This window comes from Ahaetulla prasina, chromosome 2 (genome assembly GCF_028640845.1).
Source record: "Ahaetulla prasina isolate Xishuangbanna chromosome 2, ASM2864084v1, whole genome shotgun sequence".
NCBI lineage: Eukaryota > Metazoa > Chordata > Lepidosauria > Squamata > Colubridae > Ahaetulla > Ahaetulla prasina.
Window position 1 is genome coordinate 157,368,880 of NC_080540.1, and position 225,016 is coordinate 157,593,895.

The following is a 225,016-nucleotide window of genomic DNA, read 5'->3' on the forward strand; positions in this document are numbered from 1 at the left end:
TTTAAAGGAGTTTTGCTCCATTTTGTGATTTTCCTTGCCACCGTTAAGTGATGTTCAATAGCAGTAAATAGAGATTGTATCTTGTTGAGGACTTTGAGGAGAGTGGCTGGGAGGTGGGGCTGGGTGTGGTGAGTGATGACGAGTTGGCCATGCCCACCCAGTCACATGCCCACCCAGCCACGCCCACCTAGCCTGTCATTAGGGCAGAGAACCAGTTGTTCAATTATTTGAATCCCACCACTGGATATTGCCAACGTTTTCAGAGCCTGTGATTATGTTTAGGAGGACACTGACTTTTCGAGCATGGCTTATCTAGGTTTCCTCGTAAAATACATGGGAAAATCCACTGCGGGGCAAATCTACCTAGAGTTACAGTTATGTCGCCATGAATCCGGAGCGCAAAATGGACATTGCCAATGGATTTGGACATCATGGCTATGCTTAGGTGGGTGCTGACTTTTCGAGCCTGCTTTATATACGTTTCTGTTTTGACCTAACCTTCGCAAGATGTTTCGTTGTGAGTAAAAGAAACCCCTTTTTATAACAGGGCAGTAACAATCTTATTCATATGAATAAACAAAAAATCAAATGTAAGTAGTCCCAGCCAACCGTGGTTTAGCCAAGAAATCCGAATTGCTTGCTGTATGCTAGAAACAAACTGTTGTCTGTGACAATGAGCCACTCCCAAACCCTCCTATTTATTTCCAATCCAGGAAGCGGCTGGCTATCGTCTGCATCTGCCTCTCCCTGACTGCTGGCTTATTGTTTTCCTTTGCTCTCCTCTCTTTTCCTCTCTGTGTAAATACGCGCATCTGGGATGGGCCCCATCTGTTCCTCCTCCTCACTCAGCTCAGGCGCTGAAGACAGCTGCCTCTCAACCTGGGGGAGGACGGAAGCCCCAGGCTCTGCCTCTGTCTATGATGCTGTTTCCTTATCAGAGCTTTCCAAAGCCAGCGAAGGTGGCCCATGCTCTCCCTCCACCTCCTCCTCATCTGACTCTGCAGCTAGCTCTGCTGGCAGTCGACAGGCTACAACAGTTACCTCATAAAATAAACAGGAAAATCCCCTTGTGAGGCAAACCCATGTAGGGTTAGGGTTAAGTCGCCATGAATTCAGAGAGCGAAATGGAAATCGTCAATGGATTCAGAGCTCATGATTATGCTTAGGAGGTTGCTGACTTTTCAAGCCTGCCTTATCTACTTTTCCTGGTAAAATACATGGGAATATCCCCTTGGGCAAATCCATCTAGAGTTTGGTCTCCATGAATGCGGAGAGCTAAATGGACGTCACCATGGATTTGGAATAATTGATTATGCTTAGGATGCTGTGACTTGTCGAGCTTGGCTTATCTTCGTTTCCTGGTAAAATATATGGGAAAATGATTTTGTTTCTGCCAATTTTGTGTTTCAATTGCTGCAACTAAGGGGTGTGCATAAGAGCACAAACGTGCCTACCGTTCCTGTCCTATTGTTTCCTTTCATTATATCCAATTAATATAGTTATTACATACTTATGCTTATATATATGCTTATATATTATATAGTTATTTTCATGCTTGTGCTTATATATACTGTTGTGACAAAATAAATAAATAATAAATAAATAAATAAACTTCTTTCTGCTTTCTACAAGATGCTGGTGGAATGCCTGCGTTCCTGTTGGTAAAGACTAAATGAAAATAGGAGCTGAATAGCTCTATCTTTTTCTTCATCTAGAAGAACAATGTTGCATTCAAATAATTTCCTTCCTTTGGTCAGAACCGTCTGACAAACCGTTCCATACTATTTCAACAAGAGTCTGCTAAATCTTGTGCCAGCCTGGCTCAATGCAGAGATATGCCACCAGGAGGAGCTGCCACGTTAGATGTGTATGAAGGCAAATATTTCACTGCCAACTCATCCTCTGCCTAAGCTGTAGAAGTGAACTGGGTTTGCTACCTGACACGCTGCAAAGTCAGGACTATTTTAAAACTGTAACCTATGTGTCAGCACATAAAACTATTTATTTTATTACATTATGCTGTATTGCACTGAATTTATGTCATATAATTGTAGAGTGCTTTGTTTTTCTAAGCACACTGTTTCTTGGATTCATGCAACACATCCAGACCAAACTTAATTGAAATGAATGGGAGTTTAGTTATGGTGGCTGATTGCCCCAATTATATTATATTGCCCCAATCCAGTGATACTTTGTACAAATTACTTGGTTGACAAGCCAAAATAGTGGCGCTGAAATGGCAGTTTTAAAAGAACAGCAAAACTGAATAACATCTCAAATTGTACTAGTTAAAGTTGCTTAAATTAATTCAATGGTGCAGTTCCAATAAGGAACTTGGAGGGGAACGATACAAATTATATTACAGTATTGTAAAAAAGAAAGGCATTTTTTTAATAAAAAGTTTTTTATTTTGAACACATTAAAACACAAGACAAACATACAACATTTATATATATATCACTGTTTCTTATCAGCTATTCAAAGTGGTCCTTTCTTACTATTTATACATATTTTAATTCTATCTTATTCTACTTCTATATTTTCTATCTTCCTTTATTTCATCTACATTTCATCCACATTTTCTTTATTTCATCTGTATACAAATTTTACCCTGTTGTTGAATTTTCATTATCTTTCCTATTTTCTAACCATTCATACCATCTACACCAGACCTTATAATATTCTGTATCCTCTTTTTCTTTGATTTCTTTTGTGAGTTTATCCATCTCTGCACATTCTAGGATTTTCTTAATTAAATCATCTTCTGTTGGTGGGTTCTCCTTCTTCCAAAAGGCAATTTTTTTTAATCTGAAAGATGGAACAGTTCCTCGAAATGCGGGATTGGCGGTAGCCCAAGCATCAACCTTACAAAGGTAATGCTTCCATCTAGTCAGTTTCAGTTCCTAAATTTATTTATTTATTTATTTATTTATTTAATCATATTTATATACCGCCCTATCTCCCGAAGGACTCAGGGCGGTTTACAGGCACTTAAAAAACACATAAACACATAAATACAATATAAAAACAATTAAAAAACTTATTCTATAAGCCCGTTAATTAAAATATAAAAATAAAACCCAATTAAAACCCATAAATTTAAAATCTAGCTCAGTCCTGCACAATTAAATAGGTATGTTTTAAGCCCGCGGCGGAAGGTCCGAAGGTCCGGAAGCTGACGAAGTCCGGGGGGTAGTTCGTTCCAGAGGGTGGGAGCCCCCACAGAGAAGGCCCTTCCCCTGGGCGTCGCCAGACGACATTGCCTCGCTGACGGCACCCTGAGGAGACCCTCTCTATGAGAGCGCACGGGTCGGTGAGAGGTATTCGGTAGCAGTAGGCGGTCCCGTAAATAACCCGGCCCAATGCCATGGAGCGCTTTAAAGGTGGTCACCAAAACCTTGAAGCGCACCCGGAAGGCCACAGGTAGCCAGTGCAGTCTGCGCAGGATGGGTGTCATGCGGGAGCCACGAGGCTCCATCTATCACCCGCGCAGCCGCATTCTGGACTAACTGTAGCCTCGGATGCCCTTCAAGGAGCCCCATGTAGAGCATTGCAGTAATCCAGGCGAGACGTCACGAGTGCGTGGTGACCGTGCATAGGGCATCCCGGTCCAGAAAGGCGCAACTGGCGTACCAGGCGAACCTGGTAGAACGCTCTCCTGGAGACGGCCGTCAAATGATCTTCTAGAGACAGCCGTTCATCCAGGAGGACGCCTGTTGCGAACCCTTCCATCGGGGCCACTGACTCGCCACCGATGGTCAGCCGCGGATTTAGCTGACTGTACCGGGATGCCAGCATCCACAGCCACTCTGTCTTGGCGGGATTGAGCTTGAGCCTGTTTCTCCCCATCCAGACCCGTACGGCCTCCAGACACCGGGACAGCACTTGATAACCGTTGGGGTGGTCCGCAGAAAATACAGCTGGGTGTCATCCGCATACAGCTGGTACTTCACACGAAACCACTGATGATCTCACCCAGCGGCTTCATGTAGATGTTAAACAGTAGGGTGAGAGGATCGACCCCGCGGCACCCCACAAGTGAGGCGCCCCGGGGCCGACCTCTGCCCCCCTGTCAACACCGACTGCGACCGGTCGGAGAGATAGGAGGAGAACCACCGATAAACGGTGCCTCCACTCCCAATCCCTCTAACCGGCGCAGCAGGATACCATGGTCGATGGTATCGAAAGCCGCTGAGAGGTCTAATAGGACCAGGGCAGAGGAACAACCCCTATCCCTGGCCCTCCAGAGATCATCCACCAACGCGACCAAAGCCGTCTCCGTGCTGTAACCGGGCGGAAACCGGACTGGTAGGTCTAGATAGACAGTTTCATCCAGGTGTAAGGAAACTGATATGCCACCATACTCTCTACAACCTTCGCCAAGCGAAGGTTGAGACCGGACGATAATTACCTAAAACAGCTGGGTCCAGGGAAGGCTTCTTAAGGAGGGGCCTCACCACCGCCTCTTTCAAGGCGGCCGGGAAGACGCCCTCCACCAAAGAAGCGATCGTAATCGCCTGGAGCCAGCCTCGTGTCACCTCCCGAGTGGCCAGCACCAGCCAGGAGGGGCACGGGTCCAGTAAACACGTGGTGGCATTCAGCCTACCCAACAACCTGTCCATGTCCTCGGGAGCCACAGGGTCAAACTCATCCCAAACAATATCGCCAAGACCACCCTCGAGCATCTCACCCGCGTCACCGCAATCTTGGTCCAGACCATCCCGAAGCTGAACGATTTTATCGTATAGATAACCGTTAAACTCCTCAGCACGTCCCTGCAACGGGTCATCCCGCTCCCCCTGGTGTAGGAGGGAGCGAGTCACCCGAAACAGGGCGGCTGGGCGGTTATCTGCCGATGCAATGAGGGAGGAGGCGTAGCTACGCCTCGCTTCCCTCAATGCCACTAGGTAAGTCCTAGTATAGGACTTCACTAGTGTCCGATCAGCTTCCGAACGGCTAGACCTCCAGGAACTCTCTAGGCGTCTTCTCCGGCGCTTCATCCCTCTCAGCTCCTCGGAGAACCAAGGAGCCGGTTGGGACCTGCGCTGGGTCAGAGGCCGCAAAGGCACGACACGGTCTAAGGCCCCCGCCGCGGCCCGTTCCCAGGCCGCAACAAGTTCCTCAGCCGAGCCGTGAGCCAGACCCTCAGGAAATGGCCCAAGCTCCGTCCGAACCCATCCGGTCCATCAGGCGCCTGGGACGGAACCAACGATCGGCTCCGTCTCCCTGCGGTGGTGAATGGCGGTCAGAAAGTCCAGGCGAAGAAGAGAGTGATCTGACCATGACAAAGGTTCAGTGACTATTTCCTTTAAGTCCAGATCTCTACCACTGACCAGAGAGAAAATCAGGTCCAGAGTGCCACCCCAATGTGAGTAGGGCCATCAACTACTTGGGTCAGGTCCAAGGCCGTCATGGAAGCCATGAACTCCCGAGCTGCCGATGACGAGCCGGAAGATGGCAAGTTAAAGTCCCCATGACTAAAAGTCTGGGGGTCTCAACTGCCACCCCAGCCAGCACCTCCAGGAGCTCGGGCAGGGCGGCTGTCACGCAGCAAGGAGCCAGGTACGTGACCAGCAAGCCCATCTGACACCTATGACCCAACCTCACAAAGAGGGATTCACACCCGCAATCTGAGGTACAGTGGTCTCCCTCGGCTCTAGACTCTCTTTAATAACAACCGCCACCCCCACCCCTACCCTGGGCCTCGGCTGATGGAATGCACGGAAACCCGTGGGCACATCTCGACCAGGGCACGCCTTCAGTGCCCAATCAGGTCTCCGTAACGCCTATAATATCCGCTGCACCCCTGAATCAGATCATGTATTAGGGGCCTTGGACCCGCGGACCGTGCGTTGCATAACACCGGACGAGGGCCCGGGCTCGGAGGGCCTTGACCACCGGGGGAAGGGGAGAGGGGGGGGGGAGGGGGGCGCGCGATCGCCTGCAGACATCGAGCGCGCGCCCCCCCAGAACGATACGGTCCCCCCCTTCCGCCATATCTGCCCCTCCCACTTACCGTGCAAATGGAACCACCCTCACCAAAAGGAACGCAATCCCCTATAACCTCCGAACCCATTACTGAACCGCCACGAGCACGCGCAAGGACTGGCTCCCCACCCGCGGGCTACTCCCAATACCCGCCCTAACCCTCCCACCCCTCCCGACGGGTTCTCTCCCCTACCCGTCGAATCCCTCCCCCCCCTCCCAACCCTTAAAATCCCCATTAATACTCCCCTTAAAAAATCTCTTAAAACAGCTAATTAAAAAGCCCCTAAGCCTCCTATTTTTAGCATGCCATCTCTCGGGGCTCCAAAGCCCGTCCTCAAGGTGGGCCCTCGATAGTATGGAGGGCCAAACCCGCGAGAGAGGGGCATCTCGCAGGGCAAGAAGGTCAGCCGGAACGTCAGATCACCAAGAAAGTCCGGCAGGAGGCCCATCCTGGGCCGGTCAAGATGGTAACAGATGATACAGTGACCACAACCAGTCTGTCAGTCAGTCCTGATGGCTACTGGTTTGTTTTTTTTATTTTTATTTTTTTTATTTTTTATTTACATTTATATTTATTTACATTTATATTTACATTTACATTATTTACATTACATTTACATTTACATTTACATTATTTACATTACATTTACATTTACATTATATTTACATTTATATTCCGCCCTTCTCTGAAGACTCAGGGTGGCTTACACTATGTTAAGCAATAGTCTTCATCCATTTGTATATTATATACAAAGTCAACTTATTGCCCCCAACAATCTGGGTCCTCATTTTACCTACCTTATAAGGATGGAAGGCTGAGTCAACCTTGGGCCTGGTGGGATTTGAACCTGCAGTAATTGCAAGCAGCTGTGTTAATAACAGACTGTCTTAGCAATCTGAGCCACCAGAGGGCTTTGAGATGTCAATGTAATTTCTTGGCAACAGAACAGAATTGGTTCTTCTCCCAAGATGGATTTTAATTTCCCAATTTCTATAATAGCTCTAGGGCAGGAGTGTGCAATTTTGGCAACTTTAAGATCGGTGGACTTCAAATTCCAGAATTCTTCCATCATCCCTGCCAAGGTTGCCATGCTAGGACACTCCTGCTTTAGGATCTCTTAGTGGTGTCCCAGCCAAGCACTAAGATCTGACCCTGCTTAACTTTTTTAAAGAACAATCAGGTTTGGCCATGGGTGCCACTTTAGCCCTTACCTAACCTGGGGAGTCAGACACCCATTTTCAAAAGAGGTTAACAGTGGTACTTCATGCAAACATCCAGCAAATATTATTTTTTTAATCATGGAAAAACACTGTAGTGATGATGGCTGTTTTTATCATAGTACTGATAAAGGCAGAGGATCTGTTTGGCTACAGGTGGCAATTCTACTCCTCTTATAGTATTCGAACTATCCACAGAATGGCAATAGAGCCGCAGCTATGCTAATGTTCCTCTTCAGGTTCCAGAACTTCCTAGAAATGTTTCCATGACAGCCTCTCTAAGGCATATGCTTTGGAACACAATGTTTACATGAAACACTTAAGCTGATGAACCATTTTTTAGCTTCGTGTTTCTTAACCTCACAGACTTTAAAGCGGTGGTGAAATCCTCCACTGGTCGCTACCGGTTCGCTGCCTGCGCATGCGTGGTGTGTGCCAGACGCATGCTGCGCATGCGCATGCACAGTGCACACAAAACATGCAATACATATGCATCTGCTGTGTGCACCAAACACGCACTGTGAGCGTGTATGTGCAGTGCGCACCAAACACGCACTTCGTGCAGAAAAAGGAGCCGTTTAAAGGTGAGTAGAACAGTGAGGGGGGAACAGCTGTGCGGCGTGATTTAGATTTGCTAGAAAGCAAGATATAAATCACGCAGCACAGCTGATTATCGGAAATACTGGTTTGGACCAATCTGTAGCTTTTTTTTTACTACCGGTTCACTGAACCGGTAGATTTTATCACTACCGGTTCGCCTGAACCGGTATGAACCGGTAGGATTTCACCACTGCTTTAAAGACATGTGGACTCCAACTCCCAGAATTCCTCAGCCGGCTGGGTGATTTTTGGCCAGTTACCCTCTCTCAGCCCAGCCTACCTCACAGGAATGTTGTTGTATAGAAAATAGGAGGAGGAAGGAGGATTAGATGAGTTAACGACCTTGAGTTAACAGGTGGGGTAAAAAATAAAATTAAAGAAAATATTCTGGGAATGGGAGTTGACATGTCTTAAATTTGCGGTTGAGAAACATTGTTTTAGCCTGACAAGACCAGCCCATTTGATGAGTTCCATGGTTTGGCATATTCTGGAAATTCAGAAAATTCAACTAATCATGGATTCCTTGTCCTCACCTTTTGGTAGAGCAGTCCCCAACAGAAAGGAAAGTAATCTGCTGCCGTGATTTTGAAATTGCAGTTTTATGCAGCTAGAAGATGGGGCAAAAATGCGTGGCACAGTTTGCAGACCTATTAAGTCACTGTTTATTTGGGTGTTATTTAATTAACGACAATCAATAGGCTTTGTGCACTTAGCCAAAATACTGCTATACAAGCAGTTTAAGCACAAAGGAGGTTATGGGTAAAGATGCTGGTTAAATAGTTAAATAAAAGCAGCAAAAAAAAATCCCACTTGCTAATAATTGTTAAAGCCACAAGATCACAAGGAGCATTTCTGAACAAATCACCATTCTTCTTACCACAAGATTACAGTGGAGAAAATGGCTGTTGTGAACAGGAGAATGGCCAGCATCATTTTATAAGGAAGGCCTCTAAAGTTTTGCTTTTAGGCTCCTGGCTTCCGAGACTTTCTTCACTGGCACAAAGGCGTGTCCTTGAACCACCAGTTGTGCAACCTGTAACCTTATCTGCTATGTGATGACTTCATGGAATTAACAACCATCAGAAGAAAGGAAAGAAGCCAGCAACAACAGTAGGCACTGGAGCAACGGAGGTGGTGTTTATTTACTAATGCTTGGAATTAGGCTATGTCACCTAATCATGCTGGAGTTGTAACCTAGCAAATTTAGGGAACATTAGGTGGGAAATTTGACATGAACATTAACAAAGCAGCATTGGCCAATTATCTAAACTGTATAGGCACAAAAGGGATTTTTCTAAACTTTGAATCTCCAGATTTTGGAAGTTTACAAAGCATATAGTCCTTAGCCAGGGGTGTCAAACTCGCGTCATCACAGCATTGTCATGTAACATATCGCGATTTCCCCCCCTCCTCATTAAACTGGGTGTAAGCGTGGCCAGTGTGTGACGCATTGGGCCCGCGGGCCGCAAGTTTGACACCCCTGCCCTAGGCTATGGGTCTGAGTTTGGTTAACTATTAGAAACTTAACAGCTTTGCTGAGTCAGCCAAAATAATGAAATGTCATTATATAAGTCCCTCCCTTTTGAAAACAATGGGATTTGCACAGTGGTGGGTATCAAAATTTTGTACTCCCGGTTCTGTGGGTGTGGCTTGGTGGTCATGGCAGGGGAAAGATACTGTAAAATCTCCATTCCCACCCCACTCCAGGAAAAGGATATTGTAAAATCTCCATTCCCTCCCCACTCCAGGGGAAGAATACTGCAAAATCCCCATTTCCTCCCAATCAGCTGGGACTCAGGAGGCAGAGAATAGATGGGGGCAGGGCCAGTCTGAATTTTTACTACTGGTTCTCCAAACTACTCAAAATTTCTGCTACCAGTTCTCTAGAACTGGTCAGAACCTGCTGAAACCCACCTCTGGATTTGCATCATGACACCCTGTTCATTGTCCTGCTGATTTTGACCAGGGCCAAGGACTCTGCAAAAGTATTTTTTTTATATACAATGGGCAAATGCATTTAGGAAACTAACTAATATGGACAAAGTAAGTAATTCCTGTTGTGGCTCCAGCCCCCCGCCCCGGGCCTGGCCCCCTGCCAGAAAGTGACTCAGAGAGTGAGGGGGAAGGGCTGTTGGGGCTCCCCTCTGCAGGGCCGGCCTCTCTGGCTCAGCTCCAGGAGCCAGAGGCAGGCCAGGTGGAGGAGGTAACGAGGCCTCTGTCTCCTGTATCTCCCCCTGCCCAAGCAACGCTTCCAGATCCAGCTGTGGACAATCAGTCCTGGTTAGTTCCCAGGTTTCGTAGACAAGAGAGGCAGGAACAACAAAAGAAGGGGTGGGGCAGGCCTAGAGAATACTGAGTCAGGGAGCCACACCCCACAGGGTATAAAAGCAGAAGGGGCTGCTCTACTACTTCGTGACGGACAAAACAAACTGACTGGAGAAAACTTGAGCTGAACTATTTGACTGAGCATTTGGCCTGGATTGCTGTTTGTTTCTGACTTCCTGGTTGCTCCGTTAATGAGCTTCTGTGATGGCGACATCAGGGAAGATAAAGAAAACCTTGGCAGATGTTCGCTGGTTTGCTGCCAGAGCTGATAGCTGCCGTGGACTACATTGCTGGCTAATTGAGTCAGTTTACGTGTCTCCCGGACTGAGGTGGGGTGGACAGAACAATTCCCCTCTTCCAATCCTGCATTACTATGGTGAAACAAAACAACATTGGTACAAACCTAACGACCACTTCACCAGCGCATAGCACAACATAGGAAATCAAACCCATCAGGACAAGATCCAGCAGTCCATCTGTATTTGAAAGAATCAGATTTTTAAACTTGTTATAGTATTTTAATTTGTTTAGGATTTCTGTCGTTTTATTGGCTGTACACTGCCCTGGGTCTTCGGAGAAGGGCGGTATAAAAATATGAAAAAAAAATATGAATAAATAAAAACAAAAGGTCACTCTTTTGAAAACAATGAAGTTCACATGTTGGATAGAGAAGATCATTGGTTTGAAAGAGAGGTAAGAGAGGCCACTTATGTTAACAATGAGCAAACCTCTCTCAATAGAGGTGGGGGGAGGAATAAGACATCACCTATTTCCAGTCTGCAATGTAGTTCTTGCAGCAATTCCAAGAAGATTCCAGAACCAATTTTCCCCTGATTCAAGTGATCCTGAAATGAAAGATAAACCCTCAAGTGGTCTCACCTCAAGAGCTCTCAGGGAGTATGCTAACAACCAGATGACTGCTAGAAATACAATCCTTCCATTCTCCCCCACTCCAATCACCATACATTCAAAACCGATCCATCCAGAGATGGGATTCAGCAGGTTCTGACCAGTTCTGGAGAACAAATAGCAGAAATTTTGAGTAGTTCGGAGAACCAGTAAATGCCATCTCTGAAGGCCCCACCCCCATCTATTCTCTGCCTTCCAAGTCCCAGCTGATTGGGAGGAAATGGGGATTTTGCAGTATCCTTCCCCTGCCACACCCACAAAGCCACATCCACCAAGCCATGCCACGCCCACCAAGCCACACCCACAGAACTGGTAGTAAAAAATTTTAAATCCCACCACTGGATCCATCCCCCTACCATCTGTCTCAACTGTCAGTACCTATCTTTACACACACACACCAGTGGTGAGTTTCAATTTTTTTTACTTATGTGGCTTGGTGGGCATGGCAGGGGTAGGATACTGTAAAATCTCCATTCCCACCCCACTTTAGGGGAAGGTTACTGCAAAATCCCCATTTCCTCTCGATCAGTTGTGACTTGGGAGGCAGAGAATAGATGGGGGCGGCCAGTCAGAATTTTTACTACCGGTTCTCCAAACTACTCAAAATTTCCGCTACCGGTTCTCCAGATATGGTCAGAACCTGCTGAAACCCACCTTTGACACACACACACACCCCATCACAACTGATGAAGCTTCTTGGATGAAAAGTGAAACATTTTCTTCTTCCTCACGGAAAAAAACAGTCCAGTTGCCTTTTGAAAAAGATTTTAAAAAGCACCTTTGAGACAACTATGACCTGGATGACTCAGAATCTCCAAGGACATTATGTACATACTACCAGCCCTAAGTAATAGTGGGTGATGAGACCATAATAATTTACTGTAGGACAGTGTTTAGGGTACTGGACTGGGATAGAGACATCCCAATTTATCTCAATCACGGAGTTGGTTATTCTCTCTCAGTCCAACCTATCTCACAAACTTCCTATCCTGGAAGCTATCCTGGGATCTCCCCACATGCCAGCTTGAATTCCCAGAGGAAACATTAATAAGATGATATCCACCAGAATTGCTACTGATTAGAACCATTGCCAAGCCTCACACGGGTGGAGCTATTCTCAGTAACTGGATTCTGCTATTGTAGGAAGTCATAGCAGTTTGTTTGCTTTTGACTCCGTATGTTTTGTGAGGCAAATCAAGCAGGATGGCACCAGACATATCTCTACTCTCGTAAGGTATCTTTATACCTCCCTGTATTTGTTCACAGTTTCATTTTTAACTATCAGCCTATACATACTAGAGTTGCTTGCTTGCCTCACGTACCTGCTTAAGGCATTATCAGGAGGTAGGTGTTCTATCAAGACTAATAGCTGGGTAGCTTGGCAACAGCTCCTCCTCTTTCATTCCACAGAAATATCTGCTCATAAATTCCACAGAAATATCTGCTCATAAATTCCACAGAAATATCTGCTTTCTGCTTCCTGAAATGAAATACTGAAAACCGTATGAGGTTTAACAATCACATATGGAAATATGTAGTCCTTCACTGATCTCTAAAGGTATCACTTCTGGAAGATTAGCAAACGCTGGGTAAATATAAAAATGTTGCTCAGCTCCCAATCACTTGAGGGGGCTTAAGTAGCACTAGCTATATTTACATTAGCAGCATACCATGGGACCCCCAACTTTTTACAGAGATCCTCTGTTTTTTAAACAATAAGTTTACATTGTAGAAAGGGTCATTGTTCTGTCCTCCTTCGCCTCTGTCCGAGTGATGGCTTAATTAGCCGGCACTATCAGCTCTGGCAGCAGAATAGCGAACGTCTGCCAAGTTCTCTGATATCTCCCTGGTGAGTCACTTCAGCTCTTAGTTAATCAGTTGATTTGCCGGCTACGAAGAGACACAGCAGTGCTCACTGCCTTTATATCCTGTGGGGTGTGGCTCCATGACTCAGCACTTCCTAGGCCTGTTGTTCCCTCCTCTCCTGCCTACGAAACCTAGGGTCCAACCAAGCCTGATTGCTATCAGCTGGGTCTGAAGGCGTGGCCTGGGGGGGGAAGAGTCAGGGGACGGAGGCCTCGTTATCTCTTCCACCTGGCCTGCTTCTGTCTCCTGGAGCTGAGCCAGGGAAGCCGGTGCTCCCGAGGTAAGTCCTGACGGCCCTTCCCCCTCACTTTCCAAGTCACTTTCTGGCAGCAGGCCCGGCTTGTGGGGCGCAGACACAACAGTCATACTATCAACTTCTCCCATGCAATCTGTTCACAATGGAAAAATAGCGACCAGTAATAACATCTTTTTTTTCTGGGCAGTCAGCAACCATGCTTTCAAGAATGGATGTTAGATCCAGCTTGCCTATGCTGATAATGGAAGGAATTTCTTTCTTGGGAGATCCATTGCAAACTCCCTAGTTCAGTGTTTTCTCAATCTTGGCAACTTTTAAGCTGTGTGGCCTTCAACTCCCAGAATTTCCCCCATCAGCATGGCTGATGATGGTTTGTTTGTTTGTTTGTTTGTTTATTTATTTATTTTGTCAAACACATATTAAACAATATATATAAGTATAAGCATGAAATAAACACACAAAGTGAATACAACCAAATAGGACAGGAACAGTAGGCACTCTGGTGCTCTTATGCCCTTACAGACCTCTTAGGAATGGGTGAGGTCAACAGTAGAAAGTCTTAGGTTAAAGTTTTGGGGATTTTGGGATGAGACCAAGGAGTCAGGTAGTGCATTCCAGGCATTAACAACTCTGTTACTGAAGTCATATTTTCTACAATCAAGATTGGAGCCGTTCACTTTAAGTTTGAATCTATTGTATGCTCGTGTATTGTGGTTGAAGCTGAAGTAGACTTCAATAGGAAGGACATTGTAGCAGATAATTTTATGAGTTATGCTCAGGTCATTCTGAAGGCGGCGTAGTTCTAAATTTTCTAAACCCAGAATTTCAAGTCTGGTGGCATAGGGTATTTTGTTGCGATCAGAGGAGTGGAGGACTCTTCTTGTGAAATATTTCTGGACACACTCAATTGTATTAATGTCCGATATGAAGTGTGGGTTCCAGACAGATGAGCTGTAATCGAGAATTGGTCTAGCAAATGTTTTGTATGCTCTGGTTAGTAGTGTAATCTTTCCGGAGAAGAAGCTACACAAGATTAGGTTTACAACTCTTAATGCCTTTTTGACGATGTAGTTGCAGTGGGCTTTGGCACTTACATCATTTGATATGAGAGCTCCAAGGTCTTTGACAGAGTGAGGGTCATCTACAAGGTCATGTCTGTCTAGCTTGTATTTAGTGTTCTGATTCTTTTTTCCAATGTGTAAGACAGAGCATTTGTTGGTTGAGATTTGGAGTTGCCAAATTTTTGACCACTCCGACACAAAGTCAAGATCTTTTTGAAGAGTAGCAGCATTGTTGGTAGTGTTAAATAGTTTAACATCATCGGCGAAGAGAACACAGTTACTTATAATATGGTCACAGAGGTCGTTTATGTATAATATGAAGAGTGTTGGTCCTAGAACGCTGCCTTGGTGGACACGGCTATTAACAGAAGCAGGATTTGATAGGGCACTGCCTATTTTGACCACTTGTTGCCTGTTTGACAGGAACGCAGTTATCCAATTATGGAGGGGTCCGGAGATGCCGTAGGATTTTAGTTTTAGAAGTAGTTTGTCATGTACCACTGAATCAAAGGCTTTACAGAAATCTATGTAAATTGCATCTATTGCTTTGCCCTGACAAGATTTGTAGTCCATATGTTTTTGCAGTGAAGAAATTGTAAATTACAGGATATTTTTTTTCTGAAATCAAATTGTTTATTAGATAGTAGGTTGTTTGTTTCTAGGTGGAGGGTAATGGATTGGTTGATGATTGATTCCATTACTTTGCAGGTGACGCAGCATAAAGAGATTGGTCTGTAAGTTTCTGTGATGGTTCTGTGATGCCTTCAGAGAAGATGTGTTGTATGCCTAGACATTTCCTTTCCTTTCTTTTTCAGGATCCAGATATCTCATTCTCTGCAAAGGAGACTTTCAAGAAGTTTGATTAGTACCAGAGCTGAATAAAGGAGATGAGCCAAGTAAACAACACACAAGTGTACCCTTGAATCAGGAAGATGGTTGGCTGCTTAGATAAGCTTTCATCCCACATGAAAAACTTCTTTTTCTCACTTCCTCACTTCCAGAAAGACCTAATGGCTGGCCTAACTAAATGTATCAGGTGAGTTGATACTACTGATTCTAGGTGGCAGCTACACAGGCAGAAACAGGCAGGTGTGTGCAGATAATTTCAAACCTAAACTGGATGGATTACAGCCAGTGGTGGAATTCAAATAATTTAACAACTGGTTCTCTGCCCTAATGACCGGCTGGATGGGCATGGCCAGGATGTGTGACAGCCAGCACTTGGCCCCCTGCACTCCCCCAGGAGCAAAAATGGGCTGCAGGGGGGGCCAAGCCACACCCCTCTGCAGCCCATCTTGGGCCTAGGAGGCCTCCCTGCAGCCTCCTGGGAGCAAAAATAAGCCATGCGGGGGCCATGCCACACCCCACCCATGCCCCATTTTGGGCCTACAAGGCCTCCTTGCACTTACCTGGAAGCCAAAATGGGACGCGTGGGGGACTCCTGGAATTTAACAGCTGGTTCGCCCGAACTGGTCCAAACCAGCTGAATGCCACCACTGATTACAGCACGGGTGTCAAACTCGCTGCATCACATTGCTGTCATGTGACCTATTGCAATGTTTCTTCCCTTTGTGGAGCTGAGGTGGGTGTGGCCTGCACGTGATGCATCCAGCCTGTGGGCCGCCAGTTTGACACCCCTGGATTACAGGGACCCTCTTTAGGCAATGTTGTATGTTTTGTGGAAATGAGACCATCTTATTGCTCAGGAGACACATGGCAAAAATAGAACAGTAAAATTATCTGTAATTAGTGCAGAAACTTATCATAATGTGGACCATCTATACTCCTGCTGTGGATATTTTGTAATTCCTTTAATCAACTGCCGAGGCATAGTATTTTGGCAACATAGAAATATAATAAATTAATAAAGAAAAGTACATAAGTACCCAGTCACCTCTTCCCAGACTAAAAAAGTTATTTCCTGTATCATCAGGTTTACAGTAACCCCAATCGGTGGCAGCTGAGTTTGGATGACATCAGGAGGCAAAAATTTTCAGCCAAGCATAGCAAGGAGTGAATTGGCAGGATTGCTCATTAGACTGATTTCTTTCTTTCTTTTTTCTTTTGTTATTGTCTGTTGTGCAAACACTAGTCTTATAATCAGCTAGCCCTTCAAAACAGCTATATATTTTTTCTCCAACAATCATTTTCCACCGTATGAAGCTGAATTTTTAGAAAATACTTTTTTTTTTTGTCGGTATGAAATTCCCCTTATATTTTGTCTCATCCTCTACAGATAATCCTCAATTTACAATAGTTCATTTAGTGAATGTTTAAAGTTACAACGGCACTGAAAAAAGTGACTAAGGACCATTTTTCACACTTAACAACCATTGCAGCATCCCCATAGTCATGTGATCAAAATTCAGACGCTTCGCAACCGACTCCTATTTATGACGGTTGCAATATCTGGGGGTCATGTGATCCCCTTTTGTGACCTTCTGACAAGCCAAATCAGTGGGGGAAGCCAGATTCACTTAACAAACATGTTACTCACTTAACAGCTGCAGTCATTCACTTAACAATTCTGGCAAGAAAGGTCGTAAAATGGAGGAAAACTCACTTAACATCTGTCTTGCTCAGCAGCAAAAATTTTGGGCTCAATTGTGGTTGTGAGTCGAGGACTACCTGTACTTGAATCAGTTGCTACTGTACTGCATTGTAGCCCCTTCTGAAAGTGCAGATTGTCAAGAACCACCGAGATGTTTAAGCCTGAGGCACATGTTTGTCTCTGGTTGCTGCCCAGCATTTTCTCTCAGGGTGTTCATCAGCCAAACCAGAGAAACGTTTCAGATCTGACAATTCTGCTGGCTTATAATAAATGTAAGGAGTGTATTTCAAATTTAATGTAAACATCTAAGTCCTTGTCTCCTGGCAGCATATAATGTTTATAATGATGCGGAGGTTTCATGTGACTTCAAGAGTGATTAGGAATGGAGAGCCACTTCAGTCATGTTTGCATCTGCCAAAACAAATTTCCAGTTCCAAAGAAAATGTAGAAATCCTTACCTGTTTTATGGCATCCCGTAATACGGTATCGTACTTGGGACAAGTTATGCAAAGATATAGTTCTCATGAAAAGGCTCCGTTGCTGGGAAAGGTGGAAGGAAACAAGAATAGGATGGCCAGTAGAAAGCTGGATGAACTGCAGGTAGTGCAGGGGTGAAATGCTCCCGGTTCAGACCGGATCGCCCGATCCGGGAGTGATGGCGGTGGGTGGTTCGGAGAACTGGTAACAAAAATCCCTGCCCCCCCACCATGCTCAGCTGACCTGCGCGATCATCAGAGGTTGTTTTTTTTCTTTTAAAAGCATTTTTTCTTCGGCCAAAAAAATGCTTTTAAAAGTTAAAAAAAAAAGCCAGTGATGATCGCGCAGCTCAGCTGGGATCGTCAGAACCCTTTAAAAGCATTTTTTCTACAGCCGAAGAGGTTGCAAAAAAAATGCTTTTAAAAGTAAAAAAAAAAAAAGTTGGCCATGCCCACCCAGTCGCATTACCCACCACCACCACCACCAAGCCATGCCCACAGAACTGGTAGTAACAAGTTTTACATTTCACCCCTGAGGTAGTGCTTAACTTATGACCACAGCTGAGCCCAAAATTTCTGTTGCTAAGCAAGGCAGTTGTTAAGGGACTTTTGACCCATTTTACAACTTTTTTTTTTTTTTGCAACCGTTAAGCGAATCGCTGCAATTGTTAAAATGAATGATGCGGTCGTGAAGCATACCTGGCTTCTCACCATTGACTTTGCTTGCCGGAAGCCAGCCAGCTGCGAAGTTCACAAATGGTGATCAGACGACCCCGGGACAGTTGAACCATCATTAAATACATGTCAGTTGCCAAGAGCCCAAATTTTAATCATGTGACCATGGGGATGCTTCAATGAAAGTGTGAAAAACAGTCGTAAATCACTTTTTTTCAGTGCCGTTGTAACTCCGAGCAGTCACTAAATGAATGGTTGTAAGTCAAGGATTAACTGTACAGTAGCAATATGTGCACCGTTGCGGGACCTCAAAGACTTGGTTAGAGGTAGATCATCTCAGAGAAAATCTATCTTATGTCGTTGCTAGGAATAAACGAAGGACTGTGTGGCACACAATCAACCACATGTCCTTTTGGGGCATCAAGATCGGTTAGGCCTGATTGTTTCCAGAGTGCAATGAGACACACCATGGAAAGAATTTCACTTGGCAACAAACAGCATCATGCAACCAAGCAGGGGGGTGGGGGGGGTGTCTCAGGAATGAAGCTACTGTTTCAACTCAAGTGAACTGTGAAGTTTTCTGGCAACTGGGTGACCAATACACCAGTCAGACCCACTAAGGGGCCTCCAAATCCACCTCAAACGTGTCGAAAACTACAAATGAAACATCAGCAAAGACCTACAGGAAACAACTTTAAAGGCTCAGCTGAGGTGCCCAATGGAAGATATTAGAATCTTTACTTGACAAATAAGAGTGAAAGGGATCTTGTATTCCACCTTTTGTTTAAGGTGGAATGCAACTTTAAACTCTGTATCAGACTTGTGTACAGGTAGTCCTGGACTTACAACAGTTCATTTAGTGACCGTTCAAAGTTACAACATGACTGAAAAAAGTGAGTTACGACCATTTTTCACATTTATCACCGTTGCAGCATCCCCATGATCATGGGATCAAAATTCAGACAATTGGCAACTGATTCACATTTATGACAGGCAAAGTCAACGGGTAAACCAGATTCACTTAACAAACGTGTAACTAACTTAACAACTGCCATGATTCACCTAACAACTGTGGCAAGAAAGGTCGTAAAATGGGGCAAAAGCAGAGGTGGTATTCAGCAGGTTCTGACCAGTTCTGGAGAACCGATAGCGGAAATTTTGAGTAGTTCGGACAACTGGTAGTAAAAATTCTGACTGGCCCCGCCCCAATCTATTCTTTGCCTCTGCCTGAGTCCCAGTTGATTGGGAGGAAATGGGGATTTTTTTCAGTATCCTTCCCCTGGAGTGGGGTGGGAATGGAGATTTTACAGTATCCTTCCCCTGCCACGCCCACCAAGCCATGCCCACCAAGCCACGCCCACAGAACTGGTAGTAAAAAAAATTGAATCCTACCACTGGAAAAGTCACTTAGCAAATGTCTCGCTTAGCCACATAAATTTTGGGCTCGATTGTGGTCGTAAGTTGAGGGCTACCTATATATGCTTCACATTCTCCTATCTTAGAGGGAGGTAGCTGGCCCAGGGCCACTCAATTTTGGTCAAAGCTCTGCCACAGATGGCTACATTACCCCAAACACAAGTTGTAGACCTCTGTGCTGAAAATGTTGCAGGAAAAGAAATATGTACGGCCTATGCAACATTGTCATAAAAATGCCATCCAACATTTGCAAACCAATATCTGTACTGGGCAGTGTCAAAAAAGAGGCCCGTGTAAGCTATCCCTTGCATGTGATCCATTCTGGTATGTGATATGTAAATGCACAAATCCGCTTGCAAACAGACGGCCTCACCCACACATCCAAACACTCAGAAATGCACACTGTTTTTAAAACAAAGAATTAGTAATCTAACCAGCGTATTCAGCATCTCCCTTATGTGTAATTTTGGATAGGGCATGTAATGAGTATGTAGATCATAGTAAAGCAAACCATATTCAGCAGCTGAACTCTGCCGAGGAATGGAGGGGGGGAGACAGGAGACTTACCACCCAGTAGCTTCGGAGCAGGGACAAACTGAGCAGCAAAGACTAGAATTTCCAGAACACTGGTTTTCAATTCCACAACTGTTTTGTCTGGTGCCAGAATAATTCATCCTGGTTCTGGCCTGCCCTAGATTTCAAGAGCTAGCTAGGAATAAAACTCGGCGGGGGGAGGGGAGGGGGAGAGGTATGCAGTTCTACGCTTCACTAACCATGGCCAGGATTTGGTTGCCCATTCAGTCAATGTGTAGATTGCAGACAGTTAGGGTTCTTGACCAGAAGAGCATTACACTACTACCCTTCTCCTTTGACCAATTCCCATGTAACCTGCCAAGCCTGACTTTAAATTTGAGCAAAGCCTTGGTCAGGGATCAGCAGCGCTGTGTAGCTACCTGCTGAAGTTGCTACCCCCTTCCGTCAGTCCATTGCTGCTCCGCCAGTCTCGTCTTGCTGCCTGACCTAACACTGTTTGATCTTCTATTTGTTCTCAATTTCTTCTTAGTACAGGGAAGCAAGATATTAAATGTGCGAGGAGAAGCAATGAAAATGTTGATCTGGGACTCGCTTATGTTTCCCTCTTGCTCTGCTCTTGGTGCTCCCGTTTGCTCCCTGCCACAGGGGTTCCCAGGAGGTTGGCCACTGTTTTGCTGCAGCCGCGGGGATATTTTTTCCAAGCCTGCTTTTGCCACCAACACAGTGCGCCTGCTAAAGACTTACACTCCTATTTCTATAATTCTCCTTCATCCGTGTGGATGTTGAGCTTGATATGTTCATATATGTGTATATATGTGAGGCGTAAACTGTACTCATACAGTTTATGCGTACTATACACCCACTTAAGGCAATCATTTACTTCCTTCTTTTCACACCTTCATTCTACAGGACTGCTGTCTGCAAGGTCACTCTGACTCGGGCCTCCATAACCTTCAGATTTCCCTTTTTGATAGGAGGAATATATGAGAACTAGAAGTCCTGCCTGCTATCTCCATGTTTAATTGTTTCAGAAGCATCTATGAATTCAGTGAACATCTTTAAAAAGTGGAAGTCAGCAGAGGTGGATATAGGACAGTGATGGTGAACCTTTTAGACACTGAGTGCCCAAACTGTGCATGCGCACATGCTGAAAGGTGAATGCATGAACGCATGTGCGGGCATGCACAAATGTGTGCATGTGGACATGTGCAAATGCACAGCAGAGACCCGAAGACCTGCTGGCCGGCAGAAGGTGGGGCATCCCAACACGCTTGCCATAGGTTCACTATCACAGATATAGGACAACCCAATCGCAGGACCACTTTTGACTTTCAGCAGTTGGGAAACAGTATGCAGTGAAGCTCAATGACACAGATTGCTGCAGTGTGTTCTGCACTTGTGTCTGGGATGTGTATGTGCGTGTTAATGTGAGGAGGAGGTTTGTTCTCCAGTAATGACTCCAGGTATATCCAAAATGTAAATGAGAAAACGGGAGCATGAGGGGATTTTAAATGACTGCATAGAAGTGATATCACAGGAGACTGGAACATGTGCTAGGATACATTTACATTCAGAACAGCCAATAGCAAAGCTCAACATAGAAGGTCAGATGGAAATTCCTGCAAAAACTATGGGGAATGTGCTCTAATGTATCCCAAAGGCTGCTGGGTTTTCCTAGTAAGCATTCAGGAATGTCTTAGCCATAAAGGCTACCTGGGAAAAGATATTTGAGGATAGGTTTGTAAAGAATTATCCTTAAAAAAAATTCAGCATTTGGCAAAAGAAGTTTCCCAGTTTGATCTCTTCTTCCTTACCAGGGGTCCCCAACCTTGGCAATTTTACAACTTGTGGACTTCAACTCCCAGAATTCCTCAGCCAGCGCATGCTGACTGAGAAATTCTCGGAGTTGAAGTCCACAAGTCATAAAATTGCCAAGGTTGGAGACCCCTGTTCCTTACAATCCCTCCAGTATTAGGGATTAGAACTGGATCTGTTTATGATTGAGAGAAGTCATCTCACAGACCAGGAATAATAATCCAAAAGATGGCATTGTTTTGGATCTTCCCTCAACTGAACCTACCTCCACAGGATTGCTGTGAAGATAAACTAGTGGCCATTTGTGAATAATTTTGCATGCTGTCTTTTGCTCCTTGGAAAAAAGATGGGATATCAGAATTAAAATAGAATATAATAACTTTATTGTTCACTTTGAATGTACACAAATCAGCATACATTAAAATGAAATTTCGTTGCATACAGCTCTTAAAAGGTCATCTCCAATGTACACTATATAAACATGACAAAATAAATAAGTACAAAATTATGCATATACCCACATCCCAGTCTATCCAGACGTATATATGTACGTATTACTAAATATGTAAAAAAACTGGACACCTCCTATTGACATTTTTGTTCTGGGCTCCCAGGAATATTTATTTCAAAAAGGGATGAATATAAATCAAATAAGTGTAGTGAGAGGAATTTGCAGCCTTAGCAGAGCTGAAGGACCTCCATGCATCCCTCCAAATTTCACAAAAACTGCATCACCCTCTTTCTCCCTCTCCCCACCTGGGACACCTCTTGCTCTCTCTCCTCCATTGTCTTGTCCACTAATTCTTAACCATTGGTTGCCACGGCAACTTTGTTTACCCATGTCATTTGGATCAATGGAACCTTAGGCCGAGCAAGGAAGCGGCTGGTTGCTAAGCAATGAGAAGCCTGGAACCTTGCAACTCCCAGCGTTCCTTTCCTCTTTCTTCCCGACCCGCCCCCTCCCCCCGCTCGTCCAAGGATCCGCGGTGGGACTAAGTAGAGTGACTCCCTCGGGCGGGCTTGAGGTTGCAGTCGGGAGCCACATCTTCCCTGGGGAGAAGTTCCGCGGCTATTTCGGTCTCTACTTTCTCAGAAAGAGAAGTAGCGTGGGAAATGCCGCTTTAAGCAGGGAACTGCACGTGACTCCGGTTTATTTCTTGCCCCTAGGAGGCGCTGTGGTAGAGAGGAGCCTGGCCGAAACGAAAGCGGGCCTCGCTCTCTAAAGCAGGGGTCTCCAACCTTGGCAACTTTTGAGATTTGTGGACTTCAACTCCCAGAATCCCGTTGCCAAGGTTGGAGACCCCTGCTCTAAAGTGAAACCGGACGGTCATGGTTCCTTTTAAATTGAACATGTTCTGAAAGGTGGTGATGGGGGAAACTCTATATGGCTTCCAAACTAGCATAGTAGTAAAGGGAACAATCTGGGAACCATGCATTTATAACTGCCAACTTTTCCGAACAAACGAGGGAACTGCAACAAAACGCTGCAGCTCATCTCCCTCTCTCCTGAATAGGCATGCTTCTGTTCAGGGCAGCACAAGCAGTGGTGGGATTCAGCCAGTTCACACCACTTGGGGAGAACCGGTTGTTATCTTTCTGAGCAGTTTGGCAAACTGGTTGTTGGAAGAAATCATTAGGGCAGAGAACCGGTTGTTAAATTATTTAAATCCCATTACTGAGCACAAGCCACCGTTCATAAGTACGGGAGGCATTTGACTGGATGCTCCCCCCTCCACTAAGCCTACTTTTCTATTCTTTTTCCCCCCTACCATTATAACATTGCATATGTGTTTAAAAGAAGGCTCAAAATCCTTCTCCAGACCTGTTGGGGCAGTGGGTCCCAAACAGAGGTGGGTTTCAGCAGGTTCTGACCAGTTCTGGAGAACCTGTAGTGGAAATTTTGAGTAGTTTGGAGAACCGGTAGTAAAAATTCTGACTGGCCCCACCCCCATCTTTTCTCTGCCTTCTGAGTCCCAACTGATCGGGAGGAAATGGGGATTTTTGCAGTATCCTTCCCCTGGAGTATGGAGAGAATGGAGATTTTGCAGTAACCTTCCCCTGGAGTGAAGTGGGAATGAAGATTTTATAGTATTCTTCCTCTGCCGCGCCCACCAAGCCATGCCACACTCACCAAGCCACGCCCACAGAACCGGTAGTAACCGATTTTGAAATCCACCACTGGTCCCAAATTATTCTTTGTCCCGCAGTCCGTCTGACCCCCACATTTGAACCAGCTGATGTCTTCCTCTTGTTTCTTAATGGCTCTTTCTGTTCTTGCTCAGAGCTTGGATTTCCACAGACTGACCTAAGTTAAAACGAGGGAGGGAGGCAGGCAGGCAAGCGGTGTCAGTCTTTTCCACCAGAGCTGCAGGGCACCCACACTGAAAAGAAGTTCTAAAGATAAAAAAAAAGGGGCTGTCTGCTGAAACTCCTGGTAGCCTGAGATTTACTTTCTCTTGGTCTCTTCTCCTTCCTACGCCCCCTGGATTCACCCAGGGGGGCTAGGCCTGGAATGTTTGGGGTGGCACTGTCTCGGCTGAAACCTTTGGGGACAGGGATTTGTAAATGGGCCTTTGTTCAAGGGAGCTGTTTCCTGCTGCCACTGCTGCTGCTGCCGCTTTAAGCTTGGAAGACAGCAGAGTGGATGGACTAGGAAAGTAGTCACTCTATTTGCTCTTTTTCATGGAAAGAGGGAGAAGACCCCTGGTTCAGGGTGGGTGGGGGGAAATGTCATTTTCTGAGTCAGAGCTGACTTTTACTACTGGCCTTGAAACAATCCTTTTACTGCTCTAGTCTGGAAAGATGAGCCAAAGGTTTTGCTTTTGCGGCTCAGGAGAACTGAGCAGAGAGATCAGCAGGGGCTGACACTTTTACTCCTTTTTAAAGTTATTTTGTTTCATTAAACTCTTTGTTTTTCTTGGTGCTTCTTCCCAGGGCATTGGAAATAAGTCTTGAGGAAAGCAGCTGCAGCAAGTGTCTTGATATACATTGGAGCCCCAGTGTAGATAACAAGACAGCAGGAATTCTGGGATAATTAAAGATGGGAGAGTTTCCCAGGACAGCCGTTTTGCCTCTCACTTCTCCATTCTTTCTTTTCCTTCTGTTCAATCGGGTCAGGATTTTGGGAATTGCCTGGACAGGTTCCTGGCAAGACTTTTCAGAAGTGGTTTGCCCTTGCATCAATGTTCCTTAGCCAGAGAGTAAGATCACCTAACTCAGGGGTCTGCAAACTTGGCTCTTTTAAGACTTGTGGACTTCAACTCCCAGAGTTCCTCAGCCAGCTTTGGGAGTTGAAGTCCACAAGTCTTAAAAGAGCCAAGTTTGCAGACTCCTGACCTAACTGAGTTTGTGTCCAGGACAGGACTATAACTCAGTTTCCCAGTTTCTAGCCTGATGCCTTCACCACTACACCATATCGGCTCTCATTTCTCCACTCAGTTAGAGGCCAAATCCATCCTGAAAGAGCGATAGGTGAGACAAGTACTCCCTGGGAGGCAGCAGCTGAGGTAGGGAATGTTAAAACTTACATTTGTTGTTAGTCTTAAGAAGTAACTGCTAGGATAAAATCTGCATTATTATAAAAAAAAAAATCTGGATTAGTGATATGGAAGTTGGGGAAGATTATAAACCATTGGCACTTCTTCCATTCTTTCCAAAGTCTTCAAACAGCAGGCTTGACAATTTAAGGACATAAAAAATTCCTTGCTGGATCAGACTAAAGGGTCATCTGGTTGAATTTTTGTGTTTTCTTCCTACAGCTGTTAGCCAATTTGCCCCTGGGACTTTTACAAGGCCAGCAGTCTTTCCTCATGTTTTGCTTGCACATTCACTCTTCGTTCTTTTTGTGAGGGGCACAGCCTATCTTCTCTGGTACTAGCCCTTCCTGAACCATTTTCCTTTGGGAGGAAGCCTTTATTTTTCAAAATGTCACCAAGGTTTAATTCCATAAAGTCACAAAGTTTAACCAAAAATAGTTAAAAAGCACTATTCAACTATTTCCCCCCCCCCTATTCTGGGAATTGCAGTACTGACACTTCTAGGGGGCACTAGATGGGGAGAAGTTTCTTTCCCTTTGCCTTCTAGAGTAAATGCTCCAATCCTAATCTCAACAGTTGTTTTGCCCTTGATTTGAACTGTCTTTGAATCCCTGGACAGCATCAGAATCTTACCGATGTTGCATCCCCTCCCCCATCTCCTGGGGCTGAGCTGCCATTTTAATATTCCAGAGTTCTCTGAAGCAATGTTTAGCAGGACCCCTTGAAAAGCTTCACATCAAAGCAAAGTCACTGGCAGGGCATATTTGAGCATTTGATATGGCCTCAGTTTGAGATAGTCCTGAGCTCTGTTGCAAGCTTCTTGTGGAGGAATTGTGGATCTCTAAATATTGCAGAATCACTTTGCTGGTCGTGCTGGTGTTTGGGGTAAGGAGCATCACAAGTTAACTTCTCTTCTGTAATGCGATTTCTAAGGTAAAGCCGTCAAATTTGCATGCATATATCACATTACATCGATCATGACTATCATTAAGTGTTGCACCTTAGAATTCTTGATGATCTTTTATGTACACTGAGAGCATTTGCACCAAGACAAATTCTTTGTGTGTCCAATTACACTTGGCCAATAAAAATTCTATTCAATCCTATCCTATCCCATCACAGATTATGGACCTGTGGGTTGTTTTTTTGAAGATTTGCACTTTCCTAAAATGTTAAAAAGCTTTGTATATTGTAAGGACTAACACTCTGTTTCATTCAGAAGGAAGAGGTAGGTTTAGGACTCTTGGTATTGGTCTAACCCTTCTTGTGCACACACACAATCTCACTGCACACTCTGATAATATTTGTCAAGTGTATCAGAATGGCTAACTTCTCTTTTCTATGGATACTTTTTCCCCCTGTCAGATCTTTATCTATATTTGAAATGAACTGTATTGTTCCCCATCTCAGAACTACAGTTTCTAAGTTTCACAGAAAGGATGAAGGGCTGTTAAGCTCCTAGTTTACGTTGCTGTGGCGCAGATATGAGCCTCAAAGACTGCATCAGCTCACGCTTGTTTTCTTATTCTGTAGCTCCGCTGCGTTGTAGAGCTGCAAGCAGAAGGGAGGAATGACTCCACAGCTACGCTGCCCAGCTTATGTGACACAGTCATTTAACTCCAGATAATAGGGCTCCATCTCAGCATGGAGAATTCCATGTCGGAAGAATCTAAACTACTAAGAAGTACAAATAGTTGCAAGCCAAAAATTATGGGCTACTATGAGGCTGGGTGAGAGGGAGAGACCAATTAAAACCTTATGGTGTCAGCTCAGGCATTGTGACATTCAGAAATGTTCTACTAAATGTGATGTTCTAGCGGTAAAAAGGTACAATCTTTGAAAATATGCTACTTCTGGCACTCATTCCATTCCTGTCTTGCCTGATAAATCACTCTGACCTTGGACAAGTCTCCCACCCTATTTTCCCACCCTTGTTCTCCCTACAACACAATAGAGTTGGTTCAGCTTGTTTCATGGCCAATGGTGGCACTCAGTTAATAAACATCAAGTCCCCAAAGATCTTTTGGCAGCGTCTCCTTATCGCTGTTCTGGAATCTTGCAGCCAAAAAAAAAAAGTCATTGTAATAATTAACCCTGCAGAAGTCTGAATTCTGAACCAGCAAGCTATGCAGGGCTGTGATTTCCTTGCTTAATAGAGAGAAGCAGTTCTCTGTAGGGAGGATCTGCTGCTATAGCAGCTCCATAATGGGGTACAATGGAGCTGGGCAGCTGTTCAGAACTGAAGCTGTGGAACAGATCCCAAATAAGGGGAGGAAGTTGTATAGAAAGTAGATCCTGATTGCTTGAAGAGTAAAGTTTCCATGAAAAAGACAAATTCTCCTTTTGAGTTTTGCTGAACTGGTAAATTCATGGGCACATTCATGTAGTTTTCCCATCAACATGGAAGTTGCTTGCTATAACTCTCTTCCAGTATGTTTGTTTCGGATTTCCCATTTTTAGCTTATATTCCTGAGGTTTTTATCCCATTTTTTTCTACAAATGATGACGGAGGATGGAATTTTCATAATAAATAAGCTCAGAATCAGCAGAAGTCAGGACCCAACTCTATATCAGTTTTCTGTTGCAGATCTTCCATTCCCCCACCCCAATATTTGCTACTACACAATAAGGGCAGGGTATTTATTGTTCACCCAGGCATATATGCTGTTTCAAACTCTACTGAGACTTAGCAGTGAAAACTCCAGTTAACAGATTAAATCAATACAATAATGAAATGTAATGACAGTAAAATTCAAATCATACTTCACTGGGAAATAACAATAAGTAATTATGCAAACCATCAAGTACAGTACATCATTTCATATCAGTCCTCAAAGTTTCCTGGAATGGCTAGGTGTTGATGGCTTTCTACCACCACCAAGCTTGGTTGGTCATCAAATCCTGGGGGACAGCCACCAAAAGGGCCTGTTTAGTGGCTATTAATTCCTTTAAAACTCTCCCTTTCAGATCTTATTGGATGGGCAGAGACACTGCTGACAATGGGCAATCCTGAAGTCACCCAGGACATGAGCCATAGAGGCTTTTCAAAATGACAACCAGCACCTTGAATTGCACCCAGAAGCCAGTGGAGCTCCAGTAGCAATTTGATTCTCCAGGCAAAATGAGATGCATCCCTCCCTAACCACTCTGGCTTACATGTAATCTCCAAGATCTGACCCATATAGGATATTTTACAATAGCCCTAAAGGAGAGATGATGAATTCAGGAATGATTGTGAGCAGGGCCTCTAGATCTTAATTGGCACACCTGGTGGGGCTGTACGAAGGCTTTCTGGGTCAGAGCTGCTGGACGTGAGCAAGAGCTGTGAATCCAGACAATTTGTATAGGCAGATACAATGCAAGAATTCAAATTAAACTTTCGGTTATCTTTATTTTATAACAGCAAACTAATTATCAGAATACTAAGTATAGTATTGACCACCATGGTAAGATTTAAAAGAGGAGTGAGAACTTATAAACACAATTTCCCCATCAAAATTGAGCATATTATTTGAAAATCCTTCTTCTTGAGGAAGGAAGGAAGGAAGGAAGGAAAAGAAAAAGAAAGAAAGAAAGAAAAAGAAGGAAGGAAGGAAAGAAAGAAAGAAAGAAAAAGAAATCATCTAGTCTAAATGAGTTGAATTAACAAATGCCAGAGCTGAAGAAACTAATAATATTGTGAGGTGGTTAATTGACTCCAAAACATATCTACTATTTTCAAAGTGAGTTATCCCACAATGTAAATTGACTATGAGAAAAGGAGTCTAAGTTGTATCTGGGGCTCAGCATTTTCTGTTTTCTACTATTAAGGGCAGGTGTTCTTTTTTAAAATGAGATTACTCCCACAATGTAAGTTGTTTATGGGAAAAAGTACAAAACTTGTATCTTGTATCTTGACTCAGCATTTTCTATTTCCAGTATTCGGTGCAGGTGTTCAAACTATTCCAAGCACAAACATGGACCTCAATGCTTATCATGAATTCAGTGGGGCAAAATAATATTCAAGGCCAAAAAGAAGCTGAATTCTGAATCCCAAATTCATTATTTTCCTCTATGAATTTAAGTTTAGCCAGTTGTTGCTGCTTTTTATAGGAGCATAAATCTTTTAATGGTGTTTTATAACAGTGACAGATTAACCTAGTCCCGATTATTATTATTATTTTTAAACCTCAACTACTTTTTGTTTCATCTTCTTACTACTGGGTAGGTAGCAGAAAAGATATACTGTATTCAAGAACCAATTTAAAGTATTTAAATTGTTAATCAGATAAAGCCGAAAAGGAATACTCCATGGAGCTCCTAAAGCAGCAGGAGCATGCAGTATGAAATTAAAATTGTGACTATGTTGTGGGTTTTAATTTTAGATGTTCAGTTACTACAAAATGATATACAGTATATTGATATTAAAGAATGAAATAAAATAATCTAGGTAAAGCAGTGTTTGCATATGGGAATGCTAATATAATAACTGATCGTATTCAAAATAACATGATAAAAATACTATAATAAAATTATGTCAGTTCTATAAACCCTAACTAAAGTTAAACCTTTATGCAATGTATCCTTGCTACATCCTACAAAACTATATAAGCTAAAAAGTGATTATTATTCTTTAAAGTGATATGAACCAAAGTTGTGATAATTTATTAAAATACATAAATCTTAAATGTAGATCGATTTTATGATTTTAAGTTTATTTATTTAGATTTTAAATATGTAGGCCTACAAAGAAAAAAAGGAAAGGAAAAGGGGGGGCGGGGAGAGAATACAGAACAGAAAACTGCTGTTTGTAATCTTGTTTGTCTAATGAAGGACATGTCATAGAGATACAACTGTAACAGCCAGTTGAGAGCCAGAGATAATAAATTTTAGCAGCCTGGATCCAAGTTAAGTATCATATCAAAACACCAGGAATGTTTTTACCCTCTTCCTTCACAAGGAATTTATCAAGAGAAGCTGTTTTCAATCATCCACATCATGATGAAGATTTCTGAGGGAAAGAATTGCAGATGGGGGGCTACCTCTGCAGAGTTTGAAACACCTTTCTGGAAGTGCCATTACACAGCCTTAATACTGAACATTTTTCTGTGCTGTTGAACATACTTGCAATAAGTATAATATGAGACTTTTAACCTTCTCATTAAATTCCTCTAGCAGCTCAGGCCTTCTATAAAATTTCATTCCTAATGGCAAATCTAAGGAACTTCAGAATGAATAACCAATATTTATCAACTTTTACCAAAACAAAACAAACAAACAAACTAGGACACGATGAGCCCTGTGTAAATTTAGCTTTGGGAAAGCCGATTGTTTCCCATAATAGGGTTTCTAGAAAAACAACTGCTGTATATTTCTTTAGTATGACAACATTAACAGAATCTTTAATAGTTTTTATGTCTCACCTTCCTGAGCAGAACGGCTATCACATCTGTCTTAGCTCCTGACAGTGCAGCATGAGCAGGGAAAGGTAATGGTAGAACTTTCTTGGGTGCCAGTCAAGTGAGCCACTCCAGTACAGTAGTCAAACTTTTTATAAAAGGAACCTCTGTTTTTTTGGCTCTTACATTCACGAAGTGCTCTTAAATAGTTGAAATTATCGGTAGGGAGTGCAAGAGAATATCAATATCTAACTATATTTCCATATCTTGACCAGACGTCACCCCAATTTAAGCTTCGTGGAAAGCTCTAAGCACAACTTCTACACATGGCTCAAATAATATTGTCCAGCTTGGTTCTAAAATGCACAAAATAGTAACAAAAATGCCTTTAAGGATATCTAATTCAGCTAGGATTAAGAAGAAAATTATTCTAGTCAGAGAACAGGGTATCACCTAGTTGAGTAGGAATTAACTGCTGACTTAGTAACATGTCCAAGAACCCTCTTGTGCCCAACAGTGGGAAAATGGCCCAGATAAAGCAAACTATGTTGTTTCTCGCACTATTAGTAGCTGGTCTGCATTTTTATAAATCATCAGCCACCCTGCTTGTTCCAGTGTGGTGTGAAACAGCACAATTAGCAGTGTACAGCAAAGTGAATTAGTATTAGCATGACAGTTGCCATCATGCAGACACTGGGACAGCAAACACATTGGCCTCCAGGGCAGATGTTGTGTCTTAGTAATGGTGCATCAATGCATAGCCATTACATAAAAGATGCATGGTGGTATACATGGACTTAAATGGACTCCAGAGGATGGTAGAGGATAGGAAGGCCTGGAGGAACGTTGTCCATGGGGTTGCGATGGGTTGAACACGACTTCGCAACTAACAACAACAACAAATACATGGGTACATATTCCATAAATTAGTTTCACCCAAGAGCTACATTAGCTGGGTATAAATCTTATGTGTTGTATCTTAAAACCTAAGTACTTATATCTTAAAAGACAGAGAAGTCTTTTAAGATCATGCTAAGAACTATTACTCTCCATTACACTCTGTAGTATTGGAAACAGTTTTTTTAAAATTCAGATTAAAGGTAAAGAACTAAGCTTCCCAGTTCACTGATAGAAGGTTGTCTTGATTGTTTTTCCATGAGTCAACAGTACCAATGAGTGAAATCTAACCTCTAAGGAAACAAACTTGGAGCTCTGCCTAGTAATAAGCCTCTCTTGATATTTAAGGTTCTCATTCCCATGATTTCCCTTTCTCCTTTCAGATGGGTTGCAGTTCCTCAGATAATTACAGCATGCTCCCCTTAAACCTGTAATGTACTTTCACATCATGGTATTCAGTTCCCTAGTTCCTCAGAAGCCCATCTGAAGCTTGCTCCAAGTTCTCATAATTGCTGCAAGCTCAAATTACCGAGTAGACCATAAGTCAATTAATGCTCCCTAGCTGGCCAATCAGTGAATTAAAAAATGGTTCTCATTTAGTGCCCCCCTCCTGTCCATACTTGAAGTACACGCTGTTGGCATTTCTTTGGCAATTTCTCCATTTCTCAACTGAACATTGCTACAGAGCAGGGTACCATTGCTTAAAACCACTAATTGGTATCACAGTAGCATTTCAAATATGGGGCTGGAATCTGTTGAGGAAAGAGGATGTAGTTCAGTTTGCTACATTGGATTTGGAGGCTTGGGGTGGGGTGGGGTGACAAAAGGAGTCCCATCAATGGGATAACAGCATAACCACAAGGTCCCCAGAACACTGGCATCTTGATGGGAGAATTCCTTCAAGTGCACTTCAACATACATACAACATACACCATAGCTGAGCTAGACATAAATCAGATCAGGGATGGAATCTCAACATCTTTAACATCATAAATGGGGCAAAGACTATTAGTGACTGTACCATTGCAAGACAATGCAATGTTTTGTCTCTTTTGTATGTTCTATCCATAAAAGTTAAGGTAAAGGTTCCCCTCACATATACATGCTAGTCATTCCCGACTCTAGGGGGCAGTGCTCATCTCCGTTTCAAAGCCAAAGAGCCAGCGCTGTCCAAAGACGTCTCCGTGGTCATGTGGCCAGCATGACTCAATGCTAAAGGCGCACGGAACGCTGTTACCTTCCCACCAAAGGTGGTCCCTATTTTTTCCACTTGCATTTTTTACGTGCTTTCGAACTGCTAGTTGGCAGAAGCAGCCACAAGTAATGGGAGCTCACCCCGTTACACAGCAGCACTAGGGATTCGAACTGCTGAACTTTTGACCTTTTGATTGACAAGTTCAGCATCTTAGCCCCTGAGCCACTGCGTCCCTTATTTTATCCATATATGGACCCAACTCTGTTAAAGATTCCCTTGAGTCAAGCTTGATTACAGATGTTTGAGTGGACAAGTCCATGGAATCTTATGACAGTCTTAGTGAAGTATCTCTTTTTTTGAGGATGTTTTTTCAACTTACTACCGTAGTCAAGCTTATAGCTCTGAGATGTCTTGACCTATTATCAAAGTATTCACTAATCTACCTTCAGTTTCTTTGAAATGATCTAAAAACAACAACAACATAAGGTGGAGAGGAAGGGACAGCAATATCAAATAGCAGATATGACTGGTATGCAACATAATATAAAAAGACTTGGTGCTTTGATTAACCAGTGGCATTCACCATTTGATATCACAACATCCCTCCCATAGACACCACTACATTCACAGCTGGCTAGATGCTGTTGGCTGTTTTTCTTTTCTTTTCTTTTTTTAAAGCAATTTCTTCTCATCAAAAAGAATGAGAAAACTTGCCCACACAGAAATGACTGAGTTAAGCTTTGGCTAAAAGAGAACATCCTAGGCAGAGGCAAATCATTTTACCAATTTGCCTCTTACATAAATATCTTTTTTTTTAAAAAAAGGCAAAGTCAGTGGAATAATTCTGGGTAGCATCTCTATTGCTGCAATTCATTCCATACATGTTGTATCCTTATAGCAGTTACAATGCTTCTGAACTATTTTTTTTTTTAAAAAAGCTACTTTGGTGCCCATTTGGAAAAAAACAAATTAGTTTAAATATGAAATAAAATGTGCATATTGCTACCACATTATCTCTGCCTTTATCTCCATTCCTCCTCCAGATATTTTCTCCTTTGTTTAAATTGTTTGTTAAGCTCAGAGACAGGGACTGATGTTCTCTTTGCTGATGATGTAAAACTATTTAACACCACCAACAATGCTGCTACCCTTCAAAAAGACCTTGACTTTGTGTCGGAATGGTCAAACAATTGGCAACAAATGCTGTCTCATACATTGGCAAAAAGAATCAGAACACAAAATACAAGTTGAGTGGACACGACCTTCTAGATGACCCTCAATCTGTCAAGGACCTTGGAGTACTCATATTTAATGATCTAAGTGCCAAAGCCCACTGTAACAACATCGTCAAAAAGGCACTAAGAGTTGTAAACCTAATCTTGTGTAGCTTCTTCTCCGGTAATATTACACTACTAACCAGAGCATACAAAACATTTGCTAGACCAATTCTCAAATACAGCTCATTTGTTTGGAACCGACACTGCATATCGGATATTAATACAATTGAGCATGTCCAGAAATATTTCACAAGAAGAGTCCTCCACTCCTCTGCTCGCAACAAAATACCTTATGTCACCAGACTTGAAATTCTGGGCTTAGAAAACTTAGAACTACACCACCTTCAGTATGGCCTACATGACTCATAAAATTATCTGCTACAATGCCCTACCTGTCAATGTACCTACTTCAGCTTCAACCACAACAATACACACGTACACAATAGATACAAACTTAAAGTGAACGGCTCCAAACTCGATTGCAGAAAATATGATTTCAGCAACAGAGTGGTCAATGCCTAGAATGCACTACCCGACTCTGTGGTTTCATCCCAAAATCCCCAAAACTTTAACCTAAGACTGTCTACTGTTGACCTCACCCATTCCTAAGAGGTCTGTAAGGGGAGTGCATAAGAGCACCAGCGTGCCTAAGTCCTAATGTTCCTTTTAATTGTATTCATTTTATGTATTCAATTCATGCTTATACTTATATATATTATGTAATACGTACTCGACAAATAAATAAATATAAAAAATGTCATTTTATAAAGCACCATGTGTAGTGCTAGTATTATATTTCCAATGGCTGTGCCTTGGTGCTGAATTCTACTTTTGAGGAAGTTTTTTCCTCAAGCCTTTCCTGATTATTAGAAAACCTTGCTACTTAGGATGGCTTTTGGCCTGGTCTTTCCTTATTTTGGTACCCAAGAATAGCTAGCCCTAACAGCCACCCTTCCGGGTATCTGGACTATAATATCCATAATTCCCAGCCAGCCTTGTCCATACTTTGGAGGAATTCTGTTAATACCAAAACATCTAGACTGCACAAGGCTGAGTATTTCAGGCTGTTTTTAATTTCCTTTTGGTTTGCTTATTTGCTGTACTATCTCCTTATATCCCTATATGAATATGATTAATAGTTATTTAAACTGCAATTCTTTTTGTCCCGTTTCCCCGCCCCCCCACCAGGTTTGTTCTGGTCTGTTGCTTCTTTTCTAATGATTTTACTTAAAGACTTTCATTATATTTTATTCTAAGGTGTCTTGAATTCTTAGAAAAGAAAGGATATGCATCTTGAAAATGAATGAAGTATTTGACACATTCTTTTTCTGTGTAGTATTTTGTTTAGTTTAAGAGCCCTTATACATACTGATGAGATCTGGTTTTGGGTAGTGGTTAAGGTTCCAGGCCAGAAACCCAGCTGTGAATTCTAATTCTACCTTAGGCAATAAAGCCAGATGAGGCAAGGTTGGACAGTCCTGGGAAGTGGGCAATGACAAACCACTTCTGCAAAATCTTGCCAAGATAACTGCAGGGAATTGTCCAGGTTGTTGCCAGGAGTCAACTATGATTTAAAGGCCACTACCAAACAAACAAATGAAACAAAAACCCAGGTAAAGCAAATAAGAATAAGACCTAGCAATGGTTAAGAAAGAAACAGACCGACTAATTCTGGCTGCACAAGACCAAACTTCAATAACATACAAAACCAGAATTGGGAAGATAGCAATTGAATGCAAATGCCACCTTTGCAAAGAAGCTGAAGGAACACTGGGCCACCTAGTTAGCTTCTGCAAGAAGATCGCACAGACAAACAACAGCAGGTGACAAAGTATCAACAAAGGTACACTGGAATAGTTGTAAGGAATACCACTTGCCTGCAAGCAAGAACTGGAGGGACCACAAAATAGACAATATAATAGAAAATAAAGTAGCTAGCGGGACTTTAGAATTCAAACAGACAATCACTTGCCACATAACACCCCAGATTATTGATAAGAAAGACAAAAAGTCTGGATAGGGTTGTTGTTGTTAGTTGCAAAGTCGTGTCCGACCCATTGCGACCCCATGGACAACGTTCCTCCAGGCCTTCCTGTCCTCTACCATCCTCTGGAGTCCATTTAAACTCATGCCTACTGCTTCAGTGACTCCATCCAGCCACCTCGTTCTCTGTCATCCCCTTCTTCTTTTGCCCTCAATCTTTCCCAGCATTAGGCTCTTCTCCAGTGAGTCCTTCCTTCTCATTAGGTGGCCAAAGTATTTCAGTTTCATCTTCAGGATCTGGCCTTCTAAAGAGCAGTCAGAATTGATCTCCTCTAGGACTGACTTGTTTGTTCGCCTTGCAATCCAACGGACTCGCAGGAGTCTTCTCCAGCACCAGAGTTCAAAGGCCTCGATTCTTTGGCGCTCAGTCTTTCTTATGGTCCAACCTTCACAGCCATACATTGCAACTGGGAAAACCATAGCCTTGACTGTACACACTTTTGCTGGCAGGGTGATGTCTCTGCTTTTTAGTACGCTGTCTAGATTTGCCATAGCTTTCCTCCCCAGGAGCAAGCGTCTTTTAATTTCTTGGCTGCAGTCCCCATCTGCGGTGATCTTGGAGCCCAGGAAAATAAAATCTGTCACTACCTCCATTTCTTCCCCATCTATCTGCCAAGAATTGAGAAGGCCGGATGCCATGATTTTAGTTAATGTTGAGTTTCAAGCCAACTTTTGCACCCTCCCTCCCTCTCCGGTCCTCTTTCTTTCTGCCTGGCCGCTTGCAATATTGCAAGGGTTAGGCATAGGGTTAGGGAAGCAGTAAATTGGCAAAAGAAATCTACAAATAGTAATAGGCTCTTTAGGTGCAATTCCAAAACCTCTGGAGCACCACTTGAATGCCATCAGCATTGACAAAATTACTATAATCAATTTCAAAAGGCTGCTTTCCCTGGAAAAATGTATATCTTGTGAGAATACCTTTAAAACCATGAGACAGGTCCTTGAGAAGGACTCAATAGCTAGATGCCAAATACCAAATCAGATCTAAACATATGGTTGACTATGCCATCAATCATAATAATAATATAGAAATGACACTATCTCCACACATAAAAACAAATTAACTTGCAGCAGAATCATATTCTTATTCCAGAGAGACTTCTCTTTTACTCCAGTAGAGGTTTTTTTTTCCAAAGTAAGCTAGGATAACATCATGTACTTAGTTGTTAGTGATAACATTTAAATAAAAATGGATTGCGAACATTCAACACCAAAGGATTCAAAATTTCAAAATATGTAAGTTTCAACTGTGGATCTGTTACCTGCAGCCATGAGATGAGGAAAGCAAAAGGAAAGAAGTGGGTAAAAATACAATTTTGTACAAAGTATGAAGTTCCAAGATTCTAGAAAGACTAAAATATTCTACCCTTTACTCCTCAAATCCAGAACAAGTAGGAATTTGCCTTTTGCAAACACTGCATCAAGCCAAGTCGATAATTTATGGCATTATTTTCAGAAACGATTAGAAAGTAATATGGCAGGGAAAAGAAGAGTTTGGCATTCTTACTGGTAGGAACCTTCACAAAGAAAGAAAAAAAGAAACTTGCTCCTTGAGGATTTGATAATGTTCTGGTTTCCAGTTCAGGAAGGGTTAAAACTATCACCTCAAATCCCCATGACACCAAATATGATGCAATGGAATACAAGGACAAAGACACTGGAATCAATTAATTCATTAGCACCCCCTTCCCCACGTTTCTTGCCTGGGGAGAAGCAAATCAAGAAGGCCCAGGGGAAGCAGAGATCTTTTGTGTCTGGGATAATCACTCCCAAAGAGTGCTTTAGTAAGTTGCTCTGTTAAGGAGATTTGTTGGCATTATTCCATTGCCAGCCAGTCTGGAAACCAAAAGGGCGATGAGTCTGTGGGCTATGCCTACCCACCATGCAGCAAGGCATGTTTGCAGCGGCTGCAGCTGCAGCAACAGAAGGCTCTCTCACGACATGCCTTTAAAAGACTACACCAGTCTCTGCGGCCTTTTCCCAAATCCCCACTGGGGCTTCCTTCAAGTTAATCATCTTAGCTCCCCTCTTGGGAAGCCAAGAGGATTTGCCTTCCCCTTTTTCCTTACAAGCACAAATTAAGAGAGGGGTTAAATAGTTAAAGAGTTAGGGTTCATCCCTCACTGCTTCCCTTGGGACAGCTGAGGGCAAGCAGCTCCTTTCCCTCCAGGAGGAGCAAATATCTGTCAATAAATCTAATTTGGGTCTCCTCAGCCAACACCTTGCCAGCAGGGCATTTCTTAACCCATTGGCCTCTTTCCCAAAGCCAACTGTCCCTCAATACCTGGATCTTGTCAGAGAACTAGGGTTAACTTGATATTTTGGCGTAGCCTGGCAGCTCCACAAACCCTAATCAGAACAGCCTCCTGGCCACTTATGCACATAGGGGAAAAAACCCCAGAGAGTAAGCTTCTTCAGAGTTTAGGAGAAAACAAAACAAAACAACAACAATCAACAGGTGGCCCACAGAGAGGGGGGGGAGACAAAGCTGAGCTCCTCCCCACGTGACTAACTGACATTGTTTGGGGGAATCGCTTGGTTGGGGGGTGGGGGTGCCTACCTCCTTTATACTGGGAAAATGCAACCGCAGGAAAGCAGCCCCATTGTGGAAGCTCTTCTTCTGCCATTGAAAATATACGGCTCTGGACAAGGAGGAGGATTATAACAGACACGAGGTTATTTTTTTTTTCTCCCCCCCATCCAGGCGGTAGATGTTTTTTGATATCCCCGGAAAATCTAAGGCTGAGGGCAGGCGACGAATAGCAATCCCCCACCGCGGGGCAACGAGCTAAAAGCCGGCGGGCCAACACGGGCGCCCGCTTCCTCTCCGTCCTTCAGCCTGTTTGCAGCAGGTGCCCCTGCCTGGCTGCCTGGCATGGACAGCCTCTTCTGACCCCGTTGCCAAGCGCGTTCGCCGACAAGAATCACGGCTCTTCTCTGCACCTTGGCGTCTCCCCTCTCCCTCGACTGCCCCCGCATCCCAACGCCACGGGGGCGGTGATGGTGGGAAGGGAAGGAGACAAAAGGGATCTTGTGCCTTTAAGGCCTCCCGCTTGGCGATCCCCGGTCGGGAGCGCACACAGCGAGTGGGGCGAGCCTTGTGGATCCGGGCTAGAGGGCGTTTACCCTGGACAACGCGGGAGGGAGGGAAGGAGGGGAGGGGACGGGCCCAGAGCGAGCAGGCAGGAATGGAGAAGAGACGGCGGCGGCGGCCACGCCGTAAAACCCCAGAGCGAAGGGGCTGCGAGACAGACGAGAGCCGCTGAGCGCCCGGGAGGACGGCGCCCCGCTTCTCCCCAGCTGGCCCAGGAGAAGAAGGCGGCCCAGCATTTTTTTTCTCCCCACCCCCCGCCACCGAAACCGCTCGGGCGTTGCGAGGTGAATCGAGGGAACGAGCGGCGGGGAGGTTGGAACGGGGCGCAACTGCGGCTGCCGAGCGCGCAAAGGAGGAGCTCTGACCGAGAGGCGCCCCGTCTTGCGCCTCTGGAGCCTTGGGGAGGACAGGCGGCTCTGGAAAGGCCGGGCCTTTTGGGAAATGCCTCCTCTGGAGAAGGATGAGAGCGAAAGGACGGGGGAAAGAGAGGAGCCGGGGCAGTTCCTTAGGCCGCCTCTCCCCTCGGCTCGGGGAGACGGCGGGGCGGCGAACCGGGTGGGAGGCTCTTTGGCTAAGATAGAAGCGGCTTCGTTTGGGGCGCACCGCGGCAGCTGCGGCGACTGCGAGGAAAAGGGGCGTGAGGACGCACCTGTCCAGTACAACCCGGGCTCCGGGGCCCCTCTGTGGGAGGGGGGGGCGCCGTAGTTGCTCAGGGCCGGGAAAGTTCCCTTTTGCTGCAAGCCCCCCGCGACGGAATGGGTTTTTGTCGAGGGGTGGTATCGAGCACACACCGGTGTGTAATAAGTCCCCCCCCCCCGTTCTCTTTGGCTTAGGCCGAAAAGGCCGAAGAATCCGAATTCGAATTCATTGCATTAGAAGCGGTGGGGGGGGGGGTGGGAGGGAAACCTGCACGTGTCTGAAATGTATGGCCTGGACCAGGCGTCTCCAACCTTGGCAACTTTAAGCCTGGAGGACTTCAACTGCTGGCTGGGGAATTCTGGGAGTTGAAGTCCGCCAGGCTTAAAGTTGCCAAGGTTGGAGACCCCTGGCCTGGACTGTCAGAGCTGCAATCGTCGCTTTTTTTTTTTTTTTTGTCTGCTTCCCTCCCCACCTCCCGGCCCTCCCTATTGGTTTTTCTGGGATGCCTCGGTTGGGGCCAAAAAAAAAAATGAGGCTAAGCTATGCAACTCTTCCATCTTCTCTGGTCTGGAGGGGTAAGGAGAAACAGGTGGGCTTTCCGTAACCTTTTTCCCCCCCTACTCCTGTGTGGTTCTCTGTTTGTTCTGCACATACCTCTTACAAATGGGGTTGGGGACTGGGGGAGATGAGTGAAGGAAAGGATCCTGGGATGTGGAGCTTTTCTCCCCTGTGCAATATTGCAAGCGGCCAGGCAGAAAGAAAGAGGTGGGAGAGAAAGAATGTTGACCTGTAACCTGCACTCCTTGGCTTTGGGGAACTTGCTCACAGGCCTGGCGTGTACTCTGCCACAAAAAAAACCCACAACACTTTAGGGTGGTTTATATGTATCCTGACTTTTCTCTTAAGAGCTCAAAAGGATGAAGCTATATGTGTGTCTACCTCCGCCCCCAAGGACAGCCCTGTGAAGTAGATGAGCCCAAAATTACAATAGCTTCACAGTCCAGTGGAGAATGGGTTGATCCCCCCCCCACAGGCCCATCCAATACTGTACAGGCAGTTGTCAACTTACGACCATAACTGAGCTCGAAATGTCTGTTGCTGAGTGAGAAGTTAAATGAGTTTTTCCCCATTTTCCTTGCTGCATTTGTTAACCAAATCACTGCAGTTGTTAAATGAGTAACAAAGGGGATCACAGATCCTGGGACACTGCAACTGTTACAATTGTGAGTCAGTTGTCAGGTATCCGAATGTAAATCACATGACCAAGGGGATCGGAATGAAATGCTACTGGGAGAACCGGTAGTTAAAAAAAAGCTACGATCCGACAATCACCTGTGCTGCGTGGTTTAGCTTCGCTAGAAAGCAGGATTTCTTTCTAAACTGTCGCCACAGCCGCTTCCCCCCCCTCTTGCTGTTCTACTTACCTTTCCAAGCCTCCTTTTGGTGTACTGCGCGCATGTGCGCATGTGCAGCCAACGAACCGGTAGCAGACTGGTTCAGATTTCACCCCTGATGCAGATGGTGCAATGGTCAAAAGTGTGAAAAAGGGTTATGTCACTTTTTTCAGTGCTGTTGTATCTTTGAACGGTCACTAAACGAACTGTTGTACGTTGAAAACAACCTGTAATTGCTAAATATCTCTCTCCCCATCTTTCTCTCTCTCTCTCTCTCTTTTACACACACACACACACACACACACACATACACACCATTAGGCCCATCCAGCTACTGTTGCAGTTCAGTCACTGTTGGTATTCTTATTGTATCATTTGATTTTTCCCCCCCTGCATTTGGGGGAGTCTTGCTGGGAAAACTGAATTCTGAGATGTGCTATTTTAGTGTTATTTAGTTGTGGCCTTTTTTTTTCTCTCTCCCAAAGCTTGCATCTGTCACTTTATTCTTCACAGCACCCCCTGGCCTACATCTGTAGCCTGCCACGAAGCTGTACTTGTGTGTGTCTTGCTTGGCTGCTGCGTCCCACAGTGGAGATGACTTGGCCAGAGTCCTGATGGACTGGGATGGGGTTATTCTGTCTCTGGGTTCAGAGGGGACAGGAAGAGGGGCTGTATTTTGGTGTGTTTCCCAAGTGCCTGTGATAGAAGGGTGCTATCATAACACTGGCCCCATCTCCCAGAATAGATGAGAAACAACCGTTCTGCTGAATGGTATTGGAATCTTTCTCTGAAGAAGCTGAAGCTAAAACCAGCTCTGGTTTTGGCTGACAGTCAAGACAAATAGAGTTTGAAAGGAGAAAACTATTCCAGTTTGGTTTCATGCTGAATTGCAAGTTAGGCTGCCGAAAGGGACAACGTTGGGAGATGCTTTTCCTTCACACGAATGCAGAACTTCAAAATTCATTGGGTCACACACTGGGTCATAAAATCTAAGAGAAAAACATGGACAGAGCATAGGGAGACTTGCGTTATCGGCTTAAGGAGCTAATTCAGGCCTTCTCAAACCCTGCCTTATAACCCTGAGAAGGGCAAGTCAGGGTGTGTGAAGGTTCCTTGTGAATAAAACTTAACAGAGCAGCTGCAATTTGGGACAGTTTGGATGGGTAGCCAACTCTCAAAATATGATCGGGTTTTATTCTTGCTTTTTGAGACAAAGCAGGAGTGACCCTTGACAAGTGTTCCAGTTCCGCAGTGGCTCCAGTTCCATGGTGGCTAGGGCCATGGTGGCTCAGGCTGTAAGATAGCCTGTTATTAAAAAATTAAAACAGCTGCCTGCAATTACTGCAGGTTCTAGTCCCACCAGGCCCAAGGTGGACTCAGCCTTCCATCCTTTATAAGGTAGGTAAAATGAGGACCTAGATTGTTGGGGAGGCAATAAGTTGACTTTGTAAATATACAAATAGAATGAGACTATTGCCTTACACACTGTAAGCCGCCCTGAGTCTTCGGAGAAGGGCGGGATATAAAGGTAAATTAAAAAAAAAAAGTTCTGCCTTGCAAAAGTTGCTTGTGTCTCCCAGGGCATCCCGATCCATAGCTTGAGAACCCTGGGGACGATAAGCATTTGAATATTGGTAGAGCTGTAATTTTAAGGATCCTTTCACCCTCTGGTTGCTGCTGTTTGTTGCAAAGATCAGATGAGCTTAGCAAGCGAAGGAGGTGGGATAGGGAAGAGTCTTGGTATCTTCTGAATTCTACAGACTGTTTTTATATCATAGGCAACCTTCCCAACCAGGAAATATTTCGGTGTTACGGATCTCAGCTCCCAGAATTCCCAGATAACAGCCCTTATTGGGGAGGTGACACCCACATATCTGAAGGGTAATCAGGTTGAAGAAAGGTTTAGTGATCTCTTCTAGCGCAATATGTTAGGGGGAAAGGGCTTGCCTTTTTTGAGCAGAGGATTTATTCCAGGTATTAGTAAATTTATTTCTCTGTGATTACATTCATTGAAGACTAGCCCATCTGTTGTCTGGGCAGGGCTGACAATTGGCTGCACACTCATCCTCCTTTTTCAATGGGAACTAATTATCAGAGAAAGTGAAAGCATGTTGGTTGGACAACCTTTGTTTTTTTGAGCTTCTTGCCTGTTGTGGCTTTAGAAGAAAGGGGATTTTAAATTTAAGATGGCAACACCCTAGACATTAAAACAACTATTGTCTGCGCTAAAGGTAGTCCTCGACTTATGGCTGCAATGGAGCCCAAAGTTTGCATTGATAAGCAAGGCAGTTGTTAAGTGAGTTATGCCCCATTTTACCATGTTTTCTGGCCGCAGTTGTTAAGCAAATCACTGCAGTTTTAAGTGAATTTTAAGTGTGTGGTTGTTAAGGGAAACTTTGCTTCCCGTGTTCATTTTGCTTGTCGGAAACCGCTTGAGAATGCTGATCAGATGACTCCAGGACAACTGTAAACACATGCCAGTTGCCAAGTATCTGAATTTTGATCGCATGGCCACGGGGATGCTGCAGTGGTCATAAGTGTGAAAAATGGTCATGAGTCACTTTTTTTCAGTGCTGCTATAACTTCGAGCTGTCATTAAACAAAGTCAAGGACTATCTATATATTCTCAGTGAAACTAAGATAGCTCTTCTGTTTCAAAGGTACATAGGTAGGGCATTAAGTCTTCCTTTCAGATTAAAATAATAGTTGCCTTGAATCTTTCTCTGTATGTTTTCATGCTCCTTTCTTGGTCTCTACAATCTAATAGAACGTTTTGTCTCATAAGTCTTTGGACCTAAGAACTTGGTCCTCCTGTCAGTCAGTCCTACTTGACTTTGCCATTCTCTAAACCTCCTCTCAGTTATGGGTTGTGATTATTTATTTTATTTATTTATTTATTTATTTATTCATATTTTTATACCGCCCTTCTCCGAAGACTCAGGGCGGTGTACAGCCAATAAATTGTGATTATAGTCTAACGTTGGATGACCAAAGCATTCTTCGAAGCTGTTGATGAACTCGAACTAAATATATCTCTTTCTATGTGGAATAGGGCCTTCCCCCAAGGCATTTAACAATTGGCCTTTTCTCCCTAGGATGAAAGATGTTCCAAGCCAGAGCAGTTAACCAGATCAGCTAAATGCCAATTTTTTACATACAACATGCTAACTTGGTTAATTTTAAGTTTGGTTGTATTTTTTTTTAAATAAAAAAAAACCAGGTTGGTTTAGTTTGTTGTGCAGACCCAGCTCAGTTAGTTAACCGATAGTTTAATGTGTTATGCAAACCCCTCTCAAATGGATTTAATAACTGGATTGTATGACTCTAACTTCCTAGTTAGCCCCATAATTCCATTCTTCATTTGTATCTGACTTGTCCTAAACCCAGGGCTTTTCAAGGACTACAAGGCCATGCATGCTGTCCCTACTTTAAGTCTTTTAAGTTTCCACCTAAAGAATTCCATGTGTTGAAAGACCAGGTAGGGCCTGGAAAAGGAGATTAGGTAGGACCTCTGCCCCACATCCTACTTCTGTCCTTTCCAGACCTTGCGAAAGGAGATTTAGGGGTCAAGGCACTAAACAGTTGTTTGATTACTCTGTTAAAGTTGAATGCAGGGACAAGGCTTAAATTGGGTTGGACTGTTGAGATCTGTCTTTTGGGATGAAGATAACATTAGTATACTGATTAGTATACTGTTACTAGAGCAACCTCTGGATATACAGCTGATATTTTGCTGGCTGTATTAGATTCTCCCCAGGATAGTGGAGAGTTACAAGCTGAAGGCAATTACTGCTGGTGGTCTTGCTTGAAGTAAATCTGAAAGAAAGGAAAAAAATTAGGACCTCCAGTAAAATTGACTGAAAATATCTGAGAATAATTGTCTTAATGGTGTAATTGTTGCAACAAGTGTAATCTGCATTCGTTTACTATGCGTACTGTATATCTCCCACAGTGAGCGTGAGTATGTGGGAAGGGTAGGGAAGGACAGAATGCATAAGTAGACAATTCTTTGTAGAAACGTCTGTTTGGCTATGAAAGGAAGCAAGCTATCAGTTCAAAATGGCCTGAAGTGGGAAGGAAATGTGCAAAGAGAGTTGTGGATTAGTAAGGAGTTGTGGGGGGGGGAGGAGAACTCCTAGCTTTGAGTTCCAGAGAATGAGTGCAGCTGGTGCTTCAGCCACGGAATGGAAACTAATGTGTGACCAGCTGACAGTATATATTTTCTTCCTGCAGGTTGCAGCCTCAGCTTGATGAAGAGGAAATAAGAAACCTGACACTGAGGGTGCTCCCTTACGGAGACCCATGTCGCCTCATTGTGCCCTATTCCTAGGGGCCTTCCAGGTACTGGGGCTTCCCCAAGGCCAAACAAATGTCATGCTGTCAGGAATACCTGTTGTTGTTTGAGAGTTCTTTGCAGAGTCCTATTCCGAGACAGAAACATTCCCCACCACAGGTGTTAAAACTCTCCTCTGTAGAATCTCCTGGTGCTTTTTGCCCAGAATCTGGCATTTGGCAGGGTCTTGTTTCTCCCTGCCATCCTGTGTCAGGTTCCTCCTGGCTGTGTCTCCTGCCCCTCAAGCCTGGTCTTTTCTCCCTGAGCTACGTTCTTGTGCTATGAGTCAAATGACTTCAGCTGAAAACATTCCTCAGAGAAAGAAACCAGCAGATCTGTTGGTTCCTGGGGCTTCGTGCATGCAAAATGCCTTGACTCTGCAGGGGAATAGGAATACAAAGGGACCTCCTTCCCACCCAATTACACTTCACCAGGGGTGATTCCTGCAGTGGAAGCTGTTCATGCCTCTTGAACTGTTGGGGGAATAGCGTGCACCTTCTTTGCTTGGAGAAAAGAGACCTCCTTTCCAAAGCTGCTTCTAACTCTTTTCTCTCTTTTCCCACAGTATGTCCTGGTTTAGTGGCATCCTGGTGCCCAAAGTGGACGAGCGGAAGACTGCTTGGGGGGAGCGCAATGGGCCCAAGCGCCATCGCCCAGCACTTTGTGGCCCACGCTACATGAGCTGCCTACAGGACCAAGAGCTGGAGCGCAGAGGCAGCGGGGCGCTGGGGTTGAACTGTTCTTGGCAGGAAGACCACTATGGCAGGAAGCAACCAACATCGCTTCCGCCTGGTTCTGGAACCGGAGATTTGGGGCTTAAAGCTGTGGACCTGGGATTTGAGGATGGCGGCGGCATGGGGGTTGAGGCCAAGAGGCTGTCTGTCAGCGACTGCGGCTGGCACCTCCTGCAAGTGTTCCGCTCTAAGCGCTTCCGCTCGGCCAAGTTGGAGCGTCTCTACCAGCGCTACTTCTTCCAGATGAACCAGAGTTCACTGACTGTGCTGATGGGCGTTTTGGTGCTAGCATGTGGCATCATGCTGCTCTTCCACTGTGTGCCTGGCACTCCCCGTGTGTCCTACACCACTGCCCTTGCCGTGGCTGCTACCCTCTTCCTCTCCCTCATGGTCCTCTGCAACCGGACTGGCTTCCACCAGAACTGCATGTGGGCGGTGAGCTATCTGGTCATTGTGGCACTATGCGGAGTGCAGGCTTTGGGCACTCTCCAGGTCTCGCCGCGGAGTGCCTCCGAGGGGGTCTGGTGGAGCATCTTCTTCATCTACATCATCTACACCCTTCTGCCCGTGCGCATGCGGGTGGCAGTGCTGGCTGGAGCCCTGCTGGCTGTCCTTCACTTGGTGATTTCTTGGTACCAGAACAGTACAGACTCCTTCGTTTGGAAGCAGGTATGGGGGAAAGTTGGGCTGAGGGAGGAGATGGTGGAGCTCCTTGGCGATAAAGATCAATGTATAACTTGGTGGGTGGGGAGGATTAGAAACCCTGTGCAGTACTAATTGAAGATGCTTTGTTGAAGGATAGCTAAAGCCTTTGGTGTCGAAGGAAGACTATAAAAGACTGGACTGTCTAAAGGTGGTAAGGACTTATTAAGGGGAGCAGGCATGTGGCCAGGTCAGGAAATTAAAGTCCTCCCATCAAGCAAAATGAATGAATGAAGAATGAATGAGGCTCCTTGAATAATATGGGAGGGAGCAAATTCTGTGACCTTTTCCCCATCCCCACAATTACTCCAATTGTGGATGGAGCTAAGTGGAATATGCATATCCTCAATTCCATTAAATATAGCGTGATCTCTGCCTTTTGGGGATGAATACGTTTGAGCTTGCTTTTCTTTACTGCTGTATATTGTCTAGGTTCCTGCTTTGATGCTAGCAGAAGTTTGCCTAGAAATCCATATGGCTGGAATTGGCGCTACCGAGGTAGCTGTAGCATTCACAGCATCTCTTATCTATTGTTCTGAAAATAGTGTTTTTTAAGCTAATGGCTGGATGATCGAAGAGTCCATTTGTGTAAACCCATCATTTTGCTTCATCTCCTTTGCTATTACAATGAGTTCTAAACATGTAGCCATTTCTGTAGTTCCTCTTCCATCCTTTTGCTCTCTTCAACTTCTCCATTGTTTCTACAGTGCCATCCTCCTGATCTTATCTATATTCTGGATGAATGAAGAAATGTATTAATAATGTGGATGAGAAGAGATTGGAGGAGGAGGGGGGGGCATCATTGTATTATCATCACTGGACAGCCAATGCTGATTTAGGATAAGACCATTGGTTCTGGAGAGCATCAGATAATGGAAAGATGTTTTTAGATTGATTCCGTATTACAGGTAATTCTTGACTTACGCCCCACGATTGAGCCCAGCGTTGCTGTCGTTAAGCAAGATAGTTGTTCAGTGAGTTTTGCTCCATTTTACAGCTTTTCTTGCCATAGTTGTTGATCATTGCAGTAGGTTGTTGGTAACACGATCGTTAAGTGAATCTGGCTTCCCTATTGGCTTTGCTTCTCGGAGGTTGCAAAAGGTGATCACGTGACCCTGGGATTCTACCACCATCATAAATACGAGCCAGTTACCAAGCATCCAAATGTGGATCATGTGACCACGGGGGATGCTGCAGTGCTTGTAATTGTGAAAAACGGGCCATAAGTCATTTTTTTCAGCGCTGTTCTAACTTCAAACGGTCACTAAACGATTGGTTGTAAGTTGAGGTAGTGGGTATTACTGTAATCCAGGGGCCTTCAACCTTGGCAACTTTAAGCCTGGCGGACTTCAACTCCCTGGGGAATTCTGGGAGTTGAAGTCCGCCAGGCTTAAAGTTGCCAAGGTTGAAGGCCCCTGCTGTAATCGATTGAATTAGAGACAAAATATATTTTTCACTATGCACATCTGGATAGAAAATGTAAAAATTTCAGCAAGATCTATGTTAACATGTAGTTGATCACACATTTGTGCTTTGGTTTCTTTTTTTTCTCCTAAAAAGCAACAGCAGAATCTTCCCTTTTCTTTATCGAGCATTTATCCTTTTGAAACCTGTCAAATTCAGTGAATGAAAGTTGCACAGGTACACTGCAATTAAGATGTTCTAAAGCCACCTAACATTCTATTCTCCTTCAACACACGAATCATTAAACTTGTGGTGGCAAAGGCTTAGGGTAGCAATAATGCAATACTCAGACACATAATGTATGCGTAAAGAGGGAGAAGATGGCAGGAAGGGAATGAGCCACAAGTGCGTGTGTGGGAGGCAGCATAGAACAATGATCCTATGCTCTTGTGATGACAATACCTGTGACAATACTGAGATGAGTTCTCAAAGACTTAAAAAAAAACAAAAAACATCCTGCAGATTTACAGCTTGTTCTCTCCGCTCCACTCAAACGTAGGAGCTCTGCAGTTTTTTTCACTAGTTGCGAACCTAGGGTGTTTTTTTTAAAAAAAAAAATATTCTGAGGATAGGTAGTAAAATGCTTATTTATTAATCAAATATTGTAACAGGGAACGTGGGGGGAGGGTGTTCAGGCATGCAAAATTGTCATCATCTTACCCAAACTGCCCCCTTTATCCTTCTGCTTCTTTCTAAATGAACTAGTAAGATATAAGATTTCAGTATTATTCCTTTTCTTCTGATTATAGGGCAGGAATGCTTCCTTAACTGGAAGCAAAGGCCAATCCAACCGGCTCCCAATGACCCTCCCTTAGGCACAGCTGATAAATAGAGTAAATGTTTCTGAAGAGGCTAGGTATCTGGAAAGGGTCAACCCAAGATCATCAAAGCATCTTCCAGAGCCTTAAGTATAAGAAAGTATTTACTGAAATATGCTGTGGAATGGAAAAAGAACCTAACTCTTTCCAAGGGAAACCAACAGGACTGATCCTTCCCCTCTGGGGTTACTGACATGATTACTCCAGAGTTGCACATCGTAAGCTGGTTAGATGGCAATAAAGTGTTTTAGGTTATGATTGTGAGCTAAGTGACAAATGAGTTAGGGGTAAAAAACAACAGTAGGGCATAAATTGGAATAATAACGTGTATGGATAGTGTATGGTGGACAGGTGGAGAAGAAGGAAGCTGGCTTGCCTCTTGTCTTCAATTCTCCAGTAGGAGTAGAAAAAGCTCAATTTCTCTTTAGAAGTTAGAACTAAAATATCAAAGGCTCACATTTTTTCTTTTCTTTTTTTTGGCCAGCAGAAATAAACTGGAGAAATATGCTAATTATAACCCAGGGGATATTGTCTAGTGCTTATTAACTGTCCACAGTGCTGTTTCTGAAGACATGTATTAATCATTCAGAGATATGGCTGACTATTGCCATGACTAAGGAAGTCTGAACTGAAGATGGAGGAATGTAGCCAGAGTCACAATTATGGGACTAATGAATTTTTACCAGCTCGCTGAAAATTTGAAGTACGGTGGCATGTCTGTATATAGAGCCCGGTGCTACACTGCTATCATCTCTGTATTTCTTGTTTCCTTCCAAAGGAAATTTAAGGATGTAGCTAATTAGCTAGGATGTAGTTAGTTAATTATATCATTAATAATAACCATTATTTTTGTTCACAGAATAGTTGCTTATACAGTAGCTTGGATCTTGCACAACACACTTAACAAGATTACTTAAAAAGATAGCAACTGTAGTTGTACAATTTTTAATCTCAGTTGTGGATTTGAGGGTGGTTGGTTTTGCTGTTATGTTTTTTTGGGGGGAGGGGGGAGAAGATTTAGTAATTCCATCTTATGTTGTGTTGTCTGTTTGGTTTGTTTATTGTTTAGTGTACTGTTAAATTGGAAACAGGCTTAGCTTGGCAGCCCAATTAAGCTTGGGTTCCATGCTTCCAGCCACCATGTCTTGAGTTTGCTGCACAAGATGCCTCCAAACAGAGTTTCTTCTTTGGTGCTTTGAATTATTTCAGATAGCTCTAGTCTAAGATAGAGAAACTAAGTATATCCAGATATTCCTGAACCAGAAATCCCAGCAGTTGAATTCTTCATGACCAGCAGTGAGATACTGGTTCGTCAACACCTTCTGAGCCCATTCCTTTGTTCCAATTCTTAATGGTAATCTAAATATCATTTAACAGTTTTGAGATTAGCAGATTTTGGAATCTGAACTAACATTCAAGATTCAGTTTCCACCTATCAGAAATTCGCAGTGAAAAGGAGCATATACCCACCCCGTTATTTATTTATTTTATTTATTGGAATTTGTCAAACAAAAATGAGAACAAGAATAAGAGAATAAAAATACAATGACAGGCATGATAGGCATGTTAGTTCACTTATGCACTGCTCTCTACTGACCATTTAAATATGAAGTAAGGTCCACAGAAGTCAATTTGTGACTGAAACTGAAAATTTGTAGCTGAGACAACTGAATTAGGTAGGGCATTCCAGACTTTGCCAACTCTATTACAGAAATCATATTTTTTATAGTCAAGTTTAGAACGATATACATTGAGTTTAAAGCGGTTGCTTGAATGCATATTATTGTGATTAAAACAGAAAAAGTCATTTACAGGTAAAACATTACTATGTATAATTTGTATGCAATATCTCTGACCGCAAGCGATGCAGTTCCAAGTTATCCAAACCGAGAATTTTGAGCCTAGTAGCATAAGGAATTCTATTGTGTACAGAAGACTGCAAGACTTTTCTCGTGAAGTACTTCCGATATTTCGTTGGGGGTGTTACTTGGAACCCTGACATTTGAACCTGCTTGATTGTACTGATGTCAGATATATATGGTAGGGATTCCAAACAGTTGAACAATACTCTAAAATTGACCTAGCATAAGTTTAATAAATTCTAATTAGCAATACAATGCTTCCAGAAAAAAAGCTTCTCAAAATTGAGAAAGCAAAGTGAGGGTCATTTGCAAGAGAGATGTTCATTTTAGCTTCCATTGAGAACTGCAGAGAAGATTAGTTTGCCTCAGTAAAACTAGAGGCACTGTAGGATTTAATCTGTATTTTATATCAGGTTTCCCCAAAGTGAACCCCAAACAGTTGTTTTTGCTATTATTATTCATTGAACTATTAACATGGTATTTGTTACATTATTTTCATATAATTTAGTTTGAAACTTCATAAAGGGGTTGATGAGTTGAAGTGTTTAGGGCCCCCTAGTTTAGAGATATGTACTTAGGATCCAGGGTACTAAAAGCAGTTCTGGAAGATTCTTTCAGTCCCTGGTTCCCTTCAAAGTAAGATTGCTGAGATTGGAGAGCCCATCACCTTCTAGAACAGTGGTTCTGGCTGAGGAATTCTGGGAGTTTTTTTTAAATTTGCATTTATATCCCGCCCTTCTCCAAAAACTCAGGGCGGCTTACACAATGTTAGCAATAGTCTATATACAAAGTCAGCTTATTGCCCCCAACAATCTGGGTCCTCATTTTACCTACCTTATAAAGGATGGAAGGCTGAGTCAACCTTGGGCCTGGTGGGATTAGAACCTGCAGTAATTGCAGGCAGCTGTGTTAATAACTGTGTTACCAGTCTGAGCCACAGAGGCCCTTTTTTGAAGTCCACAAGTCGTAAAGTTGCCAAGGTTGGAGACCACTGTTCTAGATGATGTTAGATTCCAGTTCCCACTGGCTTTAGTCAGCCTGAGTATAGGAAAGGATGGATGGCAAGTATAATCCAGCAATATTTAAGGAAACACATATTTCCTTCCTTTCATCTTTCTCATGGGTGCCCAAGTACTGTAGCAAGATACAGTACTATAAATACTAGTTTTGGGTCAAGGCACCAAGAAGCAATAGCAAATAAAGCCTTTTTCATTGTGTATTTATTTTTTTATGTAGAACTTTTCCTGGCTTGGGGAAGATTACAGTTTTTTCCCCCCACTCTGTGAACTAATATCAGACTCAGAATTTGTCCGTGCTGTTGGGTGACATTTCACGAATGTTGAGTATCCATCACTGTTGCAGGCTATTTCATGGAAGGAATTGGGAGTAAGCTACACCAGAGGTAATAAGAACCAGTAAGTAGTTCCCAGATAAATAAACAGGCCTGTGATGTTTGGTTACTTTAATTGACTGAAAAATATTTATTCAGCTAGAAATGTAATCTAGCAGCAGAGTTTATACGCATGGACACACATGCCTATATATCATGCAAGTTTGTTCAGAAGCAGCATATGGCAAGCATTATCTGAAAAGAAAGTGGAAGTTTCAAAGTTCAGTGGTATAGCTGTGCATATGTTTCCATGCACGCCATCCAAGGTTCAATCCATGACTTCTCCATTTTGTTTAAAAAAAGAAGAAGCAAGTAATAGGTGATGAGAAAGCTTCCTGAAAACTGAAAACATTCTGGAAAACTGCTCCCCAGTCAGTAGACAATGATGAGTTTCATACAACGGTAGGCAATCTGACTGTTACTTTGGACTACAACTCCCACGATCCTCTTGTCATTGACCGCGCTGGTAGAAACTGGCTGAATTGGAATTAAGAAAACCTGAACGCTCCCTCATACCATTAAGCTCATATGGACAAGCAGTCTGAAGTACGGATCAAGGCATGGTTGTACACAGGATATGTCCCCTTTTCTTGCCTGATTCTATAGCTGATTAGCAAAGGGGGAAAAATGCTTCTGAAATACATTGAATCTCATGCAGATTTAAGTGACTTATCAGTTAAAATGCTTATCATAATTGCGGCCTTTGGATCGCATCTCTAATAATACAGCTCTGCTGTTGTCCTCTCCTTCTGATCACTATTACTTCTAGGCCAAGGGTCGACAATCTTAAACACTCAAAGAGCCATTGGACCCGTTTCCCTCAGAAAAGAAAACACCGGGAACCACAAAACCCTTCCTATGACCCGACTATTTCCTGAGCGGCCACAAAACTAGCATATGTAGTTGAATTAAACATTCTGTTTCCTTCTGAGATTTTTCTTGGATTTATCCATGGTTGGCCTACCAGGGTCGAAAAGCTCAATAAATCGCATGCCGGCGGATGTAGTACATTAGCGGTTGTGACACATATTTTGAGCGACAGGGGGCTGCAGCAGAGAGATGAAAGAGCCACATGCAGCTCCAGAGCCACGGGTTGCTGACCCCTGTTCTAGGCAAACCACTATCAACGCAACTCTGTCTCAGGTTCTCAAGGGCCTCAAAGCGAAGCTTTTCTTAGCCTGTGACTAGACCAGGAGTGGTGGTTCTTATGCCCCCCCAGTTCATCTCTTCTGAGATGGGTTGTCTCAGGTGTGACAGTTAATAGCCTGAAAAACAAAGTACTTTTATTATTATTATTATTATTATTATTTTTTATTATTTATTAAATTTTTATACCGCCCTTCTCCCGAAGGACTCAGGGCGGTTTTACAGCCATAATAAAAAACAAACAGCAATATACACATAAAACCATAATTAAAAAACTTATTATACAAAAGGCCGAATTGAAACATTTAGAATAAAACCCCAAATTATAAAATGTTAAAACATTAAAACTAATTAAAATCCTATTAAAATCCTATGCCAGTCCTGCGCGAACAAACAAATAGGTCTTCAGCTCTCGGCGGAAAGTCCGAAGGTCCGGCAGTTGCCGAAGTCCAGGGGGAAGTTCGTTCCAAAGGGTGGGAGCCCCCACAGAGAAGGCCCTCCCCTTGGGGGCCGCCAGCCGACATTGCTTGGTGGATGGCACCCTAAGGAGTCCCTCTCTGTGCGAGCGTACAGGTCGGTGGGAGGCATTCGGTAACAGCAGGCGGTCCCGTAAGTACCCTGGCCCTAAGCCATAGAGCGCTTTAAAGGTAGTCACCAACACCTTGCCTACTTGGATGGCTGGAGGAGGGGCAAAAACCTCTCAGGTTTGCCAATGTGGGCACAGAGAAAGGTCAGGGTGCTTTATTTCCCAGAATGAAGTACTTTTGCTACAACTGAATCATGTTTCTTGGGATGGTTCTATAAGTGTGTGAAATAACCTATCAATAAATTAGGTTCATACATTGTTCAAAGCCAGGATTGCTTAGCCATAACCGATTGGATTTATATATTATGCTAATTGTGGTTTGCAAACTTCACAGACTGAGTTCATTCAATATGCTAAGCCAAAACCAGACAAACCATATAATTATAGACTCATAGAATGGAAAGTTGAATGTATCACCTAGTCCTAGTCCTACCCGATGCCCAGAGCCAGAATCTATTAAATACAGCACCTCCAACCCAGGGTGGGTAAAAGGGATTATGCCCTATTTTGTTGTGTAAGCTCAGTTAATGATTTCAAACAGTAATGGTGTATGTAGGTCTTCTTACACTGTTCTGTCATCCTTCGGTGAAGCAAATCCAGATGCTGGATTGCAGTTGCCGAAATTACAATTAGCTAAATCTTGTGTTTCTGAACGCTGTAGCCGTGATTTGAGCAAGCACTTAGTTGGTAATTCTGGACCAATTATTATGCTCTGTAGCTGAATATGTCTGCGTTAATTACTGCGGAGAGATGTTTTCATTTTGGAATATAAACGGAGCTGCTCTGTTAAGAGAACTGAATTATTTTTTTTTTTAGGCCCGCGGAGTCTGTTTTCTTTCATTTAACCAAGTGCTGGTACCCTTTTAACTAGATTTCTTAACTTGCTTTGGAAATGTTTTATGGAACTTTGTGAATGTTTTGTGCTGGAAGCAGTGTGACTTCTGGACAGCAGCCCCTCTGCCTACATGGTGGCTTTGTGTGAAAGGATTGTAAACAGGCACGGAATAGGCTGTTGGGCTCTCGCTCGTGATATTTTTACTTTGTCTTGGTGACTGCAGAACATCAAGGCAAGAAACAGTGGCGCCGTTCTGGTGCCCAGTAGGAATTAATGCCAGAGGAAACTGTTAAAACTCGCAAAGCATTTCACTTTCAAGACAGCGCTGAGTGCCAGTAATCTTGGCCTCCATTCAGCCCCATCAGTTTCCCTCCTAGGCATGCACCCTCGGCAGCTCCAGCTGCGTGCGGCTGGTTATTGTATGGGGAAACCTTAAGCTGACCTCTGTTGAAAAATGGACTTTTGGCTTCTTTGGCTACTCTGCCTTCCTAGTAACTTGCTGCTTGTCAAATATTCAAAGCTCGTTGTTGTTTTTGCTTTCCAGAGCTTACAATAAACTGGCAGGGCAGGGCCCAATTATTATTAATATTTCTGTAAGGTGAGGCAGACACATCACAGAATTGTAATGGTATGACTTGCACCTGGTTGATTTGAACAGACCCCTGCTATTATTACTTGGTTGGTTTTCTGCCTCATTTATCCTCCTTATCAATAGCTGCCTTACCTGTTAGTAATCTGCCTTTCTTCCATTTTGGGGCTTGTGTGCAGCATTCATGTGTAGACTCCCGTTTGGTCACTGCCAAGCTTAGACTGGGAATCTGTGCCCTGGCTTGAGAGGATATGTTGCTTTGGAACAATAAGTTTATTGCCTAAATTGGTTTATTCCCTTCAAGTCTCTTTTTCTTGCCATGTAGCATATTATGTTATGTGTGCAAGGACAATTGTTCCTTGCGGTATTTAGAAAATGGTGGACTGTTGAATTAATTATTAACTATTAATTATTAACTATTAATTATTAATTAATTATTAATTATTAATTAATTATTAATTAATTAACTATCTTTTAAAGGATGAGCAAGTGACCCCTTGGATGTTACACAAATGTACTGTTTCTAGATAACTCTGGCCTGGCAGATGAGCCTCGAAGGCAGGGAGTTGATGCCTAGAGGGTATGTGTGAATGTGTAAACACATAGGTAGCCATTCTAAACAATTTGTGCATCTAGCCCAGCATTGTTTATTCTAATTGGCAATAGTCTTCTTGGGTTTTGAGGAGGAAGTCTTCCGCATTATTAGCTGGGCATGAAGGAAGGGACTTCTGCAAATGAAGGGCATGCCTTAAATATATCCTTCCCCACAGAAACATACTCACCTCCCTAGGAAGCAGGGGTGAAATCCAGCAGGTTCTGACAGGTTCTGGAGAACCGATAGTGGAAATTTTGAGCAGTTCAAAGAACCGGTAGTGAAAATTTTGAGTAGTTTGGAAAACTGGCAAATACCACCTCTGGCTGGCCCCAGAGTGCGGTGGGAATGGAGATTTTGCAATATCCTTCCCCCAAGAGTGGGGAGGGAATGGGGATTTTGCAGTATGCTTCCCCTGGAGTGGGGTGGGAATGGAGATTTTGCAGTATGCTTCCCCTGTCACGCCCACCAAGCCACACCACGCCCACCAAGCCACGCCCACGGAACCGGTAGTAAAAAAAATTGGATTTCACCACTGCTAGGAAGCTATTGTATATGTCATTTTTCATCCTCTCTCCCTAAAAGTGTTGGGATCTTCCTGACACCCACTCTTCCCAGCAGAATCTTTGGTATCTTGGGCATCAACAGAGGGGCAGGGAGAGAAGTACAAAACCCCAATTGTGTTCTGGGAGGCCTTCCTCACACAAAGCTTTTAATTCATTCTTTAGGCTGGGTTGTGAGGGAGGATGGTTCTCTCGGAAGACAGTAGGAACGTGAAAGCCAAGCTAGAAATTGCTGGTGGGGGGTGGGGGGGGTTTGGTCATAAAATACTTGGTTTTTCCTCTTGTGCCCAGTTTGTATGGGTCTTTCCCTTGCTTGCAGCTTGTTGCAAATGCTTTGATCTTCCTCTGTACCAACATCATTGGTATCTGCACCCACTATCCAGCTGAAGTGTCACAGCGCCAGGCCTTCCGGGAAACACGTGGCTACATCCAGGCTCGACTGCACTTACAACGTGAAAACCGTCAGCAGGTGGGGAGCTAATCAGAATTGAGGGTGGGCAGGATGGGGACTGGTGTGGGGAATGGGGAGTTAAGGGTTGGGAAAGCACAGCACGCACTATATCTTGAGTTCCTGCATGTTTTTGGTTAATATTGAGATGATTTTGTTGCTCGGGGATGGGATGCCCCAACTCTGAGACCCTTTAACGGGGCCTACAGCAGGGGTCCCCAACCCTCTGGATCATGGCCCAATACTGTTTGAAACCGGGCTGCGCGAGTGAGGGGCAAGCATGCATGCACGTGAAGCTCCACTTGTGCGAGTGATAGGCCCTTGCACTCAAGTGCGAAGCTCCACCTATGTAAGTGTGGAGGGCACTCATGCGCAAAGCTCCATTGGTGCTTCATATGCGAGCATCCTCCACTCACGCAAGTGTAGCTTTGCACGCGAGCACAAGCGCCCTCCACTCAAGTACCCTCCGCTCACATATGAATTTCCATTTGCACAAGTGTGCATGGACGCACGCCGGTCCTCAATGGAGCTGTGAGTGCGGGCGTGCACCTGCTACTCACAAGCCCCCTGCGCCTTCTCCTACACCAAGGTGGAAAGGTTGGGGACCGCTGCTTTATAGAATTCGGTAGAAATTACAGTTAATTTCTCATATTTATACTGCATCCATTCTATGAATTCAAGGTCATAAAAAGTTTCTGGGTTCTTTTTTTGTTTGTTTGTTTTTTGTAAAATATACAAAGTACACTCTCCTCAGATGGAACTTTTCTTCCATCCCCTCCATTATTTTTGTTCAAATTAAGTGAGGAAGGGTCCTACTAAGCTTTTGATCATATAACTTTTGCTTGGTTTTTATAGAGGCGTCAATGTATCATTCAGTATTGCGCTTCTTTTTAAATCAAGAGAATCCTGTTCCTAGGGACATGTGTAGGTAGATCAGTTCACTTTATTGTTTTTCTTGACCCTTACAGGTTGCAAACTATTTATTATATCCTCAGAGTCTTTCTCCTGCAACTGCAATTGGTAGATGTAAATGTAAAATGTAAAATTAGATGACATTTACATCTTGTACTATAGTTTAAACCAGGGGTGGGCTTCAAAAATTTTAGCAAGGGGTTCTCTGCCCGGTTGCTGGGTGGGCATGGCCATGGTGGGCGTGGCCTAGTCCACCTCCTGCACTGCGGCCCGGGGGGGGGGCTTTTTTCCTTGCACTCGTCTGCTTTGTATTTAAAGTCAGACATGTGCCTATGTGTTGAACATTTCCCTATATTGTAGGCTTGTAAATTAATTGCATTGGCTTCCTGAGACCAATGACGGTAATTATTTTGGAGTTTATTTCATCATTCACCTCTGCACTATATTTCAGGATCTTTAATTCTTGAAAGAATGCATAAAAACCAAATTTGTTCTTCTCTCTATGATCCACAGATCGAGTTTAACTGTGCCAGTACATTTTCTTCTAGAGAGGTTCTGTGGAAGTGAATACCTCATTGCTGTTATTTAGCACTAACACTGGTCTCTTCCAGTGAACCTCGTGACTTTATTAGCTGGGCCTAAGGATATAATGTTTTATACACATACTCGAGCATTATCTTTAACACAGATTCCCTTTCCCCCCGTATGGTAATAAATTGCCATCTTGGGCCTTCTTCCTTTCTGCTATGTTCCAGCCAGTCAAATGATTATGAGGTGGGAACAGGTAGCCCAGCAACTCAACTCTGTAATGCCTTGCGGGCCAAAAAAAGTGTGAAAAAACAACATTGGTACTGGGGTGGGTTTGTATGTTCTGATCTTGGTCTTTGGTTTATTCCAGCAAAATTATTGCTGTAATGGAGACCATAATGGACCTTTCTTTCTGGACCCCTGACAGGAACGACTTCTGCTCTCAGTGCTGCCCCAGCATGTTGCCATGGAAATGAAGGAGGACATCAACACCAAAAAGGAAGACATGATGTTCCACAAGATCTATATCCAGAAACATGACAATGTCAGGTAATATATGCTTTTGATATATGTGTCTGTGACTTTGAGTGACAGTTAACTAACATCATTCTGTTAGAAATTTGGAGATCCTAGCATAATTTCTTGGCAGATGAGGGTCAGTGGAGTTGGAGATGTTGGCTGAATTGCCTCATGAATATATGCAAAAAGGAGCCAAATGGCTTTTGGCTGTTTGTGGGTTTCTGTTCTAATATCTGTTTCTGCTTTTCTCTCCCTACAGCATTCTCTTTGCTGACATTGAGGGCTTCACCAGCTTGGCGTCCCAGTGCACAGCACAAGAACTGGTCATGACACTGAATGAACTGTTTGCCCGTTTTGATAAGCTGGCTGCGGTAAGGGAGGAACAGGCTAGGCCAGTGATGGCTAACCTTTTCCGGACTGAGTGCCCAAAGGGCGTGCGCATGCCCGAACCCCCAAAATGCAATGCACACGTGGCCCCTGCATGCATGGCCACCTGCACGCACCCCCTGCGCATGCGTGTGTGGCCCCTGGACGTGCTCCTTGTATGCACGCCAGCCCCTGCACATACGCAGCAGAGACCCAAAGACCAGCTGGCCGGAGGGAGGCACGCGCACATGTGCAGTGGAGCTGAACTGGGGCAACAGCTAATGTGCCATCAGAGAGGGTGCTGCATGCCACCTTTGGCATGTGTGCCATACATTCGCCATCATGGGGCTAGGCCAACAGAAGAGATGATTTCCTGAACTTAATGCTTTTAGATATGTTGGGCAGTAATCCTTATAAAGCTCAGTGATAGAGCACTATGTGAGCAAGGACACCAGGATGCCTGCCCTCTGAGGAAAGGGACATTGTGTTGATAGCTGTACTGTAAGTCAATACGAATTGTATATTTTCATCTCTTCCAAACTTCCTTTGTACCTACCTTGAAAGCAATACCAGTTCTGGGCCATAATGTTGATGTATAAACTTCATTAGAGTTTGACGTTTCTTTGAAGTAACTGGAATCCCTCCCCTCCCTCTCCTCTCCTCTCCTCTCCTTCCCTCCCCTCTCCTCCCGTCCCCTCTTCTCCCCTCTCCCCTCCCCTCCTCCTCCTCTCATCTCCTCTCCTTCCCTCTCCTCCTCTCCTCCTCTCCTCCTCCCTCCCTCCCTCCTCCTCCTCCCTCTCTCCTCCTCCTCCTCCTCCTCCCTCTCACCTCCCTCTCCTCCTCCTCCTCCTCTCCTCCTCCTCCTCTCCTCCCTCCTCCTCTCCTCCTCTCCTCCTCTCCTCTTCCTTAATGGGAACAAGTACAGGATAAACTACAAATTCTCAGCTTACTTTTGAAATAACAGTTGTTAGCTAGCTAATGTGATCGATCTGTGTATGGCAGGTGAGATGACTGGAGCATTACAGTTAGCATTGATGGCTTTTCTGAATCTCCCTCCTTTTCTTTTTTTAGGAAAATCACTGCCTTCGCATCAAGATCCTCGGGGATTGCTACTATTGTGTTTCAGGGTTGCCAGAGGCACGGGCTGATCATGCCCATTGCTGTGTGGAGATGGGTGTTGACATGATCGAGGCAATTTCGTGAGTGCGCGAGGGATACTTGCTCGTGTTGGGAAGGGTGGACGTAGTCATTGGTGAACTTAATGATTTACAGAGTTCCCATTTTCCAGAATGGTAGCTGCGTTAGCCTGCTGAAGCAAAATAGCAGAGAGCTTTGTGGTACCTTAGAGACTGTTTAGTTTTTGTAAGGTAAAGGTATAAAGGCTCTGGTGCCTCAGAACAAAGACTAGTTGGCTCCACAGCAGTGGTGAAATCCAATTTTTTTTTACTACCGGTTCTGTGGGCGTGGCTTGGTGGACGTGGCATGGCTTGGTGGGCATGGCAGGGGAAAGATACTGCAAAATCCCCATTCCCACCCCACTCCAGGAGGAAGGATACTGCAAAATCCCCATTCCCTCCCCACTCTGGGGCAGCCAGAAGTGGTATTTGAGTAGTTCTCCGAACTACTCAAAATTTCTGCTACCGATTCTCCAGAATCTGTCAGAACCTACTGGATTTCACCCCTGCTCCACAGCCATCCATGGGTAACCACAAGTTTCTGGGAAAGACAGCAGTGTGCTATAGGACACATCCACCATACCGTTTCCACGCAATGGGTATTCAGAGGAGTACCTGAAGTTAATAAAGTGGCCATTGACAGTTTCATTCCCCACTTCTTCAGATGCCATGGAATACTATCTTCCGTTGGCAGGTGGTTCTATGTTCACCTGCAGTGCAAAAGGAATTAGAAGTGGGATCATATGGCATATGTTTTATGAGTTATTATCTACCAGAGTAACAAAAAAAAATCACACTATTGCGGTATTGTAATTGTCACAGATCACAGTATTTTAAATCCACTACTGCAGTCAGCTCCTCTACATTGATATACAGGTAGTCCTCATTTAACAACCGCTCTTTCAGAGACTGTTGCAAGCTACAACGGTGCTGAACAATAGATGCAGTCTTTGACGTTCCAGCCATCTTAGAACCTCTGCAGTCATGTAATTATGATCTAGAGTAGACATTTGGCAACCAGTTAACACTTAACGATAGCTGCAGCTTCCCATGGTCACGCGATGGCCATTTGCAACTTTCCCTCCGGCTTCCCAACAAGCAAACTCAATGGGGAAGCTAGTAGGAGAGGTTATGGGTCTCTCCGGTACGCTGCTTGCACACTTCTCTGCGGCAGCCACACTGGGCCCCATCGTGCCACACCTTGCAGGCCGCCAATGCACCCTCTCCAACTGGTAGCAGCCAGTCCCGCCACGCTTGTGTCACACCTCATGAACCACTCACACATCCTTCCCTGCCCAAAAGCAACCACCCCTGGTTTCATCACGCTCTCACTTTGCCTTGTGCCGCGCCTTACCTATCTGCTGACCTGTTTGCAAGCTGCCTGGGGACTCGCCTGACAATCCACTTAACGACGGCAAACAGGGACTGCCATCACTAAGCGAGATATCACACTTTACAGTCACATTGCTTATCCTTGTTTAACTAAGGACTACCTGTACATCTTATTCAACTAATTCAAAGCACCCTTGCATGTGATTCATTGATTCTTGTCTTTGGAAGTTCAATAAAGGGTGAGATCATCAGTGGCTTCGGTGTGAGGTACCAGCTGTACGCTGATGACACCCAGCTGTACTTTTCCACACCGGGCCACCCCAATGAAGCCATCGAAGTGCTGTCCCGGTGTTTGGAAGCCGTACGGGTCTGGATGGGGAGGAACAGGCCCAAGCCCAATCCCTCCAAGACGGAGTGGCTGTGGATGCCGGCATCCCGGTACAGTCAGCTGAGTCCGCGGCTGACTGTCGGGAGCGAGTCATTGGCCCCGATGGAGAGGGTGCGCAACTTGGGCGTTCTCCTGGATGAACGGCTGTCTTTTGAAGACCATTTGACGGCCGTCTCCAGGAGAGCTTTCCACCAGGTCCGCCTGGTGCGCCAATTGCGCCCCTTTCTAGACCGGGATGCCTTGTGCACAGTCACTCACGCCCTTGTGACGTCTCGTCTGGACTACTGCAATGCTCTCTACATGGGGCTCCCCTTGAGGGGCATCCGGAGGCTACAGTTAGTCCAGAATGCAGCTGCGCGGGTGATAGAGGGAGCCCCTCGTGGCTCCCGAGTGACACCTATCCTGCGCCGGCTGCACTGGCTACCTGTGGCCTTCCGGGTGCGCTTCAAGGTGTTGGTGAATGTCTTTAAAGCGCTCCATGGCATAGGGCCGGGATACTTACGGGACCGCCTGCTGCTACCGAATACCTCTCACCGACCCGTGCGCTCTCACAGAGAGGGGCTCCTCAGGGTGCCATCGGCGCGACAGTGTCGTCTGGCGACACCCAGGGGAAGGGCCTTCTCTGTGGGGGCTCCCGCCCTCTGGAACGAACTCCCCCCAGGACTTCGTCAACTTCCGGACCTCCGAACCTTTCGCCGCGAGCTTAAAACCTACTTATTCATCTGCGCTGGACTGGGTTAGGGTTTTAATGGGTTTTAATGGGTTTTAGTTCTAAATTTTAATTCTGGCCAATTTTAATAAGTTTTTTAACTGTATTTTAATTTGTATTTATAGTATTGTATTTTTACTTGGCTGTGAACCGCCCTGAGTCCTTCGGGAGGAGGGCGGTATACAAATTTAAATAATAAATAAATAATAAATAATATGATGTGTTCCTTTTTGAGTTGCTGCAGCCTCTTTATTGTGGCTGCTGCTCAAGATGATGATGCAGTTGGCCCATTTGAGACATGATAGTAAAAACTGGCCATTTTTCTTGTGCAAAAGGCAGGAAGACCAGGCCTCCTCCTCTCCTTGCTTGGACATATAAATGCAAATTTGTTATCTTCAGAGATAACAAATTTGGGACAAGAGGGCCTTTGACCACCTTCTAGTGATTTTAATCAAGACTGTTGCTTCCTAGCTACTACTAGCAGTTGGGAATAGTATTCTTGAATCTCCTCCTGCTAACTACTCAGTGAAGAAAATGGGCTGAAAGGTATCTGTGCACAGGAGCATGAGTGGGATGAGATCAGAAAAAAATAACTTCCTCTTTTTAGTGAATTACCCCTTGTTTTTTCCAGACTTCAACTCTCCTTGATCTTCACCAGTTTTGTTTGAAAGAAACCTGATTAACTCATGACAGGAGATAATTAATCTAACATGAAAATCAAAGCCCTTGGTTTCCTCTTTGTAGGGAAAAAAAAAAGTGGATGGGACTTGGAAACCTGAAGTTCTCTTCGTGGATTATTTCTGTCATCATAAAACCCAACTTAGCCTACTTTTTAAATCAGCTTATCCTGCATACAATATGCTAATCATAATTATCTTTCTTGTATCTAAATTTGACCTGCAATGTACAGTATGTGATTCAAAGAACCTAAAACCACCCAGGTGTCTCTTTCTCACAGGACCAGAAAATATATTTCATAATGCAGAAAATCACATCCTTTTGTTTTCCATCATTTCTACAGATTTCCCAAAACTTACTCCCAAAACTCCTTTACCTATGCATTTTTAGTAACCAACAAAGAGCCCCTGGGCTCTTACCTTATATTTATTTTGAACTGCTTTGGTAGTTTTGGGTATTCAACTGTGGGAAGATCTAAAATTTTTCCAAAGAAAGCCAAAATATTAAGTGACACCTCATTAAATCAAATGGGTTGCTTAACCATGATTAACTGGACAAATCACAATAGGTTGCATTGATACAACATAAGCAGCCGAAACCAAACACCACAACATGCTATGGCTTAGGAAGGTAACTGAGCCAGCTGCCAAGTCCTATACCTTACACAAATTTCTACTTTCTTTCCCATAGTTTTTATTATTGCTTTAGCTGGCGGTAGAATAAGAAAAGATGCTGCCTCCATGTGGATCACAAAAAGTCCTATTGAGAACATCCCTGTCCATTAGCCCTCCTCCAGCTGCTGAAGTTTTACTGGGCAATGTCTATGCTTTTTCAAAATTATCTTTATAAGCCACATGGCCTAGAAGCTTCCTCTCTATAAAAATATGAAAACTAAAGTCTTTTAAGGATATGGGTTTTTTTGGGGGTTTCCCTAGCAAATTCCTTATCAAGACTTGCATTTGCTTGGTGAAACTTGGAGAAGCGCAACACTCCTGCTTTTGTCGGGTTAGCTGCTTTATTCACCTGAAGGACAGGCATAATAATGGGGAGGGGGATGAAACCCAAGGGGATGTTGGTAGACAGCAGTAAGGCTGGAGTTCCCTTAAGCAACCAAGATTGGGTGCATTGGCTTTTGGAGGTAAACAGATGCATGCTATTCAATGCTTCTAGCATTGGCTGGCAGTACTTTGCCCTAACATCTCAATTCACAATTGACTGTGTTCCTACATAAACATTTCACTTGAACCATGAATGTTTCGCTTGAACTCAGCCCTTAAAATTTATAAACTGAAATTTACAACTTAGCATGACATGTGAACTTTGCCAGTTGTGTATATTCAGCAAACAGTGATAAAATCCAGCACAGTTCTTAGTAAGTGAGTGAGGCTAGCCAGTGTGTTTGTGTGCTGCACAGATAGTCCTCGACTTATAGCAGTTCATTTAGTGACCATTTAACGATACAACGGCACTGAAAAAAGTGACTTATGACCATTTTTCACACTTAATGACTGTTGCAGCAATCCCATGGTCACATGATCAAAATTGAGAGGCTTGGCAACTGGTTCATATTTATGATGGTTGCAGTATCCTGGGGGTGGTGGTCATGTGATCATCTTTTGCGACCTTCTGACAAGCAGAGTCAATGGGGAAGCCGTATTCACTTAACAATCATGTTACTAATTTAACAACTGCAGTGATTCACTTAACAAATGTGTCAAGATAGCTTGTAACATGTGGTTGTAAGTCGAGGATTACCTGTATTGCACATTTCAGATTTATAATAGGAAAATTTAAAACCGCATTCTGATTTACTATGATTTTGAGGAAAACAAATAATTAAAACACATGTAAAATATTTATTTAAGATTCAGATATTAATAAAAAGAAATGAATACAATTAATAAAGTCCTTGTATGTAGGTTCCCTGTGTACTGTAGTTATTAATCTTTTTTTCCTATTCCTGTAGTTCTTTTCTCCCAACTTGTAAATCTTGTTTTCTTTCTTACTATCTATTAATCGTGTCTTTCCTGAAATAATTCCATGGTTTTGAAACCAGGACATCATGTTATACTATACATGATTTCGGAACAAACTTGGAAATAGTTTGAAGCAGGGTCTACTTACCTAAGCTTGTATTAAGCAGGAATTCTTTATAATGTATCTGCTGTAAAGAGAGACTGTTTCAGGCTCTGTGAAATGCATTCTCCTATTAGATACAGGCAGCCCAAGCATTCTTCTCACTACAGGGTGAGTTCCGATTTCTTAATGTCCTATATGGATTCCCAGATTCTCTGCTATAGCTGAATCATGTCTCTAAGGCCGCAACATTTTCCTAGCCAAGCAGCTAATTTCGTTTCCAGTCCTTTCACATTTTATTTCTTTTTCCAAGAGGTTTAGTCACTGAACATAGTCAATGCCTTGTGGATAATCGTCAAGGTAATAGAAGCAATAGCTGTTTGTGGTTTTTTTAATGCACTGGCAAATTCATGTCCAGAGGTCTTGCAGATTTCCAAATATTTTCCTCTGAAATATTACCTTTAGCTTTTATATAGCCGATTGGATGATAGATTATCTTTAAAATTAACATTAACAACAGCAGCATAGAAATGAGCAAAATCTTGTCCTCAGAGCAACCCCATTTTGTCCAAACATTTATCTGTAAGACTGTGTGGTGACTTGGAAAAATAGTAGCTCCACTTTTGTGGCAAGCTATTATGCATATGATAACAGCAGTACATAGTACATTCATCTCTCTCTCGCTCGTTCGCTCGCTCGTTCACTCCACTTCCTTCCCTCCCTCCTCCCCCCCCTCTCTCTCACACACACACAGGGAAAGGGAGAGGGAGGGAGAAAACACAAATAAAACACTTTGGACCAGACAGTCGGTCATACCTCATAGGACAGGGGTCTCCAACCTTGGTCCCTTTAAGACTTGTGGTCTTCAACTCCCAGAGTTTCTGGGAGTTGAAGTCCACAAGTCTTAAAGTAGCCAAGGTTGGAGACCCCTGTCATAGGATATCTATCAGAATATTGTTTTGCTCATATTGATCTGTATATTTTGAACTTCCTTTCCTGGCCCACCGTTCTAGATTGATATGATTATCTTATCCGGTCTTAGGCATTTTTTTTTTCACAGCAACCTTTTTCTTAATCCTATTGAATTATTATTTCTGGTTCTAGTTTGCAGGTTTTAAGTCTTTGTGTTCCAGCAACTCTTTCAAACTGCTTGCTCAGTTCCTGCAGCCATTTTAGGGTCGAGATTTGTTGTTTTGTCCTTGCTAAAGTAGTGCAGACATATTAGCTCACCTCTCCCTACCGAGAAGAGAGATTCTTTCTCCTTTGTTTGAGTGATTCGATTGAGTGAAGATATCTTTGTGCCAGAATTTGTGTGCAAATAGAGAGACCTGCTCTGACATTCGTTCCATCCTCTTTCTCCTAGGCTGGTGCGGGAAGTGACAGGTGTCAACGTCAACATGCGTGTTGGGATCCACAGTGGCCGTGTACACTGTGGAGTGCTGGGGCTGCGCAAGTGGCAATTTGATGTCTGGTCTAATGATGTCACCTTGGCCAATCACATGGAAGCTGGTGGCAAAGCAGGGTGAGTTGAGTCCTTCAGCGTTCAAGCGAAACAACTGTGAATGCTAATAGAAAGGGCCGTAGTTCCATTAAAATAGGAGATAGAGATTTTTTTCTTCTAATGGCCCATGTTCCTTTGAAGAAAATTGGTTTGGAAATGGGAAAGTCATGCTAGTATAGGGTGTGACCCCATTTTTTTCTATTGTTCTCTTTTTACCTCTTATTCTTTATCTCTTACATACATAGATTTAAAATCACTCTGTTCCATTCTTTGTTTATTACCTAAACATGTGGAATTAATCTATCTGTTGGAGAAGAGTAGAAAAAAAACTTTAGAGCTTCGTTGGGCTCCAGCTTCACACTGTTCCGAAGCTTCTGGGCATGGGTGAAATGGAAAATTTGTTACTTCCAGTTCTGTGGGCGTGGCTTGGTGTGTGTGTGGGGTAATATGACTGGGTGGGCGTGGCCAACTTTAAAAAAAAAAACTTTTAACAGCATTTTTTCTACAACTTCTTTCGCTGAAGAGGTTGTAAAAAAATGTTTTTAAAAGCCTCTGATGATCAGGCAACTCAGCTGGGATTGCCAGAGTAGCCTTTTAAAAGCATTTTTTTACAATCTCTTCGGCCGAAGAGGTTGTAGAAAAAAATGCTTTTAAATGGTTCTGATGATCAGTGGCTTTTTTTTTTTACTTTTAAAAGCATTTTTTCAGCCAAAGAAAAAATGCTTTTAAAAGTAAAAAAAAAAAAACAACCTCTGATGGTCGCGCAGCTCAGCTGGGCATGGGGGGGTTGCAGGAATTTTTGCTACCGGTTCTCCGAACCACCCGCTGCCATCGCTACCGGGTCGGGCGATCCGGTCCGAACCGGGAGCATTTCACCCCTGCTTCTGGGACAAGACCAAGTCTTCACAGCTTTTCAGAAAGCCAGGAGGATAAGGGCTTGCTGGATCTCAGGGGGAAGGGGTTTCCCTACGGCAGGGACCATTACCAAGACAGTTCACTGTTTCAGTCCTATAAGGAAGGAAGGGACATGGAGTGTGGCCCCCCAGACCTTGTGGAATGAGCATATTGGAAGACACATTCTTATCAGTGGAAAACTGGCTCACTACACACTGATTGCATGCAAAAAAGAATGGCAGTTGGATATTTGGGACAGTTAAGCTAGACAGACAGACGGCTTGGCTGCTCCACAGGGATGCTAACATGGGAATATAAAAGCACAGTGCTGTTATGTGAGTGGGATCAAAATTCTCATGTGGAAATGCCAAAAATTTTCCATGTGATTTACTGATCTAAATGAAGTAATATATTACCTCCACGCTGGCTCTACTCACAGTTCCTTATGAGCATTATTATACCATATTTTCATACCAAGTTCATTGGACTTTCCTCCAAATCTTCTTCAGCAAGATTTCTGACTTTTTACCGTCTTCCCCACAGTATTTTACCTGCATTCCTGCAGCAAACTGCCTCTTATATTACTTATCCTTATTTTTATTGGTCAATTCTGCTCTTTTACTCAGAGCTGCTGAGGAAGGGCCATATTGCTTCCTTGTGGAGAGAGTAGCCTCTTCCACTCTTAAGCGAGATTATAAAAAGTCTAATGAGGGGGTACCCCTGAGAGTGGGAGCAGTGGGTTCCAGCGCTTGCCTTGGTTGAATGACAACATTTCTGCGATAGGCGGATCCACATTACCCAGGCAACTCTGCAGTACCTGAATGAGGACTATGAAGTAGAGCCAGGGCACGGAGGTGAGCGCAATGCTTACCTGAAGGAGCATAACATTGAGACCTTCTTCATTGTGGGCTGCAGCCAGAAACGGGTAAGTTCTGGGAGTGGGGCGGAGGGACATGACTGAAATTTGCTTGCGGGCAGGAAGTGAGAACAGATCACCATAATCCGAGAGACAAATGTTCTGGTCCCTAAACAGAGTCTATGGAACAAGACATTTCTGCTCTAGGGAGTAATGCCTTAAAACACCTGCTTCCATTTGTTGTTCTTTCTGTTTTTGTACCTCCATATTCCTCACTTCCTGCCAATAGAAAGAAGAGAAAGCAATATTAGCCAAGCTGCAGCGAGCTCAGGCAAATTCCACTGAAGGTCTGGTGCCCCGTTGGGTCCCCGAGCGCTCCTTTCCACGGAACAAGGACTCTAAGGCGTTACGACAGATGGTAAGTCTTGGGTTTTGTTCTGTCCCCCTCGCCTCAGTCTGAGCGATGGCTTAATTAGCCGCCACTATCAGCTCTGGCAGCAAACTAGCAAGCGTATGCCAAGTGTCTCTGTTATCTCCCTTGATGTCAACAAACAGTACTTCAGCTCTAGTCAAGCAGTTGATTTGCCTGCTATGAAGAGGCATAGCAGCCCTTGCTGCTTTTATATCCTGTGGGGTGTGGCTCCATGACTCAGCACTTCCTAGGCCTGCCCCACCCCTGCTTCTGTTGTTCCCGCCTCTCCTGCCTACGAAACCTAGGGTCCAGCCAGGCCTGATTGCCATCAGCTGGGTCTGGAGGTGTGGCCTGGGGGGGGAAAGAGTCAGGGGACGGAGGCCTCGTTATCTCCTCCACCTGGCCTGCCTCTGGCTCCTGGAGCTGAGCCAGGGAAGCCGGTGCTCCTGAGGTAAGTCCTGATGGCCCTTCCCCCTCACTTTCCAAGTCACTTTCTGGCAGGAGGCCCGGCTCAGGGGGCGCAGACACAACAGGTTTGCTTGAGACTGTACCTGGGAAAGGAGGTAGGATGGCAGAACATATTGGATCCTGCTTTGTTCTTTCATTCCTGCTAAAAGCGATGTAGAGGAGGAGTGTCAAGCTGGATTTCTTTGAGGGCTGAATCAGCATTGTAGTTCTCCGCTGTGGGCTGGCGGCAGAGATGGGGGGGTTGGGAAGTGGGAGAGGGGAGACGGGATAGATGCCTCCTGCATTACTTTATTGGCCAAAACAGGCCGCACATGGGCCTCACATGGCCCGCTTTGGCTGGCAGAGGCGTCGCGGGCTGGTCCTTTGATATTTCCCGGCTGGCCCTGTGGGCCGGATTTAGGTACCCCCACAGACCGGATTCAGCCCATGGGCCTTGAATTTGATACCCCTTCTGTAGAGCATATTTTTCCTGGCATTGAACTGAAAGGAGGATAACCCCGAATTTGAGATAAGCAGAAGGAATAGATGAAGGCAGGCAGGGAAAAAAATCCTAGGCAGTGCCCTATGCCTGATTTGTCAACATTGGGTTGTCCACTCAAGCTGAAAGCAGCTGCTGAAGATGTCTCCCCCCACAACTACCCCAAGCCTATTAAATTTCTTTTGGCGATATACATGTATATTAGTACGCACATAAGATTGTACCAATATGTGTTAGAAGTCATGTTCCAAAAAACAGAAGGGTCAACATAAAAATACATTTATATTTCTATTAACTGCCTTAAATACTATTAACTAAAATTAATTGCCTGTGAAATAAATATCTTTTGGAGATACCTCTCTGGGTAGCTCATCCAGGTAAATAATACAACTGTCTATGGAGATTCTCAGTCATCCAGGTCATGGTTGTCCCAAAGGTGCTTTTTTCAAGGGGCAACGGGACTTCCTGGTTTTTCTTTGAAGACGTTTCGCTTCTCATCTCTTCAGAGCTGAAGAAGCTTCTTGGATGAGAAGCGAAACGTCTTTAAAGAAAAACCAGGAAGTCCAGTTGCTTCTTGAAAAAAGCACCTTTAGGACGATACAACTGTCGTTTCTCTCACGCAGAGATAAGGTGAAACGAAAGTGTAAACGGATGGAGAAGGAAAGAGATACATCCTCTTTAGGCATAAAAAGGGGTTAAACGCACCAGGCAAACAGCCTTTCCCCAAAACAAGCTAATAATTACCAGATTAGTATTAAAAGGGACCAATGCATCTACTCTGCTTAGAAATAGAAGAGCCTTCCCTACCCATAGATTCACAGATAATTATTTGAAAAAGAAGTTGGTTGTCCTATTGATAACTACAGCAGAGATGTGCAATTTTGAGATGCAAAGGACAGAGATATTTTGGATCTGGCACAGGTTCTCTTGCTGTACCTTTGGGCAAAGGTCCCCATACTAGATTTGAACCACCTCTTGTCCACTGCAGATAAGAAAGATTGCTTATCTCTTTGTTAAAGTAAAGGATATCTGTCAAAAGTAAAGCTATACTCTTGGAAAAACAATGCTCCAGGAGTTTCTTTTGCTGCATGTGCCAGTGGGACAGTTGAAATTACCTATAGTTCATAGAGTTTGTAGTCCTCGACTTAATAACAACAACAGCAACAACAACAACAGAGTTGGAAGGGACCTTGGAGGCCTTCTAGTCCAACCCTCTGCCCAGGCAGGAAACCCTACACCATTTCAGACAAATGGTTATCCAACATTTTCTTAAAAATTTCCAGTGTTGGAGCATTCACAACTTCTGCAGGCAAATTGTTCCACTTATTGATTGTTCTAACTGTCAGGAAATTTCTCCTTAGTTCTAAGTTGCATCTCTCCTTGATTAGTTTCCACCCATTGCTTCTTGTTCTACCCTCAGGTGCTTTGGAGAATAGTTTGACTCCCTCTTCTTTGTGGCAACCCCTGAGATATTGGAACACTGCTATCATGTCTCCCCTAGTCCTTCTTTTCATTAAACTAGACATACCCAGTTCCTGCAACTGTTCTTCATATGTTTTAGCCTCCAGTCCCCTAATCATCTTTGTTGCTCTTCTCTGCACTCTTTCTAGAGTCTCAACATCTTTTTTACATCGTGGCGACCAAAACTGAATGCAATATTCCAAGTGTGGCCTTACCAAGTGGTATTTTAGTTGTGGTATTTATGTGATAAGGGAGACGTTAAGTGAGTTTTGCCCCATTTTACCATTCTTGCCACATTGCTAAGTGAATCACTGCAGTTGATAAGTTAGTAACTCGGTTGTTAAGTCAATCTGGCTTCCCCATTGACTTTGCTTGTCAGAAGGTCACAAAAGAGGGGTCACGTGACCTTGGGACACAGCAATGGTCATAATTATAAACCAGTTGCCAAGCATCTGAATTTTGATCACATGATCATGGGGATGCTGCAACGGTCGTAAATGTGAAAACGGTCACAAGTCACTTTTTTCAGTGGTGTTGCAACTTTGAAAGGTCACTAAATGAACTGTTGTAAGTAGAGGACTACCTGTACTACCCTTTGAATAGGTAGTATAGTGAAGTGTTCTTTCTTCATCTTGACACTTATTATGCAGAAAAAGAGAATATTTGGAGAAAAGATACTGGCTTCAGAATCTATAGACTCAAAACCTGGAAGTTGTTTGCAGCCTAGAATGGTGCTTAAAGTACATGAATACACTCTCTTGGGTTGAAAAAACTGGCCGTGAATGTTTAAGGCCATAACAATAAAACTACAGTAGTATAATATAGTAGGATAATTGTCAATAAAACTATACCTATAACATGTCAGACCTAGAGTTTATGTCGTCTCTGTGAAAGACAGACTGTTGTTGACCTGAAGAAAAAGTAACATTATCACCCTTATTTTATCATTTATTTGCTTGATACTCAGCAGTAGAATCTTCACTTCTGTGCCCACACCCATAGCTATCTGCCCCAGTTGGAAGCTTTGGGGAAAATCTGCTTAACACTTCCCATAAACTGATGGCCCAAAGAGTATATGGAGACGTTCTTCTGTCCCGTTCTCCATGAACCTACTTGTATTTGTAGGGAGTCTCTGATCCACCTCTGTCTCCTGAAATATTTTGGAGGCTCTTCATTCACTCGCTGTATTTCAAGAGAAGCTTTGTCTCTAGGTTTTTTTCTTACTGATTGTGCTGATTTTTTTAAAGTTATTTATTTTAATTGATAAGTGCTTGAAGATGTTTAATCTTTTTGTAACATTGATTGGAACTTACAAAGCTTACGATCAGATTTGTGATCGGAATATTTATTATAAATATTCAAAGACTAGGTTTCTACATTTCACTCAACATAATCTGGGTATTGTATTGGCTTAATGTGATGCTTGAACTGCTTTTTATAAATGATCCCAAACTCCGTTTTCACTGGCAGAGGCACCACAGGCTGGTCCTTTGCTGTTTCTAGGGCGGCTCCGCAGGCCAGATCTAAGCACCCCGTGGGCCACATCCGGTTCCCGGGCCTTGAGTTTGACACTCCTGGCTTAGAGGAATAAAGAAACTGAGCCATTGCAGCTTATTTAATGAACATGGTTAAAATTAAGACAAGATTCTAACTAGCGTTTAAAATAGCATGAAGATTTAAAGAAATGTCCTGTTTTAATATAAGAGGATACAATTTGCCATTTATTCAAAAATCATGCTTGACAATCATGGCTTAATACAATGCATAATCTCAGTTAATATCTAAATACATATGAATGTTATCTGAATACTGGAGAGGGCAGTCAGTTGAAATAAAATGCTGGTTTGTGTATTAGAACATCTTTTTTTTAAAGTAATTTAAGGGAAAGATGAGGCTCAGATATTTGTTAATGTATAGCTAAATTATGGCATTTGCTACCATAAAGTACAGTGATAGTCACTGAGTTAAATAAATTGAAAGGGGGTGAGTGTGAATTCATGAAGATAAGGCTATCAGTGGCTAGTACTTTGGCTCAGTGGTGGGCTGCAACTGGTTTAACAGCCGGTTTGGTGAGCACACACCTAACGCACTTGTGCGCAGCGTTCAAAATACAGCAATTTGAAGATCAGCTGCTTACCTTCTAAGGCAGCCCCAGTAGGCATGGAAATCAGTTGTGCCATGCGAATCAGCTGAGCCAGAAAGAAGGAAATATAGGACAGGATAGGGCAGGGATGCATGGGCGGGGCCAGCTGATCGTCAGAATTACAGGTTCGGCTGAACCGGTCCAAACCAGCAGCAGCCAACCACTGCTTTGACTGCATTTTACTTCCAATATCGAGAGATGGCATTGTCCTGAAATACTGTTATTGCTGGGGGAAGTGAAAAGGAGGGTGCATTTCTCAACTGTTTTGTTCTACATATGTGTTGGCTTCTAAGAGGACGGTTACTGTAAGAAAAAAATATTGCAGAAGCAACGATCTGTTTGGGCTTTTCTAAGGCTCTTAAATGAATACTCCATCTTTGTAAGAAATCAGCCAATCAGAGCTTAGCACTGCCATTTGGTATAGTACTACTGAGCAGCTCTTGAGTTGCTTGGCAGCTGGGAGTGTTCCAAGTCCAATTCTTCTCTGAATGGGTTCGCTTTGGCCATGTGGGTAGCAACCATTTAAAAGCGAAGAATTCTCCGAGACACAATTTCAGATGAAATTTTGGTTGTAAGTAGATGTCTCTCTAATAATGAGAGAAGGGAAAATATTATGCGTTTCATGCTTGAATTATTTGGAGCAATTTCGCTTAGGTGAAGGAATGAGGATTGTGGGTTTTACACACACGCGCACACATTACCACACACCACATATCTATGAGCCTTCCTAGTGGTGCGGAGGAGTCCTGATCCAGGTTTTTTCCTGGTTTCTTCCTCACCCTCCACTTCCACCCACCTCAATCCACTTGCAGGCCTTGAACAGTCCTTCCTGGGCTGTTTTCATTCTCCGCTGGGAAATAACTTTTTTGGCCTCAGTGTATGCGGGCTTACTCCCACAAGAGTTGCAATTCTCATGTGGCCTTCTTTTAACTAAATAACTATATAAGGATTAACATGCGGTGCACTGAGCTTGTTATTTAATGTACAAAAACATGCCAAGGAAATGGAATGGTCTGTTCAACTCCACGCCAAGAATGAAAGCTCTATCACATGCAGTGTTGTATACCTCTTTTATTTGCAGGAAGTTGTCTAACACGGGAAAAGAATTGAGCTCTCACTCTGCCTCCATCTATGCTGCAGCTTTCCACTGCATATATAGGAAACAGAACTACAGAGGAATTTGAAACAAGGAACCTTCTGTTTCTATTACCCATAACAACCCACTGCTTCACTTTCCCTTCCTTCACATCCCAGCTATTGTTGGCCTTTCTTAGGGGGTGTAGAATCTAGTTCCCCTGAGCATTTCCTTTCTTCCTGCCATCACTTCCTTAGCTTCTCTGTTTTTTCTCTGTTCTTTGCTTCTTTTTGCTGAAGAAAAATATGGATTAAGAGAAAATAACCACATACACAGAGAGAGAGAGAGAGAGAGAGAGCAACATGTGAAAGTATAAGACCCTATTGGAACTGAGGTGGCAGGAATATTTTGAAATGGTCAGGATTGTAACAACGCTTTGAAAAGTAGAAATTCACTATTCATGTTAAATGCAGATGGTCCTTGGTTTACGGCCATAATTGAGCCCAACATTTTTGTTGCTAAGTGAGACATTTGTTAAGTGAATTTTGCCTCATTTTATGATCTTTCTTGCCCCAGTTGCTAAGTGAATCACTGCAGTTGTTAAGTTAGTGGCACAGTTGTTCAGTGTGCCTTCCTGATTGACTTTATTTATTTATTTATTTATTTATTTATTTATTTATTTATTTATTTATTTTGTCGCACAGTATATATAGAATAGAATAGAATTTTGTTGGCCAAGTGTGATTGGACACACAAGGAATTTGTCTTGGTGCATATGCTCTCAGTGTACATAAAAGAAAAGATACGTTCATCAAGGTACAACATTTACAACACAATTGATGGTCAATATATCAATATAAATCATAAGGATTGCCAGCAACAAGTTATAGTCATACAGTCATAAGTGGAAAGAGATTGGTGATGGGAACTATGAGAAGATTAATAGTAGTGCAGATTCAGTAAATAGTCTGACAGTGTTGAGGGAATTATTTGTTTAGCAGAGTGATGGCCTTCGGGAAAAAACTGTTCTTGTGTCTAGTTGTTCTGGTGTGCAGTGCTCTATAGCGTCGTTTTGAGGGTAGGAGTTGAAACAGTTTATGTCCTGGATGCGAGTGATCTGCAAATATTTTCACGGCCCTCTTCTTGATTCGTGCAGTATATATAAGCATAAGCATGAAATAATTGTACAATATATAAGCATACATATGAGTATGAGTATGTAATGACTATATTAATTGGATATAATGAAAGGAAACAATAGGACAGGAACGGTAGGCACACGTGCTCTTATGCACGTCCCTTATAGACCTCTTAGGAATGGGGTGAGATCAATAGTAGACAGTTTTTGGTTGAAGCTTTGTGGATTTTGTGAAGAGACCACAGAGTCAGGTAGTGTATTCCAGGCATTAACAACTCTGTTAACATTTGCTTGAAAGAAGGTTGCAAAAGATGATCACGTGACCCCAGGACTCTGCAACCGTCATAAATATGAATCAATTGCCAAGTGGGCAATTGCCCTGACCTCAGAGACACTACAATGGTCATTAAGTGTGAAAAGCAATCAAGTCACTTTTTTCAATGCCACTGTAACTGAACGGTCACTGAAGGAACTGTTATAAGTTGAGGACTATCTGTATGTTGCCTTCTGCATAATCTAGAAAATCCTAGTTTTATTTCATCAGCTGAAATGAGGGGGGGTGGGGTTTGATAACAGAGGTATGGAATCCATAAGTTTAAAGTATTAGTTTATCTCTGGTGTTTCAACTCATTGCCAGACGCCTGTTGAATCTCGCTGTTTCTGCATTCAAAGAATATATTTAAAAAAATTAGTTCTTTTTAGTGAATCACAATAGGTGCCGTTTCTTTCTCAGAGCCCTATTCCTTTTCTTAGAAAAGGAAAAGTCTAAATGAACAGGGTTTCCCCCCCCCCCCCCGCTTTAATTTCAAATCATCAGGGATTTAAACAGATTGCCTGGCTTCAGACATTTTGCTGAGCCAGGATGTGGTTGTTTGGTTTTGACTTAGCATGTTGTATGAGTCTGGCCATCCTGGTATATAAACATGCTTTCGGTCTTACTGAAACCACCCAATTGTGCAGAGCAAACTATGTTTTAGCATGGTAAGTAAATTCAGTCAATATCACCTCTGTATGGAATTTGGATCCTTGAAATATTTGTTTTTTGTTTTGTGTTTTTTTTTGGTCGTGTGATTTTCTGCTTCTATCATGAATTTGTTCAAGCCTTTCATTTGGCAGCTTCCTCACTTCATTGCCAAGGTGCAAATTAAATCTGCTATCCAAACAAAACAAGCTAGTTTTTATCATTATAATCACCCTCACCTACCACATTTGGGGCTAATTTGCTGTCCATTAGTGGCACTCTTGATGGTTGCTAAGTGAGAATTCCTAGTGCCCTGTCATTCGTTGTTACAGGCTGCTTTTGATTTGTTGTGGGCAGTTTGTTGCTATGATACAGATTGTTTATGAAATTTGGTAATCTAGCATCTGTTGCCATGATACCGCTTACATCTGAGAGGGAGTTCCACTGGTATCTTCTTTGTAGAGGTGCTGCCAGTTGTTGACGAGCATTGTCTGACAAGTTTTTGTTGCCCTGGTAGTAGTGGCTATAGCACAGAGCATCTGTTTCGGCTTATTTAATCCATTGCAATGGAATAGTTTGCTAGTTGTTAAAATGCAGAAGGATCCTATTTTGTTATGTGTTACTGTTTAATGAAATACTTGGAGGTCACTGTATTCCTTTCTCAGTAGGAATTTGACTTTGTTTAAAAACAATCGCCTTTTGTGTCAAGTTTCCTTATCCCAGTCAAATAGCTTCATATCTCTTTGGGGTGCTGCCTTAAAGCACTCTTTCTGCTCCACTGAATGGCAGGATATGAAAGAGGGGTTCCAAGTCCATTCATTCAAACAGGGTCTGGATTTCTCAGACCAGTCCTACCACTGTTGCTTAATCCTAGGAGGCTTGAGATGAAGATGACATCCACATATGCATTGATTGATTATGTGCCATCAGGTAATTTTTGATTCCTAGCGGCCACATGAATTTTTTCCCATGACAGTCTATCCCTAACCTGTTCGTGAGTCACGCTGGTAATCTGTCCTTGTGCATTTGAGCAGAACCAGAGAAAACTGCAGGATTTTCTTGGAGCTGTAGGACGGTTTCCATTGACGAGAGTTCTAGCTTTTTCTCCCCTTCCCCATCCTGAAGTCAAAGCACTACTACGGCATCTTGCAGTAATTTCTCAGATCTCTTTGGTGGATCTGAGTTTGCCACGTCCCATAGAATTACCTTTCTTTTTCTCTCCAACCCAATGGAACATTGGGACAAAATTATGTGAAGGGGTCAAGATCTTTCTGTCCGTCATCGGTATAATAACGTTGAAAATGGAAAAGAACTGGAGCAAATTTGGTGTTAGGGAAGAATCTGGTGAAAGTAAGATTGGAATTGAAAATGGGCAGAAGGTATTACTCTAGTCCCTGTCAGATGAAACAGATTTTCGGGTTCCATTTCAGTATGTTTTCTGGCCTACTTTTGGCACAAAGAATATATTGCTTTAGGTTGAGAGAAGGAAGAATGCTGATTCTCCTGGATCTTTCAATCAAAACGTCCCCGTTGAGCAACTAACTGGCAGAACAGCGTGGAACTGCTTCTCTTAAATGATTTCAACTTTACCACAACAGCTATTTTCAGAAGGTGATTCTGAAATTCTGTTGCTAGCAGTTATGCTGTGCCTTCCCCAGTCTTCCCTGCCTGCACGAAATGCCTGAGGTCATATTGCCAGTGCACAGAAACCATCCAAATTACTACCATATTCATTTTCATCTAATTCAGGAGACGTAATTAAAATGCTGAACTGGCATTTAAGATAAATCAGGGAGTAAATAAAGCCTAAGGAATTGAAGTTCCAGTCTATACAAAATGGAAAGATTGTATGACCAGAGAAGGACAGGTGTGTTTGAGCCTGCCTTGGAACAATTAGTATTCTCCACAAGGAATGGATTTGCCATTCTGGGATGCTATTACCACAGAGTTGACTTTGCCTTGGAAGTTCAAAGCAGATGCCATGATAAACAGTTTCCTCTCCCCATCTTCAGTGATAAGCTAACGGTATCTGTTCTTCACAAAAGTAGCCTGGCTGCTGCAATATTGTATGCCCAGATAATATCCCATTTAAATTACCATAATGGTTGATTGCCTTTTAAAGTCAGGTTGGACATTTTAGCTGGTGCAAAATACACGGATTGTTGATCAGGGCTGGATGGTTTGATTGCATCTCAATCATTTTGAAACAATGGCAGTGGCTTCCCAACCGTTTTTAGGTATGACTGTGTTCTGGACTTTTTTAATTTCTGAAATTTTTTGGACCCAGTTCACACAAGTTCTTCACTTTTCTCTTCCATGTGAAGTAAGGTAGATAGTGAGTTGAGGTTGGATTTTCTCAGTGTGGTCCTTCATATCTAACTTGGAGAGGTTTGCCTGGTGCCAACTTTGATCATCTTAGATGGCAGATAAAAAATGTTTTTAATTAGTCCAGATTTTTGAACTGCCATTATTACTTTCACCTTACTGATCTGATATGGTTATCACATCTATCTCTGTTATATTCTTCAGCTAAAAATAATTAGTTAATGATGAATACCAGAGAAAAAATAATGGTAATTGATGATTACTCTAGAAGGCTTTTGGGCTATATACTTACATAGTACCGGTAGTCCTCTATTTACGATTCATTTAATGACCATTCAAAGTTACAACCATACTGGAAAAAAGTGACTTATATGTTTTTCACACTTACAACTGTTGAAATCCCCTGGTCATGTGATCAAAATTCAGGTGCTTGACAGCTGACTCATATTTATGACCGCTGCAGTGTGCCAGGGTTGCGTGATCCCCTTTTGTGACCTTCCGCCAAGCAAAGTCAACGGGGAAGCCAGATTCATTTAACAACCATGCTACTAACTTAACAACTGCAGTGATTCACTTAACAGGTGTGGCAGGAAAGGTCATAAAACGGGGCAAAACTCACTTAAATGTCTCACTTAGCAATAGAAATTTTGGGTTCAATTGTGTTCGTAAGTCAAGGATAGCCTGGAGTAAGAACATGAGGTGTCATGGCCATTTGTGCCCCTCTAATATTGCCCCCCCCCTCTTCCTTTTTGGCATTATTTGGTCAAATAACTCCAAAAACTGTCAGGATGAGAAATACTTGAATTATGCCTGAAGTCAGAGGCTGAATCCGAAAATGGAAACTTTTTTTTTTTTTAAGGCAGAAGAGATTGATAATGATTGTTCTCTGCAAACTCACTCTCACTTCCCAAACTCTCTGTGAACCTCTTTCCCACACCTACTAAGTTGAGCATTAACCAGCCGGCAGGTCGCCCTGCTTCTTAGCTGTAAATCTCAGCTATTCTGAGACAAGCTGTAAGGTGATGTTGTTCTGTTGGCCAAAGGCCAGCCCAAGCCAGTCAGGTTTATGGCACCTACCTGTGTGTTCGAAATGGGAGAGTCCAGGGAAGGGCTCTGCCTCTCTTCCCTGTGTTGATATAATGAAGTTCACAGCCAAGCAGCCTATTATGTTGCTTTTCTCAGCTTTTCGGAGATTTGGAGCAGAGAGAAAAAGGGAGGCCTAGAGCAGGGGTCTCCAACCCTGGCAACTTTAAGACTTGTGGACTTCAACTCCCGGCTGAGGAACTCTGGGAGTTGAAGTCCACAAGTCTTAAAAGTTGCCAGGGTTGGAGACCCCTGGCCTAGAGGATTCTGTCTTTAACTGTTTTTTATTTGTTTGTTCGTTTGCCCTTGGGCCATGTCGAAGTGCAGAGTTCCAGAAACAAATTACTCCTGAAATTTGATAAAAGCAATTTAAAATGGAATTGGATACAATACAATTTAAATTTGAATAAAATACAATCTAAGATGAAAATAGAATAAAATAAAATAATGTAAGCTATAGATAAAATAGGATAAAATTATATTTCTGGGTCACCCTTACAATCTACCCCAATCAGTCATGCATATGCAGATCACAACCGAACCATTTTGTTTAAGTATTGTGCTTGTGTTAAATGTTATTTTCAGGTTCTGGCTTCTTCTTCTTCTTCTTTTTTAAACAAGCTTTCAAAAACCACCTCACACCTCACTTCCTTATCCATTTTGGGTGAATACTGCCAGGAATATCTAATTTGGCACAGGCAGTTCTTGATTTACGACCACAGTTGAGCTCAAAATTTCTGCTGCTAAGCAAGACAGTTGTTAAGTGAGCTGTGCCCCATTTTACAACATTTCTTGCCACGGTTGTTAAGCGAATCACAGCAGTTGTTAAGCTACTAACACGGTTTGTTAAGCAAATCTGGATTCCCCATCGACTTTGCCTGTCAGAAGGTCACAAAAGGTGATCACGTGGCCCTGGGACACTGCCACCATCATAAATACATGCCCGTTGCCAGGCATCTGAATTTTGACCTTGGGGATGCTGCAACAGTCATGAGTGTGAAAAAGAGTCATAAGTCTTTTTTTTTTTTTTCGGGGTCGTTGTAACTTCAAACGGTCCCTAAACAAATGGTTGTAAGTCAAGGACTACCTGTATACATGTGTCCAGGGAATGTCTGCCCAAAAAAAAAAAAGAGAGAGAGAGAGAAAATTTTTGATTGAAAACTATGTTGCTGGCAACATTTACTAATTGTACTCTTCCCAAATTTGCTGCTTTCCAAAGATATCAGAATTACAATGTCTGGGCTTCCTGGTATCATAGCCACCAGCATGCTGGGAGTTGTAGTCTGAGTTTGAAGGATACTGTAACCACATTATTACAAAACTTCACCACATATAGAATTAATTGTACAGGTACTCCTTGCTTACCGACCACTTAGGTGCAACGGTGCTGAAAGAGTAGCACTTAACGACCGGTTCTTGAAGTTCTGGCTATTGCACCACGCCAACAGTCATGTGATCGCAAACTTGGTGCCTGGTTTGTATTCACAACAATCGCAGCACCCGCAGTCACATGTTCGCTGTTTGCCTGAAAGCCAGCAAGGAAGGTCGCAAGTCGCTCGGGTAAGTCTGCCCCACCTGGCAGCAGCCATCCCTGAGCCTGAAAACACTTGCGCATACTGCTGCAACCAGCCACATACATACCCTTCCCCCACCTGGCTTGCAAGCTGCTTGGGACTTGCAACTTATTACCGCCTTTCCCACTGATTGTGGGAAGGCGGTAAGAAATTGTGAGGAGGTCCTTGCTTAATGAGCCATGATTAACAGCAACGGGAACTGCCAGGATTGCCATTGCTAAACGATGCGGTCATGTAACGTCACATTTTATGACCACATCACTTAGCAGGGGAAATGCTGGTTCAAATTACCATCGTTAAATGAGGACTACCTGTATTCATTGCAATTACCAAGTTTGTCTGCATTTTTTGAAATTTACCATAAAGAGAATGGGTGGTATTAAAAACTATTATATATTTGTGTGCTCTTGAACATGATCTTTTTCTTTCTTTCTCTTTCTCTCTCTCTCTCTCTTTTTTAGGGTATTGATGATTCCAGCAAAGACAAGTAAGTGCCTTCATTTTACAACCTCTTTGAGTTTTTGACAGTGGGGATGGAGAAAATCATTCAAGCCAGAGTCCCTAAACTATCTTGTGGCAATATATGAAAGATGGCACAGGTTTCAGAGAGGTTCACATTATTTGGTCTAGTCTAGTGGTTAAGGCAGCAGGCTAGAAACCAGAAGATTATGAGTTCTAGTCTCACCTTAGGCATGAAAGTCTGCTGGTGACTTTGGACCACTCACTGTCTCTCAACTCAGCTCACTTCACAGGACTAAATTGTTGTAGGGAAAACTAGGAGGAGGGAGGAGTATTAGGTACGTTTGCTGCCTGGAGTTATTTGTAAAAATAATAACAGTGGGATACAAATAAATAAAATAAATTGCCTTGTGTCTTTCTTTACTCTCCAACGTGAATTTTGCTTTCCCATAGCCGAAGTACACAGGAAGCCTTAAATCCTGAAGATGAGGTTGATGAGTTCTTGGGTAGGGCCATTGATGCCCGAAGCATTGACCAGCTACGCAAGGATCATGTCAAACGTTTTCTGCTCACTTTCCAGAAACCAGAGTTGGAGAGAAAGGTATTTTTCCTTCTCTACACTGTGTGCACAATTATTAGGCAAGCTGTATTTTGAAGGATTAATTTTATTATTGAACAACTACAGTGCTCTCGGTCAATCCAAAATGTTAATAAACCTCAAACCTGAATATTTAAGAAAGTAAAAGTGAGGTTATGGCTTTCTTTGGAGAATATCTATGTGTGCACAATTATTGGGCAACTATTAGTGTGCAGAATTATTATGCAACTAAATGAAAAATGAATTTTTTTCCATCTCACTCATTTATTTTCATCTGTTAAAGTGAGAATAATAAACAAACAACTCAAAATTTACAAATAAACATTTCTGACAGTTCAAAAAAATTATCAGTAACCAATATAGCCACCCTTCTTTTCAATAACAGTCATAAGCCTTCCATTCATGGAGTCTGTCAGTTTCTTGATCTGTTGACAATCAACTTTTTGTGCAGCAGCAACCACAGCCTCCCAGACACTGTTCAGAGAGGTGTACTGTTTTCCTTCACCATAAATCTCCCATTTAAGAAGAGCCCACAAGTTCTCAATAGGGTTTAGGTCAGGTGAGGAAGGGGGCCATGTCATTATTCTTTCATCTTTAAGGCCTTTACTGGCTAGCCACACAGTGGAGTACTTCGATGCATGTGATGGAGCATTGTCCTGCATAAAAATCATGGTCTTCTTGAAAGATGCAGACTTTTTCCTGTACCACTGCTTGAAGAAAGTGTCTTCTAAGAATGGGCAGTAGGTTTGGGAGTTGATTTTGAGTCCATCTTCAACCCAAAAAGGTCCAACTAGCTCATCTTTCATAATACCAGCCCATACCAGTACCCCACTTCCACCTTGCTGGCGTCTGAGTTGAAGTGGAGCTCTGTGCCCGTTAGTGATCCAGCCACGGGCCCATCCATCTGGTCCATCAAGAGTCATTCTCATCTCATCAGTCTGACTGAAAATCTGTTCTCAGATATTTCTTGGCCCAGACTTGCCATTTCAACTTACGTGTCTTGTTCAGTGGTGGTCGGATTTCAGCCTTCCTTACATTGGCCATCTCTCTGAGCACTGAACTCCTTGTACTTCTGGGCACTTTAGGTAGGCTGCAGTTCTGAAATATGACAGCATTGGAGGATAATGAGTTCCTGGTAACTTCATGTTTGATTCTTCTCAAATCTTTGTCAGTTAATGTGCGTCTTTTTTTCTCGTTTCTTGTGACCCTGTTGACTATTACATTTTGTTACAAACAAAACATTTGATGGTTTTGTGATCACGCCACAATATCTTAGCAATTTCAAAAGTGCTGCATCCCTCTGAAATTTTTGACTACGATTTTTGACTTTTCAGAGTCAGTAAAATCTCTTTTTTAGCCCATTTTGCCTGAGGAAAAGAAGCTGCCTGACAATTATGCACATCTTGATATAGTGTGTTGATCTCCTTAGGCCACACCCTCCATCATTACACAAATACACATCATCCGATCTGCTTATATCCACTAAGCATTTAAGTTTATACAGCTTGGAGGTGGAAAATAGGCATTCAGAGGATGATATGGTCAAAATACTCAGTTGCCTAGTAATTGTGCACACGGTGTATCTAGAATTGAAATTTCAAATTGGGCACCCAAATCATCTGTTCTTCAATTCCTTGGTAATTTTTTTCTTCTTCTCTTTTAATCTTACAGTATTCCAAAAAGGTGGATACTCGCTTTGGTAGTTATGTGGCTTGTACCATGCTAGTCTTCTGCTTCATTTGTTGCATCCAGATAGTCATCTTCCCGCAGTGAGTGACACATGTACAAGAGTATGTTCATCATGTGCTCTTTTTGCAAACACATTATGTACATAAATGTGTGTGTGTGTGTGTGTATGGAACGATCTTAATGTATCCAGTGTAGGTAGTCCTTAATTTGTAATCATTTGTCTGGCAACCAAAGTTAACACGGTACAGGTAGTCCTCAAAGTATGACCACAATTGAGCCCAAAATTTCTGCTGCTAAGCGAGACAGTTAATACACAATGCAGTGGGGATTGCCCTATTTTACGACCTTTCTGTTCACAAATGAATCACTGCAGTTGTTATGTTAGTAACCTGGTTGTTAAGTGAATCTGGATTCCCCATTGACTTTGCTTATCAGAAGGTCTCAGCCGAGGATCAGCTGACCCCGGGACACCACAGCTGTCATAAATACGAGTCAGTTGCCAAGCTTCTGAATTTTGTTCACATGACTATGGAGGTGTTGAAACGGTCGTAAGTGTAAAAAATGGTCATAAGTCGCATTTTTCAGTGCCATTGTAATTTTGAACGGTCACTACATGAACTGTTGTAAATCAAAGACTATCTGTACTGAAAAAAGTGGCATGACCAGCATTACATATACGATCATTGCAATATCTCCATAGTCATGTGATCAAAATTTGGGGACTTGGCAATCAGTATGAATTTATGAGAGGTGCAGCGTCCTAGGGTCATGTGATCACCATTTGTTACCTTCCCAACAATCAAAGACCATGGGGAAGCTGGATTTGTTTATTGACGATGTGACGGTTTAGCTCATGCTGGTAAAGCCTGTTATTAAGAACACAGTAGCCTGCAATTACTGCAGGTTCAAACCCGGCCCAAGGTTGACTCAGCCTTCCATCCTTTATAAGGTAGGTAAAATGAGGACCCAGATTGTTGGGGGGGCAATAAGTTGACTTTGTAAAAATATACAAATAGAATGAGACTATTGCCTTATACACTGTAAGCCGCCCTGAGTCTTCGGAGAAGGGCGGGGTATAAATGTAAACAAACAAACAAACAAAAAACACAACTCCAGTGATTACTTAATTGTGGTTAAAAAATAAACTTGAAAAATTAGACAAACTCATTTAGCAACTGCCTGGCATAACAACACAAATTCTAATCGCAATTGTGGTTGTACGTCGAGGACTACTTATATTTGGGACATATATAGTCAAAGGAGCCATGTGCTATAGTACCCACAGATGCAGAAACCCAAATTCCAAACCCAAATTCCAGATATTGTGCTACAAACAAATGTTCTGTTCCTGGAAGCAATATTAAGTAACTTCTAACGCTCCAGGGAAGCTGAAAGTTCAAAAATAAGTCTGCAAGGAGGCTACTTCAGCCAAATGACTGCAAAATAATCCAAATAAAAATGGGAAGTTGTATACATACACATCACACACCTAACTACACATATTTGCAGCTTTGCCTTAATATTATTAGCATATGAAGGGCAGAGGTGAAATCCAGCAGGTTCTGACAGGTTCTGGAGAACCGGTAGCGGAAATTTTGAGCAGTTCAGAGAACCAGTAGCGGAAACTTTGAGTAGTTCGGAGAACTGGCAAATAACACCTCTGGCTGGCCCCAGAGTGGGAAGGGAATGGGGATTTTGCAATATCCCTCCCCCAGGAGTGGGGAGGGAATGGGGATTTTGCAGTCTCCTTCCCCTGCCACACCCACCAAGCCACACCCATAGAACCGGTAATAAAAAATTTGGATGTCACCACTGATGAAGGGATTGTCTACTAGAAAGAGTAATTTAGAAACAGCAGCACGAGAAGGGAGAGTAATGTATTCTCTTGGAGCTGTTTTGAAGCTGATGTTTGAGCAAAACAAAGTGAAAGTCATTCTGAAGCCACAGGAGTCCCAGATGTTCATGACATACAGTAGCTGCAAAACATACTTCAGTTTTGTAGCATCATAGTGCAAAGTTGGTGCAATGTATTTTAATAATATTATGCAAACCCTCCTAATCTGATGTTACCAAATGTGTTGGGTTATGACCACTCAGCCAACATTGGATGTGTTGGGGATAATGGAAATAGTCTTCCAACATAGCTAAAGGGCTCAAGTTGGGGAGTCAGGCCTGTATACTAGCATATACTTGAAAAGTTAATTTAATGACAGTGTCTGGATTTCTCAGACTAACTGCGCTCCTTATTTCCACAGTTCCTCTCTGATGTTTGGTGCCTACATCAGTATCTTCGTCATCCTGGCCTCCATTCTATTTGTGTGTGCCATTTATTCCTGCCTTGGTGTAAGTTACACTCTCTTGATTCATTCTGACTTTGTTTCCACCAGCTGTGGACTCTGCTTAGGCACATCGTCACATCTTATAGAGATGTGTGTGATTTTCCAGCTGGAGCATTCTTCCCGAGCTGGGTACCTTTGAGATACTGTATGTTTGGGATTCCCCTGCATAGAATTTCTAGCCAGCCTGGTTTTAACACATTTGAAAAGCACCTGCTTCTGGAAAGCCGTTTCAGAACCTATGGAGTTTTATGAGGCTGTTTTCACAAAAGTCATAAATTTGGTTCCTGCCAAATTGCAGATGGAGGAAAATACTAATTGGGGTTGGACCAGTAATCAAGCAAGATTTGGAGTTTCTTCTTTTTTGACAGATTGGGGAGATAGAAAAATTATTTTTGCTTTATATCAGGCCAGATTATTCATCCATCTTCTCCAGTGTTGCCTCCAGTATTATTATCCAGTGTTATTGGAAAATAATATCGACTATAGCAGGGGTCTCCAACCTTGGCAATTTTAAGCCTGGAGGACTTCAACTCCCAGAATGCCCCAGCCAGCTTTGCTGGCTGGGGCTTTCTGGGAGTTGAAGTCCGCCATTACTTAAAATTGCCAAGGTTGGAGACCCCTGGTCTACAGTATCATTAATATTATATAATTATTGTCTGTGGAGCACAATTCAGCTTCTCGGCAGAAAGTCTGAATCCCCACTGTAGAGTCTTCTAGATTGAAGACTGCCGTGAGTTTGGTTCCTAGTATCTGGCTCGGGTGTCATCAGGCGAAGGGGAATAGTTGCAACTAGTCGGAAGTGATGAATGGTAATCTCAGCACCCCTTTACTCATTCAACCTTTTCCAATCCTTTGTAGCCCTTTCCTGCCGCTTTGCAGCGTGTTTCTCGCAAGATCATCCAATCCCGAATCAACAGCACTATTACTGGCGTTGCCTCCATCCTGCTTGTCTTCATCTCTGCCTTTGTCAACATGGTATGAGAAACAGGGAGGGGGAAAGATGCTGAAGGAGGGCTGAAGGGCAAAGGTCTTGAATTCACAAGATTGGTCAGATGACAGTCAGTAAATTGTGCAACAAAGATTGCTTATAGGCAGAGACCATCAATGATAAGAGTCTAAATACAGGTAGGCCTCGACTTACGACCACAATGGAGCCCAAAATTTCGGTTGTTAAATGAGACATTTGTTAAGTGAGCTTTGCCCCACTTTACGATCCTTCTTGCTACAATTGGTAAGTGAATTACTGCAGTTGATAACTTAGTTGTTAACCGAATCCTGCTTTCTCGTTGACTTTGCAGACGGTCACAAAAGGTGATCACATGATTTTGGGACACAGCAATGGTCATAAATATGAATGAGCTGGCAAGCATGTGAGTTTTGATCCTGTGATTATGGGGATCAAACTGTACCTGTGAAAAACGATCATAAGTCACTTTTTTCAGTGCCATTGCAAAGTTGAATGGCCACTAAATGAACTGTTGCGAGTCGAGGATTACGTGTATTACAGCAAGTTATAAAATATATTTACCAGATGCTGTTGTTTACAAGTGAACTATAGAGACCTGTTCACATGTAAAGTTATAAACCATGCTTTACAAACCACAATTGGCTGTTTTTGTGTATCAACTCAAGTAAAAACTATACTAGGATTTACCACTGTCAGATCTTAGCGTATTATATTCCACTCTGTAAGGTTTTGAACAGAAGGGATGTAGAAGTCCTATTTTTCTTGCTCTGCAACTGTTTTCTGATCAAAGAACGATTGCATTGAAAATTTCTAAAATTATGCAGAACGTTGTTTGCCAAGGAACCCGTATGCATTAATATTTCCCTAAATTGGTACCATCCCCACATGTTGGAATTAACAACTATCAGAATTCTCAAATGGCAAGGGAAAGCTGAGGAAAGGCCTCTGATACTGTGAGCAGCATTTTAACTTTCAAATCCCTATCAAGTCTCAGGAACTCTTATTACCTGTCTGCATCCCTAGAGTCTCAGGGATTTGTCACAGACCCAGTTAACACTAGGGATCAGGGGGTTCTAGAACCACCAAGCAGCAGTTCCTTAGCTGAATTACCCTACCCTTTAGTTTGCTTGCAGTCGGATCCGGCTCCAAGACTGTGTGGTTAGTTTCTTCAACGTTACTCCGGCTACAGTAGACTCCTGTTACCTCCACGCTCTCAATTATACCTTGGCGTCAGACACTCCACCCTGCCAAGGGAAGGATGACTTGACCTGCAGTTTCCCTGAGGTATGTGCATCGGAGGAGACGTTGGTGTGGAAAACGGGGTTTGAGTAGGGCACGAGGGAGGATGCCGCATTTGTTTCTGAGGGTTGTCTCCTTCCTCCTTCACTCCACGTTGCCCTCCCAGAAGTACCTTGATAAGGTGGACTGGCCTCTCTTGGTCATGGAGGTTGCTTGAGTTTGGAATGTGTTGTTGGAACCAGGAGGGGAGAGTAAGAGATGAGAGGCCTGCTGGATGGGAGACTTGAAAATGTTGCTAAACGGTAAAAGTCTGCCTCCATCATTTGGCTGTCTGTGCCGGCATCAGAGAGCCAATCCCATCCCTACCCCCGCAACGTGGATGCTTATTAGCCTCCTGCCTCTGATACAGAAGGAGGAAACTTGTAACATTCATTGTGAGTAGCCGTTAGCACATCTGTCAAATCTTGCTATCACGACCTTCCAATGGAAGTTTCCTTTTGAAATGGCTTTCGTTTCAAGAGTTCTGCTTTCTGAGCAAGACTGGCAGAGAAGACTGGCGAGGCAGGACCGTACAAAATCTCATTTCAGGGGAGAAAACAGGGTTGGCGATGCTTTTGAGGGAGTGGTTCTGGGACTCCTGGGAATACCCTCCGGATTTGTAAGGGGGGAGTCCTTACAGAATCTCTATCCTTTCTTCCTTTTAGTACTTCACTTACTCGGTGTTGCTGAGTCTGCTGGCCTCTTCCGTCTTCCTGCACATCAGCAGCCTTAGGAAGCTGGCACTGCTGGTGACGATGGAAGTGGTATACTTGATACTGGCTGAGGGCCCACAGGGCGTGCTCTTTGACAACTATGATTTGCTGGTGGCCACTAATGCTCTGTAAGAACCTCTCTCTCTCTCTCTCTCTCTCTCTCTCCAGGGGTGGGAAGAATCTCAGTCTTCAATCAGGCCTCAAACGCCTCTGAAGATTTTGGGGTGGGTGAGGTGATTCCCTATTATTCTTCTATACAGATAGTCCTTGAGTTATGACAGCGATTGGGGTTGGAATTTCTGTTGCTAAGTAATGCAATTGTAAAGTACAATGCCGTGGGCTCACATCACTTAACAACAGCAAATCCCCACATTCCCTATTGCTATCATTAAGTGAAGATTGCGGATCATTAAGCAAGCACCACTTTGCAACTTTCTGCCAGCTTCCACAGCCAAAGCAAGTCGCAGGTGGTTTGCAAGCAGACTAGCAGGCAGGGAAATGGTTGCTGGGTGGGAGAAGGTGTCAGAGTAGTGGGCGATGTGCAGTGTAAATGCAATGCAACCAGAGTTGGCTGTTCCAGGATGTGTGAGGTTGTGCGAGTAACGGCGGAGGCATGGTGCAAGCACAGTGGGGCTCGGATGGTTGCTGTTGGATGGGGGAAGGTGGCCAGGGAGGTGCAGTGGGAACACAGAGAAGCTGAGGAGGGTGAACAGGTGGGAAAGACTTACCTGAGCAACTTGCCAGCTTCCTTGCCAGCTTCCCCATTGACGTTGCTCGTGGGAAACCACAGCAAGGAATCCGGTTGCAAATTGCAATCGTGTGATTGCAGGATCATACAACTGCAGTGTGAGCTAATTGCCAAAGATCATGATCACATGACTTCAGGAGTTCTGGAATGGCCAGAACTTTGAAGACTGGTCATAACCATCACTCATTCAGTGCCATTCTAACTTTGCATGATCTCTGAACAAGTGGTTGTTAACCAAGGACCACCTGTTCCATTGTTAGATTTGACATCTCCATGTAGCATTGGAAATTATTACTAACGTGTTAGTACTAGTTGTAATGATAATATAGCCCCATCTTTTCAATCAATCAATCGGAATAGAGCAGAAAAGAACCTTGGAGATCTTCTGGCCCAATGCCTTCTCAAGCAGGAGACCCTATGCCATTTCAGACAAGTGGCTGTCCAGCCTCTTCTTAAACACCTCCAGTGATGAAGCACTAAAAACTTCTGAAGGCAAAGCTGTTCTACTGGCTAATTGTCCTCACTGTTAGGAAGTTTTTCCTTAGTTCCAGGTTGCTTCTCTCCTTGATTAGTTACCATCCATTGTTTCTTGTCCTGTCCTCTGGAGCTTTGGAAAATAAATTGACACCCTCCTCTTTGTGATAGCTTCTCAAATATTGGAATATTGCTATCATGTCCCTTCTAGTCCTTCTTTTTCTGTATGTTCTCAAATGAAGGAAAATGCTCTCATTAAAAAAAACGCACCAGATGTTCCTTAAGAAGAGCACTGTATTGGCAATGAACAGCGCTTCTTGATTGGCCAGGCAGGCAGCGGTAGAGGGACTGTGGGTGGAGCAGTCCATCAGCCATTCAATGTTCAGGGCTGTGTTTTGTGGCTGCCAAAATCCTGCCAGTGAGTTCTGTCTTACTTCTTCAGGTGTTCCCTATACCTAATCTTTTTCTTAGAAGATTGATTTGCCTTTCTAGCTGTCCTACTTTTCCTGGATTATGGTGTTCACACAACATATTTACTCTGTCTTTGACCCAGTTAGCATGTTGAGCAAACCCAACCAGGTTTCCTGAAAGTCCTAGACCCCAGGGACAATGAGAGAAAAATAGATAGCATCCTGAAAGACAGCCTCTGGGTAGTCGAAGGCCCAAAAGGCATATTTGTATAAACTTTCTCCAACGCATTACAGAAATGCTACTCCACGTATGGGTCCTTATTCCTTTCGACTGAATATAGATACACACACACACACACACACACACACACACACACACACACACACACACACAAATACAGAGTGGGGGATTTACTCTTCCTGCCCACATGCATATCCTTGACTTTTTGGTTCACTGGAAGAAGAAGAAAAAAATTACACATCTCTTTTCTCCTCCAGTGATAGTTTTCTCTGGATAGGAGATTGCAACGGTGGCTTTCGCAGCAGTAGGTGGCACCTGCTGATCTTCAAAATTTTTATGACCTTTATTTAGTTATTTAAATTAAATCACTGGAATCTTTTGAAATATTTCAGTTTTCATATGAGGATCAGTGTGGCATACTGGTAAAATGGGTAGTGGCTAGGTGTAAATGTGATGTTATGAATCAGTGGGGTCCACTCTCACTGGGGAGACTCAGGTTCCAGATCCACTGTCAGCCACAGAAACTTGCTGAATTACTATGGGCATTCCACTTTCTCTCAGCTCAGCCTATTTCACAGGGTGGGTTGTTTTGAGGAAACGTTGGAAGAGGGACTAGTACAAATGCTGCCTTGAATTCCTGAAGGAATAGGTGAATATAAATCTGACAGTAATTATCTTTAAAATGTTTTTCAGCCATGGTATTATATATATAAAAAAAAATATGATACTCATTGCTTAAAAAAAAAACTACTGATTCCGTCTTCAGACGTACGTTTAGGCATCTCCTGGTTTTTTTTTTGGAAAAATGAAATGTGGGAATAGACAGTATTAACCCGTAACATAACTTCACATATAAAGCGAAAGCATTCAATAGATGAGGTTGTGAAGGGAGGGTAAACTAACGTGTCAAATCCATGCAATGCTTCTGGCTGCCCAAGAAAAAGAATAGTGGGCTTGTGGAAGACTACAAAGCAGGGGTCTCCAACCTTGGCAACTTTAAGACTTGTGGACTTCAACTCCCAGAAATTCTCAGCCAGCTTTGTGTGAAAAAAGTGTGAAAAAACAAAGCCTGTCTTGGAATTAGAATGTTGGCATTCAGAAGTTGACCTAAGCCTGTTCTTCTGAGCCTTGTTCTTAGTGAACCTTTAAAATCTTGTAATTAAAATATAATCTCTTATCTGAAAATATGGACTTCAAGCATGACTGGCTGGAGAATTCTGGGAGTCGAAGTCCACAAATCTTAAAAGTTGCCAAGTTTGAAGACCCCTATATTAAACGAAGAAAAAGAGACCGGAATAATTCAGCTTTCATTGAGGACTATTTCTAAAAATGTCTTCCTTTCTCTTTTCCAAAACAGGCCAGCCTTCAATGAGACTCAGCCCTGGTGAGTAGGAATTGGGTGTGTATGGGGTGGGGGAGGATTGATGGCAGGGAGACACTAGTTTCAGAAACAAACGAAAGTATCACCAAAGTTTGCAAAGCGTGTTTGGAAAGTAATGCTCTTAGGACAAAAAAAAAAACATTAGTCCCCTGAGCATTAGAACTGAACAGTCAACTAGGGACATTTTGCCTATTCCCCTTGTTTTTGCTCATCCCGGTTTTGGGTTTCCATGAGTCTTGTTTGTTCTACCACAAGACCAAACTGATGATATTATTTAAGTAGCAGAAGGACAAGATAAGTACATATCCAGAGGATCTTGCAAATTTAAATTTAAAATGAATGGAGTGCCCGGAGGGACTTGATATAACAGAAGGGAAGAGAAGCAAATTGTATCAAGGGACCACAGTAAACAATTGCAGTTGTGCACTAACTTTGGAATTATTTTAAGTGAGGTCTGATGTTTAAATAGATATGGCAGAAGTTTTGTGGTCAAGAAGAGGATTAGAAAATAAAACATGATGATGATGATGATGATGATGATGTAGTTCACCAATATCCTATCTTTCTGCTTCGGTGAGCTCTCAAGGTGGCTAACTGAAAAAGATACAAAGAGTTGAGAATAACAATGTTAAATTATTGGTAATTAAACCAGGGGTGAAAGTCAGCAGGTTCTGACAGGTTCTGGAGAAGCGGTAGCAGAAATTTTGAACAGTTTGGAGAACCGGTAGCGGAAATTTTGAGTAGTTTGGAAAACTGGCAAATACCACCTCTGGCTGGCCCCAGAGTGGGGTGGGAATGGAGATTTTGCAATATCCTTCCTCCAAGAGTGGGGAGGGAATGGAGATTTTGCAGTATGCTTCCCCTGCCACGCCCACCAAGCCACGCCCACAGAACCGGTAGTAAAAAAAATTGGATTTCACCACTGGTTTATTCTTATTAATTCTTTCAGGGCACCTCCTGCCTTTCTGCATACAGCTCCTTTCCCCAACTGCTACCTCCTAGATTTATTTGGACTGAAACTAGATCTGGTTCAGGATTCTGTGGCTTCCAGTTCCTAACCAGTCTGGACTACATCAGATTGAAAGGGCTAGAATATAGCATCTAAGGCAGGGGTGAAATTCAGCAGGTTCTGACAGGTTCTGGAGAACCGGTAGCAGAAACTTTGAGTAGTTCGGAGAACTGGCAAATACCACCTCTGGCTGGCCCCAGAGTGGGAAGGGAATGGGGATTTTGCAATATCCTTCTCCCAGGAGTGGGGAGGGAATGGAGATTTTGTGGTATCCTTCCCCTGCCACGCCCACCAAGCCACACCAATCAAGTCACACCATGCCCATCAAGCCACGCCCACAGAACCGGTAGTAAAAAAAAATTGAATTCCACCACTGATCTAAGGCCAACTGGCAACAGCGTAATTAGGGGGGGCTGATTGAGTTGGAATGGCAAATATCATGGCGTAAAGCTCCAAGGTGTTAGGATCATGAGAAATGAAAAGTTAGTATTTTGTGCTCTTTCTTTACTCTCTCTCTTTTTTTTTCTCCCTCCCCCAATTTAATTTAACAGTTCCTCAGACAAGAAAGTGCCTCTGCAGTACATGACACCAGTTATCCTGTTGCTTTTTGCTTTGGCCCTCTATCTTCATGCCCAGCAAGTCGAATCAACGGCGCGTCTTGATTTTCTCTGGAAACAACAGGTATTGGAGAAACAGTAGAGATTCTGAAAACAAGTTGTAAGAGAGAGTTTGTAGTATTGGTGAATACCCAGATTTACAGTTGGCTCTTATTTTTTGCCCAACTGTTTAACATTCCTTCTTCTCATTGTCAGGGTCCGGACAGGAAAGAGCCTTAGAATTTTTATCAGCAGTAGGCAGGGAGAGTCAGCTGCCAGCCCATCTTCTCACACCCTATTGCCTATACTTTGCCATACAAGCTCTTAATGATGTAGTTGCACAACAAGGGTCCCCAACCTCCAGGCTGCGGCCCGGTACTGGGCTGCGGCCTGTTGGGAACCAGCTGTGCAAGTGGTGGGCAAACAGCTGAGCACACTCAACTCCATTTGTGCAAGTGGTAGGTGCCCTTACATGGAACCATCCCCTCTCCCAACCCGACCGCCATGACCGCTTCTGCTACTGACCCCCCATCAGCCTGCAGAGCTGGAAAGGTTGGGGACCACTGTTGTACAACATCCAACCCTGTAGATACCAACTATCTGAGATATAAAATCTCTGGAAAATTCTGGAGTTCCAGTGGCAGTGAAAAAAGTGACTTACAACAGATCCTCATACTTATGCCCATCACAGCATCCACACAATTTACGTGATCCAAATTCAGGCGCTTGGCAACGGACATGTATTTATGACAGCTGCAGTATCCCGGGGTCATGTGATTGCCATTTGTGTTCTTAACGAGTTAACTTCCAACGAAGTCAATGGGAGAAGTCAGATTTGCTTAACAACCGCATATGCAGTTATATTCAGCGATTTGCTTAACAACTGTGGCACAACAGGTCGTAAAATTGGGATCAACTCACTTAACAACCGCCTTGTTTAGCAATGGAAATTCTGGTCAAAATTGTGGTTGTAAGTTGAGGATTACTGGTACAATTGAAAGAAAAATGTCCTTCTAATTTTTTTTTTGGTCAATTTTTTATGATTCCAAGAGTACACAGAGTACATAATAATATGTTCCCATATTAATTTATAAATTACTGGTGGTTCAAAAGATCATGAACATCTATTAAAAACTGAATGGATATTCCAGAACAAAATGAATATATGAAATACTGTATTACAACTCTCATTAACATGGGAAGGGCTGGGAAGTGGCTCAACAGGCTAATGTAGTCTGTTATTAACACACAGCTGCCTGCAATTACAATTACTGCAGGCTCGAGTCCCACCAGGCCCAAGGTTGACTCAGCCTTCCATCCTTTATAAGGTAGGTAAAATGAGGACCCAGATAGTTGGGGCGGCAATAAGTTGACTTTGTATATAATATACAAATGAATGAGACTATTGCCTTACACAATGTAAGCCGCCCTGAGTCTTCGGAGAAGGGCGGGATATAAATTCAAATTTAAAAAAAACATCAGCTAATATGGACAATAACTATGGTATGTGGGAGTGACAGTGACTGTCAGATTGAGAAAAACCAATTCATCTTGTTATTTCCGAGGAAAAGGCACAATAAAGATATATGTAAACATACATATTTATTTAAAAGCTAAACATACAGAATTTTTATGTGGTGCAGAATTCAACTTCTTAAGTTTTGAGGCTTCTGCAAAAGGGGACTGCGCTTCCTATTAATCTTGTGTGTATCAAACATGAATAAATTACAAAGCTGGTATAGCTCAGGATGGACAGAGTACATATAGTATCTTTAGACTTTAAAAAAATGAACACTAAAATTAAATGAACCAAACTCTCCTTCTGCGCAGAAATCCAGTTTAGCCTATCCAGCCACCCATTTTATTTCTGCAAAAGGATAGTTAGCCTTTTGTGATTACTAGAATCAAGGACTCTTGTTGATCCATTGTAAGTCACCCCGAGATGACCTATTCGTACATTAAGATTTGCCTTCTGTTTAATGCCTGTATAAGTGATGACCTGATTTCTCCCCAGGCTACAGGTGAGAAGGAAGAGATGGAAGAGCTGCAGGCTTATAATCGTCGGCTGTTACACAACATCTTGCCCAAAGATGTGGCAGCTCACTTTCTGGCACGGGAACGCCTCAACGATGAGCTGTACCACCAATCATGCGAGTGTGTAGCTGTCATGTTTGCCTCGATCAGCAACTTTTCTGAGTTCTACGTGGAGCTGGAAGCCAACAATGAGGGTGTTGAATGCCTTCGGTTGCTCAACGAGATCATTGCTGACTTCGACGAGGTGAGAGTGCGTTTTTAAGACGATTGGAAAATGGAAGGCACTAAAACTCAGTGGGGTCAGAAGTCTTTGAGTTTTTCAGGAAGTGGCATGACATGGCCCTCCAGGCGCTGCTGGGCTACAATTCCTATTAGCTCTAAGCTGTATGGCAGTAGTTGAAGAGAGGGATTGTAGAGTTGCAGTCCAACAATATCTGGAGAGCCTTGAAGGGAAAATAGAAATATCATGCTATAACATGTTATGGGTCATTTCCCTCCATAATACTATCTGCTATTTACAGCAGCAGAAACCTGCAAAGTGGATGAATGCCGGTGGATCTAACAGTGACTGGCTTCACACATCACATTAAGCCCCCCACCCCCAATTTCTCCATTTTTTCCCCCAGGTGCTCCCATCTCTAGACTGAACCATGGTTAAACAAACCGTGACTTAGCAGACTCTACAAATCCTGCAATTATATTCCTTAGTATACTTTTTCTTTACTCACTTTTAACTACAGAATGAATCTAAGTTGCTTGAAGTGATCTGGTAGCCAACATTCAGCGGCCGCTACATGTTGGAAAAGATGTAAATTTCGTTGGCCCAATGAGCAGCCTTCAGTTGTCAGATGAATTTAGACAACCTTGATCAATAGAAAAAAACATTAGACAAGGGCACAGAAACTAGCTGTCTGAATATGGATATGAATCTTCAAAGTTGCAAACAAGAGAAAAAAATGTGATGCTTTTCTCCCTGAAAATTGTAAAGGATCAAGAAGTTTTGTTTCTAAGAAAGAGTTATCTCTTACTTGCATGGGTGTGCTGGAGACCTACCTGTGGCAGAATATGCTCTGCATTGCCACAGATTTTATTAAAAGTGACAATTATTCATCTTGATGAAGGATAGTTTGTGTGTGTGTGTGTGTGTGTGTGTTTCTCTCTGCAATGTTCATCAGTGTGAGGATCAGTGATATGTCATTTTTTTCAGTGCCATCATATCTTTGAATGGACACTAAACAAATAGTCGTAAGTCGAGGCCTACCTGTGCTTCTTGCTGACTTTTGGATTTTTGCAACCCAGGTAGCTCCATCAGGATTTTCAGTCTGACTATTCAGTGGCTGCACTTGCCCTTTTTCAACATGTTTTCTTCAGTTGTTCTAGGCAAGGGATCCCCAACCTGTGGGGCAAGGCCCACTACAAGTCTGTAGTTTATTCGCAATGGGCCGTGTGAGCGGCCAAGTGGTGTGCGCGTATAGCCCCACTCGCGTGAGCATCACAAGGACTACTCACCTGAGTGTCGTGGGTCCTCGGGGCCCCACTCATGCGAGCAATAGGTGCTTGCATGCGTGCACCTGCCCCTCCTACAAAACCATCCCCTCTTTCCCCCCCTCATCCCCATCCAGGCCACCAACCCGGGAAGGTTGAGGAACTGTTCTAGGCTATTGGGACAGTACTAGCACTTAGACCTATATACCGCTTCATAGTGCTTTACAGCAGGGGTCTCCAACCTTGGCAACTTTAAGACCTGTGGACTTCAACTCCCAGCAAAGCTGGCTGAGGAATTCTGGGAATTGAAGTCCGAAAGTCTTAAAGTTGCCAAGGTTGGAGACCTCTGCTTTACAGCGTTCTCTAAGCGGTTTACAGAGTCAGCATATTGCCCCCCGACAGTCTGGGTCCTCATTTTACCAGCTTCGGAAAGATGAAAGGCTGAGTCAGCCTTGAGCCGGTCAGGATCAAACTGCTGGCAGTGAGCTGAATTAACCTGCAATACTGCAGTCTAACCACTTCTCCACCGCGGCTCCTGACAGGATCATTCAGGTCTTGTTTTTAGCCCTGAACAACTTGGGACCAGATTATTGGCAGATAACCTTCAGCATTATGCACTAATTGAAGGAGGTCTAACAGTTCAGGGGTTTCAAAAGGGAAGGCTGCTTGCAGGCACCAGACATAGATTGTTGCAGTGCCTCCCCACAGCAACACAATGAAGTTGTCCAAGGCTGAGAAGGAAGCACATTTATAGCACATTTATGAAGTTTGCCCTGTCTTGTTGGCCCTGTACCAAGAGCATAGGAAACAATTTTGGAAGCAGGACCAAGTTTCTGCCTATCTGGGAATATTTTAAACGGTGATATAATAATGCTCTTTGTCAGGGGTCTCCAACCTTGGCAACTTTAAGACCTGTGGACTTCAACTCCCAGCAAAGCTGGCTGAGGAATTCTGGGAATTGAAGTCCGAAAGTCTTAAAGTTGCCAAGGTTGGAGACCTCTGCTTTACAGCGTTCTCTAAGCGGTTTACAGAGTCAGCATATTGCCCCCCGACAGTCTGGGTCCTCATTTTACCAGCTTCGGAAAGATGAAAGGCTGAGTCAGCCTTGAGCCGGTCAGGATCAAACTGCTGGCAGTGAGCTGAATTAACCTGCAATACTGCAGTCTAACCACTTCTCCACCGCGGCTCCTGACAGGATCATTCAGGTCTTGTTTTTAGCCCTGAACAACTTGGGACCAGATTATTGGCAGATAACCTTCAGCATTATGCACTAATTGAAGGAGGTCTAACAGTTCAGGGGTTTCAAAAGGGAAGGCTGCTTGCAGGCACCAGACATAGATTGTTGCAGTGCCTCCCCACAGCAACACAATGAAGTTGTCCAAGGCTGAGAAGGAAGCACATTTATAGCACATTTATGAAGTTTGCCCTGTCTTGTTGGCCCTGTACCAAGAGCATAGGAAACAATTTTGGAAGCAGGACCAAGTTTCTGCCTATCTGGGAATATTTTAAACGGTGATATAATAATGCTCTTTGTCAGGGGTCTCCAACCTTGGCAACTTTAAGCCTGGTGGACTTCAACTCCCAGAAAGCCCCAGCCAGCAAAGCTGGTTGGGGCATTTTGGGAGTTGAAGTCCTCCAGGCTTAAAGTTGACAAGGCTGGAGACCTACCTGTGGCAGAATATGCTCTGCATTGCCACAGATTTTATTAAAAGTGACAATTATTCATCTTGATGAAGGATAGTTTGTGTGTGTGTGTGTGTGTGTTTCTCTCTGCAATGTTCATCAGTGTGAGGATCAGTGATATGTCATTTTTTTCAGTGCCATCATATCTTTGAATGGACACTAAACAAATAGTCGTAAGTCGAGGCCTACCTGTGCTTCTTGCTGACTTTTGGATTTTTGCAACCCAGGTAGCTCCATCAGGATTCTCAGTCTGACTATTCAGTGACTGCACTTGCCCTTTTTCAACATGTTTTCTTCAGTTGTTCTAGGCAAGGGATCCCCAACCTGTGGGGCAAGGCCCACTACAAGTCTGTAGTTTATTCGCAATGGGCCGTGTGAGCGGCCAAGTGGTGTGCGCGTATAGCCCCACTCGCGTGAGCATCACAAGGACTACTCACCTGAGTGTCGTGGGTGCTTGGGGCCCCACTCATGCGAGCAATAGGTGCTTGCATGCGTGCACCTGCCCCTCCTACAAAACCATCCCCACTTTCCCCCCTCATCCCCATCCAGGCCACCAACCCGGGAAAGTTGAGGAACTCTGTTCTAGGCTATTGGGACGGCACTAGCACTAGCACTTAGACCTATATACCGCTTCATAGTGCTTTACAGCAGGGGTCTCCAACCTTGGCAACTTTAAGACCTGTGGACTTCAACTCCCAGCAAAGCTGGCTGAGGAATTCTGGGAATTGAAGTCCGAAAGTCTTAAAGTTGCCAAGGTTGGAGACCTCTGCTTTACAGCATTCTCTAAGCGGTTTACAGAGTCAGCATATTGCCCCCCGACAGTCTGGGTCCTCATTTTACCAGCTTCGGAAAGATGAAAGGCTGAGTCAGCCTTGAGCCGGTCGGGATCAAACTGCTGGCAGTGAGCTGAATTAACCTGCAATACTGCAGTCTAACCACTTCTCCACCACGGCTCCTGACAGGATCATTCAGGTCTTGTTTTTAGCCCTGAACAACTTGGGACCAGATTATTGGCAGATAACCTTCAGCATTATGCACTAATTGAAGGAGGTCTAACAGTTCAGGGGTTTCAAAAGGGAAGGCTGCTTGCAGGCACCAGACATAGATTGTTGCAGTGCCTCCCCACAGCAACACAATGAAGTTGTCCAAGGCTGAGAAGGAAGCACATTTATAGCACATTTATGAAGTTTGCCCTGTCTTGTTGGCCCTGTACCAAGAGCATAGGAAACAATTTTGGAAGCAGGACCAAGTTTCTGCCTATCTGGGAATATTTTAAACGGTGATATAATAATGCTCTTTGTCAGGGGTCTCCAACCTTGGCAACTTTAAGCCTGGTGGACTTCAACTCCCAGAAAGCCCCAGCCAGCAAAGCTGGTTGGGGCATTTTGGGAGTTGAAGTCCTCCAGGCTTAAAGTTGACAAGGCTGGAGACCCCTGCTCTTTATAATATTAAATGGCATGATCCTTCCTCCTCTCCGTAGATCATCAGCGACGAACCATTCAGGCAGCTGGAGAAGATCAAGACAATTGGAAGTACTTACATGGCAGCATCGGGGCTAAATGATAGCACCTATGACCGAGAGGGGCGCTCTCACATTACTGCACTGGCCGACTATGCCATGAGGCTCATGGAGCAGATGAAATATATCAACGAACACTCTTTCAATAATTTCCAAATGAAAATTGGTCAGTTAAAGTCTTAGAAGTAGCAAGGGGGGGATGGGAAGAGGGGTTGCAGGTTGGCGTTTCATTTCTGACCTTTTGAGATTCTTTCCTCCCTTCTAGGACTAAACATTGGGCCAGTAGTGGCTGGTGTGATTGGAGCCCGAAAGCCACAATATGACATCTGGGGCAACACGGTAAATGTTTCTAGCCGTATGGACAGCACTGGCGTCCCTGACCGCATTCAGGTGAGGCCAGTTACGGTGTGACCATTTTCCCATCATGAATAAAATGATCACTACTTAAGATTAAAATACACTTTTTGCATGAATTGAATATTGCACTACTCAAACTCAAGCTAATTGCAAAGTACCTTCAATTTTTTAAAAAATTGGGACTTTGCAAAGAGTCAAGCATCATAGTGATTTTTATTTTAGAGAATGGTTTTTTAGCCGGAGCCAGCAATTTCTTTGAAGGTAAAAATAAGTGTGCTCTATTTGGATCTAGTTTGAGGCCCTTACTATATGAATCAGCAGCTGCTTAAGGAAACCACACTTTTTCCTGGACTCACGTGACAGCTGTACGGTCCCAGGAAAACACTCATTCGAATTTAGAAAGGCAATGACAGGATGCAGCTACCTATATACAGGTAGTCCTCTACTTACCACCACAATTGAAACCAAAATTTCTGTTGTTAGGTGAGAAATTTGTAAGTCAATTTTGCCCCATTTTACGACCTTTCTTGCCACGGTTGTTAAGTGAATTACTGCAGTTGATAAGTTAGTAGCCCAGTTGTTCAGTGAATCTGACTTCTCCATTGAGTTTGCTTGTCAGAAGGTTGCAAAAGGGGATCACATGATCTTGGGACACAGCAACGGTCATAAATATGAACCAGTTGCCAAGTATCTGAATTTTGATCACGTGACCAGGATGCTGCTGCTGAGGTCGTAACTGTGAAAGTCGTAAGTCACATTTTTCAATGCCGTTGTAACTTTGAATGATTACTAACCGAACTGTTGTAAGTCAAGGACTACCTGTAGTTTTATAGTTTTAAAGAGCTGTGGTGGCATAGTGGTTAGAATACAGTTTGGCAGGCTAATTCGGCTGACTGCCAGGGGTTCAATCCTGACTAGTTCAAGGTTGAATCAGCCTTCCATCCTTTTGAGGTCGGTAAAATGAGGACCCAGATTGTTGGGGGCAATAGGCTGACTCTGTAAAGTGTTTAGAGAGGGCTGCTAGAAGCACTGTGAAGCAGTATATTAGTCTAAGTGCTATTGCTATAGTTTTAGATTTGATTCAGATGAAAGTGCTTTGAATTTTGCAGTTCATGGCTAGGTGGTGGAGAAGTTCTTGGTAGAAATGTTGAGACTTTTAGACTCATTTCTTTGACTGATTAATAAGTATTTTTGTCCCTGCTTTCCCCCCCCAGGTGACAACTGACCTCTATCAGGTATTAGCTGCCAAAGGTTATCAATTGGAGTGCCGTGGAGTCATCAAAGTCAAGGGCAAAGGCGAGATGACTACTTATTTTTTGAATGGAGGCCCTACCAGTTAGCAAGAACCTTTGGAACCAAGGAAACTTTTAAGCTGGGCTTAAGCAGCACGGGGTTGATTGGTTCTCTCTATTTGATCTGAATTTTAGAACCGAACTTCTAGAAAGGAGAGTCCTTATATTTCTGTCATGGCATCCTCGACAGTGTTGACAAAGAGAAGATGGGTGTGATCACACTGCCCCTTAAGAGACGTATTTTTTTATTTATTGGGAGCAAAGCCTAATTTGGAGTGCCCCTCCCCCTGCTGGGCCCATTTCTTTGGGATCAGGAAAAGAAACTCATTCTTGTACAACTTACTCCTCTCCTAGCATTGACCAAACAATCTGGCGAGGGGAAGCTATAGCAGCGGTTAAAAGTCACGCCGATTTATAAATCTCTGGATCCAGAAAGCTGATATTTTCACTTTAATTCTGGAGAGGGCTGTTCCACTCGCCTCTCCCCAGGGTTACTTGGATGTTCTTCAGAAGAGGCCATAGTCCTCTTGCGTTGGCACTTTACCACAACTTTGGGAAGTTCATCTACGCTGCTTGCCCTCAAAATGCCTATTGAACATCGCATTAGAACGCCGCATCTCTCACAGCAACACCTGCTTGGTCTGTTTTTTGCACACGTGCACACAAATTTGTCACTGTGAAGTTCAGGAATGCGTATTTCTTGGGAAAGGGTGATAGTTTGGGGGAAGGGAGGGTACAGTTCTTATTTGCCAAACCGCTGTGAGGAAAGAATGGTGAGGTTTGAGGTGCTTCAGAAAAGGGACCTCGGGACTCTGGCTTTGATACCAAAGAAAAGGGGTGGGGTGATGCAGCTTGTTTTCTCCGTCTGCCCTGCCTTTCCAAAATAGGCAGAGAAAAGACATGATCCCACTTTCTGGAAGAGCAAAAGGAGGAGCTTGACCTACGACCGGAGGAAGTGGTTTGATAGGCTTACCTCTTTCACTTTCTGCAGGAGGTCCCCAAAAGAAAAGAAACGGCAATTGTTAGCTCCTAAATGAGGGGGACAGAACCTGTTCCTTCCACATGGGACTTTCGTTACCGCCGTTTCCCATCTACCTACAATTTTCTTCAAAGTTCCCTATCCGATGGTCTTCCTGACATTCTCTTTATAGCCTGTTTAGGTTGGGGGAGGGAATTGCAACGTTTGCATCAGGCGGTCCAGGTTTGATGTCTCCTGAATCCTTGAACTGCCCCCCACCCTGACCTTGGAAGAAAGGAGGAGGGAAGAGGAAAGGGGTTACAAATCAGCAAGGAGAGCCAGTGTTACACGCTAGTGTAATTTGGGGGAGAATTTGGTGCTGCAGATGTGGGTGGGCCCCGAGGTTCCCTCTGTCCAAAGATTGCTTGAAGATTGGAGAAAGGAAGCTTGAGTATCGCAGTAAAAATAAATTTAAAAAAAACCACGTTTGTACTGTTTGGGGATGGGCGAGTGCACACGATAAAAAGGGTTCCATCCAGCGATGGAAATTCTGCACTTAGTGGGACTTGGTACTGCATGAATCTCAATTCTAAAACTATTTCTTCTACCGATTACTGAATTAAGTCCAATAGTGGGAAGGAGACTTGCCGGATGATGAAGACATGAAGCCTGCTTCAGTTCTGTGGCTTTATTTTTTTGCCTTTGTTTTCTCCTTTATGGAGAGGGTATGATTGTAATCTCCATGGTGCCTGCAACTTTCTTTTCCACCCTGAAGAGATACGGTATCTTTTCTTTCGATCCTGCCCGAAGGAACTCTTTCTCATATGACAACTCTGGATTTTAGTGGCTGTAGCATTTTTTGTTTTACAGATGGGCTCTGCTAACGTTGCTTTGATCTTGTCTCTGCTGAGTCTACAATTGGCACATTGCAGCCTCCCTCCCTGTCTGCCCACGCCCCCATCAATGTCGACACTTTTGAACCAAGGGTGGGTTGGTGGGGTGTCAATTCAGAAGTGGCAGGTAATAGGAAATCCAAGCAATGGGACGGTATCAGATAATGTAATATTTCTGTTTCTCTTAAAGCAGATGAGAGGAAAAAAAATCTATTTGAAGGTGTTTTTTTCTTTTTAAGCAAGCTGGAGAGATGGTTACCATTTTAAATTGCTGGTTTAAAAAAATATCTTTAATTGCTTCAAATTTTTTAAAAGATTTTTTTTTTAATGGAAGGCAATGGCCTCTCAGCATAGTCTCTGTGTTATTAGTGCCCATCTTGATGACAGGCTCTGCGGAGGAGAAAAGTGAATGGTGTGACGAAAGCATCATGCCCGTATCTCCGTACTCCATTTAGAGCTGATGCTAAAATGGCTCAACCTTGTTCCACGGAGAGAAAAATAAATGGAGTAGGTGATTATGGCACTTATTTGGTACTTTTTTGTTTGTATTTATATATATATATATATTATATATATATAAATTATATATTAAAAATCACTTTCTATTATGCTGTTTCATTTTTATTCTGTGTAGTGCATTTCAGTGTGTTTACTTATCCGTCATCTCTGCTTCCCTCTGTCCTATGTGCACACACAATATACACATGGCCCAAGAATGAAATTATGAGCAGGGAGAGGGCAACATTAAACATTGTATAATTTCATTGGACTGGCATCATCACATACTGTTATTGGTTTTGTCATACAATTAAGAAGCCCTAAGTTGCAAGGCCATGTGTGCCTCTGTGCGAGAAAGCACATTGAACATAATGAGGCTTCTTACTAAATTCAGATGTGTTGTGACCCAGACCCAAGTAGGTAGTAATAAACTTAGTCCGTGGAAAAACAAAGTTTATTCGAACAGCTGGGAATTCATTCGTTCAACTCAAAGTAAAACAAATGCCACCCAACACAAATTCCTCAATTATCTAACAAACCTTAGTCCAATTAGGCAAACTGCCAAAGGCCCTTTCTGGCAAATGTCCAGATGCCACAAAAACAAAGACGTACATGAAGCAGAAGACAGAGCAAAAGACGCAGCTACAACGTTTTCTGGCAAAGCCCAAATGCCATTGCTGGTCTGTTTTAAGCCTTATGGGAGGGGCCAATCATCTCTTGGCCCTACTCGTAAGTTGTCATTTTTGCTTGAGCTGCTCTTGCCTTCTGGCAGCTCTTCTCATGTGTGCATTAGGAACAGGCTCCTCCTGTTCCTCTGCCTCACCACCATCAGGCTCCGGAGTCTGCACCTCACTTCCCGATGGCCCTGGCCTCACTTCAGCCTCATTGCTGTCCGACTCCGTTGCCAGCTCCATAGGCTGCTGACGGACCACAATAAGATGGTCCTGGACTTAAAACCATTTGTTTAGTGACTGAAGTTACATCACTGAAAAAAGTGATCACCATTTTTCACACAACTGGTGCAGCATCCCCATGGTCACTGGATCAAAATTCAGATGTTTGGCAACTGGCTTGTGTTATGATAGTTACAGTAGCCTTAACTGTTGTTGGGGGGGCAATAAGTTGACTTTGTAAAAAAATATGCAAATAGAATGAGACTATTGCCTTATACATTGTAAGCCGCCCCTGAGTCTTCGGAGAAGGGCGGGGTATAAATGTAAACAAAAATTAAATAAAATAAATAAAATAAAATAAACTGTGTTACTATTAACCACTGCAGCAATTTACCTAACCGTGGTAAGAAAGGTCATAAAAGGAGGTAAAACTCACTTAGCACCTGGCTCAATTGTCATAAGTCAAGGACTACTTGTAATGCTCTGAAGATGCTTGGTGGCTGCAGTTCCCTGGGTGTTAATAGCTGAAGGACACAGCAGGTTGGGCAAAGTTTTAACAAGCTGCTTCTTTTAATATTTTTATATGCCACTGCAAACTCATGATTGGGTGGTTCCCAAAACCAAAATGCAATCTCAGTTGAACTGTGCAAAATGATAAAAACAGTTTTAAATGAAGAGGATGGCAACCCTTCGTTGCTCATACGTTTTCAAGTTTTGAAATCTCAGTTAAAAGAGGCAATTTTGAGCAGATTGCCTGCTTAAAGTCTTGGTGGAGCCAATATTCCCAGCTTCCCTCATGCAAAGGCCAGGCCCAAGCCCTGCCTCCTGAACAATGTTGCTTCATCTCACATGGTGATAGGAACTTAAGCAGACCTTCTCTCAGCCTTAAAAGTATAGCCGTTATGGACAATATTACTTAGTAATTAGTCAAACAATTTAAAACAATTTAAGGAAAGTTGATATTTATTTTATTTAGCGTATGGCAAATACATGGACTTATAGTTGTTTATTTGTAGAGAGACAGGAGTTCTATAAAGATGTCTGGCTGCCAACTGTCATTAACTGCCAATTCTTCAATGCAGTCTGGCTGCCACTTGTTGCTAAGTCGTTCGGTTCACACTACCGTGTTATCCAGGATGCGCCACAAGGAGGCGAACTGGCATCACACCCCACTTGATATTTAAGAGGATGTGTACATATTCTTTCCTTGGGAAGCAAGACATATTCTAATGAGAGCGGTGGAGGATGAATGGAGTAACTCCTGTCTGCACTTCCATCTCCAGTTTTGAGAGCTTTTCCTACCAAGTATGATCAGCATGTTGACAATAACCCGGTCAATCCATCTGGTGGTTGTGAAGACTGAGGACTCATCTTTGGAGAGGACATCAGCTTGTGAAGATTAATATTTTTAAATGTTGGGAGAAAAATCCATCTGGTTCAGTTCCAAGCTGGAAGAAAGACACTGGAAACATGGAGGCTGATTGGAAAGATGGTTTAATGATGAAGCAGAACCACCAAGCACATGGTTCTAGTGCAGCTGACCACATGGAGTTGAGAGTAGGGGGTATTTATAATGTCTCTTGGGCTTTGCACTTGAACTTTCTGTTTCTGTGCAAGAACATGTATTCTATTTTCTGTTGTCAGACTCCCACAGGGCCATGTACAAATTCTAGGATGTCTGAGCTAAGCTTGGTTGGAGTTTGGCTGATGCAATGAAGGGGCTTGTGTTGGCCAATTCCTATTGTGGCTGAGAGCTAACCCTACCTTGCTGCAGGGAGTAATGGATTACCAAATGTACATTTCTAAAGATGGCCTCAGCTTAGTATCTGTTTGGTGGCAGGGAGCTGAGGTTCTGAGTTTTTGTTTCCCTTAAGATTTTTATTTCTCTTTTAGGGGAAATATTTTATCCTGCCTTTTTAAAATATTTCTCAAAATGTTTCATTCTTCAAGGAGGGGGTAACTTCCCACAATGAAAATACCTCCATTTTTTTAAAAAAATCTATTGCCTAACCAATTAAGGCCACATATTTAAATCACTTAAAGGATTATATGTGAAATGGTTTCTCTTTTAAAGCTGTATTTAAAGATGCAAACAATTCAAAAAATTAAATGAATATCCAAAAAAACCAATGGACATCTCTTATCAAAGCTAGTTATATTAATTCATATCATCTTATACAATTAATATGGGTTAAGGCAGTTATTTAACAGTGAGTGCAGGTGGGAAATCAAATACATAGTTTATGCTAATTTGCTTTTTTAGTTAACATTTGCTCCTGCCATTAAATCTAGCCATTAAATTATAGCCACAACCAATAGTGTCCATAAACCCAGTTAAAGTTATTTATAATAAAGATGTTTGTCAAAAAACACACATCACCTCTATTTAGGTCATGATAATATTGAGTTGTGAAGGGAAGTCTGTACTCCACTCTTAGACAACTGAAAGAATTCCCAAGTATAGGACAAATGTAATATCTATATTTATGCAACAAGCTAGCAGCTTGGCTGAATCCATAGGGTGAGAGGTTGGAGGCCTCAAATCCCACAGACAACCTCTGGCTCTACATATCCAAATTCTACCTCCTGCTTGGTGAATATCTTTTCCTCATGTTCTCTTCACTAATCCTAATGTATGAGTTAGTGATTGTACAGCCTATACTCTGATAGGCAAATAACAGAAAAATACAGTAAATAAAAAAGAGAAATTCTACAATATCCTGTCTTCAGCCTACAGTGTTGAAGCTGAGACGAGTGAATACATATTGCTGTACTGAAGACTGGCTGGCAACAAAGGTGCAGAATTGTGATAGCAAACTGATGTTAGGTCTTAACATTTTCTATAATGGAAATTCAGTAAGACCCATTCTTGGGAATGTTGCTTGTATTTTAAAATCTTTCAATTTCCTATCCCACATTCTGTAACTTAACCTTTGCCCTTTTAATGTCTGAAACTAAATTGCACTTTGTTTTCATTGAAAACAACATGAAAAGTCATTAACGCATTAGTACTTTCTGTGCTTCAGTAGCAATATCCAGTCTGGGCAGTGGATGTTAAACTTTTTCAGGGTGCAAAACCTGTTAATTAAAATAAGAACAAATCCTGGAACCACTAATCAAGAAGCAAACTTGTGATAGAAACTTGGTAGTATTCAAGTGAATTCCCATTCACTCCCTTTAATTTCTTATCTAAACCCTATCAGTTTTTTATAGAACACTGTTGGAAAATCCCTGATTTATTCAGCCTTATATGATCTTGGAAAAGTTACTTGTGGGGTTAGCTCTGTAGACCTTGAAAGGGAGATTACCAAGATATGGCTGTTGGTTCGATTGGGAAAATAATCCAAAAGAAGGCGGGTCAAATGATGTCTATATTGTCGCCAAGACAATTAAATGGATGAGTCAATGAAGTCATCAGGAACTGAGCTTGATTCAAATGAGTATTTGGGATTGGGTGATTCTATTGGCTATGGTGAGAATTGATAATTTTGAGCATGGTTAACTGCTCACTAAAATACAATGAATATAGGACCCACCTAGTATCTTTATTCTGCCAGATAAGAGACTTTATCTTCTTTTTTAGGCAATGGTGCAGGTTAGGGCTTCTGAGCTAAAGTTAAGGACTTTTAACCATTAACAAGCAGAACAATGTGCAAACACAGCCATTCAAGGGGAAAGGGCACAATGCGAGCCTGGAATTTGAGTATCTAAAGATGGTTTCCTTGTAAGCTGATTTTACATCCAGGTTTACTTTTCTTGTTAATACCACATGGACTTAGTAGTCATGGGGAAGCAAGTACCTGGTTGTCAGCAGGTTGGCTCAACAGAGTAAACCAGAAATAAGCAAAGCAGAGAGAATGGTGTGATCTTTTTGAAATGTTAAACTTCACATCCACATTCCTACCTTAAGCCATTTGATAGCAATAGCGTTTAGACTTGTATACCACTTTACAGCCCTCGCTATGCAGTTTACAAAGGCACCTTGGAAAGACGCAAGGCTGAGTCAACCTTGAACCTGGTGAGATTTGAACTGCCAAATTGGAGGCAGATGGCATTATTGCACTCTAACCACTGCACCACCACGGCTCAACGGGGGTGAAGATGGCATTGTGCCATCTTTTCCTATACCATTTCATTTTTCTATTAAAATCTTTTAACCCTGCCACGGATATTTTAAGTGTTATCTCACCGCATGCACTGGAAACCACTGAGAATCATCAGACTGCAATGGGAGTGTAAATTTGATAAATAATAAGGAACACTGCTGTAATGAGTGACATGCTACTGTGTAAATAAAAATGCTTTTCTAATGCAAGAAAAACAACCCTCCTTCTGGACCGAGGCCAAATTGTGTTCTGCTCTGGATTTATTGAAACACCAAAAAAAAAAAGGACTCAGCCTCTCACAGGAGAAAAAGAACAAATTCGTTAATTCCACATATTGTCCCGGTCAAGGGGCTCTCCTGCTTCTTAGGCTTCAGGAACCTGCACTCAGAACAGGCTGAAGAGAGGATCGGTGACTGTCATGTGGTCTATAAACCTACAGCCAAAAAAAAAAAATTAAAAAAAATGGAATTTTTAATTCCCTTTCCTGTTCTTAGTCTCTAGAACCATTAAAGTGCACTATACCTGACAGCATATGCACCTAGACAAATTCCTTGTGTGTCCAATCACACTTGGCCAATAAAAATTCTATTCTATTCTATTCTATTCTATTCTATTCTATTCTATTCTATTCTATTCTATTCTATTCTATTCTATTCTACCCTATGTTTAAAAGAACGAAATATAACAGTGCAGAGAGAATTTGTTCTGCAGGAAACCTTTGTCCTTTAAAAAAAATCTAAGCACCAAGCAATGAAAATCATCTTTGGCCTAATCAAAAGAAAGCTTGTACCCCGCAAGTCAATCCCATCCAAAGGGGACAAGTTGATTTCACACAGTTTGCTCTTCTGGACTGAGTAACCCGCTTCTCAAACCCCGAGACGCCGACCCGGCCGCACTCAGTCCAGCAAAGGACGAAGAGCTCCCCCGCAGGCGCGGTACTTCTTTAAGGGCTCCCGGCTGTCATGTGATGCCTTTAACCCTCCAGTACCTCGCCGCTGCTCTGACTCGGCTCACTCCGACTCGCTGAGCCGATGGGGTCGGATAGGCGCGGAAGGGGCTTCTAAAGCCCGGTGCCGGCAGCTGCTCGTTCATTTGCTAAGGTAAGATAAAAGCGGACCGCATTCCGCTTCCCCTCCGGAATAAGCTATTTACTCCCTTAAGATACCTTGCGCGGACAGCTGAGGAGATGGGAGTCATGGGGGTCTCAGAAACAATGTCTCTTTCCCGCCGCCCCCCACCCCGCCACCTCCGTGTTTTGGCAGAGCGCCTCCATCTCACCGTAGCCTGATGAAAAGTGCACGTGTATGTATGTATGTATCTACGTACACGCGCGCGCGAATCTCCTGATGGGCAATCAGATTGGTAAACTATAACGGGTACGCCTTATTCTGCCCCCTGGCGGTCCTTCCGCGCAGGTGCACTCGGTGACCGCTTTTTTTTTTTTTGACGGTCCGGTTTAACAAAACAAGAGTTGTTGCTGGCTTGGGCTGCTCACGTGAAGGATTAAATTTGATATTTCTTGGTTGTGAGAAAAATCGGGCATATTTATAGGGGTTCGGAATAGCTGGTGTGACATGCTTCTCTCTCCCTCCACCCCCCATCTCCTCCATCCCTCGAATTCAGACATATACAGCTTCCTGGTTACAATCCAGGAAAAATGCTGGCTGTCCTGTATGCATTTTTCCTCATAGGCTGTGTTCATACAACACGAGTTAGATCTAATGAATTGATTGTACGATACAGTATATTAAGCTAAATGTGGTCAATTTTAGCCTTTATTGGTGTTGTTTTTTTTTGGCCACTTGCCATGTGCAAATCCAGACTTTTTGATTAGTTCAAGTGTCTTATCTAAACCTGGAAAATGGGCTAGTTAAGTAATCAGATTAAGCAGGTTGTGAGAATGTAGGTTTAAGATAGCAGGAGCTGAGGTGTTATCTCATCCAACGTTAGCCTTAAGCAATAGCAAAATATAGTACATTTTAATCAGTATTGCTCTTTGTTTATCAAAGTACAAAATACTCATGTAAATTTTAAACCAGTTTTAAGTACAGACAAAAACAATGTTGGTTTTGTGAGAGTTCTAGCTCTGCTAGAAATCTAGTTTCCTTTTAAAAGAATGAATGGAACCTTATTATCTCAGCTTTCCTGCAAAACACAGGAAGCCTTTAATTTTGGGACAAAGTTCCCATCCAATAATACTATGGGTCTTCTCGGTTTCTTATGAAAGATTAGGGTAATTGTACATCCAGCATCCATGTTTTGGTGTAATTATTTTAGCCCATAATTTAAGTTTGTTCTGTAACTGTGTGCAGGTAGTCCTTGCTTAGTGACCATTTGAAGTTATGTCAGACCACCACCACCCTACCCTGCCCCAAGAACCTACTTATGACTCCTTTTTGAAGTTACAGATGCTACCGCACTCCGATAGTCATTCATCCTTACAACTAACTACAAGGATGCTGCCTATCTTCTTCCCCACCCCCATTCCACTCTGCCAGGTCTGCTCACTGATGAAATTAGTAAGCTTATGAAGCTTACCAGCAATGTGGCCCTGACTCTTTAACTAGATTTCTCTTAAAATGGGAAGTTTCTACACCTGAGAGCAATCATAAGTCACATACTGATACAGTTTCAGATGAAGGAAGTTAGATCATCCATTTTAGACTAGATCAGGGGTGTCAAACTCGTGGCATCACGTGATGTTGTGACTTTCCCCCCCTTTGCTAAACCGGGGGTGGGCATGGCCAGTGCGTGACGCATCCAGCCTGTGGGCGGCGAGTTTGACACCTCTGGATTAGATGGAAGAACTAATTTTTTGCTGCTCACTGGATGCTTACTTGGTCATCGGGCTCCGCAGCAGTGGATGCCTTGGGACCTTTATCCAAGGTAATGTATCTTCTGGCTTGATTGATAGATTCTTAGGCTGCCACCAACCAATATCTTGTCCACAAGTTAGTGGTACCCTGTATTCTTGATTGGGGTCTAGAAAAGAGATTAAGCCTTCTGATTGTTTGGAAAAGGCCTAAACAGGGCAAGGTAGGATCTCTAAACAAAACTGCCTTTGACCAAGCCTTTCCCTCTGGCTGTTTCTTATTTAACTACTTTATTTTTTTTTTAAATTTGCATTTATATCCCGCCCTTCTCTGAAGACTCAGGGCGGCTTACACTATGTTAAGCAATAGTCTTCATCCATTTGTATATTATATACAAAGTCAACTTTTATTGCCCCCAACAATCTGGCTCCTCATTTTACCTACCTTATAAAGGATGGAAGGCTGAGTCAACCTTTCCTGGAAGCCCAATGGTTATTCTTTCCTGTATTTTGCCAGACTTGCTAAACGTAGCCTGGAATCATTAATACTTTCCCAGTACTTAATGTAATGGTTTCATTTATTCCAAACGGTTGGCTAAGACTTAATATTCAACCTAGTATCTATGGATAGCTTTAAAAGATGGAACTACCTGGTTGACCTTTTCTGGTCTGGAATCTAAGAATAGACCGGCCCGATAGGAAACTACCAGAAACTACCAGAAAATAGGAGAGGTATGGAGGAAGACAGTGGTAAACAATTTTCATTCCTCTGTCAGAACTTCATGAATATGTCATGAAGTCACCAGGAATTGAGCTCAGGTCAAAGGAGACTTATTTAAAGGCCATTTCAGCTGATTGCTAAATTAATTATTTGATCATCAATTAGTTGAAACTAACGTCAATGTGAAGGTTTTTGCTTCTTTTCCATCACCAATCTCTTTCCACTTATGACTGTATGACTGTAACTTTTTGTTGCTATCATTAAGGGTGAAATTGTACCCTATGACCATCATTTGTGTTGTAAATGTTGTACCTTGATGAAGGTATTTTTTCTTTTATGTACACTGAGAGCATATGCACCAAGACAAAATTCCTTGTGTGTCCAATCACATTTGGCCAATAAATTCTATTCTATTCTATTCTATATTACCCAAATAGCTGGCAGTGAATACAGGACCAAGCTACAAGATGGGACTGTTGGTCTCCTCATCTGCTGCAGGAAACCCAGGGGCCACCAGGTTTTCTTTTGGTTCAGTCCACATTGTCTCCTAACATGCTCTTGAACTGTGCTCTCTATCCATGCTGTTGCTGTTAACTCAAAAGACTTGAAGTACTATATTGTAAATTGTGCAATGTATTCCCTTGGGGGAACAGGGACCCAGCAACCTTCCAGGTATTATGGGGTTCTTTTACCCATGGCCAATATTGCTGCATGATCACAAATTAAGCTTCTAGTGAATCATAGGTTCTTCTGCATTTCTGTATTTCTGCATTTACTGAAACTTTGATTTAAACCAGACTCTTGGTGCTTCTTCACCTACATTTCTTGAGCCGCTTCTTTCTGATAGCCTCTTGATATTTCTCATGGCTGCCCTGGTGTTCAATGTCGTCACCATATCCAAATTGTCCTATGGGTGGGAGCTTTGGGTAGAAAAGTTCCAATTTGGGAGAGGTTGTTCCCACTGGAGATGGACAGAAAAAAATGTCACTCTAGAAGAAAGCAATTCCCAGACAAATTCCTTGTGTGTCCAATCACATTTGGCCAATAAATTCTATTCTATTCTATTCTATATTACCCAAATAGCTGGCAGTGAATACAGGACCAAGCTACAAGATGGGACTGTTGGTCTCCTCATCTGCTGCAGGAAACCCAGGGGCCACCAGGTTTTCTTTTGGTTCAGTCCACATTGTCTCCTAGCATGCTCTTGAACTGTGCTCTCTATCCATGCTGTTGCTGTTAACTCAAAAGACTTGAAGTACTATATTGTAAATTGTGCAATGTATTCCCTTGGGGGAACAGGGACCCAGCAACCTTCCAGGTATTATGGGGTTCTTTTACCCATGGCCAATATTGCTGCATGATCACAAATTAAGCTTCTAGTGAATCATAGGTTCTTCTGCATTTCTGTATTTCTGCATTTACTGAAACTTTGATTTAAACCAGACTCTTGGTGCTTCTTCACCTACATTTCTTGGCCCCAAAGGAGGTGGTTCGCAACTTGGGCGTCCTCCTGGATGGACGGCTGTCTTTTGATGAACACCTGGCGGCCGTCGCCAGGAGGGCCTTTTACCAGGTTCGCCTGGTTCACCAGTTGCGTCCCTTCCTTGATCGGGATGCCTTATGCACGGTCACTCACGCTCTGGTTACGTCTAGGCTGGATTATTGCAATGCTCTCTACATGGGGCTGCCCTTGAGGTGCACCCGGAGGCTGCAGTTAGTCCAGAATGCGGCTCTGTGAGTAATGGGAGCCGCTCGTGGCTCCCACGTGACATCGCTGCTCCGTAGCTTGCACTGGCTTCCTGTGGTCTTTCGGGTGCGCTTCAAGATTTTGGTAACTATCTTTAAAGCGCTCCATGGCTTAGGACCCGGGTACTTACGAGACCGCCTGCTGTTACCCTTTGCCTCCCACCGACCCGTACGCTCGCACAGAGAGGGTCTCCTCAGGGTGCCGTCCGCCAAACAGTGTCGGCTGGCGGCCCCCAGGAGTAGGGCCTTCTCTGTGGGGGCAGTGGCGCTCTGGAACGAACTTCCCCCCGGCCTGCGTCAAGTGCCTGATCTTCGGACCTTTCGTCGTGAGCTCAAAACATATTTATTCATTAAAGCGGGACTGGCATAATTAGTGATGTATTTTAATTGGGTTTTTTAATATTTTTTAACTTCTTAATTTAAATTTTAATAATCAGCCTTTAAAATTTGCTCTTTTTAATTGTTGTTTTAAATTGTATACATTTTTGTTTTATTTTGGCTGTACACCGCCCTGAGTCCTTCGGGAGAAGGGCGGTATAAAAATTTAATAAATAAAATAAATAAATAAATAAATAAAGGATGGAAGGCTGAGTCAACCTTTCCTGGAAGCCCAATGGTTATTCTTTCCTGTATTTTGCCAGACTTGCTAAACGTAGCCTGGAATCATTAATACTTTCCCAGTACTTAATGTAATGGTTTCATTTATTCCAAACGGTTGGCTAAGACTTAATATTCAACCTAGTATCTATGGATAGCTTTAAAAGATGGAACTACCTGGTTGACCTTTTCTGGTCTGGAATCTAAGAATAGACCGGCCCGATAGGAAACTACCAGAAACTACCAGAAAATAGGAGAGGTATGGAGGAAGACAGTGGTAAACAATTTTCATTCCTCTGTCAGAACTTCATGAATATGTCATGAAGTCACCAGGAATTGAGCTCAGGTCAAAGGAGACTTATTTAAAGGCCATTTCAGCTGATTGCTAAATTAATTATTTGATCATCAATTAGTTGGAAACTAACGTCAATGTGAAGGTTTTTGCTTCTTTTCCATCACCAATCTCTTTCCACTTATGACTGTATGACTGTAACTTTTTGTTGCTATCATTAAGGGTGAAATTGTACCCTATGACCATCATTTGTGTTGTAAATGTTGTACCTTGATGAAGGTATTTTTTCTTTTATGTACACTGAGAGCATATGCACCAAGACAAATTCCTTGTGTGTCCAATCACATTTGGCCAATAAATTCTATTCTATTCTATTCTATATTACCCAAATAGCTGGCAGTGAATACAGGACCAAGCTACAAGATGGGACTGTTGGTCTCCTCATCTGCTGCAGGAAACCCAGGGGCCACCAGGTTTTCTTTTGGTTCAGTCCACATTGTCTCCTAGCATGCTCTTGAACTGTGCTCTCTATCCATGCTGTTGCTGTTAACTCAAAAGACTTGAAGTACTATATTGTAAATTGTGCAATGTATTCCCTTGGGGGAACAGGGACCCAGCAACCTTCCAGGTATTATGGGGTTCTTTTACCCATGGCCAATATTGCTGCATGATCACAAATTAAGCTTCTAGTGAATCATAGGTTCTTCTGCATTTCTGTATTTCTGCATTTACTGAAACTTTGATTTAAACCAGACTCTTGGTGCTTCTTCACCTACATTTCTTGAGCCGCTTCTTTCTGATAGCCTCTTGATATTTCTCATGGCTGCCCTGGTGTTCAATGTCGTCACCATATCCAAATTGTCCTATGGGTGGGAGCTTTGGGTAGAAAAGTTCCAATTTGGGAGAGGTTGTTCCCACTGGAGATGGACAGAAAAAAATGTCACTCTAGAAGAAAGCAATTCCCAGACAAAATTCAAAGCAAGTTGCATAAATATTTTTTTTTATTACTCATAATACTTCAACAGTGTTGAAGTTGCAGTATATAATTCCATTTCTTGTCTGGCAAGACAAGAATCGTAATCTAAAATTTCACAACTTTTTCTGAGATAATGTATATATCTTCCTGATTTTTGTAAAAGTCCAAATGTGGAAGGTAGCTATAGTTAGTACGGATAGCAACATATTCAGAATGAAAAACTGAAATCTGTTGAAGAATGAAACTCATTCACTTTCTCATTCACTAAAAATATTTCAGTGCACCAGTGTATGTATAAATGTGCATGTGTGTGTACATTTATTAAATATTAGGATTTCAAAATTGTTATTCCTTGGGGCCTAGGAACAAAAATTTTACCAATATAATTGGATTGATATTTTGTTGAATATCCGTCTTTTAAAACATGTAATGGACATGAAAATTATCAAATAGTCAGTACTTATGCTCCATATTGTTTATGTTGGCGAGTATCTCATAGCAACCAACTGTGGTTTGTTATAGTTCTGGGAATGAATGATACATTATCTGATTGGAATGTGATAATTTTGTAAATGATGGTTACATTGCTTTAAATTTTTGAAATGTGCCTAGATATACATGCAGGAAATAGCTCTTAATAAATTCCAAGAAAAGCAAAATTTCTAATTTTATTTAGATAATACCCTTACCTGGGACTTCATATTTTGGTATTGATAGTTTTTTATCACGAAAGGGTTCCTGAGGACCTAGAAAAGTTAGTCCGAAGAAAGCCATTACCTGAGCTTTATGTTTCAGTAGTTAGGTTAAACTGTATCCAACTGCAATATTCTATTTCCTGGTTTCTGAAGCATGTTTGCTTTGTTACCGTGGTGATATCTGCTAAACTTAGTACATTATCTAAGAAAGCAGTTTGTGATGTCTTAAGACAATATAATTTGGTATAACTAGAATAGAATAGAATTTATTGGCCAAGTGTGATTGGACACACAAGGAATTTGTTTTGGTGCATATGCTCTCAGTGTACATAAAAGAAAAAAAAAATATCTTCATCAAAGGTACAACATTTACAACACAAATGATGGTCATAGGTTGCAATTTAACCCTTAATGATAGCAACAAAAAGTTACAGTCATACAGTCATAAGTGGAAAGAGATTGGTGATGAACACGATGAGAAGATTAATAGTAATGTAGATTTAGTAAATAGTTTGACAGTGTTGAGGGAATTATTTGTTTAGCAGAGTGATGGCGTTCGGGAAAAAACTGTTCTTGTGTCTAGTTGTTCTGGTGTGCACTGCTCTATAGCATCGTTTTGAGGGTAGGAGTTGAAACAGTTTATGTCCAGGATGTGAGGGATCTGCAAATATTTTCACGGCCCTCTTCTTGATTCGTGCAGTATACAGGTCCTCAATGGAAGGCAGGTTGGTAGCAATTATTTTTTCTGCAGTTCTAATTATCCTCTGAAGTCTGTGTCTTTCTTGTTGGGTTGCAGAACCAAACCAGACAGTTATAGAGGTGCAAATGACAGACTCAATAATTCCTCTGTAGAACTGGATCAGTAGCTCCTTGGGCAGTTTGAGCTTTCTGAGTTGGCGCAGAAAGAACGTTCATTGTTGTCCTTTTTTAATTATGTTTTTGATGTTAATTGTCCATTTTAGATCTTGCGATATGATAGAACCTAGAAATTTGAAGGTTTCTGTTGATACTGTGTTGTCAAGTATTGTGAGAGGTGGAAGTATGGAAGGGTTTCTCCTAAAGTCTACCACCATTTCTACAGTTTTGAGTGTGTTTAGTTCCAGATTGTTACGGTCGCACCACAAGGCTAGTCGTTCGACCTCACGTCTATATATGGATTCGTCATTGTCTCGAATGAGACCAATCACGGTTGTGTCATCTGCGAACTTCAGTAGTTTAACAGATGGATCGTTGGAGATGCAGTCATTGGTATACAGAGAGAAGTTGGGGGCCCCCTGTGCTAATTGTACAGGTATCTGAAGTGATCCCGCTAGAAATTATGTATTTTGGAACCCCATTCATGCGTCATCAACTTGCACTTATTTGCATACATCACCAAAGGATGAACAAAAATGCTCCCGACTAACTTAAGGTTCATCACATTTGTTTTGTTTGTCAGTTGGCAACACCTAGCCAACCTTGGCTGATCCCAGAAAGTTAAGCAAGGTTGGAGCTGGTCAGTCACCGGAAGAAAGATTACCAGGAAATTCTAACCATGCAGGCAAGACTAAGCATCATGGAAAAAGATAGTAGCAACTAGTTTCATAATGTTTCATGATCTGTCTTGAGGGAATCTTTATTTGACTGTATTAAATATCCAATAACCTGAAAGCTGAATCCAATCAGTTTGTTCAGGAGTCTCTGGAGCAATGCTACCAATTACCAAAATCCAATCAAATTTTGCCAAATGCAGCTTAAATGTAGGACTCATGCATGCATGCAGCCATCTTCTGATTCTATCACAGCAATAACAGCTGCCAAACAATCGAAAATCAGGGTCTTTATGTCCATTGAATTTTAAAAACCATTTTTTAAGAGACAAAAAGTTGCAAAGTAGTCAGTGAGCTCTCATCCAAAAAATGTTATGGGGCTGGATGTTAAGCAAACTTGGCTCTTTTAAAACTTGTGGACTTCAACTTCCAAAATTCCTCAGCCAGGAAAGCAAAGCAAAGCAAAGCTGGCTGAGGAACTGTGGGAGCTGAAGTCCACAAGTCTTAAAAGAGCCAAGTTTGCAGACCCCTGGTATAGGGAAGTTGGAGGCAGAAAAAAAAATCCAGGTGAATATTATAACCACGAAGTCTCGTTTTGCTTCCCACCCCCCCCCCCACCTCTCGTGCTTCCAGGATCCAAAACAACAGTCAAGAAAAGCCTGATCGCCTACAAATGAAGCGGGCAAGCCAAAAGCGGAAGCTCACGATGCAGTTTCCGCCCCCCGTTGCGTGCTGGGGCGGAAGCGCGCGCGGGGCGGCGGATTTAGACGCGATCACGTGAATGCTGGCCGGAGCGTGCGTGCCTCCTCCGGCGCATGCGCTGTGGTCGACGGCGACGACGGCCATCATGTCGGTGTCTAGCGCGGCGGCTGCGGGAGGTGGAAGACGCTGGTATTTCACCCGAGAGCAGCTCGCTCGGAGTCCTTCCTGGCGCTTAGGACTCGACCCGGACAAGGAGTTATCGTACCGGCAGCAAGCAGCTAACCTGCTTCAGGATATGGGCCAGCGCCTCAACGTGTATCCCTTCGGCAACTAGGCCGCGCCTCAAGCTGGGATTGGGCTGAGCAGGGTTACGGAAAGAGGACTAGGCCCGCCGGAGATTCGCGTAAATGACTTTGGGTGCCTGTTAGGTTTAAGCGAACGGGAGGCTGGGTGGTGGGTGTCGTAGTGTTAAGAGGGACGGGGATTGCGGTCGTCGCTCCTGTACGCGGGGAAGGGTTTCTATGGCTGGGGCGCCTTAGGCCGTGTCCCCGAAGGAGCTTGATTTGGAACCGCTAAACAGATTAGGTTTGCTCGGTGGTTGGGAAATGTTAAACGCACATGTTTTGTGCCTTGTGTTGGGATGCTGTTACGGTTTAGGCTGAAGAGTAGGCTCTGAAGGTGGGTCTTAACTGATTTGCAAAAGCAAAAGAGGCCAGTTGGTAGCACGTTACTATCGGAGGCATTTGTCTGGCGTGTTCCATTATTTGGAGGATGATGATGATAAAATTTGATATTTGATAATGTTTGTGGAGGGGAGAAAAAGTGAACCATCCTCCCCCCCCCCCCGTTTGATTTGAACATTAATTTTGAGCCTCATTTTTTTCCAGCCCTGTTGGTATTTAACATTTTGGCTGAATAAATATTGAAGTCCCTAATACCAAGCTTAGTGGATCTTTTTTAAAGATGCAATTTAGCAGGCTTAATGTGAAAATATTTGCAGTATATGTATATATAATATTGTAAGACTGGCTAAACTATTTACGTAAGGTCTTAAGTCAGAGTCTCTAATTGTGTAAATCCATGTATAGTTTTACTCAGAAATCAGTTCTGTTCTAGGTTTAGTTTTAGGAAGTCAACTTTTTTAATACTTAGCTCTCACATAATCTTTTCTTAGGAAGAATAATGCAGTATTAAATTTAACATCTTCCTTAATGATAAACCACTAGTTCTCAACTGACTATTAATACAGCAATTGTTTATATGCATCGATTCTACATGGTTCAATCCTTTACCCACTTTCATCGAAATGTAAGTATGTTATCAGTTTTGTGTTTCTCAGCTGGAGTTCTGAATGGATTTATTATATATTTTCTTTTTGGCTAATAGATGAAAGAATATGTACATAATATGGAAGTAATAGAACTTTAATAGTTGAAAAATATACTGTGGAATTAAGTTTTCAGAAACAGGTTTCATCAAATTTATGCTTCAATCTACATGCTTACAAGTAATAATGAGGTTCTTTTTAAAAAATTAAGAGGCTTTCAAAGAAACAGTTATAAACAATGCTATTTTAGAATATAACAATTGGCAAACTATGTGGCAGATTTTCAGGCATTACTGATAAAATGTTTGCTAGAACACTGACACATTAATTGGATGCCTGACATATAAGGAAGATTACTTTCTGAGGGAAATATCTTAAACTCTCAACATTGCAACTGAATGGTTTATTGTTTCCCATAATCTACATATTCTGACTTCAGACTTTTAGCTGGATTTGTGCAGATGTTAAGTTACTACAATTTATTTTGTAAGATCTTATTTATTTTCTTTACTAAGATTTTATTTTGTGATTCTCATTCAATAATCAACATATGCTCACAAAAAAATTATGCTCACAGTGTATTTTTGTAACTTGTCTAAAGAGAAAAAAAAGTTTGCAGACTGAAAATTCAGAGTGATGAAACATTCCTGCTTCAACTGTTTGCAAACAGTTTTTCCCATTGGTTCTGACGTACATTTCTTTTCCTTTGCACCTTTGAGAGTAGTGTGATTTTGCTATTTGAGAGATGGAATTTTTAATACATTTCTTATCTATAAAGGCTGTGGCACCAGCTGCCCTTTTCCTGGCAGCCAAGGTGGAGGAGCAACCTCGAAAATTGGAGCATGTCATCAAGGTTACTCATGCCTGCCTGCACCCTCTGGAAGCTGCTCCTGATACACGGAGTGAGGTAAGTAGTTAAACTTCTGTGAAAGATGTACTGTACACAATAAATCAGAGAGAAAGAACACATCCTGGCAGTGCAAATCCACCATGCTTCATTTTACTGAGAGTGCTACAGCCACCTTGAAATACAACTGAATAATTTCCAGAATAAGAGTATTTAACAGTTGAATACAGATAAAGTTACTGCTCTTGGTGCATAGTACAGAAAGCTCTCGGTTTTGTAAGCCAAATCGCTTGTCTGTCCTATGTATTCTGGCCAGTGTGTTGATAAAAGCTTGGTGTGTAGCACAGTTTGCATTGAGTAATGGATGTTGCCTGCCAGGATCATACGCTTATGGTAATATAGAAGTTGATTTGTGAAGTCCAGTCGTTTTTACTGTTCAAATAAGATTATTAAGCACATTGTTTCAGTTCTTACCACAGCCCTTCCTGACAGGACCAGCACATCTAACCTTGCCAACAAGGGGGAAGCTTTATTTTAAAACTAAATTGGAACAAAAAGGCAATGTTGAGCTTCTGCTACAGGACAATTTCAACAGTAGCAGTATGCAATCAGTAATTTTTCTTATGTGTGCATTCGGTTTTCTTTCCCCTGGAAATGGGACATTTATGCCCATTTTCTCCAGCACAAATATAATAAAGATTCCCCCTTGATGTTTTTGCCTCCTCAAGAGAGTGTTAGAAATATGCAGGCTTAATACAGAGTGCCTCATCACAAGTAACCTGCCTGTCCTCTCAACCCCAGGGTTACCTGCAACAAGCCCAAGACCTGGTCATTCTAGAGAGCATAATACTGCAGACCCTGGGTAAGTTTTCCAAGCGGACGGGCTGCTTCATGAATCTCAGACCCAAGAATGTTCCGCAGAATGGAGAGTCTAACCCAACCCCAGTCTTCTTCACAGCTGACCAATATGGAAAGCCATCAGTCCAGGCGACAGTCCTTGTCATAATGGCCAGTTTATGACTTGTTTATGTTTTGAGTGAATATATTCAGACAACTATGAATGTGCAAACAGGATTTTCTTTTTAACAGGATTTATATCCTTTAGGTTCCAGGCATTGTACTCTGGATTGAAGTCTTAGCAGCTTGACAGTCTAATGTTTCAACTGTATTACTATATCAGTTTGATAATGCAGGATAGGAAATGAATATCCTGATAAATTACTATACATTATCAATGTTAAGCTTTTGCTGCATCTTAAATGTAATTCTTCATTTGAAAGGTTTTTAGCAATTAAAATGCTATTTTTTGCACTTTGATAGTTGATAGGCTTGCCATTATAAAATGATGTATAATATGTGTTCTTACTGTTTACCGTTATATGCAAAATGCTTTTCTATTACTGTTGAGCAAGACATTTTGACTTTGACTATACAGTGTGTAAGCATGTTAATCCCAGCTGTGAAACATTGTAATGCATGAAACAGGTTAAAGATAATTTGTCATAGATGCTTAACAATTGTGATGTATGGGCATAATCTGTAAACTTGTATCCTGTTAATTTGCAGGAATAAAGAATATTAGTTTCTTCATATACTTTCCTTTAACAAAAATAAAAATCTTCTCAGAACAAACTTAAAATTGATTAAAAACTATTCTAAGAGTTAAGCACTTGCTTGGGTATTAAAGTAAGCAGAAAGACAAGTAGTTGCTAGAATTTTATTCTCTAATTCATAATTCATAATCAATTTTAGAATACTTGAATGTGTGTCAGTATTTTTACCAAGAAATTTAGTATTTCAGAAACTTGCAATATCTGTTGCATTCTTGTAATAGTTAATTGATGTATTTGAGCCCAGGAGATGTCCTGTTTGCATCTGAGCACAGAACGGTATTAATTGACTGGAGGAACAATCTACTTTGCCTCCCAGGATCAGAGACATGCATGGTATGTAGAATTACAAGCAAGTTATATCCACGTTCTAAACATTTCTTTTTTTCTTCTAGGATTTGAAATTACCATAGATCATCCTCATACTCATGTGGTGAAGTGCACACAGCTAGTTCGAGGTATGTTCCAGACATGACTGATTGTTGCTCAAACAACATATATGCAAAAATGGTTGTTTACTAGCTCAGAAATTATTTCAAAGAATAAATTTCCTTGGTAAAGAATGTCATGTTAAAAAGGAAAAAGAAGAGGCTGTTACTGTACTAAATCTATGTTTTTTGCATGTCTGGAGGATCACATGGCTTCAAAATGAAAATACCAATGTCAGCTTTTATAGCAGAACTGATAAAGCTTGGTGTGTAGCACAGTTTGCATTGAGTAATGGATGTTGCCTGCCAGGATCATACGCTTATGGTGATATAGAAGTTGATTTGTGAAATCCAGTCGTTTTTACTGTTCAAATAAGATTATTAAGCACATTGTTTTGTATTTACTCAAAACAGTGCACAGCATTCTATATGGAATGCTTTGCAGTTGTCTTTCCATGTATGGACCTGCATAGGTGTTTTCTTTTACTGGTAATTCAATGGGAGGGTTGCCTATGCTTGCACATTTATAAGGAGACAATCTAGCAATTTTAATGCTTTGCAGCAGGCTTTTCTCTTCTTTAGAAACATCCTTTTGAATGCTTTTGACAGCTGTAATAATAATCTGCATTATATGGTGCTCACAGCTTCCTTTGACTAGAATTGCAAAGAATATATTTTCTGTCCTTTTGAAAAACAGTACCATTTCTATGTCCAAATGATATTTTGAGAAGTCCAATATGACTCCTTACCCAAGGCCAGGAAAAAAGCTGGAAATCTTTTTCCTGTCCTCACATGATAGGACCTTGCCCACTGTAATTGTTCCCCTAGCCAATAAGCCCAGAGTTCCCACAAGAGGTTCCCCAGTCTTGGCGTATAGAATTAGAGGAAATCCATAACGTGCTACACTTTAAGTATTGGCAAATTTAACTGTGACTTTTCTCTTTCAGCCAGCAAGGATCTAGCACAAACTTCCTACTTCATGGCAACCAACAGGTAGATGTTGAAAATTCAGATTTATTTGTTTTATTTGGAAATATGTTTTGGTAAATTATTGCAAAAAAAATTGAAAAAATATGCCACATTTAGAGTGCATTCCGTGACATCAGAACAGTAGATTTATTTAAAATTTGTTTCTTTTAGCTTGAATTTCAGAACAGGAATATACAAAATATCCTTATAAATGAGCACACATTACTAGTCCATTTATGACCAATTCTCTTTATTGTGACTATAATGGCGAGAAATAAAGACTTTAAAACAAAAAATCTGTCCCAGCTGCCTAAAGGAAATCCTTATTTCTTGTAAATTTTGAACAAGTTATTAATGAATTAATTACCTGGTTTGCACAATATAGTATCATGGTTTAATTTAAGTATGCTTTGCTATGGAAACACAAAATATAGATTCGTGAATTAGTTTATCAAGTACAAGCACATAAATTGGTGTTTATTTATTTACATCAGCCATGGTTTTCTGTATCATTCAATCCTGTGGAAGAATATTAAATCTCATGTTCATTTCTCTTTCTAGTCTTCAGAATTAGAAAATAAAGACAGTGAAGCCAAAAAAATCAAATACAAAATGGATTTGATCTTAATTAGGCTATTGTAGATTCTGATTTTTTTAAAGAGAAGTACATTCTCATTGTTTCTTCCAGATTCAGAAATGGTAGCCTATTTCCTATGGCACATATCAATAACATTTAGTTCTTGGCTTATGACGGCAATTAGGATTGTAATTTCTATAGCGAAGTGATGCAGTCATAAATTGCACTCCTAGTTACCATTATTAACTGAATCCCATGGTCGTTAAGTAAGGCAAATTCCTGCTGGCATCCTACAACCAAAGTCAGTGGGGAAGCCAGCTGGAAATTGTAGTCCTAGGGCATCAGGTAGCTAAGTAGCTGCTGCTAGGTGGAGGGCAGAGGGAGTAAGGGACTGAGTGAATAGTGCCATATGGGCCAGGGTGTGACGGGCTGCATGAGAGGCATGGGTCAGGAAAGGCATGAGAGGTTGTGTGAGTGTGGAGGGACTTCAACCTTCCCTGCTGGCTTCCCCAGTGACTTTCTAGGGAAGCCAGCAGGAAAGGTTGCAAATTGTAATGGGGTGCTTGATAATTGGTTGTAAGTGTGAAGAAGTTGTCAAGCATCCAGACTGTGATCACATGTCCGTGACGGTATTAAGATGTCGAACTTTTGAAGTCGGGTTATAACCACCATATGTAATTTGGATGAGTTGCTCTAGTCTTTGTTCAAGGTCTAGCTGTAAGTACATATTTGTGGCTGGTGTATTTGCATGGGCATACTTGTATTAAATATTTCTACTTAAAAGTTAAAGCAGGGTTCTCCAACCCCTGGTCCGTGGACTGGCACTGGTCCGTGGCATGCCAGAAACTTGGCCGTGCAAGCAAGCAAAGCCCCATCTGCAGGCAGCATGTGAAACCATACCCCCTGCGGTCTGTGGAAAAATCTCTCCCCACGGAACTGGTCTCTGGTGCCCAAAAGGTTGGGGACCATTAGAGGATGATGAGGCTTAAAATTGAAAAGTAAAGTAAAGCTATTTTTGAAAGAACTATCCAGAATTTTTAAATAGCAAATTGTTACTTTAAGATACTTTTTTCTGACCTTATGTTTTCTAAACCTTTTGAGTATTTAATCACTGTTTGAGATATTTATATCCCAACATCTAAAATGTTAGATCAGCTACTGCTGAATGTAGCAGTACTAGCTGTATTTTATGCACATTTACAAAGAAGTGCCCTAAACACTGGTTCTGGCTAAGAAGTGAACAAACTTGAAATATTTTTAATTATACTACACAGAGGATTAAAAGAAACGAAGGATCTCATTATTTATTTTAAAAAATAGTTAAAAGAAAGTGTTAATGTGTGGTGCCTCATGAAATGCTGATGCCAAAGAGGCCAAAGAAGTCCAATGTCCTTCCTGCAGTAAATTGCAAGGACTTAAGTTCTCTTGCTTGCTGCCCAACAATTAATTGTTGCATAGAACAGAGTAATAATGCCCAACAATGTAAAAAAGTGTAGAGCTGGTAGACGCATAGTATGCAAGATGTTCAATCTGATTACTAGCTAGCAGTGCTAGAAAGTTGGTTTTTTTAAGGAAGGCGGCTTTGGGCTATTGGTATGGATAGACTTTAGAGCTCGTATACTCCATCCCAGGCTGCTTGTAAATTGCATTGCATGGCAGCTGCTGCCCTTTCTATCTCCATTTTTTTTCATCATATCAAGTATGAGTAGATACTGGTTGTAATTTACATATTTTTAAGGGGCTTCTTTTTGTCCAGTATTCACCATTTACACATTTTTGCCATGCAGTTATTAATCTGAAGGATTTTATCATTATAAATGCCGCATAAACATTTCCATCTCCTGCCAGCATAATTTGCCTCATGATATTTCTGGGTCCTTGTAGGCTGTTGGGTAACCTTTAATTGTTTGAATCTTGTTAGAATAGGAACTAATGGATATATATATAAACCCCTTTTAATTGATTTAAGGCTTGAGTTGGATTTAACATCAGCAGTACTTTGTGGTCTGATTCAAAATTTACTGCTGTCGGTGTTTAACTACTAAAAGACGGATTTGTTGAAAGGAGCAAATTGTTCAGATTTTTTCCTAGGATTATGTCCAAGTGTTGTTGTACAATCCAGTTTGTAACTTTGTTTGGAGTTAATTCCTTTGCCTTTCATGAAGATCATGTGGGTGTCCTGGAGCTCCAGGCTGACAGAAGCTCTTGGAAAACCTTGTGGGAAAAGGCTGAAATAGAATTATTGTGCAAGGCAAGCTCAACCTTGCAGGATAATAACATTTTTTTAAAGCTGAGGGATGCCTAATTCCTGCAGTGTCTGTCCAGCGGGCGGTTGTATGTGCGGCTGCTGTTCAAGCTTGGGAGCTTACAGCTTTCTGTTTCTCTCCCCCTGCTGGTGATGTCAGCCTTCACCTAACAACCTTCAGCCTGCAGTACACCCCTCCCGTTGTGGCCTGCGTCTGCATCCACTTGGCCTGTAAGTGGTCCAACTGGGAGATCCCAGTCTCCACGGACGGGAAGCACTGGTGGGAGTACGTTGATGCCACTGTAACTCTGGAACTCTTGGATGGTAAGTTTGGAGCAAGGTCAAATACACTGTATGCCCAATAAGAGGTACTCCATTAACTTAATATTTGATTTCTGCCTTCTGTATCAAGGTTTCCAGCATGACAGTAAAGAAGTGGGATGCATTTTGTAAACTGAACCTGTACTATTAGGCTTTGGACTGCTCTGTTTTTTTGCTGACAAGGATGGACATTACAATATGCTTCTGTAGAATTTGTGCTGTAGTATTATGCCTACTAGCTTTATTCTTGTGTTTGTGTTACAGAATTAACTCATGAATTCCTTCAAATCCTTGAGAAAACTCCTAATCGACTGAAACGAATCAGGAATTGGCGGGTAAGATGCTTTGCCCACTTTGTACTTCTCTTTGATTAGAATGTTGAAGGAAGACTGTTGCTTGGAATACTAAGATACATTCAAGAGACCTCTGCCTCTTTCATGTTTATAGCTTTATAAACCGGGCTTAAGCCAGATACACATTCATAAACATCTTGAGGCACCCATCAATTTCCAATACAAATTTAAAAATTCACCGCAATGTCTGGGATCATTTCAAGTAGAGCTCTGGCTTTCAGAAATCAGCTATCATATTTCACTACAAGTTACTTGGATTCCATATGATCTCGGAGTCAGTGTAAGGAAAAAAATAGCTTTGATGGCTAGTTGGCACCCAAGGCTGTGCAGTGGATGTCCTCCACCAAAAAAAAAAAGAATTTTCATCTTCTAAACATGGAGCAGGGGAAGAATACAATTTTGGAGAGCTGTGGGGAAAAAACAAAAACAAAAACAAAAAAAAGAGCAGACAGAAAATGCTATTAGGTAATTATTTTTCTATAATACTGATAATGTGGGATGATTCCAATATTTTGTGATAGACCATACAGCCCACAATATTTATTATATTATAATAAATTATTTTTTATTATTTTTTTTAAAATAATATAAATATTATTTTTTTAAAAAATATTATTTTTCTATAATACTGATAATGTGGGATGATTCCAATATTTTGTGATAGACCATACAGCCCACAATATTTATGTTACGGTAGAAACCACAGTACAAATGGTTTTCCAAAATTTCAGATGTTCCTGTTGCCCCAGGTAGATTAGAGAATCCCTATTTTAGAAATATATAAGCAGTGCTCAATGTAGCATAAAATCACACACAAAACAGGTCAAATAAGAGCATTCACAGAATGAAGAAAAAGTAGTTTTAAATAATCTCTGAGGAATAAAAGTATCTCTCACACTGAAATACTTTAAATAAATGGCAGGTAAGCCTCTGCTAGGAATGCATTCTATAAGTACAGAGAATCAAAAAAGGATTTTGAGACATCGAACCTTCACTCAAAATAATGAGGCATAGAGGGCTTTAGAAGGAAGACTTTTGAGACAAATGTGATAGTACAACATCAACCTTCTGAACTGATGAAGTAGATGTCACAGCTTTTATTAAATTTATTAACAAAATTCTTTGTTAATGGCTTTTTTCTAAAATGACAGTTGTCATTTCATCATGGTGTGTCTTATGAATAACGTGCATTAAAAATAAACTATATGATACTTCAGCAAAGTTCAGCAGTGCATGCGTATATAGTATTCTTTTCTCTCTAGGGGTATTGTACGGCTAGAAGAGATTAGTATACCAGTTTTGAATGCTTTCATTTTAGGCCTGTCAAGCAGCCCAGAGGAAATCGAAGACGGATGACCAAAGTGAGGATGATGGTCTCTCAGAACAGACAATCCTCAGCATGATCTCTAGAAGCGCATCAGACACGACTATTGCAGGCCTGATGAGCATGTCAACGTCTTCAACCACCGGAGCCACTGCTTCACTTCCAGCTACAGGAGGAGAGTCTCCAGGGGAACGAGGTAGTACAGATATTTCATCAGACAGCTGGATGGCTCAACACCCTCCGCATAAACAAGAGGTCAGCCATAGAGCTAATGAAATTTCTGCCAATCCTGATCATCTACATCATGATAACAGTAGTGGCGGTTCTTTTGTTAAGCAAAACATCAAGAGTGCACCACTAGCAAAAGTATCATTAAAGGAATACCGTGCAAAACATGCTGAGGAGTTGGCTGCGCAGAAACGGCAGCTAGAGAACATGGAGGCAAATGTGCGTTCTCAATATGCTTATGCTGCCCAGAACTTGCTTGTGCAACAGCAACGTGAACGGGATGTGCAGCAGGAGGAGAATTCTCCAATTGTCCTGAAAATCCCTCTAGGCAACAATTCTGATGGTTCCGAACGGCCTCCTACTGAAAAAGCTGATAAACCCTCATCTGCACTTAAAGTACGGTTGCCTGCCTCAGGAGACAAGCCTATTGCTTCTTCCAAACAAGATGATATAAAAGTGCGCATTAAGGTGCCACCTCCCACGGAACGACACAACCTGTCTGATGAAAACAATGGCAAGAGCAGAGGAGAGCACAAGGAAAAGCATAAGATCCATTCTTCTAACCACCATCACCATCATAACCATCATTCTCACAAACATTCACATGGGCAACCTGTTGTCAACACCAAACGTCCAGGGGATCCCAAGCATGTTAACCCAACTGGCATTGTGTCACACAAGGGTTATGTCCCAAATTGTTCCTCCCGTAAGAGACCACTTTCTGAGGAGACCTCAGTTACAGTCCATGAACATCAGCCCAAAATCAGTAAAAGTTCCAAGGGGCCCACTGTGCCATTCCCGTTTTCTCAGCATTCTGGCCACAGCTTGGAAGCAGCTGGTCTATCTTTCCCGCAGGCTAACAAAACCAGAGGGGCTCATGGAAAATTGGACAAGAGCACTGCTGGGGCCAATGGACATAACATGAACCAGTCCATTGACTATCAGGATACAGTGAACATGCTGCACTCCCTGCTCAGCGCACAAGGCATGCAACCCACCCAATCGTCCAATTTTGACTTTGTGCATCATTATGGTGAATACTTGAACCCCAGGGCTGCTGCAAGTATTGATAAACCACGACCACCCCCACTCCCATCAGAACCTCCCCCTCCTTTACCACCACTCCCAAAATGATAATTTTAACTACTGAGGTTCTACAAAAAAATAATAATTGCTCATAGTAATCTCCACTGCCTTGTGTGAATGCCCTGTCCCCTTTTTAAAAGAAAACATTTTTTATTATTAGTAGGAGAACATAGAGTTCTTGAAACTGTGAAAAGATACGCTCGTCTTTCTCCGGGTGCATCCCCACCCACCCGCACCCTTTCAGTTCTTCTGGATGGTGAAAATTTTTCCTATAAGACCAGCTGCCAACTTCAGAGGTGAGGGTGGGCCTTGAACGTTATCAACCCGATAGGAAATGGCGCAGGACTATTTAAATTGACGGTCTTTTCTCCTTTTCTTAAAAAAAAAGAGGACTTTTAAAAATAATTTAAAATAAGTTATGTGTTTAGTGTTGATTTTATTTTTCTAATGTGGATAAAGGAAGGAGTTATAGCAGACATGGAAACTGAGAAGGGTGCACGAGTTCTGTCTACTTGCAGTTGTTAATGTGTCCTGTCCCAGTGGAAGTTGCCTCCGCCTGAATAAAGGCAGCGAAGGTTGAAAAGGAAGAAAAGGGAGAAGGGTGTGAGAGACACATGTACTGAATATAAGTAAAGTAGAAAATGGAAGTGGTGAAGCAGAGTTTTTCCGGTTTCTCCTTACTTAGATCTATTATTCTTCATCAGTAAGTAAATGGAGACAGATACAAACCTGAAGTTCCAAAGAATGGTGGAATCAGAAATGTTAGTTAAGTTGCTAACTTTTTTAGTGCTTCCTGCTGATCAAGGATAATTTAGGAGTGAGGTTTTATAAGTTCATTTCCTTCTTGATCACACTGCTTCTTTAGGGGTGCCGTTACTATGTTTACCATTTCAGTCTTTGTCTCAGTCTTTGTCTCACTGGAAGACAAATGGCTAACATGACTTAACCATTAAAAAATCTCATGGGACTGTATTTCAGTGGGCAGCACTGCATGCTAGTGGCATGAACTCTTGAGAGTGCCTTCAAAAAAAATGCATTAGTATAGTTTGGGAAAATGTGTGTTTCAGCAGAGGAGGAAGAACTAGAAGAGGCCGACAGCCTAGGGACATTAGAGCAGTAATCGTGACTCTGGGATGCTTTATATGATACCTTAAATACATTATGGAATATGAGATTTTCACATTTTGTCCAAAAGAGAAAAAAGATAAGGATGACCACAAACGAATCAGGCAAATTTGGTGAACAGAGCAAAGATTGCGAGCCTGTGGCCTTCCAAACGTTAAGTTGTATTTTCCAGTATCCCTTGCAGTTTTTCATGATAGAAAGGGCTCCTGGAAAGTACAGCTTGCCAATATCTAAAAGGTCTAATTTTTCTGTCTCTAAGAGGGAAGAAAATAGAATAAAAATAGGATGAAGACCTATGAATATAATACAAAACTAGCCAGTTTGAAGGTGCCCTGAATTGGTTTGAATGTTGATGTAGTATTCTGAACTTGTAGCATACTGCTAATGGTATGCTAAAAATTGGACTAGCATTTAAAACATGGACATATATTATGTTTCTGTAGATCACATAAGAATATTTTAATTCTACGAAATTGGCCTTAGTTTGTAATCCAGCATTTGGACAACGTATTTGGAGTGAGTGGTCTTCAACTTCAACTTTATTTTTTGTCTTTTAATATAGACCCATTGTTCCACAAGTGATTTCAGGGTATTCCTACTGTTGTGAAGTGAATTCCAAATTGAAATATGAGGGACTGTGACCTAAAAAGGGTTTATTATCCAAAATGGATTACCCCAGTATATATCAATAGAGGCCCAATCCAGTATGTTCAGTAGTGACTACGAGTTGTGGCCTCTGTAATGTCATGTGAGTGAAGTTAATTGCTGATTTCAGATGATGCATCATGTTTAAAATAAGACACTCATCTGCTTGTTTTTGCCGAAGTATTTTCTCTGAATTTGGAATAATTATTTTCCCACCACTTTTGGATTTTTGAACCAATGGTGTCTCAGCTATTGATGCAAACTTTGGCCTAGTTTTGTGTAATGTTTCAGAAACTGTTTCTAATTCCTGGCTCATTTTATTACTATTCCACGTTTCAATAAATGTACTGTCTCCGCATTTAATTTGTTCCTTGTGAAATTTCTTGCTAATATTTGAATTTATCAGGAAAAGTCTCTACAAAAGTATTTGGGACAGTAACAGCAGCATTCTGAATCTATAAATCTTCCTTGTTTATTTCCTAGTTCTTTATTTACACTGAGATGTAAAAGCAAGCAATAGCAATTACAATTTAAAAACAAATCACAATGGATTTGAACAAAAGATAGCAAAGAAGTAGGAAAGGAAAAATAACTTTATGGCATGATAAAAAAACAGACCACATTTAGTAGACTCTCAGATGTTCATATTTTCAGGTTTTGGATCATAATTTGTCAGTTAAAAACTGCAGGTTACTATCTTGCTGTTAACAATAGTAATCCTTCATTTACTATGTTTACTAGAAGTTCCTGGGTTACCCATGGAAATGAATGTGACTGTTATATAAGAGTAATGTATGCTGAATTGTCTAAATCATTTCTTGGTCCTTATGTTTAAAAAGAAATTATTGTTTTGATCAGCTGACATTTTCTAGGCTTGCTTGAAATGTTCAGTAATCCATGTTTTGTATATTGTACGGATACACACCTGCATGTATCAATTTTCAGTATTTATTAATAGAGTATGCACATTTATAACGGATTTGTAAAACCATAGTTATGTGTATGCAGAAAGAAAGGGTCGGGAGCTTTCTCAGTCACACTAATAATAAGAGGAAAAAGCAGATTTTGAGGAGAACTTCTTTCTGCATTTGCAATTAAGCAACTGTTAAGATTGAGTCTGTTTAATCCTAAAATAAAATGCAGAGTCCATGTAATTCATACTGGACTGCAAGGAAAGTCCCTAGTCTGTTTTGATCTGCATTCTTAGAATTCCCATGTTGCTTATGTTGGCTGGCCGTTTTGAAAATTGCATTGTTTTTTTTAAAGGGACTTGACTGGACAATGACTTTTACAAAGCAGTTATGTTCCTCTCTATCTAGCTTGAATTGTCAGCAGACAATGCCTTTAAAACATCCTGTACATCCTGTTAAACTTCAGGGTTTAGTGACTTCCTGATGCTTCATTGACATCTTCAAGGCAAAATGCTGCACAGACTGTAGACAACTGAACAAGGAGTGACTCGGCTCCTGGCTTTATAACCAAGTGTTTTGACTTGTCATTGCTTGCATAGCAATGACACTTTGCCTCTGAAGATGATAGCCACAGTTGCTGGTGAAATGTTAGGAAATCTTTTCACCTATATTACGGTCACTAAAACCTGAAGCCCAACAGATACCAGCCAGGAAATCCTGCAGCCAATATACTATACATTAACTTCAAAAGTTAATGGTATAGCTTGGATTTCAAGGTAATTGAATTTATTCTGCTTATCATTTTCTGGTGTTCTTTGCTGTCTCCTACCTGAGTTGCAAAACACGTGGCTGTAATTCATTGTTTTCATAAACCTTTCTGAACTGTGTGGTAACTCAGACTATGATTTATAGTTATAGAACTACCAAGATTTGTACAGGTCAGGAATTTAAAGGATAGGATGGTATCTAGACATGGTCTGCAATCTTTAATGCAGAAATTCTGTACAGTAGAGTAATGCCACATTGGGATGGTAATGTGCATTACAGCTAGTTCCCACCATATGACTACAATTGGGACCTGGAATTTCAGTCAGTAAGCAATGCAGTCATTAAATGAGTCATGTGAGTGGACTCACTTTTACAACTATTTTTACCAAGGCCATTAAGCAACCCAGCTTCCCCAATTAACTACCTGTTGGAAGCCAGCTGGGAAGATTGCAAATTACAATCACATGACTGCAAGATGTTGTAACCCTCATAAATATGGGCTGGTTCTCATATGCCCAAATCACAATTCATTGAGGATGGTTGTAACTTTGTCAAAGGTACTTTTTCTGCAGTTTTAATTTTGAGCCATTATTAACCAAACTCCTAAATTAAGCATTACTTGCACATTATTATGTACTGTGGGAAGAAATATCCATCTGGTTCAGTTCCAAGCTGGGAGAAAGACCTTGGAAACATGGAAGCTGATTGGAAAGTTGATTTAATTATGCAGAACCAGATGGGTTCTGGTTCAGCTGACAAAATGGAGTTGAGAGTGGAGGGTTTTTATACATTCTTTGAGCTTTGCACTTGAGCTTCCTGTTTCTGTGCAAGAACATGTATTTTATTGGCTGTTGTCAGACTCCCATGGGGTTATGTAGGAGTCATAGCTGGTTCTATAGGCAAAGTACTAGGTGTATGAGCTAAGTTTGGTTGAATTTTGGACTGCTATGAGGGTGATGCAATAATTCCTATTGTGGCTTAATGGATTTGTCCTGTGTTGGATCTTGAGTGAGGGCTAATCCTACTATTTTGCCTTTGTTTCAAAATATACTGTCTTGAATGGATTACCAAATCTGTATTTCTAAAAGGTGGCCTCCTCAGTTTGGTTTTTGAATAGGGTGGCCCAGTCTTTCTTAATGGGCACCTAAATGTCTACTGGGCTATTAAGACAGATTTGGGGGCTGCTTTCTGTCTCCAAGAGCATGTTTCTCCATTTCTCCTTTAGGGAAATATAATATTCTGCCTTTTTAATATTTCCTAAAATATTTCATTCTTCTAGGAGAAGGGTGGGTGCTAACTTTCTATAGTATCTTTAATTAGTCCATATTTGGAACTAACGGATAAACACTGGTGATCAGCAAAAATTGTCAAAAAGGTACTTTGCACTAGAAAGTATATCTGTAGAAAGAGGGTAGTTTGGAAAAATGTGTTTCCCAAGTAATAAATAACTGGCTTCAGGAATCCAGCAAAAACTTCAATGAAAATGAAATTATAATAAGTAGGATGGGATAATTAAGCTTTCAATCCTGTACAATTAAAGAAGATAGCTATTGTAAATCTTGCTGCAACTCCAAATGCCCCCTCACTTTGCATTTTGGAAATATTGTCTTAAGATATGTTTCTTTTAATCCCTTATCGTTTTCTCCACATGGTTTTCATACTATGTGAGACCACATAATTAGTTGTGCTGGAAAAACTAGGCATAAAGCACTCCAAACATCAACAGTAGTTGGCTGAAGAACCTTTCAGTTGTTGTTTTTAAACTTAAGGAAAAGTAATTTAAATAAATGAGCAGAATAAGTAATCACAACCATCTTGAATAAAATGAAAGAAGGAAACTGATATACAGTTTTAGGTAGCTAGTAAAGGGGAATGAAAGGGATCCATACATTTATATTATCTGCATGCAGTATTAATCTCATACTGATATGCTCCAACTGTGGGCCATGCTGGTTGAAGATTAAGGGATTATAGTATGCTATAGTATGGTAAAAAAACTAAAAGGCAATGAAAAATTTAAGGGACTGAATGCCACCTGATTTTGGGAGGTGCAAGGAAATAAAGATGGAGCTTTACAAGAACACTTGGAAAATCTGTTCTCTATTACCATGTCATACAGGGTATGGAATAATTGACTTAAATTATAGGAAGCAGATTTCAATTAAATACAACAAACTTGTCAGTATTAAGAATGGTATGACAAGCAAAATGGTGTTTTTTTTCAAAATGAAGTTTGAGTTAGTCCTGCCAAAGGTGGTGTCCATTAAAGGACATTCCATTAATTGATCTTAACAGATCAGCAGTTCCATCTTCATGAAATGGAATCCTACCTTCCTGTTAAATTCCGTCCTGCTTGAGTAGTTAGTTTAGTTTAGTTTATTTAGATTTAGATTTAGATTTGGTAGAATACCAAACCCAGTTGCTTAAATTCTTTATTGGCCAAGTGTGATTGGACACACATGGGATTTGTCTTCAGTGCATGAACTCTCAAGTGTACATAAAAGATATAATAATAATAATAATAATAATAATAATAATAATAATAATAATAATAATAATAATAATAATAATAATAATATTTTAATTTGTATACCGCCCTTCTCCCGAAGGACTCAGGGCGGTGAACAACCAAATAAAATACAAACACAAACACATACAATATTAAGAACAACCCTTAAAACACTTATTCAATTGGCCAAAGAAATTTAAAATACAAATTACACCCTATAAAATTACAAAAATTTAAAACCCATTAAATTAAATTAAAATTTTAACAATCAAGCCAGTCCAGCCATGCGAAATAAATAGGTTTTAAGTTCACAAGTAAAGGTCCTAAGGTCAGGTAATTGTCAAGTCCAGGGGAAGCTCGTTCCACAGGGTAGGACCCCCCACAGAGAAGGCCCTCCCCCTGGGGGCCGCCAGCCGACATTGGCTGACGGCATCCTAAGGAGTCCCTCTCTGTGGGAACGCACCGGTCACTGGGAGGTAGAAGACGGCAGTAGACGGTCCCGTATGTATCCCGGTCCTAAGCCATGGAGCGCTTTGAAGGTGGTAAACAATAGGTAGCCAGTGCAGTCTGCGCAGGAATAGGTGTTACATGGGAGCTCCGAACCGCTCCCTCAATAACCCGCGCAGCCGCATTCTGGACTAGCTGGAGTCTCCGAGTGCTCTTCAAGGGGAGCCCCATGTAGAGAGCATTGTAGTAGTCCAAGCGAGAGGTAACGAGAGCATGAGTGACCGTGCATAGGGCATCCCGGTCCAGGAAGGGACGCAACTGGCGGATCAGGCGAACCTGATAAAAAGCTCTCCTGGAGACGGTCGTCAAATGATCTTCAAAAGACAACTGCCTATCCAGGAGCACCCCCAAGTTGCGCACCCTCTCCATCGGGGCCAACAACTCGCCCCCAACAGACAGCCGCATCTGCAGCTGACTGTACCGGGGTGCCGGCATCCACAGCCACTCCGTCTTGGAGGGATTAAGTCTGAGCCTGTTTCTCCCCATCCAGACCCGTACGGCTTCCAAACACCGGGACAGTACTTCGATAGCTTCGCTGGGGTGGCCTGGGGTGGAAAAGTACAGCTGAATATCATCAGCGTACAGTTGGTATCTCACCCCAAAGCCACTGATGATCTCACCCAGCGGCTTCATATAGATGTTGAACAGGAGAGGCGAGAGAATCGATCCCTGCGGCACCCCACACATGAGGCACCTTGGAGTCGATCTCTGCCCCCCTGTCAACATCATTTTATAAGTGATAAATCATGATCGTAGCCATAAAAATGCATTCATAAATCATAAGATACAACAGTTAGTGATAGTCATAGGATACTAAATAAGCAATCAACACAAATCTTGGTAGGAAACTTAAATAAAACAATATACAAGCAACAAAGTCATAAGTAGAAAAAGAGATAGGAAAGAGAAAAATAATAGTAATACAGTCTTACTAGTTTGACAGTGTGGGAATTAGTTCTTTAGCAGAGCGATGGCATTGGGGGGGATACTTGGTCTGTTTCATATCTAATGAAGTCTATTTAATATAAAATACTTTGTTTATATTAGCCCTCGAAGCAGCTTACTGCAATGAAATTAAAAGCAGGCCATAAACAGTTAAAATAGTTTAAATCGGGATCGTTTAAATAAAATAAAATAAACGATTAAAAAGCCTTCTCTCCAATGCTTTCCTAGTGAGGAATCCAAGGGCGGTTCTGACCGCCTTTCTTCCGCCCCCTCCTCTACACCGGCTCGAATGACATTTCCTTTACCCAATCACGTCCTGGTCTACGTCATCTCCGGATTGGCTGGCGCTAGCGAGCTCGAGGCCCCGCTGAGAGCCAGAGCGCGAGGAGGAAGGTAAGATGGCGGCGGCTGCTGCGCTGACCAAAAAAAAAAAAGAGGGCGGATTTGGGGCTCCCCCCCCCCAAGATGGCTTTTCCTCTCGCGCTTGCAAAACGGCTCCCGGGAAAAAGAAGCAGTAGGCGTGGGGGACTCGTATGTGGCCGAGGGACCAGAGTCCCCCTTGAGGGGGAAAGAGAAGCGCCTTCTCGACTGGGTTGGGGAAGGCTTCGCCCCCGCGTGTCTGAATTAAGCGAAGCGCGGAGAACAGAAAGGCGGCGGCGGGGGAGGGACTTTTAATCCCTTTTACGGTAAAAGAGGGAACATGTTTTGTATGAACTTTAAATACGTTACTGTTGGGAAGAATCCTCCGTGAGGATCCTCGCCGTTTGTATAAAGATCTGATCTGGTATTTAATTTACAGGAGCCGCAGCTGCTTAAGCGGTTAAAAAAATTTAAAAAAATAAGGGTTAATAGGGGGGAGGGGGGGGAAAGAAAGGGGAACAAGGTAATTGCCCAGCCAGTTGAGGAACTGGGACGGGGAAAAAAAGGAAAAGTCGTCGCAAGAGTCTATTTGCATTTCTTGCCTTTTTGGGGTTCTGGTCGGGGTGGTGTGAATTGTTTTAGGGTCCAGTGAATCCACGGATTGCCGGTAGTTGTATAAGTCTGAAATATAGAATCTGGTGATTCAAGATTGATCACGAGGAAAGCTTTGCTAGTCAGAAGGAAAACCGAAATAACCTTGTTGGGGGGAACAAAGGGATTTTTATAGTAGCAGAAGTGACTCTCTCTCTCTCTCTTTTTTTTTTTTTACTTATCTCAAATCTTTACTAACCTGTTTCTTACAGGCACTGGCATGAACAGAATTCGCATTCATGTTTTGCCTTCAAGTCGCGGGCAGCTCACTCCTGTGCCAAGGCCACAAGAAACCTTGTCCTGTGCCTTTGCTCACCGTCCATGCTCTCAGCCTCGTTTGGAAGGGCTCGAGTTCTGCATTAAACACATCCTTGAAGACAGGAATGCACCCTTCAAGCAGTGCAGCTATATTTCCACTAAGAATGGCAGGAGGTGCCCAAACGCAGCTCCCAAGCCGGAGAAGAAAGATGGGTATGCATTCTATACGTTCACATTATCTCTAGAGATGAGCTGAAAATTTTGTCTTCTCTCTTCCTCAGCCTTTGGAGCAGATCATAAACACTTCTTGTATCATAGATCTAATGAAAATAATAGACTATATGCATAGAATAATTGCGGAATGCCTTAAAGTTACATTCATGCAATTATATCATCCTCTGTCAAGACTGGATGCAAACCGTTTGTGTTGTGTTCACAGATTTTTTTTTATAGAACATTAACTGAAAAGAGTTGCAGGTTAACATATACAGTACAACAAGATTTCAGGTTCAATCTGGCATCTCCGAGGAAATTTGAGAAAGGATGACAGTAGGGAATGCTCTTGAAAATCAATGCCAGTCAGGAAATATGGTACTTAAATAGATGAGCCATATCTGTACTTCACATGAGGTAGCTTTCTTTGTTCTAAAGCACCGGTCCCAACCTTTGCTGTGGCGGGGAGGGGAAGAGGAGATGGTTCCATGCAAGCAGCAGGCGAGCATGCTTGCACAAATGGAGTTTTACATGCTTGTGCAGCCCAGTTCCAAATGGGTTACAGTCCAGGAGTTGGGGACTTCTGTTCTAAAGAACATTTTCATATTTTAGACTTCTCAAATAATTCCAGAGCATCTGTTGATTAAAAATAAGGAGTTGTCACATATCCATAGACAATTTTGAGATAGCTGGACAGCTGCACATATTTCCTCCCAAAACATCCAAAGTCAAGTTTGTCTTACAGACCTAGCTCAGTGCTAATCACAGGCTTAAAGATTGGTACAAAGTTAACAGTTAACTGATTAAAATGAATAATATACAAAATAGCACATTTAAATAAACTAGAGTGATTACTAAATGTTTCTACCCGATTTCTAAATTATTAAACATTTAAAAGGTCAGTCTTTGTTTTTCAAAGCCTTTGATTGGATTGCTGTGTAGAACTACTGTACAGAGATCTTTGAGAAATGCAGTGAAAGTTACAAAATGGTTTACCTGAAGCCTGGTAAATGAAGAGATTAGAAATAAAAAAAAACATTAGAGAGGAATTTAAACTGACTGCTTTCACTTGCTAGCTACAAGAAGGAAGAAAGGAAAAATATAACCAGAGTTTAAAATTCTCTTATAGCCAAGTCAATCTCTCATTCTTGAGATATGTTTCCTGACATAGTCCACCTTGAAAGGTTGACAGTTGAATCAACATTCTTTAAAAAGCTCTTTAGAAAAATATAAATGAAGCACTGTTTACAAAACAGTTATATAGACTTAGATAAAATTTTTGCACTTGTGTGGGAACAAGCACTGAGGCACTTCCGGGTTGAAAGGATTAGCCAGTGACATCACAGTTGCCTGGGTGGATGCCCAGTTGGTGCCTCCTTTCATATCCCTGGCAGGAGCTGGAGCAAAGGACGAGAGAGCTCACCCACCCTATGGCAGCACACAGTACTATGGTCTCGAACCCAGGCTTGCTAACTTCCAACCCAGCATCCTAACCACAAGAGCCACTGTGCTATTAGATGAAATAATAATTAGGGAAGATACAGGAGCATTTATTTAAATTATTAGGTTAAATTTATATTTTATACAGAATTTTAAAGCAGCATATAGAGTTTTCCCCTAGTTTTGCTGCCAACAACCATGTTTGGTAGGTTGGACCAAAAAAAACCCTCTGGAATGTGATGGTTATTTCATGGCTGAGGACAAAAGCAAAACATGAACTCTGGATTATGGAACAAAGAATGATGGATGCCATTTACCGTATTTTTCGGTATATAAGATGCACCGGAGTGTAAGACGCACCTTAATTTTGGGGGAGGAAAACAAGAAAAAAAGAATTCTGTCTCTGCCTATCAGCATCAGGATCAGCCATGTCCAGACTTCCACTTGATTTTGATAATGAGCAGCACAGTTATCTGTTTAAAACAAACCCTATAACTACATGCGTTTAACTGGAATGAGTGGGGTGGGGAATGATTTTCATGGGGGCAGAAGACGAACTTGGCATCGAAGGCTCTGCTCCCGAGATGCCCCTGTCTTCCTACCTATAGCTCTGGGGGGTGAGTGTCAGAGCACAGCCTGAGGAACAAACCTCTTCAGGATGGTCAAGGTTGGGGTAGGGAATCTGCCCAGCAGCTTCAGCAAACAAGGTGGGCCCCACAGTTCGTGGCTGGTCACCCCTCTGGCCGCCCAGCGGGCAGCTCAGGCCAAGCAATAGTCGTGATGACTTTACTCCCCAGCAACGTGAGGAGCCACTGCTGCCGCCACCACCTAAGCCCTCTCTATGCCCAAGAGCCGAGCCGAGCCGAGCGGGAGCTGTGAAACATCCCTCCTTTCCATCCACCGCTGCCCTTTGGCCCGATTCCCCAATGCAAATTTTAGAGTTGCGTTTCAGGCGGCAGCCAATTTCCCTACAATGTGCAGCAGGGAATTGGGAACCATTTTGGATTTGAGGAGGGGATCACAGCGCTGCCGCCTGAAAGTGCTTCTTCCCGTTGCACATTGCAGAGCCGTGCACCCTCATCCTCCTCAGCAGACTCACATCTTTCCTCCTGACCAGATCTGCCGCCTAAAACGCGAAGCACCTTTTTTGCCTCTGCACACCCCACTTTTGGAATCGGGAAGAGGATCGTGGGGCTGCTGCCGGAAAACACTTTCCTTTGGAATCAGGAAATCCCGGTGGCTGGAAAGGAGGGATGTTTCATGGCTCCCGCTCAGCTCGGCTCTTGGGCATAGAGAGGGCTTAGGCGGTGGCAGCAGCAGTGGCTCCTCACGTTGCTGGGGAGTGAAGTCATCGCGACCATTGCCTGGCCTGAGCTGCCTGCTGGGTGGCCAGAGGGGTGACCAGCCGTGAACTGTGGGACCCGCCTTGTTCACCGAAGCCGCCAGGCAGACCCCACCCCCCAAATGTCCTGAAGAGGTTTGTTCCTCTTCAGGACAGACTGTGCCCCGGCCCAGATCCCCGCCGCCTGGAACTGCCCGAAAATGTTAAAAGGGTGGGGGCCGGCAGGTGGGCGGGGCTATATTCAGCATATAAAACGCACCCAGATTTTCACCCTCTCTTTGGGGGTAAAAAGGTGCTTGTGCCAGTTTCATCTTTTTTCACAGCAAATTGGGATTCTTTAGGGAAAAACTGGCTGTGTCTCTGAAACTTCTTTAGCATTAAATTTCAAATCACAAGCATTTGTTTATACATTCTCCTTTACCCTTTACTCTCCACAATCATGAGGAATAAATCATAAACATTTCCATTTTAACAGTTAAAAATTTCATTAATTCACAATTTGTTTGAAACTTGCTCATTTGGAAGCTTTTATTAGTCTAATCCAATGTTAGCAATAATAGAACAGGTTCTTGAGTCATGCAACAAGAACAAGGGCCTATTGTTGGAATGTAGACACCTGCTTGATAAATGTTTATGATGTGTATGTGATTCTCAGACCTTGTTGAAATCTGGTTCCCGTCAGTACACACCTGTATTGGCCATTGGTCAAGGAAAATAGGAATCCCAATCTGTAGTGTCTGGAAAGCCACAAACATCTCAATTTCAAGTAGCACAAGTTGAATATGAAAGTACTGTATAGATTTCTGAGTTTTCAGCTTTCTTAGAAGAGGACTGGAGACTTCAATACATAGACCTTTAAGTATAATGTGTATTTTTTGAGAACTGGAGCATGTTAATAATCCAAACTGGAGACCTTTAGATGTATTGGGATTATGGAAGTGTAGACTCAAGGACACCCAGTCAGGGAAGGCTACTATAAGAAGAATGTATATCATTTTTGTTTTGAAGGAAGTATGTTTAGCAACTTGGAAAGCATTGTTTCATTGTTCCTTTTCTAATTTGTACCATATAGTGGTTCTCTTCATTTTGGTTCCTTTTTTACCAAATGCTTGAGGGCAACATCCAAATTGCCTGCTTCAGTGTTTAATCATGATTCTACATTCCACACACTCTTATGAGTGTTTTGTTTAAATGTGAACTGCCAAATGTTCTAGTCTGGTTATGGAATCCTTGCCTTTGGCCTACAGGGGAAAAGACTCCTTAAGGTTTGCTTGCTGACAACTTTAAAGGATGTTAAAGAAATGCTTTACAGCAGTAGTCCCCAACCTTACCTGCTTGGCGGCCCAGTGCAGGGTGTGTGTGCCAATGGGAAGTGGATGCAAGTGCACACAGCTCCACTGGTGAAAATGACGGGTGCACATCCCTCCACTCACATCGGTGGAGCTTTGCACATAAGTGACGGGTGGTTTCGCTTGTGCACAAAACTCCACTCACACAGGCGGCATGCAGTTGTGCTCATGCGTGAAGCTCCACTCGCGTGAATGGAGGGTGCTTGCATTGCTCCGCACACGTGAATGGAGCTTCGCACCCTCCACTCAAGTGCCCTCTGCTCACACGAGTGGAGTTTTGCATGCGAGCGCAAAGGCCCACTACTCACGAATGGAACTTCGCGCGCATGCACTTGCCTGCCACTTGTGCAGGTGGAGCTTTGCGTGCGTGTGCTTGCTTATCACTCATGCAGTTCAGTTTTGGTGACCCCTGCTTTAGAGTGAAGTGATGGCTTTCACTGAAATTCCAATAGTTCTGAAAGCCTTGAGAACACATGCAGATCCAGAGTTAGGAAGTAAGATTAACAAATAGCTGTAGCAGACACCTCCCTGCTCCCAGAGGAAAGAAAAAGTTCTCATTACTGTCTTTAAAATATAACTTTATGAGCCTTTAAAACATTTTAAACATCATTCATTTGTAATATGAACTACAGGTAGTCCTTGACTTACAGCCATAGTGGAACATGCCCATCATGATCCTAAATTATGACATCTGTAAATTGGGTAATCCACATGACTGATCCAATTTTATAACCTTTTTGTGGCAGTTGTTAAGCAAATATCTTTAAGTAACCAGTGGTTTGCTGTGGCGAACCATTGAAATAAATGGTTTTGGCAAAAATGATGTCAAACACAAGTCACATGACTGGGATGCTACAATCAGCCATGAATATGGGCTGGTTGCTGAGTGCCCAAAATGTGTTCATGTGACTGTGGGGGCCCTTGGCTGTCAGAACTAAATCATAAGTACCCCCAAGGAGATCCTTGTAACTTCAGATAGTCACAAGTCAAGGACTAGCAATAAATAGCCCTATATTACTACAAGTAGTCCTCGGCTTATGACCGCAGTTGAGCATAAAATTTATTATGTTAACTGAGAATTTGTTAAGGGAGTTTTGCCCCATTTTGTGACATTTCCTGCCACATTTGTTAAGTGAATCACTGCAGTTGTTAAGTTAACAATACAGTTGTTAAATGAATCTGGTTTCCCCATTGACTTTGGTTGTCAGAAGTTTGCCCCCCCCCCAAAATCACATGACCCTGGACACTGCAACGGTCATAAATATGAACCAGTTGCCCAAGCATCTGAATTTTGATCACATAATCATGGGGATGCTACAAAGGTGGTAACTCTGAAAAACAGTCATGTCACTTTGCAGTGCCGTTGTAACTTTGAATGGTCACTAAATGAACTGTTGTAAGTCAAAAGCTACCTGTACTATGAGAGTACAATAGTATTACTATCGCAATAGTACTACACTGTAGTGCAAAAGACTCTGTACTTTAATGAAAAAATATTTTTCTGTTAAAAGGAAATGGGTGGTAGAGGGAATCTGGTAGAGAGCTATAAGTGATTTGGGTAGAACTTAGATTGATTTTATTAAAGGGAAGAAAACAGATGAGACTGAGGTAAAGGCAGTCTAGCCTAGTAGGAAAAGGAAGCAAGAAAGCAAGAAAGCGGGACTGAGATGAGCATGTCATCAGGAGTGATTAGTGCAACATCTCCCAGACTGAGCAACTTCCAGGTATATTCACTTTATTGATTCCTACATAACAGAATAACAGAGTTGGAAGGGACCTTGGAAGTCTTCTAGTGGACCTTTCTTTAAATAATATGGAAATGTTTCTTTGTTAGCTATTTTAGAAATTGCAATGCATAACTTGCTGTTTTGCCTTTCTACCTAGTGTGTCATTCTGTGCTGAACATGCTCGGAGAAACGTGTTGGCCTTACAGGCTCAAATGAAAAAGTCTAATCCTAGCCCTGTGAGAGAGTCTCTTCTCTGTCAGCTGAGTTCCTATGCCAAGACGGAGCAGGGCTCTCAAACTGCAGAAAACAACCGCAGTGAGGGCAGTAGGATATTGGGTAAGTGGAAGAGATGATGTTATCTTAGGCATTTTTTTATTCTTCTAAAATTAGATGCAGAGGTTGAATTTTAGCTTGATCATATAGCATGATCATATTCTAACAAACCTCTTTCAATATATAGTTTAAAACAAAGCAACCTAGAGAAATGATGGAAGCAGACAAAGTTCAGTCTCACTCAGTACCAGGTTAAAATGTTTTCATTACGTGCATTTATGTTTCCCTTTACTGTTTTTTAATAATTGGTTCAGTTTAAATATCTTGAGAAGTCACAAATTTATTTTTTAGCAAAGGGCATTGACTCTGCATTCAGAAGTCGTAAAGCATACATATTTTGTTGTTTGGGTTACGTTGTTTAATTTAGGAATTGCTCTAGAGGGAAGTTACATTTAACATAATACATTTATTGATGAATCCTATAAACCGTATGGACCATTTGCAGAATAATCCGAACACTCAGAAAAATATTTTTCTGAGTAAACTGTAAAATAGAAGAATATCCTGTATCAGGATGGCATCCTGTGCCTTTGGTTTGTTTTTACAGAGATCTTAGCCTTAATTTGAGTTTTCTAAAAAGAATTTGCTTTCACTTCCCTGTAGGTAGTTGGATGAAGAATGTAAGAAATTTAAAATATTAAGTTGATAATGGATGCAGCATTTATTCATTGGTGGATAGTTAAAATTAGATGAGATGATTTGAATTTGAGAACTGGTTTATATGGTTATGGTTCATACTTTATAAGATGACCAAATAAATACGTTGATTATGGTGCTAGGTTTGTTTTCTTGCCAAATCAAGGTTATATTATGGATGTATTGGTCTGCCATTTAGGTAAATAGAAAGATGAGATTTTCCGATGATGCTCTAGTGATTGGTTTTAATGCAGTGTATATGATTAAATGAGGATTTTATGGATATCCTGCTATTGTGATTGATGGACATGCTTATATCAGCTTATAGAAGTGCATGTTCATATGAGATTTTCACTTTGGTAGCTCTGTTTTAGTTTGTATTGATGACATTACACTAATTTTACTAAAGAATGTAGACTGTCAACATATTTTTCTTTTTCCTTTTTCCAGATGAAGACAGCTGGAGTGAGGGAGACCAGGAGCCTCTTACTGTGGATCAGACATGGAGAGGTGATCCTGATAGTGAAGCAGATAGCATTGATAGTGACCAAGAGGATCCTTTAAAGTAAGTCTCTTGAGTAAGGTTGTGTGCATTACTGCTGCAGAGTTGTGCAGTAGAGCTAATTCATTTCCAAAATATATATATATATTTGAACATTATTGAGTATGAGTTTTCAAAAGCAAAGTTCTTGCTTTAACATAATCCTTCTTCCTTCAGAACAATTTGGGTCATTCTTCCTAGCATCAATTTTGACTAGTTCTCTTTAAGAGCACCAGAATAGTTGATGATGGGGTATATAGATGGGAAGCTTCAAATGTTCGTAACTACAAAGTGCAATATCCCCTCTCATTGGACCTTTTGACTGATGGTTGAAAGTTGTGGTTAGTGGCATGCAGAGGACTTAAGTTTCATCAGTCCTACTCTGTTCACAAAACCCTTGAGTCCAACCTGTATTCATAAATACATATTTTGACCGTTATGAATGAATGCAAATTAATGTTGATCATTAATCTACAACTGATGTTTTGTTTGGCTTGCCCTTCTTTTCTGAGGCACTTACGGAAAGTATTTTAGTCCATAACTTTTTCATTTATAATCTTATTTGTAGCCCCATGAAGTTTCAAATATTTCTATGTAACGTGTAGTTATTCCATATGTGTAATTTGCTATATGTTCTGGTGTGCAATTAAGCAGCAACTGGATAATGTATCAACTACATTTTATACTAACTGAAAATTATAAACAATTGTTGAGAGAAGGCCTTGTAGAATGCATTTTTGAAAGCTGTCATCTCATATTTTCTCATCCTTTAAACTACAAAAATATTTCAGATCATTACTTGTACTTAGGACAGCACCTAAACTGTAGATGTGTAGCTCCTAAGCTCTTGAGGGGTACCCCAGGAGATATTGTGTTGAACTTCCTCAAGTTAGCATTTTGGTTTCAAAATGTTTTGCATTAAATATTTCCTGCTGAAGGTCACAGGTCTTGCTGATTGATTTCTTTGCTTTTAAATAGCTTACTTTTGTTACCTGACACTGCTTTAGGTGATTCTCCATGTTAATGATTAGAGAGGATGAGTTGTGATTGGATCCTGTTTGTGCAGACATGCTGGTGTGTATACGGCTGAGGAGGTGGCACTGATCATGCGAGAAAAACTGATCCGGCTACAATCTCTGTATATTGATCAGTTCAAACGGCTTCAGCACCTTCTGAAAGAGAAGAAGCGCCGGTATTTGCACAGCCGGAAGGTGGAACATGAAGCCATAGGTAAATGGCTACAACTCTGACCATAAGCTGAAGACATCACAAAATTTGGTGTGAAATTCATTATAGCAGCTATCAGAAGCAGTTTATCAAGAGCTTAGAGCTTGGGGACTACTTTTTTTGTAGATATATCTTGATATTTTTTTTTGCCTGTTAATATTTTCTTGAAGTGGTACTTATTAAGGTAATGTTCAGATTAATTAGAAATGTTCAGCATTTGAGCATCATCTGTTCCTAAAAATAGAACTGCATTGTAGCCATGAGTGAAAGAGAGCTTCATATACCATATGTCTGAACTCAGAGATCTGTTGTATCATTAAGAAAATATTTGGCTCCTATAATTAATAAAAACTTCATTATTTCATGAATTTCATGAAGAGAAAGTGTTTGCATAAATATCACTAGTCAGTTATCCTATGAGACTAGCTAAGGAAACATTTCTTAATTGTTTCAAAAGTTATTTTAATTAGTTCTAACAAAGTGCTTTTATATATATTAACAGAGTAGTTTTTGAAATATGTGTTCTGAAAACATCATCCCAAAAGTCTTCCATGACAACACTGCTGGAAGATGGTGCTTCCTCTAGATTGCACCTTGATTCTTTTTTTACTTTTTAAAAATCTTGTGAAGTGCTACATTTATTCTCAGAGTAGTAGAACCTTACAGACATCATAGTTTTACGGAACAGGGATGGGCAGCATTTCAAGGGTTGAGGGACGCAAGACAGCCTTCCAATCTCACCAATTCTCAACCTTAAAATTTTTTCCAAAATGGGCTAGCATTAGATCCCAAAGGAACTATTTTAGGCCTTAAGGTTGAGAGGGGTGGGGGTGGGGGGAGAGTGTAATGGAATTGGGAAACTTAACATTGAAAATCACACTATTGAAATAACAATACAATGCGGAGTGAAAGGAAGCTTCAGGTTGCTCATCCCTGCAGTAGAATTATGGTGATCATTTTGTATTTCTTCTCTGAAGCAACAATCAAATCTAAGAATTGAGCTAAAGCAGTTTCTTTCCCAAAGCAGAATGAGTAAACTCCCAGAAGAACTCTTTTGATCTGTAGTAGAAGGGTATAATATTTTAATTCTACATTGAGGATGCGTTATTAATGTCTTCCAGGTAGCAGTCTCCTGACAGGCCCAGAGGGTCTTCTGTCTAAAGAACGTGAAAACTTGAAGCAGCTGAAATATTTAAGGCGTTACCGACAACGCTATGGTGTGGAGGCTCTCTTACATCGGCAGCTGAAGGAACGCAGAATGCTGGCTACAGAGGGTGCTGGCCAGCAGGTAAGTGAGTTATTTGCTTCTCTGTTTGGTCCAGGGGTGATAAAAAATTGTGTGCCTGATTATTTTATGAAAGCGAAAAATGGAAGTAACTCCTAATTTCCAGATATGTGCAAGCTGTGTGCCACGTGCAGAATTCAAAACCAAGTGTTTTCAAGGGAACATCAATTTGGGGAGAGTAAAACTCCTTCACAATGAGGCACATTTTAGCCTGCTTTTTATGCTATTAATAAGTTCAGTCTGTTGTGTGATTATGAAAACACAGGAGGAGTTGATGTGTGTATTTCAGAGGCTGATGTGTGACTGAAAGAATTCATATTAAAACAGTGGCTTCTCTAAAATACTGTCTTGTGTTTGGTTTGTACCTTCCAGGCACATACTACCCGTTCTAGCCAGAGGTGTTTGGCCTTTGTAGATGATGTTCGATGTTCCAACCAGTCTCTCCCAATGACAAGACATTGCCTTATTCGTATCCTCTTTTTCACTGGTGTTAGTATTAATACTTCTCACAATTAGACCAATTAAACACGTTTGAGTTTTTTAAAATTAATATCAATTTTTTTAACAAGATCCTTAATCTTAAAAATAAATCATTAAAAAAATTAAAAGTACCAATATCTTAAAATAGTATCAATTCTGATCACAGAATCTCTGCCATAATAACACATATTGCTGCATCCTTTGATAGGTAGAAAATACCATCATTTCCGAAACAGATAGATTACACATTTCTGACAACCATTCCTTTGAAAACTGGAATATTTCTTAATGTCATTCTTTTTGCCAGCATCCAGGTTTGTTATAAACTCAATTCCTGATAAACAGTCAAACTCCAAAGCTTTGATATGTGATTTATTTATTTATTTTTATTTATTTTTCAAATTTATATACCGCCCTATCTCCCTAAGGACTCAGGGCGGTTCACAGGCAGTTAAAATACATATAAATACAAATTAAAAAACAACAATTAAAAAACTTATTCTATTGCCGAATTTAAAAAACAATATAAATAATAAAAAAACCCTTAAAACCAATAACTTTAAAATCTAATCCAGTCCCGTGCAGATGAATAAGTGCGTTTTAAGCTCGCGACGAAAGGTTCGGAGGTCCGGAAGTTGACGAAGTCCTGGGGAGTTCGTTCCAGAGGTGGGAGCCCCACAGAGAAGGCCCTTCCCTGGGTGTCGCCAGACGGCACTGCCTAGCTGACGGCACCTGAGGAGTCCCTCTCTGTGGGAGCGCACGGGTCGGTGAGAGGTATTTGGTAGCAGTAGGCGGTCCCGTAAATAGCCCGGCCCTATGCCATGGAGCGCTTTAAAGATTGTCACCAACACCTTGAAGCGCACCCGGAAGGCCACAGGTAGCCAGTGCAGTCTGCGCAGGATAGGTGTAACACGGGAGCCCCGAGGGGCTCCCTCTATCACCCGCGCAGCCGCGTTCTGGACCAACTGAAGCCTCCGGATGCCCCTCAAGGGGAGCCCCATGTAGAGAGCATTGCAGTAATCCAGGCGAGACGTCACGAGGGCGTGAGTGACCGTGCATAAGGCATCCCGGTCTAGAAAGGGGCGCAACTGGCGCACCAGGCGAACCTGGTGGAAAGCTCTCCTGGAGACGGCCGTCAAATGGTCTTCAAAAGACAGCCGTTCATCCAGGAGAACGCCCAGATTGCGCACCCTCTCCATCGGGGCCAATGACTCGCCCCCAACAGTCAGCCGAGGACTCAGCTGACTGTACCGGGATGCCGCATCCACAGCCACTCAGTCTTGGAGGATTGAGCTTGAGCCTGTTTCTCCCCATCCAGACCCGTCGGCCTCCAAACACCGGGACAGCACTTGATAGCTTCATTGGGGTGGCCCGTGGAAAAGTACAGCTGGGTGTCATCAGCGTACAGCTGGTACCTCACACGAAGCCACTGATGATCTCACCCAGCGGCTTCATATAGATGTTGAACAGAAGGGGCGAGAGAATCGACCCCTGCGGCACCCCACAAGTGAGGCGCCTCGGGGCCGACCTCTGCCCCCCTGTCAACACCGTCTGCGGCCGGTCGGAGAGATAGGGGGAGAACCACCGATAAACGGTGCCTCCCACTCCCAATCCCCCCAACCGGCGCAGCAAGATACCATGGTCGATGGTATCGGAAGCCGCTGAGGGGTCTAATAGGACCAGGGCAGAGGAACAACCCCTATCCCTGGCCCTCCAGAGATCATCCACCAACGCGACCAAAGCCGTCTCCGTGCTGTAACCGGGCCGGAAACCGGACTGGAACGGGTCTAGATAGACAGTTTCATCCAGGTGCAGAGGAAACTGATATGCCACCATACTCTCTACAACCTTCGCCGCGAAGCGAAGGTTGGAGACCGGACGATTATTACCTAAGACAGCCGGGTCCAGGGAGGGCTTCTTGAGGAGGGGCCTCACCACTGCCTCTTTCAAGGCGGCCGGAAAGACTCCAACAAGGAGGCACTCGTAATCGCCTGGAGCCAGCCTCGTGTCACCTCCTGAGTGGCCAGCACCAGCCAGGAGGGGCACGGGTCCAGTAAACACGTGGTGGCATTCAGCCTACCCAACAACCTGTCCATGTCCTCGGGAGCCACAGGGTCAAACTCATCCCAACAAATGTCACCAAGACCACCCTCAGACGCCTCATCTGAATCGCCGCAATTTTGGTCTAGACCGTCTCGAAGCTGAACGATTTTATTGTATAGATAACCATTAAACTCCTCAGCACATTCAACATCTTTGGTACTGGATGGGGTTTTATTGGCCCAGAGAGACCCACTGCACAACGTGGGGGTCCTGCTAGACTTTCAGCTCCTGCTCAAGGAACAGGGGACAGCCATGGCTAGGAGAAAATTTGTACAGTTTTATGTTGTGCACCAGCTGTGCCCCTTCCTGGACCATGAGGCTGCACTCATCATCATTCATGCCCTGGTCACCTCCAGAATGGATCATTGCAACATGCTGTACATGGGTCTGGTCTTGGAAAGCATCCAAGAGCTTCACCTGGTGCAGAATGTGGCTGTGTGGACAGTTATTTAATTATTAATAAAATTTATCTAGCCGACCATCTCACAAGAAGTGACTTACAACATGTTACTGTGTATTACTGTGATTGATTTAAAGCTATCATCCCAGCTTCCACCAAACTCTTCACTAAAATGATTTTCCATCAAAGGTTTTTTTTCCCCAAAGTGTAAAGATCTTCATGAGTATTATCAAAACTCAATTTCTGTCCCTATATGGCCCAAAGATTTCCCACCTTTGTACTTTTCTTGGCCCTGAATCAAGGCTGGTGGCTTGCTGTAGCCTCTGGTTTCAAGCAGGAGCCGAAAGAAGTGACTTCCTATGGTCTGTTGGCTGTTCCATAGCTTCAGAATTAAACTGGAACAGTCAATTCAGTTGGAAGCAACAATAAAACTTTAAAAAATAGCAGTTAAGCCACAGCCTGAAATACAACCAAATTGTTTGGATTACTTCAGTCCCATGTCTGAATGTATATGAAAAAAGGCTCTTCTAAAAGGCTTAATGTTAACTTTTAGACCAGCAAAAAGTAATATTTAGAATTCACTATGCTATGGTATTTATTAGTCAGAAGCTTGTGGCCTGAACTAAATTCTGTTGTAAAAATGCAATTTTTTGCAGGAAATTACATTTTCAGTTATGTATAAATGTTGCTATTAAAAATTCAATGTTTGTGTAGTTTAGATACCTATTTTTATTTTGAAGTTACAGTACAGAATCAGTCCACTAGTATAGAACAATACCCCAGTTCTAAATCAAAAGTTGATTTTTATTATTGGTTAACAGATTATGCTAATATATACAGAGCTCATATTTAACTCCAGTATTTTCTAACACATACAAGATTATCCAAGGAAAAAAGTAAGTTCCCCTTTATTTCCTTAGTTTACATATTGTACGTTTTCAAGGTCAGATGACTTGCTTAAAGGTCTACTTTTTATACCTGCTATGCACTGCACATTTTGCCAAATTTCCTTGACTGCATTGTCAGATATTTGCCAGGACACCAATCAACTCCTATTTAAATTGTGCCAAGGGTCAGAAGAAGCACCCTGTAGCAAACCAGTGCCTGTAAACCTTTCTGAAAATCCCTGCTGCCCACTCCATCTACAGCTACCACCTCAGATGTATATTCCTGAACAGGTACTGTGTGTTCCTGAGGAACTGGAAACCGCTTCCACGGATCTCTACTTGAGTGCAGCTGAACTCTGCCCCACAGAGAGTTTGCCGCTGGAGTTCAGTGATGTAAGTATCTTATGAGGCAATGCAGAAGACCCTATGATCTTTGAGCTGGGCATGAGCCTACGTATGAAAGGATATAGGGAAAATGCAAATACAGTACTTATACCAAACTTTATGATGTAAGAGAGACTGAAAGCAAAAGAGAAGTAAACAATTAAGAAAAGTAAGATAATCAGTTACAGAATGAAATAGTCATTTTTCTATTCATGCAATGTGTAAAATACCAACAGGAGAAGACGACTATACTCTCAGGGTGTGTAACATGGCTTTATGAATATATGGTTCAGTTCTTAATAATTTTCATAGGCAGTGAAAGTTAAGTGTTTCTAATGCTAATTGTACAACAATGGGTAGGCCACTTACTATCACATTCCTTTCCCCTTTACAATTCTTTAAAATGAAATTATTTGACTTATAATGGTATTCAGTTGGTGAGGGCTGGAAAGTTTGCACTGGATATTTTGGAATGTCTTTGAAAAATGAGATTGTTAAAATTTGTATCTTGGAATTCTTAAAACCTTTTTCTACTCTGTCCACAAAAGAGTGCATTTTTATTATGGGTAGTCCTTGACTTATGACCACAATTGAGCCCAAAATTTCTGTTGCTAAGCAAGATAGTTGGGTGAATTTTGCCTCATTTTATGACTTTTTTTGCCACAACTGAATCATTGCAGTTGTTAAGTTAGTACATGGTTGTTAAGTAAATCGGGTTCCCCATTGACTTGGTCATAAAGTAGTAGAAAGTGATCACATGACCCTGGGACACTGCAATTGTTATAAATAATGAGTGTTGCTGATCTTCTGAATTTTTTCACATGACCATGGGAATGTTGCAACAATTGTGTGAAAAACAGTCATAAGTTGCTTTTTTCAGTGCTTCAGTCAGTCAGTAAATGAACTATTGTAAGTCGAGGACTACTTGTAGTTTTTAATACAGTGCTTTGTATTAATCCTAATAGGAAAATAATTATCATCTGCCCAGTCATTTAAAAAATCTTCCTAAGTATTTTGTATTTTCGAGGCAATCTTCTGGAGTGCGTATTTTTTATTAAAATTCATTTCATTATAATCAGTAGATGCATCTGGCATCTGTATAACTTGGAAAGTCTTGCTCAACAAACTGGCTACTCTGGATCTATAAATGCCCTCTTTTAATTTCATACCACTTTTTTAAAATAGAGAAACAGGCATACCCTCTAAGACAGCAAGCTCACCCAGCAAACCTACCTGTATTAACAGAATGTAGGTAGTCCTCAGTTTACAAGCACAATAAAACCCACAATTTCTGCCGCTAAGCAAGGCAATTGTTAAATGATTAATTTTGCACTATTTTGCAACATTTTTGCCAGAGTTAAGTGAAGCACTGCAGTTGTTAAGTGAATCATGCGATCATTAAGCAAATCTGACTTCCCCCATTGACCCTGCTTGTTGGAAGCCAGCTGGGAAGGTTACAGAGACTGATCACGTGATCCTGGGACAGTGCAACTGTCATAAATACATGCCGGTTGCCTAGCATCCAAATTTTGACCATGGGGATGGTACAACAGTCATAAATGTTAAAACCAGTCGTAAGTCACTTTTTTCAGTGCTGTTGTAACTTTGAATTGTTGCTAAACAAATGGTTGTAAGTTGAGGACTATTCTAAATGAAATGAAGCTTAGACTGCCAAAAGTTTTTTTTTCATCCTTTTTAATTAAAAAGAGGCTGATTTTTATGCCTTCCTATGGTGTAATTTACACACAAAAATTGGTTGGGAGGGAGGAAAAACCTAGTGGCCGGCACTGTGTTCCCCCAACCCCAAATGGTCTTCTTTGTTGTTCTCTGATAGGACTTGGATGTTGTTGGAGATGGTATGCAGTGTCCCCCTTCTCCTCTGCTTGCTGATGCTTCTGCTGCCCTTGAGAACCAACTGAGCAAAAATGTGGCTGAAGCTCCCATAATTGTATGCTCAGATGAAGAATCTGTTCGACAAGGACTTCCAACACAGGCAGGAAGGGGAAGTTTTCCCAGACAAATTACACTCCTTGCGTCGGAACCTCCACAAGAGCCATCAGCGCAGGTACTGTGCTAAGTTTAGAGGATTTCCTCTGGTGGGCTTCTTTTGTTTTAGGGGTAGCTAGTTGCCAAGTGTTCCTGTTAGAACAGCCTATTCTACAAAGGCCTTGAAAAGAATCAGCCAGCCTTTTCATATACACAGGCGGACCATAAAGAAAATGAGGAGCCAGTTTTGTTTGTCAAGGGGATTAGCCATCTGCTCACTGCATGGGTTAGGGGAAAGTTTGAGGAAAGGATCATTATCTCCCCCTTCTCCCTCCCCCCCAAAAAAACAGCACAGCTGGTCGGTAGTAGTATTGGGAGGGTTAAGAACTGGCAGGTGGTGGAAGCCTTTGAATTGCCAGAGTTTCAGTTGGTAAACATTCAAGCAATTTCTCTTGAAATGTCTTCCTCAGCTGCTTTATTTGTTGACTTGCTTAGAATATGGACAAATTTTGCACACAGAATTGTGTATCTGTGAATTCTCCTTATTTTCATAACATCCAGAAAGAAAAATCATCTTATTGATATCTGGTTGAATTATTTTTTTTAGTTGGCTAATGTATTAATATGATTGCAATTTGTATTATTGTTATAAAAATTACAGGATCAATTATCTATCTCTATTAGAATACGCATCATCTTGTGACAAGTGGATCAAAGTTGGAGGACGATAAGAAAGACGAACCTGCAACCAATGGGAATTCAGAACTATCAGCTATCAACTGAGATGGGGAAAAAAAACTGTCTGCTGTCCGATAAAGCATCTGCTGCTGCTCTTGAACTCCTTTTGGCTTCCAGTGTTTTGCCAGCTCTCTATTAAATCTCGCCCAGATTTAATATCTATCTGGAAAACCATGTGAGAGGCAGCTTTAGCATGTTTGACTGACTTCTTTCAGATCTCATTTCAGGGAATGCCTTTTGGTTTCTGGTATAAGTGGAGAGAAAAATATAGGAAATCTTAATGTTCAATTAATACAAAAAGCAAAAGCCTCTGCCTTATTCATAGTCATAGGCCCTGATAAGAGGAAATGGCTTAAGATATTTTCCATAGATGAATTATTGGGAGTGTATTTGAAGTCACAGGCTGAGCCATGCTAAAAGCAGAGCTTTTTATTATCTGTACTGTACACTAGCCTGTTGATGTATAATGTGCACATAGCTGGATTTTTTTTTCTCTTTTCCTTTAGCACTGAAGCCCGTATAAGCAATTTTCCACTTCTACATTATAATGTGTATAAATCCCTTGTAGTATAAGAATAAAAATACTGGATACATTTTATAGCTTGCTCTTCTAATTGTGTGAATGTAATTAGTTTCTTTGCCAAACTCTAGAGAGAAGAAATTGCAGAGCCAATTAAAAAATGATTATTTGGCCTCCTGAGTAGAAACAGGAACGAGAAAGCAAACAAAACACTATGTATCTTGCATTGGAACCCAAGGACCAAAAGGCAGATGAATATAATTTCCTTGTTCACTTTCGATGCAAACTTTTAAAACATGTCAAATTTTACCAATATTACTGATATTCTCCATTTTGTTATATCCAATATAGAGCAACATTTAGATTGTGATGAAGGGCACTGATAGAGAATCAACAGAGTTCCCTCAAAGTGTTGGTTCTATGCCTTCATATCCGAAATCTTATATTTGTTCCTCTGCCTTCAAATAGAAGCCAATGTTACAAACAACTGTAAAAAAAAATTGGGTTTTTTCCCTGAATGAATACTGTGCAAAATGGCTCACATTCAAACTTTTGATTCCAATTCAAAATGGAATCTGGTTACATCTATAGGTAGTTCTCAACTTAAAACCATATCTGAGATGGGAATCCATCGCTAGGCTCCATTGCTAAGTTATGCAGTTGCAAAGCAGAATGTCACATGCCTGCATCACTTAGCAATGGCAATCCTAGTTCTACCCAATACTGTCATTAACCAAATTTGGACAGTTGTTAGCTGATGATCACCCACCCCAAGCCATTGTGGGCTTGGTCCCTCCTCTCCTAGTCATGACCCTCGGTAAGATACAGGACTGCCTCCAACTCCCAACTGCCTATTCTTTCCCATCTCTGCCCATTTGGCTGCCCTGTATACTAGCATGCAGGATGTAAACAGCCCCAGAACCACAGACTCCAGGGCTTCTTGACATGCCACCACTTTGGGGCTGCACTCTGGGGCTGCAGGAAGCCCCTGAGCTGCAGCACGAAGCCACAGCAGCCATGCTTGGAAACCTGCACTGGCCCAGTTCTGCTCAAAAGGGCCTCTTGGTGTGCCAGAGCTATGAGGCTGCAAAAAGCCCCCAAATCGCACTCGCAGCATGAAACTCAGCCCCAGCCTGGCCCAATAGCACAATGCAAAGCTGCAGTCAGTATTTGGCCTGGCCGCTCACAAAGTAGCTGCTGGTCACGAGGCCATCTAGAGAGCAAATGTGTTGTCCAGGGAAGAAAGCCAGGTGTGGCAGCAGCTGGCTCTGCAAAGGGCCAGGTTGGGTATGCTTGGAGCAGCAGAAAGATGGTGAAAGCCAGCTAGGGTGGCAAGGGCTGTGGGATTCAGGGGGCCAAAAGGGCATAAATGGGAGAAAGATAAGCAGATGGCTAGAGATAGGCAAGAGGAATTGAAACACTTGCTGTTGTAAGTGGATATGCTGCCAAGTGCCCAAATTTTGATCATGGGACTGAAGGGACTGTAATGGTCCTAACTTCAGGGGGCTTTCAGTGCTGCTGTAACTAAATGGTCACCGAACAAATGGTCATAACTCAACCACTATATTCTCCATAGTGTGGCAATGGGAGGCGCTATTTGGGTTATTCCAGTCTCTAGCTCTATGGTCTCCAAGTTGGAAAAAAAAAACAGGATCCGCCTCCCTGTGAATAGAAAAGAATAGAATTTCTTCTGCAAGCTATGGTTAAATAAACTATAACAGCCCAGTATATGAGAAAGGTCATTAATCTCATAAGAAGAAGAAGGTCTCCATTCTCTTGTGTTTTCACAAAGCTTTAGAGATAAATAAATATCAAGGGATTCAGAAAGGTAAAATTAAGGATTTACTAAGCTAGATAGGCATACAAGATTTCATAGATAGTTCAAAAGAGGTATGACGACTCTCGCCAGCAGGAGAGAGTAAAACAGGTGTCAAACATGAGGCATCACCTAACGTATTGTGACTTTTTCCCCTTCACTAAACCAGGCATGGGCATGGCCAGCATGTGACAGACCCTGCCTGCAGGCCGTGAGTTTGACAGCCTTGCAGTAGAACAGTGTTTCTCAATCCTGGGAATTCCAGGAGATGAAGACCACACATCTTCAAATTGTCAAGGTTGAGAAACAATGCAATAGAGTCTGTAAAGCTCTTGCATCTTATCCAATAGCTTAGGCAGATAACACATTATGCAATACCAAGTATAGATAGAAGTAGCAGGGTTATTTAAAAGTATATTATGGGAGCTGTAGCAGGTATGCAAAGAGATCTAGTTCTGAGATCCTGCTGTTAGTACCGGATTGTTGTTGACCCTCGTTATGGAAGCTTTGAATGGCAAAAGCAACTGAGTGAAAATTCGTTTAGTGACCGAAGTTACGATGCCAAAAAAAGTGATTTATGACCATTTTTCAAACTAATGACCGTTGCATCGTCCCCATAGTCAGGTAATCAAAATTCAGATGCTTGGCAACTGACATGTATTTGTGACAGTTATAGCGCACTAAGGTCATGTGATCATCTTCTGCAACCCTCTGACAAGGAAAGTCAATGGGGAAAGCCAGATTCACTTAACAAGCATGTTAACTGCATTGATTCACTTAAAAACAGTGGCAAGAAAGGTTGTAAAATGGGGCAAAATTCATGTAACTGTATTGCTTAGTAACAGAAATGTTGGACTCGATTGTAGTCATCAATCAAGAACTATCGGTATGACAAAGTTTCCATCAGTTGAAGTCAAGTCTAGAAGCATATAAGAATTTTGGGGAAATACAGAACAGGTCCATTCTTACTATCCTGGACTAGGCAGCGTTCAGCTTTTCTCTCCTCATATAGTCATTCTGCTTTTGCTAGCTATGCCTTTAAGATGAATCATCAGGAGTGCAAGACTGCACCCACTTTTACAGGTAGGCCTAATGACTTCAATTTGTAGGAACCAGACAATAGCTTTACAATATTGGCATTCAGTGAAAGCTTCAATGTGTTGATTGCTATCTAGTGGTCATCTGGATTTTTGCATCCCAGGTATGACATTCTAGTAAAGATTCAACCTGCTACTTACCTGTAGTCTTAACCCTCAGTGGGAACAAGCTTTAGTCCCACCCTCCTTAAAAATAAAGATCTAACCGCAGCCTGAAAAGTAATCATGAGATCTTGCTGCAAATGAGAACAAGTCAGAGCTGGTCATGGTTTATGATACAATATATTTAACTAGGATAGATACATTTGCAAAGTCACGTTAAACCTAAGTTAGCCTTAGCATGTTGTCTGAACACCAGCCATAACTCCCAGAAAAAGTTGCAAACCTACATTGAAAAGACCCATGTGGTCTCTAGAATCTCAACTCTTTTGTTTTAAATCTTGTAAAGGGTTCATCCTAAAGCTTGGTACTTAAGTTCCTTATCACCATATTAACAGTGTGGCAGGTTAATATTGAAAAGATTGGTGGCTTCAGAAGTTAAGAAATCTCCAGAGAAGGCGCCTCCATGAGAGGAAAAAAACGAGGTCCAGGATGAGCTCAACAATAGCAACAACGTGAAAAGCTAACAAAGCACCTCAGCTCCTTGCTCATCCCTTCCAACGTGTCAAGACTCTCACAGCAATCCCAACGCTGCGCTGCTGCTGTGGCTGCTACTACCGCCATCGTGGAGCTAACTGGCCCTTTGCTAGGCCTGGAGCAGCCGGAGGAAGCTGCGCTACTGGTGCTGCCGCTAAACGGGAGAGAAACATCTGGCGCCAAGTAAGCTTGGACCAGGCACCCATTGGCTGTCGCGGGTCAGCATGCAGGGAGGAGTCCCGCCGTTTTAAAGCCATGACATCACTTTCTTCAGAAGCGGCCTTTGGAAGCGAGAAAGCGGGGAGATCGCCGCGGTGGCTGCAGGAAATGCGGCGAGGCGCCTGCGGAGCCATCTCCGCTGCTTCGGTGGCACTAAGCCCCGTTTGCTACGAGTAACATCGCGGGGTGAGGCGTCCGCTCCCTTCGCTGCTCTGCGGCTCTGTCCGGAGCATCCCCTCCAACCGGAGGTGGGTGGTAGGGTGTCACTCCTGTAGGCCGATTGCGTCGCCGGGGAACTGGGCGGGACGCGATGTTCGCCCGCTGCGCCAGATCCTCACGGTCTCGTGTTTGGGGGCCGCCCCCCCCGAGCACCGAAGCCGCGCTTGTCCTTAGGGCTCCGATTGAGTTGCAGCGCTTAGAGCGGCCGAAGGTGGGGTTTTTTTTTGAGGGGGAGGGAGCCTGATGAATTTGAAGTGCAGTCTGTCCCCTCTCCCCAGCCGAGTTCTCCTTACGAATTACGCTTTAATAAGGTTAAGGGTACGTGTGCGTAGGAAGCCAGTCAGCGGAGTTATTTTAGCAAGGCCACTGGTGCATAGTTGGGGGACGAGCACTGATGGCAGCAGAACCTGTGGATGCATTCACACGATACGTGTGTCCGTGGTTGACTCCGTCCATTTGCTTTGGATTCGCGGGATGTACTGCCAGTCAACTCACGGGCTGGGTGCGCAAAACTAACACGTGATAGCCGCAGTTCAGTGGGTCGTGCGAATGGTCTGTAGAGATTCTTAGTCATCCAGGTCTTGGTTGTCCCAAAAGTGCTGGCAGCTGGTCGTGTGCATCCTTCTAGCGGGTGATTGAAACACTTGGGAGGTTTATCTGTGTCCTCAGGGTCACCTGAGTAGCGCTCCCGGTTCCTGCAAGTCTGCATTTTTCCCCCTCTCTGGAAATCCATTCCTACTCCCAACACCCCATTCCAAGGGGGGTAAATTATAGAGCTAAAAGTCGTGCGAACGCACTTTCTGCACGGTTTAAAAAGTGGAGCTCTCGCTGGAAGTCGTTTCCGCATCTGCTTTAGAAAACCCGTCCCTCTTGGATGGGCTTGTTTTCATCGCGTGGCATTCAAGCCGCGATGTTAAACCGGGGCTTGTGGATGAGCAACAGTTGGCTGCGTTCACCCAAGGCGCTGAGTTTTTAAGAAAGGAGAGGGGGGTGGGGGCTTTGGCTTTAGCGATGAGCCCAGCGGTGGAGTTCAGAGAGACTCGATTCCATCGAGGCGGCGTATAAAACAGACGAGCAGCTGGATGCTGCGATCTATGGCAGGGCTCTCCAACCTGGGCGACTTTAAGCCTGGAGGACTTCAACTCCCAGAATTCCCCAGCCAGCTTTGCTGGCTGGGGGATTCTGGGAGTTGAAGTCCGCCAGGCTTAAAGTTGTCCAGGTTGGAGAGCCCTGCTCTATGGAACTGCCTTGCTTTAAGAAAGCTCCTCTTCCAGCGAGCTGTATAGGGCTGTTGGTTCATTTTAGATGCCGTTTGAATTTTATGTCAGACGACGTTTTAATGGATGACGGTGTTTGATGAACGTTATAGGCGTTTTAAACATTATCTTTGAGCCGACCGAGACTTGGATTAAAAGAAGCTATTTGACTTGCGATCAACCAAAATGCGAAGGTTGTTTATTCTATGAGTAATTTTTTTTTAACTAGCAATTCTTCTATCTCGACTTCTTCCTTCCCGCCATTTTTATGCCGGGCTTCCTTAATCTCCGGAGCCAGTGGGTGGCTTCTCCACCCCCACCCCATACACACGTGGCAATGCAACTCCTTCCCTTTGAAGCCCCGCGGATGCGCGCCCCCCTTCCTCCCTCATCTGCCTCGCGCTGAGGAAAAGGTTCGAAACCCTCCTAAAGTTAAGCCCGATCCTTTCCGCGCGGGTGCGCCGCGCTGCTCCCGGTGATCTTCAGAAGGTCGGGGGTGGTGGTGGTGGTGGTCCGTTTTGGTAAACGCGCCGAGGTGGTGGGTTTCATATTTTTTAGTACCGGTTCTGTGGGTGTGGCTTGGTGGGCGTGGCAGGAGGAGGACACTGTAAAATCCCCATTCCCACCCCACTCCAGGGGAAGGACACTGTAAAATCCCCATTCCCACACCACTCCAGGGGAAGGATACTCTAAAATCCCCATTCCCACCCCACTCCAGGGGAAGGACACTGTAAAATCCCCATTCCCACACCACTCCAGGGGAAGGATACTCTAAAATCTCCATTCCCACCCCATTCCAGGGGAAGGATACTGTAAAATCCCCATTCCCACCCCACTCCAGGGGAAGGACACTGTAAAATCCCCATTCCCACCCCACTCCAGGGGAAGGACACTGTAAAATCCCCATTCCCACACCACTCCAGGGGAAGGACACTGTAAAATCCCCATTCCCACCCCACTCCAGGGGAAGGACACTGTAAAATCCCCATTCCCACACCACTCCAGGGGAAGGATACTCTAAAATCTCCATTCCCACCCCATTCCAGGGGAAGGATACTGTAAAATCCCCATTCCCACCCCACTCCAGGGGAAGGATACTGTAAAATCCCCATTCCCACCCCACTCCAGGGGAAGGACACTGTAAAATCCCCATTCTCACACCACTCCAGGGGAAGGATACTGTAAAATCCCCATTCTCTCCCCAATCCAGGGGAAGGTTACTGCAAAATCCCCATTTCCTCCTGATCAGCTGGGATTTGGGAGGCAGAGAATAGATGGGGGTGGGGCCAGTCAGAATTTTTACTACCGGTTCTCTGAGCTACTCAAAATTTCCGTTATTGGTTCTCCAGAGCTGGTCAGAACCTGCTGAAACCCACCTCTACGCCGAGGGTGCAGCGATAACCAAGTACGCACTGCGGGTATGGGAGTGGAGAGAAGAAGAAAAAATGGGTTTGGAGTTATTGAAACTTTGGAGTAAACTAAATCCACTAGTGGTTTGCATTCCAGCGCAGCCGCTTGTTTGGGTTTTCTGGGGTCCGGTATCCGCCCCGCTGCCACCTCTAATCCTGAAATGAGGAGTGAAATCCAGCAGATTCTGACAGGTTCTGGGGAACCAGTAGCGGAAATTTTGAGTAGTTCAGAGAACTGGCAAAGACTACCTCTGGCTGATCCCAGAGTGGGGTGGGAATGGAGATTTTGCAATATCCTTCCCCCAGGAGTGGGGAAGGAATGGGGATTTTGCAGTATCCTTCCCCAAGAGTGGGGTGGGAATGGAGATTTTGCAGTATCCTTCCCCCCTACCATGCCCACCAAGCCACGCCCACAGAACCGGTAGTAAAAAAATTTGGATTTCACCACTGCCTGAACTGATCCTGAATATAACGATCAGAATGAAATTGACTCTTCAGGCTATGATTGATATCGTTTTCTTGTGCTGAAAGGCTCTCTGATAGGTAGCAGGGTCTAGGCTCTTTGCAGGCCTCTTTGAAGAAAATCAGCAGGGGATTTCTAGGGCAATGGCTGCCTTTACATAGCATGCTCAGCCCTAAACCACAATAGCTGGATCTGCACTAGATGTTAAGCTAAAACCAAACGAACCGCACTGGATGCACCTGCACAGCACACTAGGCCAGACTGCCAGTTAGCGGGTGGCTGTATGCAGTGAATGAACTCAGCCAGAGGGTTAGGCTCAGAATGTTATTAAAAAAATGCTCCAGGGGACTGACTTTGTGAAACCATTATCCTCAACTTAGGGCCACAATTGAGCCCAAAATTTATGTTGCTAAGTGAAAAAATTGGTTTAGTGAGTTTTGCCCCATGTTAAGACTTTTCTTGCCACGTTTGTTAAGTGAATCGCTGCAGTTGTCTTATTAATAGCACAAGTTGTTAAGTGACTCTGGTTTTCCTATTGAATTTGCTTGCTTGAGGTTGACAAAAGGAGATCGCATGACTCTGGGACACTGCAAGGTCGACAGTTCGAATCCCTAGTATAGGTCTCCTGCGTGAGCAGGGGGTTGGACTAGATGACCTCCAAGGTCTCTTCCAACTCTTATTGTTATTGTTCTAAATATGAGTCAGTTGTCAAGCATCCGAATGTAACTCATGTGACTATGGGGATGCTAAAATGGTCATAAGTGTGAACAATGGTCATAAATCACTTTTTTCAGTGCCGTTATAACTTCGAACGGTACTAAATGAACTGTTGTAAGTCAAGGACTACCTGTATTCAGTTAACCGCAGGCAGCATTTTGAACAAAACCAGTAAGTTGTAGCATCTTTTGTTACCCCATCCTTTGCTTACCCTGTTGTGAACCCAGCAAGTGAATTCTATCAAACTTGTCAAGATCTGTCCACCTGCCTCGGTTTTTCCATATGTGAAATGCCTATAATGTGTGTGTGACAGAGAGATTATACATGCCTAGCTTCTTGTTTTATAGAGATGAAGTCTGAAGGGTTTGTATGCACAGATTCTCTTTTGATAGCCATAAGATGTACAGGTAGCCCTTGACTTATTTAGCGACTATTCAGAGTTACAACAGCACTGAAAAAAGTGACTTACGACCGTTTTCCCACTTACGACTGCTACAGCCTCCCCATGGCCACATGATCGAAATTCAGATGCTTGGCAAGTGGTTCATATTTATGACGGTTGCAGTGTCCTGGGATCCCGTTATCTTTTGCGACCTTCTGACAAGCAAAGTCAATGGGGAAGCCAGATTCACTTACCAACCACGTTAGGAACTTAACAAATGCAATGTTTCACTTGACAACTGGTGGCAAGAAAAGTCGTAAAATCAGGCAAACTCACTTAAAAAATGTTTCACTTAGCAAAATAAATTTTGGCCTCAGTTGTGGTCGTAACTTGACTATCTGTAATGACAGAAGTTTGTTTTTTTCTTTGAGCAGTTGATAAGGATAAGGGAGGCTGTGTGGATAGAGAGGAAATACTGTATGTAAAACATATCCATGTCTTCCTCTAATCCTCCATGATAAAAGTTTTTGGAAAGGGTATGATACGAGATTTTATTTTTGTAAAACAGTTTATGTCCATCTGTGCTTGACACAAAACTATTACAGATTGTTTGCATTTCTCTGTGTATCTTATATTTATTTTATGAATCTGATAAATCAGAGATCTCGCAATGTTCTTGGAAAATTTATGCTGTGATCTGCCAATTTTTTGCTTTTGCAGCCAGGGTTATCCATTGGGGATTTTATTCCAGCTCACTAATTAGCCATTTCAATTGGACTTTGGTTTTGCTACTCAGCCCATGAGTTGTGAATAAGTTGTGAATTGTAATGATGTGTGTAATGACGTGGGGAGATGGGGAAGAGCCACAGCTAGGGCACAAAAGAAACATGGGCATGGCAAACCAGTCTCAAAAAGCATCCTCCCTAGTTTCTTCAGCTGTAAAGGTGATGGGAGAGAAATGTATGTTTGCAAGATTGATGTCAGCCTAATGAGGTAGTCCGGGCAGGAAGCCTGACCAGATGGACTAATGCCACTTTACTGTAAGGATACATTAACAGAATCTTGCAAGTCTGAAAGTATTATCTCTTCCCCCACTTTACAACTGAAGAAACTAGGGAGGGTCCAATCCACATTCTGATGTTTCTTCTATTGTTCCCCTGTGCTGTCTCTCTTCCCCATCTGCCAAGGTCATTCTCACATACCTTTTTAACTTTGAAGGGCTGAAATATATAGGTGACAGAATTTGTTTTTGTAATCTGGTTGCAAGTCTATATATCCCTATATATCCCATTTCACTCAGTTCTTTATTTGTTTCATATAAGTTTTCATATAACAAGAGTTGTTAATGCCTGGAATGCACTACCTGACTCTGTGGTCTCTTCCCAAAATCCCCAAAACTTTAACCAAAGACTATCTACTGTTGACCTCACCCCATTCCTAAGAGGTCTGTAAGGGGCGTGCATAAGAGCACCAGCGTGCCTGCCTACCATTCCTGTCCTAATGTTCCCTTTGATTGTATCCATTTCGTATGGTTATTTCATGCTTATACTTATATATACTGTTGTGTTTGACAAATAAAACGATAAATAAATAAAGAGTAAATAGTAGGCTTCCAGGCTGAGAATGTGAATGGTTGTTATGTCTTCCCCATCTATGCAAAGGTATCAGTCATGATTCTTTTCAAACTGAGCATCTGAACATTTTGAGGCATGCACCCTTTCAGTCTTGTCTTGCCTCACTTGTTTCCTCAAGAGTCAAAAGCTGAGCTCAGTTTTTAGCTGGGTTGCTGGAACAGAAGGCGGCTGCCCTATAATAAGGCGGCAACCATTTTATGGGCGGGAATCAGTTTTGCTGGAGACAAAGGGGGAGAGTTGCCAATCATATTGTACCTTCTAAAATTCCTGGTTTGAAATAAGTTCTGGATAAGTGCAGACTTACAACTACTTGCTTACTGACCATTCAAACATACATCAGCACTTGTGACCCTTTTTCACGTGACCCTTGAAGCATTCCCTGTGGTCACATGATCAAAATTCAGATGCTTGGCAACTGGTTTATATTTATGACGGCTGCAGTGTCCCAGAGTCATATGATCCTCTTTTGTGACCTTTTTTGACAAACAAACTCAATGAGGATGCCAGATTTACCCTGTTTACCTAGCAGTGATTCACTTAACAACTGTGGCAAGAAAGGTCATAAAATGGGGCAAAACTCACTTAACAACTGTCCCACTTAGCAACAGAAATTTTGGACTCCGTTGTTGTAAAGTCGAGGACTACCTATAAATTTGAATGAAGTCTGGGCCATATCTGCTAGGGCTGCTCGCAGGATTTGGAGGCTGACCCCTACTCCAAAACAGTTGTGCATTAGCTAGTGCAGAGGTCTTCAAACTTGGCTGCTTTAGGACTTGTGGACTTCAACTCCCAGAATTCTCCCAGAAGTTTGAAGACCTCTGATCTAGTGGGTGCATACAGACGACCAGTGTATAATGCCCTGTAAAAGTAAAAGCCGTGGTAGCTAATGTGCACTTTTTCCCCTTTAAAGTTTAGCTCTGGAAGCTCATCTTGATGAGATGGTTTTTCTCTGCTTGGAACCACTGGATCCCACCTGACCACACTTGATTTCAGGTTTCCGTTTTAGGCAGGACTGCCTCCGGTTATTCCTGAGGATTACAAAAACAGTAATTTTCCTAGAGGGAGTTGAAGTCAGTGGGGGTGAATGAAAGATTTTTAATGGGGACAGGTGAATAGGGGCGATGTGAAGGGGGCAACCAAGTGATGTGAATTAGTTGTAGCGAGGGGATGAGAACTCTTGCAGAACAATAATTTTAAGATTCATAAACGAACATGTTCTCGCAGTTATTACCAAGAAGCTGTTTCAGTGGCCTCATTCTGGGGAAACCTGCATCTGTCAAAACTATTCCTTTCGTGCATTTGCTATGGAAATATATACGGTAGGAGCAAGAAAACTGTGAGCATCTGTAAGGTGGGGCCGAGCACATTTATTTATTTATTAAATTTTTACGCTGCCCCATCTCCCCTGTGGGGTGACTCTGAACAGTACATCCCCGCTATCTAAGGCTTATTTTGAAGAAGCCTCTTTTAAAACCAGGTTCTGTATTTCAGGGGAAGTGTAGTTCATGGTTAACGGTGGCTCTCGAGACCCCTGGTTTCTCTACTGCAGAAAGGGAGGGTATTCCAGGGAGGTCTTTGCTTGTCTCTCTCCCACAAGGCTGCTGTCTGGCCAGCTGCCAATTCAGTGCCTTAGTCTGTGACCTCGTTTTCTCAGTGGCATCTGCCAGGGATGGCAGGGGTTGTTTTTTTTCTCCATGCGTGCCTGGCATGCAGTGGGCCCAGAAGACCAGGGTTTCCTTCAGGAGTTGGGTGTCCTGGGTCTTGTGACCTCAGGAGCCATCCTCCAGCCTTACCTTCTCCGGATGGGCAGAACTGCAATTCCCCTAGCAGCCCATATTAAGTAAGTGAGGGCAGCGATCATCCCAGGCGTAGTCCTTTGTTTCTCCACAAGAGCAATTGCAGAGGGATCTTGGGAATTAATTTTCTTTCTAAACCAAGCCTCTCGCACAGCCGCTCAGTGACAAGCACCAGAGTAAGTTGTCTATTCCCCAGAAGGCTTGAAGGATGAGTTTCTTCCGGAGGAAAAAAAGCTTGGTATGCAACTGAGATAGTAGATCTAATCCAGGGACAAAAGAGAAGCTTTCAGAAGAGACTTTCCTGTCATTCCACCCAGCCACCCTCTCCAGCAATCTGGACTCTTAAAAAAAAGAGCTTCTCCTTTTGTTGTTACAGGTAGTCCTTGACTTATGACCATCAAAACGGGCGAAATGCTCCTGCTTCGGACCGTATTTGGATTGGCCGATCCGGTAGCAATGGTGGCGAGTGATTCAGAGAACCTGTAGCAAAAATCCCTGCCCCCTCCATGCCCAGCTGAGCCACGCGATCGTCAGAACCCCCCCCCCTTTTTTTTTATTTTTAAAATCATTTTTTTAACCACCTCTTTGACTGAAGAGGTTGTAAAAAATGCTTTTAAAGGGTTAAAACAAGGCTCTGACGATCCCAGCTGAGGTGCCTGATCATCAGAGGTTTTTGTTTTTTAAAACTTTTAAAAGCATTTTTTAAAAGGTAAAAAAGCTGAAGCCTGCTAGGCAAAAAATGAGGTGGGGGTGGGTTCTTGAGAGAGAGAGAGAGTGGAGAGAGAAGGAGAAAGAAAGAGAGAGAGAGAGAGTGGGAGGAAGGGAGGGAGGAAAAAGAGAGGAAGGAAGGACTACAAACCTGACACTAGACGCAGCTTCAGAGGATAATCCAGGGCTGGGAGGGACCTGGTGGTATATGACTGGTGGTATATGTCCAACCCTGCTCCAGCAGGACATTGTTAGTGAGTTTCTGTCTTTTGATCCCCCAATCACATAGCCATGCCCACCCAGTCACATGACCCCATCAAGCCATGCCCACCAAGCCACGCCCACAGAACCGGTAGGAAAGAAATTTAGATTTCACCACTGCATCAAAACTCATAAAGCAGGTCATGTGACCGTACCCGATTTTTATGACTTTTTTTGCGGCAGTCATGAAATAAATGCTGCAGTGGTTAAGGGAACACTGCGGTTGTTAAATGAACCCATTGTCCACGTGGGGAGGTTTTTTGCTAGAACAGAGTGATTTCCAGAATGCCAGTTTCTGGGGAAAAACGTAAATTGGGGCCACATGACTACAAATGACCATAAATGCAGGCCAGCTGCCAAGCACCAAAATCTGGTCTCGTGACTGGAGTACATTGGATCTCGGAACTTGAAATCCTGGTCGTAAGTCCCTTTTTCAAATCTGTTGTAGCTTTAAACGGTTGCTAAGTGACCGGTTATAAGGTGAGGACTACCTGTATCAGAGCCATACTTAGACTTTATTTATTTTATTTAAATCAGTTTCTCTATGACTTCCCACACATGTGTATTTGGAAACTCTTTAGCAAATATAACCTACTCTTTTGTTGGGTGAAATTCAGTCGGTTCCATCCGGCTCAGGCAAACCGGTAGCGGCAACTGCGGGAGGCTCCGCCTACCCACCCAGAAGTCATGATATCGCTTTTTTGCGACAATATTAAGCCTCTGCGCACATTTGCGAACCGGTAGGGAAGGTAAGTGAATTTCACCCCTGCCTTTTGTCAGTTTCCATGTCCAAACTGCTTTGCAGGAAAGGTAGCCTCCTAATTTTCAGTTTTCCCCTAATTTTCAGTTTTCTCCTAATTCAGTAAGATTGGAAGCAAATGAATTGAAGGTGGGGATTTATGCAGAGATACAACAATTCTGCTATTTTTCTTCATGGCGAGGTCACTCAATTCCATCTCATTTAGCAGAACCATCAGATCCAAGGATGAGCTAATTAGAAGGCGGTCAAAATGTACACAAAAGCTCTGGGCAACTTCCTCTGCGCATACTTATTGTGAGTTGTATTTAAAGACTTACCGTATATACTCGAGTATAAGCCGAGTTTTTCAGCACATTTTTTGTGCTGAAAAACGTCCCCTCGGCTTATACTCGGGTCTATACGGCTTATACTCAAGTGTTTTTTTTTTAAGCCCCTCGGCTTATACTCGAGTATATACGGCTTATACTCGAGTTTTTTTTTTTTCTTTTTTTCACATTTTACCGGACGGAAGCCCTGCCGGTGCAGTGAGAGGGCGGGGCGGGGGAGCCGCCAGCCTTCTCAGCTGAGGGAGGGAGGGTTTCCCCAACCGGTAGGTGCCTCATTTCCCACCCTCGGCTTATACTCGAGTCCCCAGTTTACCCCAGTTTTTGGGGTAAAATTGGGGACCTCGGCTTATACTCGGATCGGCTTATATTCGAGTATATACGGTATTTGCAACCATGGCTTTTAGCAAAATTCAAATAAAATTACATCAATCCACACCAGTTTGATACATCTCCTCTTATGTTAACAGCACTATTGGTCAGGATGTGTTTTCGCATCTTCCCTGCCGCCACTGCAAACAATGCAACGGTTATTGTGAGTTTACTAAAGGTCTTACTGAATTAGTTCACTCCTTGTAGCACGTGTATTCCATGCACGGCTTTGAATGGAGATGAAGCTGGGCGCCTGGTCGTTCCTTGTCAGCTACAGTTTAGGCTCCATCCTGTCTGGTCAGATCAATTTTGCAGGCCCACCAGTCGAGTCGTGTGCTTTAGTTGTTTAAGCTGTTCCACAAACAGCTTTTCTTTGGACTCTGCTTACAAATAGGTTGTCTTGTGGATGGCAGCCATTGAAAAATTGCCTTATACACTGTAAGCCGCCCTGAGTCTTCGGAGAAGGGCGGGGTATAAATGTAAAAAACAAAAACAAAAACAAAAAGTGGAGAAAGAAATTCTCTTTCCCCTTTGATTAAGTCATTGGACCTTGTGCCCCCCTCCTTCCTTCTCAGCTCCCTTATCCTGGTCCCCACTGAAACTGTTGGTTGGGGGAGACACAGGGGCACTTTCATGCCATTGTTCTCTTCACAATTGCTGGCTTTCCTTTTCCTTACAGACAGCATCTCACTTCCCCCATTCTTTGGTTGATGTGGTGCCATTTCCTGCCATTACTGTAGGGTGGGGAGAGAGAAAATGGGATGGGGGGAGGTGGATCTTTGAATAAATAGGAAACAAGAGATCAAAACTTTGGGTTAATTCAACTGAATAGGCTCCAATCCACTTCAGTGTAGGTAGTGGGAGAAGATAGAAGTAAAGGTTCCCCTCGCACTTATGTGCTAGTTGTTCCCGACTCTAGGAGGCAGTGCTCATCTCCATTTCAAAGCCGAAGAGCCAGTGCTGTCCGAAGACGTCTCCGTGGTCATGTGGCCAGCATGACTAAACGCCAAAGGCACACGGAACGCTGTTACCGTCCCACCAAAGATGGTCTCTATTTTTCTACTTGCATTTTTTTTTACGTGCTTTCAAACTGCTAGGTTGGCAGAAGCTGGGACAAGTGCCGTTACACGGCACTAGGGAGTCAAACGGCTGAACTGCCGACCTGTCGAGACACGCTCAGCACTTAATTCCTAACGCTGGTGATGCTGTGATTCCAGCCAGCCCTTCTTCCTAATTCAGCAGCATGACTACCTCCCTAACCATCATTAGAGGTCAGATGGGGGGAAACGTTTATTGTTAGGAGGTATACACTACATAAGAAAGCCAGTTTGCTGTATTGGTTAAGGCACCTGGGTTTGTAAGGGTAGAAACTGAGAGGAGGCTCTGAGTTCTAGTCCCACCTTTGGCATAAAACCAATTGGGTGACCCAGGCTGTTTGGAGATTGCAGAGGCTGACAGTGCCACAAGGCTAGCAGAAACTGCAACTGAAACAATGGATGGAAACTAACTAAGGAAAGAAGCACTGTGGAATTAAGGAAAAACTTCTTAAGTGTTCACGAATTAATTGAGGACAATTAACCAGTGGAACAGTTTGCCAACAGAAGTTGTGGGTGCTCCATCACTGGAGGTTTTTAAGAAGAGACTGGGCAGCTATTTTCACAAATTGTATAGGGTTTCCTGCTTGAGCAGGGGGTTGGACTAGAAGACCTCCAAGTCCCTTTTAGTTCTATTCTGATTGATTGATTGATAGATAACCAAGTTAATTTGGTTCAGTGTAAGAGGTTAGATGTTCCTTTGTCTATTGGTGATGGAATTTGAGAAACGGGGAAGATGGGACAGTACTGAACTTGAGTTACTTGTCGGAGCAATCTTCTATATGCGTTAATAAAAAACGAAATACAGGTAGTCCTCGACTTACCTGAGTCCAGCATTTCTGTTGGTAAGTGAGATCTTTGTTAAGTGAGTTTTGCCCCATTTTATGACCTTCCTTACCACAGATGTTAAGTGAATCCCTGTAGTTGTTAAGTTAGTAACCTGGTTGCTAAGTGAATCTGGCTTTCCCATTGATTTTGTTTATCAGAAGGTCGCAAAAGGTGATCACATGACCCCAAGACCAGGGGTGAAATGCTCCCGGATCGGACCAGCTCGTGCGATCCGGTAGCGATGGCGGCTGCTGGTTTGGAGGACCGGTAGCAAAAATCCCTGGCCCGCCCCCCCACCTCTGCTGAGGTTTTTTTTTTTTTACTTTTAAAAGCCGGTTTTGCTTCAGCCGAAACATTCCTTTAAAAGTAAAAAAAAGCCTTTGTGGATCACGCCCCTCAGCTGAGGTCAGCAGAGACTTTAAACTTAAAAAAAAAATTAAAGTCTCCTCTGGCGATCTCACCTGAGTTCCTCATCAGCAGAACCTTACTTGTACTCTTACTTGTAGAAAACATGTTTTCTACAAGTAAGAGTAGAGATTCTAAGGCACTTACCTGATTACTGATGAACACATGGCTTTTTTTCCAGCCCGAAAGCCCCAGTTTCACTTTCAGCCAGACAGAATCAATTGCTTAGCTAATCTATTTCCTCAGTGATCAATTAATGCTGGCTGGCTTTGCTGGCTGAGGAACTCTGGGAATTGAAGTCCACAATAAAATAAAATCAAATCAAATAATAAAATAGAATTTTTGTGCAGCTTTGTGAGATTTGGTGTGTTTCTGTAGTGTTTCACTCGTAACTACACAAACACATAAAATCTCAGAAAGCTGTATGTGGCATTTTGTGTGTGTGTGTGTGTGTGAGTTGTGTGTGTGTAAAGTGTGAAAGTTGGTTTTTGAGCTTTTTGTGGCTGTGAAGTGTGAAGTGCAGCTGCTTTTACATTGTGTGTGAGTCAGTTGTGTTGTGTTGTGTTGTGTGTGTGTAAAGTGTGAAAGTTGGTTTTTGGTACCTCTTATTGTTTTTTATACTTTGTTAATTATTTTTATTATTTATTGTTATTGGCCACGCCCATCCAGTCATCTGACCACTAAGCCACGCCCACCAATTAAGCCATGCCCACAGAACCGGTAGGGAAAATTTTTAGATTTCACCCCTGCCCAGGACACTGTAACTGTCATAAATATGAGTTAGTTGCCAAGTGTCTGAATTTTGATCACATGACCATGGGGATGCTGCAATAGTTATAAGTGTGAAAAACGGTCATAAGTCATTTTTTTCAGTGCCACTGTAACTTAGAACGGTCACTAAATGAACTGTTGTAAGTCGAGGACTATCTGTAGTGACCCAGTTTGGAAAAGGAAAAAAAAGGAAAGGACCTCTGATCTCCTTGGCTTCATCAGGGTGTGAATCTAAAAAAAACAACCTTCCCTTGTGTTGAGTGTTAATGATCTTGGATCCTTTCCCAGCCAAACAGAATGAAAACTCTGGAACTCAAGGAAGCAGCTTGGGGAGACATCTTTAAGATCTATGCTGTCTAACTGGATGGGAATCTAAACTCAGTATTCACACAAGATACTTAAAATGCACAGTGTGCAAATGCAGTGGATTGATGATGATACTGCTATTATTCAGGCTGGTGTTCCAGCTGAATGGATGGATTGGAATGTGTGGAGCTGATAATCGTATTCTCACTCCAACTGTGCTATTATGGTATTAATATGGAATAATGGTGAAGAAACCCTCCCAGCGATCTGGTACTGTAGAGCAGTTTTCTGCAACCTGGGCCTTTTAGATGTGTTGGTCTCTAAGGATGTTGGGGTTGTAGTCCAGCATTATCTACATCAGTGATGGTTAACCTTTTTTGGTGCCGAGTGCCCAAAGTGCGCTCACGTCTGTGCAAATGCACACGCGTGTGCCCCAATCCCCAAGATGCAGTGCAAGCGCCCCACGCATGCGAGTGTGTTCCCTGCGTATGTGCCCCCCCGCGCATGTACCCTCGCCTCCGTTTTGGCTTCCAGGATGATGCTGGAGGCTTTTCAGGCCCAAAAAGGGACGCGGGAGGGCTTGCGATCTTTGCAGTTTCTCTCCCCCCTGCCCCATGTGCCCAGGCTTTCTCCTCTATTCCTGCCTTCCCCAATCTCTGCAGTTTCTCTCCCTGCTCGCCCAAGCTTTCTCCTCCACTTCTGCCACGGAGAGACACCTGCAGAGGGTGGAACCTGCGGAGATCAGGGAAGACAGGAATACAGGAGAAAGGTAGGGTGTGCTGGGGGGAGAAAGGTAGGGCGCGCTCAGAGGGAAACTGCAGAGATCAGGGACGGCTCCTGCCCCGTGCAGCAGAGACCCGAAGAGCAGCTGGCCGGCAGGAGGTGCGCTCACATGCGCAGTGGAACTGGGCTGCAATGATGGCTGGCGTGCCCGCTGAGAGGGCTCTGCATGGCACCTTTGGCACGCATGCCATAGGTTTTGCCATCACGGATCTAGATTTTAGGCCATGCTTGTCTGGGGAAGGCTGTCGCAGTACGAAAGAGAACACAAACTTGTTTCTTCCAGACAAGAGTAGGTCCTGTTCTTCAACCACATACAAATCCCTTGTGATTGTATGTCATCAGGGGCAAGTGGTTTAGTTCAGGAGTCTCCAACTTTGGCAACTTAAAGACTTGTGGACTTCAACTCCCAGAGTTCTGGGAGTCGAAGTCCACAAGTCTTAAAGTTACCAAGATTGGAGAGCCCTGGTTTAGATCACCACTTGTGCTATGGTAGAATAGTTGCTTTATATGCAAAAAAAAAAAAAAATCCCATCAAGTTCAACTCCTGGTATCTTCAGGTAGGACTGGGAAATAATGGTGTCTGGGGAATGTTGCTATAGGCAATATCAGATTTTGAATTTTGGCCCCCATCAGCCCAACCAGCTTGCTTACTGGAAAGGGTGGTAAGGATTGCCCATCTCCTGCTCTGCCTCCCTAGGCAATGCTGTCCTGATTCAATGCAGGTGAGTTTCTAAGCAGCCTCTTGCTTTTCACTCATTTTCTCTAGGCACAAGTGAAGACTTTCCCCCAAGTTTAAATGATGGACAAAAAAATTAGGCATTGGAACTATGCTTTGATGAAAGTCAATGTTGCCCTCCTTCATGAATAAGTATATGTTCCCTTATGCACAGGAATTGTCCCTTGTCCAGTTCTGTGTTTTTATTCTACCTCCATCTGGTACCTCTTGCATATGCCGTTAGGTATCGTTATTAGGAATTCATCGTTGCTTTAGGTTCTCACATGTTTTTTCCCCCTAATTCTTCTCCATTGTATCTATTTTTCTTTCTTCCATTCAATCAGAGACTCGGAAACTACCTGGACAAAGCTCTGCGAGGTTCTTGGCAAGGTTTTACAGAAATGGTTTGGCCATTGCCTCCTTCCTAGGTCACACAGCTGGCTTTGTGTTAAGACAGGATTAGAATTCACGGTATGCAGGTTTCTAGCCTGATGCCTAAACCATTACATCAAACGGGTTCTCCCATCACCCCATGAATCATGACTAAACTTGTTTGGTGAATGTGGAACTTTTAACTGAGAATTGCCTCCTGTGCCTAAAATTCCGCTACCATGAGTTTTACCAATGGTTTCTCCACATTCAGCTTTTCTTCCTGAGGCTGTAACTAAGAAATGTCATGCTCCTTGTGAACCAGACTCTGCAATGATCAATTGATTTATCTACCCTGTTTCCCCCAAAATAAGACATCCCCTGATAATAACCCAATCGGGCTTTTTAGCGCGTGGCAATAAGGCCAAGCGCTTATTTCAGGGTTCAAAAAAATATAAGACAAGATCTTATTTTCCGGGAAACACGGTATCTATCATCTGTCTGCCTGCCTGCCTGCCTGTCTGTCTGTCTAATCTATCTATCTATCTATCTATCTATCTATCTATCTATCTATCTATCTATCTATCTATCTATCTATCTATCTATCTACCTATCTATCTATCTATCATTTCATTCAACTTACACATCTATCCCACTGGTGGAATTCAATTTTTTTTTACTACCGGTTCTGTGGGAGTGGGTTGGTGGGCATGGCTTGGTGGGCGTGGCAGGGGAAGAATACTGCAAAATCTCCATTCCCACCCCACTCTGGGGCCAGCCAGAGGTGGCATTTGCCCGTTTTCCGAACTGCTCAACTACTCAAAATTTCCGCTACCGGTTCTCCAGAACCTGTCAGAACCTGCTGAATAGCACCCCTGATCCTATCCGCTTACCATGCAATTATTGGTGGCTAGCAACCAACTAAAATATCAAGAATATAACACAAAGAAGAAAAATACAGGTAGTCCTTGACTTCCAATCACAACTGAACCCAGAATTTATATTGCTGAGGGAGACATTTGTTAAGTGAATTTTGCCACATTTTACAACCTTTTTTGCCATCATTTGTTAAGTGAATCACTGCAGCCGTTAAGTTAGTAACAGGGCTGTTCAGTGAATCTGGCTGCCCATTGACTTTGCTTGTCAGAAGGTCACAAAAGCTGTTTGCATGGCCCCGGGGCACTGCAACTGAATATTAATATGAATATGAATCAGTTGCCAAGCATCCGAGTTTTGATCATGTGACCATGAGGAAGCTGTAACGGTCATGTGAAAAACAGTCAAAAGTCACTTTTTTCCGTGCCGTTGTAACTTTGATTAAATGATCACTAAATGAACTGTTGTAAGTCAAGGGCTACCTGTATATCAGAGGCAGGTGCTGTAACTATAACTAATCATCTCTGTAGGCAATCACATAAGCCACTATGACAGGCTTACCACCTAAGTTACATCCTGGCCTGGTGCCTGGCAAGGCCTGGATCTCCAAAGCCTTACAAAAAGGGATATCCGTGTTCAATTCCTGGTTGATCCAGAATGCCCAGGATTCAACTGATTCTCCAATGTGGTTCAGATAAATGATTAATCTTGTCTTCTATCTAGAGGAAGGGATGTTGGTGGGGTGGGGGAGGACAAGGCAGATGTGGGTTAACTTGAGCTCTTTGGAGGAAAGGCAGGATAAAACAGGCGATTAAATAAATCGTAAAGCTGATCATCAAATGTGGTACAGATTGCTTATCCTTTAACATTAGTGATGAAATGGAGGAGGGTCAAGGGCCGGCAGAGAGAAGATTTGTTTGGCTCCTGCAATGCACTTGCTATGTAGCCCCTGTTCTTGGCTGTTTCCCAAATTCCTCTTTAATATAGAGATAACAGGGATCTGGTAGGATATTGCACATAAGAGCCTTTGACTGTGTGAAAACGCTATTAAAAAAAGCTAGACATGGAGTTTCTTATCCCCTGCTTTTACCCAGAGTGGTTAGGTGGATAATCATGAGAGAATAAAATGATTAAGGGCCTTGTGTGTGGGAAATACACACACTCATTCCTTGTCTGCAATTTTCTCCTTTCTGCTTGGTGTGGAGACACGACATTGTGACCAGTTGCAGCTATAAATAAACAGATGTATGCCAGCCTGAGGCTCTGCTGCTATTTTTGCTCCGCTGTAGTAGTTGTTGTGGCTGGGTCTTCAGAGGACAGGAACATATGCTTTTGTTTTACTTCACATCTTGACACAATTTTATTATTTGAACTTGGTGCCGATTGTCCCATTCCAAGTGCACTGAGAGGGATGGGATCCATTTTAACTTTCTATAGGTGGGACCAGTGGTGAAATCCAATTTTTTTTACTACCGGTTCTGTGGGTGTGGCTTGGTCAGCATGGTGTGGCTTGGTGGGCGTGGCAGGGGAAAGAATACTGCAAAATCCCCATTCCCACCCCACTCCAGGAGGAGGATACTGAAAAATCCCCATTCCCTCCCCACTCCTGGGGGAAGGATATTGCAAAATCTCCATTCCCCCCTATTCTGGGACCAGCCAGAGGTGGCATTTGCCGGTTTTTCGAACTGCTCAAAATTTCTGCTACCGGTTCTCCAGAACCTGTCAGAACCTGCTGAATTTCACCTGGGTGGGACCCAGTCTTTGAAATAAATAAAGCTGTTCTCTTTTATTAAATGCGGTTTTTAATTTCCTTCTAAATTTTCCAAAATTGTAAATTGGGCAGTCTGGTTGAGATTCCCCCTCCCTCTCCTTCCCCTTCCTTCCCTCTCTGTGTGTGTTGCTAAATTTGTGAATGGTTCCATTATCTATTTGGCCAAATTTGAGACATGAGCTCTTTAGGCAGCCAGCTTGGCCTTCCTGTTTAGTAGGAAACAGTACAGTATGTGATCCTCCGGCCCCTGCTTTTTACTGCTTAAATATTAAATAAAATCATTCATTGCTGTTCGGAAAAAGTTGCCTTTGGCTCTTGAACGACATGCACTGCCACATCCCACTTCTTGGAATGTAGCACCGCGTAGGACAGGACAGGTTTTGCGGAAACCTGCAAAATTTATCACCTTGGGACATTCGGATGGGCAGCAGCGGCAGTCAGGCAGCAGCAAATCTAGCTGCCTGGAGAAGGCTGAGCAAAATGAAAGCAACTGGCTAACAACCACTGCTGGGGTAAACCGAGAAAAACAAACAAAACCTGTCTGCAGGAAAGAGAAAAAGCTGCTGAGTGAGACGGCTGACGGTCTGAATCAGCACGGCATTTCTTACCTTGATGGAATGATTCTGAGTAATGGCTTTTCACAGCAAACTGCAGCACAAGCAAGCCTTGAGCAAAAAGATGTAGGAATACATGATGGAAGTGGAATTGAGGATTTACGGAAAACATATTTATGATTCACACCAGAACATGTCAGGATGTGAAATGACATGAGAGGATTCTTTGTCTCCTCAGGGGACTTTGCTGACTGCTATCCAAGGCTGGTGCATCCACCCTCCGAAGCAGAAGGACTGAGTTTCTCAACATCTGAGAAACAGACTAACCGTTCATTTATCTTACGTGTATCGTGTGCTTGACAGCAGCGTATGAATTTTGCACACTGAAGTTGCAATGGCAACGCGGGCCTCTAAATAAGAGCTAAAAGTCACACGGTACTGCCAGTTTTACTTGTTTTGAAAGGTTCTTGAAATATTTTTTAAAGTCTTGCAATGGAGAAATAGTTAATGATATGGAAAAATGGCTGAACCAAGATATGGTTTAGGGTCCTATTGGTTGATTTTTGGCTTTTAGGCTGCTCCATTTCCAATGTTACAAAGTGCCTTGCAAATAGCATGTGTGAACCAAGCCACTCACCAAGCTATGGTTAAGCAAAGGATGGCATGAACCCAATTCTGATGTTCTGTCCCCCCACCTCAGTCCGGGAGGCACAAGAAATGACTCAATTAGCCGGCAATTGAGTCCACGGCAGCTACCAGCTCTGGCAGCAACCCACTGAGCGTCTGCCAAGGTTTTTCTGTTATCTTTCTTGATGCCGGTGTGTCAACCAGGAAGTCAGGAATAAACAGCACTTCAGCTCAAGTTCTCTCTAGGCAGTTTGATTTGTTCATCATGAAGCAGTATAGCAGCCCCTCCTGCTTTTATACCCTGTGGGGTGTGGCTCCGGGACTCAGCACTTTCTAGGTCTGCCCCACCCCTGCTTCTGTTGTTCCCGCCTCTCTTGCCTACGAAACCTGGGATCTAACCAGGACCGATTGTCCTCAGCTGGGTCTGAAAGTGTTTCCTGGGCGAGGGGAGATACAGGAGACAGAGGCCTCGTCACCTCTTCCACCTGGCCTGCCTCTGGCTCCTGGAGCTGAGCCTGGGAAGCCGGCCCTGCAGAAGGGAGTCCTGACGGCCCTTCCCCCTCACTTTCTGAGTCGCTCTCTGGCAGGGGGCCAGGGCTGGTGGGGGGGAGATCTTGCGATCCGGTAGCGATCGTGGCTGGTGGTTCGGCGATCCAGTAGTGATTGCCGAACCACCGGCGACACCCGCCACCCTGCTGTCATTACTTCCTGGTTTTAACTAGGAAGTAATGTGTTTTTTACCTTCTGCACATGCGCGTGTGGACTTCGGCTGTGAATCTGAGCCGTCCCTAGACTCCAGAACTGGCCCACGTTTCTTTCCAACCTCCTCACTGTCTGAATCTGCTGCCAGCTCTGCTGGCCGCTGGCGGGTCACAACGGTAGTTTTTTCTGTTGGTAGCTCCTTGATTAGGGTATTTTCTGTTTGATTGTTTGTCTCTGGTCATTCCTTGACTAGGATATTGTACATATCTTGGTATTCAACAACTGAAATTCAAGAGATGGGGGAACAATTTATCCTCTCTGTGAAGAGAGGTGGCTACGCTTTATGTTTTTTTCATCATGTCTGAAAATAAGGCTGGTTGAGATGAATGCCACCTTGTTCCTTATTATGTTACAGAGCCCAGAAAAAAAAACCCCTGTTCATAAACTTTGCACTTTTGCCTGTCACGTCGTCTTGATATCACTCCTGCTCACTGGGCTGAAGCACAAAACATCAGCAGAGCCTCAACTCACCATAGAAGCAAAGCCACAACTGATAAAATATTTTTCTATTTTTGTGGGGGGTCTCTAGGGAATACCAAGGCCATAAATTATTCTGGGAAGGTGATAAAACCTATCTGAAGATGGCAGTGGCGAACTGCTTCGATAGTGTTTCTAGGAAAACTAATAAAGGGAGTTTTTACCTTTCCTGTTGGGGCTGCCATGTTCTCCCGTCCCTCTCTGTTGCACAGTGTCTTGGTTTCAATTAGGAGGCATAAAGGGAACTAGCAGATCTCCTAAGTCGAATGAGGCAAATGACTTCTCCAAAATAGCATGAGCAATCTAAAGTAGAATCGGAAAAGTGGCATTTTTACGGATGGCGATGATGATTCAACCCAGAATTGGGAAGGCCATTGGGGTTCATGTATTTCCGGAAATCTTGTTTAATCCATTTCTGGAGTAGCCGCAGGCTGCAAAGAGGACATAGTTCATTTTCTGAATGCTCCTGTGCCTATGTCCAGAGGGCTGAAAATGAAACACGTGTGTGTGTGTGTGTGTATCCATATTATGTGGGTATATGCATAATTTTGTACTTTTTATTTATTTTGTCATGCTTATGTAGTGCATATTAGAGGTGGAGATCCTTTGAGACTTGCATGCAGTGAAATTTCATTTTAATATATACCGATTAGTGTACATTCTAAGTGACAATGAAGCTATTCTAAGTCTAAGCCCATTCCGTCTCCCTGCCTCACATTTGCCATGAGGACTGGAAAGATGGGGAGGAAGGAATGTTCCCTGTTAATCTCCAGGGTTGATTAATCTTGAGAGTTTATCTGGCCCGATGCTCGAAGTAAGCCTCCTAAGAACATGGCTTGAAAAACAAAACAAAACCAGCCCTAGCTTCCACCTTAAACAAAATTCCAGCCTAATTTTGAATCAGCATGTCTCGCTCAGCATGACATGGAAAGAATGAATGTGCTTGGGACAGCAGAAAATCAGTGTAAATCTTCCAAGAGCTCTTCATAGCTTGCTAACCAATCTAAGGGGGGAATAATATTATGTGTATCCTAGCAGCAACGCTTCCTGGCACATCTCTGCCTACCTTCAATCTGTATGCCCCTAAGTTTTCCCTGCGGTGTTCTCTAACATATGAAGATGTTCTGAGAACTGCCGGTTTGAAACTATGAATTCTCCCAATTCAGCCATTTTTCTGTGCTCCTCTTGCAATTTCTCACTGAAGAAATCTTTAAAAGCTGACCTTTCAACGTTTGTCCCTTGCTATTCAATTCCTGCTGTATGAAATCATAAGGAACCCCACCCCTCCGTATCTCAGTATGAATTTTTAAAGAACATTCCTCGCCTGCTCCTTCTCATTTGTCCTGGTTCTGTGGTCAGCAAATGGATGTGAAATGCGCTCCCTGAAAGTAAAGCTTGAAAATCGCCATCTCATTCTTTCTGCCAAGATTTTAGAGAAGAGGAAAAGGCCACCATGTCCTTCAGCCCAAAAAGATGCAGCAGGTGGAATATCTGCTGCACAATTTTTTTTTAAAGATTAAAGAAACAGGCAAAGAAAAGGTTCTAGTGTACCTCAGAGAAAAAGAACAGTGCAAGAATAGTTGGGGTAGGAAGAAACTGCTGGAAAAGGTGTGCGTGTGGAAGCCGAGGCTTAACTGTGTCGTTGTTGCTCATGTACTCAAACTCAACCGATGGCAGTGCGGTTAGCAAGCAGAGTTGCTTTCCCATAAGAGGTAAATGTTAACATTGCAACAGGTAAATAAAACATTATTATTAGGCAGTCTATTCTATTCCACCAACAAGCTGAGGAACCTTGTTTCTTCCAAGTCTAGATGGCATCTAATAATCTTACTTGTAACAAATCTGTTGGACAGCCATGTTATTGGTGAAAGCAACCTTAAAGCTAAAGGATGAGATCCGGTAAAGTTTAAATGCATTCATCCTATTCAAATTAATAAAGAATGTTTACTTTTCTAACATACATTTTAATTTAAGTCAGGGGTGTCAAACTCAAGGCTCAGGGCCCGGATCTGGCCCGCAGGGCTGCCCTGGAAACAGCAAAGAACTGGCCCGCGGTGCCTCTGCCAGCAAAAATGGAGGTCATGAGGGCTGTGTAGGGCCCTCTCGAGCTCCGTTTTTGCTGGTAGAGGGATGCAGGAGGCCGTCACAGCTGAAAACGGAGCCTGCGAGGGCCGCAGGCAGCACTCCCAAACTCCATTTTTGCTGGCAGGGGGTTGCTGTCGCAGCCAAAAATGGAGCTCCGGAGCCTGGCAGAGCGCTTGGGCCACCATAGACGCCCCGACATGAGTGACATTGAGCTGGCCATGCCCACTCCAGCTCCCCAAGGTCAAACACAACCCTGATGTGGCCCTCAATGCAATCGAGTTTGACACCCCTGATCTAAGTAAAAGAATCCTGATGAGACCTTTAAGAACTGCATTAGGCAGGCTCCTTTCCCTGTTTTGGAGAATACTAAGTACAATAAGATAGCATACAATGGATTTTCTCTGACAGGATATTCAATGTTTTTTTGGGGGAAATGGTAGTCCTAAGCTAGTACACTATGCATCTGTTAAGCATATCCTTTTTAAGACTGAAAGAGCTCCTGAATTTGCCCGTTTCAGCTCTCTGTGCAATGCATCGAACAGGCTAGGTGTGAATGTTTAGAGAACAAAATGTCTAGAAATGTAACGTGCAGACATGATCTATTCCCAAACTCTGTGTCATCCCCAGTTAAAAATATTATGGTGTCTATAATGTTCTGGAGTTCTTTAAACTTTTGTTAATGTTATTAATAGTTAGAGAACCTGAGGCATCCTCACTGATAAGTTACCTTACATATCTCTTGCCTCAGCTGCAGAGGGCTGTAGATGACATGGATTATTTGCATCCTGAGTTCAGGTGGGGATATTGTAAGGAAACAGCATTATTTTTTTGAATGTCCTCTGGAGGGATCAGGAAAGAGGTGGTATGACTGTCTTGACCCTCCTGGATCTCACTGGCTTTCAATACCATCAATCATGGACCAGTTTCAGGGATTGAGAGTGGGGAGGCACTGTTTTGGAGTGGTTTTTCTCCTTTCTCCATAGCTGGTTCCAGTCAGTGTTCGTGTGGACCTAGCTTTAGCTCCTCACAATGTGGAGGACCTCAGGGCTTGGGTGTCTCACTGTTCCTCTTTAAATATCTATGTGAAAACCAGCCAGAGCTGGCATGCAATTTGGAGCTCCTCCTGAATTTCTGAATTTCAAAGAGCAGGTGGCAGTCACATTTAGGGAGCTTTGCAGAGATACAGTTGTGTACCAATTGTACCACTCCTGGACTTTGAGGCCTTGCTCACGCTCATTCATGCTTTGGTTACTTCTTGGAAATGCAGTGTGCCCTACATAGGGCTGCCCTTGAAGAGCATCAGGAAATTGCAAGTGGTGCAGAATGCTGCAACTCACTCAGTGCTGGGCACCCCTTGGTTTACTCATGATACACACCTGCTATGTGAGCTGCACTGGCTCCCAGTTTCTTTCTGGGCATAATTTAAGTTGCTGGTTACCATCTTTATAGCCTTACATGGCAGAAAGTCAAGTTATTTGTAGGACTGCCTTTCCTGAAGGTGTCTGCTTGGTCGTCTAGACCAGATAGGATAGGCACACCCTGAGAGCCATCCCTTAAGTGTTGCTATTTAATGAGGCTAGGAAGTGTGCCTTTTCTCTTAGTAGTACTACCCTGTGAAACACCCTTCTCCCTGGGATCTAGCAGACTCCTATGCTTTTAGCCTTCTGAAAAGCCGTAAAGGGCTGGTAAAGGGACGGGGTTAGTATAAGACTGAAGCATTGTATAGATTGATGGATTGGAGATGATGGGTCAGGCTCCTGATTCTTCTCTTCTCCCCTTCCCTTCTCCTCCCTTTCCTTCCCCTCCCCTCCTTTTCTTAATTTTATTATTGTTGTGAGCTGCCCAGAGTTGGGTTTTACGAGATGGGTGGCCATATAAATCTTCTAAATGAATGCATTTCATCTCAAAGCAAATTAATTAAGACTAAGCTGTTTTAATATTTATTGTTTTTAATTTTTCCCTGAAAAGCTAATTATATTTGCTTGAAGGTTTGCATGTTAGTTTCAGCAAAGCATTAGCCTAATAAATTATTATGATTATTTCCTGTAGTAAATTCTCCAGATCAACCATATTCTGTTTCAAATTTTTTTACATTAAATAGCTTTTTCACCAGCATAAAAATAATAATTAAGTTTGGGGCTGAAGATTGTAGCTTGATTTAGAATACTTGTATAAAGCTGCAAAGGAGCCAAGAATTCCCATCAGCGCGGGGGAAATGTCTGAATTACAATTTAGGTAAAATAGTGAAAGTTGACTCTCTGTTCAATTGCTCTAAATAAAAAGCTTGATCAGAATTTTCTTAAAGTGGGATTTTCAAATTAAAGCAGTAATACTATTTCATTATTTCATGATATCTGCAAGATAGATACCATATTTGATTGCATTGCTCTCCTGCATTTCTATTGATTGTTTAAGATGGCAGCCTGTACAGGTTTGCTGATAGAGCAACCATTTTATCTGGTACAGGTAGTCTTTGCTTTATGACCAGAATTGAGACCAGAATTTCCATTGTTAAGCAAGGCAGTTGTTAAATGAGTTGCACCCAATTTTGCAACCTTTTTGATGCTTTAAGCCAGGGGTGTCAAACATGTATGTCACATTGGCATCATGTGACATATTGTGACTTTCCCCCCTTCACTAAAATGGGGGTGGTAGTGGCCAGTGCGTGATTCATCTAGCCCGCAGGCCGCTAGTTTAACACCCCTGCTTTATTTATTTATGAAATTTATAAAATTTACATTGCCACCTATTCGCACATGGTGACTCAATAATAAATAATAATAAAATAATAAAAGAATCATATAATAAATTAATAAAATAATATAATAAAATAACCCTCCACCCCGGCAACAACACATCACACAAGCCATTCAATGGGCTCCATCCCGCTCTGCATTCCCCAGGCCCACTGGCAGAATCAAGTCTTCAGTGCCTTCTGGAAGAGTGGGGGCCATTTTAATCTCTGAGGGAATGATGATCCAGAGAGAGGGAGCCACCATAGAGAAAGACGTTTTTCTAGGTCCCACCAGGTGTATCTCCCTAGGAGATGGGACCCGCAACATTTCTTGCCTCCCCACTCTGGTAGATCAGGTAGATGTGACCAGCAAGAGATGGTCCCTCAGATGACCTGGTCCCAAGCCATGAAGGGCTTTAAAGGTGACAATTAGGTTCTTGAATTGCACCCAGAAGCAAATTGGCAACCAATGCAGCTCCTGCAGAAGTGATACATGTGCATACTGAGGTCTGCACAAAATCATGCGGGCTACTGCATTTTGCACCAACTGGAGCTTCCAGGGCAGCCCCATATAGAGTGTGAATCACTGTTGTTATGTGAATCATGCCATCTTTAAACAATTCTAGCTTTTCCCATTAACTTTGCTTGCTGGAAGCCAGCTGGGAACATTGTAAATGGCGATTACATGGCCCCAGGATGCTGCAACCATTGTAAATACTGTAAATGTTGAATGCAAAGCAACCAAATTTTGATCATGTGATTGTGGCAATGCTGCATCGGTTGTAAAGGTAAGAATTGGTTGCAAGTCACGTTTTTCAGTGCCATTGTAACTTTGAACAGTTAGTAAATGGTTGGTTGTAAGGCAAGGATTACTTGTATGCTTGGCAGCAAGAGACCAATGACCCATTTATCCAGTTGAGTAGGGACTTGAATTTAGACCCTCTTGGTTCCAGTCCAACACCTTGTCTAGTATACGCCTCTCTCTTTCCAGCTGCCAATATTTGTAGATATTTAAAATTATTGGTGAAATGTAAAACAATTTAATTGGGCTAAAATAATCTTTTATTTTAAAAATGAAATGATGTTTTGGTGTTTTCTGAGGTTATTTTTGAAAAGAGTAGTTTTTATGAGAGAGTAACAGTTTCAAAAGAAATTTTGCCTCCTTCTGGTCTAAGGTGAAAATAGTTATTCAATTTCCTATACAAAAAGTACAAACTATGGGAGATTTCTTTATGTAGTCTAATGTGCTTAGTATATACTTTAGAGAGTTTCAGTAAGAAATAGTTTAAATTGAGTTCATTAATTGTAATTAACTGCTGCCACCTTATATTCTTTCATAAATGGACACAATAATGCATTGCCTGAATTACAGTAAGCTATAATGTGATTTAGTTAGATTTGGTTCTGCATCATTTATGAACTCAACTATGATTTCTTGTTTAATGTTACCTTCGAACCAGGCCACTCTGGCTGTGTTCACATGATACAACTGCTGTAGCTACAATTTTGCCATCAGAACTTTTCAAATGGCAAGGCTTTAAAGTACCTGCCTATGATATAGAGTGCAGTGAGTACTTCTAGACAGAATAATTTAAGAGAAGCCATGGTTTGTAGTTTGTACCTTTAACAAAGCATGGTTCCACATACCATAATTGCTTTAATATGGCTCATTAAGATGGATGAACCAGGTGCAAGATGTGTGTGCTATTGCAATTTTTTGTTACATAACTGTAAGAAGTTTATGTTTTAGTCATTTTAAGAGTGGTGGTTCTATTTTTCTTAGTACCCAAGAATATTGTCTTGTACTGTAGACCCGATTATTTTTGTACTTGTTTCATTACCCTGCTCCATTCTAATTACTCTGCTATATCTGGATTAATAAAGAAAATCAGAATTAGGCATGGTTGCCAGCATCCACACATTGGCCAAGGGGACAGAGTCAATAACAAAAGGGAATTGTTGCTTTGAAGGTAGAGTCATAGCATGTACATGGATCTGGGAAGTTAGGGATGAGCAAATCATTTCCAAATGGTTGCTAAGAGAAGTGTTACTGCTCTTTACATGGAGGTTTCTGTCACACCTTTCCATCATGGTCACCAAATAGTTCTAGAAAAAGGGAGCTGCAGCTGCAAAATTGTAGGAGGATTAAAGATCTCTCATTTGTGTGTGACTTTTCTGTCTGTCTGTCTCTCCAAATTCCTGCTTGTCTCTCTCTTAGCAAACAGTTGTAGCTACAAAGCTACAAAGACCTAACTTTTCTCACAAGCATTGGGGTAGGGTAAAGCTGAAAGGGTTTTTTGGGGAGGATGTATGGTAGTTGTGGATGCCAAGGGTTTGCTGTAATGGGTTGTATGCTTTTATTGTGCTTAATGCTTTTACTGCTGTTTGCAAGCCGCCCAAGGTTATGTTGCATAAGATGGGCAGCTATAATAACTAAAAGCAGAAAATTGAGCAGGATCATCTCTACCTCCACAGTAGAGATTTTTGAAATCCACAGCTGCAGAGCAAGAACAGAATATTTCCAATGGAGGGAGACTCTGGAGAAAGGAAACTGGAGCTTTTCATTCCTCTCATTTGAGGGTCCCTGATTCCAGAGTGTCCTTGAGACTAAAGGGGTAAAAACGGATTTATTTTTTTCAGGTTTGAGGCCATTGCCAAACAGGCCACAGGGCTAGGAATGGAAAACATGACCTTGGGGACCCCAGTTCGATGTCCTCTGGGAGACTGCCCTAAGATATCAGCCATTTTCGTTAATGATCTTATTTGCGGGGAGACATAGTGAGGATCCCCCCAGGAATTCACCTTACAAACTATTTGCTAGAATTAAGGGGAAAAGATGTTGCCCTTTTGAGCATACCCGCAACTCCTTATAGGAGTTTGTTCTCTAAAGGTACAAACCTGAACAGAAATATGTATGTATGTATTTCGGCGGGTGGAAATATCTGGATTAACTGCCGCTCTATTTGGCAATCTGATTTGTGTGGAATCCTGCGTTCCCCCACCCCCCCACATGTATTTATTATGAACATAATCATCCTTAATTCTGAAAGCGGCTGCATTTATCCATCCACCCCACCCCAGCCCGATTTGCAGCCCTCTCGGCAACGCCGCTTGGGTAGATCCCCCCTTCCCTTCCCTTCCCTTGGTAGTGGAAATCCCCCTTCAGCCAGATGGGCTGCGAAAAGGATGGGTGGGGGGCGGAGGGTCTGGGCCGAGATGGGCCGCGCTGAGGTGGGGAGACGGATAAGGCGGAGCTCCGAGCCGTGAGTTTCCTTCTGCCTCCGCCTCCACACCACCCAACAATAGCAGGCCCCGAGTCGGGCAGTGTCGCGGGGAGGAGGATGCGCCAAAGGTACCGGTGGAGGGGGGGGGCGTGCGTGGCATAGGCGACCTCAGGCTCGGTCCCCAGTCCCACCGCTTTTAGGGGCTGGAGGAGCGGACAGTGGAGTGGGGGGGCGAAGTTTAAAAGCGCTGGCGGAGAGGCTGAGGAAGAGGTTACTGGGGGGGGGGGCGGCTTAAAAGGAGACGGGCGGGTGGGGAAGAGGGCGAGCGCTTTGGAAAATGTCGGGTGTCTAAAACGGAGCTCTAGCTGGGGAGGTGCTGCATGCAGGAGCCCGGGAGCTGCCCCGACTTGTGAGCCAGGTAGTTTGAAAGAGAAGAAGCAGCAGCTGCTGCGCGTTTCCAAAGCTCTCCCGGAGCCGGCAAGGAACGTGTGGATCGAGGAGCGTCGGGCGCTTGTGGGATTTGCGGGAGAGGAGGACGTGTGCCTAGGCTCTTGAAGGCGAGTAGCGCCGTGGAGAGCTTTGCGGGGTAGTGGGGGGGTGGGGAAGAGAGCGGCGGGGAAAGACGGTCTGCGGGGTTGGGGGGGAGAAGAAGCGGTTTGTCTCTCGACGAGTCGCCCCGAAACTGGGTTTTTTTTGGGACCCGGGCTGTGAAGTTCCACTGTTGGACGGGATGCATCTGTAGCAGAGGAGCGGCATCCCGAGGGAGGCTGTTGCAGAAGGGCGAAATCTTGAGATTTCTTCGCTTCTGCGGCAGGATAGCGTTTGTTCTTTAGATGTTGGGGGGGGGGGAAGAGAAAGAGGGAGACCGCTAACAGTTGCATTTCTTTTCTTGCTGGGGATTTAGATTTAAGTGACGCCCAGATGTTCCCTGCAGACAGTCCGTGAGATCTGTTTAGGGCTCTTTGTGCCATGCATACAGAGGTTGGCCTTGCAGTTTCCCCTTTTTCCCCTTCCCCCCAAATCGGAAATGCAATGCAGCTAAGAAAACGCAGGCTTTCCAACACGCTAGTTTAGATCTGCTGAATGCCCTTGACTGCTTCTGTAGCCTGGAGTAAGTATCCTGGTAGGTGCAAAGGCCAGCCAGGACTGTTTCTTGACGTGCAGCAAGGTATGTGTTAAGATGCATGAGACAGAGGAGGGCGTCTTTTTTGCAAGAGACTCTGGGAACTTGGAAGGGGGGTGGTGGTGGTTTGAAAGGAAATGGGCTCTATTTGCAAGACAGAGGCTGCCTTTTTACAGGGAGCTTCTAGTGTGGTTTATTGAACTATTTACAAAGCCACTGTTGAATCAGAAATCCCAAATGACGAAATTCATTAATTCACTGTGTGTCTCAGAGAATGTCACAGATATCAGTAATGGTGGGAGTGTTGAGGGGGCCATAAGTGAAAAGCTGTGGTGCCAAGACTGTCTCCTGGGCCAGCTTCAGCCTGATAAAGATTGGGAACTCCTATGTAATAGGGGATCTTTTCCCGTCTGGTACGTTGAGGTTGCATCTGTCAAGATTTCATTTAAAAAGAAAAAAAAAGCATGTTACTAGGGTGTTTTTTATTCCTTTTGAGGGAGAGCCAAATTATATTACACTTACTTTCTTGTTGGAGCTCCAATTAAGGTGGGAATTTTATTTCCCAGTTCTCTTGCCCAAACCTGCTTGCCCTAGTTTTCTTATAAGCTCAATCATATAATTCATATAATTTTTGATGCTGCCTTTAAAAAGCAGTATTCAAAGAGTTTATTTTTGTGTTGTTTTATGAAAATATTAAAATATGTAGGGTGGTTCTACTAGTTTCTGTAGATAACTCCTGGAGGTTTTTTTCTCACCCAGTTGTTCTGAGGATTTTGGAAACTATTCTGTCTCCCCTGGGCTGGCAAATAGTGAAAACTCCTGGGATCTTGGACGCTAAGCATAAATTTCTGTGCTGGTTGACTGAACTAATTCATTCCTCTCTTGAGACTCCTTTTTCTTTGAGTTCCACTACTGAGACACAGCAAAAGAACTAATTATTACTGAATCGTAATCAAAATGCCAAAACCAGTGAATGCATTGCAAGGAAAGTAGATTCCTTAAGCTTTGCTTTTTAAAATATGGTTAAGCCAGGCATATTTTTAACATGGCCAAGATGGTTTAAATATATCTTAGCTGTTCTGAAAATAGATGCATTTTAATACCCTGGAGCAGTGTTTCTCAACCTGAGCAATTTTAAGATGTGTGGACTTCAACTCCCAGAATTCCCTAGCCAACCATGCCTCTTAAAAATGCCGAGGTTGAAAACCTTACCCTGGAACAAAATTTGGGGAGGGGACTGAAGAATCTCAAATGGATGATTTTTTTATTAGTATTTTGCATATTTGTTAACCAAAATCTGCAGAGCAGTTTTCTTGTGTGTTTTTAAAATGATGAATTTGGCAGGGAAATATGAAGGTGGAATACACATCTGCAACTTTCAAATATGTTTTTTTTAATTTTATTTGAACCTATGAAGGGGTGAGGCTGAATACTAATCCTGCATTGCATATATTTTATGTTCTAAAAGCTAAATTGAAATGCTGGGTTCTTCCTCCAGGGACAAAATTAGTGGCAACTGCATTTGTCTTCATCCTTTTATATTCTTCAGGGAATTATTCAACAATTTAGAACAGAAAATGAATACAGTGATCTAACTTTTCCTCCTTCAGACCACTCTGAGGTAATTTCTTCAGCAATTCTGTAATTGGAAAAAGAATTATTTGAGTTAGCTGGCTAACCCCCCCCCCCACCCCCTTTTTCCAATTATAGCCATTGCGGTTCAAACAAATCTGGCAAAGACCAGGCTGGAGAAGATTGAGCTATAGGATAAAGATTCTCCTATAATCTCTTTAATCTTGTTTCCTATTATAGAAATAAAGTCCATAGAAGTGGTTTGGGGTTTTTTTCCCCCAGAGAGGTAATAAAAAAATAATTCTGGATCTTTGAATTTCTCAAACTTCCATTTGACTTTCAGGTTGAACAGTACCTTTAACTTTTTATAGGCCAGATAACTTCTCTATAAATGCCTCCTTGTATTTTCATGACCCAAATTGGGTCTCTATGAAAATTATACATCAGTATTTGCTTTGAATTTTGGTTTGTATTGCTCGTTTGGTTTCTGCCCATTCTTCTTCTAAGGAGCACAAAATGACTTTCATTCCAACTTTTTATTTTATCTTTCCAACCAATCTGTGGGGTAGGCTAGTCAGAGAAGCTATAGCTGCAACAACAACCAGTAAACCTCAAGGCTATGTTGATTTCCCTCTAATATAAACTTTGCCAGTCACCTATTCGGCAACATTTGGCAGGTTATTTACTCTGTGTTTCTCAACTAAAGCAACTTGAAGATGGCTGACTTCAGCTGCCAGAATTCCCCAGTTGATATGGAAGCTAGCTAGAGAATTCTGGGAGTTGAAATCCACATGTCTTAAAATTGGCAAGACATTGTTCTGAGGGATAAAGAACTTGATGTAACTTCAAAATTATCTTGGTTGCTTCCTTTAGAAAGCTCATTAACAAAACAAATTGCAGATTAGATGAATGTTGTCTTTCTCAGTAGAATTTAGAGGTACCCTTGAATATATAAAAGAGTGGCCACCCTAGTTGGCTATTCATTGATAAAGGGAGAAGTACATAGTTCTGCTTGTTAGGTTTGTCACTTAGAGTGGGAACATGGCGCATATGGAATTCACCAATAAACTTCAGATTTGTATTCATGCTTTTAATTTGCAGGTTTGTTTTATATAAAGCTCCAACATCAGCTTCTGCATTGGTACTGCAAAGCCACAGAAATGCTGGATGAAATACCCTGTTGCCTTCAAATACAGTGGTTTCTGGCTTTCTTTCTAACATCGTGGCAATCTTTCATAGCAATTTACAGCACTAATTCCCTCTTCTTAAATCTGACGTCTAGCTGCTTGGAACCTTAGAATCCCCTGAAAATTACAAACTGTACCAAACACTGCATAAAATGTTGAGCCTGAGAAAGCTGGATTTGGGAAAGTATGTCAAATTATGGATCAAGTAAAATAGATTAGGTGACTTTGGACACTGTCGTGGGTTCTTTTACATATAGCCAAGTCAGTGGGCTCAAAAATCCAAGAGCCAACACAACCACACATATCTTTAGGCAACACACACACAAGCATTCAAAGCAGGGGTGAAATCCAGCAGGTTCTGGAGAACCGGTAGCAGAAATTTTGAATAGTTCAGAGAACTGGCAAATACCACCTCTGGCTGGCCCCAGAGTGGGGTGGGAATGGAGATTTTGCAATATCCTTCCCCCAGGAGTGGGGAGGAAATGGGGATTTTGCAGTATCCTTCCTCTGGAGTGGGGTGGGAATGGAGATTTTGCAATATCCTTCCCCTGCCAAGTCCACCAAGCCACACCACAGCCACCAAGCCACGCCCACAGAACCGGTAGTAAAAAAAATTTAGATTTCACCACTGATTCAAAGGCCTCACTGCTCACTACTCCATTCTTTCCCACTTTGACTACATCTCCTCCTCCTCCAACTACTACCAGTATTTATGAGTCTTACTGCTGGAAATCAGTATATCTACTATATGTTGCTTTTTGAACATGTACACCTCCTTCCCACTCTCCCATATACTATCACCCTTGGCTGCCTCCCTTTTCACCTTGTATAGCCAAAATTGCTGTAGTGGCTAGATAGAAAGAGGACTTAAGGGACAGGACAACAGCAGCATAGGTGCTGGGCATTTTGTAGGCAGTCTGTCTTCTCAAAGATAACCCTTGCCCTGAGCGAGTGAGCTTGATTAAAAAAACAAACATGCAAATCAACATACGTGCTGAATTCGGAAATCTTACCTGATGGTGTTAAGCAAGGCTTGTGTTGGTCATGTCTACTCCAGTGCGTCATGAAATTAGGAGAAGGTGCGTGGTTCTAGAGTTCCCGTTTTGCTCTTTCTGCTGGTACAACACTGCTTAGGGCCTCTCTGCCTAAGGAACCACCTCTCCTTAAGGTCTGCAGCAGGTCATATGGAAATGTCCCCACTGTCAGAGGTCTGTCTGGTGTGAAGGTGATGGATGGTGTAATATGAGGGGGGTATTTTTGTTCATTGTCTCGGGTTGTAGATGTACTCCTTTGGGAGTTATATGTAGCCCCTACATTCTCAAGTTTTAAGATTCATCTTTTTCAGTCATGCTTTTAATTATTGTGAGGTGATGTTGGTATCTATTTTTACTGTGACTTAATGATCTGTCTCTAATAGTTCATAGTGGGTTTTTTTTATTTTTATGTTCTGTAAGCTGCTGTAAGAACCGCTAAGACATAAATCAAATAAATAAATGCAAGATTTCAAGGGATGGGACTGGAGAAGAGTTTCTTTCTCCAATCAAGAGTACATAATACATCAGAGCAGTGTTTCTCAACCTTAGTCAGTTTTAAGATCTGTGGAGTTCAGCTCCCAGAATTCTCCAGCCAGGTGTTGATGTCCCCGTCTTAAAGTTGCCAAGATTAAGAATCACTGCATCAGAGACTGAACATTGCTGGGCTTGGTGTGGTACATCTTCTTAAAATCATTGTCAGGGCGTGTGGATTGTAAGCCATGGCTTTAATAATGGTTGGTTGAGCAAATCATAGTGGGCTGATTTCTATGTCATGTAAAACAGTAAACCACAGTTTATAAAGCTGGATTCTCCAGTTGCATTAAGCGAAAAGCAAATTAAAACGTATTATGGATTAAACTAACCCGATACCACAGAAGGAACCTGCTCCTCCTATGCTGAAAAAGCTCATTTTGGCCAAACATTGTAGAAGCTCTGTTGGATTTGACATTGGTCTATCGCCCCTGGATTCATTCTCTTATCTGTGGCCAGACAAGATGACCTGGGGAAGTTTGCAAACCGAACATAATGGATGATGAGAGCCTTGCTTCTGATCTTCAATGTATTAAATGTCCGTGGTTGTAGAAACGGATGCATTGCACGCAGACCATGGCCACCCCAGCTCCGCGAATGGGAAGAACATCGCAAAACATCTTATGACAGCAATGTGATGTCACGGGTTTGACACCCGTGTTGTAGAAGGTCTAATTTTAATATTTCTGATTATCTTCTGGACTACTCCCAGTTAATATGTCCTCTTTAAAAAACCATCCCATCCTTAAACAAACAAAAAACAAAAAAACAACAACCCCACAGCATCACCCGGGATGCTGCAGTATTGAGTGCTGTGGTTTGGTTGTTGCTTTCCTGATAGTTGCTGCTTTGGGAGCAGAGGAATCGGGACTTCAATCTATTTAATTCAAACTCCTTCAAGATGACCCAGCAGATTGGCCCCAGCTGCATCAAATGTTTCCCCATTCTTTTGTAAACTGCTCTCTAGCAACCATCACAAGCATGGAATGAGACGTACCACGGGGTTGGGTGGGTGGGCGGGTGGGGGAAATCCTTGGAGGAAAAGGACCGTGGGGGGTTGGAGCTTTGTGTTTAAAAATAGCTCTCATTGCGGCTTCTCTGCTGCTCGCTTACATTGCCTGAATGCTGATGTATGTCTTTAAGGCAACAATCCTTTGGTGAAGGGTGCTGCAACCCTGAACTCTCTTTGCTTCTCTTTCAGGCAAAAGTGATGAAGGGAAGCCTGGAGGTTGGGCTTGTCATAGTGTCCATCACTGGGCCCCTGAAGAAAGGTAAGAAACTGCTGGGAAATGTTAGGCCAAGACATTAGCTGGGACCAACATCATACATCATCCTGATGTGGCGGGCGGGGGAGGCAATCCACCCTCTGGACATCACCTGCAGTCCATCTAATTGTACTGTGATCAACATGAGGGGATTTTATTGGCACGGTTTTGTAGTGCTTTATTCAAAAATTAAACGAGGGAAAGTGGAAGCAGAACACCTTTTGAGGCTTTTTTGGTTTCTACCCTTCAACCCCCTGCCCCGAAACAGCGGTCTCTGGGCCCGATTTTCAAGCCTGCTTGGGGTGGCTTGGGAGTTATGAATAGAGTTGGGAAACCCCCAGAGACTTCCCACTTCTAGTCTGAATAAAGTAAAGGGAGAGCAAGAAAAAAAAAAAAGGCTCCACAAATTCCAGTGCATCATCCGTAGCCCTGGATTAACCATTAAGCAAAAGGGAAGGGGTCACCACAGGGTCCCTCCGTCCCCGCCCCCCATCATGTCTGTAAGACTTTCACTGCCGCACTCAATTTTAGTTTTCAGCTTTTACTGAGTCTTTGTGTCCCTTAAGCAATGGAAAGGCCATTGGGCACCATTGTTGGGCTTAGGGTACCACTTGGCCTTAATCCTTCCCCACATCACTGTGATACCAGATGGTCTTCTGCACCCCTTTGGGTTATCAGGGGCTGAACTGTGGTCCTAAAACATGCTATAAGCATGGATGCTAACTCTTCCCCCATTCCTGACCACCCTTTGTGTTAGAGAAATCCCAACGGCATTATTGGAGGCAGCTGGTGAACAGCCTTGCTATATCACCATCCCCCCCCCACCTCTTTGAAATTGCTGGTGGGTCTTTTATTGTGGCAGGAACATGAAACTTGGCTCTCTTTTACTCGATTCCCTCTGCCCAAAGGAAACAATGTCTGAAATTGAGCTGCAGAGTGAGATGAAGCCAGAAGGGGATGGCCATGAGCCAAGGACACCCCAGGACCTACTGCAGAGGCTCCGGGAGCTAGAGGTACGAGGCCTGATCTTGTCTTTCTGAGGTTCCAGAGACCAGAGCACCAGCTGGATGAAAGGCTGGCAGAAGAAATGAATTGAGATCTCGTTGCAAGCAATTTGTTTCAGGGTAGCTACATAGCATCTATTATTTCACTTGAATCCGAGCTGCCTCCCAGCATTGGCACATATAGATGGTCTTCAACTTGCAATCAGTTACTTACTGACTGAAGCTCTGGCAGACCTACCTGGGTGGGTACCTACAACCTGGATTTGAAATATGTTGGGTGCTTGGCAATGGGGCACATTTATATCCATTTGCAGCAATTCACTATCACGGAACCACGATTTCTGATTGTTTTGCTGAAATCCACCAGCATTTACCCTCAAATTTTCAGCAAAAAACTGTCTGTAGTGAATTATGGATTCACTGAACGAACCACAAGAGTTTGATTACCGTAACTTGAGGACTACCTATGCAGAAATAATGTGAATGTTATATGAGCCTATGTGGGGGGGGGAGTACAGGCTCGAATAGGTGAATTATTTAAATTTGTGTTGTTCCCTTGGTGTTACAAGCAAGAATTATTCACTCCCAATTTCTCAGAATTGGCACCCTTTTTTCCAACATGGTATCCAGGGAAAGGTAAATCCCTCACATCAGACATATAGGCCCAAGTGAATTCATTACATAAGTCAAGTGTTGCGTATTCCTTTTCAGCCTCTTCCTAATATGAGTTATATGCACTTTGCACAAATGTCGTAATTCTGGGTTTTTGAGTGGGACACATAATACATGTTTACAAGGGATGGGACAACAATCTTGTTGACCTGCTCCGGCTTCTGAAAGGAGGTGCCAGCCCTTGAACCTAATGACCTTTAATCCCTCACTCTTTTCCCTTGAGCACAGGTAGAAAACAGAGCTTTGCAATGATGTAGAATAGGAACTTTCAAGAGAATTGGGGTGGAGAAGGAAAGTTGTCCATGTGTCATTTCTTTTCCCATATGCCTCCTGGAGAAGAAACTTGAGGTCCTCTTTTTATTCACCAGCAGCCTGACTCTTCTCTATGTCCTCAGGCAGAGAATTTGGCTTTGGTGCAAGCCAATGAGAACCAGCGGGAAACCTATGAGCGCTGCCTGGATGAGGTACTGCTGTTTTGCCTTCTCTTTCCCCGACGGCACCTTCTGATGGAGGGCTAGTTTCCCCCTTTGTGCTTATATCTGCTCCTCCTTCTTCTTTTGCAGGTAGCCAACCACGTGGTACAAGCGCTGTTAAACCAAAAAGTGAGTCTGTTCTCCCAAGGCCTGGCCTTTGGGGGCTTGAGGGCATCTTTGGGATTTTGAGAGCTGTTAAAAGTGGAGCGTGGCCAGTCACACACACTTCTGAACGTATCTTTTCTTTTGTGTACACTGAGAGCATATGCACCAAGACAAATTCCTTGTGTGTCCAATCACACTTGGCCAATAAAAATTCTATTCTATTCTATTCTATTCTATTCTATTCTATTCTATTCTATTCTATTCTATTCTATTCTATTCTATTCTATTCTATTCTATTCTTCTGCAGAAAGCAGGCTGGGAAAATCACTCCTTTGTAGCTCTCCAGAGGCTTTATCCCGCTTTGTTTTTTCTAGGCCTGTTCCCCTTTCCCATTTTTTTTTACTTCCCAAGAATGTCTCTGGATTTCAGTGGCCTTTTTGAAGTTAAAGAGGATACCAGCAACTATTGTTTTGCTTTAAAGCCATGTAAGCTTCCTGTCAGCAAGCAAAGGAATGGTCTATGGGGGCCTTCAGTGCCTGCGTTTACTGTATCCTCTGCTGGACTTCATTAGGAGGAGAGGAGAAGGAACAAACGGAACTCTTGTGTTTGTGTTAGGGGGATATATATATATTTTTTGTACAAAATCGGTGGTGACTTCCAGATAATGGACTTAGCTGTGATCTTTCTGCTTGGAGGTAGGCACATTGGACTATGGAAGACATAACTGCTGAGTAAGAAGGGTTAGGCTTGCTTGCTCACAAGGGAGAGAGGCGTTGATACAACAATTAACCTCTGGATAGTGCATGAAAGAAAGGCCAATTAGAAACAACTGCTTGTTGCTAGAAGTGTGAACTCTTCTGCCACTCTTTCCTGTGATAATATTCATATTGTCTTTTAGAAGAGTCCAAATGCTCCTGTTAACTCTTACAACTTTCTCAGATAGATCACTGCTGCCTGTATTCCAGATCAAGTCCCCTCTTAACCTGGTGGTAGAAAGGGATACGGTGACTAAGAGGCTGAGCTTGTCGATTGAAGGGTCGACAGTTCAGCGGTTCGAATCCCTAGTGCCGCATAATGGGGGTGAGCTCCTGTTACTTGTCCCAGCTTCTGCCAACCTAGCAGTTCGAAAGCATGTAAAAAATGCAAGTAGAAAAAATAGGGACTGCCTTTGGTAGGAAGGTAACAGCGTTCCATGCGCCTTTGGCACTGAGTCATGCCAGCCACATGACCATGGAGACGTCTTTAGACAGCGCTGGCTCTTCGGCTTTGAAACGGAGATGAGCACCGCCCCCTAGAGTCGGGAATGACTAGCACGTATGTGCGAGGGGAACCTTTACTTTTATCTAGAGATGAGAACTGAATGAGGACTTCATAATTCACTCAGACTCAAAAGCAGAGTAGATCTGTCTTCAACTTACAACAGTTCACTTAGTGACCATTCAAAGTGGCGCTGAAAAAAGGGACTTGTGACCATTTTCAGACTTACGGCCATTGCAGCATCCCAGGGTCACATCAGAGGCTTGACTCCTGACTCATTTATGATAGCTTCAGTGTCCCTGGGTCATGTGATCACCTTTTGCAACCTTCGACAAGCAAAGTCAATGGGGAAGCCAGATTCACTTAATAACCATGTTAATAACTGAACTGCATCTTAACAAATGTGGCAAGGAAAGTTGTAAAATGGGGCAAAACTCATTTAACAAATTTCTTATAGCAACATAAATTTTGGGCTCTATATTGTGGTCATAAGTTGAAGCCTACCTGTATTTCATGCAGCCTTTCTTCCATTGTTGAGGTACAGAGCCCCTTGGCCCAAGCCCCTTGGCCTGTTGTCTTCCGTGGAAATCTTACATGCACCCCCCCATAGACCTCCAGAACTGGTTTTAAAAGTGTGGTTAAAGAGAGAATGGGGGTGAAACCGAGTAAGTTTAGTTGGAGTATACTATAATACATTTTTTTTAAAAAAAGATTTTTTTTATTTTTAACAACAAACATAAAAACATCTTCAATCCAAATACAGTATGCTGGTGGGCAGATTATACATCTTTTTCTGCAATTTCAACATATACATATCATAAATTTATCTAATCTTACTTTATGTCAATCTTATCTTGTTACATCATTCATCCCATCCTCTTAAATCGATTTGATTCAAAATTTTCCTTTATAATAACCTTTCTCAAATCTTTTTCACTGTAGCTTCCCTTCTAACCATCGATAAAATAGATCCCATATCTTATAATATTGTTTATCTTCCTGTTCTCTAATTTCAAATGTCAATTTACTCATTTCTGCACATTCCATTATTTTTCGAATAATACTATAGTTCATTTTTAATGATGAGGTCACATCTAGATTTTGTGCTCTTGGTTTTTGGAATGGGAATGTCAGAAGAACTTTTGACTACAAGTCCTGTCACTGGTCTCTATAGTCAAGAGGTGAAAAAATGCAGTCTGGGACAATATTCAGCTCACCAGCTTCCTTTGTGGCTCCCCCAAAAAAGGGGGGGACCCAACAATATTACCCCTGTTTTGTGTAACAGGGCAGGAGTGGGGCTACAAGGCAAAACAACTACCTTTAAGTCTTGTGAATATTTAGAATAATCCTTTCTCAAACTCCCAAATTTCTCTCTAAACTAAAAGTGGCTTAGCCCACTTTTGGAATGCAATTCTCATTGTTCTAAACAAAACCAGGTGTAAACCTTGAGCTGATAGAGATGAAGGACAGGCAGATAGTAGATCTTAGTTGCTTGGTATCAGTCCTGCAAACATTAATTGCATTTGCCTCTGATTAGCTCATCACTCAAAGCTCTACGTATTAATCTCTGTGGGGGCGGGATTTCACCTGGCATTTTTTGCATGCCAAAAACCTGTGTCCTGCTCTGTATTACGTTCCCAGGAGTCAGCAGAGAAGGCGGAACAGTTCTATTTCCCTCTTCCTCCTCCTCTACAGTTTTTGTCATGAGTATCAATGTCTGTTAAATGTGATCACATATTTATGCACATCCTTAACCTGCATTATTTGTGCAAGTCACAGGATTCAGGGGTTTTTTTTTTGGTTTTTTTGGGGGGGGAAGGGGATTTGTGTGCCTCCATCAGCAAATGCTGATTTCTCCCGAATCCACTTTGACCGCAAAAAACTAACCTAGAGGATTCCTGTGGGGAGGGGAGGAAACAGGACAAGGGCATTTGCGGGTCCTCTCTTGGCTCTAGCTTACAGGTTAGATTCTCTGTTCTCAGGATCTCCGGGAAGAATGCATAAAGCTGAAAAAACGGGTCTTTGACTTGGAAAGGCAAAACCAGGCTCTCAGTGATCTTTTCCATCGAAAGCTGACTTCTGGATCTCTCTCCCAGGTATGCCCTCTTGTCTTTTATCTCCCTTCTTCCTTATCATGTGCTCGGCTTACACGTACAGGCAAGGTTTGTTTGCAGGGTGGGTGGGTTTTAGGTGACCGCATACAGAGAGAATCTTGGAATGATAGAGCTGGAAAGAAGATCGTTTTCTCTAGCTCACATGTTTGGGGAAATTTTTGCATTGACAGCTGGCTCATATTATCCTACGCTACCTTTATTTTAGTATGCCAAGCCAAAATCTGGTTAGTCATAGGTTACTTGAATGAATACAGTCAATGAGTACAGTCATTTGGGGGCACCCCAATGCTAATAAACCTTGGTTGCTTTATCAGTGTGGCTGCTGAGTTCACATGTATTTCCAAGCAGTGGGAAATTGCTGGGAGTACGTTACATGGATTTGTTTTTGAAGGTTCTGTCGTTCAGGGCATTTGCTCTCTGCAACAGATCTATTGGAGCCATTCATTCTATTAATTGTCTCTTCAGACTCCAGCCCATCCAGCTTCCTTGCTCTCCAGTCCGTCCCCGATCTCCCAACCAGGCGCAGTAGAGAACCTCCCGGTTTCGTTTCCCCTGGGACGGTGCCTGTTGCAGAGAGAGGTATGTTCTGTAAGGCCTCTATTGTCCGTCCATTTTTGGATTGCCACCTGCAGGTACAGACTTGCTGGTGCTACTGCTTCATTGTTGGGCCACTCAAATAGCTTTCCTGCGCATCATACTTCGTTAATAGTTTAAGACAGGGAGAGAGAGTACGTTTTTTGGAATGGGGCCCGGAGCCATTAATTGATGCAGTGCTGCACATGTGTAGACTTTTGATGCAGTAGACATCATCTTATGCAAGGAGCTTCATGGCTCTGACTCAAACCATGAGATGTGGGGGCAGTGGGAATTTTTTTCCCCTTTTCTTTTCCAAGGGAACAAAAAGAGGAAGATCAGAGTTACCAAAGAGGAACTGTTGTGTTGTACATAAGAAAATGGATATTTTGTTCCTTCAAAACTGGTTTCAAAAGTTGAGGGGGTGGGGGGGGGTCAGGCAGATTTGTGTGTTTGATTGATACATGTTTCTAAGGTCACTCGGCTTGATAACTTTGGATGGTATTTGGAATTTTTAAAAGCAAAGTTATAAAATAACAAGTACAGATAGCAGTAGCACTTAAGATTTATATACCGCTTCACAGTGCTTTTACAGCCCTCTCTAAGCGGTTTACAGAGTCAGCCTATTGCCCCAAACAATCTGGGTCCTCATTTTGCCCACCTCAGAAGGATGGAAGGCTGAGTCAACCTTGAGCCTGGTGAGATTTGAACTGCCAAATTCCAGGCAGCCGGCAATCAGCAGAAGTAGCCTGCAGTACCGCAATCTAGCCACTGCGCCACTGTGGCTCTTAGAAGGACAAGATGGTGATCCCTGTAGAAGAAAACATCCACTAATCCCCCCCAGTTCCAAATAGGGAGACTGCAGAGAGGCATCTTCCCGGACCCATGGCTCTTGTTTGAAGACAAGCAGCAGCTGTGCTTAGGAGGGACTTTGTACACTTCTGGGTTGCGTGCCAGTTGGGCCTATTCCTGGACCAGAAGGTTCTGCTCACTGTTATTCTTGCCCTTGTGATCTCCTGTTTGGACTACTGCAGTGCACCCTACGTGAGGCGGTCCTTAAAGAACTTTCGGAAGCTTCAACGGGCAGAATGTGGCCGTGCAAGTAGTCAGTGGTACCAGTATCTTGGCGCATGTAGAGCTTTGTGAGCTGTATTGACAACTAGTGTGCTTCTGGGTGCAAGTCAAGGTGCCGGTTGTCACCTTTAAAGCTTTTCATAGCTTGGGACCGAGTTACCTGAGGGGACCGTCTCTCCCAGTTATTTCTACCCGTCTGATCCACTCGGGCTGGATGGGCGCATGCTTTGGTTCCTTTTCTCCAACAATGTATTCAGAGATTAGGATAGCTCTGACACTGTTGTCCTTTCACAAGGCACTAAAGGTCTGAATTCTTTGCTGGGGCCCTTTCAAATGTATGAAAGGGCCCATCGCTTTGGCTGTGTTAGTGAATGTCAGTTTGATACTTTGCTCGGCGCTGTGTATTTTAAACATTTGTATTGTGGGTTGAAATCATCCGCCCACCAAACAGTAGATGGCGTCTATTGTTTTTGTTGTTTTGAAAATTTCTTCACGGTTTTAATGGCAGTGTATGTTTCCGAATTGTGAGAGGCCGAAGAAATTGTTTGCTGAGATAAGACGCTAAAGATTTTGATGGAAATCAAAAACAAAAATCAAGTAAATAAATAAATAAATTGATTTTATTTTTAATTTTGTTTCAACAATGAAGCTCACTTGTTGAGATGGGTGGCAGTACAAACCGATTAAATAAATTGCACTTGTTTGTAGGTATGCTATACAGTAGAACCTCTGGTCACGAACGCCTCTGACCACAGCTAAATCGGGTTCCGACCAAAAAATTCACAATTTTTTTTTTCGTGGCCGATTTCCCCTTCTGCGCCAATTGCCAAATTTCCAAAATTAGGTTCGGGTCACAACCAAATTGGTTTGCGACCAAAATTATGGAACAAATTATGGATGTGACCAGAGATTCTACTGTATATGAAAGATGCAGGATTGTAATGGGAGACAAGTGCCTTAAATTCATAAGGTAAAGGTAAAGATTCCCCTCGCACATATCTGCCAGTCGTTCCTGACTCTATGGGGCGGTGCTCATCTCCGTTTCAAAGTCGGAAGAGCCTGTGCTGTCCAAAGACATCTCTGTGGTCATGTGGCCGGCATGACTAGACGACAAAGGCACATGGAACGCTGTTACCTTCCTACCAAAGGTGGTCTCTATTTTTCTACTTGCATTTTTAATGTGCTTTTGAACTGCTAGATTGGCAGAAGCTGGGACAAGTAACAAGAATCCACCCCATTACGCAGCACTAGGGATTCGAACCGCTGAACTGCTGACCTTTCAATCGACAAGCTCAGCATCTGAGCCACCGCGCCACCGCATCCCTACACTGTGTCCCTTAAATTCATATTTAAATTAAATATTTAATTTAATTTATAGGTAATTTAAATAATTTAAATTAAATATTTAAATAAAAATTGTGAATTTTTTTGGTCGGAACCTGATTTGGCTGTGGTCAGAGGCGTTCGTGACCAGAGGTTCTACTGTATAGCATACCTACAAACAAGTGCAATTTATTTAATCAGTTTGTACTGCCACCCATCTCAACAAGTGAGCCTCATTGTTTAAACAAAATTAAAAATAAACATTGCGTCCCTTAAATTCATAGGACTATGTAACATTTTATTTTTAGAAAAGCAAGGCATAACAGGTACAAGGCATAGCAGTGTATAATATTATACAGTAAGATACGTCAGTATTCAAGCCAAATAAGATACATCAGTATATAGTACAATACAGTACAATACAACCAACTATTCCGCTCCCGCCCGCCAATCCCTCTAAGGCGATTGCTCGCTATTAGTTACATCAACAGATACAGACAATACAAAACAGTTCGGTCAATCTTTCCAGTCCTTAGTCCTGCACATATAAAGATTGTAGCACATGAGCGAGCCGCTGATGGCCAACAAACAAAGGTCCATAATGTCTCTGCGGCTCAAACCCAAGGCCCGGAGTCCCTCGCCTGACGGTCGATGGAACAGCCCTCTGTTGGAAATGACAACCGGAAGCTAGAAAACTGGGGTGGTGGCCGGTACAGCAGCCCAACAAAGAATGTCTGCAATGTGGTCAAGACAACCGTACTTCGTGGTTTTAATGTCCCAGGTATCCTCCATTCAGTATCCGGCAACAGTGGAGACGTCAAGGACCCACAACTGATTTGCTGTCTCCATGATCGGGTCCGGCTTTATGAAGGAGGATCCGGATGGGATCACTGGTTCCATTCTCGTACAGAGATCCGCTCGGCACAGCAGTTTCTCGAGGCACCGGAGTATGGGGTTATGGCGTGCACATCGCGCATCATGGGTCAACTCGCAGACCTGCAGGATATGGTTCTGGGTTACAGCAGGCTCCCCTGCAATTCCAATCGGTGACTTGCCTGTTGTTTCCCCACGCACTCCTGGTTTTGGTGGGGTGTAGACCGCCCCTCAGCTGTATGCCTCTGATACAGAGTTGAGGGAACACCCGAGCTGGATGGCGCAGCCACTCATGGCTAGCTTTATGTACCTCCAGGATGCTCAGCTCTTTGCCATCGACTGAGTTGGAGAGCATGATCTGCCACCCTTCCCCCACTTCTGCTTTAGATGTTACGACTGTGCCACCCAGTCTGCACGGCTGGTCCATTTGGCGCCCTAGAGACCAGAGGAGTCTTGCTGCTGCACTATCTGGAAGAGAGTTGCAGGGTTTGACACAACCTTCTCGAGCCCTTTCTGCTGCAGAAGTGGGATCGAGGTGGAGAAGCATGGCAGCCCCAGTCCTCCATCTAAGACATTCGCATGAAAGTATCCCATTGGAGTGTCTGTAGGAAGCCTGAGCCATCACCTCACTGCAGCCCGTGTCAAGAAGTCTAGCCTTTTCAGGGTGTTTCTGTGGGCATGACCTAGCACAAGTTCACGGGTGAACTTGGACACCAGATGGACTGTCAGTAGCTTACTGTAAGTCGCTGGTGCGGCTTAAACAGTGCCTTTGTCAGCTCATTCAGCAGAGAGTCCAGCTTGCCAGTATGTTTTGGTATTATTCTCCCTTTCCAGTTAAACTGGGGGCCCAAGTATCTCACTGTGTCATAGGTCTCTAGGGGTTGGATGGTATTCCCTTTACACTTATAAGGAGTAGGGACTAGGGCCATGCACTTACGCTTTCCGTCCCTGGTGATGGTGAGGCCGTGGGACTTCTTAGCGTTCAATCCCATACCGGCTTGCTGGAGGGCTTCGGAGAGTAGATGGAGTTTCTCCTGAAGCCTGGTGGATTTTTCTATTAAGAGCACTAGGTCGTCTGCGTAGGCTAGACTGCCAACTCTCTGGCCATCGAAGTTGAACCCGACATCCGGTAACGAAGATTTTACGATGTCTTCGATGACCATAATAAAAAGGAGTGGGGATAGAGGGTCCCCTTGCCGAACACCCCGACCACATTTTGTAGTGATCTCTGCAAGTCGTACGATGGATCTTTTGAAAAGTTGTCTGAGGTATGAAACCAGCGGAGGCCGCAGACCCGCTTCATAGGCCACTCGGAAGAGATTCTTATGTGATACTGTATCAAAGGCTTTGGCTACGTCTAGGAGCAGCTTCGCACAGGGTACTCTATCAGTGTGGATTCTACGGAAGTTGGTATATAGCAGGGTCGATGTGTCCAAGCAGCCGTCTCTTTGGAGAAACACATGCTGGAGGGGAGAGAACTGAAGCGTATCTCAGAGGCGCCAGGCCAGGATCTTATGAAGTGCCTGGAGGATGGTTGAGGCAATCGATATAGGCCTGTAGTCCCCAGGAGCTGATGGCTTCTCCGTCTTAGGCAGAAACATCACTCAGGAGCAGGAGAGGTGTCTCAGTGGTACACCAGTGACTAGCAGCAGGTTGTAGTATTCTGCCAGTGAGGGCTGGTCCCAGGTCAGCAGTTCCTGCGCCGGTATTCTGTCCAGTCCTGCTGCATTGGGTTTCATACCGTTGAGGGTTGCTGTCACCTCCGACAGGGTAATGGCTACCATGAGGGATCACAGGACTGCAGATGGCTCTGCAGGTTCACTATCATTGTTAGCGCTCGGTGTTTTGAATACTGATGACCAGTATTCTTCCATCTCCAGCGGCACTGGCGCCGGGCCTTTGTACATGTTTCTCCAGCATCCAGACAGTACAGTGGAGGCAGCATCGTGTCACTGGAGCTTGTAGAGTTTCTGGATGGTTGCGTAGTTTGCTCTACGGATGGACTTTTTGTTCCATTGGCGGGTCTCTCCATCAGGCTTGGTAACCAACGGTTTCTACTTGTGTGGGAACCAGCTTTTGGCGTGCTGGTTCAGTCGGGCCTTGCACTGCTTTTGGCTGATCTCTCCGTTCTGTATGTCTCGGGCGATCTGGGTCAGCTCCTCGGCCCCCATCTTGGCCTCTTTGAGATGGTCGGCCGCAGCTACCAGGAGGCCACGTCTCCATGCGGCAGCAGTAACGGAGTGTGGTCCGTGGGTAAGTGGGATTGCAACCGGACCGGTGGGATGTGCATCTGAGTCTGATCTCTCTGGGTGTTTTGGTATGTGAAGGTGTTCTGTTCTCTCTGGGCGGTCAGTTGGTGGAGCCCATTTGGTCAATTGAAGGCGCTTCTTGATGGTTTGAAGCGAACAACCCAGAAAGTCGGGTGTGTGGAGGGTGAATAGCACCTTCTTCATCATTCCCTTCTCCCAGTGTCTATCTGCCAGCCATCTCAGTGCCTCATCGTCCTCCTGGGTCCATGCCAGGCACTTTGTGGAAGGGCTGCTATGCGCTCGGCATTCACCTCTGCCAGGTGACGATGTGCTTGGTGTTTGCCGAGGCCCCGTTTGGTCTTAAAACAGGAACCACAGAAGTACGGGAAGCTGGAGTTCTCCATTATGTCCTGGGTGCCTGCATTGTTGATGTTCCCACTTTGTCACTGGAGTCATATGTCCAGGGGGACCAGGACTGAATACTACAGTCATTTTAGTAACCAGTAACAAGCCCCCTACAAAGCAGTTAGACTTGTAGAAGGGTGGCTTGGATCTTGGCTCTGGTGCTTAAAGCACCATATCCAGCAGAACATGAGAAGGTGTCCAAGCCTGCAACTTTGTCCCTTTTCTTCTAGTCCAGCCCTCCGCATATTTTCTCTTTGGTAGCATCCATTCAGTGGACACTTTAGCACAGCGGTCACAACTGGTGGTCCGTGAGAAAATTTTGGTGGTCCACAGAAAAATTATTTGCATTTTTTATATTGCACTAAATCAGGGATCCTCAAACTAAGGCCCCTGGGCCGGATACATGCAACAAACAGTTGGGTTGTTGCAGAGTCTCTCTCCCTTTGGGGTCTTGTTGTGTGGGTGGGAGGGGGGAGAAATTCCGACTTGGTGTCTGCTTCAGCCTCCTGGTGCAGGGCTTTGGGCGAAGGCTGGAGGGAAGTGCCACTTAAAAATAATATTGAGCAGAAGGGGATGGAAACATTCTTTCTCCGCTACCTTCTGGGGAACTTTTGCCCATTGTAGGAGACTACATTAGACTGGGGGAAGAGCAGAATAAATTATTTGATCTGGTTCTGGGACACCACCAGAAATAACAAATGGGATGTTGTGGCCAAGAGGGCAGAAATGGAAATCAAAAGCTGGCCTTGTTACATTTTGTATGTCTTGGTTGCATCCCAGGTCATCTCTGAAGAACACTGTCTGGAAATTCCTGGATCTAATCTCCAATCCCTGGAAGCTCTCTCCCCTTTCCTGCGAAAGAAGGCCCAAATCCTGGAAGTGCTTCGTTCCTTGGAAGAGATGGATCCACTGCTCGCATTTCCTTCCCCTTGGAGAGACCCTGGGCAGCTGAGCTCCCCAGAAGGAGTGACCGCAGAAGCTTGGCCATGTCTGCTGCTGGCTCAGGGTGAAGGGGTGCCTAGGCAGCCTCCACTGAAAAGTGAGGGCAGCTCCTCCTCCTCTTCTGATGAGGCTGGGGAACCTGATCCTCCAGAGAAAGGACACCCAAGGCAAGTGTTGCTGAGTGCACTGGCTGAACACAAGCTGGAGTTAGGCGAGGTGGAGACGTACCTGCAGCAGGTCCTTCGGGAGGCTGGCGACAGTGCCCTACTCAATGGGGAGCCCAGTGGGTCCTGCTTGATGGGAAACACCGAAGGGCAGGGCAGGAGTTACAAGCACATCCAAGCCGTGAGTTGCCTAGAGGCTCTGGGGCCACCTCCTGCCTGCAGGGAGCCAGCCTACCTGAGTGTCCTTGCACCCAGCGAAGACAAAGATACGTCTCGGCCAGGGCTCCCTATCCCCTCCCCCTCCAAGGTGCTCAAATTGCTGAAAATGCCACCGCCCCCCAGCCCCGCTGCCCTTCGCCTCAGCCCGCAGCTCACCCGCAGCTCCAAAATCCCCTGCCGCAGTAACACGTACGAGGTATACCACTCCCCGACACCTAGCCGCAAGGGCTCCCCCGACAGCCCCTTTCCTGCTGACTCTGGCATTGGTGGAGGGCATCCCTCCCCCAAGGCTGGCCGACCTCTGGTCCCAGAGTCCCCCACAATCGCTCCCACATTACCAGACCCTTTTGGGTACCACAAACCCCACGAGTATGAGAACATCTTAGAGCTGACCCTCAGCACTGCCATGAGCTCTCGGTCCCCTTCATCCCGTGATACCAAATTGGATGCACCTGAGGCACTCCTGCCGGCCTGCCGCTTGGCTCCTCTTCGGGCGGTGCTGCCTGGTGATGTCTCATTGGAGCCCTGCACTGCTGGCCACCGAGAAAAGTCAGTCCCAGAGACCAGGCACTCGCCTCCTCTGGCCCGCAGGAACCCCGACAACTCCAAGAGAGGCGCCAGCGGCTCTACCAAGCGAACGCTCGAGGTGGCATCCAGCATGCCCTTCAAAGAGCGGCTGACGGTGCTTGGGAGGTTGAAGGGAGCAGAGGGGAAAGAGGGGCCGGGCTTTGAGAAAGGCAGGACCCCCACCCGGCCAGGGGAGCGTGGGGAAAGCCTTCCCGATGCTCACCCCAGGCTGGGCTCTGGAAGCAGCAGCCTCAAACACCCTGAGCCTTGCCATGGGAATGAACCAACCCCTCGTTGCTACTCTTCCCATTCTGTGGGTTCCCGTGGCAACGATGCTGAGCACCAGGGCTCCAAGAATCGTTCCCTAGGAACGCCAGTGAACAGAAATCCCTCCAAACCCCTGCCGCCCGGGAAGAATGCCAAGAGTCCCCACGGGAGCCCGACTAAGTTACCGTCCAAGTCCCCAACCAAACCCCCTGCTCCAGAACCCAAGCCATGCCCACCCATAGCCAAGGCATCCAGCAGTTTTGGGCGCAAAAACCCCCCTGGCCCGGACCAGGCTAAGGGCAAAGCCGGGCCTCCCGCCAGTATTGAAGAAAAGGTGATGAAAGGCATTGAAGAGAATGTCCTGCGAAGACACAAAGGTGGGACGGCCTCAGGGGAGACCAAGCAGAAGAATTCGAGCGGTCTTGCCAGTTGGTTTGGCCTACGTAAGAGCAAGCTGCCTGCCCTCAGCCGGAGGCCGGAGACTCCCAAATCCAAGGACAGCAAAGCTGGCTCACGGAAGCTGGAGTCCGAAAGCTTGAACATTTCCAAGCTCATGGAGAAGGCAGAGGACCTGCGCAAAGCCCTGGAGGAGGAGAAGGCCTACATCAATGGGCTGGCCCTGGATAAGACTCGGTCCCACCCCTGTGACACCGGACACAGCCAGCTCACCCTTATGTACCAGGAGGTGACGGCAGAGAACTTCATGCAGCAGCTGCTCAATAGGTAAGTCAGAGGAGAGAGAGCGGATCAGAGGGGTCTCTGCCTGGAAGAGCTTAAAGGCACACTGATCTCACCCCAAGAGATGCTGTACTTAAGCTAGGATCAGCGCTTTGTTTCACACTAACCCTGGGATCCAAATTAGCATAAAACTGAAGATTCCTGCTTGGGATCAAGAGTGCAGCCAGTGAGGTGGTAAGAGGGTAATGAATAGCTGTACAGATTGAGTGAAACTCTTTTTAGAGGGGACAAACACCACCCCCACCCCATTTTTTAATCTTTTAAGACTTCACCAGATGCTGCCCATTTGTTTCCAAGCTTTTTTTCACATTCCTAAAAGAGCTAAAATGTCGTCGTCCCCCCCTCCTTTGTTTTTAAATAAAATTTATCACCCTCAAGATTGCTAACAGGGTCCCAGATTCTGGATATCTTTGAAAGCTGTGGTACAACCAGAGTTAAAATCAAGGAGCCTGAAAATGAAGGTTATGATTTTTGGCTCTGATGGATTGAGAGATGGATTTAAGAAGTGACATCTTGAGCTTTGCAAGCCATGTGCTGAAAGTAGGCAAGTCCTCTAGATCAAGGGTGTCAAACGGAAGGCCCGCAAGCCGGATCCAGCCTGTGGGGTGCTTAGATCTGGCCCACAGGGCTGCCCTGGAAACTGAAGGACTGGCCCGCAGTGCCTTTGCCAGCAAAAATGGAACTCCGGAGGACTGTGCACAGCCCTCCCAGGCTCCGTTTTCGGCCATGACAGCCTCCTGCAACCCTCTGCCAGCCAAATCGGAGCTCCATTTTGGCTGGCAGAGGGCTGCAGGAGGTTGTCGTAGCCGAAAATGGGGGTCCAGAGGTGGGAGCATGCGTGCAGTCCTGGGCTCCGCTTTCGCTGGCAGAATTAGCAAAACAAAATGTTTCCCCTTTTGCATTTGAGCATCCAAGAAGGGACAGGGAAAGGGAAAGGGAAAAAGGAAAGGCAAAGAAAAAGAAGGAAAGATGAGAAGAGAACAAGGAATAATAATAATAATAATGTTTTAATTTGTATACCGCCCTTCTCCTGAAGGACTCAGGGCGGTGAACAGGCAAATAAAATACAAACAGAAACATACACCATAATTAAAGGAAGGAAAAAGAAGGGAAGAAGGGAAGGAAGAAGAAAGGGTAATGAAGAGGGAAGGAGAAGGAAGGAAGGAAGGGAAGGCAGGAAGGAGGGAGATAGATTATAATGGGAAGGAGGGGAGGGTCTGAGGGAAGTGCTGCCTTAGCACTTAACCATCAGCAGCCCTGCTGCCCTTTTCGCCATCCCCTTGTTTTCTCCTCCTGACCTCTCCTGGTGGTCTCCCATCCTATCAGTGAGGATGCTCTGGTTACAAAGCTGGGTCTCCTTGCATGGAGAGGAAGTGAGCCTCCCACACACTTTTCCCTCCCGCACACACCACAAGCAACCTGGCCAAGGAAAGTGAGCACAGCAGCAGCTGCCTCAAGGAGGAGGTAAGCACAATCGGGCACCCCCTCGGGGAAGCTGGGCTGGGATATGAGGTCCCAATGCCCTGGGAGCTTGAGGGCTGGGCTGGGTGCTTGCCCTCCGCTGCTTAGGGCTCTGCACAGCTTGCGCTACCATCCAGGGGTCCTCTGTGTGGCTTGAGAGGGACAGCGAGGCTGCTCTGGAGGACAAGGGTTCAGAGCTCTCCCTGGTCTCTCCTTCTTCTGCTGGAGACAATGGATCCCCCCACCCCACCAGCCCCCGACATGAGTGATGTCGAGCTTCCAATGCGCCCCCCCTTCAACCAGGTCAAATACAACCCCGATGCAGCCCTCAATGAAATCAAATTTGACACCCCTGCTTTAGATGTTTTGCAGTTTTACTTCTCACCGACCCAAGCAAGCAAGGGCAGTGGACGGGGCTTATGGAAGTTGTAGTTGAAGACGATATGAAGGACATCCATTCTCCTGCTCTTGGGATAGTATTTAGAGAGGGTCCCAAGGCTCCCGTCCTGTGATCTTGCAAAACGGGGGAAGGATGGAAAGAAAGAGAAGCTTCAGGGTTCCGACCTCCGCTGCACTTGCAGGGTGGATGGGAAAGAGGCACCGTGTGAGACTCATCTGGAGCAGAAGAATGAGCTACAGGGCCTACAAAGAGGCCTGCGTGATGCCAAAGATCCCCGCCTTATCCGGCCGCCACGCAATGGCATTGTTGGGCACCTCCATGCCTGTCCGGAGGCTCCAGACAAGGTGAGGTCTCGGAGTGGGGCGGAGTTGGGGGGGGAAGCAGCCTGAAGCCCCTCATCCATGCCTCAGCTGCCAGAGGACTCATTCTTGTCGCCTTTGTCTCCCCTGTAGCTTCACGAAGCTGCCTTGAGGGAAGAGCTGCCATCTGATGACAGCTTGGCTGAACTGGTGACCTCCCAGCACTTTGCCGGTGAGCTCCAAGGAAAGTGGAAGGGATCGGCTGGGGGTTGGCGGAGGAGAGCTGTTATTTTAACTTGGCAGCTAGCATAGAATGGTCTTTGGGGGCCAGAACTGTTGAAATGCAGTAAAAGAAAAAGGAAAAAAAAACAGGTTTATTTCTTCCACAAGGAGAATGAAGTCCTGTCAAGGATATTCCCAGGATTCCACACAAGCTTCCATGAATTGTACTCCAAGTTTACACAGGAAATTACTACCACAGAGAATTGCTTCCTAGAAAGGAAATGCATATCCTTCTGTAGGGGGGTCTGGTGGCTTTGTTCCAATCACGAGATTATAAAAATGGGGGTGAGAATTTTTATCCTATGTAATAGGATAAAAATTGCCATTTCATATCCTTTGAGCTGGATTACAGTTCCCATAATTCTCCATCAGTGTGATTGATACCAATGATATCAGAGAATCCTGGGAGGCAAAAGTTTAGAACATTCCCCCAAAATAAGACATCCCTTGATAATAAGCCCAATCGGGCTTTTGAACACATGACAATAAGGCCAAGCGCTTATTTCAGGGTTCAAAAAAATATAAGACGGTCTTATTTTCAGGGAAACACGGTGGATGTTGACAGAACCTTAGAATTTAAAAAGCACAACAATTAGGTAATGCTTGCTGACATCTCATTCTTCACAGAGCACAGAGATGGAAGAAAATCAGGTATTTGTGTAAATATGGTTGGAAATCCCGCTTCCTGGATTTTCTTCCGAAGAAAGTGGGCGGAGACATATGCATTGCTGAACATTAGAAAAGGCAGCAAGGACAGAATAACTAACATGTTGTGTTGGAAGATCAGCAACATTTGTCCACAATTATAGCACCTGCAAACTCACCTACATGGTGGGCTGCCCAAATATATATTTTTTTAAATAAAAAACTTCCCATATCTCAGATAGCAGGAGCTCATTCGTTATTTGGAATTTTGTTTTAACTTCTTAATTTTTAAAATGATGTTTAATTTTTTTTTATTGTGGAAAATCACATGGCGAATGCCCCGTGTCTTAAAAGGTGGCTGACCGTTGAATTACATCTCTGTCTTCTGCTTTGCTTCTCCTCTAAGACAGGGGACACGCGGTGGGCCCGTGTGCAAATCCATCCCCTTCTGTCCCCCGGCCTCCCCCATTGCTGGTCCACAGAACTGTAAAGGTTGGGACTGTTGCTCTAAGGGGACTGGTTTTAAGATAAGAATTTTAGGATTTTTTTTTCTCCAGGCAGGTGTATTTTTATGGAAGCAAAAGTAGGGCTTTCTAAATGTAAATTCCAATTTATCATCTCGGCCCATTGGCTATGAAACCTGGAGCTCAATATTTGGAGAGTTGCACACTACCCACTTGCTGTTATAATGGCCCCCAACATCAAGTATACTGCTGAGTAGATCAGGGAGATGGATTTCTGGAGGAGGTGTAGACTTTGGCTTCATCTCTCCTCATACAGGTAGTCCTTGACTTACAACAATTCATATAGTGATTGTTCAAAGTTGCAACGGCACTGAAAAAAAGTGATTTCTGACCGGTTTTTACACATAGGACTGTTGTAGCATTCCCATGGTCACATGATCAAAATTCAGGTGCTTGGCAACTGGTTCATTTTTCTGACGGCTGCAGTGTACCGGGGTCATGTGACCAGCTGTTGCGACCTTCTGGCAAGCAAAAACAATGGGAAATCCAGATTCACTTAACAGTCACGTTATTAACTTAACAAAATGCAATGAATCACTTAACAACCGTGCAAGAGAAATTGTAAAATGGGGCAAACTCACTTATAACAGACGTTTCACTTGAACAACATAAACCTTGTGGCTCAATTGTGGTCATAACTCAAGGACTACCTTTGGTTTCTGGTTTATGTCCACAGTGTGTAGCTCCTTGACACGGACTCTGGACAGTGGCATTGGCACATTCCCCCCTCCTGACTACTGCAGTGGGATGCCCTGCAAGAGTGTCCCGAAACTGAGACCTCGGTTGGATCCTCCACCAGCAGGACCTGTCCCAACAAGAGGTCCACCACCTGTCACCAGAGTACCCCGCAAAGCCCGAACGCTGGAAAGGGAGGTGCCAAACGCAGAGGACCTGATGGGGCCTAGCAAGCACCAAAGCATGCCAGCTTTCCATGGCATCTTAACCAGTGCAGAGCCGGCCCTCAGCCGCCATGATCGCAGGGGCTGCCTGCAAGGTTCGTACCATATGAAAGAGATCTGACCAAAGAAACTATGTATTGTCCTCTTTTTCTGAAACTCTCTCTCTATATATATACACACACGTACTCCACAAGCAGATGTTTTGCTAATGTGCCTTTACCAGGGGTGCTCAACCGATTTCATTAAATTGTTCTTCAGTACTTAAAGGGATCATATGGCTTATATTCTTAGCCGAGTAGTTTTAGGATTAGGGTTAGAAGGATTATAAGCTGGTCAAAGGTTACAATTCTCATTTAGCAGGATCCATAGTTTTTCTTCTGTGAGACAATTTTCCATGCATGGAACTTAGAAGGCCGGACAGTCCTATGCAATGAAAAGAATTGGCCAGATGTTGATTTGTGTATTTCTAAGATATTGAAGTAATATGAAAAACCAGAAGGAAGACTCTTAAGTCATTCTGTCCTTAACTGATAGAAAAATCAGGATGTTCTCCCTACTTTCTGAATATTTGTCACAAATTTGTGCAGGTCATTTCAGCAGAAATGCACAATGTCATTTGGAATCCTATTCCTGATGTGGATCAAATACCATAAAATGTAAACCTAATATTTTAAAATATAGTTTGTTCAGCATTTAAAAGATGCAAAACGCTCACCACATTGTTTCTGTTGTGTTGTCCCAAAGCAGATGCGCCATCGTTCCCAGCTCACTGGTAATGACTTCCTGATCTTTCTTACACAGATCTCTGCAGCGAAGCCAGCAATCCGCGGCGTATCCAACATGGCAAGAACTGGACTTTCCCTAATGCCAAAGCATCAGCGGGCATGGATCCCTTTCTCTGCTCTCCTAACAGGCTGGAAGAGCTCCATGGTTCTGCAATGGTAGGGGTCAGGGATGAGTTTGGGGGTGGGAGAAGGAAGGCAGCAGACAGACAGATGACACACAGCAAAAAAGCCCAGAGAGATTTCAAACAGCATTTGGTTTACCAAGGGCTTGCAAAGCTAAGAATCACTGTAGAAGCTTTTGAAGTTATCCACAAGAGGGTGTATGAAGATGGTAACCAGCACTGACAGATTTGTTGTTAAGTATCTCACAGAAAGCTTTGTTTTCCTGAGTGGTTCTAGTCATGCTAAGACATCTTTACAAAATCACGCAGTGGGTGATGCTATAGGGAACAGTTATCTCCTTCCTCTTTGTCCCAAAGCTATGGCTCCACTTTCAGCTTTTAATGCAGAAGAAGGAGCAAGTTCACAACAGGACGAGGCTCTTTAACATGCGAACAGGATACAAAATCCATAAATGAATGTTAAGTATGTTACCAACCGCGGGTTATATATAAAAATGCGGGATAGCAATCTAACCGTAGTACAGTACATAAACAATTAGACTGGTTTGGCCGCTGTGTTAGTTTCTAGGTTTTCCAGGAACTGAAGTGATGGAGGGGTTCCTCAGTTAACAGCGGTAATTGGAATCAGACTTTCCGTGGCTAAAAACGGCAATCATTATGTGCAACGTCATGTGATCCTGCTGCTAGTTCCCGGTTACCACTGTTCAGTGAATCACTTAACCGTTGTTAAACAAGGACCTCACACGATCACCACTTTTGACTTCCTGCTGGCCTTCCCATTGACTTGGCTTGTGGGAAGCTAACGGGGGAAGGTCGCAAATTGTGATCGTGGGATTATGGGACACAGTAATAGTTGGAAATCTGGGCCGGTTGCTGAGCACTTAGATCAGGGGTCTCCAACCTTGGTAACTTTAAGCCTGGCGGACTTCAACTCCCAGAATTCCCCAGCCAGCTTTGCTGGCTAGGGAATTCTGGGAGTTGAAGTCCGCCAGGCTTAAAGTTGCCAAGGTTGGAGACCCCTGACCTAGATCACCATTGTGTGACTGAGGGCACCTGAGCCGGCCAAAGCTTTGAAGACTGGTCACAAAAGTACCACTCCTTCACCAACTGTCCCAAGTTCAAATGATTGCTGAAAGAGTGTTAAATAAGGGCCACCTGTAAATGAAAAAAATGTGTCAATTTCCCCCCACCCCCTTGTGTTGAAAATACAAAATGCAGTTGTGGAGCTCGTCCCTGCCCTCTAGCCACACCTCACGTGGCTCTCAGTAGCTATGAAACAGAAATAGGGCAAAACCAACACCAGGATGGTCGTCTTTCTTCTGTTGAGCAGTTCTATCTTTCTGCTTCTGCAGGGCTCGGCTTGCAATGTAGTCGAGAGAAGACGGGCGTCCTCCGAAGGACCTCAGGCCTCCCCGGCTTTCAGCACCAGCAGCAGCCGAACCCCCAGTGCTTCTGATGTGGGTGAAGAGGGCAGCACAGAAGCCTGTTCCAGGGATATGGGTCCAGAGGGCCAGCCGGGCCTGGAGAACTCAGAGTCCCTCAGTGACTCTCTCTATGACAGCTTGTCGTCCTGTGGCAGTCAGGGCTGAGGGCATCTTGAGGAAGAACGAGGGCACTGACTTCCTGGGTTGACACACTGCCACATGCTCCTGCCTGGTGCTTTGAGGGCCCAGCTCTTGCCCATAGAATCCCGTCTGATTCTTCTAAACCAAATCATGGCCTGCACCAGAACATAACGTGTCTTCCACACCAGCTCCCGGCCTGTTCTTAAAGCAGGGAAATGGGACTTCTTCAGCAGGGCACCCACCTGACTTGCCTATTAAAAAGAGACAGAAAAGGGAAGACAAGGTGGGGAGAAGCAGGGCATGATGGAAAGTGGTTGTGGGCATCTTCATCCGGTTGAATGGCATCGATCAACTTTGGGGACGTGTGGTTTTGCACATTGAAGTAGTATCCCCGTTGGTGACCGAGCACTGCGAATGGGAGGGAGTCCAGTTTGTTTTGTTGATCCGTTATTCAACTGGGTGGACTTGCTTATCGAGGAAAATGGAACCGAGGATGGTTGTGGGTTCCAGGGTACCCTTAAGCAGAGAGTATCTCCCTTGAAGGGTCAGTGATTCCAATTCACAGATTGCACCAGCAAAACACACTCTTGCCCTGACCTCCGTTTTGCAGGCTGGAAGGGGTGGTGCTAATTACAATGCCCTTCCCGGGGGAAGATTTTTCCCATCCTTGTATCTATCCAAACTGCCCTCTTTACCTCAGTGGTAGTGCAGTGCTTGCCTTAGCAAATTACCGAAGCCCTTCCTTCCACCTCTTGACACTTAAAAAGCATGTGAAATTTTGCCAAAACCAGGACTCCCGTCTTATCGGGAAAGAGGAGTGAAGTGGGCCTTCCATCCATTTCTTTCATTCAAGCATGTGGCTGCCTGAGGGGGGGGGGAGGAGGGAGGGTACCAAACTGATGTCTAGGGGGTGCGGATGCTTTGACGAGAAGAACCCCTCTTGACAAGCATCTTCATGTGAGTAGGTTCGCTTTTCTCTCATTGTATTTCATCAAATGGTCCCTCCTTGCCTTCCTTGCTCCCAAATCCAGTTGAAGGAACAAGAACCTCAGAGCTACTGTATGTCTGGGTTAGATAGCTTGGGCCTTCACTCCTTGCCGCCCCCTCCCCCCTTTCTATGTAACTTTTTTTTAAATTAAAGAAACATTAAGTTATTAATGTTGCTGATCTGATTTCCATGCAGCCCAGCTGCTTTCTCGCCCCATCCTTGTTTCTATGGGAGCTGCCTCTGGGTTCCCTAGATGGTGCTATTTTGCTGTGTACAGGCCCCCTCCTCTCCTGACGAGTCTTTCTTTTCATTGTCTCTCTTTTTTTTTTTTTACTTCGATATATTTTAAAATATTAAGATGTCTTTTGCTCCTTTTTTTTATTTATATAAGTTATTGTGAAATGAGGCTGTCTGTTGTCTTGAATCTCCTAAAACAATAAAGGGGGTTAAAAAAAAAAAAAAAAGAAGGACCGTGTGGCTGAAATACTTGGTGTTTGGAATGAGTTTGAAGAGGTTTCTCTTGTTTTATGATAAGACCTGGGCAGATCTGAAGAGCAAAATGTGATTTGGCAAGCATGGGTGATGCAGGCATAGCACCTCTTTGAGAGCACATGAAGCCAAAGGCATCTTTTCCTAGGATTACATGCCAATTGTGTGGGACAGCAAGCCCAGGAAAATGGGTTGCTTTAAAGTCACCAACCTTTTGGACCTCAGGGACCACTAAATTCATAATTTTAAATCCCGCGGACCACTAATATGATCTCCTAATGACCGGGTGGGCGTGGCTAGGTGGTCATGTGACTGGGTTGGCATGGCCAACTCGATGTCACTCATGTTGAGGGGTGCCTCACCAGCCTCTACTCGCCCCTCCCCTTCCAGCCACTCCTCGGCTCCCTGTCCGGGCTGCCCCAAGAGGAAGCAGTTGTTGGAGCTAAGCAGCCACTACAAGAAAGAGTTGGCAAAACAGCTGGCTCAGTTTCAATTGGATCTGACTGAGAAGGAGGCTCAGCAGAAGCACCTCACTGAGGACTAGGAGCATAGGCTTTCCAAGCAGAGGGAAGATCTGTGGGAGTGCAAGGCCAGGTGCCGGCACCTGGAGGCTCAGTGGGCTGAGATGGTCAGACAGTTCCAGGCCATGATGCAGGCCCACTGGAACAAGGCCCTCCGGCTCTTTGCCACCAACAGCACTTTCCTCCAGCCTTCACCCAAAGACCTGCACCAGGAGGCTGAAGCAGACCCCAAGTTGGAATTTCTGACCTCCTCCGACCCACACAAAAAGACCCTGAAGGGGGAGACTCTTTGCAGCAACACAAGCATTCATTGCACGTATCCGGCCCAGGGGCCGTAGTTTGAGGACCCCTGATTTAGTGCAACATAAAAAAATGCAAATAATTTTTCTGCGGACCACCAACATTTTCTCACGGACCACCAGTGGTCCACAGACCACTAGTTGGTGATTGCTGCTTTAAAGTGTTTCTAAAGGGTTACATGCATTCTCACACATGTTCCGAATTGCATGTTACCCCTCGAGTTCAGATCTTTGCAGTGTCCTGTTACGAAAAGCTAGCCTTGCTCTTGCTCTTTTTACTAAGTGGCCTTCAGTCCAGGGGTGGAATTCAAAGTTCTGTGGGCGTGGCTTGGTGGGCATGGCAGGGGAAGGATACTGCAAAATCTCTATTCCCATCCCACTCGGGGGCCAGCCAGAGGTGGTATTTGCCGGTTCTCCGAACTACTCAAAATTTCCACTATCGGTTCTCCAGAACCTGTCGGAACCTGCTAATTCTCTTGAATTACACACCTAGTACATGGAATCTGACAGGAAGTTAATGCAAATAGGTTCTCCCTGCCTTTTTTTCTATGGCCAAAAAATATTTCCAATGCTGCTGATAACTGCAACATTGGGAAGATAAATGTATGACCTTTTCAACTCAATGGATTGAAGACCTGATTGCATTTGCCACTTATGAGCAGACTTTGTATGGAAAAACCCAATGAAATATGGAACTCATTGATACAAAACACAGATGTGTTATATATAGCACATAAAGATATATTAGAAATTAAATATCTATGCATTTGAATCACATTCACATTAGATAAGTATATATAAAATTGTAATTGTTAAGTTTTAATAAGTTGACTGCTTTGTTGTATTTTTTCCACTTTTTAAAGCACTCCGTGCATCGTTTTTCTTCCAGAGTGTATGCATTTGTGTTCCAATTAGTTTTTCTTTTGTTGTTATTTTAAAAGCGAATTTTTAAAAACCTCACACTTTACAGGACTTTTTTCCCCCCTTCTCGGCTTGATTGAAGAGAGACATCTCACTGCCTTACCACGGGGTTCACCCAGTGCCAACCTCACAATGGCCAATAAGCAGAAGAAAAAAAGTTAACAGAGTGGTGACCACTTACCAACAGTGGAGCTTTACTTCTGAACAGAGACAATGAACTGTAGGCAATCAAAGGAAATGTTACTTTGAAGTGCAGAATGATGCCATGGCTTTCCCTTTCTGCTGGAAGCAGTATTGAGGGATTCTATATGCTTTAGAACAGGGGTCTCCAACCTTGATCCCTTTAAGACTTGTGGACTTCAACTCCCAGAGTCCCTCAGCCAGCAAAGCTGGCTGAGGAACTCTGGGAGTTGAAGTCCACAAGTCTTAAAGGGACCAAGGTTGGAGACCCCTACTTTTAGAAGCTTGAGTGAACAGATTTCTAGCTCAAGCAAAAAATGCTGCAGCCCTTAGCTCTGCCTTCCAGGCTGCCTTAGTTTTGCCTGGATTGAAGCGGGTGAAATTAGCATCCACTCAAAAACGTTTTGTCAGTCATATTTACACAGTGTGCGCTTAACTTTCCTTACACCCCTCAGTGCATGGTTGAATCCAAATCAGAAATGAAACAGCTATGCCTGAAGAGAAGGAACTTGGATTTTTCCCAACAGCATGGAAACTGGAACCTATCTTGTATTCAGGTTTCACCACCTTACTAGATTAGCTGGGGAATCTCCCAGGTTGCTGAAAAGAGTTTTTCTTGGCATAATTGGAAATGCTAGGAATTGAATCCAGAATCTTCTCTATGTAGGCTGTATGTTTTACTTTTGAGGCGCGGCGTTCTCTGTATAGTTTGTGGGCATGGATGGAAATAGGCAACCTGCCTGTTTAAAGTACTTGAGCCACCGGCTTCCGACAGACCTAGGCTAATTGCAGCGATGTTGACATTTGCCCTAGATCACAGTTTTGTAATTAGCTTAAGTTTGCAGAAGGCAGGTTGCACTGGAAGGGGAATAGAAGAAAGCTTGGATTACATCCAGGGACTCAACAGGAGTCCTACTAAAGCTTAAGCTTCCAGTGAAGGCATCAAAAAGCTTGGCTCAATGGCATTATTGTCAAGAGTGGCAAAAGGCCATTTTTTTCCTGCTTCAGCGGCTCTGGCTTTCCGCAGATCCTTGGCACCGCCTAGTGATCTAAAGTGGGAATAGCATTGTTGCATTGCACAGCCCTTACATCACCATCCAGTAAATGCCAGCTTGGTGACCAAGGTTGCAAGCAGGCTGGTTTCCTTTGGAGACCAATTCATCAACAGGGTTAATAGCAGTGAGGTTTGAGCAGAGCAGGACTCTGAGGGGAAAATTGGAAGGGTGGTGGTGGTGGATGGAGACCTGCGCTCTTGTCTTCCATTACATCACATCTGATTTTATTGCCTGGCTCCTCCTTGGTAGGTTCTGAATGGGACGCTGAAAGCCTCCCTAAAATAATTGAATTTTGCTAGACAGCTTTTCATTATTAACACGCAAAGGGCAGGGCCTGGAAAACAACCTTGGAAGGAGTTTCTGATGAAAATTTTCTAGACAAGAGGCAATCACATCTTACAACAAACAATTGAAAGAATGGAAGAAATTTATCCTTGAAAAGAAGGGCACGGTAAGAAAATAATTCAGCTCCTTGTGGCTTAGCTACCCTGCAGAAAACAGCACCAGGCTTCTGCTTGCTGTGCCCAAGAGGGAACAATACCATTAATAAGCTCATCTGAGTTCTATGCACAAATATAAATGGGTAGCAACGTGGTCAGGGCAACCTTGGGCAAGCCTCTCCCTGCCTTGCCTGTAATAGTGGATGGATGGATTTGGGTTAGCTTAGTTTTTAAAAGGTTTGGGAAAATGTCATGGCTGTCCATTCACACTGACTTGGGGGTTGAGGTAGCTATTATATATGCCAGGGAACTCGGAATCCATGTCTCCAGGGGTCTCCAACCTTGGCAACTTTAAGACTTGTGGACTTCAACTCCCAGAGCAAAGTGGCTGAGGAACTCTGGGAGTTGAAGTCCACAAGTCTTAAAAGT

General features: G+C 43.3%; 5 protein-coding genes and 1 non-coding gene across 17 annotated transcripts; 5 read left to right on the forward strand and 1 right to left on the reverse strand.

The window, feature by feature from the left end:
* The first annotated feature begins 39,182 nt into the window (after positions 1-39,182).
* On the forward strand, positions 39,183-105,988 carry ADCY6 (adenylate cyclase 6). 2 transcript variants are annotated; one of them, XM_058168847.1, is made up of 23 exons: positions 39,183-39,394; positions 45,377-45,484; positions 46,042-46,879; positions 57,077-57,226; positions 59,073-59,194; positions 59,424-59,535; positions 60,602-60,729; positions 67,252-67,410; positions 69,067-69,208; positions 69,429-69,557; positions 82,719-82,744; positions 83,170-83,317; positions 84,986-85,083; positions 87,259-87,346; positions 88,201-88,317; positions 89,432-89,593; positions 90,253-90,428; positions 93,531-93,557; positions 95,115-95,244; positions 97,174-97,437; positions 101,842-102,046; positions 102,146-102,270; positions 103,452-105,988. In XM_058168847.1, exons 3-23 carry the CDS (start codon positions 46,043-46,045, stop codon positions 103,575-103,577), a joined length of 3,471 nt encoding a protein of 1,156 aa, XP_058024830.1. In that variant the 5' UTR covers positions 39,183-39,394; positions 45,377-45,484; position 46,042; the 3' UTR covers positions 103,578-105,988. The 2 variants fall into 2 exon arrangements, with proteins under 2 accessions (XP_058024830.1, XP_058024831.1); XM_058168848.1 differs by lacking the exons at positions 39,183-39,394; positions 45,377-45,484 and having other exon boundaries at positions 46,366-46,879; positions 57,141-57,226.
* A 5,231-nt stretch (positions 105,989-111,219) lies between these two features.
* Positions 111,220-118,974, reverse strand: SPMIP11 (sperm microtubule inner protein 11). The gene is made up of 4 exons (XM_058174049.1): positions 118,711-118,974; positions 117,822-117,962; positions 113,715-113,859; positions 111,220-111,310 (listed from the first exon to the last, which is right to left on the reverse strand). The coding sequence occupies exons 1-4, from the start codon at positions 118,793-118,795 to the stop codon at positions 111,262-111,264; spliced, it is 420 nt and encodes a 139-aa protein (XP_058030032.1). The 5' UTR covers positions 118,796-118,974; the 3' UTR covers positions 111,220-111,261.
* CCNT1 (cyclin T1) lies at positions 111,878-140,037 on the forward strand. Of its 3 annotated transcripts, XR_009153971.1 has the most exons (11): positions 111,878-111,977; positions 120,879-121,262; positions 122,174-122,255; positions 123,053-123,181; positions 123,923-123,983; positions 125,127-125,189; positions 126,107-126,152; positions 129,111-129,274; positions 129,536-129,606; positions 130,943-132,558; positions 139,901-140,037. XR_009153971.1 is itself a non-coding variant. In XM_058174044.1 (10 exons), exons 2-10 carry the CDS (start codon positions 121,027-121,029, stop codon positions 132,308-132,310), a joined length of 2,220 nt encoding a protein of 739 aa, XP_058030027.1. In that variant the 5' UTR covers positions 111,878-111,977; positions 120,879-121,026; the 3' UTR covers positions 132,311-135,830. The 3 variants fall into 3 exon arrangements, 2 of the variants coding, with proteins under 2 accessions (XP_058030027.1, XP_058030028.1); XM_058174044.1 differs by lacking the exon at positions 139,901-140,037 and having other exon boundaries at positions 130,943-135,830; XM_058174045.1 differs by lacking the exons at positions 111,878-111,977; positions 120,879-121,262; positions 122,174-122,255; positions 123,923-123,983; positions 139,901-140,037 and having other exon boundaries at positions 123,063-123,181; positions 130,943-135,830.
* KANSL2 (KAT8 regulatory NSL complex subunit 2) lies at positions 139,927-158,135 on the forward strand. 2 transcript variants are annotated; one of them, XM_058174047.1, is made up of 10 exons: positions 139,927-140,065; positions 140,896-141,154; positions 147,170-147,348; positions 148,432-148,546; positions 149,589-149,752; positions 150,871-151,037; positions 151,407-151,503; positions 155,044-155,297; positions 157,123-157,353; positions 157,959-158,135. In XM_058174047.1, exons 2-10 carry the CDS (start codon positions 140,904-140,906, stop codon positions 158,055-158,057), a joined length of 1,557 nt encoding a protein of 518 aa, XP_058030030.1. In that variant the 5' UTR covers positions 139,927-140,065; positions 140,896-140,903; the 3' UTR covers positions 158,058-158,135. The 2 variants fall into 2 exon arrangements, with proteins under 2 accessions (XP_058030030.1, XP_058030031.1); XM_058174048.1 differs by lacking the exon at positions 139,927-140,065 and adding an exon at positions 140,088-140,358.
* On the forward strand, positions 154,304-154,445 carry LOC131193783 (small nucleolar RNA SNORA2/SNORA34 family). The gene has a single exon (XR_009154034.1). It is a non-coding gene; the product is annotated as a small nucleolar RNA SNORA2/SNORA34 family (small nucleolar RNA).
* A 3,338-nt stretch (positions 158,136-161,473) lies between the features above and the next one.
* NCKAP5L (NCK associated protein 5 like) lies at positions 161,474-221,485 on the forward strand. 8 transcript variants are annotated; one of them, XM_058174039.1, is made up of 14 exons: positions 191,055-191,109; positions 191,886-192,149; positions 197,630-197,699; positions 198,602-198,706; positions 199,765-199,833; positions 199,933-199,971; positions 203,187-203,300; positions 203,784-203,897; positions 210,596-212,697; positions 214,755-214,917; positions 215,026-215,104; positions 217,000-217,317; positions 218,024-218,163; positions 219,482-221,485. In XM_058174039.1, the coding sequence occupies exons 4-14, from the start codon at positions 198,608-198,610 to the stop codon at positions 219,716-219,718; spliced, it is 3,474 nt and encodes a 1,157-aa protein (XP_058030022.1). In that variant the 5' UTR covers positions 191,055-191,109; positions 191,886-192,149; positions 197,630-197,699; positions 198,602-198,607; the 3' UTR covers positions 219,719-221,485. The 8 variants fall into 8 exon arrangements, with proteins under 8 accessions (XP_058030025.1, XP_058030021.1, XP_058030018.1 ...); XM_058174042.1 differs by lacking the exons at positions 191,055-191,109; positions 191,886-192,149 and adding an exon at positions 161,474-162,264; XM_058174038.1 differs by lacking the exons at positions 191,055-191,109; positions 191,886-192,149 and adding an exon at positions 162,280-162,486.
* Positions 221,486-225,016: the final 3,531 nt, after the last annotated feature.

What these genes read in the sequence shown, in the direction of transcription:
- NCKAP5L (XM_058174042.1), top strand. Translation starts at nt 198,608, where the DNA reads ATGTCTGAAATTGAGCTGCAGAGTGAGATGAAGCCAGAAGGGGATGGC. An exon ending in AGAGGCTCCGGGAGCTAGAG is followed by an intron (nt 198,707 to 199,764) that starts GTACGAGGCCTG and finishes CTATGTCCTCAG; the next exon opens with GCAGAGAATTTGGCTTTGGT. An exon ending in AGCTCCATGGTTCTGCAATG is followed by an intron (nt 218,164 to 219,481) that starts GTAGGGGTCAGG and finishes CTGCTTCTGCAG; the next exon opens with GGCTCGGCTTGCAATGTAGT.
- KANSL2 (XM_058174047.1), top strand. Translation starts at nt 140,904, where the DNA reads ATGAACAGAATTCGCATTCATGTTTTGCCTTCAAGTCGCGGGCAGCTC. An exon ending in CAGAGGGTGCTGGCCAGCAG is followed by an intron (nt 151,038 to 151,406) that starts GTAAGTGAGTTA and finishes TGTACCTTCCAG; the next exon opens with GCACATACTACCCGTTCTAG. An exon ending in GACAAGACATTGCCTTATTC is followed by an intron (nt 151,504 to 155,043) that starts GTATCCTCTTTT and finishes CTGCATTGTCAG; the next exon opens with ATATTTGCCAGGACACCAAT.
- ADCY6 (XM_058168847.1), top strand. Translation starts at nt 46,043, where the DNA reads ATGTCCTGGTTTAGTGGCATCCTGGTGCCCAAAGTGGACGAGCGGAAG. An exon ending in CAGAAACATGACAATGTCAG is followed by an intron (nt 59,195 to 59,423) that starts GTAATATATGCT and finishes CTCTCCCTACAG; the next exon opens with CATTCTCTTTGCTGACATTG. An exon ending in CTGGTGGCCACTAATGCTCT is followed by an intron (nt 90,429 to 93,530) that starts GTAAGAACCTCT and finishes TTTCCAAAACAG; the next exon opens with GCCAGCCTTCAATGAGACTC.
- SPMIP11 (XM_058174049.1), bottom strand. Translation starts at nt 118,795, where the DNA reads ATGGCTTTCTTCGGACTAACTTTTCTAGGTCCTCAGGAACCCTTTCGT. An exon ending in ACCAAAATATGAAGTCCCAG is followed by an intron (nt 117,963 to 118,710) that starts GTAAGGGTATTA and finishes GTCCATCTCCAG; the next exon opens with TGGGAACAACCTCTCCCAAA. An exon ending in AAAGAAGCGGCTCAAGAAAT is followed by an intron (nt 113,860 to 117,821) that starts GTAGGTGAAGAA and finishes TCTCTTTTCTAG; the next exon opens with ACCCCAATCAAGAATACAGG.
- CCNT1 (XM_058174044.1), top strand. Translation starts at nt 121,027, where the DNA reads ATGCTGGCCGGAGCGTGCGTGCCTCCTCCGGCGCATGCGCTGTGGTCG. An exon ending in TTACCCACTTTCATCGAAAT is followed by an intron (nt 122,256 to 123,052) that starts GTAAGTATGTTA and finishes TTATCTATAAAG; the next exon opens with GCTGTGGCACCAGCTGCCCT. An exon ending in CTCCTGATACACGGAGTGAG is followed by an intron (nt 123,182 to 123,922) that starts GTAAGTAGTTAA and finishes TCTCAACCCCAG; the next exon opens with GGTTACCTGCAACAAGCCCA.